This window comes from Lissotriton vulgaris, chromosome 1_1 (assembly GCF_964263255.1).
Source record: "Lissotriton vulgaris chromosome 1_1, aLisVul1.2, whole genome shotgun sequence".
In the NCBI taxonomy this organism is placed as follows: Eukaryota; Metazoa; Chordata; class Amphibia; order Caudata; family Salamandridae; genus Lissotriton; species Lissotriton vulgaris.
The window spans coordinates 240,066,227-240,354,584 of NC_141685.1; the positions used below are offsets into that span (position 1 = coordinate 240,066,227).

Consider the following 288,358-nt stretch of genomic DNA (forward strand, 5'->3'; position numbering starts at 1 on the left):
AAGACACGATCACCACAGAAGTCAGAAATACCATCAGGGAGATCTGCTTCCTCCAAGAGAGCTCACTTCCTGGGTTAAAGGTCACTATATTGGACATGGATAATTGATGGGACTGCATCAACGGAACCGGGTACCAGGGCTGAAAGATGCCAAGCGGAGCGGACATTTCTGTCATTTTCTTATTCGGAGTGATTAAGACGTCTCTCGTGTGTAGCGTCTCGTACCTGCTGTGTGGTATTGAAGCGCTCTAGGGTCCGAGCCACTGTCCTGCGTCCTGCGCAGGTCCAGTTGTGCAGTGTCTCTCTTCCAGGCCTGAGCGTAGCGCTCCGAGGCTCAGTGCGGAGTCAGAGGCGCTGGATGGAGTGTGATGAACTCTGGGATCCTCTGACCATGAAACTCCGTCACCGAGGGCTCCTGTGAGACGTCACTGCAGCACCAAGGAGAGGCCTGTCTAGAAGAGGTGAGGCCTGTCCAGCAGGGGGTGCAGAGGAGGTGAGGCCTGTCCAGGGGTGCGTAGGAGATGAGGCCTGTCCAGGGGTGCGTAGGAGGTGAGGCCTGTCCTGGTGGGTGCAAGGGAGGTGAGGCCTGTCCAGGTGGGTGCAAGAGAGGAGGCCTGTCCAGAGGGTGCCAGGGAGGTGAGGCCTGTCCAGGGTGTTGCAGAGGAGGTGAGGCCTGTCCAGGTGGGTGCAAGGGAGGTGAGGCCTGTTCAGGTGGGTGCGGATCGAGTCATGAGGCCTGTCCATGGGGTGTAGAGAGGGGTGAAGGCAGCCTGTCCAGGGAATGCAGAGGAGGTAGACCTGTCCTTTGATGGGGGTGCATTGAAGGTGAGGACTTTACTGGGGTGCAGAAGAGGTAATGCCTGTCCAGGGGGATGCAGAGGAGTTTAGGCCTGTCCAGCGGGGTGCAGAGGAGGCGAGGACTGTGCAGAGCTTTGGAGAGGAGGTGAGGCCTGTGCAGGGGTACAGAGGAGGGGAGGCCTGCCCATAGGGGTGGCAGAGGAGGTGAGGCCGGTCCAAAGCGCTGCAGAGAAGGTGAGGCCTCTCGTGCTGGTAGTTGCGTAGGAGGTAACACCTGTCCAGTGGCTGCTGAGGTGAGTCCTGTCCAGAGAGTGCAGAGAAGGTGAGGACTGTCCTGGGATGGAGAGGATGAAATGTCGATCCAGCGGGTGGTGGGGGGGCAGAGGAGTTGATGCCTGTCCAGAAAGGAGCAGATGAAGGGAGCCTGTCCTGTGCTGGGGTGCGTGTAGGAGGTGAGGCTTGTACAGGGGGTTGCAGGGGAGGTGAGGCCTGTCCAGAGGTGGTGTAGAGGAGGTGAGTCCTGTCCAGGGGGGTGAAGAGGTGGTTAGGCCTGTACAGGGGGTGCAGAGGAGGTAAAGCCTGTTCAAAACGGAGCAGAGGAAGGGAGCCTGTCTTGTGCTGGGTGATGCAAAGGAGGAGAGACCTGCTATGTCCAGGGGGTGCTGAGACTGTGAGGTCTGTCCTGTCCTGGGGATGCAGAGTAGATGAGGCCTGTCCAGAGAGGGACAGAAGAGGTGAAGCTTGTCCAGGGGGGTGCAGAGAAAAAGAGGCCCATCTGAGGGGTGCAAAGGTGGTTATGCCTGTCCAGGGGGGTGCAGAGAAGGTGAGGCCTGTCCTGTGGGGTGCAGAGGAGCTGCAGCGAGTCCAGAAGGGTGCAGGGATGTGAGGCCTGTCCGGGGTGGTGCATAGGAGATGAGGCCTGTCCAGGGGGGTGCAGAGAACATGACGTGTGTCCTGTGCTGCGGGTGCAGATTAGGTGAGGGCTGTCCAGGGGTGCAGAGAAGGTGAGGCCTGTCCTCTGCTGGGGGGTGCAGAGGAGGTGAGGCGAGTCTAGAAGGATGCAGGGAGGTGAGTCCTGTCAAGGGTGGTGCATAGGAGGTGAGGCCTGTCCGGGGGTAGGAGCAGTGGCGGCTGGTGACATTTTGAAGTGGTGAGGCGTAAAAGTTTGTGATGTATAGAGAAGCATGCAAGCGCGACAAATAAGAAGGGCTGGGGGTAGGGTGCGGGGGGGGTCCTACAGGCTACTATCAGACTGAAAACTAAGAAGTTTAAAAAGCAAAAAACAGGATAGCACAGCAGGCATTTTCCATCTCTGCACCCAGTATTTGGAACAATATCCTCATATCCATTAACACCACCCCAACAATGCTGCAATGTAGAAAAGATTTGAACACACACTTCTTTACAGAATAGTATATCACAACGCAGTAAATAAATTACAACCAGCTACAACTCCTATTACTCATTGACCGTAATAGTATAACATACACATTTATTGCTTGGATGTTTACCAGCCCATTGTAAGTGGCTGTGCTTATTATTGTGGACATCTGGCAAGGTTGTCAGAACCCTTTTCTTCCCTTTATCAAAACACTACATGTAGCATGCCCTGCACATCTTCACATTTTTTCACTAACTGCAGTCCTTGGTTTCCAGCAGTCACAGAAAATCCATAACAGATGACATTTTAATCCTAAACAGTTTCAGAGGCTGTCCATGAAAATGATCATAACCAAATTCAAGGTCATTAAGAAACTTTACATTTCCACAAGAAAGCAGAGCAGAATATACTTTTCTCAAGTTGAAATCTGCCACGATGGTAACAACAAATTTCACAGCACTGCCAACACAGATAGCAAAACGTTTGAAAGTGTTCAAAACGAAACTGCAAACAAAGTCCCATTTTTTTTTAGATTTATAGCGGAGGTCGTGGAGTTTATTATGAGATGGTAGATTAGCCGCCCAAGCCCCACACCTGATAATGAATGACAAATGATCCAGATTATGGCAGACAAAACAAAGCCTCTTGTAAAACAGGTGTTACAGCTGGAATAGGATATTTTAAAACAGTTACGCCAAGGAGTAGGCAATCAGACAGCCGCCTGCTCACTCAGCAAGGGAGTCGTAGATGAATTCAAACCTGCAATCAAATGACCAAGCACAGCAAACAGCGGGAAAAGTAGCCGAGCAGCAGGACACACAAGCTCGTGAAATAATGGCGCTGAAAAGGAGTTCTGTGCCCTTCTCAAAGTCAGGAAGCCAAAGTTAAATATTGTGTCGCGTATTGCCAATTAATTCAACAGTCGCCAGTTATGCAAACCATTCGTTTTATTTGGCCTTTCGTTGCCGTCAGCGGATCAGCCATAAAAAACATTGGGAGGCACACGCACAGAAGCACGCACACAATCGCACTGCTAAAGAAAAACAAATAAAATGCACTTTTGTACATATAGGCCACTGCGGCCGTGGTTAATGTCACCTTGGGGTTCCACACTAAAAAAACGTAGACCTTAATTTAAGGAACACGGAATGAAGCAGAAGCACCAGAGGGTAACTATGGACTCTCCATTTGACATACCATTCTTTTTGGTTTTAACCCTCGTTTTCCCATGTTGCCACAGTAAAGGCTCCTTTAAAACCTCAAGGTTGCCCTGGTTCTGCTCAGTTTGAGCCATAAACAAGTTTTTTTTCTGTCCGTTAAGCACATTGCTAAGACCTGACTTGCTGCAGGATAAGAAACTGATCAAAGCCTTTTTTGATGTTCTCGTTCAACACGAAGAGATGCTCCCACGATCTTTCATGAAACTGCAGTCTGCTGAAATCCAAAGTTTCAAGGTTTCTGGGGTCATACAAATCGCCAAGTGGCACAGACAACAGCTACAGCCAAGGAACCCCGTTCTCGTCCTTTTGAATTCTTATCTCCCTATGCAGACTTTTCATCTTCCGCTCTAGTGGAACCAGTTGCTTCGTGCGGGGAATTAGTAGAATAAAGAAAGAAAACTTACCTGACCGCCGGTCATCGCCGAATCTTCTGGGACCTTGGCAAGTTGGCGCCTTCTCACTGGAGCGGAAACCGTTACCCCACCCTCCGTCCTCAGCCAATCCTGGCGCAGGAGCAGCACCAGGATTGACACAGGGCATGGTTGCTTTCTGCCCGCCTGCCCATTAGGAGAGCGAGGTTTCGCTCTTCTAATGGGCATGCGAGCAGGCAGAAGTGCGCATGCGTGGGGAAGCCTAAAAATGTGCCCTCCGACCCCACTCATGCGCACCTGTGCTGCTGCCTGCCCCTGACAATGCCTGTCAGTCAACATGATACAGGACTGCCCACCCCCTTCACTCTGAAGGGGGTGGGCGGTCCTGCATGCTGACTAACAGGCATTGTCCCTCTGCGTCTTTTGAACTGAAGTAAACTGAGAGTTTACTTCAGTTCAGACTAGACTAGAGCAGTACGCCGAGGGAGCTGCGGGTGCCGGTGCGGACGGGGGGGCAACGCCCCAACGCCCCCAATGGACGCACCGCCACTGGGTAGGAGGAGATGAACATGACGTGTGTCCTGTGCTGGGGGTGCAGATTAGGTGAGGGCTGTCCAGGGGTGTAGAGGAGGTGAGGCCTGCCCTGTGCTGTGGGGAGCAGATAAGATGAGGCTTTTCCAAAGCGTGCAGAAAAGGTAAGGTCCTTTCCAGAGGGATGCAGAGGAGACGAGGCCTTTACGTGCAGCGCTTTTGGTAAAGGCTCAACGGCTCCTGCCTAGCGCTCGAATTTTTTAACTTGTGACTCTTTGTTTTAGCTGAGAATTGGTGGGGCTCTCGCTCAACTTTTTTACTTGGTTTGCGCACTTAAAAAGTTTTAATATAAATAACTTGAATTCGGAGCTACCAAGGGGGAGAATGTTGGGGAATTTGTGATTTTTTTGCTGTTACTGTGCTGGCGTGTGTTATACTCCTTTCTTTCGGCTGCTTTACTTTGCGAGGCGGCCATCTTGGTCGTCCCTCGCGTCTTCTGACTGCAGCACTCTAGTCGCTGCACTTTGCTCGCCACATCAGCCTCCCTCCATATAATGGCCTCTTCCTGGGCGCGCATAAGGCAAGCCGGTCTGCGCCCGTCAGCGCCCAGGGCCAGAAATGCTGTCCGCAAGGGATCAGCTAGCAGAATTAATGTCCACTGGACTAGTGAGTTCCTTCTTAGCCATAGACCTCCTCCATGCCCTATGCATTTTTGTCTCCGACTACTGCCTAATGCAGTATTTACCTGCCCGGACTGTGGGTTCAGGCTGACTGATGTATCGCTTCGGAGAACTCTGCCCAAAAAAACATTACCTGGGCTTCAGCCCATTAAGGCTGCCTTGATCAATGCCAGATCACTAAAGAGACATCATATGGACATTTTTGACCTGGTTGTAGATCATTCTTTGGATGCTCTCTTCATTACGGAAACATGGCAGGATGCCTCATCAGACCCTATTGTTTCACTGGCTACTCCGCCCGGCTATAAAGTTCATCGGGCAGATCGCCTGGTCGGTAAGGGAGATGGACTCGCCATTTTGTACAGAGCGTCTTGGGCTCTTCCATCTTGCCTTTGGGGTGATTGCGAAGCTGTAGATTTTAGTATGGAGTTTTCCGCCCATTTTACCTTGCGTGGGTCCCTTATTTACCCGCCCCCTTGTGGTGATTCGATGACTGAACGAGCATTGCACTTCTCTCACTATGTGATTCTTGGGGATGTTAATCTCCACTTGGACCTTCAAGAGGCCTTGGACTCGGCTGTCTTTCTTGAGGCTCTTCAAGCGGTGCAATTAGAGCAATGGGTCACTTTTCCAACTCATGAAGTGGGTCATACGCTTGACCCCATTTGCTCTAATTTTTGCCATACAGGTGGTTAAACCCTTGCCGTTCTCTTCGTCTGATCACTTCCCGGTTTTCTTTTCCTGGGAAGTGGGACGGCCAGTTCAGGCTGCGGCCTGCCATCACCCTCTGGCCTTTAGCAAAATTGACCCCAACAGTTCATTAGCTCCTTGGCCGCCTTTAGACCTCCCCCCCAAGGTAATCTAGAAGGTAATGTCAACGGGTTTAATTCTTGGATCTCTGATTCAGTGTCTGCTTTGGCTGCGCCTTGCTGCTCCAAGTTGGCTAGGTATTCACCCTCTAAACCCTGGTTCACACAAGAGCTGAGGGACCTCAAATGTGAATGTAAAGTCCTGGAGCGGTCGTGGCGCTCGGGGGCTAAAGCCCGGTATCCAAACTGGCCCTTAGGGCCAAACAAACGAGTTTTTTTTTTTAACAGTTCGTTTTTATTTCGATAATTAAAAATCATCATAAAAATACATGGTAAACAGTGCATAAAATGTTATTAAATTACATTTCTGAACATTTATGACTATTTAAAAATATTAAAACATTGACTGGGCACATTGTACATGGATCATGATTCGACGATGAGGTTCGTGCTAAAGTTAATTTCTTGTGTTTCTTAATCTAACAGCTATTTTTAGAAAACTTGAAATGACGCACAGGGTATACGTATCATTTGCTTTTTGTAGAAACAACAGGGCTGCTTTCGCATGGCGTATTTTCTGGCTTTTAAGTATGTGGACCAGAAATCGACGTCTAGGCAATTGATAAAATGAACATAAAAGTACAAAAGGAAGGGTGTCCTGCGGAGACCTATTGTCGCAGCCGCAGGCACCCTTCTGCTCAATCGTTACAGTAAAGCCCGAAGGATAGGCTAAAATATTAGGTAAAAGATTGAGCCTAAAACGACACATTAAAAATCTGTCCTGTTGATTATACATTAAAAACAGATAGGGTTCCATGCCCACCCCGTTGTCTACCAGGCTTTGTGCTGTTACTGCGCTGGGACGCTCAAGGGCAGCCATGCGCTCTATAAATCCAATTCCATTCCATTAAGTATCCCCGCTTTTAGTCTGGCAGCTGCAAAGCTTTCTAATAACAGTTTCTTCACTGTCGTTTTACAATTGTTTGTAATCAACGCGTGATCAAGAAACAAATGAGACTGGTGAATAGTTGTCAGAGTAACATTAACATATTTCGACCAGGGGATTTGGAGTGCATTGTCCCTTAGCAGACAGTCTTTTGCAATTTCCCTGGTTAATTCAGCCTCTGGGTTAGTCCATATTCTAATCCAAGCGGTGATAGGCCTAATCTTCCCCTCGTCCGAGATGTATCCCATCCCCAATTCTTGGTGCACAATGACTGAGGAGGTAGATTTTGGGGTTTTGAGGATTCTACGGAAGAACTTGTCTTCTTCAATTTGTAATTTTGTCAGGTCCTTGAATCCCCACACCTCAGCTCCATATACTGCTTTTGACGTGGTGATCGAACCATAGAGCGTCATTATTTGTTCAGGACACCACCGGCCAAGTCTATTCGCAAAACTTAAAATTGCCCCATTGGAGGATATGAGCTTTGAGCAATGTTCTTCCACTAGCGATTTAAAGTGCATGTCACTATCCAACAAATAGGGAAAGGTGTTAACTGTTTCAAGAGTATGTGTCCCTATCTTGAACACTGGCTTCTTAGCTGGATTTTTGCCGGCCACCATGACAAAAGACTTTTTTAAATTTACTGCAAGGTCCAGGTTAGCCATAAACTCCACAAAACCGTTTACCAGGTGTTGTAGACTCCTCAGTGTGCGGGCCAGCAGCACCGCGTCGTACGCATACAAAAGTACTGGGATTTGACGCGAGCATACTCTTGGGCAATCCAGGGCAAGGGAGATGAGGGAGCTTTCTAATCCATTGATATATAACGAAAAAAGAAACGGAGCAAGGATGCAACCTTGCCTTACTCCTCCTAAGCAAGGGAAAGCTTCCGTACGTCCCCCCTCTGGGCTAAATCTCACTTTAGCCCTAGTGTTCCAATGGAGCTCTTTTAGGACGTTGATGATCTCCACTTCCATGCCCATCGTGACCATCATCGCCCATAGTTTACTTCTGTTGACATTGTCGAATGCGGCTGCCAGGTCCATAAACCCCATATAAACAGTGCCCTTATTGGCTTTGGTATATTTAGCAGTTAACAGATATAGGTTAAAACACTGGTCGCTAGTTGATCTACCACATCTAAAACCATACTGGGTGTCCACTAGGGTATGGTGTTCCTCGGTCCACTCTGTTAGCTGATTTAATATCACCCTCCCAAGTATTTTTGCTGAAACATCGATTAAAGAAATCGGCCTGTAGCATTTGGGATCTTCTCGGCTCCCTTTCTTAAAAATGGGTACTATCAGTGCGGTGGACCAGGAGCGTGGCATGCCAGACCTAACCGCCGCATTTAAGACCCTTGTTAGGATAGGTGCCCATAGGTCTATGTTGCTTCTATATAAAGCCGGTGGTGATCCATCAGGGCCTGGTGCTTTATTGGGTGTGAGCCCTTGTATCGCTAGTTTGAGTTCTTCAAGTGTAAAGGCTAGGTCTACACTCCTGTCACCTTCCCACAATCCCTCTTGTGTGGGCCCCTTGGTGTTATTATACAGGCCCTCAAAGTGTCTAACCCACTGGTCAGGGAGGATATTTGCACTAATAACTGGGGTAGTATTATCCTGAAAACAGGGCCTATTCACAATTCTCCAAAATTCAGAATAATCCCTGTTTTCACCTGCCTCTCTCAGGTCTGCCCATACCTCTGCCTGTAGTACCAGCTTCCTCTCCTTTGTTTTGGCTTTGTAAATTTGTCTACAATTGGCCACTAGTGCCGTGTCCCTTGGTTTGCGTTTGAGGGATTTTTTTAGGTTCCTTAGTGCTTTGGAACAACTTGTATCGAACCAACGTGGGTGAGTTGATTTCTTAATGGGGCCTTTTATTTCCAGCAATTTATCCGCTAGTTTTGTTAGGGATTCAAAAGAGGCTACTAGGTCTGAGCCTTTTATTTGGAGATCCAAACACTCCTCCACATATTTCCCGCCTTCCACTATTAGTGTTTTATAGAATTCCTGTGGGTTTACTTTTGTCCACTTATGGCGCCTTCCTTGGGCTACAGGCTGCAACCTGCCCTCCCTTTTGTTGCTATTAGTTCTACGGCCCCATGGTTTAAATCTATGGTTTATTTTATTTATTTGATTTATATGGCGCGTTATAACCACCGGGGTCTCTAAGCGCTGTTTGTCCAGATTTACATGGTGAGATGTTATATTCACTAGAAACCACCTGTGCACCTAAACTCTGCTCCATGCTAGTTTAAACAGTACAGTTTTTAGTTTTTTTCTGAAGGATAGTAAGTTACTTTCCTTCCTGAGTTCTGGAGCCAGTTTGTTCCATAGGGCTGGGAGCGTGTTGGAAAACGCACGACCTCCCACCGTGGTCAATTTGAAGCGGGATTGGGACAAAAGAGTAGCGTCCGACGAACGCAAAGTCCTACCCGGTGTGTAGGGGGATAGTCGGGATTTCAAGTATTTTGGCGCTTTGCCATACAGAGCCTTGTGGGCAATACACAGTCCTTTAAAAACAATCCTCTGACGAATTGGGAGCCAGTGCAACTCCTGCATCAAGGGAGAGGAATGAGCGGTCCTGGGTTTTTTATAGATCAGCCTTGCTGCATCATTCATAACCCCCTGTAGTTTGTCCAACAGCCGCTGGGGCAAACCTATGTATAAGCAGTTCCCGTAGTCCAGCCTAGCCAGAATTGTGGCTGAGACCACGTGTCTCAAAGTAGTGAATGAGAGTAAGGCCGAGATCTTCCTTAGTTGTCTGAGAAGGCCTATGCAGGTCCCCACTACCGTGGTAACTTGTTTTTCCATGGATAATTTATTATCCACATATAGGCCTAAGCTTTTGACTGCGGATGCTGGTTTCGGTGGTGTACCCAGCTCCATAGGCCAAAATTTCTCACTCCAAGGGTTGCCCGAGATAGAGATGGGCAACACTTCCGTCTTATCCGGGTTAATTTTCAAGGAGTTCTCGGACATCCAGTTGACCGTAGCTTTCAATATATCCTGTAGCCTAGTCGATGCTCCCGGGCCATCATCCAGCCGGATGATTATCTGGGTATCATCGGCATAGTTATACACTAGGCAGTCCATCCTGTTCAGGAGAGCAATTAGTGGCTGCAGATAGATATTAAAAAGCAGTGGTGACAGGGCAGAACCCTGTGGAACCCCGCAGGTGATCGGGGCAGAGGTGGAAAGTAAATCTCCCAGCTGTACTCGTTGTGTCCTACCCTGCAGGAATGATGTCAGCCATGCATGTGCTGTGCCCGTGATGCCAAAGGATCTCAACCGCGACAGAAGCTGTTTGTGACACACGGTATCAAATGCCGCGGAGAGGTCCAGTAGCATCAGGGCGCTCGGTGTTTTTACATCAGCCCGAGTTCTTAGCTCATCCAGGATAGATAGCATGACTAGTTCCGTGCTATGACTAGCACGGAACCCTGCCTGATTGGTCTCCAGCAGGTTGTTGCTCTCTAGATGGCCCGAGAGTAGAGCTAACACATGCTGCTCGATCACTTTAGCCAAAAAAGGCAACTGAGAGATGGGCCGAAAGTTTTTCAGAACTTTCGTGTCCGAACCGGGTTTCTTCAATAAGGGAATCAGACGGGCCTCTTTGAAAGCTAGAGGGATCTGTCCTGTGCGAAGAGAAGTTTTCAATAGATGCAGAACCTCTTCCTCAATTCCTGGCATTGCCAACTTGAATACTTCAGGAGGGCATGGATCAACCAAGGAACCTGATTTAACTCGGCCTATGATTTTAAGTAGTTCCTGTTTAGCAATTGGGGGGAACTCAACTAATGGTGGAATATTTAGTGGGGCGGTAAGGTCCGGTATACAGGGACATTCGAGGGGTGTAGTTTCCGCAATTTCGTCCAAGATATCGGATATCTTCTTTATAAAGAAGTCTTGAAACCTCTGACAGTCCTCCTGAGTGAACTCGGGACTTTGCTCTTTATTTACCCTGAGCTCTGCCAGGACCCGAAAGATTTCCTTTTGCAGATTTCTTGCTGCAGCTATTCTTTCCTCGAAGAACGCAGCCTTCCTAGATTGTATAGCTAGTTTATAATGAGCTAAGGATGAGACGTATTCTTGCTTGGCAATGGCGTCATATTTTTTACGCCATGCCCGTTCTTTCTTCCTCACCCCACGTTTCATCTCCCTTAGGGATTCATTGTACCACGGGGCCCCAGCTCCTCTCGCCACCTTCTTCATCCTGCGAAGAGGCGCCACCACATCAATAGCACTCCCCAGTTTATGCTGGAGGTGGCCACACAGGACATCAACATTGACATCCTGCTCTTTTGCTGAAGGGGGGTGTTCTAAGATGGTTAGTGGGTTATGATCACTAAAGGGGCTCCATTTTGTTATTACCTTCTTGACTCTGGACAGAGCAAAAGAAGGGATGATTATGTAGTCAATCGTTGAGGAGCAACCTCTACCTTTGAATGTAGGAACATATGAATCCTCCCTCTCCTGGGCTACCATGTCCAAAGTGTGGACTAGTGAGTAGGTATCTAGCATAGTGGATAGTAACGTGCCCTCCTGTGTGTGCTCAAAATGCGACCCCTTTCATAGTGGGCAGGCATCCCAATCTATTTGTGTAGTGGAAATATTTGGACAGAGGTGACAATTAAAGTCACCCAATAATACAATGATTGAACTCCCCCCCCCTTGCTTCTCTGTTCCGTCTCCTCCCTTAATCTATTGCTTAATTCCAGTAGTGCTACATGTTCCCCTTGTGAGGGCCCTGGGTTGTAAAGGTTGAACAACTGTATTTTCTGCCCTCTACCTTTGTAACTGAGTGCCTGCAGGGTATGCGACGTCCAGGATGTGACTGTCCATTTACCTTCTAGAGTTATGTCAACATAAATGGATAACCCTCCTCTCGCTCTCCCTGCTCTACTTTCCTGTGCTGGGACAGCAAAGCACTTAAAACCTTCTAGTTGGTACAGTGCCGGGTCCACTGCCCAGGTCTCTTGGAAGGCTAATATGCTATAGCCCTGAAGTTCTTTTCTCCAATCTGGGTCTTCAAATTTACCCGCTATCCCTGCTATATTCCAGGAAATAACTCTTATATTGCCATCCCGGGTATCACTTTCAATTGGACCCTGGTGCGGTGGACTAGCCTGTGACCCAATCCCCTCCCTTATAGTATTAGGTTCAGGGCCCACTGAAGCTTGCATTCTTAGGGCATTTCTTGGCTCCATAGGTGCCAGGTCCTTGGTCCTCCCCCTATTGTCTATGCCCACTTCAGCCCTGCATGGCAGCCCTAGTCATTCATTTCCGTCTAGCGTGTAAAAGGGGGTAAATCTATTGGTCCACTGGGGGCCTACTTGGTGTGAGAGGTACTGCGCACTGCTATCATTATGCCTTACCCATTGGTCGTCCACAATCCTTCCTCTAGTCCCCTGATTGGGGTTTGGGGGATAGGCAACCAGTTTTCCTGGGTAGAAAAAACCTAGTGGCATTGTCCTGATTGTACTCGTGGTGTTTCTATTGTGATTCTCCAGTATGTACTGTACTAAGTTTGGATTCTTAAAATTTGCAATAACGCAGTTGCCTTCTCTATCTTTTCGTCTACTGCCCACCCAGCTTACCCTTCTGACATGTAGGATTTCCCCCTCCTCTTCAGCCTGCAATGGTCTATGGAAGTTTAACCAATTAACAATTTTCCCCTTCAGTTCCATCTGGGAATCTCTCTGCCCTATTCTGAGTTCAAGGACCCCTGTGAATATAACTGCAAACGGGCTTGCTTCTGGCGGGAGGTTGACATATGGAAGATGGGCTTGGTGTCTATCGTAGTGTTCAAAGTCATGGTTTAGTGTAGGGAGGGGTCCTTGTGGCCTAGACACAGGCTTTCCCTGGCTTGATGTTATGTCATTACCCCCAGTACCCTGCACTTTCCTTGCTTCCTTCTGATCCCTATTTGGTGGTGTATTCGGTTCAGTGTGTACCTGTGCGATACTGCATTGGGCATTGCTCACGCAATTATTTACCTGTCGGGATTCTTGTGGTGGGGCAGTGGAGTCTAGTCTGGAATTGACTGGTTGATTTGCAGTTTGTGTGTCCTTAGCCTTTCCCTGCTTCTGGATTTCATGTGTTATTTTATCCAGTCTACTAATCAAAGGTTTGATTTGATTAACTATGAAGGTTTCTAGGTGCTTTTGCAGATCTAGAACTATATCGTTCAGCCAGCCTGGTGGAACAAAGCGGACACTAGGTTCTGGAGTAGAGGGCGCATCCTCCCTAACTCTTACTTTGCTACTCCTGGCAGGGAGCTTCAGGCGTCGTCTTTGTATCGTTTTCGTCCCCCCTTTTCTCTCATCCTTGCTTGTTGATAAGGATTCCCCTGTGCTTAACAGTGATTCGTCCTCCCTGGGTAGCTGGGCACATGGGACCTCGTCACTTGGATAATTTTGTGTGTCCCTATTGGAAATCTGGCTGCAGTTCCCGTCCCTCGACTGCGTGGGTGAGAGTGGCGCTGTTATTAATTACATGGATATGCGTCTTTCCGTTCGCTCTACCTCCCCCGCCACCTTTTTTAGCATTAAGTCTATTACAGTTGGGGTTCCCTTGAGGGGTGCCAAGGTAGCATTTTCAACCCCTGCCTTCTTGGGTCTTGCAGGTGTGCCTAGTTTATTTTTAGTGGACGAGTTTTAGGCTTTGTAGCCATGGTGGATTCTGTTGCTATAGTGTGCGCCTTTCTGTTACAGTGGTCTGGTCGGTGTTTCACTAACCGCTTGCTATTTTTCCACCCTCTGTTAAAATCGCTTTGTCAGTACCTGGGGTGAGCGTGTCTTTTCAGGATAGCCATGAATTTGTGGCCTGTCCCGTTCCCAGTCGTCCACGGACGACCACAGACGGCCCACCCTCTGCCCGGGCTCAGCCCGCGCGCGTCCGGGGACGCCCGCGCATGTCCCACGACACGGTGGTGGAGGTGGGGCTTTATGCGCCTCCGGGCGCCGATGGCTGTGCGCGGCTTCCGCTGCCGCCGCTGAGGGTTGTGGGGGGTGTAGTCCCCTCCTCCACACTGCGGCCGCAAAGGTCTTGGCTGCGGCGGCGGGAGGGGGGAAGACAAACACCCGTGAGTTGTCTGTAGCCTTTGGAGGGTTTAATGAAGGACCAGCAGCGCCTTCCACTGCGCCGGAATCGCCCCAGGTAAGTTCCCGGTACTCCAAGCAAAAACAATCTTTCTCCCCTTCTAGACCTTCGATGCTGGACCGCAATGCATGCTGGAGCTAGCAGTCCCGCTATTACTATAGCTGTCCCCAGTAACAAGCCTTTTCAGGGTCCACTTCAGGGTCAGATTTCTCAGGACAGACGCGTTTTCACTAAAAGCCCCCTGTGCGTGATGACATCTATGCCACAATGCAGGCACTGCAGACCGCAATCCGGGGTTTCTAGACAGCGGTAGTTTCCATACTACCATTCGGCACCCGAGCTTTAATTCCTCAGGACCATCGGAAATCTCAAATTCAAACCCGCGGCTGCCTCTGTTCGAGCGTGCCGTTCAGCCTTCAGCCCCCACCTCTCAAGAATGTGGCATGCCGGTGACAGGAAGCGCCCCACGTCCGGTGTGGTGCGTGAACGCAATCAGCCTGGACGCTCACCTCAGCTTTACCGGTCTCTGCAGTCCGGCGGTTCGGCAGTTTACGGGTCTCTCAGGCTCTCAGAGCCGTCAGCTATCAGTCCTCCAGGCTTCCGGGGGGGGGGGGGTTTTGAGTGTCTACCTCGGGGAGTTTTCAGCCGTCAACCTCGCGTTTTGCATGGAGCGGGCAAGCAGCGAGGAGCAGCAACATTGAACAGCCTCCAGGGGCGGAGCTCAATTACAGTTACAACAGTTCAAAAGAGTTACTACTCTGCCATTGTCACCGCCAAAAGTCTTTATTATGCCTCACGGATTGATTCGGCCAATAATAATTCGAGGAGATATTTGCCATAGTTCAAAATGTTATGGCCCCCAGTGATTTAATTCGATCTAAGCCTGTTTCTCTCACCTGGTGTAACACGCTTTCCCAGTTCTTTGTGGACAAAATTAGTAGCATTCAAGCTTCCTTCTCCGCCCAGGCGAGAGGGCTATAAGTTCCCATGGCTGGGCATCCGTCGTCGGGTCTGGCTAATAGGTTGTCAACTTTTGCATCTGTTGACCCATCGGTCACTTTAAAAATGATTAAAGCTCTGAAGTCCGGATCCCCTAAGAACCCTTGCGCAGCCAGACTCCGCCGCAGCCGCTGACATTAGGGAGGCCATGATCCCTACGTCATGGAAGCAGGCCCTGATTCTCCCTCTCCTCAAGAAGCCGGCGCTGGACCCTGCAATACCTGGGAATTATAGGCGATCTCGCTTTTGCAGAGTTTATCTAAGGTATGCGAGAAAGTAGTCCCCAACCAGCTCACCAACTATGTTGAGGCATCTGGCCTGCTGCACCCAGCACAATCTGGCTTCCGTGCAGCCTCCAGTACGGAATCTGCTTTGGTAGAAGTGGCAGAGGCTATAAGAGAGTGTTTGGCTGCCGGCGGGAGGCCCGCATTAGTTATGCTAGACATCTCAGCGGCATTTGACACAGTGCTGCATGCTCTGCTTATAAATCGCCTCTCGGAGATCGGCATCTCTGGTTCCGTCTGGGGTTGGATCAGGTCCTTCCTGGAAGCCCGCACGCAGCAGGTCTGGCTTCCGCCCTGTGCCTCTGAACCTCAGCAGCTGGCTACTGGTGTCCCGCAGGGTTCATCCCTTAGTCCCCTTTTATTTAACATCTATGTTACTCCGCTGGTGTTTCTAGAGGAATCATTGGGGGGGTAAGGTGATGGCTTACGCTGATGATACCCAGCTGTTATTCTCTCGGGGCAGAGATGATGATTCGGCCCAGGCGGCACAACATTGCCTTGCCTCTGTCTTCCATTGGCTGGCCCAGGCCCAGCTGAAGTGCAACGAAGGGACGTCCGAGGTTCTTTTGTATGGAGCTTTGCCGACTTCAGAGCTAAGCTGTGGCCTCCGGGCTTTTACTTGCAGAGTGCAGAAAACAATAACGCCAAAAATTTAGGGATCTGGTTTTCGGAAAATCTGAATTTCGAAACACAATGAACAAGTTTGTCGGGACTTGGTTTGGCACCTTGAAAGCCCTGAGAAAATTCCTTCCCTTTCTCACAGGCCCTGCTAAGGAAACAGTGGTGCGTGCTTTAATTTTGTCTCACTTGGACTAAGCGAATGCACTGTATGTGGGCATCCCTGGGTACCTTCTACATAAATTGCAGGTTGTTCAAAACGCGGCCGCCAGACTCCTGCTGGGCCTGCCAAAAAGGTGCAGTGTGAGTACGCATTTGCGCTCCCTGCACTAGCTTCCTGTGGAGGCTCGAATTCAATTCAAGGTGCTGTCCATTGCCCTCAACGCCCTCTATGGTAATGGGCCTAGGTATCTCCAGGATAGATTTGGTTTCTATTCCCCGGCCAGACTGCTGAGATCTTCCTCGCAACTCCTGATGCAGACCCCCAGATTTAAGCGCCGTAGGCTGGGTGGTTGCTCGTTTGTTAGGAGAGCTAGCGCTGCCTGGAATGCCCTTCCTTGGGCTCTTCGGAGCATTCAGGATCTTGTTATGTTTAAAAAAAACTTAAAACATTCTTGTTCTAGTTGCTCTTGGTACTGTCCGCCTTTACCTCTGCACGCGCCGGGACACTCCTCCGAGTAGCTGAGAACAATATAAATCTATTTAACATAACATAACATACTGAGGGGGTACAGAGGAGGTGAGGCCTGTCCATTGGGGTGGAGAGGTGTTGGGACCTGCCCAGGGGGTACAGAGTGGGTGATACCTGCCCTTGGAGGTGTAGAGGAAGTGAGGCCCGTACAGATGGTGTGCAGAGGAGGAGAGTCCTGTCCGGGAGAGGGGTAGAGGAGGGGAGGCCTGTCCGGGGGGTGCAGAGGAGGCATGAAGTCAGTCCATCCTGAGCAGCAGAGATGAAGCCTGTCCAGGGGGTGCAGAGGAGGCATGAAGCCTGTCCAGGGGGTGAGGAGGAAGTGAGGCATCCTCAGAGTGGTGCAGATGAGGTGAGGCCTGTCCAGGGGGTGCAGATGAGGTGAGACCTGCCCATGGGGTGCTGAGGAGGCGAGGCCTGTCCATGGGTGCAGATGAGGTGAGGCCTGTCCAGGGGGTGCAGAGGAAGTGAGGCCTGTTCATGGGGTGCAGATGAGGTGAGACCTGTCCATGGGGTGTTGAGGAGGCGAGTCCTGTCCATGGGTGCAGATGAGGTGAGGCCTGTCCAGGGGGTGCAGAGGAGGTGAAGCCTGTTCTGGGGTGCAGAGGAGGTAGGTCCTGTCCAAGGGAAAGCAGAGATGAGGCCTGCCTAGGGGAGTGCAGAGAAAGTGAAGCCTGTTCAGCGGGGTGCAGAGGAGGTGAGGCCTCTCCAGGGGGGTGGAGAGGAGGTAAGGCCTGTCCAGTGGGTGAGGAGGAGGTGAGGCCTCTCCAGGGGGGTGGAGAGGAGGTGAGGCCTCTCCAGGGGGGGGAGAGGAGGTAAGGCCTGTCCAGTGGATGAGGAGGAGGTGAGGCCTGTCCAGTGGGTGCAGAGGAGCTGAGTCTGCCTAGAGCAGTGCAGAGGAGGTAAGGCCCTTCCATTGTGTGCAGAAGAGGCGAGGCCTGTCCAGGGCAGTACAGAGGAGCATAGGCCTGTCCTGTGCTGGGTGTGGCGGGGTTGCAGAGGAAGTGAGGCCTGACCAGTGGGGATGCATAGGAGGCTAAGCTTGTCCAGTGGTTGCAGAGGAGTTGAGGTCTGTCCTGACCAGAGGGGGTGCAAAGGAGGTGAGGCCTGTCCAAGATGTGCAGCGGAGGTGAGGCCTGGCTTAGTGGGGTGCATTGAGGGTGAGGCCTGTGCAAGGGAGTGCAGAGGAGATGAGGCCTGTGCAGGGGGGTGGAGAGGAGGTGAGGCCTCTCCAGGGGGGGGAGAGGAGGTAAGGCCTGTCCAGTGGATGAGGAGGAGGTGAGGCCTGTCCAGTGGGTGCAGAGGAGCTGAGTCTGCCTAGAGCAGTGCAGAGGAGGTAAGGCCCTTCCATTGTGTGCAGAAGAGGCGAGGCCTGTCCAGGGCAGTACAGAGGAGCATAGGCCTGTCCTGTGCTGGGTGTGGCGGGGTTGCAGAGGAAGTGAGGCCTGACCAGTGGGGATGCATAGGAGGCTAAGCTTGTCCAGTGGTTGCAGAGGAGTTGAGGTCTGTCCTGACCAGAGGGGGTGCAAAGGAGGTGAGGCCTGTCCAAGATGTGCAGCGGAGGTGAGGCCTGGCTTAGTGGGGTGCATTGAGGGTGAGGCCTGTGCAAGGGAGTGCAGAGGAGATGAGGCCTGTGCAGGGGGGAATGCAGAGGAGGTGAGGCCTGTGCAGGGGGAGGGGTGCAGAGGAGATGAGGCCTGTGCATGGAGGTGGGGTGCAGAGGAGGTGAGGCCTGTGCATGGAGGTGGGGTGCAGAGGAGGTGAGGCCTGTGCATGGAGGTGGGGTGCAGAGGAGGTGTGGCCTGTCCTGTGAGGTGCAGAGGAGGTGAGGCTTGTCCATCGGGGGGTGCAGAGGATGTAAGGCCTGCCCTGAGAATGAAACCTCTCTGCGGGTAGGAGGAGAGGCCTGTCCTCTGGGTGTGTGGGGTGGACTACCTCAGCCGCTGCTCTCACCACCCAAAGAGGCTCCTTTCCGGGCAAATTGTTTTAATTTAAGAGCTCCTAATTCCAGTTTTTGAAAAGTATCGGGAGTTACCATAGGGCCCCAGATGGCTCAAGACAAAGGAACACATCTTCTTTAATCATGGAGTTTATATTTACAAACCACTATTTTCAATGAAGCAACGAAGATTATAACTCCCAGAATGCACTTATTAAATTAAAGTACTGGCATGAATATTCGGGAATCAATGTACAGAAATATTTGGTACCTTCCAGGGGCATCGTGCAGAGAAGGGCAGAGCAGTCGTTGTGATAAATGTGCAGGAACTTTCATTCTCAGCATCTTTCTGTATTTTGTGAGTACAATGAGATGTGGGATAACGTGAATGTCTCTCAAGGAGATTTCACACAGTTGTATCTGTTTCAGGGATTACTGTCATGAAAACAGTGGGTACAAGTCAATCGCCCCAGTCTCTGGTGTCCATGGATCTCTGTACTGGCCCAGGCCTGGTCCTGCAAGAGAGGACAAAGTAGCTATTTCGTCTGGTCTCTGGAAGGGAGTGCGGGTTGGCTCAATATCCTGGTCCCAAACAGACCCCAGCTCACACCCTGGTCCTCACTAGTCCTCGGCTCAACATCCTGGTCCCCTCCAGGCCCTGTGTCAACATCCTAGTCCTCATCAGGCCCCGGCTCACATGCTGGTCCACACCAGGCCCGCATCACATCCTGGTCCATACCAGGCCTTTCAAGGGAGTGGATGAGATATCTGTATAGCTGCACCTCGCTGTACTGATATCTCTTCCATGTTGTCAAAGGAGTTAGCGGGCTGTGCAGCCTGGTCCTTGTCTGGTTCTGCAATGAGAGTGAGAAGACCCATAGTCCCTGTCATGGTTCTTGGTCTCAAAACCAATATCGCCCTGTTTAGCCTCCTCCTGTTTGTAGCTAAAGGGTGAATGTGCTGTGATTGCGGGTGGGACCTACTATTATGGCCATTTGTCTCCTTTCGGCCATTTGCTGAAAGGAAGGATGTCTGGTTGCTGCACAGCGAGCAGTCTAGTCTTTGCCTCTTCCTGATGAACTCCAACACACAGAAGGCAGGGTTGGACTTCCTGGTCTTTTGGTATTTAGACCCGGGTTAGTGAACCCTATTCTGCTTCGTCTCCTTTCAGGTGCCAGCACCAGGAAGACTTGTTTCATGTTTGGGGGGAAAGGAAAGCTTCCTGTCTTGTGACTGCAGAGCGACCACTCTGTATTGAAGGATACCCCTCTGCAGCAGCACTCAAGCCGCATGTTGCCACGTCTTAGACTAACGCATTTCAGTGTGGTGATCCACATCACCGCACTGCAATAGATACGCAGGCATAATATCGCCTTGCGCCTCCTCAGCTGTGAAGACTGAGCGTTAAGGGCTCGACAAATCATAAAAAAAGCTCTAGACCTGCAGGTCCAGTAAACTACAAAATCTCCTCGCCCTAACTTAAATGAACTTGACCTCAAACTCTGAAAACTGAGCAAATGTGACAAGTTAACAAGATTTAAAAGCATTTTTATTGCTCATTTACTTCGTGAGCAATAAAGAGGCCTTTAAATCTTGCTATCTTGTCACATTTCCTCTGCTTTCAGAGGCAGAGGTCAAGTGTCAAGTTTGTCTTCCTACTCACCAGAAAGGGCGAGTAGGACCTAAAAAAAGCTTGTCCTTAATCAATCTCACTCGCAAATGCGAGCGGTCGAGTGAATTTGTCGAGCCCTTAGCTGGCTAGCTCCGTGCTGCTTGCAAGCAGGCTTGGGGATTGGCTCAGCTCGTATCTTCCAAGGCAGTTCATTGCAAAAACAATGTAGCAACATTCTCACCCTCCGTGGCATTCACTGACATCACAACTTGACTCAGTGATGAGTTTAACCAATAAATGGGCTGCATGGTCGTACGTGGCTCAAGTGGACAGACGACAGACAATGAAGTTAGCGGCATTGTACCCTGCATTGTGGTACGCACTGCATAATGATGTGAGAACCTGCCATGACCAGACCCGGACTGCGTCTGCACTACAGACTAGCACAGCCATGTGAATGACGAGTGATCGAGTCCTGCACCGCGGCCGCTGCCAAGAGCCCTTGCGGGAGGCAGTCGTTGTGGCGAGCTGGCCCTTTCTGCTGATGGCGCTGCTTGCTAAAGAGCTATGCATTTCTTATAATGAGCAAAGTAAAGTTGCAGCAGCTGAACCTGAGGCCTCAGAGCCTGTAGCTCCACCGTGACAGTCGGACCGTGATGGGCTGAGTGTACTCAAGCTGCGGCTGGTGCCGCACCAGCTGTGGGTGGGGTGTAGCGGATCAGCACCTGCATCAAAAATCGTTTGCACTAGTGACAACCCACTTCTCATTTAGAAGACACATATGATGCCCTCTAATACCCCCTTTTCAGGGGGTAATTTATCATCAGGTATAATTGTGATCCAAGCAGGGCACAAGTCCTAAAAAAGAAGTGGGGGGACTCTGACGTCACAACAGGAAGTGACGTCACGATAGCTGGCTTGCATCATCAGACTCATTGCTTTCCCTCGCTCACCCCTTAGCAAATGGAGCCACACATTCACTCTTTGGCCTCTCTGGGGCGAGATCTCACCCCAGAGAGGCCAAAGAGTGAATGTGTGGCTCCATTTGCTCCAGTTATCGAGCTCCCAGTAAAATAAGTGGGGGGATGCCGTCCACCCGCGTGGAACCCTGACTCGAGGCCTGGATCCAAGGCTGTGGCATGTTCTGCGGTGCGCTAACATGGCTGTCAGTGCCACGCCCAGAGAAGGTTCCAGAGAAACCCATGCTTTTAGGACTGTGAGCCTGTATGTGGTGTTGCTCCAGGGGTGGGCAGTGTGCACAAGATGTTTTTTTTCCAATGTGAAACCCATGTATCAGAACGCTGTTGTCCAAGCCTAAGAGCAAACCTTATTCAGTGTGCATCTCTGTGATCTCCCAGTCTGGCTCCAGTATGAAGAGTATAACAGCTATGCCCTGGGCCCTGGTGTGTGTGCAGTGTCCAAGTGTAAGGTGCAGGAAGAGTTCATTTTAAACTGCATATAAAATAACAGTGCACACACCTTAAAGTGCAATTTAAATATTCAGTAGGAAAAAAAAAATAAAAGTATGAACCCTTGACCTTTTCAACTGTGAAATGTTGTTTTCATCATATCCACCATTCTACATAAAAGAATCAGAAGAAAATTAACATTATCTTTTGTTTTCTATTTTACGTTATATATGGAATATTATGTCAATCAGAATGTTGTGTCGTGTAGTTCCTAGGAATCCCTAGAACCTGCGGGTTTTGGATGACATAAACCGAGGGCTTGGTGTCCCAACTGCTTCCAGATTCCCCCACAGGATATGTCAGTAGTTAGACCAGCTAGCTCTACAGTGCCACTGCCACTCCCCTGTATTCTATAGAGGTGTAGGTAGTCTCTGGCAACCACTGATCATGACAACCCTGATTCCTCAGGGATCGTGGAAAACAGTACAGTACTTTGCACTCAGTCAATCTGGCTCACTTATTCACAGAAAATACACTGCAGGGCGATTAGGACATTTTAATAAGCATTTATTGGTCCAGCATCAGTCTTGTGTAATACTGCGAAAATCAGGAGACCGAAACATAGGAAAGAGATTGCTAGTATCAATATAGTAAATAGTAGATACATTTCTACCGTAGTGCTAATAAGATTAACATAAGCAGTTCAGATAAAAACAGTAGCACTTGCATATTCCTAAAATGCACACCTTAAGTAATTTGCTTAAATGTACCTAGCCTAGATCTGTATGTGTAGCATGTATATGTGAATTTGTATGTATGTAGCCAAGAAACCCTTAGGGAATAACCATCCCCCTCACCTGATAGTTGAGAACGAAGAACCCCGTCTCTGCTTCGAGGATGACACCACGCAAGGGATGTCAGACCGCTGCATGTCGAACATTCAGCATGCAGGAACCTGTGTCAGCTTCAAATTAATTCTACTCTTATTTGCCTGGGGAATAAGGGTCTTATATGCTAGAGTGGTCACTCTAGGGCTTGTTTTAGAATTGACGTGTTTTGAAAACAATCATAAATGTTTTTCCAAACAAATGCGATCATGCACATCTGGCTGTTGGCCAAGGATAAAAAAAGTGGTGACCTTTATACAGAATAATTATACTGTGCCTGAGGACATGTTTATGTACATCAAGTGCAGGGATTATGATAGAGTACTGAGAGCCTGGTGTCAAAGAGACAAGAGCAAGCTACTAGCTATTGTCATGTGGATAGGACATTGTATGAAAAATAGGGGTATTAATGACAGGACTAGCCTAAAGGACATGAAACCCCTCCTCATCAAAAGGTCAGCAGGTTCATGATAAAGCTAAGCGAAGTAAAAGCATAAAAAGCATTTATATTAATACTAACAGCACTTTAAAAGCCTGTGAAAAATGTCCATAAAAGAAAATCCATATTCCCTAAAAGCATTCAAAAGATCCTCTAAACGTGTATGTTTTTAATATTACTTTTGAGCACCTTGAAAGCCACTGTGCTCAATCAGGGCGGAGAAGAAAAAATAAAACAAAGTCAGTTTCGACCTTCAATTTGGAAAATTTTAAGAAAATGCCAAATAGTTCCCAGCACAGGAAGTGTCAGATTGTTTATGAATCCTGTACAGCAGACTCAACATCGCTGAACATTGCATCCGTAGGTGCAAACACTGCAGCACTTTCAACATAATGTAGAGTGAGCAAAGATGGTCATCTCTGGTTCCCGCAGTAGGCCCCGGGGAAGAATGAAATGCCTGGAACCGATGCGTGTACCACTGGAGCAGCGCCAATTTCCCTTCCTACAGGAGTAGAAGCATCCATTGGAGGCTCTAGAAATGCCGTCATCAGCATGGGAATATGCTGTGGACAACTGTACACGTGGGCCTACAAGGGCCCCAGGAGCAAGTCTATGTCCGGTGGCGCAACTGATGGAAGTGTCAGACACAGGTCCCACAAACATACGAATCCGGAGAAGAGGCAGCGTAACACAGGCAGGACACAGGCAGGACACAGTCTAGCCAGACTGGTCTGAAAGACAGGAACTAATGCTCACTCAGCTCTCGAAGCTGAGAAGTAAACAAGTAGAACACCATACGCTCACGACAATGTTGTTCCAGCAGTGTTCTCTCCATGTCTTGAGGGATTGAGATGTCCATTGCAAATCAATAGGATTAAAATCAGGATGCCTGCTACCGATAGCAGGACCAAAGGAAGCCCCCCAAAAATGCTTCGAATTACAGAGTGCATGAAAGCTGGAATTACTCTGAAGATGGTCTGAAAGGTGGTTGCGACCTAATCCAAGATGCTTAAATAATGTACGATCCCACTCGTATCAGACATGTTAAAGAAACGATGAATCATTTCTCCAAAATGGATCTGGAAGTTCGTACGGAGCAGGGCCTGTATCTCTGCTGAAGACCTTACAACCTGAAGATCAAAAGTCTCTCGGGCTGAAGGTGAGTCCACATTTTGTTGAAACAACATAGCATTCAGTATGCTCAGTAAATCAAACCTTATACTGGAAACATTCAATGAAGGACACTGTGATGCCTCCCTAACTGTGCGAGCCAGTGGAAACAATACTTGTTTAAAACAAACAACCCTGAGGTTTACTGTGACTAGATATGCGATGTCTGACACCATCCCGCAACAGCCTTGATCATTCAGCATTAAATAACTCCCATTCAAAAGTAACTCAAAAACTGGATGAATCACTGCAGGTGGGGAGCCTTTCAAGTAGCAAGATAAGTTTGCCTTCGAAGCATTACATGCTCCGTGAAGCGAGACCTCCCTAACACTAAAGATCCACTTAAAGCCTTCTCGTAGTCTGTTCCACTTAAGAAAACATTAGTGTCCTTATTTCTACACCTATATCTGTATGGTAACTCCCAGGTTTCTTGTACGTCCCCTTCACCCAATGTTACATACCTGCCTGCTTGGATGTATCTAAGGCATTATTGGAACTGGAATTTCGTGCTTGGCAGTATGATGTAGCCATGAATTAACCATTCTGTAGACAGTGACTCTGCTACTGTAAAAGGTACATTTTCAAATTCTTCAATGAGCAGCATGGTATACTTTGCATCTCTGCATGCCATCCTCAACTTTCTGTCGATCAAATTATAAGCCAAAAACTGATTTGAGCCATTAATGTACCGCCATGGCACTTGGCCAGAATGCAGCGATTGTTGCATCCAGTTCAAAAGCAAAATGGAGTGCGATTGACATTGCCCATGTTGTAAAATAGACACATCTTGTTCCATTATGTCAATTGCTGAGGTCACAATGTTGCTCAGTGAATAAATACTTTAAGAAAGTGTGGTCATACCATTGTCTACCACAGCCAGGGCCTTTTCTAGGTTAATCCTATCAATTTCACATACTCTCTCAGCGGCATCCTCTTGGGAGACTTTCCACAGTTCATTGTAGATGGCATGTAAGAATTGTTTCTTATGCAGTTTCTTGGGACATAGCAAGAAATCCCTAAGATCCATGTTGTCTGCTAGAAGGGACAAGTGTTGTTTCACCTGTTGTAGTGTTGAGGTTTTTAACCCTTTTAGGAACAACTTTTTAACACTATAAGAAGTCACTACCCCTGGGTCGTCTGTGTGTACATATGCGTGTGTCAGGCCTATGGATACTAAACCCTCCGGGGGTACCCCTGAACCTTGACTGACACATTTGTGTCGATAGGCCAAGCCAACCATCCCTTCCGTTTGGGAGCTAATGAAGCGTATGTACCATTTTGTATCATTGTACTCAGTCCTCCTCACTAATCACTGTATCATTTGATATACCTTCAGTAGGTATGGGCGAGGGGGTGCGTGGTGTTTTCAGGTCTTTACTTTTTGCAAACCAGTAGCAGGTAGTCTGTTGCACTATTCTGTTCAGTAATATTATCTGTAAGGGAATGAGGCAAGCTCTAAATAAAGCCTCAGATCCCTGAACCTGCCTATCTTTCGTCCCCCAGATGGATTTTGTGTTTATTCAATAGTCGAAACATTGTATTCACAGTTGGGAGATAAACGGTGCTGAATATATAAGCTTGGTGTTTGTCTGCATAATTTTCTTCGCAGTTGCATTTGTTTGTAATAGCTTCTAATAGTATGACATTGGGTCTGATGTATTGAATCCTGAAAAGTATGCAAATTTCTGTGCAAATGTGAAACAACTACCTTTTGGTGATGTTGGGCCATGTTCCCATTGATGGTAAGTGTTTACAGTGCGTGGAACACTAGCTCTGTGCAAAAAGTGATGGCCATACTGCTGGTAACAAAACATACTGTTGAAGCCAGGTGTATCTTCATACAATTCCCTGTAATAAAATGCAGCAGATTGTTCTAAATCTGAGAGCATACAACCTGATTCATCAACGGGCCGTTTTGCGAGCCCCTAATAGCGAATCATAGCGATTCGCTATTAAGGACTCGCAAAACGGTAATCATGTAGGAATCGCATAATAAAATGCGATTCCTACTGATTCCTTATTTGCGATTAGCAAATTGCTAATCGCAAATAAGGAATAACTCGCCATTCATTCCTATGGGCCAAAAGTCCCATAGGAATGAATGGGGAGTATTCCTTATTTGCGATTAGCAATTAGCTAATCGCAAATAAGATTGCGATTTGAAGGGTGCCAGGGGTGTCCACAGGACACCCTGTAGCACCACTCAAATGAAATTTCACACAGGTGTTGCACACACACATGTCCAAAGGACATGTGTGTGTGTAACATGCAACTCAGAAAAATGCATTTAAATGCATTTTTCCGCGTTTTCGCAATTTACCGCGAGGTCTGACCTCGTGGTAAATTGCGGCAAGAAATTGCGAATTCGCAAATTTAAATTGGATGTTGAATTGCATTTAAGGAATCTCTAATAGAGATTCCTTAAATGTAATTCCTCGCACATTTGCGACATCGCAATTAGCGATTTTTGCATTTGGGATGCTGAATCCCAAATGCAAAAATCGCTCTCGCAAAGGGCCGGATTCTCAGAATCCGGCCCCTTGCGAGCGCAATTTAGGTTCATGAATCGGGCGGATAGTGTTTAAGGTCTCAATGTCCCAATCATCAGAGAGTGTACTCGGGGTAATTAAATCATTCATTGAAATTTTAAACACGTGTGGAATTTTTAAACGTTTAGGAGAACCAAATACATCATATGAAACCCTATCCCATGCTATACCATCGTGGACAGGAACTGCTGTAATGTTCACTAGGGACAAATCTCTTCACAGAGTGATGACGTATGTAGTCTCAGGACCAAGTTCACACGTTGTACTGCAGAGCATTGTGGGAGGTAATGTCCATTCAGTAGTAGGAAAAAGACAGTTACTATGCCAAGCCAAATTAATAGGAACATGATCCCTAATGTAAGCCAAAGATGCAGCCAAGGGGAACACAAAGTAATTCTTTTTCAGCCAAAGATAGAATTGTCGAAATATTTATTTCTTGAGAATGAGTGGCGTTTGCTCAGGTTCACTTGGATCTGAAGAAAAGTCATTGAAATCGATGAAGTAGCCAGACGCAGTTTGATCTAACTTTGGGAGCTCAGCAATTTTTGTAGAACTGGTAGTTGCTTCTTGTGAAGCATATTAATGTAAATTTCATTATTGGCCTAATTGCAACTTGCATTTCAGTTTCATTTGGATGTTGTTCTGTTTTAACAGGTGTGACTCGTACTCTGTTGTTTGCTACTCTGGCATCTTGCAAAGAGGAGTCTGGAAACTTTATTAGTCTTTCCATCTGAACTTCCTGTATAGTAGCAAGAGGAGATCTGCGGCTACTCAGGACTCCACGTGGCCTGCTGTCGAGAATTGGCCACATAGTGTGGTTTGATCACATCATTGGAGACAAATCTTTTTTCTTTTTACCGGCAAGAAATGGAAGAAGTACTGTTCTTGTTTCCTGAACCACCAGGACAGGTACAGGTGTTATTTAGAATTGCCCAAACTCCTTCTTGTCCACGATCTTTTCTCTGACCAGGTCCCCAACCTTCGAAACCCAGGCAGGTCTTGCCAGAACCAGTTTCACTTACCCAGTGGCTGTGCGTTTTACTTGGATGTTTCTTTGTAATGTCCGAAATTCATTGAGTTCCTGTAAAACAGCCAAACGATCATTCAATTCAAATGGTTTTACTTCCGCCACTGTGCTGGCACAATCTAGGTCAGGTACAGACATTCTTGTCCCAAACAGGATCTCATAGGGGGTACGTCCTCTGAAGGATTTTCTTGGCACATTGTTTAGTGCCCTCTTGCCCCCATATAGGTAATTGACCCAACTACTGCCTGCACCAAAGGTTTGCTTCAGGTCCTGGGTTTTCCTCTCCACCACCGAATTTCCTTCGGGATGGTAGGGGGAGGAGTACTGCAAAGCCATGCCCTTACTTTCCCTGGCTTCCTTGTAAGCCAGAGAGCTAAACCCAGGGCCACAATCTGAATGTAATGCGCCAAGTGCGTATGGCACGATGAAGACTTACAAATCCTTTATAACAGTTTGAGTGTCAGCCGAGCGCTGAGGCCAAACCCATAGAAATCTAGAGCATGAATCCATTACCACCAAGATGTACTTGTAAGCCCCGTCTGAATGTAAGCGGCCGCAGTTATCTAAATAGACACATGCGAGAAGTCTGTCTGAGATGAGTAATGGTGTCTGTAGTGACCGTGCTAAGGTGGAACCTTTCATCTGCTGGGAGATCTCTCACTTTAAGACATAATCTTTTGTTTGTTTAAACAAACGTGGCCACCAGAATCGCTGCTTCAGTAACAAAACTGTAGCAGTGACTTCTGTGTGTGCAGAGCCCAGACCCTAGAGTGCAGCTAGTATTAAATCTAATCTACAAACCATGTTTGGTATAACTCTATCCCCCACTACTGGAATTTGAGCATACAGTGCATTTTTTGCATCTAATTTATAGGAATATTTGAATGGAAAGTCTTTCGGAGAGGCGGGGCTGTTCTTTGAGGCGTTGACAGCTATCAGACTGTCTCAGTCTATCCTCGTGCTAGAAAGAGTGATTGCAGCGATGACTGCAGGTTGCACTGCAAACTTGGCGGCTTCTTCAGCCAGCAAATTCCCATCAACATGTACGCCAACACGCTGATGACTCAAGGTGTGATTAACTTGAGCCCGAAGCAGGTATGCTTTCAGCTTTGCCACTTGTTCCCTTAACAATTTATGTTTAATTGTACCACCTTGTAATCTCTAAACCCATTCTGACCCCAGTAATGAAGATATTCATTATAGGACTGCACACAGTAAAACGAATCACACACTATCAGTGTGGGGAATTCCAGATCTGTGTATTGTAGTGCAAGTATCAAGGGCTTTCAGCTCTGCCAACTGTGCTGTACAATCTTCTAGAGATTGCGTAGTCGTATTGCTGGGATGGAACTTACCGCCATGCATACGTCCCTTCACTATCGCATATGCTGTGCTTTACTGTTATTTACTTCCTATAGCAGGCTGAGCAGAACCATCAGTGTAAATGATGTGTTCATATTTCTCTAGAGGCAAGATTTAATTTAGGAGAGGGTATTCTTGTTCGTACTGCAGGAACGGTTGCGTTTTTGATGGAGAATCACCGTTCTTTAGCCCACTCTGCTACCCCAGTTCAGACATGGCCATATGCAAATCAGTCTGACCCTGTGCCTCATGGCAACAGTCCAGCCCAAACTTTTCAAGCCAGCTACTTTCCTCTTTTTGAATTCAGGTTTGCTTTAAGTTGCTCTTCCTGCTTGATAATATAATCTGAATTTCAATGTGTCTTTTGTCGATCTTCTTGCTTTTGTTCTGATTGCCCGTTCCTCTCCGAGTTTTATTAAACCCTGGAAGGAATGAAAGGAACGTGTATCAGTGTCCAGATACCTGTCAGGTTTCCTATTGTCATCACGATTCCTAAGGTTATACCTCTTGATCGTGAATTATTTTCTGAATTGTTATTTTTAGAATTTTGTTTTCCCATTTCCATTTAGAAGAAGTGGGTGCTTGCTTTGAGTTGTCTTTGTCGGGACAACCCGTCATATGTGGCTTCCCTGCTTTTGTTCCCAAATTATCTCTACCTAATGCAGCATAGGTTTCTTCGATCATTTTTGTGAAATAATCGCTCCCTATTGATAGGAGCTGTTTGCCTTAGGTGGCTGTGTATGGCCACTGCTGCTGCCTCCCCCTTTATATTGCTCAGCATTATTTCAGAGACTTTGAAAAAATTACCCATCAGTTTCATCCCCAAGTCCAGGCCAGGTCCTGCCCAGTACTCGTTCTGTATCTGTTTCAATAAATCAGGAACAACTGCTAAGGAAGGGGTACTGTGCACTCTGATGTAATCGGCAGCAGCGATTGTTCCCCAATTGGTACAATCCTCAATCGAGGGAAGAACCCCCATTGGCAAGCAAATTCTTAGCATTCTATGTTTTTCCTGCAGGCCCGTATGGGGAAATACTGCTTGCTGCTGTGCAATTTATTTGTGCTATCCAGAACAGAATTTTTCCCCGGATCCATCCGAGACGCGGCAATCCTTCAGATGCCTGCGCATGGCTCTGGTTTCTAACCCGTTCCACAGATGGCGTGTTGATGGTAGAGAGGGAAGAGGAAAAGGTATACAAAGAAGTGTAGAAGGGATGTTGGCATCTTAGCGCTTTATTTAATACACCTGTTATTGACGAGTATGTTCCTTGCTCGCACTATGTTTAATTGTGAATCGTATGTTCCTTTCTCTCTCTATGTCTGTTTGTGAATTGTACTTCCCAGTGCTGTTACAATACGATATACTGCCTAATTGAACAAGTGCATCATTGAAGTTCAATGCCACTTGACAGACAACGTGGGCCCAGCTTGTCATGTAGATGACGTGTTCATTTGTGCCTAATGTCTACCAATTTTGGAAAATAAGTATAGATTATCAACGCACGTGCCTTTCATATTCTTTGTGGTATGACTCACAATATGTAAATATAACACATCCACACCACGTTTTTTACCGTTACATTAAACACCTTGTATACCAGTGTTCAGTCCACATTGCGTCTCCGTATATATACTATATTAAGTAAAGCCCTAAGATGCCAACCTTCCTTTCTACACTTCTTTGTATACCGTTTCCTTTTCCCTCTCTACCATCAACATGCCGTCTTTTCTCACTTTTCACTACACTTATCCTGAAAACCGGATCCATCCGAGACACAGCAATGCTTCAGATGCCTGCGCACGGCTCCGGTTTCTAACTCGTTTTACACTATTTAATCCATGCCCACATTGGCCCCACGTTACCAACCATCAACAGACAGACAAAGGCAGCCTGTTGTAAGCACGCATCGAGCGTGCACCAAGAGCCATTTTCCTATTTAGGTAAGAGACATGCAGCCCTGTGAGCTTTCACATCACAATTAAAATACCCAGCACTGCTAATTCTACGATTCCCTCACTTTCAGGAATCTGTCTTTCTAAAGCATTGACATGGTAACACCCCGGCCCGCTTTACGCATCCGTCACTATCGGATGGCTACGCCCCGGTAAGAATCTATTTTTATCACAATTTTATCTAACAGTGACCCGGTCAGCCTGGTACTAATCCCGTATGCTCCCCCATCACCAGATCCCACGTCTTCCTGACCTACATCCATCCCATCACAAATGCCCCCCTCATCCGTATAGAAATTGTTGCCATCAGAGCCCTTCTTGTCCCTAATCTTCTTCTGTTTTTCTTTATCTTGCACTGCATCAGAACCCCGGCTGGGTTCCTTTTGAGTACCCTCTTTCTTACTTCACCCTCGGTTGGCACCAATCACTAAAGCTGCACGTTTGACAACACAGGTATTCCTTGTCCTTGCCTCACTCGATTCGCCAGTACATGGTTCATTACCTTACACCTTTTTATTTTTCTCAAATGTCCTTGATATCATAGGTCCTGATGAGAACCCACATTCTAGAGGGGGGCAAAATGCCGTCGACCCTATTGATGAAAACGAACCATTCACAAAGCACTTATCACTGTATATAGTTGCTTTATACTATGTGAATTTATCAGATGTGGTCATTTTCAATTGATACAAAACGTGAAACCTTGTATATAGTTTTACACCTTGTCACTCAACTGTTAGGTTCAATATAACACTTGGAACACCTTGCACAAATGTTTTGATGTATCATTTCTCTATGATTTATGATTAATACAATCTTATGTAAGAAAACCAGTGGTGTGGTTGGTTCCTCTCTCTTTGATATCACTTCAACCCTCAAGTTTATTGGGATTGTGCGCTTTTCTATTATCACTGACATTTACCATTCTCCAGGACCCGTGTTTCTTGTTATAAGAATGAGGGATTGCAGCAACTGTTGCTTTGTCAGCTTCATCAGCCAGTGACTTCCCTTCAACATATACGCCAACATGTTGAAGACTCTAGGTCAAGGCATGCTTTCAGCTTTGCCACTTGTCCCCATAACAATTTATGTTTAATTGTGCAACCCTTACAATCTCTGAACCCATTCTGGCCCCAGTCATGAAGATATTCATTATAAGACTGCACATAGTAGAATGAATCGCCACTGTCAGTGTAGGGAGTTCCCGATCTGTATACTGTAGTGCCAGTATCAGGGCTATCAGCTCTGCCAACTGTGCTGTACAATCTCCTGAAGATTGCGTAGTTGTATTGCTGGGATGAAACTTACTGTTCTGCATACGTCCCTCACTATCGCACATGCTGCGCTATACTGTTATTTACTTCCAATAGCAGGCTGAGCACAACTCTAAGTGTAAATGATGTATTCATATTTCTCTAGAGACAAGATTCCATTCGGGAGAGGGTATTCTCGTTCGTACTGCAGGAACGCTTGCGTTTTTAATATAGAGTAGTATTTGTAACCTACATGTGTTGCAGTGAGAGAATTAGCCTAATGCAGTGCTTTTGCATGCATTTGGAATGCTCGCTTTGGTAACAGCTTCTAAAGTTGGTACAGGGGTTACAACAATAATGCATTTCCCCTGTGCTGGTATTCTTTCTCTCACTACAGAAGTTTGTACTACGGTTAATATTATTTCAGTTGCCGCAAATTGCATTTCAGCATTTCTGTATAAATGTGATTTGTATGCACTTGGGACTGTCTCACCTTCATCGAAAGTAATATATGTATATCCTGATCAACCCAGGGCCACCCGGATCACCAAGTTGGTTTAATTCACATGTGTGTGCAAATGTTTTGATGCTATCATGTCAGCCCGAACTGAACAGAGAGTATCTGTGTGTTGCTGTGTCCAGGTCTAATTAAGTCATAGAAAGGTTTTACTCTTTCTGCATAATCTAGAATGTATGTTCTGCCAAAATGTAAAATTCGTAAGATGGATTGCAAACCTTTGAGAGTTTTTGGAGGTTAGAGCAGCGCGCACTTATCTAAAAAGTTGGCTGTCAGTCTCTTGCCTTCACTTGAGAGCTCATATCCCAAAAATAGGACATTGAGATGGGCAATTTTTGATTTCTTGGAATTAAATTTGGAGCCCAAATTGGCACAATCCACAATTATGTTGTTCACTCTGCACAAGTGTTCAAGTAATTCATCATCCATTAGATAGATATCATCTATATAGGACATAGATATCTAATGTTGTTTTGTAATTCTTCCGCACAATGTTATTTATTAATGTGGCACTGTGTGCGTTTTGAACTACAAATGTTCATGTGCATGTGTTTAAATGTCGGTAATCTAAAACTGGACAATATGAGTTGTCAGGTTTCATCACGGGAAACAAAGGATTGTTCATCAGGGAGGTGCAAGTCTCAATCACATCTTGGTATTCATGTTGGTCTAAGATTTCTTTGACCTGTCTTTTTTAATAGGGTACTGTCTTTGTGGATTTGGGGTAGATTGCAATGGGATTTCGTGGTGAGTAGACTCCACGTACCACCCTACATGGTTGCAATGTAATTCTGGAGCTAGCGCTAGCGCGTATGAATGTTTTAAAGATTTTGGAATGAGGTCGGAGAAAGCAGGCAAAATTACGCTTTCCTCTCTTGGGCAATCCATCACAAACTCAGACGGGCAATCTTTTTCTGAAACAGTATGTCATATCCATATGTTAAGTTCTCCCAAAAGAGACCTTTAACTTTTCTTGAGATGGCGTCCTCTATTTGGAGTATAATTTTGTGTAATCGATGGGGGACACAAACTCTTCTATCAGGTGTTTCCACCGTGATGTGTTCATTCAATACTGCTGTCACCAGAAAATCCTGCAAGCTATTGTTACTTCTGCCTCGCTGTCTAGCATCATCGTCAGATCCTATTCCTTGTTCAGAAGCTGAGTCCTCAGTAACCTGGGCATGTTTAATTTTCAAACCAGCTACTTTCTTCTTTTTGAATTGAGGATGCTCTTCCTGTTTGATAATGTAATGTGAATTACGATGTGTTTCCCACTTTGTCTTTGGTCGATCTTCAGTCTTTTGTTCTGATCGCCCGTCCCTCTCCGAGTTTTTTGATGAACCCTGAAAGGAATGAATGGAACGTGTATCAATGTCCTGATACCTGTCAGTTTTCTTAATGTTATCATGATTCCTGAGGTTATACCTCTTTTCAGAGGACTCCCATTGGGGAGCCCCACCCTTTGATCGTGAATTCTTTTCTGAATTGTTATTTTTAGAGTTTTTATTTTCCCATTTCTTTTTAGAAGAAGTGAGTGCTTGCTTTGAGTTGTCCTATCATGACTACCTGCCATTTGTGGCATCCCTGGTTTGGCTCCCAAACTATCTAATGCAACATAGGTTTCTTTGATAATTTCTGGTTATTCCCGCTCATTTTCATATGAGCTAATTCCCTTAGGCGGGGGTATATAGCCACTGCTGCTGCCTCCCCTTTTATGTTGCTCAGCCTGATTGCGGAGACCTGGGTAAAATTACCCATCAGATTCATTGCCAATTCCAGGGCGGGTCCTGCCCGTACTCATTCTGTATCTGTTTTAATACTTCTGAAAAGACTGCTATGGAAGGGTTACCATGTATTCTGATGTAAATGGCAGCAAAGGTTGTTCCCTAAGTGGTACAATCCCCAATCGAGGGAACCATCCTCATTGGCAAGCAGATGGTTAGCATTCTGTGTTTTTCCTGCGGACCCGTAGAGGGAAATACTACTGCCAGCTGTGCAGTTTTCTGTGCTATCCAAAACTGAATTTACTCTCGTTTTGAGGGGATTGTCCCCATCACTGGGTCTTTGGGTTGATGTTGGGTGTGGTCTGATGTGGACCCACTAGAACACTTCTCGCAGTTTGGTCTGTTAATGTTCGTATGACGAATTAGACAATGTGTCTGTATAGCCGGACTATGTATTTATATAATGTACGGACTTCATCCACTTGTAGTGCATCTATCTCTGGATGTTAAGTGTATGTCGCTAAGACTGGCCAGGTTGCTTCTTCTATGCTGAGTGGACCAAGTCTAATGACAGATTTTGTGTGTGGGAGGGCGACTTTAAACCACTTTCTGTGTTGCTGGTAAGTTAACGGGACTTCATTGTCTTCGTAAAGGAATGTATTCTTGCGGTGGTTCAGCCAAAATGTATGTGTGGAACAATTTAGTCTGTATTTCTGCAGGTGGAAACTGAACCCAGGAATAGAATACCTCTGATCTGAACACCTCGTGTGCCTCAATTACGAATTTAACAAAGCCACCTGTTGCAGGTACGCCATGTTCTATCAATTTAATAGTTACTACATTTCTACAATTCTCTGTGATGAGAGGGTTAGCAAACTCTTTTTCCCCATTTCCTGAACCACTGCTCGTGGACTCAGTCATTCTCAAATGGAGATGGATAAATGTTTTTTTAGAAATTTAGGGGTTTTGAACAATGTGGGGAACCTTTTATTTGTACAAGCTTGCTTAAACGTTCAGTAAAAACACAGAGTGTAACTGCTCAGCTGAGGCGGATACCCCTTTCCACTTCAGACGGCTCTGCAAAGTCTAAGTAGGGCTTTCTGAGAAAGCATGACTGAACTTCTCAGATTTTTACTGTTAAATATTAGAACCAAACCAACGTTGGTGGCACTATGTTGTGTAGTTCCTAGGAATTCCCAGGACCTGTGCATTTTGGATGACCTAAACTGAGTGCTTGGTGTCCCGACCGCTTCCAGACACCCCCACAGGATACGTCAGCCATTAGACCAGCTAGCTCTGCAGTGCCACTGCCACCCCTATGTATCTTACAGTGGTGTAGGTAGTCTCTGGCAACCACTGATCATGACAACCCTGATTCCTCAGTGATTCTGGAAAACAGTACAGTACTTTTCACCCAGTCACTCTGGCTCACTTATTCTCAGAAAATACAGAGGAGGGTGATTAGGACATTTCATTTTTTTAATTCAAATCTTTTTTATTGAAGATAAAGTTGAAAATAAAGACAATACAATAAATCATCCAAGGTACAGATGGATAAAATGTTGGCAGAATGACACTCACAATAATCAAAGTCAAGGACAGAGAAAGAAGAGATAATAAAAGAGGGAGATAGAAAGAGAGGAAAAAAGAGAGAAAAGAGAGTAGAGAAAGAGAGAGGACAGATGTATCCATAGATCAATAGCAATCGGTCTACCAAGACTTGGTTCGCTGCGCGTGCGACAGGAAGTATACAGTAAGCATACACATGCAAACACCCAAAATTCTATGTAAATTCTATATAAACAAGCTGACCGTTGAGGAGTGCATCATGGAGGCTCAAAATGGGAGGATGACGCATCTAGGGAGGTCCAGAGTTTGTTGTTCGGGGCTTCCAAGTGGCTGACTGTAGCGCAGGATTGTCTGCACCTCTTAAGAAATAAAGCCATTCCAGCCACATTTTAAAGTTGACTTCAGTAAAATGTTTCCATTTATAAAGGATGACCTTGCACACCAATGTCAACATGATATCAAGCAATTGTCTGTCATGAATGTCCGGCAATTGTGCTTCTAAAGGACCCAAAATGACATACACAAATTCCTGGATAGGTGTGATTCCAAATACTTGTTGAATATATGCAAATATTTTTTTCCAAAATGGTCGTAATAGGGGACAATCAAAAAGCATGTGTGCAAAGTCACCAGGTGCTTCCCACTTACTTTCGGTCAACTTATGTGGCTTCTTGGGCAGGGGAGGAGCAGTTTATATATTCTGGATACAAAATGGTCAGCATGGTACAGTAGTCGGAGACGGGTCACTAAGTCTGTGGTGAGGGAACACTTAGAGATAGCGCCTTTCAGTTTCAGGAATTGGTAGAATTCTATGGGTGGTAAATTAAATTTCTCTTGCAATGTCGAAAAGGGTAGGGGCCTGCCATTTTCATAAAGGTCATTCATTATATGTATGCCCTTTGTAGCCCACAGCTCCCAGTGAAGGCTCTTTCCCTCTATCCGGAACATGGGGTTATACCATAACGAGAGTAGGGTAGATTTCTTAAACACCAAAGCAGTTTTATGAGACTGGTCAAGCCGGAGGAGTGCTCTTCTGGTGTTTAGTAGAATGTATTTAGAGTGAGGTACATGGGCCAAGTCCATGGTGAGGAGGGCCGAGAGGGGTGCATGCGCCATTAACGACCTTTCAATAGTTAGCCACACTGGAGTATAGGATGTAGAATCAACTAGCCAAAGGGCCCCTTGCTTACAAAGGAAGGCTGTTTGGTAGTTCCTGAACGAGGGCAGGCCCAGGCCGCCCTTTTCTTTTGCTAATTGCAGCTTTTTTAGTGATATCCTGGCTTTTTTGCCTCGCCACAGGAACTCTCCAAACAACCTGTCCACTTTCTTGATGAATTCGTCCGAGAAAGTCATGGGGAGCATGCATGCTAGGTAGTTAACTAGAGGCGTGCACATCATTTTAAGAGTCTCAACCCTACCCCACCAGGACAAAAATTTTGGTGACCAGCTATCTAACAGCGTGGATATCTTTTTTAACGTTAAGTCTTCATTTAATTTCAGAGTCGTAATTAAGTCTTTCTCAAAATCTAAGCCCAAATATTTAAAAGCTTTTGGCTGCCAGGTAAGGCCAGATGAGCCCAGAATTTCTTTACCCCCAATGTTGTTCAGCAACTTGACTTCTGTTTTGTCCTTATTCAGTTTATACCCTGAAACTCTAGAGAATCCCTCAATAGTGTCCATCAAGGCCGGGATAGCCTCGTCAGCTTTTTCCGTCAGGATCAGCACATCATCTGCGTATGCAGTCAATTTTACAGTGCAGTCATCAAATGGGACACCAGCGATGGCTTCATTATGTCTAATATGCCACAAAAAGGGTTCTATCGCTAGTAAGAACAGAGATGGTGATAGCGGGCACCCTTGTCTTGTCCCCTGTTTCAAGCAGAAAGAAGAAGAGAAGGAGCCACCCGCTCTGACCTTAGCAGTAGGGCCGGCATACAAAGCCATTACAAGTTTAGTAAACGTCTCCCCTAGGTTAAAGTTGCGTAAAACTGCCTTAAGGAAGGTCCAATCTACCTTGTCAAAGGCTTTTTCTGCATCTAATGTGACAGCTACCGTGGGAGTATTCAGAAGTTTTGCTTTTTCTAGGGCGTGGGCTAGTACTCTGGTGTTATCACTAGACAGTCTATGTTTTAAGAAACCCGCTTGAGATGGGTGTACGAGGGTAGGAAGGACTTTCTGTAAACGGGCTGATAAAATCATGGCTAACAACTTACAATCTAGATTAATCAGGGAAATCGGTCTATAATTTTTTGGTAACGATGGGTCTTTGCCGTCTTTAGGCAGAACTGCAATAGTCGCTTCTGCTAATGTGCCCCTCACTTCCCCTGACTCCGCGAATTCATGGAAGAGGTTCAGAAGAGGTTTAACCAAATCCGTTGTAAAGCTTTTATAAAATTTGGCCGTAAAACCATCTGGGCCCGGTGCTTTCCCACATTTCAACCCCTTGATCGCTTTTTCCACCTCAGTGGCCGAGATCGGCTCATTAAGACTGAGTTGTTCTTACGGCCCTAGCTTTGGTAGTACACATTCCTGTAGATACCCCTGAATTTTGTCTTCATCAACCAATTCGTTTTTAGCATACAAGTCCTCATAAAAGTCTTTAAAGACCTCACTTATTTTTTGGGGGTCCGAGTGGGCAACTCCCGCAGAATCTCTTATAACATTAATAGCATTTTTTTGCACCTTGAATTTTAAGTATGCTGCCAGGCTCTTACCGGCTTTGTTAGATTCACAGATCTAAAATCTTCGCCTTCTGTCCAGCCACACCCCGCCCTTTCGCTCACTAGCTTGTTATATTCGTATTTTCTGTTAGTCATGATATTGAATGTCTCCCGGTCCCTTGACATTTGGTGTTTGTCCTCCAGATTAGCTATCTCAGCCTCTAACCCTTCCAACTTTGCATTGCAATCTCTGTTCATTGCTGAACGAATTTTGATGCACATCCCCCTTATGGTACTTTTCAAATCCTCCCATCGCACTAGATCTGAGGTGTCCCCTCTCGCATTAATCTCCAAATAAGATCTAATAGCTGTTAGAATTTCAGTTCTATTTTGTTCTTTGTGTAAGATTTCCTCATTTAGTCTCCATGACGTTTGTTTAGGGGACGGTTTAATGTTACTGATGGATAGAGATATGCATGAGTGGTCTGATAGCACTCTTGGTTCAATTGATGTATCCTCTATTCTTGCAACGCCGTTTTGTGTAATGAAAATGTAATTAATGCGGGAAAACGAATCGTGAGGGGAAGAGTAGAACGTGTAATCCCTATCAGTAGGGTTTTGTATTCTCCATATATCAATTAAATGGAACTGTTGACACAATTTGATGAACGCATTATGTGATTTGTTCGGTTTAAATACACACTTCGAATCTCTATCTAAGGCCGGGTCAAATGGAAGATTAAAATCACCCCCAAGTATATGTACCGCCGTATCAGGTATCGTTGCAATCTGCTTGACTAAGTCCTGCCAAAATTCTAAGTCATTAGTGTTAGGTGCGTAAACATTAGTGACAAAGAATTCCGTGTTGTCCCTAGCAAGTTTCACCGTGACCCAGCGTCCCTTTTCATCCGATGAGGAAGACAACAATTCAACCTTGGACCTTTTTGATAATAATACCAGAACCCCATTCTTTTTACTAAGTGCACTAGAACCTACAACCTCCGAATAATACTTGTTGCGCAGAGTGTAGAATTGTTTAACATCTAGTTTGGTCTCTTGCAACAGAACAATGTCCCCCTTCTGTCTGCGCACATAGTCTAATATCTTCTGTTTTTTAACGGGCTGATTCAGACCTTTAACATTCATAGATAGATTCTTCAGTCGGTCAAGTGAGGTTGTCCCAAGTGGAGTGGAAAGCGTTGTATGTGACATTTACAATAGTGCATGTATCATGATTGCTTCATGAGACCCAAGGAAAAGCGCGTTACACAGCGCTTTATGCAAATAACACACTGTTTTGACCCATATATTGCAAAACGGGCAGAAACCATGAGCAGACTTTTGGGCGCCCAGAGACAGAGCACGAATGGTCTGAGTACAGGTATACAGATACAACACGTGCATGATACAACTTGTCCATTCAAGAGAAAAGGGATAGACCAGAAGAGAAAGGAATAGCAAAGAAAAGAGAAGAGGAAGAAGAAAAGAGAAAGAAGGAAAAAGAAAAAATCAAACCATAAAACACAACACCCATCCCCCCCTCTCCCCCACAGCCCCCCACCCAACCCTCCCCAACTGTAGTACAGAAGCATGGCGACGTGAGGAAAACCGCAGTAACCCTCCCGCCTAAACTAGTCGTGTATAAACATTGGAACAGCTATGCATAATGCAAAATGCATACAAACATTACGTAAGCAGTGGGACATGGAAATGGTGCGACAGAACCAATATGGAACCAATAAAGCACTCTTACGATACATTCTTGATAAACCAGGAATAATCCAGAATACCCACTAGATTATAACTATCGAACGGTGAGTTGAAGCATTATAGAGTACAACACGGATCATTGGAAGGTATTATAGCTTCATATCCTTAATCAAGGGCCCATAAGGGCTAGTAGACTCTAGGCCTATTCATTAATGACAAGTAACCGAACCAAAAACAGTAAATTGCCAGTGATCATTTACTTAGTCAGAGAGTCTCAGCATGGCCGGTGTGAAATCTGATCAACTCCGAACTACCCTGGCAGTGTGCCGGAGTCTGGACACCGTCAGATCATTACGAGTAACATCTCACCGGTAACAGCATCAGTAATAATCAAACAAGGCGAGTCAGTTCAAGTCAAAGAGTTTAGACCAATAACAGCAGATCGACGCCAGTTCAAAACGAGAGAAGGAAAGCAAAGAAACTTCCAGAACTTTAGATCAAACCCTTACGCCACATTCCAAAGCACGATAGAACTTCCAGTGCTAGAAGGCGTCTGTAACCTCGAGACCTTACCCTGTAGTTACCTTGCGATCGACAAGCCCATTACGCCTGTAGATTTATCAGAGTAGAGATAGCTTGATGAAAGCACCAACACCCAGATGTGATCATTTGTATCCTGAAGCTGAAGCCGAAGCCGCTAGACTGTCTGGGTTATTGGTTTCCATGTCGCGTTCCATATCTCGTTCCTCCAGTTCCTCAAGCATGCGTTTGAGCTTCATAGGATCCGTGAAGTAGTGAGATGATCCACGTATTGTCACCCTGTACTTCGCTGGGCCCACAAAACCAAATTGATACCCCTTCGCAGACAGTAGTGGTCGTAGGGCAAGGAAGGCCTTCCTTATTTCTACGGTCTCCTTACTATAGTCTTGAGAAATGTAGACCTTGGCGTCCTTCCACAGAATATGATTGTGCTTCCGCACAAAGGCAAGAATTTGCTCAACATGTTGGTAGCGTAACGGCTTGCATACGATGGGCCTTGGTCCTCTCTGCGTCTTAGTATCTCTACCTGGTACTCTATGTGCTCTATCAAATTCAAGAGGGTTGGTAAAAGTCAGGTTCGTGGCTTTAGTAAACCAGGATTCTAAGAACCGAGTACATGATCCTTCCGAATCTTCTGACCCTTCCGGAATTCCAAAAATGCGTAGGTTCCCTCTCCTATTCCTGTCCTCCAACTCGACCAGTCGTCTAGTTGTCTGGTCAGATGAGATGTGTAGGTGTTTCCGAGCCGCCGAAGCTTTAACCTCTATGTCCTCCAGGCGACTGATCCGGGATTCTATTTCTGTTAGGCGTGCATTAGTGTCTCGGATATCTTGACGGATTGCCACCACTTCCTCTTTAGTGACCTTGGCTAGGTCCTTCACTTTGTCTAGCCTATTCGATATCATGTCAAGTGCGTCCGGAGTAACTTTCTTTGGTTTGTTTGGTGATCCCGGGTTCGAGTGATCTGATTTAAGTCTTTTAAGGGTTCCCTGATCCTTGGTATCCATCGCGACTACTAGATCCTTCTCTGGGTTGCTTAGAATCTTGGGCAGTGACCTGAAAGCTCCCCTTCGGCACTCACGCGGGGCAGAATATACAGCACCAGTCTACACAGGAGATTGGTCAGCCAGAACTCAGTTCACTGGTAGCAATAACACTTCGCAAAAGGCATTTGAAGTACAGGGCGTCCCATACATTCATTCAGTATGTGCACGTGGCGCTTGTAGAGACTGGAATATTAGGGAGCCCACTGTGGTTTGATGTAAAGCAATCCAGGCGCTCATCTCAGCAGTTTTAAGCCCTCATGATCAGATTGTCAGACATTGTGAGTAGCTCATTCATTGTGTCTTTGGGGAATGCATTGTGGACTAATGGCAGGCACTCCAGGCACACAGCGTAGCAACATCCATCTCCCCTGGCCAGAATAGGAATGTGTGACTACTTTCTTCCCCACATGTTAGAGCAGTTCTCAGCATTGCTTGCCTGGCGTTAAAATCCGACTAATTTGGGCAGAGTCAGTGAGGAGAGACATTTTGCCTCGGACTTTAAGGCATTACCGAGTAGCGGCCGCCATCTTAGTTAAGGCAGAGGAAGACCCGACATGGCCGATCGCACTGCACTCACGCAATCAGTAATTTCAGCTTTCTGTCCCGGTGTGCATTTTTTTGTAGGCGCTTCCACCTACTTCAGTCCCTCTCGTGATGGCAGATTCACCGCTGCGCTACGCTGGAGCTCACTTCGTGCTCCGTTTCTTCTCCTTCGGTCGCGCTGCCGCCATGGACGTCCGGAGCCTCGCTCGGCGCAGCTCTCGTTCCGCTGCAGCTACACACGCAGGACAGCTCACTGCAGTCAGGGAGAGATCCGGCGCTCGATTCTTCGGTCACATCCCAGCTGCAAGCTCAGAAAGGCGTTCCAATTTCGGATGAAGATGCTCGTGATGGGAGGAGAGACGCTCTAAACCGCCATCTTCCTCGGCGTCCAAGCCACGCCCCCTTGATTAGGACATTTCAATAAGTATTTATTGGTCCAGCGTCAGTCTTGTGTAAAACATATGACCTGTGACCAATATAGTAAATAGTAGATACATTTCTACCATAGTGCTAATAAGATGAAAATAAGCAGTTCAGATAAAAACACTAGCACTTGCATATTCCTAAAATAAACGCCCTAAGTAATTTGGCAAAATATACCCAACTTAGAACTGCATGTATATGCGCATATGTATGTGTGTAGACAAAAAACTCCTAGACAAGAACTATCCCCCGCAACTGATGGTCGAGAATGAAGGACCCGTCTGTGCTGTGAGGATCACACCGCGCAAGGGATGTCAGGCCTCTGCTTGTCGATGATTCAGCATGCAGGACCACGTGTCAGCTTGGAAGGAATTCTCTAAATTGAAGGGAGGAATAAGGGTCTTATATCCTGGAGTGGTCACTCTAGGGCAGAGGTCTTCAAACTTTTTTTACTCTGAACCCCCCTAAGCCAATTATTTTGAGGTCAGGCCCCCCTCCAAAACTTTATGGGAAGGATTGGGGGAACGGGAGGGACATGGCTGCGTGCAGGGAGCGGGGCTTATGAGATGATTTCAGGAATACTTTTTCTAAAGCTTATGAACTGCACCAAATATGAGACTTATAAAACAGCAAATGCATCAAACAAAAACAGATATCCCAAATAAACTACTCCTATGATTGGGGTGTTGTGAGCCCCTCATACTCTTTGACCCCAATCCAACCATACCTGCTGCACTTATGATAACTGCAGTCCTGAGTTGCAGGCTATCTCCTCTGCCTCTTTGACCTTGTCCCCACCATGATGGATCATCACTTCTGTCCTAATGCTTGAAAGAACAATAGGCTCTGATGCCCCTATTTTTAAAGGTAGACAGTCATACTTGTGATGCAGTGGGCCCCCCAAATTCCTGGCCCCCAGTCCTGCTGCGTCTGCTCCTTTATGATAACCATCAGTGGCCACTTACACACTTGGCAGCAATACTAGCTTCACTAATGAATGACCCTTTTAAAAAAACAAAAACACTTATATTGTCACCTTCTTTGGGTATCTCTCTGAAGAAGCGGTCTCTGGCCATTTGTAAACATAAGAATGAGTTTACATTCAGTGCTCCTTATTCTGGGCCTTCTCTTTGACAATATCTTTGAACCTCGCTCCTTTCCTAGACCATTTCTGTAAGGCCCCAAGGATCGAGAGGATTAGGGCTCTGCATCTGAATGCAACCCTGCTGGACTTCTACCTGCCACCCCATGGACTTGGCTTTCACAAAAAACTTCCCCTGAATGGTTAATACTGACTTTGAGATGCCTGTGCCTGAAACGAAGTGTGTGGCGGTAGTGCAGAAAGTTAAAAAAGAAACCGGCCTTCTTACCAGCTATTAATTGATTGAGTCCCTTAAAGTCAGGGCCCCTGGAATTATGAGTTTCTGCAGCAGCAGCTTGTTCCACATAATTATCAGTTTAGTGCATTTGCTACATGTTCTGGAGCAGTGGAAGGCCCTTTTCAAAGATTGACTGGTAATCTTGAGGTTGCTTTCTGCTGTATTTCGATGTTAAACTGGTACTAATGAGGTGAAATATTTCCCCTGACAGCGTGACCATGAGTTAAAATGACAAAATAATGTAGTAATGCTAACCACACAATGTGGCGCATTGTGCCACATAATTTACCTTTTCTTGACGCATAATTTAGTCAAGCCTGCCACATAATGTTGTCCTCTTCAGCTGAATAATTTGCCTTTTCTTGCTGCAGAATTGTCAACCATGCTGCATAATTTGGCCTTCTCCTGCCGCATAATTCCAATGGCCCTGTTTATAGTGCTATGAGGTCCCAGACTGTAGCAGAAAGCACTGTGAATATGTAAGTCATTATTTTAAAACAGTATTTACATACTCTAAGCTAGGCTGCTGCAAAATGATGCAGTGATTGAGATAAAACATGTTCTTACAAAATATACCTTTTAGTAATAAGTAATCAAACTGTATCTAATGCAGACATTTTTGTAAGTGTCTCCACTATTCCAGATCCCAGCTAACAACTCTTTACATTACATCTTAAAAAGAATAGATCTTTGCCACCATAAACCTTTAAGCAGATCCAATGGAATGATGCTGCATATTTTGTGATCGCAGTACTGGACTATTTTGCTATTTTTACACTTGTTAACATTGTCCTGGCATTTATTGCCCCTCATGAGTACCACATTAACACCCACATATAGCAATAAGCAACAGAAAGGTGACCAGTCTACCTTTAGAATTGGCCTTCCACTGCGAGGTAACATGTGTTGCTGCATTTTTTAATCTGCAAATTATACTGCAGATGATGGATTATGTGGCAAATGCGGGAAACCCCTAACTATGTGCTGAGAGTGCAGGGTGAGTATGAAAGTGAAGGGTGAGAATGAGCAGTGAGTTGTCTGAATGCAGGGTGAATTCCCAGACACTTGAAGTTAATCAGCATGTTATTGATGTGGTGTAGGGTTTCAGATATAAGTTAAACTATTGCTATTATGGAATTAAGCAGGGAATTGAGGGTGCAATAAATAATGTGCTGATCCCGCAACAAACTTCCAGTCTTCTGATTTGGGTTGCCAGCTCATTATTTTGATGTTACAGACATTACAAAAATAAACATTCACCTAAAGCCCTATTTTCAGCACTTATCTGTGCGTACTTTTAAAAGCAAATATAAAGCACTTTTAAATGTGTTCTAGGGCTGCCCGAATGATTCATGACTGAAAATAAAAGGAACAGACAGAAAGTCACTTTACAAATGAATACATACTTTTTTATTTAAAGACCCTATTTAGTGTCAAAGCAAGATCTTTGGAGGCTCTTTAGACATACAAGGCTGGCATTTTTTCTATTGGGAACGCTTTTTTGTACTCCTTTTCATGAAATGCATTTTCTCACTACAGCAGTAAATTTATAATACAATTGTAAGGAATAGGCAGAGTCTGGGCCCAGGAAAAAGAAAAAAAAAATTAGCTTTGGTAACCAGTTCCTGAAGGTATTTAAATGGTCTTTAAAGACCTGTGAAATACTCGGTTGTGCTGGAGTCTTAATAAGAGTCCAGACATTGCCCAGCCGAGCCCCCACTGAGTGGCCACACAGCAACTCTGAGGGCTTCCGAGTAAATGAAGACAGCCTGGAAATACAGCAAATAAACATCGCTGCACTTCCAGGCATCTTCATTTACATGTGCTTGCAGAGGCCCTTGCGCCCCCCTGGGAACCCATCCACGCCCCCCCAGGGGGGCGCGCCCCACAATTTGAAGAACTGTGCTCTAGGGTTTCTTCTAGAATTGATATATTTTGAAAACACTCATTCATGTTTTGAAAACAATCTTAAATGTTTCTCCAAACAAATGCGATCATGCACAGCTGGCTGTTGGCCAAGGATGAAAAAAGTGGTAACCCTTATACAGAATAATTATACTGTGCCTGGTACGTCATGTACAGGGATTATGATATAGTACTGAGAGTCTGGCTTCAAAGACACAGGAGCAAGGTACTAGGTAAAAGGTCACATTCTTAGAAAATTTATTGTCGTGTGGATAGGACAATGTTTGAAAAATAGATGTATACATTTAAGGACTAGCCTAAAGGACATGTTAAATAAGCTACATACATACAGTCAAGTGTTGGCAGGCTGGCTGCAGCGCTTCCCTATTCATAGAGTTGTTTCTCTGTACTTTCAGGTAACGTTTTCAAAAACACTAATGTGTACTCTGGTATTGTTGCGAGTGTGAAAGATCAATCAATCAATCAATCATAACATTTGTATAGCGCGCTACTCACCCGGAGGGGTCTCAAGGCGCTGGGGGAGAGGGGTCCGTTACTGCTCGAAAAGCCAGGTCTTGAGTTGCTTCCTGAAGGAGAGATGGTCCTAGGTCAGCCGGAGGTTAATGGGGAGGGAGTTTCATGTCTTGGCTGCCAGCTAGGAGAAGAATCTTCCTCTGGTGGTGGCTCTGCGGATGCGTGGAACGGAGGCGAGGGCGAGGCTGGTTGATCGTAGCTGGCGGGTGGGAGTGTAGAAGGTCAGGCGGTTGTTGAGGTACTTGGGGCCCAGGTCATGGAGAGACTTGTGTGCGTGTGTGAGGAGTCTGAACGTGATCCTCTTGCTGACGGGGAGCCAGTGCATGTCTCTCAGGTGGCCGGAGATATGGCTGTGTCGGGGGATGTCCAGGACGAGTCGTGCGGAGGCGTTCTGGATGTGTTGGAGTCTTTTCTAAAGTTTGGCTGTGGTTCCGGCATAGAGGGTGCTTCCGTAGTCCAGTCGGCTGGTGACGAGTGCCTGGGTGACCGTCTTCCTGGTTTCGGTAGGGATCCACCGGAAGATCTTTCGGAGCATTCGCAGGGTGTTGAAGCATGATGATGAGACGGCGTTGACTTGTCTGGTCATTGAGAGGCAGTAGTCCAGGATGAAGCCCAGGTTACGTGCGTGGTCCGTTGGCTTGGGAGTGGTGCCCAGGGCAGGGGACCTCCAGGAGTCGCCCCAGGTGGAGGGCGATGATCCCAGGATGAGGACTTCCGTCTTGTCTGAGTTCAGTTTCAGGCGGCTGTTCTTCATCCACTCGGTGACGTCTTTCATCCCTTCGTGTAGGCTGGTTCTGGCGGTGGTGGGGTCGTTGGTGAGGGAGAGGATCAGCTGGGTGTCGTCGGCATAGGAGATGATGTTGAGGTTGTGTTGGCGTGCGATGGCTGCAAGGGGGCTCATGTAGATGTTGAAGAGGGTGGGGCTGAGTGATGATCCTTGTGGTACGCTGCAGATGACTTCGGTGGCCTCGGATCTGAACGGGGGAGGCGGACTCTCTAGGTTCTTCCGGTGGGGAACGAGATGATCCACTCCAGTGCCTTGTCTTGGATTCTGATGTGCTGAGGCGCTGCACTAGGGTGTGGTGGCAGACAGTGTTGGACGCTGCGGAGAGGTCTCGGTGCTGTGGTTGGCTCGGAAACCGGATAGCGAGTGGTCGAAGGATCCGTTCGTCTCGAGGAAGGTGGCAAACTGTCTGTTGACGGTCTTCTTGATGACTTTGGCGGGAAAAGGGAGGAGCGAGATGGGGCGGAAGTTCTTGAGGTTGGTGGGGTCCACTGCTGGTTTCTTCAGGAGGGTGCTGAGCTCGGCGTGCTTCGAACTCTCTGGGAAGGTGGCGGTGTTGAAGGAGGTGTGGATGATGTCCGGGAGTTGGGGTGCGATGGTGGAGTCGGCCTTGTTGGAGACGTGGTGGGTGCAGGGGTCGGTTGGTGATCCGGAGTGGATGGTGTTCATCGTGCGGGTGGTGTCTTCGGTGCTGACCGGGGTCCAGGCGCAGAGGGTGGTGGTGGGGGGCGTTGGTTCGGAGGTTGGGTGCGTGGTCTGTGCACCGAAGCTGTTGTGTCGGCGATCTTGCTGTGAAAGAACGAGGCGAGTGAGTCTCAGAGGTCTTGCGAGGGAGTGATGTCGTTGTTTCCGGAGCTCTTTGACAATGCTGAAGAGTTCCTTTCTGTTGTGGGCGTTGTTGTTCAGTCGTTCTTCTAATGCTGTCTTCTTGGTGGTGCGGATCAGCTGGTGGTGTTTGCGGGTGGCGTGCTTGAGGGCAGTCATGTTGTCCGTGGTCTGGTTGTTGCGCCAGGCTTTCTCGAGGGTGCGGCAGTTCTTCTTGGAGTTCTTAAGTTTGTCGGTGAACCAAGAGGCTTTCTTGCTGCCGGGTCTTCTGGGAGGGGTCTTCAGTGGTGCGAGGTCGTCTGCGCAGTTGGTGATCCACTGTGTGAGGTTTCTGGCTGCTTCGTTGGGGTCTGTTGTGCTGGCTCACAACCCCTTACTCTCACACCCCCTCACCCTCTCACACCCCCTCACCCTGACACCCCCTCACCCTCTCACACCCCTCACTCTCACACCCCCTTACTCTCACAACTCCTAACCCTCTCACACCCCCTCACCCTGACACCCCCTCAACCTCTCACACCCCCTCACCCTCACACACCCTCACCCTCACACACCCTCACTCACCCTCACCCCCTCACCCTCATACCCCCTCACCCTCATACATCCTCACTCACCCTCTTACCCCCTCACCCTCACACCCCCTCACCCTCACCCTCACACCCTCACAACTCAACACCCTCACCCAAACACCCTCTCACGCTCACACCCCCAGACCCTCACACCACCTCACACACCCCCTCCCCCTCACACCACCTCACACACCCCCTCCCCCTCACTTCCCCTCCCGCTCACACCCCCTCACCCTCACACACCCTCTCACCCCCTCACCCTCACACCCCCTCACCCTCACACCCCCTAACCCTCACACAACCTCACCCCCTCGCACACCCTCACACCCTCTCACCCTCACACACCCTCACTCACCCCCTCACCCTCACACCCCCTCACCCTCACGCCCCCTCACCCTCCCACACACTCATACACCCTCTCTCACCCTCACACCCTCACTACCCCCTCACCCTCATACCCCCTCACCCTCACCCTTACACCCCTAACCCCCACTCACCCTCACACACCCGCACCCTCACACCCCCCACACCCTCACACTCCTCACCCTCACACCCCCTCACACCCACGCCCTCACTCACTCACCCTCACACACCCTCACTCACCCTCACACCCCCTCACCCTCACACACCCTCACCCTCTCACAACCCCTCACCCTCACAACCCCTCACCTTCACACACCCGCACCCTCACACCCCATCACACCCTCACCCTTGCACACCACCTCACACACCCTCTCAGCCTCACACCCTCACACCCTCTCACCCTCACATACCCTCACCCTCCCACACCCTCAGTCACACACCCTCACACCCTCATCCTCACATGCCCACACCCTCACACAGTCACACCCCCTCACCCCGTCAACCTCACCACCCCTCCTCACACCCCTCACCCCCTCACCCCCTCACCCTCACAACCCCACCCCTCACCCTCACCCCCCCTCACTCTCACACCCCCTCACCCTCACACCCCACCCCCTCACACCCCCTCACCCTCACACACCCCCTCACCCTCACCCTCCCCTCACCCTCATACCCCCTCACACACCCTCATCCCCTCACCCCCCTCACCCTCACACCCCTCACCCTCACACCCCTCACTCTCACACCTTCTTACTCACACACCCCCTCACCCTCACACCCCCTCACCCTCACACACCCTTAGCCTCATATCCCCTCACCCACCCAGGCTCACCCTCACACCCTCTCACCCTCACTCACCCTCACCCTCACACCCCATAACCCTCACACACCCTCACTCACCCTCACTCACCCTCATACCCTCTCACCCTCACACCCCTAACCCTCACACTCCCTCACCCTCTCACACCCTCACACACCCTCTCACCCTCACACACCCTCACCCTCACACCCCCACACCCTCACACCTTCACACACCCTCACCCTCACACCCTCACCCTCCTCCACACACACTCTCACACACCCTCACACCCTCTCACCCTCACACACCCTAACTCACCCTCACACCCTCACCCTCACACCCCCTCACCCTCACACCCCCTCACCCTCATACCTTCACCCTCACAACCCTCACTCACCCTCACCAGCATAGCATAACAAAACATAGAATTGCATAACAAAACACAGTATAGCATAGCATAACAAAACAAAGCCTAGGATAGCAAAACAAAACAGCATAACACAACAAAACATAGCATAGCAAAACACAGCAAAGCATAGCAAAACAAAACACAACAAAGCATAGCATAGCATAGCAAAACATAGCATAACAAAACAAAGCATAGCAACACATAATAAAGCATAGCAAAACAAAACCTAGTATAACAAAACATAGCATAACAAAATATAGCAAAACACAACAAAACATAGCATAGCATAACAAAACACAACAAAACATAGCATAGCATAACAAAACAAAACACAACATAGCATAGCATAACAAAACAAAGCTTAGAATCGCATAGCATACCAAAACAAAGCATAGCATAGCATAACAAACCATAGCATAACAAAACACAGCATAGCATAGCATAATAAAACACAACAAAACATAGCATAGCATAACAAACCATAGCATAGAATTACAAAGCATAGCAAAACACAACAAAACATAGCATAGCATAACAAAACACAACAAAACAGCATAGTATAACAAAACAAAGCATAGGATAGCAAAACTAAACATAGCATAGCATAACAAAACAAAGCATAGGATAGCAAAACAAAACATAGCATAGGATAGCAAAACTAAACATAGCATAGCATAACAAAAAGCATAGGATAGCAAAACAAAACATAGCATAGCATAACAAAACATAGCATAACATAACAAGACATAGCATAACAAAACACAACAGCACATAGCATAAAACAAAACATAGCAAAAGACAACAAAACATAGCATAGCTTAACAAAACACAAAACATAGCATAGCAAAACAAAACATAATAGCATAGTAAAACATAGGATAGCAAAATAAAGCATAGCATAATAAAACCCAAGAAAACATAGCATATCATAACAAAACATAGTATAGCATAACAAGGATAGCATGCCAAAACATAGCATAGTATAACACAGCATAGCATAACAAATCATTGCATAGGATAGCAAAGCATAGCATAACAAAACAAAACATAGGATAGCAAAACAAACAGAGCTTAGCATATAGCATCATTCAGCACCACCACAGCATCACTCAGGGGCACCACAACATCACTATGCGCTACCACAGCATCACTGAACGCCACAGCATCACTCGTTCGCCATCACAACATCACTCAGCGCCACCACAGCATCAATCTGTGCAGCCATTCAACAACAACTGGTTCAAATATGTTCTCTCAATGTTTCAAGCTTTATTACAAATGTAACAAAAAGATGTTAATATTTCACTTCTGTTCTTGGATTTTCGTCACAATAAAATACACTGAAAATAATCTTCACAAAAGTTATTAACAAAAGTTTAAGCTCTTGCCATTATAAATTACAATAACTTTTATTTAAGTATTCATTATTAAAAAAAATAAAAGCCATTGTTATTTGTAATATCAATACATGTAAGTCACTTAAATACAACACATATTGTATTACAAATGCTATAGGTGTCACGTTTGCGAAAGTTATAACCACACACAGCCACACACACAACCACCCACACACCCACACACAACCACACACACAACCACACACACAGCCACACACACACACACACACACAACCACACACAACCAGACACACAACCAGACACACAACCACACACCCAATCACACACCAAATCACACACCCAACCACACACACAACCACACACACAACCACACACACATAACCACACACACACAACCACACACATCTATCTATCGCCCTCACTCTATCGGTTGCCCTCACTCTATATATCGCCCTCACTCTATCTATCACCCTCCCTCTATCTATCTATTGCCCTCACTCTGAGCGCAGAAACCAGCAAGGAGACCACGTTTGCTAGAGCGCTGGTAAAGGCTCAATTCACACGATTTTAACTTGTGTTAAAGATTTATGTTATTTTAAAATTGAATGCACTCACTTGACTAATTGCGCCGCGTTCGTGTCCCCGGTCCACCGCTAAAAGTTTGGTTTGTGTGGAGGGACGGCGAACAGCCCACGGAGGAAGTGATTACGACTTCCGGACCCCCAACAATCAGCGATTAGCAGCTGATTCCGCCCCTGTCCAAATAATCCCATGTGTCCTCGGCCGCGCAGCGGACTCGCGCAGCGGGGGTGCCGCTGTCGCGCCGAAGTCAAGCCAAAGTCCTGCCCGTCTGCGCCCGCCCGCGACCAGACGGGGCCAGGGGCCAGAATCTATGCCTCAACCTCAAACACCCCCATTACCTATTCCAGAGATACTCTCCTTGCCTGTAATTCCGTACAATGCTCTCAAGCCACGGCTCTTAGCTGCCTGCACACCCCCTCAAAATGCACCAACTGCAATTTAAGCCTCCTATCCATACCCTCCGCACTTAACTTGGAGTCCGCCGACTTTCGGCCGTCACGGCATACACAAGATCTTACTCCACCCCAACATGAACTCACTTTTATTAGTCTGAACTGCAGATCATTACCAAAACATAAAACGGATATTTTTGACTTACTTACTATATCACAACCAGCCACACTTTTCCTTACTGAGACCTGGTTAAATAACAGCTCTGGGCGATATATAGCAGCAGCCCTTCCTGCGAACTATACCTACATTAGCAAAAATAGACTGCATAAAGAGGGAGGTGGGATTGCAATTATTTTTCGAAATACCTACACCTGTAAATGGATAGACCTTGACATCCAAAACTGCGAAGCTGGATCCTTCAAGCTTCTACTATCCCCAAATTTCACCTTATCCGGTGCTGTAATCTATCGTGCTCCAGGCACAGCCAGCACTTGGGCCGCCTCCTTTCCTGAGTTCATTGCCCCATTCCTGTTGGATGCCACTAACTTTCAGATAGTCGGAGACCTAAATATCCACTTTAATGATATCTCTTGTCACACCAGTACCAACCTCATATCTAACCTAGCAGCATTAAACCTTACTCTTTGTAACTCTGGCCCAACCCATAAGGCCGGCAATCTACTTGATCCGATCTTCTCCAATCTTGACAATATTGTATGTAAGCCACATGTACCTATCCCCTGGTCTGACCATTACTTGGTGGAATTTACAATAACTGTCCCCCTGCCTGTCACCTCTCAGACTGCTCCTACAGGACCTAGGGTGATGAGAAATTGGAAAAAACTCGATACTACCCAACTGAATGCGCGCCTTGACGAAACTAGGCCCATCACCACCATAACAAACATTGAGGAGGCAGCAGTTATTCATAACTGGCTTATTTCTGCCATCAATGTATGCCTTCCACAAAGAAATATAAAGCATAACTCACATCATCCCCCTGCCCCTTGGTTTACAGATTCAATTAAACTTGAAAAAACTGCATGCAAAAATTTAGAGCGTCCATGGCATGACCACTACGACCCCTCAATGAAGCTATTATATAAATCTGCCCTATCGAAATATCATGCAAACTGTAAAATAGCCAGAGCTGAATATACCAAATTAACTATTGAGAATGCTCAAAACCGTCTCAAAGCACTTTTTAAAATTGTGCAAGAACTCTCTGGTTCTACCTGTCAACCAAAATCCCCATGTTTGGACTCCTCACAGTGCAATGCTTTGGCAGAATTTTTTAAAAACAAAATAGCTAAAATCTATGCAGATTTCAAAGACCCAACTTCCTCTTCAATAGTACCTGAATCTCCCAAAATGATTTCTCACTCTGACGATGCTAGATTGGACACATCTTTATGTGACACCTCTCAGCACTTAGTTAACTGGGACTTGCTCAACCTGTCAACATTACGTGAAATCATCAAAACCATCAAATCTGGTTCCCCTCTGGATCCCTTTCCCCCACAAGTCCTTTTGACACTAGACACCCCTTCCCTCACTCTCATTCTGGAGCTCCTTAACTCCTCCTTAAGGGAAGCCAAAGTCCCCAAGGCATGGAAACATGCTATGGTATCACCCTTGCTGAAGAAGGCTACTGCGGATCCAGATGACCTTCTAATTTCCGCCCAGTCTCGCTTCTACCCCTATTTTCTAAAATCTTGGAAAAACATATTGTCACTCAACTTACTCACTTTACGGAAACAAGGAACCTCCTTCACACATCCCAGTCGGGATTTAGGGCAGGTTTCTCAACCGTATCGACTCTTCTAGGGGTCTCTGAGACCGTACGCCGGCAAGTTGACAATGGGGAAACCGTGGCACTCATCTTACTCGACCTCAGTGCCGCGTTTGACACGGTTCCCCACACCATCCTCCTTAACACCTTGCAAGTTTGTGGCATCTCTGGATCTACCCTTGCATGGCTCAAAAGCTTGCTTACTGACAGACCCTTCCAAGTCTTCTCTTCCACATCCTCCTCAAAACCACATGACTCTCAATTTGGGGTTCCCCAAGGCTCGATTCTCAGCCCCATATTATTTAATTTGTACATCAGTCCCCTTGCTACTTTAGCGGAACAATCTGGGTTGACGATCTACTCATATGCTGACGACACCCAGCTCATTTACTCACTTTCCGCGAATGCACACTCTAACCCGTCTTCCCTCTGCTCCGGCCTTAACAACATTGCCAAATGGATGCACGATAACAAACTGAAACTCAATGGAGGAAAGACCGAACTGCTTCTGTTTGGTAAACACACTGCCTTGTGGAGCCCCCAACATTGGCCACCTCAGATGGGACCCACACCCTCTCCCTCCAAAACCGCTCGCAATCTTGGCATCATTTTTGATGACCAAATGTCCATGAAACAACAAGCGGTCAGAGTTGCAGCCACTTGTTTTACCATCCTCAAGTGGCTTAGGAAAATCATATGGATGCTCCCCCAGGACACACAAAAAAAACGTAGTCCAGGCTCTAATTACATCTAGACTGGACTACAGCAACATCTTGTACCTAGGAGACTGTAAGGAAGTCACGAGGAAACTTCAAACAGTACAAAACGAAGCGGTTAGGCTGCTTTGCAAACTGCCCAAAAAATCTTCCACCTCCTCTGGTTTACATAATCTTCACTGGCTTCGAATCGAAAGCCGCAAAAAATTTAAAGCCTTGTGTTTCATGCACATAATTAAGGCAGGTAAAGCACCATCCTACCTGAGCACCCTTATTCACCTATACTGCCCCCCAAGAACCCTCCGCTTCTCAAGCCAACATAAGTTTCAGGTACACAGGATTAACCGAGCAAGAATGGGTACACGTTCCTTCTCATACCTTGCCCCTTCTCTTTGGGATTCCCTCCCTATCCAGCTTCACACAGACACATGCTACCTCCAATTCCGTAGGAACCTAAAAACATGGTTGTTCAAACAATAATCCTCCTATAAGCCCTTCTGTCCCCCTACTGTATTCTCGCTTAAAATGTCTTTAGCGCCGGGAAACCTCCGGCTAGCTGCGCGCTCTATAAAAATAAATATAATAATAATAATAATAATAATATCTATCTATTGCCCTCATTCAATCTATCTATTGCCCTCACTCTATCTATCTATCACCCTCACTCAATCTATCACCCTAACTCTATTGCCCTCACTTTATCTATCTATCTATCTATCTATCTATCTATCTATCTATCTATCTATCTATCTATCTATCTATCTATCTATCTATCTATCTATCTATCGCCCTCACTCTAGCTATCTATCGCCCTCACTCTCTATCTATCTATCTATCTATCTATCTATCTATCTATCTATCTATCTATCTATCTATCTATCTATCTATCTATCTATCTATCTATCTATCTATCTATCGCCCTCACTCTATCTATCTATCTATCTATCTATCTATCTATCTATCTATCTATCTATCTATCTATCTATCTATCTATCTATCTATCTATCTATCTATCTATCTATCTATCTATCTATCTATCTATCGCCCTCTATCTATCTATCGCCCTCTATCTATCTATCGCCCTCTATCTATCTATCGCCCTCTATCTATCTATCGCCCTCTATCTATCTATCGCCCTCTATCTATCTATCGCCCTCTATCTATCTATCGCCCTCTATCTATCTATCGCCCTCACTCTATCTATCTATTTATCGCCCTCACTCTATCACCCTCACTCTATCTATCTATCGCCCTCCCTCGATCTATCTATCGCCCTCACTCTATCTATCACCCTCACTCTATCTATCTGTCTATCTATCGCCCTCACTCTATCTATCTGTCTATCTATCGCCCTCACCCTATCTATCTGTCTATCTATCGCCCTCACTCTATCTATCTGTCTATCTATCGCCCTCACTCTATCTGCCTATCTATCACACTCACTCTATTTATCGCCATCACTCCATCTATCGATCGCCCTCACTCGGTCTATCTATCTATCACCCTCACTCTATCTATCTATCTATCTATCTATCACCCTCACTCTATCTATCTATCTATCTATCTATCTATCTATCTATTTATCTATCTATCTATCTATCTATGGCCCTCACTCTATTTATCTATCTATCTATCGCCCTCCCTCTATCTATCTATCGCCCTCCCTCTATCTATCTATCGCCCTCCCTCTATCTATCTATCGCCCTCACTCTATCTATCTATCTATCGCCCTCACTCTATCTATCTATCGCACCACCACAGCATCACTCAGGGGTACCACAACATCACTATGCGCTACCACAGCATCACTGAACGCCACAGCATCACTCAGCGCCACAACAGCATCAATCTGTGCAACCATTCAACAACTGGTTCAAATGTGTTCTCTCAATGTTTCAAGCTTTATTACAAATGTCGCAAAAAGATGTTAATATTTAACTTCTGTTCTTGGATTTTCGTAACAATAAAATACACTGAACATAATCTTCACAAAAGTTATTTACAAATGTTTAAGCTATTGCCATTATAAATTACAATAACTTTTATTTAAGTATTAATTCTATAAAAAAATTTAAAGCCTTTGTTGTTTGTAATATCAATACATCTAAGTCACGTAAATACAAAACATGTTGCATTACAAATGCTGTAGGTGTCACATTTGCAAAAGTTAAAAGTATTGGCATGGCATTGTAAATGACAAAGCTGTTAATTTCGCTCATTTCAAAACCAACACATAAATAAAAAATGTGTCATTTACAAGACCAATAGCTCAAACGTTCCTAATGCGACACCTATTGCATTGCAAATGCTTGTTTCCAGTACTTTTTTTCGGGCAGCATATTACTGTAGTCTAGTGCATAATTTGAATTGAATTGCTTCCAGGTGTTGATAACGGGGCACATTTGGGTTGCAGCTGAAGGCAGTGTGCGTATCTCACAGTGGGGCAGTATGGTGTTCAGTGGGGGAGAGGATGTGGCACTCTGCCGATGACAGAAACTGCGAGGCTCTGAGACCAATGGCTTGTGATAGCACTTTTAAGCATATTTGGGATAATCTGCAAATGGCAAAGTTGTCAGATGAATGTATAGTGTTGACCAATACAACCGAGCTCATGTGTGCATTGTCAATTTAAATAAATGTGGAAAAATACTAGCTTAGCGTCCTATTTTGCTTGTGTCAAAAATAAATGTGGATAAATACAGAAAAAATACCCCAAAAATAAATATGGATAAATTCAGACAGAAATGGCAAAAAAATAAATACCATAAAACCGGGAGCCCTAATTATTAATCTATGGACAGAGTTTGCAGTGCTGCATCAGGTAGACCTAGAGATGAAGGCGGGTGATGACTCCCTGGAATAGCCGTTCTTGGTCGAGAGACTTTGGCGCCTTGGTATGTCAGGGAGTTTGAGATAATTTACAAAGCTGCTGCATAGCCAGTCTAGGGCCAGAGTTTGTGTAAATGGGCTCAACTCAGACACCATTCAGATCACCAGGGACACTGGGCTGGAATGCCATCTGTTGCCCTTTCTTTATGATAGCAATGGACCCTTAGGCCCAGCATCTCCAGGTTAGGCATAGCATACTGGGGTGACACCATTAAATACTAAAACTAAGAAGAAAACACATCTTTATAAAAGGACGGGTTTACAGTTTATAGCCACTGTGGCCACGCCTGGAAAAGGCTAAAGAGTTGGGAAGGTCGGATGAGAGAACTTCAGAGTTCAGTTGAGAGACCTTTCAGTGCTAACTTTAATTTGGCACATCACTGGGTAGCTCTTATCTGAGTGGAGAGATTGTTCCAAGCTGGAGGTCTAGGCATCTCAAAAAACACAGTGCAATGAGGCTTGGGCACAAGTCGTGAGTGGAGATTATCTTCTCAGAGAGGAGCGTGCGGTACCATCAGGGCAGGTACACACTATAGGGTCATGTCACAAGTAGCTTTGCACTGTGTAAGGATGAGTAATGTGTAATAGACCTGGAGTCTGGGGAGAGACCGCTTTCTTGATGTCTGCGAGATGTGATGCATGAGTAATGGGCTAATGGCAAGATTCATAGGATTCTAGAGGCAGAATTGATGCCTTTTTCTAGAAAGAAAAGACACCTTTAGGAAGCTGATTAGAAGCCTCTTACAATAATACAGTGTGTTCATCCCCAGAGCTGAGGCTGCATGTGTCTGATTTTAAGAGGCGAGAACCTCATGGAGATGGTGATATAAATAACTGCAGGAAAAAAATAATAATACTACACGGGCCACCCAACAGAGAATCCAGCTCTAGGGTGAACAAACCGGGCCCAATCAGTCTATATTTTTGCCTTAAGCTAAAATAATTGGTCTCTGATATTTACATTTATTAATTTTAGCCTTTGTTTGTAAATTCATAATATACTGCTGAAGAGCTTTGAGCGGATGAGGATGAAGGTTGTGTCAATGAGGTCCGAGTAGGAGGAATTTTAATATAATGTAAACACCTGACATGAAGAGTAAATGCAAGTTAAACTATTCTGTATGAAATGGTGAGTTGGTCAATGTTATAATTTCTGATGTCTTTGTGCCAAACTGGAGGGTTGCTAATTTGAATCCTGGTTCGTGCACTAGGGAATAGTGACTTGTATATTTACACTGCTATGCTGTTCCCTACCTGTGTGAGACAGCACTTTGAATAATGAAGCCAATAGTTTAATCAAAGAATTATAACAGGATAAAATATGCTACACTAAATATTACTTCAGTGGTATTTACAAGGTTCAAGCCTATCCCCCAATCTCAGATGCTCGACTCAAAGCTGAGTCTCCTGCCGATCCCTGTCCTCCTCATTAAATTGCCACCTTCTCTACTCTTCTTGCATCTGCTATTACATCACTGCTTAACCAGTCTCTGACCCTGGCCACCATTCCATGATTATGGAAAGCAGCACATTTCACACCTATTCTAACAAATCCAATCGAGATCCCAAGGAACCAGCTAACTAATGACCCATATCTCTCTCCCTGTGTTGGGCAAAGTTCTGAAGTCCTACGTCACCACACAGCTCTCCTCCTACATGGAGAATCGTTGTTTGCTGGATGCCTCCTAGTCGGTTTTCGAACCTTCCCACAGCACCAAAATTGCCCTACTAGCAGTAGTAGATACAATCAGGTTAGCGTGGGCACAGGAAATCCCAACATGCTGGTCCTGCTTGACATGGCGATGGCATTTTAAACCATCTCAAACTCCATCTTGATTCAACATATGTACCGGATAGGTATATAGGGCACTGCCCTCGAATGGTTCAAAGATTTCCTCAAAGATAGGGTCCAAACAGTGTCCTTGGGCACTTAGCATTCCAAAGCCAATCTCCTGGATGAGGGGGTCCTGAGGGATCCTCTTTGAGCCATGCGCTTTTTAGGGCTTGCCTGCTGTGCGCATGCGCATAGCTGGCGAAGCTCTATAGGGGCTTAAATAAGCTATACCTAGACTGGCGATTGACTGGCGATTTGATGCTGTGCCCGTGCGCTTTTAGGTCAATGCGCAAGCGCATTGACCTAAAATGCGCTTGCACATCATCAAATCGCCAGTCAATCGCCAGCAGCACTCCTCCTCTGCTGCTTCACACCCTCATGCCGCTCTACCCGCTCCGCCCCCTCCCCTGCCCGACGTGTCGCATTTCTCATCCCCCCTCCACACAGCAATGCCCTCAGCCGGCCTTACTTTCACTTTGACGGCCGTGTTTCTCCTTGTCTCTCGTGTCACCAGGCTGTGTGTGCTGCCTCCGCGGGCACCATGATGTAACCCCACTCTCTTAAATGCCTACATTATACCAGTGTTAAACATGATCAATAGCTTCAATCTGGGCTAACATATTTACGCTGATGATAATCATATTCACTTTAGGATATTCAGTTAACTATGTGCCCTTACTGTTGTGTCGGGCAGTTGGTCAGCCACAACACTCTCGGTGTATTCTATTGATGGGTTGGAACGCCGCATCGCTCTCCCTCCTCCCACACCCCCGCTCCGCACCCTCCCCTGCCCGCCATGTCGCATTTCTCCTACCCACAGTAATGCCCTCCGTCACTTATGGAAAATTTTCACATTCCAACACTTAGCTTATCACTTACACTGAAATCTGTCTGCAGCACTTATTTTACTATTTTCAAAGCAACCGGTCAGACTCCAGTGCTTAGTTTACTAGTTACACTGGATTCTGCAAACCTCCAACCCTTTACAGCGCTCCTCCCCTGCTGCATCACACCCTCATGCCGCTCTCCCCGCTCCGCCCCCTGTCCTGCCCGCCGTGTCGCATTTCTCATCGCCCCTCCCCACAGCAATGCCCTCAGCCGGCCGTACTTTCACTTTGCGTGCCGCAGGCCATCTCTCGTGTTTCTCCTGGTTTCTCGTGTCACAAGGCTGTGTGTGCTGCCTCCGGGGGCACCATGATGTAACCCCACTCTCTTAAATGCTTACATTATACCAGTCTTAAACATGATCAATAGCTTCAATCTGGGCTAACATATTTACGCTGATGATAATCATATTCACTTTAGGATATTCAGTTAACTATGTGCCCTTACTGTTGTGTCGGGCAGTTGGTCAGCCACGACACTCTCAGTGTATTTTATTGATAAGGTGTGCCAAACGTGCTCAACAATAATCACAGGAGCCTGCGCGCTGCTTAACTATCGGCATTACACTTACCACAGTGAGAAGAGTCGGTGTCAGACAAGGTAATATTTTCATGTTGGAAATTGGCTTTTGAAATAATCGAAGTTCATATGTCTGTTGTTCTAAACCACAAGTACTACCTTTGAGACGGGTTGGAACGCCGCATCCACCACCACCACCGCATCCACCATCACCACATCCACCGCATCCACCACCACCGCATTCACCACCACCGCATCCACCATCACCACCACATCCACCACCACATCCACCACCACATCCACCACCACATCCACCACCACATCCACCATCACATCCACCATCACCTCCACATCCACTATGACATCCACAGCCACATCCACCACCACCACATCCACCACCACCGCATTCACCACCACCACCACCACCACCACCACCACCGCATCCACCACCACCACCGCATCCACCATCACCACATCCACCGCATCCACCACCACCACCACCTCATCCACCACCACATCCACCAAGACATCCACCATCACCTCCACATCCACCATGACATCCACCACCACATCCACCACCACCACATCCACCACCACCACATCCACCACCACCGCATCCACCACCACCACCACACCCACCACCACCACCACACCCACCACCACTACATCCACCACCACATCCACTACAACCACCACCCCATCCACCACTACCACCATCACCGCATCCACCACATCCACCACCACCACATCCACCGCATCCACCACCACATCCACCACCACATCCACCATCACCACCACATCCACCATCACATCTACCATCAAATCCACCACCACATCCACCACCACATCCACCATGACATCCACCGCCACATCCACCACCACATCCACCACCACTTCACCACCGCATCCACCACCACATCCACCGCATCCACCACCACATCCACCACTTCCACCACCACCACATCCACCACCACCACATCCACCACCACCACATCCACCACTGCATCCACCACCACCACATCCACCACCTCATCCACCACCTCATCCACCACCTCATCCACCACCTCATCCACCACTGCATCCACCAACGCATCCACCAATGCATCCACCACCACCACATCCACCACCACCACATCCACCACCACCGCATCCACCACCACCGCATCCACCACCACCACCACACCCACCACCACTACATCTACCACCACATCCACTACAACCACCACCCCATCCACCACTACCACCACCACCGCATCCACCACCACCGCATCCACCACCACCACCACCACCACATCCACCAACACATCCACCATCCCCTCCACATCCACCACCACATCCACCACCACCGCATCCACCACCACCACATCCACCACCACCACTACATCCACCACCACATCCACTACAACCACCACCCCATCCACCACCACCGCATCCGCCACCACATCCACCATCAACACCACATCCACCATCACATCCACCACCACCACCTTCACCACATCCACCATCACCTCCACATCCACCATTACATCCACCGCCACAGCCACCACCACATCCACTACCAACACATCCACCACCACTGCATCCACCACCACCGCATCCACCACCACCACACCCACCACCACCACACCCACCACCACATCCACTACAACCACCACCCCATCCACCACTACCACCACCACCGCATCCACCACCACCACCGCATCCACCACATCCACTACCACCTCATCCACCACCACATCCACCATCACCACCACATCCACCATCACATCCACCACCACCACCACATCCACCACCACATCCACCACCACATCCACCACCACATCCACCACCACATCCACCATCACATCCACCGCCACATCCACCACCACATCCACCACCACCACATCCACCACCACCGCATCCACCACCACATCCACCACCACCACCACATCCACTGCATCCACCACCACATCCACTACCACATCCACCACCGCATCCACCACCACCACATCCACCACCGCATCCACCACCACCACATCCACCACCGCATCCACCACCACCACATCCACCACCTCATCCACCACCTCATCCACCACCTCATCCACCACCTCATCCACCACCGCATCCACCACCTCATCCACCACCACATCCACAACCACCACATCCACCACATCCACCACACCACCACATCCACCATCACCACCACATCCACCATCACATCCACCACCACATCCACCACATCCACCATCACATCCATCACCTTCACATCCACCATGACATCCACCACCACATCCACCACCACATACACCACTTCCACCGCATCCACCACCACCACCACATCCACCACCACCACCACATCCACCACCACCACATCCACCACCACATCCATCACCGCATCCACCAACACCTCATCCACCACCTCATCCACCACAGCATCCACCACCACCACACCCACCACCGCATCCACCACCGCATCCACCACACCCACCACCATCACTTCCACCACCACATCCACCACCACTTTCACAACATCCACAACCACCACATCCACCACCACCACATCCACCACATCAACACCACATCGACCACCTCCACCACCACCACCACATCCACCACCACATCCACCATCACATCCACCATCACATCCACCGCCACATCCACCACCACATCCACCACATCCACCACCACTTCACCACCGCATCCACCACCACATCCACCACCACATCCACCACATCCACCACCACATCCACCACTTCCACCACCACCACATCCACCACCACCACATCCACCACTACCATATCCACCACTGCATCCACCACCACCACATCCACCACCTCATCCACCACCTCATCCACCACCTAATCCACCACTGCATCCACCAACGCATCCACCAACGCATCCACCACCACCACCACATCCACCACCACTGCATCCACCACCACCGCATCCACCACCACACCCACCACCACTACATCTACCACCACATCCACTACAACCACCACCCCATCCACCACTACCACCACCACCGCATCCACCACCACCGCATCCACCACCACCACCACCACCACATCCACCAACACATCCACCATCACCTCCACATCCACCATGACATCCACCACCACATCCACCACCACCGCATCCACCACCACCACATCCACCACCACCACCACATCCACCACCACCACCGCATCCACCACCACATCCACCATCAACACCACATCCACCATCACATCCACCACCACCACCACATCCACCATCACCTCCACATCCACCATTACATCCACTACAACCACCACCCCATCCACATCCACCATGACATCCACCACCACATCCACCACCACCGCATCCACCACCACCACATCCACCACCACCACCACCGCATCCACCACCACCACATCCACCACCACCACCACATCCACCACCACCACTACATCCACCACCACATCCACTACAACCACCACCCCATCCACATCCACCATGACATTCACCACCACATCCACCACCACCGCATCCACCACCACCACATCCACCACCACCACCACATCCACCACCACCACCGCATCCACCACCACATCCACCATCAACACCACATCCACCATCACATCCACCACCACCACCACATCCACCATCACCTCCACATCCACCATTACATCCACCGCCAGAGCCACCACCACATCCATCACCAACACATCCACCACCACTGCATCCACCACCACCGCATCCACCACCACCACACCCACCACCACCACACCCACCACCACATCCACTACAACCACCACCCTATCCACCACTACCACCACCACCGCATCCACCACCACCACCGCATCCACCACATCCACTACCACCTCATCCACCACCACATCCACCATCACCACCACATCCACCATCACATCCACCATCAAATCCACCACCACCACCACATCCACCACCACATCCACCACCACATCCACCATCACATCCACCGCCACATCCACCACCACATCCACCACCACCACATCCACCACCACCGTATCCACCACCACATCCACCACCACCACCACATCCACTGCATCCACCACCACATCCACTACCACATCCACCACCGCATCCACCACCACCACATCCACCACCGCATCCACCACCACCACATCCACCACCGCATCCACCACCACCACATCCACCACCTCATCCACCACCTCATCCACCACCACATCCACCACCACATCCACCACCGCATCCACCACCACCACATCCACCACCGCATCCACCACCACCACATCCACCACCACATCCACGACCTCATCCACCACCTCATCCACCAACGCATCCACCACCTCATGCACCACCACATCCACAACCACCACATCCACCACATCCACCACACCACCACATCCACCATCACCACCACATCCACCATCACATCCACCACCACATCCACCACATCCACCATCACATCCATCACCTTCACATCCACCATGACATCCACCACCACATCCACCACCACATACACCACTTCCACCGCATCCACCACCACCGCATCCACCACCACCACCACATCCACCACCACCACCACATCCACCACCACCACCACCACATCCACCACCCTCACATCCACCACCACATCCATCACCGCATCCACCAACACCTCATCCACCACCTCATCCACCACAGCATCCACCACCACCACATCCACCACCGCATCCACCACCGCATCCACCACACCCACCACCATCACTTCCACCACCACATCCACCACCACTTTCACAACATCCACAACCACCACATCCACCACCACCACATCCACCACATCAACACCACATCGACCACCTCCACCACCACCACCACATTCACCACCACCACCACCTTCACCACCACCACCACCACCTCCACCACCACCACCACCATTACCACCACATCCACCACCACCACCACATCCACCACCACCACCACATCCACCACCACATCCACCACCACCATATCCCCCAGATCCACCACCACCACATCTACATGTGTGTGGCTCTGTGTGTGTAGGTGCAAATGCAATGATCTTGGATTGTCGTCACATTAAAATACACTGAACATACTCTTCACAAAAGTTATTTACAAACGTTTAAGCTATTGCCATTATAAATTACAATAACTTTTATTTAAGTATTAATTATTTACAAAATTAAAAGCCATTGTTATTTGTAATATCAATACATCTAAGTCACGTAAATACAACACACATTGCATTACAAATGCTATAGGTGTCACATTTGCAAAAGTTAAAACTATTAACATTGTAACTGACAAAGCTATTAATTTTGCTACTTTCAAAACCAGCACATAAATAAAAAAAAGTGTCATTTACAATACCAATAGCTCAAACTTTCCTAATGCGAGACCTATTGCATTTCCAATGCTTGTTAACATTTATGCATCCCTCCTGACCCAGTTAGTCAAGTCAGGTTGGAAATACTTTCTTATGCATACGACACCCGCCTGGTCATCTCGTTTGGGCAGGACAATAAGAACGCCAAACAGCAATTTGTCGCCTGCCTGAGGAAAATCACCATAAGGATATCCATCAAATGACTCCAATTAAATGGGGACAAAGCAGAAATTCTCCCGTTTGGCAGAGCTGAATTTCACTGAACGTACAACTCGTGGACGGCTTGTTGTAATCGTATCTAGGACCCTAATTAAATATTCCCGATTCATGCCCTTATGTGGTTATAACAAATCATATCCTTATAAAGGCATAAGAATCATATCCATATTTAGTCATAGCCATTTCAGTCCAAATACAGCAAGGCTACTCCCCTAGACTCCTAGAAAGTACAACGCGTTCTTTAAACAAACCAAGCCTCCAGCAGCCCGGGAATTCCCCCTGCTTCTGTTTTGATTTGTCCTAGAACTCCTGGAGTCCTAAAAGAACTGCCAGTTCTTAGTGACGTCTTATGTCCAACCTTACGTCAAACTCGGCACATTCCAGGTTTAAATATACCAGCCTCTGCCTTAAGCAAACACACAGTGGTTTGGAGCAGATCGGCTATCTACTTACCCGAAGCCCAGCTGATGTGAGTGCCGAAGGAAGCCGACCCTCCCATTGACGCACTGAGAGAGACGCTGTCTTTTCTCCTGCTGAGAAATCCAGCTCCAGTGTTTCCAGTCACCCTTGCGGGTTGCTGGGAGATCGAGTCCTGAGAAAGAGATACAAGACCTCCTTCTTTCTATAACCAAGGTGCGGAGCTGATTAGATCCGTAGAGAATTCTTGATTCAGATTCTTGTCAAAACTAACTTAACGTAAACTGCAGCTCACTTACTCCTTCCCACGTACTAGGCTTAGGTTAGGTACACCGGGGTAGGTGTATCTTAGAAGCACCAGTTGAGCACGTTTAGTCAATGATTTTAAGTATGTATATATTTTATCCATTTTAAGTATCTTATGGCTCAGAAACCATATAAATGCTTTTACTGTATTATTTCATAATACTCCTTTTACTATACGCACTTTACTTCATGATAAGTATTGCAAGTGTGGCAATTCATTTCTCTTGCATGAGAAAGAAGACTGCTCAATAAATAACCACTTTTATTGAAAACGCCCGTCTCTCTATTTCTCTGCACTCCTGGTGAAACTAAGTATGCACGGTTGACTGATTGAAATAGCTGTCTATTGTTTTCACACGACTCTGAAGATATACTCCTTATTCTGGGGGGAGCAAAGTTGTCATGTTTATGCGGTTGTCAGAAACTAATCCCTTCTTGTCTATTCAGGAAAGTTAACTCCTTCCTGTTCACTCGAGAAAGTTTCTAGTGACCTCTGAGCTATCTGGCATACCTAAATAAGTCCAACATATTCAGTAGAGACCTAGATGACCTCAGTCCTACGTCTAAACTTCTGTTTATGTTATTCCAATGCGCAGAGCCTATTGGGAATATAGGAACTACACTACATGGCGCCCAACGTTTGGTAAGGCGATCATCCAACGGAAGATACTAGAGTAACTCAGTCGTACTTTTCACACAGACCCCTTTTTCCCGTAAAAACTCCAATAGACGTCTGGAGTGGGTAAAAGGTTAATATCCGCCAGAACTTAGTAGGATGAGAATCCTATTTATTAGTTTTTGGTTTTGGTCAACGTTGAAGGATACAGTGTTCCAAAATATTGTGCACCTAATCTTTGTTTCCTCGAAACATACTCTGCAAACTTTCTGTCAGTAAAAATGTCAGATAGTGAGAAAAAAAGGGAGAGAGCTAAATTAGCAGCTCAACTCTTAGCAGAAGACACATGTCTCCAAAATGATGACCAGAATGCTATAATCATCCCGATCAATATAAGAAAAACAATGACTATGAAACTTTTAAAAAATGGAGTATCATCAAGAGGTGGTACAGTCATATTTGTGGTAGAGGCCCATGAATATCGGCAGACAGAGGTATTCTATTCCTGGATACATTTTCCAGCAGCACATGCTGTGACAAGCGAGTTCCACTACTACAAAATAGAGGAATTTCCAGAGGAATACGCCCCTTTCGAGGACGTTGAAATTCCACTAACATACCAAGAGCACCAGCTCTGGTTTAATGGCGCCCTAAAACATCAAAATCACTTTACCAGGCTTGGTCCACTAGGTAGACCAGGAGCCTCATAGCCGGTTCTAGCCAGCTAAACACCACATCCCGACATCGAATAAATGTCAGACCGAGAACTTTTAGTTCAAATACAAGAATTAACAAAATCATATAGACAATTAGTTCAATTAGGAGCAGCATCTGTGGCGATCTGCCAAAATTTGAGAGAAACAGACATAGCAGAACAACCTTTTGAACTTGCCAGAATTATTGAAAAATCCAATGAAGAACTAGGTAGAGATAGTTTGGGTGGGAAACCACTAAAACCACAACTAAATGAAAATCCTGAAAAAACCTTTATCAAGAATAATCTCAATACTTCAAAAAAGAGGTGGAAGGGTAATAAGCAAACCATCCCAGAGAAAAACATTTTTCAGTCCAGGGGAAGGTCTCCTCAACGAAGAGATAGATCTCCAGAACGAGGAGGCAAGTCTCCCCAAAGGGAGTTTTCTGAAAAAAGATACAACCTTAGAAATAGGGACAATTTGAGAAAACCTGACAGATATCAAGATATTGATACACGTCCCTCTCGATCTTTTCAGAATTCCTCACTGAAATAGGAAAGAAGTGGGCGGTCAGAACACAAAGAAGAGCACGTCAAGTCCAAAGACAAGGAGCCTGCTCATCAAAGTAAAAAATTACAATTTCCAAAAAAGAAGGTAGCTAGTATTAAAATAAAACATGGCGAGGATTCTGAGGACACAAATGAAAAACGGAGAGTGGGCCCAGACAATGCTAGACAGCGCAGCAGAAGTGACCATAGCTCACAAGATCCTAATGAATCTTCTGGAGACAGTGGCCACGAATGAATGCATTCAAGTGGAAACTGCAGACACCAGAGTTAGCTTACCCCATAAATTATATGAAATAACATTGCGTATAGAGGGGAACAAAACTAGGAAAATAAGAGGTCTCTTTTGCGATAACCTATCTAAAGGCTATGATATCCTGTTAGCTGAGAAAGACTGGCCACCAGAGTTTGTCAGGGAGTGCCCACTTGGTGAAGAAATGATTATGCCTGCCTTCTCAAATCACATTCCAATTCATAAAAAATACACATTTGCTAGAAAATGGGCAGTGGCCCAAGCCCCTGCATTATATAAAAATCATGTAGAATTGGATGAGGATTCTCCTCACCATAGAATTCAGTTAAAAAATCAACCTACTGCTCAGAGGCAGTATCCTGTTAAGCAAGGAGCTAAAAAACAAGTCAGAGAGATCTTAGATCAACTTGAATATAGGGGTAATTGTAATATGCACCTCACAAATGAACAATCCTTTGTTTCCTGTCTCCAAGCCAGACAATTCATATCATCTAGTTTTGGACTACAGACACCTAAACTCCTGCTGCAAAACATTTGCAGTACAAAGCTCACACAGTGCAGCACTAATGAATAACATTGTGCGCAAAAAAATATAAAACGACATTAGATATTTCAAATGGTTTCTTCTGTCAAAACATAGCACCAGAAAGCAGGTATTTGACCGCTTTCTCCAGTATGGGGCCCCAAAAGCAATTTTGTCGTCTCCCACAGGGTTTCAAGAATAGCCCAGGATTATTTTCAGCCAGGGTAACCCAGAGTTACTACAAATGTATGAAGATGAGGCATTATCTTATGTCGATGATATCTACCTTACAGACGATGACCTGGAGACACACTTGAAAAGAGTGAACACCATCATACTTGGGTTCGCATTTGAAGGGTACAAATTCAACTTTAAAAAGTCACGAATTGCCCACCTAACAGTCCTATTTTTAGGTTATGAGTTATCAAGTGAAGGCAAAAGCCTAGCAGACAACTTCTTAGAGAAGTGTGCAGTACTGCAAACTCCAAAAACGCTGAAGAACTTACAATCAATACTAGGTTTCCTGAATTTCGGAAGAACATACATTCTAAATTATGCAGAGAGGGTTAAACCTCTCTACGAATTAATAAAACCTGATTTCAAACCAATTAATTGGACTCAGAAATGTTACGATCGTTACAAACAGACATGTTACCTAAAACAAAACTGCAAACACGCGCAAACGAACGCAACCTTGTAATCCGAGTCATCCCAGGAAGATGCGGATTCACATACCTGACCTCTAATGAGGGAGAAACGGTACCAATAGCTTATAAATCACACTTGTACACACAAGCTGAAATGAAATTCAGTTCTACTTAACAAATTCTAACTGCGGTTCAAACTGCTGTAGCAAAAGTAAAATCCCTAGTCCAAGGAAGAAGCATATCTGTTTTAACAGCAGTATCAGCCCTGGAGGCAGTACCAAGACCACGCATTCCGAATGCTGTGGCATTAGATCCAGAATGGATACAATGGGAAAATTCTCTTGCTACAGAAGATGTGAAACACGCATTTGATCCGATAATGAAAAAACTAGAAGATCTGGAATACGAACATGAATGTCCTCTGTCAATCAAAATTCTGCCTCTCGAACAGTACACCTGTGTAATTTACACGGACAGATTTGCACAACACTACGTTGTGGAAAAACAAATTTACAATGCAGCGTGCGCGATTGTTAAAGGTCGCTGGCGCTTAGGTAAATTCAGACCGATGGCCACTAAAACTGAATCACTCAGAAATTGTACAGCACAGCGAGCTGAAATATGATCTTTAAAGATGGCGCTTGAAAATGCCGATCGCGAATTCCCCACTAATAGTGTGCGATTCGCGTTGCTGCATCCATTCTTACAATAATTCCATGCAGACCTGGATTAAAAATGGTTACAAAGATGAAACAAGTGCCACAATAAAGCATAAAAATCTCTGGGAACAAGTAGTTCTTTTACAGAAAGAACTACGAAAGACTCACGTGAAACATACACTGAGTCATCGACGTGATGGCGTTCACGTTGAAGGGAATTTATTGGCTAACAGAGCCACGGCAGCAGCTGTTCAATCGGCTTCCGTAGCTACAAAAAAGCGTACGTAAAAACAAATAAACGGTGAAACGCTGCTAGCAGTAAAAGCCTCATTGAAAGGCAACTATGCGGCGTTACCTCTAAATTATCCACTCGGAAATACATACATAATTGATGCAAACTCTGTTCCTTTTGCTCAAATCCCTGAAGTGGGGGATAGAGTAATTCCAAACATGAACCGGAGGGCTTACTTGATTCAAGAAGCACACATGGGAATGGGTCTGAGGCACCAAGAGATCCTGAAATCTCTAATAGAATTGCAATCACAATACTGGTGGCCGGGGATGAGCGTGCAAATATATAACTTTGCAATGGATTGTCAGGACTGCAATAGAGATCGCAGTTGTGAACCGGACCAGACACCTGCCCAGACACCTCTATTAGATAGCATCAGGCTATTTATACGCAGACATCCACACGGAGAAATGCGACCCCATAATTATTAAGACGAGATACATTTAGATGAGGCCCCATCGCTCGGCTGACGCCAAAACAGTTATAAAAGATTTGCGAATCTTTATCGGCACAATTGGCATGCTTCATTCTGACCAGGGTCCTGCGTTTAGCTCTCGGGCTTACAAGGAGGCCATGGCCAGCTTGGGCATTGCATTGCGGTACTCTAGTCCATTCCATCCCGAGGGAAATGCGGTAGTGGAGAGAAAAAACCGTGACATAAAGCAATCTATAACAGCGAGGGTATTAGGTTCGGGTGATGAGTGGGTCAAACATCTAATAAGTGTCCAACGTAGTCCTAATAATCTGCCAAGAAATTCTCTAGGAGGTATCAGTCCGTACAAACTTTTGTTTGGTACTAGAATGATCATCCAGGACCTGGATTGTCAGACTTCAGTGGTGAAACAAAAAACCTTTGATATCAAAGATCGTTTGGCTGTTTTACAGGACTTAAATGAAACAAGAAGAAGTCTAAGTAACGAAAAACTAAAGCCAACGACCACTGAAGAAAAACCACCTGTCCCAGCAAGACCTGTCTGGATTCTAAAGATTAGGGATCTAGTCAAAGAAAAGATCGCGGTGAAGGAGGAATTTGGGCCCTGTCTTAGCTGTCAGCGGAACAAGATCAGTAGTACTACCGCCCCTTGCTGGAAAAAAGGAGAACAGAGCTGTATCAATCGGCCTGGTAAAACCACAATCATGTGGCCATAATAAGTAGTAGGCCCAGTGGACTTCCAAGAAGTAGCAGAAGACCAAATCTTGCTACAATCGAAGAGGTTCAAACTGAAAGACTAATCACTTTTGATAAACCTGCAGTGAACAAAAAAGGACTATGCAACAAAGCCATGGAACTTGTGCCTCTTGAAACCCAAATTGAAAAAGTTTGTCAAGAAACACCTGTCTACAACGATGTAGCCTCAGACTATACTAATGTGACTAAAGGAAATCCGGAAGCGATTCCCCCAATTGATAGAACTGCATCAATTTCGATGACTTTTCTGATGATCCAAGTGGACATGGAGACAAGCCAGCAAATGAAAAAACTTTCAAAGACAAGATTACAGAACTCTTTCATCAACTCAAAGAAACATATCTGATTTCACCATGGATTGAATTATGGGTTGTGTTAGGTGTACTTTTCCTCCTTCTGTGGCTCATCTTGATTTTAAGTTTGGGTAGATTTATTGATGGAAAATATAGTACAATGGACCCAGCAAGTCAGAACATCAACAACACATCAACTTGGTCCTAAAACCACACAGATCTTCTCACGTAAAAAAAAGAGAACTATCATCAGTGAACATCACAGCCATTCCTATACCTGGTGGTGTAGCATGGGACAATACTGATTATGAAATCTATGGCCCGGTTGAGCTCTTGAAATATCCACATCAGTTCAAGATTTCTTTAAGTGACTTTGTATCACTTAGTACTTTCTCTGATGATTGGGACTTTGAAAAGATTAATAATATGATGTCAGATTTAGAAATGTCAGCAACATTTACAGAACATGATTATTTACACGGTTCATCGAATTATGAAGAAATGTATTGCTTCAATCACTTTGGGCATCATTATTTGCATGAATCTGCTAATCCTAGAAATGTTTTCAGTTATAATCTGTGGGAACATTGTCCAACTCCGCCAAAAGGCAATTCGAAAATATTTTATGAGAAATTCCCATACTTCTCAGGGTTTAATATCACTGATCCAGAAACGTTTTATTTTAAAATTATAAATAAGACAGGAGTGAAAAACATGTTGGCAAATACTAAATTGATTTATTCTGAAAGATTTTATGAAAAAATGTCTACATTTGGTTTTGAATTTTGGAAAAACAACATTGAGACAAAAACTGCCTGGGGTACAAAAGAATGGCAGGTACAAGGTTTAGAATCATTATTTAGAGCCTGCATGATGCCAGAACAAATCATGTTCCTGAATGACACCATTCAGCAAACAACCTGTATTGGCCTTGCCAAGAAAAAAGATTTAAACAGCCCGTCTATACCAAAGCCTATGCCTGATAGAAACAACACTACAGATGAGGGGGTAGACGTGTCCTATATTTTGAAACAAAACAGAACTATTCCTGATTGGAACAAATGGTTGATCTGGCCTACAGACACTAATAACTGTCTAGATAGATTCCTGAACAAAATACAGGGGTTCAAAAAGAATAGGCCAGACCCAAGATACTCCCAGTGACAACATCCAGGGATAATAACAACATACAGTGTAGGAAAACTTTGTCTGGAATGGCTACAGAAATCCACACTACCCGAAATTAAGCAACACTTGACTTTACTTAAAGAAGGTGCTGACTTGAAGTATTACTTACTGGGACCTCGCAAACAGCGTCAAAAACGTTTCATATACGCCGGTATATAAGCAGCTTACAATGAAGCTTGGAAAATAACACAAATTGAAACTGCTGAAAGAATACGAGAAATTGATCGTATTAATTTGGAAAAATCACTGTCTGTAGTGGACAATGGGTTAACGACTCTGTCCTCCAGAATTAATTCACTGGACAGCATTGTATCATCTGCTATTGATATAATAGAACAGGATATGCTAATGTTACAACATGGCCAGTCCCAATTACGTTCTATTGTACAGCTAGGCTGGACGTTACAAAACCTGTGTTCAGGCAGTGTGCCATGGCGTCTAATCAACACAACATCATTATTTTCTATCTTTAACCTTACTGACTATACGATACTGAGCATTGAAAAATTACCATTAACAATGTCAGAACGACCGGTCATTGAATGGATAATACATGGCACCATTACAATACCAATGACAATTTTCAGGTTCAATACTGACAAAAGTATATACCAGCAGGCCTGTATGAAAGGTTGGGTAAAGGATACATCAAGTCAACCTGGAATTTGCCCTATACACATAGATGTTGGAGTGGGGGCAAGAAAGAGGTATTTCTTAGTGGTAACAACTGTAAAAATTCACTAAGCAGTACTCTTCTGTGTCAAGGAATTAACTTGCATGGAACCTGTGAAGGTTCATCAAATAACCTTTCATGCCACCTGCACGGCACCCCTGCTACACAGATAGAACCTTTTTTCAGACAGCTTTCCAACTGCAGCTACGTTATAATAAGTGACCGCAGCTGTTGTGGCATGGTGCCAGAAAAAGCCTATCTCGTGAGCATTACTTCCATGGTCACTTTTTGTATGCAAGTATTGTATCCAAACAGCAAACCAGACATGGAGGCGGCAATATGGCCTTCTTTGAATATCTCTTCTATTCGAATTGACACTTTAAGCAGAATGAAGTCTATTCTTTTACAAACAACTGTGCCTTTAACCTCGTCCAAAGAGACGTATGATCTGCAAGTTGCAAGGACAGCGGCAGACATACATACCCTATTATCGACAAATTGCCCCATGCATTTCGTAGAAATGTTAAGTCAAATCTTAAACATGTCAGATACCAGTGGCATCGCACATGTATTTAAGACCATTTTTTCGGGACTGTTAGCACCCTTTGAAACAGTTCTGAACATCTTCCCGAATTCCGTATACTCTGTGTTCGGCGGCCTGCCTCTTCTTTTGGGACTCGTAGCAGGAATTTTATTATTGTTCCTTCTGCTTCGATATGGCAAGTCAAGTCACAGACCAAACCCAGGCAACAATGGAAGAAATGATCCAAGCAATACGATACCGGAACGGATTACTAAGGTCTTCGGATTGGCTCGGCTAAGAGATCTGAATACTACCTAGTTTCTTTCATTCAGCCCAATCTGGCAAGATTCCATCTTACCTGTTCTACGTTGCTTGCTATGCGGAGAAGAATGCGCGTTGGACTTCTGTCTTACACTACCATCAGCAGTACATATGGATATCGATATTTTGCTTGGTTCGGTTTCGGCTCATGCAACGTGTTGTCCCCAGCGGCTACCTATTCTGATGACGGCATTCGTTGAGACTTCACCATTACGAATAGGTGGCGGTGAAGTACGAGATGAAAGCAGCACACAGGTACAACCTTCTGTGAACATTGCTGATCCAGACACCGATGATGGCAATGCTTCGCACATTTGCACTATTTCTACTTTTTCGGACCTGGTCCAACTTTCACCTACTGTTGTAGACGAATTATTTGCCAGCCTATCTGAACTTATGTTCTCCCCTAACAACGAGAAGAATTTTTTAAACAAAAACAGGAGCACACAGCGTTCCCTGAACTTTGAATTCGGCCTTCAATTTTGATAAACAGAACTTCTAAAAAACATTGGAACTATTTTTTCTCTTACAGAGAGCAAAATTATTTTTCTCCTGTTCCCAAAATATTTACCCTTTTATTGGCACATGATACTCTGCTTAAAGTAGAACTATTCTTAGAGAACAGAACTTCTATTTTTAGGAACTCTAGAGACAATATTTTGATTTAGCCTCTAGCACATGTACAATATTGCATAAATATGTGATGAAATGGTCTCGACCTTCTCTTCTGTATTTAGCGCCATTTCATAAATGTAATTTTCGCAAATCATTCAGCCAACGTACCATATATGCATTATCTGAATGTTACCTCTGCTTAAAAACGTACAGTATGATACTCATTTTTAGTGTACATACCATTTCAGATGCATTTTATGTATTTTGGGGTGGGTTGGAAAACACATGCATCGTTATATGTTTAATATTGCTTAGTATTTAGTAATGATGGACATTATACGTGGAGTGGGTGTTGTAATCGTATATAGGACCCTAATTAAATATTCCCGATTTATGCCTTATGTGGTTATAACAAATCATATCCTTATAAAGGCATAAGAATCATATCCATATTTAGTTATAGCCAATGCAGTCCAAATACGGCAAGGCTACTCCCCTAGACTCCTAGAAAGTACAACGCGTTCTTTAAACAAACTTAGCCTCCAGCAGCCCGGGGAATCCCCCTGCTTCTGTTTTGATTTGTCCTAGAACTCCTGGAGTCCTAAAAGAACTGCCAGTTCTTAATGACATCTTATGTTCAACCTTACGTCAAACTCTGCACCTTCCAGGTGTAAATATACCAGCCTCTGCCTTAAGCAAACACACGGTGGTTTGGAGCAGATCGGCTATCTACTTACCCGAAGCCCAGCTGATGTGAGTGCCGAAGGAAGCCGACCCTACCATTGACGCACTAAGAGAGACGCTGTCTTTTCTCCTGCCGAGAAATCCAGCTCCAGTGTTTCCAGTCACCCTTGCGGGTTGCTGGGAGATCGAGTCCTGAGAAAGAGATACAAGACCTCCTTCATTCTATAACCAAGGTACGGAGCTGATTAGATCCTTTGAGAATTCTTGATTCAGATTCTTGGCAAAACTAACTTAATTTAAACTGCAGCTCACTTACTCCTTCCCACGTACTTGGCTTAGGTTAGGTACACCGGGGTAGGCGTATCTTAGAAGCACCAGTTGAGCACCTTTAGTCAATGATTTTAAGTATGTATATATTTTATCCAGTTTAAGTATCTTATGGCTCAGAAACAATATAAATGCTTTTACAGTATTATTTCATAATACTCCTTTTACTGTACGCACTTTACTTCATGATAAGTATTGCAATTGTGGCAATTAATTTCTCTTGCATAAGAAAGAAGACTGCTCAATAAATAACCACTTTTATTGAAAACGCCCGTCTCTCTATTTCTCTGCACTCCTGGTGAAACTAAGCATGCACGATTGACTGAGTGAAATAGCTGTCTATTGTTTTCACACGACTCTGGAGATATACTCCTTATTCTGGGGGGAGCAAAGTTGTCATGTTTATGCGGTTGTCAGAAACGAATCCCTTCTTGTCTATTCAGGAAAGTTAACTCCTTCCTGTTCACTCGAGAAAGTTTCTAGTGACCTCTGAGCTAGCTGGCATACCTAATTAAGTCTAACATATTCAGTAGAGACCTAGATGACCTCAGTCCTACGTCTAAACTACTGTTCATGTTATTCCAATGCGCAGAGCCTATTGGGAATATAGGAACTACACTAAGGCTGAGCCTGGCTCTGCCCCATTGCCCAGTGGAACAGATAGGAACCTGGGTATACTCTTAGATGATAAGCTATCTATGAAAGACCTGATTGCCTCCACCTACAGCACTTGCTTTGGCATATTGCACCCTCTTAGGAGAATCTTTAGGTAGCTTCCTTTAGGCTCCAGGGATCTCACTGAGGCATTAATCATTAGTCGTTAATCATCACTCACCTGGATTATGGCAATCCCCTGGTTCTAGCATCAAATAAATCCCTTTTATCAAAAATGCAGGTGGTTCAAAAAACTGCTGCCCGAATTGGTCAAAAAAATGCCTCCACGGATGCTGTCAGCCCCCACACTCAGAGCCTTTCATTGGCTCCCCAAAAAGAGAGCATTGTTCAAAATGCTCTGCTGCATACAAATCTTTGTCAGGCATAGGCCCAAAATACCTATTGGACAGACTCATTCTCCACCACCCTGACAGAAATCTAAAATCTAAAAATCAACTTCTTTTATGTCCTCTTTGTATTCCAACATCATATGGTGGCCGGACTTTCTCCAATCTTGACACTTATCTATGGCTTTATGAACAGCTGACTTTTGACCCATTTGCCAGTCTCAGGCCGAGATGTCCCTTCAAGGCTGAGTCATTGCATTTTATCTCGAACCTAGGAACAACAAACTTAATTCAGCTAAATTTAGCCATAAAAGTAAAACATTTCGATACCAAAATAAATGTTGCCATAATTTAAATTACGGTAAAACATCTTTAAATAAGTCAACAACCCATTAACATAACATAGGAAGGCTGTACAGAGTACAAGATCAGCTGTCGCAAACTTTGCAAAAAGATTGAGTGTGTAAAGGTTTACTGTGCTATCAAATGTTACATTTTTAATAATAGTAATAGCAATCATACTGTTCCTAGTGTAAACCTGTTTTATAGGTCTACATTAAAATAATTAATTCCAGAAGTACTGGTAACATCCTTACAGTAGTCTCAAAAAGAATTACTCTTTGTCTCCAGGAATCTTCAGGTTTATCCTGCCTTTGGGTGTTCTGCCCCATTGCCTACACTCATCTAGTGCAGCTCTCCAATGCCAGTACAACAGCAGTAGACTGGCAGGGTGCACACATCTCAGCTATAAAAGTCCTGCTTGTTTGGCGCTGGGAGGGAGGGCTTCTGGGCAAGAGGGCTCCTGCACATTGCAACCTCAAGGATACTGTTGCCTTTGGAGATGCTAATATGGAGTGCAGAGACCTGCAGTGAAACAGCTCTGAACGAGTGAATTAAATCCATGCTGAGAGCATATGATGGAAATGTACCTTTACTGTTTATTTCTTCCATCCACCCTCGATCGAGGTGCACACATTGTCCGATCAGGGAACAAAGGCACAGAAACAGTAGGATTTGCCTAGTATTAAACAGTTCGGTAAGTTATCAATCCAAGGAACGCAGAACTACTTGTTCCAAAGGTTATTACTTGAGCATGATACATTCTAGGGAATAGCCCATGAGAGTGGACACTGTGTACCCACCCTCCTCAGAGTCAATGTCTCTGTGGTGTCATCAGTAGGTTAAGAGTAAGATGTATTCACCACTCACCCAACCTCACCTGGAACACAGCTGCCCGGAACACTCCTGGAAATCCATCATAAACACTGCAGGAGCCACAGGAACAGAATCTTGAGTTCAAGACACATCACCACAGTCTAAGTCCATTTTTAAAAGCACAGTTTTACTTACAATACTTGGATGATTGTAAATATCCACGATCTTAGACATAAATAGGAGTAGAGCCATACATGTAATCAGTGATTCCTCAAGCGCACTATTAGACAAATTGGTAGGCCAGGGTTAAACAATCTCCTGGTTGTAGTTTCCTAGTGCAGTAAACCACACGTGGGGTGGCAGAGAATGTGATAGAGAGGCCGAGGGACCACAATCCCAGGATAATGACCTGTATAGAGGCCCTGCAGAGACTTAACATTTGGTGTTTATTTCCAGCATATTTTGGTAAAGTGGTAAAGCCAGGATTAGATGTAACGTCTAGTGGTGGTGTCTGCACACACCAGTGAATTGCCCACTGTGTTAGGGGCTTTATGACTTTATTTTACAGAATTTGCTAGCTGTATTCAGCCTATTTTAAGCGCCTCCCCACCAATATTTACATGTAGTGAAAAAGGTCAGAAGTAGATTGAGACCTTTTCTTTTAGCCGTGGAGCTGTAGGGGCTTGTTGTAGGCGACTACTGTCCCCAGAACCAGTCCAGGACACTACTAACTAAAGTAGAATGGTACACATTACTGGGCACCGAACGCCAGTGGCCAGAATACCTACCAGCTCTTCCTTGTATATTTGTGTTGTGTTTTATGGCTAGAGCCCTTCCTCCTCAACCCCCCCCTGCCAGCCCCAGGATGTTTGATCAGTGTGCGAAGGTGGTTTCGTGTTGGGTTCATGTGAGGTGTAGAACCCATTTCAGGTGTCCCCTTGCGTGTAGGCCCTACAATTGTGTGGTTCTGCATAACGTTAGTAATGCTCTGCGTTTACGCCTCTGACTGCATGGCCCGCTGATTTTTAGAGTCACTCTTTGCATTGAGATTCTTTGTAAAGCAGATGACCCTGTAGGGAAAATTATAATCTCTTTGACACCACTTGGTACCTAATACCAGATACCTGGCTGAAAAAAGCAAAAGAACTGACTCTGCATGAATTACTGGATTGTAATACTTCCTTGAAATGTTGCTCTTTTTGCACATCCTTCAGTCCATTTGAAACCAGTGTTGGCTTCTACCCCCTCAACCATGCACCCCTCCCTGTCAACCCCCTCCACGTCCACCACATAGTTCCATGGATCCTGCCAGCTATTACATGCTCATCAGTCAAGAGAACTTACAGACAGAATAGGACCTTACCTGCTGGAGGATCACTGAACACTTCCTGTTAGTCACTCCATGGGGTATAATCCCATCGATGCTGCCGCTGCACAGAAGCAATGCTCTTGGGTGCATTCCCTGACATCCCCTGTCAGAATGCCAGGACCCCTCTTATCTCCGTTCCCACATAACTGCCCTAGAGTGCTCTAATCTACCCCATTAGGCTCTCATCCCCTTTTCTGAGAGGAACCCCAACATTTGGTTGCCACATCAATGACATCACCCTCCAAACAAACCTCACTCCTTCAAAAAAAGAAATGAATCTCCAATGGTTTCGACAGGTTCTTCTCTGCCCCTTCATCAGGGGCTCCAAAGGATGAGATGTGACCAATACACATTTGAACAACATCCCTGTATCCATCAGAACCGCTGTCCCAAAGCTGCTCATATTTGTAAAAGAGGTCAAGATTCACCTCTTTAAAGAACCCCAAATCACAAGTACATTAACCGTCCACAAACTAGTTACCACTTCCATCCGGCAGTTACGTTATGCTTGTCTTTGACCATGTGCAGTGCTCCGTTACCTTCTGGCTGGGCTTGTGCTGTAATAATAGCATATACATACATACATTCATCCACATTGGCATGACCGGTGTGCCTTTGTTCAGCTTCCATGTCCGCTCATATACCTGCCTGGCTATGTGCCCGGAAGCTGTGCCTCCCTCCATTCACTGTTTCCGGCCATGGAGTGGGTGACCACCCATCGTACAAGACATTGCTTCACTCCTTGCCCTTCCGGGGCATTGGTCACTAATTGCACATCGTCATCTAATCTGCGTCCTTTACACTTGCTAACGGACCGCAAAGTTCCCATCCCAGTGGAGTGCTAACGGGTCCTGCCATTTGAATGTCCTTCATCTGATTTGCTGACTCCAACATAACCAACCAGCCATTTGACTGACATGTTGTTGATGATGTGTCCCCTGGCTCCTCAAACTAGCTTCAGTGTCCTTTGGGGTGGTTGCCTCCCTTACACTCCTAATTCACCTTAAGAACTGAGATTGGATTTCTATTGATGCCTCGTTGCTGCCATTTCTCAGCCTTTGCTTCACGCAACATCAGCTTAAACTTGAATCCCTGCTATTCAGAGAGCATGGTATGTGTAGCTCTAAGAGTGGTTGATTGATTTATGATGTTTGACTGAATTGTGTATGAGGACTTTAACATGCTGTTTGTCAACCAGGTTATGAAAGATGGAGTTATGAAGAAGTGGGCTGGGCTTTTAGGGTCTGCTATCCAAGCTGCAGCTGTGCTCTATGTTAAATCAGACCTTGTTCATCTGTAGGTGCGCTTTATGCTCACCCAGACGTTTTTTAGCCTGTGGGTGCGCTGTGTGTTCACTCAGATCTTGTTTTAGGAAGAAGGGGGCCGCTGCCTAATAGGATGAACCCTCGCAAGGAAACAACACTTGGGGAAAAGGGGAGCAAATTTGCACCGGGTTATGTGCCTGTTTAAGAAGGAGAAGGAAAACTAACAAGCTAATGACTAGAAACACACGTTGATTGTGCTAATTTGTTCTGATATTGTATTTTTATGACATCTTTTTTTTGTTGGTTATTTTTCTTAGCTGATTATAGTTATAATTTACTACATACAAAAATACAATACATATACAACAGGTGAAAAAAATAAACAATAGAGTCAATTATTATAAAAAATACAGAAGTGCATTCCCATTTCAACACGTTTCGGCGTAAGCCTTCTTCAGGAAGTCTGTATTCATGCACCAATATCTTAACTTCTGGCAGATGGAGCGCGATCAAGTTCAGTAGTCTGAAGTATGAACTGTGAATGGGTCCTCTGACTGAATTATAGGATACCCGGTATGTACTCTGGTGATGATCTTTGTGTTTGCAGTCGATAAATTATCCAGGAATGGAAGGCAACGTAAATTGGTGACGTGATAATGACCACTCGAGATTGCTGTATAAGATAATATGTTCCCACCAGTCGGGGGCTGCCAGTATTATAAGGAAAGATGATAGATCGTCATAAATCCAGTGGAGACTCCATTGTGATTAATGGAATTCAGTCCATAGCGAGTGCGACCGTCTGCAGGTTCTGCTCGTGACTCAGATCTTGTTCAGCCTGTGCCTCCACTGTAGGTTCACTCAGACTTTGTTCATCGTGAAGGTGCTCAGGCTGTCCTTTCAGACCTTGTTCAGCCTGTGGGTGTGCTGTGTGTTCTTTCGGACCTTGTTCAGCCTGTGGGTGCACTGTATATTCACTCAGACCTTGTTCAGCCTGTGGATGCGCTGTATATTCACTCAGATCTTGTTCAACAAGGGTTCATAGTGTGTTCATTGTAGCGCAAGGTTTTGATTTAGAAGAAGATGTGTGTTGTGGGTTTCATCATATATACCAGTACAATAAAAAGGTTTAAAAAAATCTATTTATTCATAGATCAAAGGTGCTTTACAACAGTTACCAGAGAACAAAGTTCCTTTTGCTTTGTAAGTTAAGGACGGTTGTTTGGAAGATGGGAATAAGTGGGATTCAGGTTTGATGCAAATAAGCTCTTGGTTGAAGGGTCTCTTTACTTGCTTTCAGGTAGGATGGACCAGGTGGTGCGGCTGCCATCCCCAGGGGAACAAACAAAATAACTGTTAGGTAAGGTTTTCCATTACCCCCTATTTCCTTTTTTCTTATTCCTTCTCTAGTCTCCCTCTCTGTCTCTCGCTCTCTGTGTCTGGTTTTTTTGTATCTCTTCAGCTTCTTAAATATAATAAAACAATACTTGACTTTTATTTATTCCTCTTCTTTGCTTGCTTGCTAGCTGCGTTGAGCGTGTTTTCTTACAAAAGCTAGTTTTCGCCAGGGTTAAGCTAATCGACTATAACAATTAACGGTTCAAAGCCAGAGGGTCCTAGCGAGGATTTTAAGACCGCACAGGATGTATTCCCCAAAATCAGAGTAAAGAACAGTACAAAATCCTGAGGTCTGAAAGAAATGGTATATAGGGTGTGGCAAAGCCACTACTATCCATTTACAAATGGTGTGTGTGAAATGTCAATCAAAACCAGTGACTAGGCCCAACAGAAGTATCTTTGGGCATTTCCTTTTTAGGATGAAATCCCTCACTCACCAAAGGTGACATGCTTAATCATTTGGGATTCTCCTCCCAGAGGAAAAACCTAGTTCCTCAGGGATGTTTTTAATGTTATCTAGGATGTACTAAATCCATAAATGATGAGCTAATAGTGTGAGTGAGGGCGCAGCGCAAACTAAATGTTGTGCAAAACTATGAGTAAAGTGAATTAAAACTAGCTCGAGGGCATCCAAAAAACCTTTATTGTAGGACGTACTCCGCCAGGATTAAAAATGCAGTGCACCAGCGGTCTGGATTCGAAACCGCGTGGTGTAAGAAAAACTATTCGGTCAACATGTTTCAGCCAAAAAAGCCTAAATGTAGGACTTATGATCCTGCTGCAAAAGGTGTTAACAGAAAAGGATACAGAGACACAATTTTTCTTGATGTGTCAATTCTAAGGAAAATGATACCTACAATCAAAAACACAAAATTCACTCATCAATGTAATGATTGCTGGTACATATAGACACTGGTGATGTAACATAATGAAGAAAAAATATTTTTGGAATTAACTTACTCGTAACTACTGGGTAAATCACCACCCCTCTCCCTGGCAACCGCTCAGGAAAAAGGCACCGCTCTGGAAAAGACTGTGATAAAGGTTTATAGTAAACAACACGTCTCTTCTGATTCAGAATAGGAAGAACATGTGTGTACCAATAAGTGTAAAGCACACCAACAAGCATGTCAATACTGAGCCAAACTCTCAGGGGAGGACTATAAACAGGGTAAAAAAATGGTACTGCCAAAACCGTGGCTGAATATAATCATCTTAACTACAATGAGGTAAAAAGCAGTAATCAAGTCAGCAAAATCTGCTGGAATGCCATGAAAAAAAACAAACACATCCTTGCTGTCAAAGGGTTATGATCAGGTACCATACCAACAGCTTGGCTACAGGGACAATTGTGCATTAAATGACACTGATGTCTGATGTAAGTCTAACGTTGGCTGTAGCCCACGAGTGAAAGAATGTGGGAAAAACTATGCCAGAATATCAAAATATAAGCCTGGAGTGCAAAGTGACATGCTAAACATAAATAATATCCATGGCAAAACATCAGAGGGCTTGGTGAAGATTGGAGCATGAAGCCGGAGGTAACTCGACATGGAAAAACACCTCCTTTTTAAAGAGCTACTACCGTAGTGGCAGCCAATCCAAACGATAGACACTGAGATGGTGGTCTAAACGTGAGGAATCAACAACGCATGCGCACTGAGGTAACACCTTCTTGAAATACCTCGTGCATGTCTTCCGATGGTAATGTATATATTGACGCATGCGCAATGAGGTGACGCTACTTTGAACACCTCGCGCACGTCATCTGACGGTAGTGTGCAAGTTAGCGCATGCTCGTTATCAAGTTAACACAAACAGTGTACAGTGAAAGCTTAGTGTTGTAGACAACTACGTATGACTTCAAGTTAAAGCGATATTATGACAAAAAATGTATCTGTACAATTAAGGGGACACTTTATTTTACTGATGCAGAATATAGCGACACGTGCCAAATATCGAAACAACGGGGGAAACCCATAATCATTTAGCTGCCTGATGACAGGGTACAATTGAAAGAGGCCAAAGCGGTTCATTAATGGCTGACAAAAAATGGAGACGTTTCTCCATGTAGACTAGAGGATGATACATGATTTAGATGTCCAAACAAGCGCTGTCTATAAAGTCTCAGATTACTCATTCATCATGCAACGTCATAATAGTCTATAGTCAATAGCTTTCTTTATCAATGTCAAGACATGTATCTGTAGACTATTCCCATTAGGAGCTAACTGTGGAAGATATGCACACTGTAGCTGTTGTAGAGTATGCCTAAGCTTGAGTCAAATTGTGTCATAAAGACAGTGACCTGAAGCTCTAAGTATAGTACCCCTATATGTGAAAAGGGGAGACAGAAGGGAGCTTAACTGAAACCTTATAGTAGCAGCCACGGAATATCATCATTCAGGTCTCAGGTGTCAACCTGGAGTTTGTGCACCCACCATTGTTCGCGTCTGAACAAAAAGGAGGTAACATCAGTTATGTGTGGTGGAATGAATGGTGTCTCTCCAAAACTGTCCATTTCAAATCAGATGGACTGTTTTTTACTGCCAGAAAATGATTAGTCAATTTTGTTGATGACTTGCCACAACGGATGGTGCTCTTATGCTCGAGAATGCCAATTTTCACCTGTCGAGTGGTCATCCCTGCGTACTGCAGGGGACACGGGCAGGTGATCATGTAAATCAGGCTGTCACTATTGCAATTGGTGGGGCAATTTAGGACCCAAGGTCGTAGTGATCCTATATCAATCTCTTTCGTCATGGATGTGTCAGAACAAGCTGCACACGAACCACAAGGAAAGTGGCACTGTATAGAAGGTAACCCCCACAGAGTATCCTGTGTACCTTTGTTGTGAGTGCGAGGGCGGGTATGTATCAAGCGATCTCTGAGGTTGCTACTTCGCTTAAAAGCAAAAAGAGGATGTGGTAATGGTATGCCCCCTATATTTAGAATTAACGGTTCAAAGCCAGAGGGTCCTAGGGAGGATTTTAAGACCGCACAGGATGTATTCCCCAAAATCAGAGTAAAGAACAGTACAAAATCCTGAGGTCTGAAAGAAATGGTATATAGGGTGTGGCAAAGCCACTACTATCCATTTACAAATGGTGTGTGTGAAATGTCAATCAAAACCAGTGACTAGGCCCAACAGAAGTATCTTTGGGCATTTCCCTTTTTAGGATGAAATCCCTCACTCACCAAAGGTGACATGCTTAATCATTTGGGATTCTCCTCTCAGAGGAAAAACCTAGTTCCTCAGGGATGTTTTTAATGTTATCTAGGATGTACTAAATCCATAAATGATGAGCTAATAGTGTGAGTGAGGGCACAGCGCAAACTAAATGTTGTGCAAAACTATGAGAAAAGTGAATTAAAACTAGCTCGAGGGCATCCAAAAAACCTTTATTGTAGGACGTACTCCGCCAGGATTAAAAATGCAGTGCACCAGCGGTCTGGATTCGAAACCGCGTGGTGTAAGAAAAACTATTCGGTCAACATGTTTCAGCCAAAAAAGCCTAAATGTAGGCTGGGCTTTCATCAGGACTTATGATCCTGCTGCAAAAGGTGTTAACAGAAAAGGATACAGAGACACAATTCTTCTTGATGTGTCAATTCTAAGGAAAATGTTACCTACAATCAAAAACACAAAATTCACTCATCAATGTAATGATTGCTGGTACATATAGACACTGGTGATGTAACATAATGAAGAAAAAATATTTTTGGAATTAACTTACTCGTAACTACTGGGTAAATCACCACCCCTCTCCCTGGCAACCGCTCAGGAAAAAGGCACCGCTCTGGAAAAGACTGTGATAAAGGTTTATAGTAAACAACACGTCTCTTCTGATTCAGAATAGGAAGAACATGTGTGTACCAATAAGTGTGAAGCACACCGACAAGCATGTCAATACTGAGCCAAACTCTCAGGGGAGGACTATAAACAGGGTAAAAAAATGGTACTGCCAAAACCGTGGCTGAATATAATCATCTTAACTACAATGAGGTAAAAAGCAGTAATCAAGTCAGCAAAATCTGCTGGAATGCCATGAAAAAAAACGAACACATCCTTGCTGTCAAAGGGTTATGATCAGGTACCATACCAACAGCTTGGCTACAGGGACAATTGTGCATTAAATGACACTGATGTCTGATGTAAGTCTAACGTTGGCTGTAGCCCACGAGTGAAAGAATGTGGGAAAAACTATGCCAGAATATCAAAATATAAGCCTGGAGTGCAAAGTGACATGCTAAACATAAATAATATCCATGGCAAAACATCAGAGGGCTTACCTATCCGTCGGTACCTTGGTGAAGATTGGAGCATGAAGCCGGAGGTAACTCGACATGGAAAAACACCTCCTTTTTAAAGAGCTACTACCGTAGTGGCAGCCAATCCAAACGATAGACACTGAGATGGTGGTCTAAACGTGAGGAATCAACAACGCATGCGCACTGAGGTAACACCTTCTTGAAATACCTCGTGCATGTCTTCCGATGGTAATGTATATATTGACGCATGCGCAATGAGGTGACGCTACTTTGAACACCTCGCGCACGTCATCTGACGGTAGTGTGCAAGTTAGCGCATGCTCGTTATCAAGTTAACACAAACAGTGTACAGTGAAAGCTTAGTGTTGTAGACAACTACGTATGACTTCAAGTTAATGCGATATTATGACCAAAAATGTATCTGTACAATTAAGGGGACACTTTATTTTACTGATGCAGAATATAGCGACACGTGCCAAATATCGAAACAACGGGGGAAACCCATAATCATTTAGCTGCCTGACGACAGGGTACAATTGAAAGAGGCCAAAGCGGTTCATTAATGGCTGACAAAAAATGGAGACGTTTCTCCATGTAGACTAGAGGATGATACATGATTTAGATGTCCAAACAAGCGCTGTCTATAAAGTCTCAGATTACTCATTCATCATGCAACGTCATAATAGTCTATAGTCAATAGCTTTCTTTATCAATGTCAAGACATGTATCTGTAGACTATTCCCATTAGGAGCTAACTGTGGAAGATATGCACACTGTAGCTGTTGTAGAGTATGCCTAAGCTTGAGTCAAATTGTGTCATAAAGACAGTGACCTGAAGCTCTAAGTATAGTACCCCTATATGTGAAAAGGGGAGACAGAAGGGAGCTTAACTGAAACCTTATAGTAGCAGCCACGGAATATCATCATTCAGGTCTCAGGTGTCAACCTGGAGTTTGTGCACCCACCATTGTTCGCGTCTGAACAAAAAGGAGGTAACATCAGTTATGTGTGGTGGAATGAATGGTGTCTCTCCAAAACTGTCCATTTCAAATCAGATGGACTGTTTTTTACTGCCAGAAAATGATTAGTCAATTTTGTTGATGACTTGCCACAACGGATGGTGCTCTTATGCTCGAGAATGCCAATTTTCACCTGTCGAGTGGTCATCCCTGCGTACTGCAGGGGACACGGGCAGGTGATCATGTAAATCAGGCTGTCACTATTGCAATTGGTGGGGCAATTTAGGACCCAAGGTCGTAGTGATCCTATATCAATCTCTTTCGTCATGGATGTGTCAGAACAAGCTGCACACGAACCACAAGGAAAGTGGCCCTGTATAGAAGGTAACCCCCACAGAGTATCCTGTGTACCTTTGTTGTGAGTGCGAGGGCGGGTATGTATCAAGCGATCTCTGAGGTTGCTACTTCGCTTAAAAGCAAAAAGAGGACGTGGTAATGGTATGCCCCCTATATTTAGAATTTTCCAATTCAACAGAATACTTTTTTTAATTCTGTTGGAAAATTTACAAAACGTGTGGACACAGGTCAACCTGTTGGTGGTCTCTTTGGGAGTACTAGGTTCGAGCAATGCTGCCCGATTGTTGTTAAATGCTCGCTTATAAGACTTCTTCACCAGTCTCTTACGATATTGTCTCTCCTGCAGTTGGTTGGACAAGTTCCGACCATGTTCATGGTATTTTGCAGTAGAAGAACAGTTTTTTTCAAACATGGTTTCGAATCCAGACTGCTGGTGCACTGCATTTTTAATCCTGGCGGAGTACGTCGTACAATAAAGGTTTTTTGGACGCCCTCGAGCTAGTTTTAATTCACTTTTCTCATAGCTTTCCACAATATTTGTTTTGAACTGCGCCCTCACTCACTAGTAGCTCATCATTTGTGGATTTAGTATATCCTGGACAACATTCAAAACATCCCTAAGCTCCTCCCTCTCAGGGCAAGGGGGATACACTCGTTAGATAACCCCTGCTCACCCCCTTGGTAGCTTGGTACGAGCAGACAGGCTTATCAAAGGCAATGTGTAAAGTATTTGTACCAACACTCACAGTAACATAGTGAAAACACCACAAATGGACTCCACACCAGTTTAGAAAAATAAGGTATCCTTATCTAAACTACACAAGACTAAAACGACAAAAATCCAACATAAACAGTTCAAGAATATGATTTAAAAAGAGTTCAAGGGTTTGCGTCAAAATAATCCACAGTTGCGTCACTTTTAGCCCAAAGTACCTGTAGATGCGACAAAAATTACAAGCGGCAACTGCAGCGTTGTAAAAGAAGCGATGCATCACTCCTGAGACGCTGGGGAGGCGATGTGACAACCCTGCTGCACGCAGCGGGTGTGTTGCGACGAATCCGGTCTGTATGGGGAGCGATGCGATACCTTGTGTGGATTCAGGCGCGCAGGTTCTCCAGTATGATGCGTCTAGTACAGGCACGAGGCGCCGATGTTCTGTGCAGCGGCGATGCGCGGCGCACCGTGGATCCTCTTCTGCCGCTGCTCCTTGATGCGCTTGCGCTTTGTGCTGGACTCTGTGACGATGTTCGTAGAGACGAGATGCGGTCCGCAAGCAAGCGGTGCAACAGTTTCTTTCAGTGACAACAGACTCTGCGGCAATACTCGCAGCGACAGGAATCTTTCCGCACTGGGGAGATGCGCTTCGCAAGCGAGGAATTGTTGCAAATTGTAGATCTTCTTCTTTTCTTCTTGTTCAGCTACCCAAACAGCAGGAAACAACCTCCACGGGCCCTACAAATGGATCAATGTAAAAACCACGATTGATGGACAGAATGCAGAAAAATGTCATACATTCACCCTAGTACAGAGATCTGGGCCTAAATCCATCGTTTTTTTGCAGTGTCTGACCTAGGGTGGTGTGGAGTGCAAAAAAACGATGGATTTAGGCCCAAATCTTTGTACTGGGGGAAATGTAAGACATTGTTTTGCATTCTGTCCATCAACTGTGTTTTTTGCAATTTACCCCGAGTGGGCTGGGTATGCTCAGACGTGAGTCCCAGGCTCTCCACATCAGAATGCAGAACAATGTCATACAGTCACCCTAGTACAGAGATCTGGGCCTAAATCCATCGTTTTTTTTGCACTCCACACCACCCCAGTTCAGACATGGCCATATGCAAATCAGTCTGACTGTGTGCCTCATGGGAACAGTCCAGCCTGAACTGCCAAGCCATGCCTTCCCTGGACCGGTAACAAGCTTCCGAGGACCGGTTTCTGGCATTCCAGCCGTCTTCAGCCCGGCCTGCTTGAATCCAGTGGTGTGGAGAGCATGGGACTCACGTCTGAGCATACCCATCCCACTCGGGGTGACAAATGCAAAAACCACAGTTGATGGACAGTATGCAGAATAATGTCATACATTCACCCTAGAACAGAGATCTGGGTCTAAATCCATCGCTTCTTTGCAGTATCTGACCTAGGGTGGTGTGGAGTGCAAAAAAACGATGGATTTAGGCCCAGATCTTTGTACTGGGGGGAATGTAAGACATTGTTCTGCATTCTGTCCATCAACTGTGTTTTATGCTCAGACGTGAGTCCCAGGCTCTCCACATCACTGGAGTCAAGCTATCCAGGCTGAAGAAGGCTGATAGTCGGTAAACAGCCTTTACAACGAAACTTTTACAACGCACTACCATTACGACGCAACCATTACAACGCAAACCATTACAACGCATTGTGCTGGAGGGTGCTCTAGGATAGGGAATAGATTTAATTTACTATCCAACACCTTCCCTACTATCCACGGGGACTGGAGTAGGAATAGTAAATTAAACTATTCACTTTCCAGCACCCCAAAGCGCTATGCGTTGTAATGGTATGCGTTGTAAAAACTGCGTTGTAATGGCATGCGTGGTAAAAGCATGCGTTGTAACATCGTACATCCCTGATAGACAGAAACCGGTCCTTGGATGCTTGATTCCGGTCTGGGAAAGACATGGCTTGGTAGTTCGGGCTGGACTGTTCCCATGAGGCACTGGGTCAAGGCTGATTTGCATATAGCCAGTGTCTGATCAAGGGTGGTGTGGAGTGCAAAGAAACAATGGATTTAGGCCCAGATCTATGTACTGGGGTGAATGTAAGACATTGTTCTGCATTCTGTCCATCAACTGTATTTTTTGCAATTTTCACCCGAGTGGGCTGGGTATGCTCAGACGTGAGTCCCAGGCTCTCCACATCACTGGAGTCAAGCTATCCAGGCTGAAGAAGGCTGATAGCCAGAAACTGGTCCTTGGATGCTTGATTCCGGTCTGGGAAAGACATGGCTTGGTAGTTTGGGCTGGACTGTTCCCATGAGGCACAGGGTCAAGGCTGATTTGCATATAGCCAGTGTCTGACCTAGGGTGGTGTGGAGTGCAAAAAAACGATGGATTTAGGCCCAGATCTTTGTACTGGGGTGAATGTAAGACATTGTTCTGCATTCTGTCCATCAACTGTGTTTTTTGCTAAAAATGGATCAAGCACTCTATGCAGGTCAGAACACACACATCAGAGTTCAGGGAGGAAGCTGGGGATGAAGTAATTTTGTTCCTGGAACTTCATAACAGGAGGCCAGCTCTCCTCAGGGCCTTGGAGATCTCTTCAAGCAAGGGGACACAGCAACAGCAAAGTCCTTCCCCTCTCCTTGGCAGAATAGCAACTGCAGGTTAGCCCACAAACACACAGCGGGACAGTCCTTCCTCTTCAGTCTTCCAGCTTTTCTCCTTGGCAGAGGTTCCTTCTTGATTCCAGGATGATCTAAAGTCTTGGGTTCTGGGTATACCTTTTTATTCCAATATTTCCTTTGTTCTCTGAAGGCAGAGAGGCATTTTCCTTTGTCCAAACCAATTCTGGTCAGTCCTGGAGCACTCTGTTTACATGACTCCTTCCTTCCTTTGTGAGAGAGGATCAGGGTCGTCAGCCGCCCAGCAGGAGGTGGAGCCAGCATTGTGGAAGGCAGGCACAGCTCTATTCAGGCCCAAGTGAGATCCCCTCCCACCGCTCAAGATGCAGATGGAGCTATTCAGCCCTGTGCTGATTCAGCCAGCCTCATTAAGCACCTCAACCTCTGTCACTCATAAACCAGATAGTCAATTAACAAACAGGCAAAGGCACACAGGAAAGGTCAGAAAAGAAAACAGCCACTTTCTAAAAGGGCTGTTTTCAAGCACATGATTTAAAAACCATCCTTCCTAAAGGATGGGTTATAAAATTCTGAGTTCAGGGATACCAGACTTCAATTTTCAATCTTGCTCCTATGGGAAGATATGCAGGTAAACATTATATACAGCATTTCCCATTCTAGCCTATGGGCTAGATAGCCTTTCAATATTGAAAAACGAAAATGGCTGTAATTCACTTTCAGGACATGCCACACACATCAGGGCATGTCCTACCTTTTACCTAAAATGCACCCTGCCTTTGGGCCTACCATAGGTGTGACTAATATGCAGAAAAGGGAAGGTTTAGGGACTGGCAAGTGGGTGCACTTGCACAGTCAACGTGGCAGGTAGCAACTGCACACAGGCCCTACGGTGGTAGGCCTGAGACACCATTTTAGGGCTTCTCATATGGGTGGCACAATCTGTGCTGCAGGCCCACTACTAGCATTTGAATCACCAGCCCTGGCACACTCAGTGCACTTTTCAAGGGACCTACTGGTAAAACAAATATGCCAATCATGGATAACCAATCATAATTACAATTTAACCCCTTTGCCGCGGCCGCAATTCTGTGCCTGTGCGGCACATTCCGATCGCGGGCATTATCATGGCGGCTCCCGGCTGTCATCAGCACATGCCCACCGTAACTGATGACGACCGGGAGCCGTCATCAGCACCGAAGGGGTTAAACAGAGAGCATATGCACTTTAGCACTGATCAGCAGTCATACAGTGCCCAGAGTCCTATTGTCAACAACCACAGGTCAGGAAAAACAAAGGAGGAAGAAGCAAAAAGTTTGGGGATAACCCTGCAAAAAGGGCCAGTTCCAACACATTTTATTTGTCTTTTCTTGTCCCTTTTTGGTTTCCTTTACTGTTGTGATGCTTTCTTCTCCTTTTTCAGGTGTAAAAGTGCTCGGGTCCTGTTGAAGGAGTGTGATGAGTTCCTGGCCACCAAGTAAGTCCTTATCTTTCCCACAATTTGAAATGGTGAATTCCACTGAGCTACTTAGACACGGCCTAAGCCTACAGTGGCATTTAAAGTAGTGATTACAAGCAGGCCAATTCCTTTATTCAATGTCCCTTTCTAAATGACTGGAAAAGGAATAGATGAACACTCTAAGTGGGTAGGGGAATAAATCGCATCTGATAATTGATCAAAAGTATTACAAATATCTCACTTTGATGCCAGCTGTTGACACAAAAAGGGTAAATTAATGGTGGGGGCTGCTGAGAATTTGAGTCACAATATGTCTATCTTGTGTTTCCTTCTTAAATATTCACTTATTTGCTCTCACTATCTCGAGTTCCAGTGGTCCCAAGCTCCCGATCTACACAGTGCCCAACAGCTGTTTCACCACTATCAGAAATTCAACTCAAAACGATTACCTATCTTGTTTCTGTAAATGTATAGGGTCATAAGTATTTTTTTTCATGTTCATTTACAATCTCTAACTCTATTTCTACAGGTCACTGAATCATCAACAGAAACCAGAAGGTTTTAATTTAGTGAAACACAGCAGAAATAATTATTTCAAGGAAAGTTAAAACATTCTAGAGCTCTAGGGGAGAAATACATTCTAAGTGGCATGAATTGGGAGGAACTTGGACCGCGAAAAACTGCTTAATGTGAAAGTTGTGCAAAATCTGTAAAGGATGTTTACCAAGAGTCCATTACTGATATTGAGTAGCCTCCGAAATATAAATGAAACGCAAGTGCAAATTGGAAGTCTGCATCTACTATTTGTCAGAACATTTTCACTTAATGTAAACATTTCAAGAACAAAACACATTGGCAACAATTGATACCCACGCAGTGCACTTTAGAATAATCGTTGTTGTAAATTGCGTGAAATGCCTTGGAGACCCAAACTGCACCCCAACAAATCAGTATCTGTACATGTGATATGACAGAACTATCAGGAAGACTAATGACCTCTGTTTAAAAGAGAAAGCTTTTTCTACATCTCCTGTGATTCAGAGTACAGAAAACATTGTTTAAAAGAAATGCTCTATCTCATTTGTCATTATGACAAAGATGCTGGATTATCATTACCAATATAGAAAGATTTTCCTCTCCAAGTGTCTGTTGGGTTGATCTGAGTGGTTTCAAAGTGTCCTTGACCTCCAAAGTGATCATGTACCTAAAGTAGCCGTTGAGCAAAAAAGCATATGCTAGAATAGAAAACTTAAAATGGGCCAGTGCATTACTATTGATAATGCATAAACCACCCTGGAATTCCTATTGACCTGTCATTATTTGTGTGAACAAATATACTTAACAGGCAAACCCTTAACCCCAAAGACCTTCTCATTATTTTTAAAAATTCCAAATCAAATGTGATAAACGGGAGTCACAAAATCAACCGGGTATAACTTAGAGAAAATAAATCAATGAGATACATCTTAATATTTACAGGAGGCTCCACAGTCAAACAGTCCACAGTCAAAGTTTATAAGACAAGTTAGATAGGCTGCGTTTAAAAGTAGGAAATTGATCTCCAGATAAAAGCTATAATTAGTTAAATACAAATGTTAAGAAGAGCATCTTCAGTACATTTTAGAAGGTAACGCTGCAATTAGATTCAGTCTTAAGATGGCATGTATCCAGGAACAAACACAACACGGAGATACATACATTTCAAATAAGAGCAATGAATGTGAGAACAGATTTAGTTATCAATCCCACCTCACTAAATACGAGAGAACTCACACTGGACAAAAACCTCATGAGTGCCCCAAGTGCCAGAAAGGTTTCAGTCACAAATCTTCTCTCATTCGACATGTGAGAAACCACACTGGTAAAAAGCCATATCTATGCTCCGAGTACCAAAAAGGCTTCAGGTTTTTGGGCAGTCTCACTCAACACAAGAGAATCCACACTGAACAAAAACCATATCAGTGTTGTGAATGCCAGAAAAGCTTTAGTCAGAAAGGCCATCTCATTCGACATGAGAGAATTCACACTGGGCAGAAACCTTATCAGTGCTCTGCATGCTGGAAAAGCTTTATTCAGAAAGACCATCTCATTCAACATGAGAGAACTCACACTGGGCAAAAACATCATCAGTGCCCTGAATGCCATAAATATTTCATTCGCAAGTCTTCTCTCACTCAGCATGTGAGAATCCACACTGGTGAAAAGCCATATCAGTGCTCCGAGTGCCAGAAAAGCTTCAGGTTTTGGGGTGGTCTCACTCGACACACGAGCATCCACACTGAACAAAAACCATATCAGTGTTCCGAGTGCCAAAAAAGCTTCAGGTGCTGGGACAGTCTCACTCGACACACGAGAATCCACACTTGTCAAAAATCTTATCAGTGTTCTGAATGCCAGGAAAGCTTTAGTCAGAAAGACCATCTCATTCGACATGAGAGAATTCACACTGGGCAGAAACCTTATCAGTGCTCTGCATGCAGGAAAAGCTTTATTCGGAAAGACCATCTCATTCGACATGAGAGAACTCACACTGGGCAGAAACCTTATCAGTGCTCTACATGCTGGAAAAGCTTTATTCAGAAAGAACATCTCATTCTTCATGAGATAACTCACACTGGGCAAAAACATCATCAGTGCCCTGAATGCCATAAATCTTTCAGTCGCAAATCTTCTCTCACTCAACATGTGAGAATCCACACTTGTGAAAAGCCATATCAGTGCTCCGAGTGCCAGAAAAGCTTCAGGTCTTGCGGCGGTCTCACTCGACACATGACAATACACACTGAACAAAAACCATATCAGTGTTCCGAGTGCCAAAAAAGCTTCAGGTTTTGGGACAGTCTCACTCGACACACGAGAATCCACACTTTGCAAAAATCTCATCAGTGTTCTGAATGCCAGAAAAGCTTTAGTCAGAAAGACCATCTCATTCAACATGAGAGAATTCACACTGGGCAGAAACCTTATCAGTGTTCTGCCTGCAGGAAAAGCTTTATTCGGAAAGACCATCTCATTCGACATGAGAGAACTCACACTGGGCAGAAACCTTATCAGTGCTCTGAATGCTGGAAAAGCTTTATTCAGAAAGACCATCTCATTCAACATGAGAGAACTCACACCGGGCAAAAACATCATCAGTGCCCTGAATGCTATAAATCTTTCAGTCGCAAATCTTCTCTCACTCAACATGTGAGAATCCACACTGGTGAAAAGCCATATCAATGCTCCGAGTGCCAGAAAAACTTCAGGTCTTGGAGCGGTCTCTCTCGACACACGAGAATTCACACTTGTCAAAAACCTTATCAGTGTTCTGAATGCCAGAAAAGCTTTATTCAGAAAGACCATCTCATTCGACATGAGAGAACTCACACTGGGCAAAAACCTTATCGGTGCTCTGAATGCTGTCAAAGCTTCAGTCAGAAATTTAAACTTACTCTGCATGAAAGAACCCACACTGGGCATAAACCGTATCGGTGCTCTGAATGCCTGAAAGGTTTCAGTCACAAATATTCTCTCATTCGACATGTGAGAATCCACACTGGTGAAAAGCCATATCAGTGCTCTGAGTGCCAAAAAGGCTTCAGTTTTTGGGGCAGTCTTATTCAACACAAGAGAATCCACACTGATCAAAAACCATATCAGTGCTCAGAGTGCCAAAAAAGCTTCAGGTATTGGGGCAGTCTCACTCTACACACGAGAATCCACACTTGTCAAAAACCTCATCAGTGTTCTGAATGCCAGAAAAGCTTTAGTCAGAAAGACCATCTCATTCGACATGAGAGAATTCACACTGGGCAGAAACCTTATCAGTGCTCTGCCTGCAGGAAAAGCTTTATTCGGAAAGACCATCTCATTCGACATGAGAGAACTCACACTGGGCAGAAACCTTATCAGTGCTCTGAGTGCCATAAATCTTTCAGTCACAAATCTGCTCTCATTCCACATGTGAGAATCCACACTGGTGAAAAGCCATATCAGTGCTCAGAGTGCCAGAAAAGCTTCAGGTGCTGGGGCAGTCTCACTCGACACAAGAGAATCCACACTGATCAAAAACCATATCAGTGCTCAGAGTGCCAAAAAAGCTTCAGGTATTGGGGCAGTCTCACTCTACACACGAGAATCCACACTTGTCAAAAACCTCATCAGTGTTCTGAATGCCAGAAAAGCTTTAGTCAGAAAGACCATCTCATTCGACATGAGAGAATTCACACTGGGCAGAAACCTTATCAGTGCTCTGCCTGCAGGAAAAGCTTTATTCGGAAAGACCATCTCATTCGACATGAGAGAACTCACACTGGGCAGAAACCTTATCAGTGCTCTGAGTGCCATAAATCTTTCAGTCACAAATCTGCTCTCATTCCACATGTGAGAATCCACACTGGTGAAAAGCCATATCAGTGCTCAGAGTGCCAGAAAAGCTTCAGGTGCTGGGGCAGTCTCACTCGACACATGAGAATCCACACTTGTCAAAAACCATATCAGTGCTCTGAGTGCCAGAAAAGCTTCAGGTGTTGGGGCAGCCTCACTCGACACATGAGAATCCACACTTGTCAAAAACCTTATCAGTGTTCTGAATGCCAGAAAAGCTTCATTCAGAAAGACCACCTCATTCGACATGAGAGAACTCACACTGGGCAAAAACCTTATCAGTGCTCTGAATGCTAGAAAAGCTTCAGTCACAAATATTACCTTACTCTGCATGAAAGAACCCACACTGGGCATAAACCGTATCAGTGCTCTGAATGCCAAAAAGGTTTCTGTGACAAAAGCGGTTTAAATCAACATGATAGAAAGCATGCTGGGCTCAAACCGTATCAGTGTTCTGAATGCCAGAACTGCTTCTGTGATAAAAACAAGTCTCACTTATAATGAGACAACCCACACAGGGGAAAATCCTTATCAATGCAATGAAAGCCATAAAAGATTCAGTGTCAGATCCAGTTTAATTAAACATGAAAGCATCCATACTGGACATAACCCATATCAGCACTCTGAATGCGAACAGAAACTTCAGTCAGAAATTAAACCTCATTAAACACGGGAGAGCTAACACTAAGGGAAAGAGTTTATCAGTGCTCTCCAGGCAAAAAAACAATTCTGTCTGAAATCCAGTTTAATTCAACATGAGAGAATCCATAGTAGGCTCAAACCCTATCAGTGCTCTGAATTCCAGAAAAGCTTTAGTTGTAAAATAACTTTCACTAGACATAAGAGAACTCACACTGAGCAAAACCCTTAAGAGTGTTCTGAAAGCTAGGAGCGCTTCAGTCTGAAAGCCAATCTCATTCAACACAAGAGAATCCACACTGGGTAAAACCTTATCATTGTACTAAATACCAGAAAAACGTCAGTCAGATATTCAGTTTGATTCAACAGAAGGGAACCCTCAACCATAAAAAAAATGTATCAGTGTTCACAATGTGACAGAAACTTCAGTTGTAAATGTGACGTCTCTACATGGGAGAGACAATGTGGGAGAATAAAAGGTGCCCAATGCGAACCCTGTGGAGGAGGTGTCAGCATCGCAAAATGAAGCAGCCACAGTGACATAAATTCATTGATGGTCTTACTAACTGTCTACTGAGAAAAGCGCGCAGTGAGAGATGAACATGCTTTAATTAGTCTAATTACTTAATAATTATTTTAGGTATATTTTAAGTCATTTTCTTGTCAAGCCTGCCACCTTCCATGAGGCTATCAATAATCTCAAAAATCTGCTGCTTTCCAGGTCCGGGCTGGAAGTAGGACTGTCACTGGCAACTGGAGAGGTCGTGGAGATCAACTAACTATATTAAATAAAAAAATAAAAAATATATGATTTTTTTTAAAAAGGAAGTTTTTTTGTATTTATGTACTATGTAAATGAACTCAAACTTACAAAACGTTAAGTGCAGAACTAATTGAAATTGATTTTTTTAAGAACAAATTAGTTACAATTAATTTTAAAATGTTACCATAAAATAATTATTGTAAACACATAAACTGTTTTAATATTCTATTGAATTTATATGCATCTGTAAAAACGCGAAATAAATGACCATAATATTATTTCCTTGCTTCCGTTATATTCTATGAGAGGATGTTGCAGTATGAGTGGTTGGCCATGTGTGTTGCTGGACTTATTACTGTTCCTTTTTGGTGGTAGTAACTTACATTCGTAAATTTGGCTGCACCTCGTTTCAAAGAGTGTAGTTATACAAATCTACACTTTGAATAACTTTACACCTGTAAATGGTGAATAGCCAAAAGTAGCAAAGTTACTCAAAAGTGTAACTTGAAGTAATATTTCTGTACTTGCTACATTATTGAGGGACGCCTGTCACAACTATTTGATATTACAGTGTCACTTCCACATCACCCACCACCTGCGGGCACTACACTGGCTCCCCGTCGAGAAGAGAATCCCCTTCAAGCTTCTCTCCCACACCCATAAAGCCCTCCACAACACCGGCCCCGCCTACATCAACCACCGCCTCTTGTTCCACACACCCCAAAGACCTCTCCGCTCAGCCCAGCTTTCCCTTGCCACGGTACCACGCATGAAGAAGACCAGAATGGGAGGTCATGCCTTCTCCTTCCTCGCAGCCAAGACATGGAACACCCTCCCTCTCCACCTCCGCCAGACACCATCTCTCTCCAAGTTCCTGAAGGAGCTCAAGACCTGGCTCTTCCACGACTCACCATAATCGTTAGGCACTCCACGTACCCTGATGGGCCATAGTAAAACTCTGAACCCCTGGCCCTCGCTGATACTTCGTGAGTGCTAAGGAGCTGCACCTCCGTCCCTCACCCCACCCCACCCTTGCCCCAGCACCTTGAGACTCTTCCGGGTGAGTGGCTGCGCTTAACAAATAATTTGATTGATTGATTATTAGGTTCATTCATTTCATCCATATCCTTAACCCTATTTTCCCATCTTCTTTTACTTGATTTTGTTGTGTTTACCATCATGTAGGCGCTAAAGAAACGCTGCTGTTAACAGCTTCTGCGGTCCTCTTATCCTTTGTGCTCATTTTAAACGATGAACACATTTTAGCCTCATTGTACAGATAGAATGTAAGAACAGAGAGCCCAAAACCTGAGATTCCTGCACCTTGATCTGCCTTTATTGGTATTCTACCTTTCCACTTGGATAACTAATATATGGGTTCTAATCACTGATTGATCTTTAAAGCTGCTGTGATACACCTTGACTGTGAGTTCGAGGTTCAAATTGTCAGCGTGAGCTCCAGTACGCTGCTTGTTCTCACACCATGTTCTGTGCTTTGGCTCGGTTAATCAACCTTGAACCATTTCCATACATTGGAAAAACCTGAAGTTTGACACATTTTGATGGCCGTAGATTCAGTTTCGACTAGCTGGCACAACTCTACTTTGTGGAAATTTTGCACTTCAAGCCACTTCTGTGCAGCTCATCACCTTCTGAGACTGATTCAGCCCAAAACATTGCATCAACTTCTAGTGATAACCATCACTGGAGACTAGACTTACTAGTACCCCCTCGAGCATGGCTAGCGAGGACAACTACTATTTTGTATACGGCTTCGGAATTGATTCAGTGGATCAGCTGTTTATTCCATTTACTCTTTTTGTGGTGTTGAATACATGACTAACAGTATCCTTTATTTTCTTTAGGAGAGTTATTTTGGCTAATTATTAATTCTTAAATCACAGACCTGCCTTTAATATTGCTCATTATCAAACAGTCTTGTTTATCGTAAGTTGATTTGAATCTTGGTCTTTTTTTACTACACGGTCATGAAATTTGTGGCTTCCGCTGTTTTGATTTACCTTCAGGCGTGGCCTTACTGCTCAAGCCACGTTACCAAAAGTGAGCTAAGGACATTTTAGTGGAAGTTCCATTTACCTTTGCTGACTGAAGTATGAGAAAATAAAAGCAGGCTGATTCCTGGAAGCAGTCCACCTAGCTGAAAAGCTTAGTATCCTAGGTGTTAATGTTATGTTAATGTTATAGGGTATTTATACAAGCGCACGGCTACTCCAAGGAGTGTCCCGGTGCTACAGCAGTTAAGCAAGAGACCCCAGAGGGAGAGCCCAGCGCTACCTCCGCCTAATACTACCGCTAAATTATTGCTGGAAAAGCCAAGTTTTCAGCTGGCAACGGAAGCACAGAAGGTCTCCTTCTTGCCTTAAAGACAGTGGGAGCTTATTCCATATTCTACTCACAACCACCTGGAAGGAGCGACTGCCCCTCCTGGTCAGGCTGAATTTAGGCACCCACAACAAATGTTGGGTAGATGATCTCAAAGTCCTGGCAGGGTAATAGGGTGCAATTCTTTTCCTGATGTACTGGGCTCCACTGTTATTCAGCGCCTTGAACGCCAACACAAGTGCCTTAACCCCTTCGATGCGGCCGCTTTTTTTCCCGTGTGCGGCCGCCGGCCGAACACGGGCGGGCCATGACGAACCCCAGCCGTCATCAGCACACTAGCACCGTAGTGCATGACGGCTGGGGTTCGTCACCAGCATGGAAGGGGTTAAAGACCACTCTGTTTCTAACTGATAACCAGTGGTGTAATTTCAGAAGGTTTGTCATGTGGGTTCTGGGTCTCACCATAGAGACTGCTCTAGCAGCAGAATTCTGGACAATCTGAAGACGGTTTAATAAGTACTCGCGAATGTCCAAATAAAGTGCATTCGCATAATCCAGCCTAGACAATATCAAGGCCTGGACCACTGTCTTTCTATAGGCCACTGGTAACAACACCAAAAAATTCCTCATCATTTTTAACATCCTAAAACAAGTTCCAGCCACTGACTGCACCTGTGTCTTCATGGAGAGATCAGAGTCCATCATCACTCCCAAATTTTTCACTGGCGTGACCGGGGAAACAGGCACCGGTTGATTCGATGGCCACCAATTTCGCCATTCATCTGCTGGGGTATGACCAAAAAAGATAATTTCCATTTTAGCGGAATTGCAAGATAACTGGTTTTCCCGGAACCAATTAAACACAGCCTTTAAACACGTATGTATTTGGTTTTCGTCAAAGGGCGCCCCTTTTTCATAAGTGAACAGCAGTTGTGAATGATCGGCATATGTGAGAACTTTGGCCCAAAGCTCTCAGCCAGCGCCGCCAAAGGGGACATATAAATGTTAAAAAGGGTAGTGCTCAGCACTGAGCCCTGGGGCACTCCCACACTCAGTGCTGAGATGTCCACTGTAAAGGGTGGTGTCCAAACCGGTCTCCGTGCTATAGTTCGCCCTAAAACCCGATTGACTGGGGTGCAGGTCATTGGTGCCCTCAATATACTTAGTGATTACCTTGTTTACATGCTTCTCCAAGGTTTTAGCGAAGAAAGGTAACAAGGGTAAAAAAGTCTGACCCTGTGCCTCATCGGAACAGTCCAGCAGACATTGCAGTTCGGGCTGGACTGTTCCCATGAGGCACAGGGTCAGACTGATTTGCATATAGCCATGTCTGAACTGGGGTGGCAGAGTGGGCTAAAGAACGGTGATGGATTAAACCCTGATCTTTTGACTGGGTGTGAGTGTTTGATTGATTCAGATGCTCCGTCCATCACCACCCCCTTTTCTACCGCTTTTGGCCGCCATAAGTGTGGCAGGGTATGCTCAGACGTGAGTCCCTTGCTCACTTTGCCACTGGATTCAAGCAAGTCGGGCTGAAGACGGCTGGAATGCCAGAAACCGGTTCTCAGAAGCTTGTTTCCGGTCCAGGGAAGACATGGCTTGGCAGTTCGGGCTGGACTGATCCCATGAGGTACAGGGTCAGACTGATTTGCATATAGCCATGTCTGAACTGGGGTGGCAGAGTGGGCTAAAGAACGGTGATGGATTAAACCCTGATCTTTTGACTGGGTGTGAGTGTTTGATTGATTCAGATGCTCCGTCCATCACCACCCCCTTTTGTACCGAAATAATGGGCAGAGCAGGGAGATTGCCACCATAAGGGGCACAATTTGTGTCTAGTCTGATCCTTTCCCTGTGTCACAAGTTACGTGTAATATGATCCTCAACCCATACAGGACTAAAGGGCTTGTGCAAATTGTGGGGCCTAGGGGCCAGGTCTACAGGGTTTACATTCCTTACCCACAGGTTGAAGGACTTAGTTAAGCACACCGTCACTGAGTAGGGAAGTCGGGGTTAATGCAGCCCTTTTCAACCCACCGAGCATTCCTGTAAGTGAGGGACGTGTGCTCTCTGGGTTACTAACAGACCCCTAATGGGTTGAGGGACACAGTGGTAATCCAAATGATTTATATAGTGATTTACACTCTCAAGAATCATCAGAAATGGAACATGCATTTTAACGTATTTAATTAAAATAAATATTTTGAAATTCTGAAATCTAGTGCTCACCATAATATATGGTAACATCACAGGAGATAAAAATTAGAAGGTGCACAGACTTGGGACAACAAGGTATGTTGTCTGTCTGGGAAAGCTTGCCAGCTGTTTCAAGAAAAAAGACTTAAGAGCACATTGCGATGCCGGTGGGACGGCCCCACCAACAAGCACCCCTTCGGGCCACCACCACATTACAATGCAGGCGGTCAAACCCTTCCCTGTCAGTGGACGGGCCATCGCCTCTGACAGGATCCACTGATCCTGACGGGATGGCAGTCTGAATAGTGATCTTGAATGGAGGCTGTGCCTGCTCAGGCATCGCTATCAGTATCACAATGTCCCTTCCCGACTGCCTGTTCATGGCAGTCTATCTTTTGGGGCCCCATGCAGGACTCCTGTACCCCGTAACCCATTGTAATGTGGCCCTGGGGGCACATATAGTGCCCCAACGCACATTCATGCATTGTTTGCCAGACACAACATGGTTCCTGGCACAAGGTGCATGAATGTGCACAAAGTGCTCAAGAACACTGAGGCTTGTGCTGCAGCCCTTTTCCACAGTGTGCTGCAGTGTTATTGAGCTCTTTTAAGCCCGCCAGCCTGGCTGCCACATTGTAATTGGGCAGTGGGACCGACGACGTCTTGTCTGCCATCGTAATGTGCCCCATTGTGCATGTTGGGGACAAACATTGCTGTGGTGCCATTCAGTGCAGCCAGAGTCTTGGAGGAGTCTCGCTGCACGCTTCTTCAGTTTAGGTGAAAACTGGTGCCATTACATCTGGATCTGCGCTCCGGGTGAAGTGTCTCTCTCAATCAATGGTGAATTCTTGGGGTTTATGTGTAGGGTATTTAACACTGATGCTTATTTTATATTTTCAGAACCAAACAGGGATTTTAAGAAACTAGATCTAACCGGACTAAACTAGTTGGGTGCAAAATACATTACCTATTTAAAAATCCCCTTAGCATCTTCTTTAGCTCATCTTTACTTTAAATGTGTCTACTTTTAAAACCTTGAGATGTAGATATCGAGAGGATGTACTTGACTTATGGCACCTGATAGTCTAACAATTAAGGCTAAAGGGTCTTTAGACACGCATACCACAAGTTCCGCTACAAATGGCAAGATGCTGACTGTGAACTAACGCGCTGTCAGGTGTAGGAAGCTGGCTCTGTATATACTATACCAAACTACGGTATAGTGTGCACAGAGTCGAGTGGATCCCCAATGGCTTACAGAGGTGAAAATAGATAATACCTTACTTTCTATTTGTGGTTGTGTGTGCGAGCAGGAAGGCTTTATCAGAGAGTTGTGTTAAGCATTTATCGTACACACTCTGGCAAGAAATGATATCATACACTCAAAGACTGAAGTCTGACTGATTTGTTTTGTATAAAACATAATATTTAGTTGTATTTTATTTATACAATCAAGCAGCACCTGGTACAGGTAAGTGTAATTGTACATTGCAAGAATAATGCACTGGAATACAGTTGAATGCTGTTGAATACAATAGGTTTTGTTACAGGTAGGTCAATTGTTCAGTAACAATTGAAATTACTTTTCAGTTACTTTGCAATTACTTTGTGATTACGTTTTAGATTACTTTTCAGATTACTTTTTCTACTCAGTGTGATAGGCCTAGATATCACTCTGGGAGATTTCCTAGATAAAAGGTAAGTAAGTCAGTTTTTGTAAACACATAGTTTCTTAGGTTCTAATACAATTTCCAACTGCTCTCTTGGAACGTTTTTCACAGACTTGTGGCACCCGATAGACTGAAAAGGTTGGGGGGTACATATGTAGGGGAATGGCACCCAAAGGGAGAGTACACAAAATAGTATGTTTTTAGTAGTTTATAAAGAATGCATATAGTGGTGCTGAAAAGGTAGAGAGAACAACCCTCCTCCCAAGTATTCGGTCAAAGACAACAAAACAACATATGCATAGTCCCCCAGCACACGCAAATAATATCGATACAGAATATACATAGATATAAGTGGTGATTTCCTTTGTCTTTTGTTCTTTATTGTTCTCATGTTCAGTTGAATTAATTCATAGCCATAAACATAGAATTCTTAGCCTTTTGACAAAGCCAACACATGTTTTGTCGCATTTTCGGGAGTGTTATCCCGTGACTTCCTCAAATCTAAAAGAATTTTAAAGAATTAAAATTGCCTATAACGTAATATGTGGTATAATGATCTTGATTTGATTACCACATAGTGACTTTAATTGTGAAAATGGCAAGTATTTAGGCAACGCAAAAACAAATTTGTGCAGTGGAAACCCATGCGTATAATTGCAATTCTACGATGCTTAAATTTAATATACTTTTTACCGGGAATCCTAAATGTGACATTTGTGATAACAAAATCTGCATCGTCAGCTATTAGTCTGAGTGAGCGCTACTGATCAGTTTTCACGTTTCAAACGTTTCAAACAAAACATATTGATATTTTTGTGACGAAATAATATGAACATAGGTTCGCCTGAAAAAGTGCTAATAGCACTTGTGCAACCTTAGTTGAAATCACAACATTCAGTTGCGGCTCAAAAGAAACAGCGCCTTCGCATACAGTACCAATTCTGCAGTAGACGAATATCTGCACCCCTAAAACTATGCTTATGAACAGGTGTAGAGCTACTATTTGTTGTTAACAAACGTTCACTCTAGCCCTTTTGAAAAGCTGTGCTGGTCTCCAGACGTACCACTGGGAATGTCATGCGACATCACCTGCGAGCTCCTGTTCTTCCTACGCAGAAATCTACATAGCAGACATTTAAGCACCAGGGGGACAAAGAAGCTTTGGAAATCCAAATGTATTTTCTATTTTCTCCATGGAGAAAGCCCTTTCCTGTGCCCATTGAATCTAGGGGATCCGTCCCCCTTCCAATCCTGAAAGATGAATTCTCCAGTTCCAGACTGGAGTATATTACCCACCATTTCTAGGGTCGGACATGCTCAGAAACATACAAGCTTGTGGGTATTCACAAACCTACAAAGTGTATTGTGCCTTGCATTGCCCACCCATGCTTTACAGGAGATTATGATCCCACTGCACCAATAATTTAGACTGGAAATGTAACATCTAAAGCGCCCACTCCTCATGAACTAGAAGTCTTCATTAGTGTTAATTTGTTAAAAACATAATATTTCATATTACTTCTATGTACAGTTTGAGAGACAGAAAAGAGATGGATCTGCAAAAGAACAGTACAAATGGGCTTGTGCTCTCTGTAGCAATGTATGGGAATGCAAGTTGTTATTCTTTATATTCTGCATTAGAATGAAAGGATAAATCATTAATAGAAAACAAACTGATTGCAAAGGCCTCTTGGCGCTTGTCTAATTTGTAGCTCTTAGGTAAAGTAGTGCATCTTAAGTAGTGAATAAACACTGCAGATAAAGGCAAAAGTCACTTGTGGACAACTGTGGCACAGAAGGGACCTTTAATTGGAAAAGTGGGTATTAAATACAAGATTGCATATAACCGCAAAGAAGAACCCCGCACCGGGAGGCAAGGTTGAGACAATGTCCCTCAAAAATCACATTAAGAGGTCAGTGTGAGAGCACTGGGGGCGGAGGGGCAGTGGGTCCAATCTCGCAATATTTGTGCAAAGGCAGACCGTAAACAATTGTAGATGTTTTCAAATGACTTCCATAATGATCAAGGGAACCCTATGGACATAAGGCTACAAACGAGGAGTGCGTTTGACGTGTCTCAGCTCTTTTGGTAAGTAACTCAAAGGTGGAGTTTACTCTTAAATGATAACATGACAAGGTATGAAAGCTTTTACAACTCAATTGGATAAGAAACTATTGGTTAGTGGCTGGGTGGTAGGCCAGGAGCAGAGCAACTTCCTCTTTATGATGCAGACTGTGCTTATTGGGCGGTAGTAAAATAGCAATGTCCCTAACGCAGAGTGAAATTCAAAAGAAACCTGACCGTAGAGTATTGTTCTGTTTTGTCAGAGTTCAGAAGGAGAAACCTAGTACCAGCATGTCAAAAAAACTAAATACCCATAGATAACAAGTAAATGTGCTCAGGACTGGTAACAAAACGAAATTTCTTAAAAAAACATGGTTTATTTATTACAGTACATTGGTGTATACAATAAATTCAATTTCATAAAAACACATAGTAAAATACAGTTAAAAAGTTTCCTGTCACCAGGTAAACCATAATGCAAAACAAAACAATGCTATGGAAAAACATAGTTTTGACACAGCGTTTCGGTTTTTGCTTTAAAACACCTTCTTCTGGACAGTTTTTCTAAATGGTAAGAAACATATAATTAATCACAAAATATTGCTTAACAGTCTTTTTTGCAAAGAAAAATTTTTTGTGCATCAGTTTGACATGATGCAGATGCAGTTTACATTGTTTAGACATACTATTTTTTAATATAACAGTTCTGAACTCGACCCATCGTTATTGGCATAACAACTACCTACAAACATAATTACATAAAAATATGTCAATTCAACCCATGTATGTTACACTATCCACTATATGACAGTTACTGCTTTCTACAGTCTGTAATAATCAATAACGATTACATACCTCTAAAATCACAGCAAAAGTAATTGGACTTTTCACTTTAATACTCCAGTCTATACCGTGCTTTAAGCGTAACAATTTTCTCATCAGGGTACACACCTTTAAAACATAATCATAACAAATTTTTGAAGAAACCTATTGCAGTATTTCTATTCTTGGATTTTCGGATATATTAAATTCATTACCTTGGCTAATCCAATTTCCAAGATGTATTCGTATACACAGGAGCCACCGTTTATTAGCAATTTTGTTTGTAGGAAAACCCTAAAGAGATGTATTAATAGTTTAAATTTACAAGCTTTTGACTAATGTGTCTTTTTTGTATATATACCCAAAGGTTTTACATTGATACTCTTACCAATTTAAATTAAGTAGGACAACCAATCACTGCAGCCACAGTCGATTTACTGCAATTGTACTTGATGCACAGTATTATCAGGGGATGTCCTCCTGAAGGAGTCTTTCTATTTGACCATCTGAAATTATTATGTCAATTTGTGAATGGCATTACAATTTTACATTTTTGTTATCATAGATATTTATAAAAATAAGAACCCTAACCTAAATTGACTTATTCGAGGAATAGAAATAAATTGTAGTATATTATTTCACTAATACTCCTGTTCTTTATTATGCGCCTGTAGCCATTAATCGGCAGTATCACAGTGCTAGACTAATGCCGAGATGTATTGTTGTCTAAATATATTTCACATAGAGCAAAGTTTTGTTTATGGATTACCCACATTGTTTTAACCATCGTAATTTGATTGGGGCTGCCGTTCACGTTAACATAAAACATTTCCTATTTATACTCGAAGCGGCGTGCACACTTTAAAAAAAACCTCTTCTGTTTCATTCGCGGAGACAGTGTACATACTGGTGAGACTCGTAAACACATAGTCATAAGTACCGCCGTGTTTACACATGCTTTAACTCAATCAAAATAAGCTTTTTAAACATAGCACAGCACCGTAAGTGGACTTCGTTATAACAACATTGCCAAAACGTTATACAGCCGGTTAACCGCCGTCGGTAACAAAGTAACACTTGGAGGTGTTTACGGCCGCTGCCGGTGTGCGTATTAGAAAAAGGAAAGGAAAAACTGTATCATCGCGTGCTACCCTGATAGAGAATAATAGATGATCTAACTATGTGGCACTCACCAAAAATATTAGATCCGGCCTCCCTGCTCCTGGTATACTGGTTCTACATGCGCCACGGTAATTAAAATGATGTTCATGGGAGAAGTGGTTTATATACGAGCACTCGGCCTATTACAGGTCTTTGTGCATATCACATGATTATTAATTCACGTCACTTCGACGCGACCGCCATTGAAACAAAAGCGTCGCCACTTTTTTTCAAAGTGCCATTTGTAGGTGCCTTATTTATAAAGACACTCGATAAACACACAAACAAAAAATAACAACATTATTGTTATTAAGGGGCCCATTAGGATGGCGGGCGGATTGCCCCCGCCAGGCTGGCGGTAGCCACTCCTGGCCTGCCGGGGGCAATCCACCCACCATCCGCACCTGAATTCTCCCTGCCAAATTAGTATGGCGGGGGGACCGCAGCGGGCGGAAATACTGTCCGCCGCTTTTCCGCCCCGGTCGCCTTGTGGCCGGGGCGGAAAAGGATTAATATGGTGGCGGTGTCTATTAAACACCGCCAGCCATATTATGATGGGCTTGGTGAGATGCCGCCACGAAAAGGCATGCGGTCTTCACTCTGGGGGCACCCTGCGTGCCCCCAGAATGAAGAAGAGGTGGGGGGTGCACACGGGGAGTACCTGTGGTACCCCCCCAGCATTTGCATACACAAAGCAGCAGGCACCGCGTGGTGCCTTCCGCTTCCTGTATGCAAATGCATGCATGCATTTTTAACATTGCGGCGGGCGGTGCAGAGAGCACCGCCCGCCACAATGTTAAAAATGAGGGATGCGCCCACCACTGTGGCAGGCGATTCCTAACGCCACCATCGGGACCCCCGATCTTAAGGCGGGCGGTCCCATTTTCCGATGGGATGGCGGACGGACAAAGTCCGCCCGTCATCCAAATGAGGGCCTAAGTGTTCATTTAGGCCACGATCAGTGCATGGCTGCTATTGTGTGTTCTGGAGGCTGCAATAAAGGCTTAATTCTTATAAAAAATCAACACTCATAACGGCAGACCAAATTTTAATATTAATTTTGCACTTAATCTAAAGTACTATTTAAAAGGGCAAGCAGTTTCACTTTTTTATGCGAATATATACCCCTGTATGTTAGAAGAGTGCATCATAGATGATTCTAAGTAGAGTGCTCAAGTTACTACACATAAGGAAAAAACGAACATGCCGATACGTTTGCAATCCCTACCTTGAAAAATTCAATAATGTATTTTTTATTATTATTCTTAATAAACCAGGGCAATATCGGACAATTTTTAGGACATAATCTCCAGAGCATAAAGATATTAAGTGCCTGGCTAGAGATGAAAAAAGCTTATGTTAGATCAAAAACCTGCAGTATCGAGTCATTAATGGTACTTTTCAATGGGTTACACTATCCTTTCCCAGTCCTCCTTGCTGTTCAATCCATTCCTAACTGGCTGAGGCGGGACACGTAAAACTGTTCACGCTTCTTCCTTTTACTATTAATGTCACCTCCTCTTCTGCTGACTTGGATTACCTCCAAACCACACCATTTAATGTCTGCAATCGTGTGGTGTGCTTTGTTCGAGTGTTGAGTCAAGAGGGCACCAATTTTATGGGTTCTTATTGCGGATCTATGTCCATTTATTCTAATGCTAATTTCTCTGGAGGTCTCACCCACATACGCTAGGTTACAAGGACATTTTATCAGATAGATCAAATTTTTTGTGCGGCAGTTGATAAAACTTCTAATTTGTATGGATATATCATTGTGTGTTACACAAGTACCTTTTAAGATGTTATCACAATTGCAGCATCCCTTACAAGGAAAAGCCCCAGTAGGTAAAGGAGCAGTAAGAATGCTTAATTGCGTATTAGCCATTGTCTCCCTGTACGTGTGAACTAAGCCGTTTCTTGTTGTTCTGTTCCTTCTAAATGAGAACATAGGCTTTGGAATCTTTTCTTTCTTACCGTTGGGCTGACAGTGTGGCCTCTTTGTGGGCAAATATTGTTCCTGAATCTTGGAAAGGGGTTGACCCCGCTCCCCTATACTGTAAAATGGTAATTCCAGCCCAACCTGCAAACCATCAACTTATCACATCGCTAAGTGCAAAGGCTAAAACTGTGCAAACATTCTGATAAAAGAAGCAGAAGTGAGGAGAATGGAAGCCAGCTGCCACCTACTCACAAACCAGCTCCAGACCAAACTGGGATATCCTCTGGTAACAACCTCGCCAATGCTCACTCAACTGTCTTAAGTGATCTGTCTGCTTCCTGTTAGGGCAGTTTCCAGTGACATTGATGGGGACACTAGACGGGAGACTCCAAGAACCTTGATGCATATTCTGCATAGTCTATGGAGTAGTATCTTGGTGTGGCTTTAATTAGACTGGAACAGGGCTCCAATGTCACAAGACCCACTAGTCAGGTCTGAAGTAGGGGTGTCTTTGGTGGGAAACATTGCCACACCTCAATGGTATATGGAGGGCTGTGCCTGGATAGGATAGAAAATTTGCGATATTTGGGCCTGACATAAGAAGTGCAAGGGATGCAAATGCCACTATTTGTTTGTTTTTTTAAATGTTTTTTCCATTCAACCAAGTAATGTATTCACACTAAGAGGTTCATATCATCCAGCATAGTTCATTACATACATTACCTACAATATAGTTCAAGTGACATAAATGTCAGCGTAAAATAGATGATACGGATCGCAATACACCAAAGCTTTACAATTATCAACATATTCTGCCCCGCTGCCGCCACTAGTTCAATCCCCATGGGGGTTTGTCTGAGGTTCAACGTTGGTTCTCAGGTTTGTCGGAGCCAGTTCCGTTGCTTACAGACCTCCAGACGCCCCATCTGAAGGCTCGAAATATTACAAAACGAGTTACACCGCTCCCTAACAGCTTGTTTCTCCCAACCACTTCGGAGCTATAGGTATCCTTTCCATGACCACTGCCACCAGTGCTAACCAGTGTTATAAATATCAGACGTCTGCACATACCCAAGTACAATAACATCAGGGGTTGGTTGAATATCCAGAACAATAACTTTATTAATGTCCTGGAAAAGCTGTTTCCTGTAGTTCTGAATTGATTAACCTTGAGATATTGCAATGTTTGTGTCAGTTTGATACCCTGATAATGAGATCACCTCTCATAATCAACCAGAACCCTCCCGAGTGGGCAGACCATAGAACAGCCAAAAGCTGATATACACAGCGGAGGAAGTCCTTCCGAACAGTGGATGAAAATACACCTAGAAGCGTAAAAAGATGAGACAGACAGCCTTCATTTTTGGACTTCCTGAAAGAGACATTCCCGAATTTCGAAGTATTTCAAAAACCCAGAATTAGGGAAGGAAAACTGAGCTCAGTTTGTGGAAATTGGCTTAACTATGTAACTGACAATACTTTGCAGATGAGTACGAGACCATTGCTTCACACGTAAATCCTGGGAAAAGGAAGGCGAGCTGGGGTTATGACAGAGTGGGCTGTACATAGTAAACTTTGGGATGTGAAATGTATTTGACAAAAAATCCCAAATACCAATATATACAGAGAGCAATTTATATTTAGTCTTAGAAGAATAAAATGGAACAAAGAATCCCATATTGTAACATAAATCAGGGTATAGGAGCTTGGGGCAATCGCACTGAAGAAGATTCCCAAAAATAGCATTTTAAAGAGGGCAGAGCCCAGCCTCTTTTTATATGATAGGAAACTGTAGCTGAGTTAGTGCTAGTCGCTCTCTTTTATGGCCCCAGATAAAATGCATTTTTTGTCTAAGCGAATGAAAATTCAGGTGAAAATTGTCCATATGATTTTTGTTGAGATCTTGACACCCAGATAAGTGGTCGATGCCACATAAAGAGCAGCACTCTGGCCATGAGAACCAGAATAGTTACTTCCAGGTCACTGCGGCAGAAAGGAGCAGATCTAGCACACAAAAGCCACTGCACAATTGTGGCCACCACAACATTACCTCAAGAGGGCTAGTTTCTCGGGTTGTATACCCTAGACAAAACCATCACAACATACAAGTTCTGTACAATTACTGGGAAGACACTTCCCCATCAGTGCACCTCTGGAGGTCCTACCTCTCACGTGCAACATGTTTGACACTGTTGCATCCTCCCCAGCCGGAGACTTATAAATGGTCAGCTTTAAAAGGAAAGAGAGTACCCTCTGGACCCAAGGGAACTGGGTAGAATAACACAAAAATTAGAAGGCATTCCCCTGGTTTGTTTACTTAGTCTCCTAAAACCACTTATATCACAACATTCATGGAAGGACTATCCCACTCACAATCATCCTTGATTACCAGTGTATATAAATTTGGTATATTATGTTCCCCCCATTAGTAGAACCACACAGGCAAAAAGATAATTTGGCTTAGAACCCTTTATTAAAAGTTTCTTTCTAAGTCTATTTGAGTATTTAAAAAACAAATGTGCCTGCTTAGAAGGTATGATCATGCATATTCCGTCATTTAATACAGTGCCTAATGCTTGTTATATCATCACATATATATACATTTATTCATATAATTAAAAACCAAAACATTTTAAAAACAACATATATCAACACAAAGAAAAATTTTAAATTTAAAAAACCCTTGGGATGGGTTGTCAACGTGTTTCGGTGGATAAGGCACTTGGCCCCACCTTCTTCAGGACAAATTAACAACACATGGATCTGTGGATAGAGGAATCCATAGTGAGAAAAGATCCTTAAGTGCAGTTTTAATTTCACATTGCAATTGCTGAGAGTTCTTGCCAATATTAACTCCATAGAATTATCTACATCTAGTGGTTCCTCTACATGCCTAGTGTGGTATTACTAAGGTTGTTTCGTATCCCACCCACCTTTCTGGAGGATGCATTCATACAATTACAAAAACAGGCCATAGTCACTCATACATTATTTTCTCAGACTCACTCCATACTCGACATTTAGGCTCAGCCCCCCGTGCTTCGCTAGATGATCATAAATGCTTTGGGGTTCGTAGTTCTCCTCTTAGTAACTATTCGATAGTAAAGACATAAAGGGGTACACATTCTAGTGTACACTTATTGTTTCAATTAAAAAGGACAAAGATTTTTAATCTGTTTTTCATTAAGTGGGGGGTTTCACTCCAGCCACCACATTCACAAGCATATGATGTCACAAATTTAAGAATTTCACACCTGATTACTCTTGTAACAGTATCCTCACAGTTGATTCAGGTATTACTGTTCTCGAGGTCTCTGGATAATGGAGGTTTTCTGTAGTAACAGTCTGCCTGATGGTATTCTGTACAAGGGTATATAATCCATTACTTGGTACCCATGTGTAGGTTAGCTGATGCTTTTAAGGCAAGTGCATATTATTTTGTATAACACACCTGTATCGTGCTCTATTTAGGAATGGACCGGTGTGTTCCTAATGCTTCTCTTTCAGTTAGTTAGCGGTCCCTAGAGAGAAAAATTGGTTTATTTTTATCACATTCCTATTGTTTTTACCTATACTGTTTCTTTTGTTCTCTGACAGTTTCTCACCTCGCGTAACTGTTAATTCGTTTCACGAGGGTGGGTTCCTCATATGTATATTCGTGCTTCTCATACAGGTCATAAATCACTCTGTTTGGACAGATCTGAAAAGACCAAAATGGGGTTCTTTATTACTACGTTATCTCCATATTTAAAGAGACCATAATGAGATTCTTTAATATTACGTTATTTTCTGGAGGTTTACAAAAAGCCATTATTTTTCACTTTGTCTCACCTTTCCCGATGTGGATACAATCCCCAGTGCAGATATACGATTATTTTTCAATTTGGGTTGTTTGGGGGCATTTCCATTTACCCTCACCTTGTCACCTGTTTGTGAGAGATATATGTATGCATATTCTCAGTTTTTTTTACAATCAGCCTAGTCATTTGCAGAAAAACAGTGTTAATAAAGTCTAACTCCTGCACTGCCACAGCATGCACGGTTTGTCCTTAGTCTTTTATTTTATTATATTAACATGGCGGTGCACGTATCCACGTACTTTCAAACCGTGTCCTTTTTACTATTGTTTAAGTCAAGGTTGCGGCATGGTCGATTCAATTCTAACCATTTAATTAAGATTACATTGTAAGTCATATCTTATTAATTTAAGTTCAGATGGTTCGTCATTGAATTAAGCTACATGACTGAGTTAGATCGTGTAGATCACTCATTAAACCATGCTTTCTTGTCCAGACTGGGTACTGATATATTCACTGCCTCTATATAGAACGCAAACCCACTCTTCAAGCATATTACAGTATAATTTATAGCGCATGCCTAATGTTTAAAATGCACGCATAATTTATAAAATTACCTAACATTATTCCGAGTAAAACCGATATGGTAATCTTTCATCTGATTTACACATACCTCCAAATATCCTCGCGTTTGGCTCCCACCGGTCTTCGTGTTCTTAGGTAGAACTGACCGCCGGTCGGGTTTGTTTTATACTTCCGGTTCAGGTCGCTTTCACTATTATCCCGGGTGCTCTAATTATTATTGCATTAGGTTAGCCGCCATCTTGGAGTGTAGTAACTACTTCGGTATTTATAAGTTAACTACACTATTTTCCCGTGTGTGCCCTCAATTATATTGTTTTATCGCACTGTAGTGTTATATTATTCTATCCTACCTTCGATTGTTGTATGTTTAAAAATATCGGGTTTTTTTCTATGTATATCCGAATGGTTGAGGTTAATTGAGGTTAAGTCTTTCAGTTCACACTATATTTATCTCGAGGTTATTTACAATCTATCCCTGTATATACCGTCCATTACAGCCTTGCATCTATTAGTTTTCGGTTTTGTCCTCACCCGATATTCTCCACTGGCTACAGGGGTGTTTCAGGTCTGCTCGTCTTATTATTTCATTGATTAATGTGAAGAACTTCATTATTCGTGCCACCCTGTTTTGGATTTTTGTATTTTCGATTTACATTAATCCATTACTATCCATCTATGGTCTTTTATTGAAAGGGTTGGCTTACACTTATTTCTATTTTTATCTGATGTTCATCTATACATCCTTTCCCACTCTTCACGGTTATTAAGTCCTTCAGTGTGGGTCCTAAATATACACATAAAAAACTGCTCTCGCATTTTCCTTTTCCTATCTAGGTTGCCTCCTCTTCTTGATAACGTCACTTTCTCCAAAATGCACCAACGGAGATCATCTGTGGTATGATTACATTCTGCCCAGTGGTCCGTTAGTGGAGCATTCCTTTTCTTGGTTCTTATCGCAGACCTATGTTCGTTCAATCTAATCCTGATCTCTCTGCTGGTTTCTCCTATATAACCAAAGCCACATGGGCACACAATTAAGTAGACAACATTTTGAGTTTTACAATTAAACATATTTCTTACAGTATGGGTACCCTTATTAAGCGTGATTTTCTCTCCTGGGATTATCGATTTACAATTACCACATGAACCACATGGGTATGTGCCAATTAATTTCTTGTTTGTCATAACCCCTATTTGGTGAGCCTCGTTCTTGTCCCTATATGTTTTCACTAAGCTGTTCCTAATTGTTCTGTTACGCCTATAGGAGAACAAGGGTTTTTCAATCCTTTCAGAGTTACTCTCCTGTAAGTGGATCCAGTTCCTATTTATGATGTTTTTAACTTTATTGCTGATTACTGTGTAGTTAGAAACAAATACTATCTTTTCTCCTTTGTCTTTTTCCTCAAGTTTTCCCTCAAACAATGCGTCACGGTTATAAAATTTGGCTCTTTTATATGCCCTCTTTATGATGTTTTTGGGATAACCCCTGTTATTAAGTTTAATTTTGAGCTTCTCAGCATGTATCTCGAAGTCTTTTCTATTAGTGCAGTTTCTGCGCAAACGCAGAAATTGGCCGAAGGGTATGTTATCCTTCTGACAACGTGGATGATCACTTTCATAGTGGAGCATCGTATTGCGATCACTTGGTTTTACATATAAATCCACTATCAATTGATCATCATTAACTTTTATATTTATATCTAAGAAAGCACATTCTTTCTGGCTCCTTGTATGTGTAAATCTCAGGTTGGAATCCCCACAGTTGAGCCATGAGATAAACTCCAGTAATTCATCTTCCTCACCATCCCAGATGAAGAATATGTCGTCTATGAATCGCGACCAGTGTGTCAGGTTATCATAGAATGGTGCTGCCTCATTATAAATATGTTTATTCTCAAAAGCACCAACATAGAGGCAGGCCAGACTAGGGGCACATGTAGCCCCCATGCTGGTGCCCTTGATTTGACAGTAGAGGTCTTCCTCATAGAGGAAAATATTGTTTCTCAATATTATATCCACTAGCTCCACTATAAAGGTGGAGTGTTCTGACAGGTCACCATTGTCATTTTTCAGAAGGTCACTAATGGTTTCTACTGTGGCTGCCTGCGGTATATTCGTATATAATGATTCAATGTCTAGAGAGACTAGCCAGTGTTTCTGATCATCAAATTTTATACCTTCCACTTTTTTTATTTCAGTCGTATCCTTGATATACGATTTTTGTTGGGCTACCATTGGTCTTAAAAATATATCTACATAAATGCTGAGTGGCTCAGTTAGGGAGTTCAAACTAGAGTCTATTGGCCTCATTGGGGGATTCTGTAGACACTTGTGAACTTTTGGAAGCCCGTATATGGCTGGGATTACTGGGTGGTCATTAAGTAAAAAACTGTATTCATCTGGGCAAATAATCTCATCCTCTTTGGCCATGTCTAGAACATTTTTAATGTGAATCTGAAGTTTTCTCCATTCATCTTGTGATGAAGGTCTGTAATGTTCTCTAACTGTTCAAAGGGAAAGCATTTTGTCTCTATAGTTCTCAGTATCTAGTAGCACAATGCTACCCCCCTTATCCCCAGGTTTTATAGTTATGGTATCACAGGTTTCCAAGTTTTTTAACGCATCCCTACATTCTTTAGAGAGATTATTATTATATAATTTTACCTCCTTTTTCAACAAGTTTTCTATATCCTTTTCCACAGCTGTTTCAAAAAGTTCAACATTTTTACTAACCAGAGCTCGAGCTGGGGTCCAGATAGAAGTTGGTTTCAAACCTGACCGTAATTTTTTTCTGGTAGCGCTTTATTTTCAAAGAACTTTTTAAGCCTCACCTTTCTGAATAGACTCTTAACATCTTTTAAGATTTCATAAGCATTAGGTTTAGAGATGGGGGCATATCCTAACCCTAAACTAAGAACGTTTTCTTCATTTTTGTTCAGAACCTTCTTAGATAAATTTATAATTGGTACTTTTTCAATTGTTAGCAATCCCATCTCTTCTGACTGCGTGTGTTCATGTAGGGGGGGTCTGGTTTGTGGTGCTTGTCGATGGTAATTGCCACGACCTCTCCCTCGTGGTACGTAGTTCCCTCTCTGTTGGTTGTGGCCTAAAAAAGGTCTTTGATCCCTATTATGTGCTTGATTTAATTCTTTCCTATTCCTGCTGTCATTAATAGGCTCATCCTCTGACTCAGTGCTCGCATAGGAGGTGTCCGAAAAGCTTACATTTTTCTTTTGTCCCCTCGGGCGATAGGGGTACCAGTTTCTATTTTGATATTGATTAGTGTCCTGTGCTGGCGTATCATAGTAATCCTTTTTAGGGCTCGGGCCTCCGTCACCACGAAGTGGGGGCGGAGCTTCCGAGATCTTTAGTGTTCGAAAAAAAAAAGGATTCTGAAAGGGGTCCGGGCTGCCACATTCTTTAGTGCGTGCCGCGTTTTTTATGGAATCTGCCTAGTGATTCGTCTTCGCTGTGGTGTCTATTTAGTAGCCTTGACGTGAGAGGCTATATTTACTTTTCATCCGTCATTTATTGCAGTTGTATGGCATATTCTGTGCGCGAACGAGCACGGCAGAGTGATTAATCTTAATTAGGAGCTGTCAGAGTGCCCGTGTAATGCAATCCAGATGGTGCGAGAGCGTTCACCATTGCATTGCATGTATCATGCGCGCGTTTAACATTTACCTTTCGCGCACGGCAGTCCATTCATTTTATTAGGAGCTGTCAGGGTGCCGCGTTCACGGCGGATATAATGGAAAGAAGTTTCCTGTAGCTTCAAGGGCAGGCACAGTATTTTTTAAGATACCTCGCATACAAGCACCCTTGCCTTGCCAATCCGCGTGTCTTCTAAAATAAAAGTGCGCAGTCTTTCAAGATTTCTGAAAAGATATTTCTGTTGTTGCACGAACATTTGCCTCTTCTCTGCAAGGAGTGATTTCCGTAGCTGTTTTCTCCTCCCTTCAATATGGTAGAGTTTAACAGAGATTGTCGCAATAAACAAAAACACCTATGTAGATTGCGTCGTGTTTTATTTGCCATCCCCTTGAGTTGATTTTTACGTACGTTTTTCACACACACACAGTAGTGAGGGCAGAGTAGTGAGGGCAGAGTGTAGAGTAGTGAGGGCAGAGTAGTGAGGGCAGAGTAGGGAGGGCAGAGTAGGGAGGGCAGAGTAGTGAGGGCAGAGTAGTGAGGTCAGAGTAGTGAGGGTATACTAGGGAGTGCATAGTAGGGAGTGCAGAGTAGGGAGTGCAGAGTAGGGAGTGCCGAGTAGTGAGGGCAGAGTGCAGAGTAGTGAGGGCAGAGTAGTGAGGGCAGAGTAGTGAGGGCAGAGTAGTGAGGGCAGAGTAGGGAGGACAGAGTAGGGAGTGCAGAGTAGGGAGTGCAGAGTAGGGAGTGCAGAGTAGTGAGTGCAGAGTGCAGAGTAGTGAGTGCAGAGTAGTGAGGGCAGAGTAGTGAGGGCAGAGTAGTGAGGGCAGAGTAGGGAGGGCAGAGTAGGGAGTGCAGAGTAGGGAGGGCAGAGTAGGGAGGGCAGAGTAGGGAGGGCAGAGTAGTGAGGGCAGAGTAGTGAGGGCAGAGTGCAGAGTAGTGAGGGCAGAGTAGTGAGGGCAGAGTAGGGAGGGAAGAGTAGTGAGGGCAGAGTAGTGAGGGCAGAGTAGTGAGGGCAGAGGGCAGAGTAGTGAGGGCAGAGTAGTGAGGGCAGAGTAGTGAGGGCAGAGTAGTGAGGGCATACTAGGGAGTGCATAGTAGGGAGTGCAGAGTAGGGAGTGCAGAGTAGGGAGTGCAGAGTAGTGAGGGCAGAGTAGTGAGGGCAGAGTAGTGAGGGCATACTAGGGAGTGCATAGTAGGGAGTGCAGAGTAGGGAGTGCAGAGTAGGGAGGGCAGAGTAGTGAGGGCAGAGTAGTGAGGGTATACTAGGGAGTGCATAGTAGGGAGTGCAGAGTAGGGAGTGCAGAGTAGGGAGTGCCGAGTAGGGAGGGCAGAGTGCAGAGTAGTGAGGGCAGAGTAGTGAGGGCAGAGTAGTGAGGGCAGAGTAGTGAGGGCAGAGTAGGGAGGGCAGAGTAGGGAGGGCAGCGTGCAGAGTAGTGAGGGCAGAGTGCAGAGTAGTGAGGGCAGAGTAGTGAGGGCAGAGTGCAGAGTAGTGAGGGCAGAGTAGTGAGGGCAGAGTAGTGAGGGCAGAGTAGGGAGGGCAGAGTAGTGAGAGCAGAGTAGTGAGGGCAGAGTGCAGAGTAGTGAGGGCAGAGTAGTGAGGGCAGAGTAGTGAGTGCAGAGTAGTGAGTGCAGAGTAGTGAGTGCAGAGTAGTGAGTGCAGAGTAGTGAGGGCATACTAGGGAGTGCAGAGTAGGGAGTGCAGAGTAGTGAGGGCAGAGTAGTGAGGGCAGAGTAGTGAGGGCAGAGTAGGGAGGGCAGAGTAGGGAGGGCAGAGTAGTGAGGGCAGAGTGCAGAGTAGTGAGGGCAGAGTGCAGAGTAGTGAGGGCAGAGTAGTGAGGGCAGAGTAGTGAGGGCAGAGTAGTGAGGGCAGAGTAGGGAGTTCAGAGTAGGGAGTGCAGAGTAGTGAGGGCAGAGTAGTGAGTGCAGAGTAGGGAGTGCAGAGTAGGGAGTGCAGAGTAGGGAGTGCAGAGTAGTGAGTAGAGTAGTGAGTAGAGTAGTGAGTAGAGTAGGGAGTAGAGTAGTGAGTAGAGTAGTGAGTAGTGAGTAGAGTAGTGAGTAGAGTAGTGAGTAGTAAGTAGAGTAGTGAGTAGAGTAGTGAGTAGAGTAGTGAGTAGTGAGTAGAGTAGTGAGTAGAGTAGTGAGTAGTGAGTAGAGTAGTGAGTAGTATAGTGAGTAGTGAGTAGTGAGGAGTAGAGTAGTGATTAGTGAGCAGAGTAGTGAGTAGTGAGTGCAGAGTAGTGAGTAGAGTAGTGAGTAGAGTAGTGAGTAGAGTAGTGAGTAGAGTAGTGAGTAGTGAGTAGAGTAGTGAGTAGAGTAGTGAGTAGAGTAGTGAGTAGTGACTAGAGTAGTGAGTAGAAAGTAGAGTAGTGAGTAGTGAGTAGAGTAGTGAGTGGAGAGTAGTGAGTAGTGAGTAGAGTAGTGAGTGCAGAGTAGTGAGTAGTGAGTGCAGAGTAGTGAGTAGTGAGTGTAGAGTAGTGAGTAGAGTAGTGAGTAGTGAGTAGAGTAGTGAGTAGTGTAGTGAGTAGAAAGTAAAGAGTAGTGAGTAGAGTAGTGAGTGGAGAGTAGTGAGTAGTGAGTAGAGTAGTGAGTGGAGAGTAGTGAGTAGTGAGTAGAGTAGTGAGTAGTGTAGTGAGTAGAGTAGTGAGTAATTAGTAGAGTAGTGAGTAGTGAGTGCAGAGTAGTGAGTAGTGAGTAGAGTAGTGAGTAGAGTAGTGAGTAGAGTGGTGAGTAGAGTAGTGAGTAGTGAGTGCAGAGTAGTGAGTAGTGACTAGAGTAGTGAGTAGAGTAGTGAGGTGAGTAGAGTAGAGTAGTGAGTAAAGTAGTGAGTGCAGAGTAGTGAGTAGAGAAGTGAGTAGTGAGTAGAGTAGTGAGTAGAGTAGTGAGTAGTGAGTAGAGTAGTGAGTGGAGAGTAGTGAGTAGTGAGTGCAGAGTAGTGAGTAGAGTAGTGAGTATAGTAGTGAGTAGAGTAGTGAGTAGTGAGTAGAGTAGTGAGTAGAGTAGTGAGTAGAAAGTAGAGTAGTAAGTAGAGTAGTGAGTGCAGAGTAGGGAGTGCAGAGTAGGGAGTGCAGAGTAGGGAGTGCAGAGTAGTGAGTGCAGAGTGCAGAGTAGTGAGTGCAGAGTAGTGAGTGCAGAGTAGTGAGGGCAGAGTAGTGAGGGCAGAGTAGTGAGGGCAGAGTACGGAGTGCAGAGTAGGGAGTGCAGAGTAGGGAGTGCAGAGTACGGAGTGCAGAGTAGGGAGTGCAGAGTAGGGAGGGCAGAGTAGTGAGGGCAGAGTGCAGAGTAGTGAGGGCAGAGTAGTGAGGGCAGAGTAGTGAGGGCATACTAGGGAGTGCATAGTAGGGAGTGCAGAGTAGGGAGTGCAGAGTAGTGAGGGCAGAGTAGTGAGGGCAGAGTAGTGAGGGCATAATAGGGAGTGCATAGTAGGGAGTGCAGAGTAGGGAGTGCAGAGTAGGGAGTGCAGAGTGCAGAGTAGTGAGGGCAGAGTAGTGAGGGCAGAGTAGGGAGGGCAGAGTAGTGAGGGCAGAGTGCAGAGTAGTGAGGGCAGAGTAGTGAGGGCAGAGTAGTGAGGGCAGAGTAGTGAGGGCAGAGTAGTGAGGGCAGAGTAGGGAGTGCAGAGTAGGGAGTGCAGAGTAGGGAGTGCAGAGTAGTGAGTAGAGTAGTGAGTAGAGTAGTGAGTAGAGTAGTGAGTAGAGTAGTGAGTAGTGAGTAGAGTAGTGAGTAGAGTAGTGAGTAGTGAGTAGAGTAGTGAGTAGAGTAGTGAGTAGTGAGTAGAGTAGTGAGTAGTGAGTAGAGTAGTGAGTAGAGTAGTGAGTAGTGAGTAGAGTAGTGAGTAGAGTAGTGAGTAGTGAGTAGAGTAGTGAGTAGAGTAGTGAGTAGTGAGTAGAGTAGTGAGTAGTGAGGAGTAGAGTAGTGAGTAGAGTAGTGAGTAGTGAGCAGAGTAGTGAGTAGTGAGTGCAGAGTAGTGAGTAGAGTAGTGAGTAGAGTAGTGAGTAGTGAGTAGAGTAGTGAGTAGTGTAGTGAGTAGTGAGTATAGTAGTGAGTAGAGTAGTGAGTAGAGTAGTGAATAGTGTAGTGAGTAGTGAGTAGAGTAGTGAGTAGTGAGTAGTGAGTAGTGAGTAGTGAGTAGAGTAGTGAGTAGAAAGTAGAGTAGTGAGTAGTGAGTAGAGTAGTGAGTGCAGAGTAGTGAGTGCAGAGTAGTGAGTAGTGAGTGTAGAGTAGTGAGTAGTGAGTAGAGTAGTGAGTAGAAAGTAGAGTAGTGAGTAGTGAGTAGAGTAGTGAGTGGAGAGTAGTGAGTAGTGAGTAGAGTAGTGAGTGGAGAGTAGTGAGTAGTGAGTAGAGTAGTGAGTAGTGTAGTGAGTAGAGCAGTGAGTAATTAGTAGAGTAGTGAGTAGTGAGTGCAGAGTAGTGAGGGCAGAGTAGGGAGGGCAGAGTAGTGAGGGCAGAGTGCAGAGTAGTGAGGGCAGAGTAGTGAGGGCAGAGTAGTGAGGGCATACTAGGGAGTGCATAGTAGGGAGTGCAGAGTAGGGAGTGCAGAGTAGTGAGGGCAGAGTAGTGAGGGCAGAGTAGTGAGGGCATAATAGGGAGTGCATAGTAGGGAGTGCAGAGTAGGGAGTGCAGAGTAGGGAGTGCAGAGTGCAAAGTAGTGAGGGCAGAGTAGTGAGGGCAGAGTAGGGAGGGCAGAGTAGTGAGGGCAGAGTGCAGAGTAGTGAGGGCAGAGTAGTGAGGGCAGAGTAGTGAGGGCAGAGTAGTGAGGGCAGAGTAGTGAGGGCAGAGTAGGGAGTGCAGAGTAGGGAGTGCAGAGTAGGGAGTGCAGAGTAGTGAGTAGAGTAGTGAGTAGAGTAGTGAGTAGAGTAGTGAGTAGAGTAGTGAGTAGTGAGTAGAGTAGTGAGTAGAGTAGTGAGTAGTGAGTAGAGTAGTGAGTAGAGTAGTGAGTAGTGAGTAGAGTAGTGAGTAGAGTAGTGAGTAGAGTAGTGAGTAGTGAGTAGAGTAGTGAGTAGAGTAGTGAGTAGTGAGTAGAGTAGTGAGTAGAGTAGTGAGTAGTGAGTAGAGTAGTGAGTAGTGAGGAGTAGAGTAGTGAGTAGAGTAGTGAGTAGTGAGCAGAGTAGTGAGTAGTGAGTGCAGAGTAGTGAGTAGAGTAGTGAGTAGAGTAGTGAGTAGTGAGTAGAGTAGTGAGTAGTGTAGTGAGTAGTGAGTATAGTAGTGAGTAGAGTAGTGAGTAGAGTAGTGAATAGTGTAGTGAGTAGTGAGTAGAGTAGTGAGTAGTGAGTAGTGAGTAGTGAGTAGTGAGTAGAGTAGTGAGTAGAAAGTAGAGTAGTGAGTAGTGAGTAGAGTAGTGAGTGCAGAGTAGTGAGTGCAGAGTAGTGAGTAGTGAGTGTAGAGTAGTGAGTAGTGAGTAGAGTAGTGAGTAGAAAGTAGAGTAGTGAGTAGTGAGTAGAGTAGTGAGTGGAGAGTAGTGAGTAGTGAGTAGAGTAGTGAGTGGAGAGTAGTGAGTAGTGAGTAGAGTAGTGAGTAGTGTAGTGAGTAGAGCAGTGAGTAATTAGTAGAGTAGTGAGTAGTGAGTGCAGAGTAGTGAGTAGTGAGTAGAGTAGTGAGTAGAGTCAAAGACAAAGTGAAAAATAATGGCTTTTTGTAAAGCTCCAGAAAATAACGTAATATTAAAGAATCTCATTATGGTCTCTTTAAATATGGAGATAACGTAGTATTAAAGAACCCCATTTTGGTCTTTTCAGATCTGTCCAAACAGAGTGATTTATGACCTGTATGAGAAGCACGAATATACATATGAGGAACCCACCCTCGTGAAACGAATTAACAGTTACGCGAGGTGAGAAACTGTCAGAGAACAAAAGAAACAGTATAGGTAAAAACAATAGGAATGTGATAAAAATAAACCAATTTTTCTCTCTAGGGACCGCTAACTAACTGAAAGAGAAGCATTAGGAACACAACGGTCCATTCCTAAATAGAGCACGATACAGGTGTGTTATACAAAATAATATGTACTTGCCTTAAGGGCATCAGCTAACCTACACATGGGTACCAAGTAATGGGTTATATACCCTTGTACAGAGTACCATCAGGCAGACTGTTACTACAGAAAACCTCCATTATCCAGAGACCTCGAGAACAGTAATATCCGAATCAACTGTGAGGATACTGTTACAAGAGTAATCAGGTGTGAAATTCTTAAATTTGTGACATCATATGCTTGTGAATGTGGTGGCTGGAGTGAAACCCCCCACTTAATGAAAAACAGATTAAAAATCTTTGTCCTTTTTAATTGCAACAATAAGTGTACACTAGAATGTGTACACTTTTATGTCTTTACTATCGAATAGTTACTAAGAGGAGAACTACGAACCCCAAAGCATTTATGATCATCTAGCGAAGCACGGGGGGCTGAGCTTAAATGTCGAGTATGGAGTGAGTCTGAGAAAATAATGTATGAGTGACTATGGCCTGTTTTTGCAATTTTATGAATGCATCCTCCAGAAAGGTGGGTGGGATACGAAACAACCTTAGTAATACCACACTAGGCATGCAGAGGAACCACTAGATGTAGATAATTCTATGGAGTTAATATTGGCAAGAACTCTCCGCAATTGCAATTTAAAATTAAAACTGCACTTAAGGATGTTTTCTCACTATGGATTCCTCTATCCACAGATCCATGTGTTGTTAATTTGTCCTGAAGAAGGTGGGGCCAAGTGCCTTATCCACCGAAACGCGTCGACAACCCATCCCAAGGGTTTTTTAAATTAAAAATGTTCTTTGTGTTGATATATGTTGTTTTTAAATTGTTTTGGTTTTTAATTATATGAATAAATGTATATATATGTGATGATATAACGAGCATTAGGCACTGTATTAAATGACGGAATATGCATGATCATACCTTCTAAGCAGACACATTTGCTTTTTAAATACTCAAATAGACTTAGAAAGAAACTTTTAATAAAGGGTTCTAAGCCAAATTATCTTTTTGCCTGTGTGGTTCTACTAATGGGGGGAACATAATGTACCAAATTTATATACACTGGTAATCAAGGATGATTGTGAGTGGGATAGTCCTTCCATGAATGTTGTGATATAAGTGGTTTTAGGAGACTAAGTAAACAAACCAGGGGAACGCCTTCTAATTTTTGTGTTACTCAACCCAGTTCTCTTGGGTCCAGAGGGTACTCTCTTTCCTTTTAAAGCTAACAGTACGGCTGGTGAGCTGGAGAGGGGAGCATAGTGAAGTGTCTAATTGAGAATGGACACGATTAAAACATTTGGTTTCACGGAAGACCAGTTTTCAAAAATAATAGGTAGCGCCAAAGGAACTAGCGCTTCCATTATCTCTGACGAGAATTCCGAGAAATGGAATACCTTTTGGAACCTAAAGAAAAAAGTAGTTCGTACCGAATTACACTCTGAATTCCTAATTGAATACTGCAGAAAGGGTATTATTCCGATGGGCCTGCAAGTAAAAAACGAACCAGGCTTATTCGTGAAAAACGAAAAGTTTATTGAACATTGGACCCTTATAGCAAACCGGTGCAGTAGGGACTGGATGTTTTTAATAATCGAAACGGCACAGGAAAATATAATAATAGAAAAAAGAGATCTAGATAAAATGGAAGCCGAAATTAAAAGTAGTTACAGAAATGCCTTGGAGGAGGCAAAGAAAAAACTTAGTGAAATATCAGAGGATGTGGACGGCTACAGAGATTACCTAATTAGCAAAAAGACTAATAAGCTAAAAAAGGATATAAATAAATATAGCACAGAAATAGTATATCCATATACCAAAAAGGATTACTATGATACGCTAGCACAGGACACTAATCAATATCAAAATAGAAACTGCTACCCCTATCGCCCGAGGGGACAAAATAAAAATGTAAGCTTTTCGGACACCTCCTATGCGAGCACTGAGTCAGAGGATGAGCCTAATAATGACAGCAGGAATAGGAAAGAATTAAATCAAGCACATAATAGGGATCAAAGACCTTTTTTAGGCCACAACCAACAGAGAGGTAACTACGTACCACGAGGGAGACCAGCACCACAAACCAGACCCCCCTACATGAACACACGCAGTCAGAAGAGATGGGATTGCTAACAAATGAAAAAGTACCAATTATAAATTTATCTAAGAAGGTTCTGAACAAAAATGAACAAAAAGTTCTTAGTTTAGGGTTAGGATATGCCCCCATCTCTAACCTAATGCTTATGAAATCTTAAAAGATGTTAAGAGTCTATTCAGAAAGGTGAGGCTTAAAAGGTTCTTTGAAAATAAAGCGCTACCAGAAAAAAATAACCGGTCAGGTTTGAAACCAACTTCTATCTGGACCCCAGCTCGAGCTCTGGTTAGTAAAAATGTTGAACTTTTTGAAACAGCTGTGGAAAAGGATATAGAAAAGTTGTTGAAAAAGGAGGTAAAATTATATAATAATAATCTCTCTAAAGAATGTAGGGATGCGTTAAAAAACTTGGAAACCTGTGATACCATAACTATAAAACCTGGGGATAAGGGGGGTAGCATTGTGCTACTAGATACTGAGAACTATAGAGACAAAATGCTTTCCCTTTGAACAGTTAGAGAACATTACAGACCTTCATCACAAGATGAATGGAGAAAACTTCAGATTCACATTAAAAATGTTCTAGACATGGCCAAAGAGGATGAGATTATTTTCCCAGATGAATACAGTTTTTTACTTAATGACCACCCAGTAATCCCAGCCATATACGGTCTTCCAAAAGTTCACAAGTGTCTACAGAATCCCCCAATGAGGCCAATAGTCTCTAGTTTGAACTCCCTAACTGAGCCACTCAGCATTTATGTAGATACATTTTAAAGACCAATGGTAGCCCAACAAAAATCGTATATCAAGGATACGAATGAAATAATAAAAAAAGTGGAAGGTATCAAATTTGATGATCAGAAAAAATGGCTAGTCTCTCTAGACATTGAATCATTATATACGAATATACCGCAGGCAGCCACAGTAGAAACCATTAGTGACCTTCTGAAAAATGACAATGGTGACCTGTCAGAACACTCCACCTTTATAGTGGAGCTAGTGGATATAATATTGAGAAACAATACTTTCCTCTATGAGGAAGACCTCTACTGTCAAATCAAGGGCACCAGCATGGGGGCTACATGTGCCCCTAGTCTGGCCTGCCTCTATGTTGGTGCTTTTGAGAATAAACATATTCATAATGAGGCAGCACCATTCTATGATAACGTGACACACTGGTCGCGATTCATAGACGACATATTCTTCATCTGGGATGGTGAGGAAGATGAATTACTGGAGTTTATCTCATGGCTCAACTGTGGGGATTCCAACCTGAGATTTACATATACAAGGAGCCAGAAAGAATGTGCTTTCTTAGATATAAATGTAAAAGTTAATGATGATCAATTGATAGTGGATTTATATGTAAAACCAAGTGATCACAATACGATGCTCCACTATGAAAGTGATCATCCACGTTGTCAGAAGGATAACATACCCTTCGGCCAATTTCTGCGTTTGCGCAGAAACTGCACTAATAGAAAAGACTTCGAGATACATGCTGAGAAGCTCAAAATTAAACTTAATAACAGGGGTTATCCCAAAAACATCATAAAGAGGGCATATAAAAGAGCCAAATTTTATAACCGTGACGCATTATTTGAGGGAAAGCTTGAGGAAAAAGACAAAGGAGAAAAGATAGTGTTTGTTTCTAACTACACAGTAATCAGCAATAAAGTTAAAAACATCATAAATAGGAACTGGATCCACTTACAGGAGAGTAACTCTGAAAGGATTGAAAAACCCTTGTTCTCCTATAGGCGTAACAGAACAATTAGGAACAGCTTAGTGAAAACCTATAGGGACAAGAACGAGGCTCACCAAATAGGGGTTATGACAAACAAGAAATTAATTGGCACATACCCATGTGGTTCATGTGGTAATTGTAAATCGATAATCCCAGGAGAGAAAATCACGCTTAATAAGGGTACCCATACCGTAAGAAATATGTTTAATTGTAAAACTCAAAATGTTGTCTACTTAATTGTGTGCCCATGTGGCTTTGGTTATATAGGAGAAACCAGCAGCGAGATCAGGATTAGATTGAACGAACATAGGTCCGCCATAAGAACCAAGAAAAGGAATGCTCTACTAACGGACCACTGGGCAGAATGTAATCATACCACAGATGATATCCGTTGGTGCATTTTGGAGAAAGTGACTTTATCAAGAAGAGGAGGCAACCTAGATAGGAAAAGGAAAATGCGAGAGCAGTTTTTTATGTGTATATTTAGGACCCACACTGAAGGACTTAATAACCGTGAAGAGTGGGAAAGGATGTATAGATGAACATCAGATAACAATAGAAATAAGTGTAAGCCAACCCTTTCAATAAAAGACCATAGATGGATAGTAATGGATTAATGTAAATCGAAAATACAAAAATCCAAAACAGGGTGGCACGAATAATGAAGTTCTTCACATTAATCAATGAAATAATAAGACGAGGAGACCTGAAACACCCCTGTAGCCAGTGGAGAATATCGGGTGATGACAAAACCGAAAACTAATAGATGCAAGGCTGTAATGGACGGTATATACAGGGATAGATTGTAAATAACCTCGAGATAAATATAGTGTGAACTGAAAGACTTAACCTCAATTAACTTCAACCATTCGGATATACATAGAAAAAAAAACGATATTTTTAAACGTACAACAATAGAAGGTAGGATAGAATAATATAACACTACAGTGCGATAAAACAATATAATTGAGGGCACACACGGGAAAATAGTGTAGTTAACTTATAAATACCGAAGTAGTTACTATACTCCTAGATGGCGGCTAACCTAATGCAATAATAATTAGAGCACCCGGGATAATAGTGAAAGCGACCTGAACCGGAAGTATAAAACAAACGCGACCGGCGGTCAGTTCTACCTAAGAATACAAAGACCGGTGGGAGCCAAACGCGAGGATATTTGGAGGTATGTGTAAATCAGATGAAAGATTACCATATCGGTTTTACTCGGAATAATGTTAGGTAATTTTATACATTATGCGTGCATTTTAAACATTAGGCATGCGCTATAAATTATACTGTAATATGCCTGAAGAGTGGGTTTGCGTTCTATATAGAGGCGGTGAATATATCAGTACCCAGTCTGGACAAGAAAGCATGGTGTAATGAGTGATCTACACGATCTAACTCAGTCATGTAGCTTAATTCAATGACGAACCATCTGAACTTAAATTAATAAGATATGACTTACAATGTAATCTTAATTAAATGGCTAGAATTGAATCGACCATGCCGCAACCTTGACTTAAACAATAGTAAAAAGGACATGGTTTGAAAGTACGTGGATACGTGCACCGCCATGTTAATATAATAAAATAAAAGACTAAGGACAAACCGTGCATGCTGTGGCAGTGCAGGAGTTAGACTTTATTAACACTGTTTTTCTGAAAATGACTAGGCTGATTGTAAAAAAAACTGAGAATATGCATACATATATCTCTCACAAACAGGTGACATGGTGAGGGTAAATGGAAATGCCCCCCAACAACCCAAATTGAGAAATAATCGTATATCTGCACTGGGGATTGTATCCACATCGGGAAAGGTGAGACAAAGTGAAAAATAATGGCTTTTTGTAAACCTCCAGAAAATAACGTAATATTAAAGAATCTCATTATGGTCTCTTTAAATATGGAGATAACGTAGTATTAAAGAACCCCATTTTGGTCTTTTCAGATCTGTCCAAACAGAGTGATTTATGACCTGTATGAGAAGCATGAATATACATATGAGGAACCCACCCTCGTGAAACGAATTAACAGTTACGCGAGGTGAGAAACTGTCAGAGAACAAAAGAAACAGTATAGGTAAAAACAATAGGAATGTGATCAAAATAAACCAATTTTTCTCTCTAGGGACCGCTAACTAACTGAAAGAGAAGCATTAGGAACACACCGGTCCATTCCTAAATAGAGCACGATACAGGTGTGTTATACAAAATAATATGTACTTGCCTTAAAAGCATCAGCTAACGTACACATGGGTACCAAGTAATGGGCTATATACCCTTGTACAGAATACCATCAGGCAGACTGTTACTACAGAAAACCTCCATTATCCAGAGACCTCGAGAACAGTAATACCCGAATCAACTGTGAGCGGGTGCCGCTCGAAGGCTTTGAGACACCAGAGGCTTTGCTACAGTAAAGGAGGCTCCAGTGGGGATCTACCAGCACAGCAGAGGGACTTGGACGGACCCTAACGGCGCAGCGGGACTGCGAGTCCCAGGTATCCTAGCGGCTGCTGAGACGCCGCACCTGGGACCCTTCCCGGCTGGCCGCGCCTCTCCCCGGCAGTGATAACCGCACCTCGCGGCCCCCGCTCCACGGGAGCCGCTCGAAGGCTTTGAGACACCAGAGGCTTTGCTACAGTAAAGGAGGCTCCAGTGGGGATCTACCAGCACAGCAGAGGGACGTGGACGGACCCTAACGGCGCAGCGGGACTGCGAGTCCCAGGTATCCTAGCGGCTGCTGAGACGCCGCACCTGGGACTCTTCCCGGCTGGCCGCGCCTCTCCCCGGCAGTGATAACCGCGCCTCGAAGCCCCCGCTCCGCGGGAGCCGCTCGAAGGCTTTGAGACACCAGAGGCTTTGCTACAGTAAAGGAGGCTCCAGTGGGGATCTACCAGCACAGCAGAGGGATGTAGACGGACCCTAACGGCGCAGTGGGACTGCGAGTCCCAGGTATCCTAGCGGCTGCTGAGACGCTGCACCTGGGACTCTTCCCGGCTGGCCGCGCCTCTCCCCGGCAGTGATAACCGCGCCTCGCGGCCCCCGCTCCGCGGGAGCCGCTCGAAGGCTTTGAGACACCAGAGGCTTTGCTACAGTAAAGGAGGCTCCAGCGGGGATCTACCAGCACAGCAGAGGGACGTGGACGGACCCTAACAGCACAGCGGGACTGCGAGTCCCAGGTATCCTAGCGGCTGCTGAGACGCCGCACCTGGGACTCTTCCCGGCTGGCCACGCCTCCCAGTCCCACTCATCCATATCTCCACCCCTTCACACGCGCATCGCGGGACGCGCGCGGGCGTCCGCCGGGCGAAGACCGGGCAAAGAGCGGGCCGTTCTAGGCCGTTAGAGGCCGGCAGAGACCGGACCGGGCACCCCCTCTGACGCCTTCTGCCCCATAGCCCCTTCTGCTTAATCCCACAATGGCGACCAGGGTTTCAAGGAGCAAATCCGCCCAACAGTCTTCAAGTACACTGGAAAAAAAATTCCCAAAGGCGAGTGCTCAAGCTAACAAATGTCAGTCAGTTACGGAATCGCACCTGGAGCTGGGACCTGAAAGCGTGACATTGGACCCCGGCGATACTTTCTCTACTGACGTCAGTACGCCTATACTACTGGATGCCACCCATATGTCATTAATGGACAGCATCGATCAGACCATTGAGTCGGTTCTTCAGCAGCTAAGAACTCCATCACTCCCCCAAAGGGATAGTGACTCCCCTCGGCCATCCGGGAGCTCTGACCACTCCTCTATTCCGGTCAACACGGGAATAGAGCTGCAGGAAGCGAGACAGGTTGTCCTGCTTACAGAGCCAGCAACTAGTGGAGTGGAACAACCGCCAAAAAGGAAAAGGTCGAGGAAACCTAAGAAGGCGAAAAGGGCTAAAGTTGATTCAATTGAGTTAAATCTGGATATCAGCACAGACATCTCGGCCTCCCCTGATCTCAACTCACCAGGGGCTAGGTCGGACCATATAAGCTCCCCAGTAGCCACGGCCTTACCATCGCACTCGGGTCCATTCATTTTTGGTGGGGTAACCTCCAGCAGCACTGACATAATAATCAACTCACTTTCACAGACCTTCAAGAACTTGTTGAGTCCTATCTCGGACAAATTGGATGCTATAGAGGCTAGACTCAAGGCCTTGGAAAATATTCATAAAAGGAACAGTCATGGGACAGATACAAATGCTCCTTTAGTCCCCCGGGACACATCTGGGAACAGATCATCGTCTGCTGCATTGACCCAGGATCGAAATCTGGTCCCTTGCAGCACAAATGGTGCGCCTGCCCCTCAAACGCATGCTTTACCATCCCCAACGCCTAGGCCCCCTGTTCCGGCCCCCAGAAGATCCAAGCCACTTCCTGCTCCTCAGTCGAGGGGAGTTAAGAATTCTACTAATGGCCCCACTGACAACACTAATACCCCCCTTGATAGGCGGAGGGTGGTTAATCTGCCCCCAGAAGCAGTGCCATACACGGCAATCATGGTGGGAGTACCAGAGCTATCTGGTGACACAAGGGAGCCTCAGGACTCTCTACGCAACAAGGTCATAAGTTGGCTCAGTATTAACAGGCCTCTGCCCCCAAACCTGAAAGGTGAGGTTCTAATGGTTAGGAGGATCCCATGGATTGGTCATACCCCTAAGAATAGGGCAGGGGATTGCATTATTGTCAGTTTCAAAAGCCCACATATCGCCAATTACATCTGCAACTGGCTCGTAAGGCCTGATAAGTCCAATATTGAACTAGTACCCCTCTCACACTTCTACCCAAATGTTTGCAATACGGAGGTGGGGAGGGACAAGGGGTGGACTAGAGTAGGCTTTGCCGTAGACGGCTCACGCTATAGATCAAAGCATTACCCACCACCTGTACCGGTCAATTTCACACACTACAATAGATTTTCATGCCTAGACCAAGTTGACTGACCACAAACTGGGGAGACTTTCCTCAGCCCTGGAAAGCTGGTGGGTGAGGCGCAAAGTTGGGTGGGATTGAGTGCTGTCACTTTAACTGAGTGTGGCCCACAGGATACCATCAAAGAACAAATGGGTACTCTGGATGATACTCTGGGCCAGCAGGGGCCATCACCTAACACTGGGTCTGATCACAGTGTGCAGACCAAGGAGGTGGAGGTGGCTGCCTCACCCATCACCATGGTCTGTAATACTGCCCTGTCAGACCCATATCCTCCCACAGTTACTGCACCACCTCCTATTGGAGGCCAAGGTGCACTACCGCAAGATCCAGGGTTGAGAATTCTCTCCTGGAACGTGGCAGGAATTGCAAATAAGGTAGGCACACCGGAGTGGGATCAATTATTAGGTTCAAGCGATATCCTCCTTTTACAGGAAACATGGGCGAGGGAACCCCAAATCAGGAGAGGGTTCTAAATATTTGAAATTCCCGCTAAATGGAGTGGGAGGGGGAGGCCGTCAGGAGGCTTGGCAATCTGGATAGCGAGTCACACTGGGTGCCAGGCGGAACAGGTGCTTACGTCCTCGCAAGACATCCAGTGTGTATTGCTCACTTGGCCTGTTAAACCATTGTGGGCCATTGTTAATGTCTACTCGCGACAAGTTGCTGCGCCAAATGAGTCACCCACTTTAAATGATCTGTCCTCCTTCCTGGGTCAACTGCCGGGAGACTTTAAGGTAGTGCTGGGAGGAGATTTTAACTGTCACTATGAACCCTTGGAAGGCCTACTGGAGGGTGCCCTCACTGCTGAGGATGAGGATATTGGGGGGTACCACCCTCGTTCTCACCCCACCCTAAAGCCTGGTCCCCTCTAGCAATACAACTCATGTCCCTCACCTTGAACTTCGCACTGAGGGCTTGTAATGGCCGTACCCCTTCCGACACCCCCTCGGTGTGTACTTTCAATAGAAGGGGTCATGAGTCGAGGCTAGATTACATCATGGTAGATATTACAATTTGGTCAAAAGTCCTCGACTTTAGGGTAATAAATAGGTCAGATAGTGACCATAATGCCCTCTGCTTAAACATCCAGCAGCCCCTGCCCCCAGAGGGTCTTCCCGTAGAAGATGGTGGAGTAGACATGGGAGAGTTGCTCCTTACTACAAATAGGCGTCGGGTCAAGTGGGGGAAGCTCCTGAGCTCAGAAGATGCTATCATTAAGTTGTATGGATTGGCACTCCCAAGGTTCATGGAGGTGGATGTGCTTTTAAATGAACCGCGAACCCCAGAATATAACGAGAAACTGGGTAGCATACACCAGGAATTAGTGAGGGATCTGGCGGAGGTATTTCACCCGGTGGTGCCAATCCGAAAGAAGAAGAACCACGTTCCCACCTGGTACACCTCCTCCTGCAGGGCAGTCAAATCTGAGCTTATTGCCGCAATTAAGGAGGGGTCAAATAAGGCCAAGGTACGTGACCTAAGGAAGGAGTATAAGTTAGTGATGGCTAACGCCAGGACCGAGTGGGACTGGAACCACTGGCAGGACCTCCATGATGCACTAAAAGCCAGGGACTCCAGGAAATTCTGGGCCCTGGTAAATAATGGAATGGGGGAACTTAAGAAAGCAATTGAACCCAATATTGCCCCCGGGGTTTGGGAGGCTCACTTTGGGGCATTATATCAAGACACCAATACTTGCCCAGATAGAGCCCTGTCAGTGCCTACAGGCTCTCTGGACTCAGCCCTAGAACTATCCCTAGGGGAGGTAGAGGCTGCACTGGAGCACTTATCGTTGGGGAAGGCGCCGGGTCTGGATAAGCTACCCGGGGACCTCTTTAGGTACCATCCGGACATCTGGGGTCCGTACCTCCTTATTCTTTTTAATGCCATCTTAGGAGGTATGGCGATCCCCGGGTCCTGCCTGGGGGCAGAGATTGTACCGATTCATAAGAAGGGGTCCACTCTGATCCCGGCCAACTACAGGCCCATTAGCCTAATAGATGTACCCCAAAAGCTCTTTGCGCGCCTCATTCTAAACCATCTGCTGGACTGGGTGGAGGATAACGACATCATGAGCCCCCTCCAGGCTGGCTTCAGAAAGAACACGTCGACCATGGACCAGATCTTCCGCCTCCTCCTCCTCTATTGGAAGACGGTGACGATAGAGGGGGGAAGACTGTACATGGTCTTCGTGGATCTGAGGTCAGCCTTTGATCTAGTCCCTCGAAGGAAACTATGGGAGGTTTTGGAAAAGCTAGGAGTACCCCCTCAGCTACTCAGCATTATCATCAGGTTGCATGAGAACAACTATGCACAAGTGAGGTGCGGGAGGGATGGCAAGCTTTCGTCCAGATTTCCAGTCCTTAGAGGAGTCAGACAGGGCTGTGTCCTGGCGCCGACCCTGTTCTGTCTTTTCATCAACAGCGTAATATCACATCTTGATAACGTCAAGGACAATGATGCCCCGCTCCTGGCAGGCAGGAGGGTCCCGGCAATAATGTTTGCTGATGATACCCTCCTGCTTTCCAAATCCCCCATGGGGATTCAGAGGATCGTGAACGGTTTTGGTCTTTTCTGTCGCCAACACGGGCTGGAGGTGAACACAGAGAAGACCAAGTTCATGATCTTCAATCCCCCCTCCAAAACCAGACCCAATCCCACACTGGGGGAAGTTAGCCTTGAGAGGGTCTCGACCTTCATATACCTGGGGGTAACTCTCCAGGAAAACCTCTCATGGGACACCCAGATAGCTAGATCTAGGGTAAAACTGTCTCAGTTATCGGGTGCAATGCTGAAGGTGGCTAATAAGTCCACCTTCAAGCCTGTAAGCCCGGCCCTGGAAACTTATAGGTCCCAAGCTAAGGGAGCAGCCATGTATGGTAGCGAGTTATGGGGACACAAAGCAGGGAAGGCTCTGGCAGGAGTGGAAAACAGTTTCTTAAGACGCCTACTTGGTCTCCCGAAAGGCACGCCACTCCTGCCCCTAAGACTAGATTTGGGTCTTACCTCCATTGCTGACGATCTTCTGTCCAAACCCGTGAAGTTCTGGCACCGGATATGGACTACTGATGAACTGTACCATTACAGGCAGGATCTTATTCATGTATTGAGCCTGAATGGTAACAACAAAATTCCCTGGCTGGCTTTTATTAAGACGGAATTGCTCAGTTTGAACTTGCCAGATTTATGGGATGATCCAGCCCAAGGCTGTCAAAGGATTACCCGCAAAACCCTGGCCCAGATGTATAAGAATAAGAACTTGTCTCATATGGAAAATGCTTTTAATAGTGGCACCCTGACGGCCCGTTTTATGGAATCCAAAAATTCTTATGTGTTCGAACCTTTTATGGATTTTATCTTTCCTGTCCTGGCGAGGAAATTGTTTGTGCAATGGAGGTTCGGCTCACTCCCCACTAAAACATTCACCTCCAAATGGTCTACAGAGGGTGACAAACTCTGCCCTTGCTGCAATGAACATGATGAAGATGACCTACATATAATGTTTGTATGCCATGCTTACCATAGACCCAGGAAGCACTGGATAGCACCGCTTTGCCGGAACCTGGGCTTCAGGAAGTACTTACAGGCTTACAGGGTCATGAAAACCAGTACACTGGGCCACATTGTGTTTGCCGTCTCAAAATTCCTAATGGCAGCGTGGATAATTAGGAAGAAAATGTCTCCCGGAACTGGTACTGCCTTGCACCCTCTATCCCTCGCTGGTCCAGTATAGAGTTTCTATATGTATCTAATACTGTATTTTTAAATGTATGTATTGTATTTTACTGCATCTTTTATGGCCTATATGGCCGAAATAAAGAATTTTTGGAATTGGTAATCAGGTGTGAAATTCTTAAATTTGTGACATCATATGCTTGTGAATGTGGTGGCTGGAGTGAAACCCCCCACTTAATGAAAAACAGATTAAAAATCTTTGTCCTTTTTAATTGAAACAATAAGTGTACACTAGAATGTGTACACTTTTATGTCTTTACTATCGAATAGTTACTAAGAGGAGAACTACGAACCCCAAAGCATTTATGATCATCTAGCGAAGCACGGGGGCTGAGCCTAAATGTCGAGTATGGTGTGAGTCTGAGAAAATAATGTATGAGTGACTATGGCCTGTTTTTGTAATTGTATGAATGCATCCTCCAGAAAGGTGGGTGGGATACGAAACAACCTTAGTAATACCACACTAGGCATGTAGCGGAACCACTAGATGTAGATAATTCTATGGAGTTAATATTGGCAAGAACTCTCAGCAATTGCAATGTGAAATTAAAACTGCACTTAAGGATGTTTTCTCACTATGGATTCCTCTATCCACAGATCCATGTGTTGTTAATTTGTCCTGAAGAAGGTGGGGCCAAGTGCCTTATCCACCGAAACGCGTCGACAACCCATCCCAAGGGTTTTTTTAATTAAAATGTTTCTTTGTGTTGATATATGTTGTTTTTAAATTGTTTTGGTTTTTAATTATATGAATAAATGTATATATATGTGATGATATAACGAGCATTAGGCACTGTATTAAATGACGGAATATGCATGATCATACCTTCTAAGCAGACACATTTGTTTTTTAAATACTCAAATAGACTTAGAAAGAAACTTTTCATTAAGGGTTCTAAGCCAAATTATCTTTTTGCCTGTGTGGTTCTACTAATGGGGGGAACATAATATACCAAATTTATATACACTGGTAATCAAGGATGATTGTGAGTGGGATAGTCCTTCCATGAATGTTGTGATATAAGTGGTTTTAGGAGACTAAGTAAACAAACCAGGGGAACGCCTTCTAATTTTTGTGTTATAAATGGTCAGGCAACATACGGAGCTCAGAACTAAACAGTATGCATCATGCATGATTATTAACCACATCCAATCACTTGTGTCACTGTCTCATTATTCTTCAGAGTCTGTAGGGGACCAGAGAAGTCCCATCATCACTAACTGACAAAACACTACATCTCCCCCTTTTTAAATGAAAAAGTACAAACAATACAAAATGAAATGTATATACATCAACCTCTTCAATGAGTTGTCGTTGCGCTTGAACCAATCGGCCAAATCGTCTAATGTGAGGCTGCAGAGATGTTGGAGAAGTATTCATGATTGGCACTGATGATACAGGCACAGATCTAGTCTGTAGACTCTCAGGACACCTAGGTGGAGAAGTCTCACTTGTGACATCTGGAGATGGTGAACGTCAAGGCAAATGCTTAACATGCAAAGAATCTCACTAAATGGATTTTCCAGGGCGGTGAGCAGTCACCAAGTTTATGTAAATTAGATTCACATACCCACAAACCTCACACTTTTCTCGCTGTATGCCCGTGTTATCATTGTTATATTGATAAATGTTCGACACCGCATATTTAACCATAATGCATGTTCTACAGATAAAATACACATTATTCATCCTCATCACTTGAAAGAAGACTTGGAGGAAAGTATTTGCAGTTATTGCCTGGCCATAAATGCCATGTAAGCAAGGCAAGAGTTAGTATCCGTGTGCAGCAGGGTCAGTGAGCATGGGGCCAAGGGTGCACCTCAAAAACAGATGTTTTTTGCTATCACATGAGGGCATGTGGAGGGGTTATTTTCCTTGCAAGCATTAGGGCACAACAAAGAAGTGTCAAAGTAGACATCTGTATGTTTTGGTAGCTTAAACCTGTCAAAATTCCTAAATGTATCAGACACAAGCCTGGCAACAATAATAATAAGTTTTTTAGGCCTTGAAGTCTTATAATCAAATCACATAAAACTTTGGTAAACAATAAACACACCATTACAGCCGGCGCAATTTGTCATTGCACAAAGCTACAATCAAACAACACAGTTTACACTTCACAGTCTGAAATAGCCCTTAAGAAATTCTTAGCAGCTAAAACTACTAAAGGAGTTTCCAACAGCAGCAATGTAAATGCTTCACCCGTATTCCGTACACCCCTCTCTGATTGTAGGCGTAAATAAAAAATCCTTTTAGCTTCAAGAAACGCAACGTTAACAGTATAAAGCTCAAAGTGTCTGTGAGCCCTCCCTGTAGCTTGTGGATGATAGGTCTCCTGGTTGCCTCCAGGAATTATGGGATTTTCACTTTTCTTTTTTTGGAATTTCACTATACTGATTAATGAACTTGTTTCTCTAACTTAAGTGAGATAACTCAATTTGCCCAAAATACTTTAGTGACACACTTTTTTCTCGATAGATAGAGGTTTGACAATGCATTTCACAATTAAAATGACATTTTTTTTTTAATTTCTGTAATTTTTTATTGTAAAATAAGATATAGTTACATGGAGCAGTACATATAAAAAAAAGAATTGTTGTCCTTAGTTCAAGCCTCCCATACTTTTAAGTTGAAATCACACAAAGCTGATTTTTTTTTAATTTCAATTGAAACTTTCAGTTTTTGGGAAAAATGATTTATACATTGAATTCATAATTGATGAGACTTTAGAGGATGGTTTTAATCTTGCGGAAAAGAGTGAAGCGGGTCAATTATATGAATTCAATAAATGTCTTTAGAGGCAAGTTGCAAATTGGGATTAAAATAAGAGATTCGTGTACACACAATTTTAATAGCGGGTAAATGCTTTACTTTCTAACGCCTTTTGGCAGTTTTTTTTAATTTCACTCTATCTGTCGTAATGATATTTTATTCGCATTCTCTTTTTGTATTAGAGATAAGGCAGTTAAAATTACAGAATCAGTACATATCCGGATAAATAGATACAATATATATTATAAAATGTAAAAAAAGAATTTCATAATATGCAGTACATTAATCAGAGTTTTACAAAAGTTAATAACATTCAGTCAAAATTCTTAAAAAGAGAACAAAGGGGCCAAATCCCCACAAATCTCATGAATCAGGGTTTCTTCAGATCTTAACCGGTGCCCAAATATTCCTACCAAACTCCTGCTTCTTTCTACCCTTTAATTCATAAAGGCAGGCTTCCAGATTGTGGATTCCCAGCAGCCTAGACATCCACATCTGAAATGTGGGGGCGTTGGAATCTTTCCACCCAGCAGAGATTAGCATACGGAGTACTGCTGCGGCAATAAATAACAATGCTTGTGTGTGTTTCCCAACCTTCAGTTTAGAGTCCGCTCCTAAAAGAACCAGTGTGGGGGATAGGTTGATATTGTTACCTAGCAGCCCTCTCAGAAAGGTTGTTATCTCACCACAGATTGGGGCCAGACTAGAGCAGCCGTAAAACATATGTATCAAATCTGCTGGGCCTGTGTTACATCTTGGGCACTTATTGTCTTCCCTTAACCCCCACCCAAACAGCTTTGCAGGGGTGTAATAAAGGTTAAACACCGTCTTGTAATGTTGGGCCCTTAAGTTTGAGGCTCGAAATACTTTACTGCTTTAAAGTAAGGCCAGATCTATATCTACGTCTGGGTCCCCTAACTTACATGACCAAGCCACCTCAGTTTTATCCAGATCATCTGGGAGCCCGGACACCAGAAAATTATAGGCCGTACCAATCTTCCTTCCCCCTCTTTTTATATACTCAATCAGTTGGCAGTTTGGTGTCATCACTAGTTTTGGTCTTATTGCTGAGATAGTTTGAATGACTTGCCAATATAGCAGCCAGTGATTCCCAGGGATCCCAAACTTCCGCTGTATTTCGATAAAACTATATATATTCTCTCCCAACATGACATCACCCAAGCATCTTATCCCTTGTGCCCTCCAAATTAAACTATTCTCGTTCTGTCCAAGATGGGTGAATAGACATGATTTCCACAGATCAGTACTAGCATTTATTTTCGGGATTCCTAGAATTTTACCTATGGATTTCCACGTCCACCAAACCCCTTTGATAATCCTATATCTCGTCCTGTTGTAGAATCTCCGTTCCACTTCACACTATAATAACCCATACGCTTTTCTACCTAGCAATAGCTCATAGATGGAGGGAGGATCTTGATTTTCATTATAGCCTACTGCTGGCAAGGGTTCAGATTGAATCAATATATTCATTTGTGTGAACAGGCATGCCAAATGGTAAAATTTAAGGTTTGGAAATGACAGACCGCCCCTATCCACCGGTAAAGATAGATAGTTTATAGATCGTCTGATTTTACCGTACTGCCACACAAATCTGACAAACGTGGATTCAATTTTTCTGATCATTGTCTCCCCTATAAATAGGGGAATAGCCCTAAAAAGATATAATATTTTGGGAAACATGGTCATCTTTAGGGCATTCACCCTACCTATAAGGGATAGATGCAGGACATCAATTCTTCTAAGCTCTGTTTCAATTGAGCCCAGCAGCGGAAGATAGTTCTCCTCAACCATCTTCTCAACTGATGAATTAATCTTAACCCCAAGATACGTCGCACACTCTACATACCTATGATATTTTTTCCTAATATTCTTGGTACAGATGATCTGGGTTTTCCCCTCATTCAACTTATACCCAGAGCAATTGCCAAATTCTTTGGCCAATTGTACAATTTCCGGCATTGCTTGGTGGGGGTCCATAGTGGTTATTGCCAGATCATCTGCATAAGCCAATAATTTGGTTGTGAATCCATTGACCACCACTGGGCCTATTTGTCCTGAGGCCAGGATTCTTTGTATAAGGGGGTCTATATACATAGAGAAGCGAATTGGAGAGCAGGGGCACCCCTGACGCGTCCCTCTCTTGATTATTATTTTATCAGATTGAAGCCCCATGACTGAGACCCTAGCCACTGGGTTACAATACATGGCTTTAATTGCCCTCAAAAAATTGTTACCGAACCCTCTGCCTCCCAATATACCCCAGAGATAATCCCAGACCACGCGGTCGAAGGCTTTCTCCGCATCGAGGAGAATCATAGCCATCTCCCCCCCCCCCGCGGCACGCTGAGCGTCGAACAATGCTATTGCCCTTCTAATATGGTCTGTGGTGCCTCTCCCTGGCACAAACCCATGCTGCCACGGAGACACGAGATTGCCAATCATCCCCCCCAATCTACTCGCCCAGATCTTTGAATATAGCTTTGTGTCAGCATTTATGAGCGATATGGGGAGGTATGATCCTGGTAATTCCTTGGGTTTCCCCTTCTTATGAAAGATAATGATTTTTGTCTCTTTCCATGATTCTGGTACTCTCCCTGTATATAGAATCCCATTAAATAGGTCAATCAATATAGGGGTAATCTGTTTTTCTAAGCACACATACATTCTAGGGGTAACCCTTCAGGACCTGCGGCCTTTCCCGTGGCTAGCTCATGTAGGGCTTTCGTTACCTCGTTTATCTGTATATCTTTTTCCAATTCTTCCCGATCCTGTACAGTTACTCTGGGGCCCCTGTCTGTAAAGCCCGGACTTGGCTCTCTGGTCTGCTCCTCCTCATCATATAATTTTGGGTAGAACCCATGAAATACTCTCAGTATCTCTTTAGGCTCTGTAAACTCTATGCCTTCGTCCTGTATACAGGGAATTATGTTTTTAGTTCTCTCCTGTCTTAACTGCAGGGCTAAAGCTTTTCCTGCCTGCTCCCCTGTTTCGTACCATTTTGCCCTTGCTGCTTGATAGCTTCTAGCCTCCTCCTCCGTTGCTATTTTCTGGAGGTTAGCTTTGGTATTGGTAATTCTTGTAAGGCTTCCGTGACCATCCTGCCCCATACTAATTTCCCTAACATGCTGTTTTTCTACCATTGCAAGTTCATCCATCAGCTTCTCTACCTCTCTCTTATCTTCCCTCCTGAGCCTGGCTGAGCAGCTAATTGTTTCCCCCCTCAAAGAGGCTTTGAAGGCTTCCCAAACCATATTTCTGGATGTGCTGTATCTATTGATATCAAAAAATTCCTCAGCCCATTGTCTAATGTGTTCTACAAATCTGGTATCTATCAGAAGCTTACGCTCGAACGACCAGCTGTTTTGTTTCCTCTCCATACTTGAAATTGTACAGGTCATAATTAGTGGGTTGTGGTCGGATATTGATTTCGGGAGTTTCCTGATGCCAACCTTATTCATTTCCGAGAGGGAGATCAAGAAGTAATCTAGCTTGGTATATTTCTCATTAGGGAAAAAGAAGTAGGTGTAGCCTGGGTCTAAAGGCTCCTTTTCCCCCCAGACGTCCTTAAGCCCATGGGAATTCTTGAGGGAATCCAAGGCTCGGAATACCCTTGATTTCCTCCCAGAGTAGCCCGCCGGATCATTCCAATCCACCGATATATTAAAATCCCCACAGATTTTCATGGGTGTTGGCCAGTTTGCTAACTCTCCCTCCAGAAAATCAAAAACTTCAGGGTCATCTTGATTTGACCCATAGACTATACATAGGGTGTACCCAAGGTTGAGTTCTACAATTGCCCATCTACCACCGCTATCAGATTTATGACGTTTGCCCCCCCCCCAAATAAGATTTAGCCAATATAGCGACCCCCCTGATGTTTGATGTTTGTGTGGAGCAAGATAAAATTTCATACCCTCTCAATTTCATCAGATTTTGTTTTGCCCAAGGGAGATGGGTCTCCTGTATACAAAGGATATCAATATTGTTAAATTTTACAAAGTGTTCTACATTAAGTCTTTTCCTCTGGTCGTTCAGGCCGCCTACATTAGCCGTACAAATATTAATGATAGTCGTATTTGCCATTTTTTCCATATTGTTGATCTAACATTCCCTGTCGAATCTTGATTATCATTATTTTCTGCGAATAACTACTAGCTCTGACATATTCCATTTCAAAACTCCTTATCTCCATTTTTTTTTTGTTTTTGCCCTTCCCACCCCTCCCCCTCCCTTTCTGCACTCCCCCACCCCCCTCTTTCCCCAACACTCCCCCTCCCTTGCTCGTGAGGCGCTCAGACCTGGTCTGTGCGTGTGATGGACGCAGTATGAACAGTGAAGCCCTTTCAGAACCAATCATTTGCCATTTCTGACTCCCTTTACCCCCCTCTACATTGCATCCTACCAGCCATACTTCTCCATTTATATATCAGTGTTCAGTCGTTTTTTTTCTTCTTTTTTCCCCCTAGAGTGTGTTTTTAAATGTCTACTGCTTCTACTTTACTTCTGCCCGACTATTACTTTATTTCCCGTGAGATTCCAGATACTCTTTGGCCTTTATTTCTGAGGAAAAATAGATTGTTCTCCCGTCGTTGATAATTTTTAGTTGGGCTGGGTTTACCAGGTAGGCCTGCATCTTCTTTTCATTGAACGGTTTTATCAGTTGTCTGAGTCGCCAGCGTCTCTCTACTGTTGTGTGGCAGAAATCAGGACGCACAAAGAAGGATACCCCATCTACATTCCTCTTAGCATCTGGTCTTGCTTTCTCTGAAATCGCCTGCCTAAGCAAAAAGTTGCTTACAAAGATGAGAATTGCTCTTGGTTTTTCATCCTCCTTCGCCCCCCTTTTGATTTTACACTGAAAGCGGTGGGCTCGTTGAATTTCTGTGGCCCAGTCCCAGCTCGATAACTTAGGGAATGCTTGCTCAAACAGTTTAGTAACATAGGCCCTTATATCGGACCCTTCCCTTCCCTCTGGTACCCCCAGAATCCGGAGGTTATTTCGCCTGAGCCGATTTTCCATATCCTCCAGCTTCCACTGGATGTCTGTTATTTGTGAGCTCTGGGCTTCGACTTTGTTGGTTGCTGCTGCAGCCTCCGCCTCTGTTGAGACCACTCTATCTTCGAGATTGGTCATTCGATCCCCCAGGTTGATACAGACTTTGGATAGCTTCCTTACTGCGCCCTGCATCTTTCTTACTGCTGCTCTAGATTTTCGGCTTTCCTGTCGGGCTTCCTCCCTGTGTGCCAAAATCTCTTTATGAATAGTCTCCAGAAGCGACATCTGAGCCGCCGCTCCTCCCGGGCTGCCCTGCAGTGGCATTGCTGATGAGTGGTCCCAACTCAGCTCGCCTTGAGAATTCTCTCAGGTTTTATGTGATTTTACTGCTGTTGCCGGTAATTCCAGCTCATGATCGCTCTCTGTGTCCAGATCTGATCCAAGATTGGAGCTATCATCCTCCTCTGACCACTCGCCCCCCTCTGACACAGAGAAGAAGCATTCGCTCGGAACTTTTTCGTTCTCCTTGCATTTTTCCGTCTCAGGACGACCCCCAGATGCTCCTGAAGTACTTTAGGCGTCTCTGCTGATTCCAGCTCAAGCAAAACATCTGCTGTGTGCTCATCTTTGCCCATATCAGCCTTATTCAATTGAGGATTTCCTGTTTCAGAGCTAACCTGTCCACAACATAATGGTCCCACCATTGTCTCACCTTCGGTTGGTTGGTCGGTTGGTTTGCTATCATCATTTTCTGATCTCTCAATAACATTGGGCTTCCATGTTTGGTTATTAATTTCTTCCCCGTGTTTCACTTGTTCAAGCCCATCTTTGATCACGGGTGCCACATCCCGAGTGTTTGGTGTTGGTGTTGGCGTGGCTGAATTTTCAGCTGTTGACTGATCATTCCCCCCTCCCTCCATTACTGAAATATTTTTAAGCCTTTTTCCTTGATCACCTTAGGGAAAAAATCAGCAATAGGAGCAGTATGGGCCGCAGCCAAGGCTTGTCTTGTTCTGGAAGCAATTTGTTTCTTTACCTGGGGGGACTGGAGCTTTCTGCTCTGCTTCTGCTGGTGCCGTCTCACCCCCAGTCTTTTTCTTCTTTTCTGTGGCAGTTTTTGTACCAGTGTTCAGTTTGGGGGCCATTGCTCTGATTATGCTGTTGGCACTGAGGTTGCTTTCAATCTTTGCTGCCTCGCCCCTTGAAGTCTGCTCGTCCTCTGACTCAGTCGATTTTGCTCCCTGTATCCGCCTCTGGCCTTGCTCAGCTCCCGTTGGCCCACTGTGCGGAGTCTTGCCCTTGCCCCGCCTTCCTTTCCTCTGCCGATGCCGGGAGGCTGCAGACGCTGCAGGCGCCGGCCACACCGCCACCACCACCGAGGAAATCCCTCCAGCCCGCCTCAGGTCAACCTTGCACCGCAATCTCCGCCGGCTCTCGTCACCAGCCAGCCTGCCGAGGCAGGCACAGACCGAGGCGGGGAGAGGAACCAGTCCGCGGGCGTTCGGACGCACCGAGCCGCAGGTGAGCACAAGGAACATCCGCGTTCACTCTGCAAGACGAGCCGCTTGCACCGCAGCCACAATTATATTCGAGATGCCATTACCGTTTATCTCCCGTTTTCCGACCGGCAAACGGCAAACGGGTAGCGCCATACAATGAAGAGTTAGGTAGTCATGGGCTCCACTGTTCCGTTACTGCTTTCGGCCTCAGCTACTCGGCCGCCATCTTGAGCAGCACAGGCCATGATATTTTATTCGCTGTGTCATCACACCCACCTCCTATTGTGAGTGATTACTCAAAAAAATGCTTTATTTGCAAATCTATTTACAACAAGGGGTGGTGAGGGACAGAGTCTCTGAATTAAGCAGAAAGCTCTCACCCAGTCAAGAGATCAGGGCTAGATCCAACACCGTTTTTTAGCTCACTGCACCATCCCAGTTTCAGAATCTGGCTGTATGCAAATTAGTCTGTTCCTGTCCCAGTGCATGATGGGAACAGGGCAAACCAAACTACAAAAGCCAATTCTTACACTGGGAAGGAAACAAGCTCCCGGGGACCGGTTTCTGGCATTACAGCCGTCTTCGGCCCGGTTTGCTTGAATCCTGATGGTGCAATGAGCAAGGGTCTCACATCTGAGAATACCCTTCCACGCTTAGGGTGGACAAAAATATTTACAACAAGGGGTGGTGAGGGACAGAGTCTCTGAATTAAGCAGAAAGCTCTCACCCAGTCAAGAGATCAGGGCTAGATCCAACACCGTTTTTTAGCTCACTGCACCATCCCAGTTTCAGAATCTGGCTGTATGCAAATTAGTCTGTTCCTGTCCCAGTGCATGATGGGAACAGGGCAAACCAAACTACAAAAGCCAATTCTTACACTGGGAAGGAAACAAGCTCCCGGGGACCGGTTTCTGGCATTACAGCCGTCTTCGGCCCGGTTTGCTTGAATCCTGATGGTGCAATGAGCAAGGGTCTCACATCTGAGAATACCCTTCCACGCTTAGGGTGGACAAAAATATTTACAACAAGGGGTGGTGAGGGACAGAGTCTCTGAATTAAGCAGAAAGCTCTCACCCAGTCAAGAGATCAGGGCTAGATCCAACACCGTTTTTTAGCTCACTGCACCATCCCAGTTTCAGAATCTGGCTGTATGCAAATTAGTCTGTTCCTGTCCCAGTGCATGATGGGAACAGGGCAAACCAAACTACAAAAATTTATTTGCAAATCAGTATACTAATATTACATAACGTCCACGTTTGATGACACTTGACAATAACAATCAACTACTACCTCAGAACAGTATTATTCATGTCTTGTAATTTTGTAGCAGTCTTTTATTGTTTCCTTTATTATCTACCTACATTGCTGTTTTTATCCTATGCCATGTGATGTTAAGCGCTCTGATACCCAAGGGTCTAGTTCGCGCTATAGAAAACTGTTTATAAATAAATAAATAAATACACTTTCATCCGTAGCTCTCCCACGGAGTACTGCGTTTCCACTTTGCAAATATGCTTTACATCTCATAAGGGTTATGGTTTGCTACAAGACCCTAGTTACATACAATAACCCTCTATTTTCTGTCAAGTGGTGCTTTTTGTCTTTTGTGTTTCTTGGTCTTATTGTGCTAGACAGAGAGTATCTGTGCAATGTTTATGGTATTTGCTTTCTGCACCTTCTTCATTTTCCATACAGAAAGGGAAATAAGCCCCCTGGCATTGCTATGCATGCCAGTCAGTGGAGAAGTGGCTGTCTCTATTTTTTCTCTCTCACTCTGTTTTTAGATGTTTGGGGCCTCTGAATGTATGTGATTCAGTGGACACACGATCAGTTTAATTATGGAGTTACTACATTTATCACATAATTCACCGTATGCTGCACCATTTTAGATGTGAATCAAAAAATGTATCTAGTGCGGCCAAGTCAACAGTTACTAAAAAAGTGCCACGAGTGGTGCTGTAAAGTGGTAGACCATTTTGCAAGGGATAACTAGTTACCTTTTAGTTGCTGGCAGACTGCCACTGATGAGGAGACACTTTGCCAGACTGCATTCAGTTGAGCTAAAATGTCAAATAATTAAATAACACCATAAAATGTGCCCATTCATGTTGCTAAATGTTTAATTTTTGCGTTCATAATATAGTCATGTGTGGCATTCCTATCGCTCTGCACAACCCAAGAGAATCCGAAATTTACCAGCAATAGGGATAATACTCCTTACCCTTCCTTGATCTTTTTTATCAAACATGATGAAGTGAAACCGATTATCATCTTATGTGTGCTCAAATACCACACGAACCCTGAGAGAAGGCTACCCTTTGGCCAGCTCAACAGGCCTCATCTCAGCTACGCACACGTTCAGTTGTTCAGTTGTACGTAATGTCTTCTTGGTTATATAAAAGGTAACAAAAATGATTATAATACTTTTTTATTATAACTTTTCAGCATGCCTCACAGCAGCAACACTGATCTACAGCATAGCTTAAAGATATTGCCAAAGCCAATCACTCTGGCTAAAATCTTTCAAGGTCCCAAAGGCGACACCTATTGGCTATGCCAATGCTTGTTTTATGATTCAGAAAAGGGGGTGGTGATGAACAGAGTGTCTGAATTAAGCAGACCACCCTTACCCAGTCCAAAGATCAGGGCTTGATCCATCACCGTTTTTTAGCTCACTGCACCATCCCAGCTCAGAACCTGGCTACATGCAAATTAGTCTGTTCCTGTCCCAGTGCATGATGGGAACAGGGCAAACCAAACTACCAAGCCAATTCTTATACTGGGAAGGAAACAAGCTTCCGGGGACCGGTTTCGGGCATTTCAGCCGTCGTCAGCCTGGCTTGCTTGAATCCTGATGGTGCAATGAGCAAGGGACTCACATCTGAGTATACCCTTCCACGCTTATGGTGGACAAAATGATTCAGAAAAGGGGGTGGTGATGAACAGAGTGTCTGAATTAAGCAGACCACTCTTACCCAGTCCAAAGATCAGGGCTTGATCCATCACCGTTTTTTAGCTCACTGCACCATCCCAGCTCAGAACCTGACTACATGCAAATTAGTCTGTTCCTGTCCCAGTGCATGATGGGAACAGGGCAAACCAAACTACCAAGCCAATTCTTATACTGGGAAGGAAACAAGCTTCCGGGGACTGGTTTCTGGCATTTCAGCCATCGTCGGCCCGGCTTGCTTGAATCCTGATGGTGCAATGAGCAAGGGACTCACATCTGAGTATACCCTTCCACGCTTATGGTGGACAAAATGATTCAGAAAAGGGGGTGGTGATGAACAGAGTGTCTGAATTAAGCAGACCACTCTTACCCAGTCCAAAGATCTGGGCTTAATCCATCACCGTTTTTTAGCTCACTGCACCATCCCAGCTCAGAACCTGGCTACATGCAAATTAGTCTGTTCCTGTCCCAGTGCATGATGGGAACAGGGCAAACCAAACTACCAAGCCAATTCTTATACTGGGAAGGAAACGAGCTTCCGGGGACCGGTTTCTGGCATTTCAGCCGTCGTCGGCCCGGCTTGCTTGAATCCTGATGGTGCAATGAGCAAGGGACTCACATCGGAGTATACCCTTCCACGCTTATGGTGGACAAAATGATTCAGAAAAGGGGGTGGTGATAAACAGAGTGTCTGAATTAAGCAGACCACTCTTACCCAGTCCAAAGATCAGGGCTTGATCCATCACCGTTTTTTAGCTCACTGCACCATCCCAGCTCAGAACCTGGCTACATGCAAATTAGTCTGTTCCTGTCCCAGTGCATGATGGGAACAGGGCAAACCAAACTACCAAGCGAATTCTTATACTGGGAAGGAAACAAGCTTCCGGGGACCGGTTTCTGGCATTTCAGCCGTCGTCGGCCCGGCTTGCTTGAATCCTGATGGTGCAATGAGCAAGGGACTCACATCTGAGTATACCCTTCCACGCTTATGGTGGACAAAATGATTCAGAAAAGGGGGTGGTGATGAACAGAGTGTCTGAATTAAGCAGACCACTCTTACCCAGTCCAAAGATCAGGGCTTGATCCATCAACGTAATGTCTTCTTGGTTATATATAAGGTAACAAAAATGCTTATAATACTTTTTTATTATAACTTTTCAGCATGCCTGACAGCAGCAACACTGATCTACAGCATAGCTTAAAGATATTGCCAAAGCCAATCACTCTGGCTAAAATCTTACAAGGTCCCAAAGGCGACACCTATTGGCTATGCCAATGCTTGTTTTATATCTTTTTTTTGCAGGTTTATTCAGCGCAAACTCGCCCCGAAGGTATTGGAGCGCTTTACATGAGCAGCAGTTAGGTTACACAAGGACACATTCATTTCTTTGCAGGCACAGGGACATTAAGTGATTTGCCCAGAATCACAGGAAGCTGAGCCGACGCGGAGGCTCGTACCTGGTTCCTCAGTGTAGAGAGCCACTCGGGCTCTCTCCTACATTGTATCCCTTTGCCTGCACGCATGCACGCACACCCCGGGGCGGGCTCGCGCCGGGGGTATAAATAAACATGCGGAAGACCGCTCGGGGTCTTTCCGACTAACCAGATAACCATAGTGTGTGTCGTTATTATCAGGTCAACTCACCCACGTGTTGGGCCTTCTTGCAGCGCCACATTGGCGACGAGGCCGGCCTACCGCCACGCGTGCCCTGCAGTGTCCCGTGGCACCGTGTCGCCTGCATCCAGCTGCGGTGCCCACCCGCGTTGCTGTGCCGACCCCGACTCCCGAGGCCCGCCCACGCGTCTCCTGCGAGGGAGCGCCTTCAGCTGCCGGGGCTCGAAGGGTGTCGGCGTGCTGCCTGAAGATCCTGCGAGTGAGTCTGCCATCTGCCCCGCCTGCGCGACACCCCTGCGTGTCCCTCCCCTGGCCTGCACGGAGGCGTGCACCCTGGGACGGGTCCTCCGGCCGCCACGAGGCAGGATCTCCACACGCGGCTGCACCACGTGGCCCGGCGAGGCCTATCGCGGCCCCCCTGCCTCCTCTGCAGCGAGCTCGTGCACTGCTCGCAGAAGACAGCATCTGCCCCCAGCCTCGCCTCGAACCACGCCAGCCCTGACCACAGCGACATCGCGTGGAGCTGCTGCGCACACCAGTCGACACTGCCGGCCCCCAGCACAACAAGCACAGGCAAAGACAAATCGGCTCCCGGCATAACAAGCACAGGCAAAGGCAAATTGCCTCCTGGCCTCACCAAGCTTCCCAAGCTCCCAGCCTGCAACAAACATTTTCAGAAGGGACAAGGGCCACGTACTACGCCTAGTGGATCATACCGTAAACCAGCATTGGCAAAACCAAGTGACATTTCACAAACCAAAAGAAAAATTATACACTACAGTGGCAGAGCAGAGTCATCACTGAGCAGCACGACACCGGAAAGTTCCAGTACAACACACATAAGGTCACACTATGTCCGTAGTAGCGACAGGAGCGGCCCAGGATGGGGCGGGTCAGAACCCACCTCCCGCAGTCCAGCCACCGCCAGTGATTCCCGCGCCACAACCACAGGCCCAAGCCCAAGCAGGGGCCCCCATGCCAGCGGCGCGCGCCCACCTTCACTCCGGCGCCGCGCCCATTCCACCCTTCAGCGAGACGGCGGATCCGGCAACGGCGGCGCTTAGGTGGAAAGGGTGGGTCGGGAGGCTCAACCTCTACTTTAAGGGCACTAGGGAAACGGATGGAACAGTGAAGAGGTCACTCCTCATATTATATGGGGGACCTGAAATCTACGAACTGTTTGAATCACTACCCCACACAGGGCCTGAGCACGACTACGATGCTGCGGTCGCGGCTTTAAACGCGCACTTTGACCCCCAACTCAATATTGACTTTGAAAAGTTTAAATTCAAACGAGCCTGGCAGACTGACTCCGAGTCGGTTGATATGTACTATGCCCGGCTCCGCCGGCTCGCAAGCACGTGCCCGTTCACCAACCCACGAGAAGAAATAAGGGACCAGATCATAGTGGGGTGCAAGTCAAAGCTGCTGAGAAAGCTAATCCTCAGACAACCGGGCATATCGCTCGACGAGATACTGATCCTAGCCAGGTCGCACGAATTGTCTGGCACCAGGGCGGAGGAGATGGAAGCAGCGTTACGCACGCCGGTGATTGCCCCGCCTACCGTGAGAACAACGCCGATCAAGGAAGAAAGAGTTGACGCGATACAAAGGAGATTCCCGCCAGCGCGACCACGAAACACCCCGCCAAGAGGGAACCAGTGCGGATATTGCGGAGAAGATCACCCGGCCACTGCCACATGTGGCGCGAATTGAAAAACGTGCGTCAAGTGCGGGCGCATGAACCACTTTGCTGCCGTCTGTCGGGGAAGGAAGTTCAGGTCAGCCGGTCCACGCGCCAGGGCAGTGACGCAGCGCATCCGACAGCTGTCCCTCGACCACGAACCGCCTCCTCCGGACACTCAGGGGGCGTCCGTGAATGTCATGGATTCCGACCAATACGAGAAGATGTCTCCGAAGCCCGTACTGACACCCTCCGTAGCGAGGATCTACACCTACGGGGGCACAGAACACCTACCACTAAGAGGAGTAATTCAAACGACGGTAGTCAACGGCGAGTATTCCACTGAAAACAAATTTCACATCACTGAGGGAAAGAAAGGTACGCTTCTGAGCTGCCACACGGCAGAGGACCTTGGCCTGGTATTCTTTGCCAATCAAGTGCATCAGGCGCATGCAGATTTCATGTTGAAGGACTTTCCTGAGCTGTTCAAGGGCCTAGGAAAACTAAAGGGGCGAAAGTTCAAGCTACACATAGACACGTCAGTCAGACCCGTAGAACTCCGGCACCGGAGGGTGCCCTTCAACCTAAGGCCACAGGTCGAAGAGGAGCTCCGGAAACTCGAAGATCTAGGAGTAATCGAGAAAGTGTCGGGCCCGACACCCTGGGTTTCCCCGCTGGTAGTCGCACCAAAGCTGAAGAAACCAGAGGCAATCCGACTATGTGTGGACATGAGGCTGCCCAATACTGCCGTCAAACGCGAACGGCATACCACCCCCACCATGGATGATATAGTAGCAGACCTAAACGGGGCGAAATGGTTTTCAAAGTTAGACCTTAACTCAGGTTACCATCAGCTCGAGTTGGAACCAGCCAGCAGGTACATCACCACCTTTTCGACCCACGTGGGGTTGCGACGCTACACCCGGCTCAGCTTTGGTGTCTCCTCCGCGGCGGAGGTCTTCCAAAATGCCATTCGAGAAGTACTATCGGGGCTGAGGGGGGTGATCAACCTCACCGATGATATCTTGGTGTACTCCGCGACCCTAGAAGAACATCACATCAACCTAAGGGCAGCCCTTCAAAGACTTGCGGACAGTGGACTGACCCTACACCGAGCAAAATGCTCCTTCTACCAGGAGTCAATAGACTTTTTTGGGTACATCTTCACGAGGGAAGGCCTGAAAGTAGACCCCAAGAAAGCGGAAGCGATCAAGGCAGCCAGCACTCCCAGGAACCCCACTAAAGTGCGCAGCTTCTTGGGCATGGCCACTTACTGTGGTCGGTTCATACCCAACTTAGCAGCGATCGCAGAACCCCTCAGAGCCCTCACCAGAGCCGACCAGAAGTGGGACTGGACTGGGAGCGCAAACAAAGCTTTTCAAGCAATCAAGGCCAGCCTTCTCGATGACACCACCATGGCCTACTTCCAACCACGACGCCGGACCGAACTAATCGTTGACGCCAGTCCCGTGGGCCTGGGAGCGGTACTCCTGCAAGAATACGGACCCGAAGAGTGGAAGCCAGTCGCATATGCTAGCAAAGCACTGTCGGACACCGAGACCAGATATGCACAAATAGAAAGAGAAGCCCTGGCCATCAAGTGGGCGTGCCAGCACTTTCACCTCTACCTTTGCGGGCAAGAATTCACGGTGGTAACTGATCACAAGCCACTGCTACCCCTCTTTGCGGGGTCATCCCGGCTGGCTCCCCCACGCATCGAACGCTGGGCAGTTCAGCTGAAGGGATACCACTTCAAAATCGTGTTCCGCCCGGGGGCCCACAACCCGGCCGACTACCTGTCCCGGCACCCGGACGTCATCAACCAATATCCACCCAAAGAAGAAGGTGGGGAAGCCGAAGAGTTTGTCCATATGATCTCGCAGGCTGCATGTCTGGAGAATATGTCGCTCAAAGAAATTGGAGATGCACCCGCCATGGACGAGACACTGGTGAAAGTTCTCCAGGCTCCGGAAGGAAACCAGTGGGCCCACTTCCTCGATGGTGCCTCGAGCCTCCGGCTGGAGGTGAGCCACGCGCGACAACAACTGTGGCAGATACGCAACGAACTGAGCGTGGGTGATGAAGGAATCATCCTGCGAGGACACCTCATCGTCATACCGGAAAGTCTCCAACAGAGAGCCTTAAGTCTAGCGCACGTGGGACATCAAGGCATGGCCAAGACAAAAGCACGTCTAGGAGCAAAGTGTGGTTTCCCGCCATGGACAACCAAGTAGACGCCATGATACGGTCCCGCCATGCTTGCGCGATCACAGGCGGAGATCCAGCCCCAGCACCTGTGATCACGGAAGAAGCACCCCCGACACCCTGGACACACCTCAGCATAGATTTTGGCAGCTTTCCGGACGGAAGACACATGCTAGTCCTGGTCGACTCGTTTTCAAAATTTCCAATAGTTGAAGTCATATCATCATCTGCGTTCCCGCAAGTCAAAAGAGTGCTGAGCCGCGTCTTCGCAACGATGGGGCTCCCGGAAGAAATCAAGTCCGACAACGGACCCCCCTTTCAAGGGAGAGAATTTCAGTCATACCTGGAGAACCTTCAGATCAAGCACAGAAAAATCACCCCGCTGTGGCCCCAGGCGAACGGGGAAGTTGAAAGACTAATGCGAACACTGAACAGAGCACTCCGGATTGCGGTGGACAACGGGGAGGACCCGGAAATAGCCCTCGACCAATTCCTAGGAGCATACCGACAAACGCCCCACTCAACGACAAAGTGTGCTCCTGCCCATGTGCTGTTCAAGCGGGCACCCCCGGGACAGCATCCCGACCGATAGCACTTGGATGCCAGCAGAGAGAGATGCTGAGACCATTCAAGCCAGGAGACAGAACACCAACACAAAGGCGAGTGAACATCGTCATGCCAAAGAACCCAACTTGAAAGAAGGAGACTTGGTAGTCGTCAAAGACCGCCATCCGGGATGGAAATTCCAAACACCGTTCGAGTCGGAAGTGTGGAGAGTGGACAAGATCCAAGGGACAATGGTAACGGCGAGGCGGAATGGACAAGTAGTGACGCGGAATGTGTCATGCTTTAATAAAGTAACCGAGACAACTGGAGGACGAAGAACCGAAGAAGGGACGGAAGCTGGGGAGTATGAAGACCTGGACCTCGGCAGGAGCCCGCCAAGGTCAACAGTGATCCAGCAACGGGTTGAGAGTCCACCCAGACCGACACCACAGAACCTCGTCGCAGAGCAAGGTCGACCAAGGGCGACTGGTACGGGTGAAAGCACTGGGGCAACCCCGGCCGGGGTTGTCGAGCCACCATGTGCCTGAAACCTAAGATACAGTCTGAGGCCCAACCCGAGACCTAACCTGCGTCTGAGAGACTTTGCCTGGGCATCTCTGTGAAATGAGGTCTGGCGTCTGCAGCGTTGTTAGAAACGGGACCCTGGCCGGCCAAGACTCGCGTCGAGGTCAGTCAGGGATCGCCATTTCTAAGTGTCAGGGCAAGGGAGTCACACACCAAGATAACCCCTCTCTCGCCCTCTAGGTAACGTGGCGCGAGCAGACAAGGCTAAACTTGGAGGCTATGTAGGTTAAGTGTTTGCGCGCGCACTCAGTAACAACACCCAAGGCCCACCACAAAGGAAAACTCCACACAAGGTTATAGAAAAATAGCCTTTGTATTATATTGAAAACACATTAGATAAAACATACATTTAGTTACACTGTGCCAACAGGCACGGGCAGAATTTACAAGGGGGATATTTACAAGACAGGGCCACCTGGACCGCTGTCAGGAATCATCACTTTTTAGGAATAGTAATAGCACATAGAATACTTTTAGAATCAAATTAAACGTGTATCACAAATTAACACACAACCAGTTATCACTGGCAAAGCTTCAGAACCTCCTACGCAACCCTAACCACCTTAGGCAACTAATGCGCAGGGAACAAAAGACCTCAACTAGCAACACCTGTACTAGGAGAAAAGCCACCACCTAGGAATCACTAACATCTAGGGATATAGCATAGGCACATTACACATGATGCATTAACATTCAGCAGTGTGGGGAAGAAAGACACATGATGGATCCAAACACATTCAGAGGTGCGAGCACAAGACAACACATGATGCAGTACCTACATTCAGCGGTGTATGCAAGGAAAGACACATGGCGGTTCGGAACACATTCAGCGGTGCGAGCACAAGCAATTGCGCAAAACTTCCTATGAGCCACAACTTGTGGTAGTCCCTGTGTCTCAAAGTCAGGGGCAGGCTATAATAGCCAAAAAGTACACCCAGCCTAAACGTAGCAACTGTCCACTAAGTGCTGGACAGTTGTAAACACCAAGGGTGCGAACGTTGGAGCCTCGCAGGCTCAGGACAACTGACTGGGTCCTCAAGAACCTCTCATGGGCTCTAAACTATCCACTGCGGGCGTTCGTTGGAGTCTCTCCTCGGGAGACTCGAAAATGGAAATGCCCCAAGAGCCTCGCAGGCTCTGAACACCGGAGGGGGGGGGGGCGCGGGCACCGACAATGTGCCCCGACAAGGTAGAGCCTCACTGGCTCTAAGCAAATGCCCCCTGAGCCCTCTCAAAACTGGCCCATTCGTTGGAGTCTCTCCTCGGGAGACTCGAAGGCGGAAATGCCCCCGGAGCCCTCACAGGCTCCACACACGAATGCAGCAGCGTCGGAGCGGCCCTCTGTCAATCGGGGCCGCCCGAGGAGCAAAGAACCCTGTCCCCGCACTCACCGGTACTTCGTTGGTGCTGCGGGGGCAGGAACACTGCCGGCTCTCCTTGCTGTCAGCGCGGGGCTCCTCGTCCTCGGAGCCCCGCCGGCGGCGCCTCTCTCTCCTCGCTTGCCTGGTTGTAGGCGGGACTTCCGGTCGGCCTCTTCAGGGGCCGCGCTGCAATTGGCCGGTCGGCCAAAGACTTCCGGGTCGTCGCGGGCAGCGCGGCGGCCCGTTCCAGGTAGGCAGGCGGGCTCCCAGTACCTGAGGAGTGGGCTCCCTCGAGGTATTTACAACGGCAAAGTACGGGGCAATGCCGGGTGGGCACCGGCTCGATAAATTAACAAGGAAGCGAGGTGGCACTCGCTACGCGCCGCGCATTCACAGATCAGGCGGCCAAATGCCGGGTGGGCACCGGCTGTGCACAACGGCGCTTCCCAGCGCTAGGACAGTCAATAAGCGCTCTCAAGCGCCAAAAGGACAACAAAGCGCTGCAGGGAAAGTCCAACGTGCTCCCAGGCAGGGAACACCAGCACAGCGCTTCCAGCTGCACTCAGCAGGGCAGAGTCCCAGCAAAGGTCCTTAGGTAGGCAGGGGGGCAAGGCTGGGCCAGGGGCCAGCTCACTGGCCCTCCAGGCAGGGAGGCAGTCCAAGTGGCGGTTCCTCCTGGCCCCAGCTGCAGCAGCAGCAGCCCCCTCAAGATCCTAGAAGAGAACAATTTCAGTGGGGACACAGCCCCATTTTTATACACTGAAATCCTTTGTCACAATGTGCAGGGTGGGGGAGAAACCAGTTGCAACTGGTTCTGGAGTACTCTTGATGGGCCAACCACCCCTTTCATTCACTGGGGAGGCTAGGGTCGTTAGACACACCACAGGGGGGCGGAGCCAGCATTGTGTGGGGAAAACCCAGCCCATCCAGGACACAGGTACACTCCTCCCACACATCACTCATGCTAATCTCCCTCTCACCACCGGGCAGACCCATCCAGACTTCCTGGAGCCTGGCATGCCAGCCAGCTCCAGCCAATCACGCTCCAGCACCCTCACTGCACACATATCTCAATGTCCAGAAGTAGCACTTCCCAACTAGACACACACCTGCCGCAGACACCATCTTGCAGCACTCACTCTCACGAGTTCAGGCATACCAAACTCGAGCCTGCACTCCCCACGCATCAGGAACTACTAGGGACACACGCATTCCCCATGCATTCCTATGGGAGGGCAGGCCAGCCATACTACACGCACGCACTTTCACTCTGGGACCCAGGGAAAAAGTGCGCCAAGCCAGAAATCATGAACACCAGGTCGCCATCAATAGCAAAAAGTTCAGGGGTGAACCAGCCATAAGGGCCCGGGTCCAACACAACCCCCTTCCAGCCAAAACGCAGGGTAGACCGATCACCACCGTGATGGACTTCCCTGCTTTGGGCGAAAGAACAAGGACACGGGCCCGCCACTGCCGGGACACCGTCCTGTTCCACGCCACTGTGAACCCCTGGGATTCCTTCTCAAACCACCATCTGGAACAACTGGGCTACCCCACTGGTACTCCTCAGCTGTCCCCGGCCAGGACCAGGCCCTGGGCCACCCAGGTACCACTGGTTCCTGCCTACTCACCGAGTGGGGGGTAGTAACCCCTGGCACATAGTGTCCATTCTCCACTCTCCCTGTCTGCAAGACAGGACTAGACTGCCACCGGTTCACCAGCCTTTGGTCTACAACCTCAGGCGGACCAGGAGTCTCAGGGAAGGCTCTCCTCCCCCTACCTCTTCTTCTAGGGTTCCTCCACCTCCTGCGAGGTGTACACCTAGAACGCCATTCCAACCCAGGGTTTAACCCCTCAGGTTGCGCCGGGGTCAGAGGCGGGCTCTCCCACCCTCTGCACCCCCTTCCAGAGTTCTGCACCCTCCCAACTGGAGAGGTACCCCTGGAAGAAGCACTGGCTAGGACTCTGGTTACAGAAGTCCCACCCCTCAGGTCAGGCCGATCCTGAACCTGGCCTCCCAACCTTCGGTCTAAACCTCTAGGTGGGATAATTGCCTGGCACTCCAGGACTTCTGGGGACTCCCTCACCATCCCCCTGAGGCTAACACATGACTCATGTGCTGTGTGACTGTCTGTCTGGCGCAGATCTCCCGTCCCCTGTCCACCTGACAGTGCGGGAAGATCCCCCAGAACAGAAGTGGTGTCACCATGGTCACTAACCGGGAACTTCGCCCAACTGGGTAGTCCCTGACCCACTGGTTCTCCCACTGGGGAACTCCCCCAATCACTCCTCACTTCGGACTTCCGTGCCCCCCCAACTGGAGTGGCACTGCCGGACACTAGAACCACTGGATCACTATTTAAAGATACTCCAGGTCCTCTAGACACTAGGGCATCACCCTCAAGGGGTCTGACAGGACAGCCTAGATCCCTAACCTGGTGTTCCCTCAAGAAACCATCCAGGTTCTGAGACTGGGTTTCGGGCACCTGGGAACACTCAGTCCCCCACTCACTCTTACTCCACTGAGACAAGACGTGAGCCCCTACACCCCTCTCGCTACACTGGGACCTAGCTGGGCTACTCTGAGCCTCTTCCACCACACTGGTCTGGAAGATACCTAACCCACTACTCTCGGGTTCACTCACCCATGACGTGTCAAAACCACTGGCACCTTCCCAGCGGTCTGCTTCCTTTGCAATGTCCCAAGGACTCACATAGTCACCTCTTGACAGGTGTTTGCGCAACTCTGGCACAAAACAATTGAGCAACTGCTCTCTGATAACAAGGTTGAGTAGTCCATCAAAATCAGGTTCCCCATGAACCTCTAACCAATCAATCAGGGTATCATGACAATCATCCACATAATCTCCCCAATCCTGGTGAGGCAGTCTCCTACTGCTCCTGAACTTCAACCTGTAGGTGTCCTCTCGGGAACAAGGTACCACTCTTTGGAAACGGGGCATGGCACTTCCCGCACCAAACTCTCTCTTGCTGCCACCACTGGATCCAACCCTCCCTGGGGAATCCAGAAAACTATGACTGCGGTCAGGGGATAACCTACCCTCTAGGGCTATCTTCTCCCTGGCCAAGGCCCTCTCAGCCTCTGCAGTCCACTCATTCACACCCAGCCGCGCCATCTCTCTGACATGCTCTAACCTGAGCTTCTCCATGGCCAACTGGTGCTCCCTCCCTTCCCTCCTATCCACCCACTCCTCTGGGGACAGGGAAAGGGATGGGGTGCTACATCTGACACTGGACCCAGCAAGGGACTCCCTATCTAGGGGGTACTCGCTCTCTGCTGGCGCCCATCCACTGTCATCCTCACTCTCCACATCAGACTCTTCAGGGCTCCCCTCAGACCCACCACCCTCATGGTGTGCGGTCCGGGCCCTCTCCCTCTCACTGTGCTCACGCTCCCAGTCACTCTTCTGCCACAGGATCATGTTATCCCTAAGCTTGGACTGGGTGTCTGACTCACTCACTGGGATGTCTCTCTCCTTACATAACCGTACCAACTCAGGCATACTGTACTTAAACAGGCTACAAAGGTTAAAAGGAGATTCCATCTTGACAGGATGCTCACAGACACGCGCAACACAAGGGACTTAGCTGTCAGAGCCGAAGCAAGAGCACACGGTTCAAAGTATTTCAGCAAGCTCCCTACTAAAGAGAACTCCCACTAATCTGTCCAGGCAACACACCATTCATCCACGCACACCCTCCCCTCGGACCGGTAAGGCAGTTTTTACCACCCCTGATTTCTCAACCTGACCACACGTGACACAGGTACCAAACTCTGGGAGCAGGGCAGGGGACAAATGTACTGGACACTCTTTGGGAAAAGAAATACTAGAACTTCAAAGGACAATAATCCCCAACATGTAATTATCTAAAATGCAGAGCTTTGTAGTGTGGCCTGTTGCCACTGCAGTACAACGCAAACACAAATCCGGATCCACACCGCCTGCCACCAATGTTAGAAACGGGACCCTGGCCGGCCAAGACTCGCGTCGAGGTCAGTCAGGGATCGCCATTTCTAAGTGTCAGGGCAAGGGAGTCACACACCAAGATAACCCCTCTCTCGCCCTCTAGGTAACGTGGCGCGAGCAGACAAGGCTAAACTTGGAGGCTATGTAGGTTAAGTGTTTGCGCGCGCACTCAGTAACAACACCCAAGGCCCACCACAAAGGAAAACTCCACACAAGGTTATAGAAAAATAGCCTTTGTATTATATTGAAAACACATTAGATAAAACATACATTTAGTTACACTGTGCCAACAGGCACGGGCAGAATTTACAAGGGGGATATTTACAAGACAGGGCCACCTGGACCGCTGTCAGGAATCATCACTTTTTAGGAATAGTAATAGCACATAGAATACTTTTAGAATCAAATTAAACGTGTATCACAAATTAACACACAACCAGTTATCACTGGCAAAGCTTCAGAACCTCCTACGCAACCCTAACCACCTTAGGCAACTAATGCGCAGGGAACAAAAGACCTCAACTAGCAACACCTGTACTAGGAGAAAAGCCACCACCTAGGAATCACTAACATCTAGGGATATAGCATAGGCACATTACACATGATGCATTAACATTCAGCGGTGTGGGGAAGAAAGACACATGATGGATCCAAACACATTCAGAGGTGCGAGCACAAGACAACACATGATGCAGTACCTACATTCAGCGGTGTATGCAAGGAAAGACACATGGCGGTTCGGAACACATTCAGCGGTGCGAGCACAAGCAATTGCGCAAAACTTCCTATGAGCCACAACTTGTGGTAGTCCCTGTGTCTCAAAGTCAGGGGCAGGCTATAATAGCCAAAAAGTACACCCAGCCTAAACGTAGCAACTGTCCACTAAGTGCTGGACAGTTGTAAACACCAAGGGTGCGAACGTTGGAGCCTCGCAGGCTCAGGACAACTGACTGGGTCCTCAAGAACCTCTCATGGGCTCTAAACTATCCACTGCGGGCGTTCGTTGGAGTCTCTCCTCGGGAGACTCGAAAATGGAAATGCCCCAAGAGCCTCGCAGGCTCTGAACACCGGAGGGGGGGGGGCGCGGGCACCGACAATGTGCCCCGACAAGGTAGAGCCTCACTGGCTCTAAGCAAATGCCCCCTGAGCCCTCTCAAAACTGGCCCATTCGTTGGAGTCTCTCCTCGGGAGACTCGAAGGCGGAAATGCCCCCGGAGCCCTCACAGGCTCCACACACGAATGCAGCAGCGTCGGAGCGGCCCTCTGTCAATCGGGGCCGCCCGAGGAGCAAAGAACCCTGTCCCCGCACTCACCGGTACTTCGTTGGTGCTGCGGGGGCAGGAACACTGCCGGCTCTCCTTGCTGTCAGCGCGGGGCTCCTCGTCCTCGGAGCCCCGCCGGCGGCGCCTCTCTCTCCTCGCTTGCCTGGTTGTAGGCGGGACTTCCGGTCGGCCTCTTCAGGGGCCGCGCTGCAATTGGCCGGTCGGCCAAAGACTTCCGGGTCGTCGCGGGCAGCGCGGCGGCCCGTTCCAGGTAGGCAGGCGGGCTCCCAGTACCCGAGGAGTGGGCTCCCTCGAGGTATTTACAACGGCAAAGTACGGGGCAATGCCGGGTGGGCACCGGCTCGATAAATTAACAAGGAAGCGAGGTGGCACTCGCTACGCGCCGCGCATTCACAGATCAGGCGGCCAAATGCCGGGTGGGCACCGGCTGTGCACAACGGCGCTTCCCAGCGCTAGGACAGTCAATAAGCGCTCTCAAGCGCCAAAAGGACAACAAAGCGCTGCAGGGAAAGTCCAACGTGCTCCCAGGCAGGGAACACCAGCACAGCGCTTCCAGCTGCACTCAGCAGGGCAGAGTCCCAGCAAAGGTCCTTAGGTAGGCAGGGGGGCAAGGCTGGGCCAGGGGCCAGCTCACTGGCCCTCCAGGCAGGGAGGCAGTCCAAGTGGCGGTTCCTCCTGGCCCCAGCTGCAGCAGCAGCAGCCCCCTCAAGATCCTAGAAGAGAACAATTTCAGTGGGGACACAGCCCCATTTTTATACACTGAAATCCTTTGTCACAATGTGCAGGGTGGGGGAGAAACCAGTTGCAACTGGTTCTGGAGTACTCTTGATGGGCCAACCACCCCTTTCATTCACTGGGGAGGCTAGGGTCGTTAGACACACCACAGGGGGGCGGAGCCAGCATTGTGTGGGGAAAACCCAGCCCATCCAGGACACAGGTACACTCCTCCCACACATCACTCATGCTAATCTCCCTCTCACCACCGGGCAGACCCATCCAGACTTCCTGGAGCCTGGCATGCCAGCCAGCTCCAGCCAATCACGCTCCAGCACCCTCACTGCACACATATCTCAATGTCCAGAAGTAGCACTTCCCAACTAGACACACACCTGCCGCAGACACCATCTTGCAGCACTCACTCTCACGAGTTCAGGCATACCAAACTCGAGCCTGCACTCCCCACGCATCAGGAACTACTAGGGACACACGCATTCCCCATGCATTCCTATGGGAGGGCAGGCCAGCCATACTACACGCACGCACTTTCACTCTGGGACCCAGGGAAAAAGTGCGCCAAGCCAGAAATCATGAACACCAGGTCGCCATCAATAGCAAAAAGTTCAGGGGTGAACCAGCCATAAGGGCCCGGGTCCAACAAGCGTGAACAGAACTAAATTGAAGGAGGGATGTAGAGAGCCACTCGGGCTCTCACCTACATTGTATCCCTTTGCCTGCACGCACGCACGCACACCCCGGGGCGGGCTCGCGCCGGGGGTATACATAAACATGCGGAAGACCGCTCGGGGTCTTTCCGGCTAACCAGATAACCAGAGTGTGTGTCGATATTATCAGGTCAACTCACCCACGTGTTGGGCCTTGTTGCAGCACCACACTCAGCTACAAAGTTGGCAGCTCTGGTCGTTCGGCCAAACCCTCTCCTTTGGAAGATCAGACATGTTTAATGGATTTTGATTGGTTTTGGGAGATAAGCAAAAGACTCGATCACCACAGAAGTCAGAAATACCCCCGGGGAGATCTGCTTCCTCCGAGAGAGGTCACTTCCAGTGTTAAAAGTCACTTTCTTGGACATGGATAGTTGGTGGGAGTGACCGCATCAACAGAACGGGTACCAGGGCTGAAAGATGCAAAGTGGAGCAGGACATGTCTGTAATTTCCTTATTCGGAATGATTAAGACGTCTCTGGTGTGTACAACCTCGTATCTGGAGTGTGCTATTAAAGCGCTCTAGGGTCCGAGCCACTGTCCTGCATCCGGCGCAGGTCCAGGGGAGCAGTGTCTCTCTTCCGGGCCTGTGCGTAGCGCCCCGAGGCTCAGTGCGGAGTCAGAGGCGCTGGATGGAGGGTGATGAACTCTGGGCTCCTCTGACCATGAAACTCCGTCACCGAGCGCTCCTGTGAAACTCCGTCACCGAGCGCTCCTGTGAGACGTCACTGCTGCACCAAGGAGAGGCCTGTCCAGAAGAGGTGAGGCCTGTCCAGCAGGGGGTGCAGAGGAGGTGAGGCCTGTCCAGGGGGTGCAGAGGAGGTGAGGCCTGTCCACGGGGTACAAGAGAGGTGAGGCCTGTCCAGGGGGTGCAGAGGAGGTGAGGCCTGTCCATGGGGTGGAGAGGAGTGGAGGCCTGTCCAGGGGGGTACAGTGGAGGTAAAGCCTGTCCAGGGGGGGTGCAGAGGAGGTCAGGACTGTCCAGGGTTGTGCAGAGGAGGCATGAGACCTGTCCAGGGGGTGCAAATGCAAAAACAACAGTTGATGGACAGAATGCAGAACAATGTCATACGTTCACCCCAGTACAGAGATCTGGGCCTAAATCAATCTTTTTGTTGCTCACCATGCCATTCCAGTTTGAACCCAGCCATATGCAAATCAGTCTTGACCCTGAGCCCAATGGACCGAACTGCCAGGCCAGGTCCTCCTAGGACTGGTTTCGCCGGATCCACGTCTGGGCACACTCGTCCCAATCGGGGTGACAAATGCAAAAACAACAATTGATGGACAGAATGCTGAACAATGTCATACATTCACCCCAGTACAGAGATCTGGGCCTGAATCCATTGTTTTTTTTGCTAGCCATGCCATTCCTTAGACTCCTGAGGCGTGAGCCGGGAGTTAGTTTAGCATACTCTGCATATTTCTTTGTTCATGCTAATTTCATTGTATAATTTTAAATCGTTTTAGTCTATCGCTGTGTGAAAGCTGATTTTAGTACTCACTTGTTTGTTGTGCATCTGTATATTGCAGGGAGGGCACCGCTCTGTTTGGAGGCAGCTTGGTTGGGGGCAAAGGCTGCAGTACGCTCCGGGGCTGCAGGAGCGAGACCGCCATCTTGGGGGTAGTGTAGGTCAGCGGGATAGTTGTGTTCACCCCTGAAACTACAAATGGAGGCACAGACAAGACTGCACAGCGGGCGCGCCGCTGGCACGCCGAAGGCGCGCCAAAGGCAAGCACGTTTGCACCCGTCCACGCCAGACCGTTGCCAGTTGCCAAAACCCCTACTCATTTCCTGGCTGATCCACTTAGGTACTCGCGTGCCGAGCTCCTGACACTGGGGACTAATTGACCTTCCTCAGCCTGGGTTCCCCTGGACGGCCCTTTTAAATGTAAGTTATGCTCATTTCAACTCCAATTGGAGGAGTCTGTTCTATGCCCTCCTGACCATACGGATTTTAAGTTTTTAAGCCTGAACTGCCGGTCGTTAGTGAAACACCATGCCGAGGTCTTTGATCTTTTGGTTGATGAATCTCCAGATGTACTATTCCTAACGGACAGGGCCGGACTGGCCGTAGCGGGCACCGGGCAATCCCCCGGTGCGCCTCACAGGTGGGGGGCCGGTTTGGGGCCCCTGGAGGCCGTTTTTGTTACAGGGCCGTTTTTGCAGCTAAATCGGCCCTGTAACAAAATCAGCCGAAAACCGGCCCCGGCAAAGTGCTCGGCGGCACGCACAACTGGAGGGGAGGGGGGCCGGCTGAGCACTTTGCCAGGTCCGGTTTTGGTTCCCAGTCCGGCCCTGCTAACGGAGACATGGCTCACTCAAGACTCTGTTGCGGAGACCTGGTTGGCTCTTCCACAAGGTTTTGTGATGAAGAGTGTAAATAGAGGATGTAACGGAGGTGGCGGAATTGCAGTCATTGTCAAGGATGCATACTCCTGCAGTTTTATCAAGGAGAATATAGCGGACTGTGAAGTGCCCTGTACAAAATCATGCTGAACCATAATCTCACTGTGACCGGCCTCCTCATCTACCGTCCCCCAGGTCCATCTAGCGTGTTTAGGGAAGATTTACTGAATAAAGTCATGCTACACACAAGTAGAGCAGCGAACTTTACCATCTTAGGCGACCTAAATCTTCATCTTGAGAATCGTGGAAAAACAGGGAATGCCAGTTTTCTGGCTGATCTAGAGGGTTATCAGCTGGCTCAGTGTGTCCATAAGTGTATGCATGTGGCAGGGCACTTACTGGACCCCATATTCTCTAACCTAAGTTTGCTAAAGGTTCGAACGCCTGTTCCGCAGGTCTGGACAGATCACTTTTTGTTTTTTTTCTCGCTGCGGTGGCAGAGAAAGCCGGTCTCGAACCGTCCCGCCCCAGTCTTAAAAACGTCCCTGGCATAAGCAGGACATCAGTAATTGTTCAGCTTTTTTGTCCAGCCACAGGCCTCAGCTGCCACCAAATATGGAGGTGACAAATTTGCGTTTCCATGACTGGTTGACGCGAAGCCTGGATAGTTGCAACCTGGCTAAACTGGGTGGGAATAATCGAGGGTAGTCTAACCCTTGGTTCAATGATTCGTTAACTAAAGTAAAAAAATATTGTAAACAGCTTGAGCGACCTTGGAGACTCTCGTATCACATGGTAGCAAAAAGTAAATACCGAGCGGCTATTAAGCACTATCACAAATTAATTCAGAGAGCAGGAGTGGAGTTTGTTGCCGATAAAATTTCCGCCAGCACCAACCCCTCTAAGACTATCTTCTCTCTGCTTAAGGGCATGAAGAGTGCAGGCGTAACTGGGGACTCCCCTATTTCATCGAACCATCAGTGTAATGATCTGGCCAGGCATTTTGTGAACAAGGTAGAGAAGATATATCATGGCCTTCCTACCACGGCCTCTTCTGATGCGGTGGTTAAGCCAGTGATATTGGAGTCTTGGTGGGCAACAGTTTGTCATCCTTTCCTTTTTTGTCCTCCACTGATTTCGAGTCCCTCTGTCTTAAAATCAAATCGGGTTCGCCGGCCGACCCTTTGACACAGGCCCACTTCCCTCAGTTTCATGCTTTGATTTCACCTGTGAATATAGATCTGGTCAACCTTTCTCTGTCCTCAGCATCTGTACCAGTGTTGTGGAAACACGGTAAAGTCATTCCTCTTCTAAAGAAACCGTCTCTGGATCCTTCTGAGTTGGGCAATTATCACCCCATTTTACAGCTGCCTTTTTTGGCTAAGTTGGTCGAATCCCAGGTGAACTCTACTCTCTCTGAGTTTATTGAGCATAATGCCATCTTGGATCCTTCGCAGAACGGTTTTCCGAGTGCGCCACAGCACAGAATCTGCTCCGCTGGCGGTGACAGAACAAATCCGGGGGAGTCTGGGAGTCTGGATGTCGGTGATTCTGCGGCCTAGTCCTTTTGGACCTAAGTGCCGCGTTTGACACTGTCTCTCATGTGATACTTTTAAAGCGCCTACAGGAAATTGGAATCAGGGGTTTGGCTTTGGCTTGGTTTCGGTATTTTTTGGAGGGGAGATCTTTCCAGGTCTCTCTGCCACCTTTTCATTCACAGGAGTTTTCCTTGCAACAGGGGGTGCCTCAGGGCTCAATACTGAGCCCCTTACTGTTGAACATTCATGTCTGACTCCTTGGGTCGGTGGCTAAAGGAAGAGGCCTGTCACTGGTGTTGTATGCTGACGACACCCAACTGGTGATCGCCTTCTCTAAGAAATGTAACGTTAACCTGGAAAAGTTTAAAGAGGACCTGCTAGTGGTTGCGGACTGGATGGCAGCAAATTGCTTGCAGTTGAACGCCTGTAAGTCAGAGGATTTGCTGTTCGGGAAGGACCGGGAGATGTGGTCCGAGCAGTGCTGGCCGGATCGTCTTAAACCAGCTCCTTCGCCCAAAGAGGCAGTAAAGAACCTTGGTGTGTGGTTCGACAGGGGTCTTACATTTGAGATTCAATCGAAAGCAGTAGCAGGGGTTTGTTTTGGGCTTCTGCGGGGCTTGAAACCTCTGGTGGTCTTTTTTCCTCCTAAAGTGCGTCAAACCATTGTCCAGGCGACAATCCTATCTAGACTGGACTACGGTAGTTCGCTTTATCTTGGCGCTAGTGAGTCCAGTATTAGGCGCCTGCAGAGAATACAGAACAGAGCAGCACGCATTCTGATGGCACTTCTGAAATTTTGCTCTGTTTCCCATGTTCTTCCTAAACTACATTGGTTGCTTGTTGAAAAGCGAATCCAGTTCAAAACACTCTGTGTGTCTCACAGGATTGTGACTCAACAGGCCCCTTTGGGGCTGGCCAATGTTAGAGTTTTATGTGCCGTGCAGTCTTGCAGCAAAACTCTGGAATTTGCTTCATGTTTCTATCAGAGGGATCCAGAACCATTTTGCATTTCGCAAAGCCATAAAGACCTGGCTTTTCCCGGCATAACTCTATAACTCTTTCCCTCCAGGCTCACGTTCATGGTCTTTGGTGGCTCTGGGACGCCCCGTTGCTGGGGCAGCCATGCGCAATAGAAATCTGATTATAAATAAATAAATAAATTCCAGTTTGAACCCAGCCATATGTAAGTCAGTCTTGACCCTGCGCCTAATGGGAACAGTGCAGCCCGAACTGCCAAGCCAGGTCCTCCCTGGACTGGAAACAAGCAGGGGGTGCAGACGAGGCATGAGGCCTGTCCAGTGGGTGAGGAGGAGGTGAGGCATCCTCAGAGCGGTGCAGAGGAGGTGAGGCCTGTCCAGGGGGGTGCGGAGGAGGCGTGAGACCTGTCGAAAGTGGTGCAGAGGAGGTTCATCTCTCCAGGGGGATACAGGGGTTAGAGGATACATGTTCAGGGAGTGTAGAGGAGGGTGACCTGTCCTGTGCAGGGGTGCAGAGAAGGTGAGGACTGTCCTGGGGTGAAGAGGAGATAATGCTTGTTCAGGGAGATGCAGAGGAGGTGAGACCTCTCCAGTGGTGTACAGAGGAGGTGAGACCCAGCCTGTGCTGGGGGGAGGGGTTCAGAGGAGGTGAGGCCTGTCTCGGGGGTGTATCGGAGGTGAGGCCTGTTCAGTGGGGGGCAGAGGAGGTGAGGCCTGTCCATGGGGATGCAGAGGAGGTGAGGCCTGTCCAGGGGGTGCAGAGGAGGTGAGACCTGTCTAGTGGGGTGCAAAGGAGGTGAGGCCTGTCCAGGGTTTTGCAGAGGAGGCAAGGCCTGTCCGGGGGGTTTGAAGAGGAGGTGAGGCCTCTCCAGGGGTATGCAGAGGAGGTGAGGCCTGTCCAGGGGGGTGCAAGAGAGGTGAGGCCTGTCCAGGAGGGTGCAGAGGAGGTAAGGCCTGTCCAGGTGGTGCAGATGAGTCATGAAGCCTGTCCAGGGGGTGCGGTGGAGGCGTGAGACCTGTCGAAAGTGGTGCAGAGGAAGTAACACCTCTCCGGGGGGATACAGGGGTTAGAGGATACATGTTCAGGGAGTGTAGAGGAGGGTGACCTGTCTTGTGCTGGGGGTACAGAGAAGGTGAGGACTGTCCTGGGGTGAAGAGGAGATAATGCTAATGCAGGGCGATGCAGAGGAGGCGAGACCTGTCCAGTGGTGTACAGAGGAGATGAGGCCCGGCCTGTGCTGGGGGAGGGGTTCAGAGGAGGTGAGGCCTGTCTGGGGGGGCAGAGGAGGTGAGGCCTGTCCATGGGGGTGCAGAGGAGGTGAGGCCTGTCCAGGGGGTGCAGAGGAGGTGAGACCTGTCCAGGGGGAGGCAAAGGAGGTGAGGCCTGTCCAGGGTTTTGCAGAGGAGGCAAGGCCTGTCCAGGGGGTTTGAAGAGGAGGTGAGGCCTCTCCAGGGGGATGCAGAGGAGGTGAGACCTGTCCAGGTGGGGTGCAGAGGACGTGAGGTCTGTCCATGGGGTACAGAGGAGGTGAGGGCTTTCTGGGTTGTAGAGGAGGTGAGGCCTGTCCGGGTGGGGTGCATCAGAGGTGAGGCCTGTCCATCCAGTGGGGATGCAGAGGTGGTGGGACTTGTCGAGGGTGTGTAGAGGAGGTAAGGCCTGTCCATGGGGTGCAGAGGAGGTGAGGCAGAGTGCAGCGGAAAGGAGGCCTGTCCTGTGCTGGTGGGTGCGTAGAGAGTTGAGGACTGTCCAGGGGGGAGGTGGGTTCAAAAGGGGGTGAGGCCTGTCTAGGGAGTGTAGAAGAGGCGTGAGACCTGTCCAGAGAGGCTCAGAGGAGGTAACACCTGTCCTGGGAGGAGGTTTAGAAGAGTGGAGGCATATCCAGGGAGTGCAGAGAAGGTGAGGACTGTCTTTGGATGCAGATGAGGTAATGCCTGACCGGGAGGGAGGGGGATTGCAGAGGAGGTGAGGCCTGTCCAGAGCGGTACAGAGACGGTAAGGCCTGCCCAGAGCTGCACAGAGGAGATGAGACCTGTCCAGAGGGGGTGCAGTTGAGGTGAGGCCTGTCCAGAAGGGGTGCAGAGGATGTGAGGTCTGTGCTGGCAGGGGCATTGTGCAGAGGATGTAAGGCCTGTCCAGGGGGTTTGAAGAGGAGGTGAGGCCTCTCCATGGGGATGCAGAGGAGGTGAGGCCTGTCCAGGTGGGGTGCAGAGTACATGAGGTCTGTCCATGGGGTACAGAGGAGGTGAGGGCTTTCCAGGTTGTAGAGGAGGTGAGGCCTGTCCGGGTGGGGTGCATCGGAGGTGAGGCCTGTCCATCCAGTGGGGATGCAGAGGTGGTGGGACCTGTCGAGGGTGTGTAGAGGAGGTAAGGCCTGTCCATGGGGTGCAGAGGAGGTGAGGCGGAGTGCAGCGGAAAGGAGGCCTGTCCTGTGCTGGTGGGTGCGTAGAGAGTTGAGGCCTGCCCGGGGGGAGGTGGGTTTAAAAGGGGATGAGGCCTGTCTAGGGAGTGTAGAAGAGGCATGAGACCTGTCCAGAGTGGCTCAGAGGAGGTAACACCTGTCCAGGGGGGTTTAGAAGAGTGGAGGCATATCCAGGGAGTGCAGAGAAGGTGAGGACTGTCCTTGGATGCAGATGAGTTAATGCCTGACCGGGAGGGAGGGGGATTGCAGAGGAGGTGAGGCCTGTCCAGAGCGGTACAGAGACGGTAAGGCCTGTCCAGAGCGGCTCAGAGGAGATGAGACCTGTCCAGAGGGGGTGCAGTTGAGGTGAGGCCTATCCAGAAGGGCTGCACAGGATGTGAGGTCTGTGCTGGTGGGGCCTTGTGCAGAGGAGGTAAGGCCTGTCCTGTGCTAGGGGAATGCAGAGGAAGTGAGATCTGTCCAGGGAGGTTCAGAGGAGGTTAGGCCTGTCCAGGGGTTGCAGTAAAGGTGTGGCTTGTCCAGGAGATGCAGGGGTGGTGGGGCCTGTCCAGGAGGTAGAGAGGAGACATGAGGTCTGTCTAGGGGATACAGAGTAGGTGAGGTCTGTCCAGGGAGTGCATAGGAGGAGAGGTCTGTCCAGGTGGGTGCAAGGGGCTGACGCCTTTCCAGGGGGTGCAGAGAAGGTTAGACCTGCCCTGTCCAGGGGGTGTAGAGGAGGTTATGCCTGTCCTGTCCAGCAGGTGCAGAGGAGGTGAGGCCTGTCTCAGTGGGGTGCATCGGAAGTGAGGCCTCTAAAGAGGGGTTGCAAAGGAGGTGAGGCCTGTCTGAGTGGGAGGTGCAGAGGAGGCGAGGTCTGTCCAAGGGGTGCAGAAGAAGTAAGGGCTTTCCAGAGTGGTGCAGGGGAGGTGGAGCCTGTCCATGTGGGTTGTAGAGGAGGCGAGCCTGTCCTGTCCTGTGCCTGCGTAGGAGGTGAGGCCTGTTCAGGGGGTGCAGAGGAGGTGAGGCCTGTCTTGTGCTGGGTGATGCAGAGGAGGCGAGGCTTGCCCTGTCCAGGGATTGCTTAGATGGTGAGGCCTATCCTGTGCTGGGGTGTGCAAAGGAGATGAGGACTGTCCAGGGGCTGTGCATTGGAGGTGATGCCTGTCCAGAGTGGAGGGTGCATAGAGTGCTGAGAAAGTGAGGTCTGTCCTGTGCTGTGTGTGCAGAGGAGGTGAGGCAAGTCCATGAGGGTGACAAGAAGGCGAGTCCTGTCCTGTGCTGAGGGGTGCAAAACTTGTGAGGCCAATCTAGGGGGCTATAGGGAGCTGAGGCCTGTCCAGGGTGGTGCATAGGAGGTGAAGCATGTCCTGTGCATGGCGGTGCAGATATGGTGAGGCCCGTCCAGCGGGTGGAGAGGAGACAATGTCTGCCCTTCTGCTGGGGGTGCAGAGGAGGTGAGTCTTGTCCAGTGGGTTCAGAGGAGGCAAGAAGCCTGGTTTAAGGATGAGGAGGAGGCGAGGCATCCTCAGAGCAGTGCAAAGGGGTGAGCCCTGTTATGGGGTTGCAGAGGAGGTGAGGCCTGTCCTTGGGGGTACAGAGGAGACTAGGCACGTTCTGAGCTGGGAGTGCAGATGAGGTGAGGTCTGTTCAGTGGTATTCAAAGGAGGCGTGGGTTGTTCATGAGGTGCAGAGGAGGTGAGGACTGTCCAGAGGGTGCAAATGAGGGGAGATCTGTCCAGTTGCGGTACAGAGGAGCCGAGGCCTGTCCGATGGGAAGCAGAGGAGGTGATGCCTGTCCTGTCCAGGGGGGTGCAGAGGAGGTGAGGCCTGTCTAGGGGGGTGCAGAGGATGTGAGGCCTGTCTAGGGGGGTGCAGAGGATGTGAGACTGTCCGGGGGAGTTCAGATGTGGTGAGGCCCATCCAGGGGGCTCAGCGAAGGCGAATCCTGTCCTGTGCCGCGGGGTGCAAAAGAGGTGAGGCCAGTCTAGCATGATGCAGGGAGCTGAGGCCTGTCCGGGTGGTGCATAGGAGGTGAAGCATGTCCTGTGCATGGCGGCACAGATGTGGTGAGGACCATCCAGGGGGTGGAGAGAGACGATGTCTGCCCTGTGCTGGGGGTGTAGATGATGTTAGATCTGTCCAGGGATGTGCAGATAAGGTGTGTCCTGTCCTATGAATTGGGTGCAGAGGAGGTATTGCCTGTCCTGTGGGGTGCAGAGGAGATGAGGCCTGTCTAGGGGGGTGCAGAGGATGTGAGGACTGTCCGGGGGGGTTCAGATGTGGTGAGGCCCATCCAGGGGGCTCAGCGAAGGCGAATCCTGTCCTGTGCCGCGGGGTGCAAAAGAGGTGAGGCCAGTCTAGCATGATGCAGGGAGCTGAGGCCTGTCCGGGTTGGTGCATAGGAGGTGAAGCATGTCCTGTGCATGGCGGCACAGATGTGGTGAGGACCATCCAGGGGGTGGAGAGAGACGATGTCTGCCCTGTGCTGGGGGTATAGATGAGATTAGATCTGTCCAGGGATGTGCAGAGAAGGTGTGTCCTGTCCTATGAATTGGGTGCAGAGGAGGTATTGCCTGTCCTGTGGGGTGCAGAGGAGGTGAGGCCTGTCCAGGAGGGTGCAGAGGAGGTAAGGCTTGTCCAGAGGGGGTTCAGAGGATGTCAGGCATGCCCAGGTGGGGTACAGAGGAGGTGAGACCTGTCCAGGCAGGTGTAGAGGAAGTGAGGCCTGTCCAAATGTGGTGCAGAGGAGGTGAGTCCTGTCCAGGATGTGCAGAGGAGGCATTAAGCGTGACCAGGGAGTGAGGTAGGTGAGGCCTGTCCATGTGGTGCAGCAGAGGTGAGGCATGTCAAGGGGGTACAGAGTAGGCGAGGCCTGTCCATGGGGTGCATAGAAGACTTGAAGCCTGTCCAGGAGATGAGGATGAGGTGAGGCATCCTCAAAGCAGTCCAGAGTGGTGAGGCCTGTCCATTGGGTACAGAGTAGGTGATCCTGTCCACGGTTTGCTGAGGATGTGAGGCCTGTCCTCTGTTGGGGGGTGCAGAAGAGGTGAGGCCTGTCCTGGGGTTGCAGAGGAGGTGAGGCCTGTCCACGGGGGTGCAAAGGAGACTAAGCACGTCCTGTGCACGTCCTGTGCGGGAGTACAGATGAGGTGAGGTCTGTCCAGGGGTATGCCGAGGAGGTGAGCGTTGACCTCGGAGTCCAGAGGGTGCAGATGAGGGGAGATCTGTCCAGGTGGGGTACAGAGGAGCCCAGGCCAGTCCATGTGGTGTAGAGAGGAGGTGAGGGAAGAGCAGAGGAGGTGAGTCCTGTCCAGTGAGGAGCAGAGGAAGTGATGCATGTGCTCTGCTGAGGGGTGCAGTGGAGTTGAGGCCTGTTCAGAGGGGTGCAGAGGAGGTGAGGCCTGTCCAGAGGGGGGTGCAGAGTATGTGAGACCTGTCCAAGGGGGTTACAGACGAGGTGAGGCCTGTCCAGGGGGTGCAGAGGAGGTGAGGCCTGTCTAGAGGGTGCAGATGAGTGGAGATCTGTCTAGGTGGGGTGCAGAGGATCCCAGGCCTGTCCTCTGCTGTGGGGGAGGGTGCAGAAGAGGTGTGGCCTGTTCTAGGATTGCAGAGGAGGTGAGGACTGTCCATGGGGGTGCAGAGGAGACTAGACACGTCCTGGGCTGGGAGTGCAGATGAGGTGAGATATTTCCAGGGGTGTGCAGAGAAGGTGAGGGATGCCCACGGAGTGCAGAAGAGGTAAGGACTGTCCAGAGGGTGTCGATGAGGGAGATCTGTCCAGGTGAGGTACAGAGGAGCCGAGGCCTGTCCAGTGGGGAGCAGAAGATGTGATGACTGTGTTGTGCTGGGGGGTGCAGTGGAGTTCAGGCCTGTCCAGAGGGGTGCAGAGGAGGTGAGGCCTGTCCAGAGGGGGTTGCACAGGATGTGAGGCCTGTCCGGGGGTTACAGAGGAGGGGAGACCTGTCCAGGGGGTGCAGAGGAAGTGATGCCTGTCCAGGGGGGTGCAGGGGAGGTGAGGCCTGTCCAGAGGGGAGTGCAGAGTATGTGAGACCTGTCCAAGGGGGTTGCAAACGAGGTGAGGCCTGTCCAGGGGGTGCAGAGGATGTGAGGCCTGTCCAGGGAGGTGCAGAGGAGGTGAGGCCTGTCCAGGTGGGTGCCAGAGAGGTGAGTCCTGTCCAGGTGGGTGCAAGAGAGGCGAGGCCTGTCCAGGGGGTGCAGGGGAGGTGAGGCCTGTCCAGGGAGGTGCAGAGGAGGTGAGGCCTGTCCTCTGCTGGAGGGAGGGTGCAGAAGAGGTGTGGCCTGTTTTGGGGTTGCAGAGGAGGTGAGGCCTGTCCATGGGGGTGCAGAGGAGACTAGGCATGTCCTGTGCTGGGAGTGCAGATGAGGTGAGGTCTGTCCAGGGGTGTGCAGGGGAGGTGAAGCCTGTCCAGGGGCGCGCAGGGGAGGTGAGGCCTGTCCAGGGGTGTGCAGAGGATGTTTGGCCTGTCCAGGGGTGTGCAGGGGAGGTGAGGCCTGTCCATGGGGGTGCAGGGGAGGTCAGGCATGTCCAGGGGTGTGCAGGGGAGGTGAGGCATGTCCAGGGGTGTGCAGGGGAGGTGAGGCCTGTCCAGGGGGGTGCAGGGGAGGCGAGGCATGTCCTGTGGTCAGGGGTGCAGAAGAGTTAAGGCTTGTCCGGGCGGCAGAAGAGATGAGGCCTTTCCCTTGGGGGCTGCAGAGAAGGTAAGGCATGTCTTGTGCTGAAAATAAAACATGTGCTGTAGGGGTAGGAGGAGAGGCCTGTCCTGTATGGGAAGGAACTGAGGCCTGCCCTGTGGCAGTAGGAGGAGAGGCCTGTCCTCTGGGTATGAGGGTTGTGAAGTGCCTCAGCAGCTGCTCTCAACACATAGAGAAGCTCCTTTCCGGGAATTATATTTATTTTAAGTGCTCATATTCCCAGTTTTTAGGTCGAGCCTGGGCAGCGCATGCGGTGCAGTGAGGCATGCAGGATTGGAGTATGCACTTGAAGCCCCGCCCACCCTCTGCCCATATTTTTCATTGGCTTGTGTCATTGTCCTTCGTAAAGGCTGACTTCTGATTCATAAATAGGCTTGTTAGTAGCTTCTTAGTACCGCATTGTCTTAATTTGTAACTTGCCATGAGGACTGGCCCTTTTACTTCGGTTGTTACAGGGTACGTGTTATTTAGTCTGTCGGCCCTATTTTCTTTAATGAGTTTCTCTTACTTCAGGCACAACATGCGCTGCTTCAGCTGGTTTTGAAAGCAGCGGGCACGCCGTGCTTTAGCCTCTCACACTGGTAAGGTTCATTGCATCTCCCAACAGGTGTAGGTCTGTGTCCCTTCTATGCTTTAGTGTAACATTGCTAATGCTAAGCAGCGAAGGCACCTATTCCCCCACAAAAACGTGTAATCTCTTTTTAGTGTTTCCTCTTAACTCCGATTCGGGCTCATGCTCAACATCATTCCATTTCCCTAAACCAATATGACATTTTGTCATGTAAGCATTTACTCAGCATGCATCTTTTTCATTAGGCATTATAAAAAGAGTAGGCAACTGGTGTTAGATTGTTCACAAAAAACAACCACAGAATACGACCGTGTAAGTGCGATGACAACGACATTCTAAGCTCTGCACAATTGCAGGAAGTGACTTAATACTGTATGCATAGGGTTTGTTCTCAGAAATAGACATGCATATTATTAACAATCAATTGCATTGCACTAGTTCTCGCATTTACGTGAGTTTGAGCTATTGGCATTGTAAATGACAATGCCTTTTTTTTTTAAACAGATTTTATTGAAAGGTTGCACACATTCCGCAGAGCTCTGCACACCAGAGATTTCTGCAGGACAAAGTATCACATCAATTGAGATGCAAACAGCTTTACTTTTCTTTGAGAAACAAACATAAACAAAGCAATACTAGGCACTCCCCCTATTCCTCTCCCCCCACTTTAACTCCCCCCTCTCGGATCCCACCCCCCCAAGTCGCACAAAGCTCGTCACGTGTCTCCTACATATTATACATCTAAATGACTACATACATGTACACTCTACCATGGCCCCTTTATATCCCTTCCGGCAGGTCTTCCCGGTCCACCAGCGGCTCAAGCCACAGACCCCTAAAGTCAGCCCAGAGCTTCCAGATTCTATAGTGCTTTCGTGGGCATCCTCGGGCTACAAAAATCGGCTGCTCCATTCCCATGCAGAAGTCTAACCCTCTCTTCCATACCACCACAGATGGAGCTCGCGGGTCTTTCCACGCCCTAGCCACGTCTCTTTTAGCCAATGTGAGATCCAGTCGCAACAAATGCCTCTTGTAAACATTGCCGCCCACCCCATCCAACACATGCAGTAAACCTAGATGCTGCGTGCGGGGGAGCTCTCACCCCAGAACCTCAGACATGCAATCCAGCACCCCCCTCCAGAACCGATCTAGAGAGCTACAACTCCACAGTGTATGTATAAATTTCCCCACTTCCTGGCCACATCTGAGACAGTCCGGAGGTGCAATCAGTCCTGCCCGCCATAACCACTCCTTAGTGAAATACACTCTATGTAGATACTTAAATTGGATGATCCTGAAAGGACTTAAGAGTCGTGCCGGACAGCACAGCTCCCAGCGTTGAAATTCCAATGCTGTCCCATCCTCGGAAACCCTGTAATGTCGCTAGCTCAGGTAGCCGCCCGTTGTGCCACAGGGGGGTTTCACCAGTCAAGGTGTTCCACCATCCCATGAGACGCAGTGCCTGTCTCCATATCTGAAACACCACCTGTGTGACCGGTGGTAACGTCTTCCACAATTGCCACGCATACAGAATTGTGTGTGGCGTATGAGAACCCATAAGGCAGCGCTCCAGGGCATATGCCGGGTCTCCCCTGTCGCAATACCACCCCTCGTTCAGGACTAGAAGGCGTGAGGCCTGATAATAAGAAAGGATATCAGAAGTCGCCAAGCCCCCACAATAGGTAGTTAAAAAACAGGTGCGCAGTGCTACCCGCACTGTGCCCACCGCCCAGAGGAACTGCCCCAGTATGGAGTTTACCTGTCGGAACCATTGAGGCGGGATTGGGAAGGGGAGGTTCTGTAATTGGTATATCAGCCTTGGAAGGGCTACCATTTTGAAAATGGCCGACCTACCATATATCGTCAGTGGCATGCGGGACCACATCTTGATATCCGTCCGGACCCGTTCCCACACCGGCGCTATATTCCGCTCCCATGAGAGTGTGGGGTCCTCAGATATAAACACCCCATGTACTTAATACCACCCACAGCTACCTGGAGTGTAGAAGCCCAGTCCCCCACCTCTGCGCGCCTCCCCAACACCCATAGAGTTGACTTGCGAGGGTTCATAAATAGCCCTGATGTTTCCCCGAAGATTTGCATGATTTGCAGTATAAGCGGCCCTGACCTATTAAGGTCTGTAAGGAAAAACAGGACATCGTCCGCATAGAGCTCAATCCAATCGGACAGTCCCCGCGCCCACTCGAACCCCTGCAGTTGCGCATCGATGCGCACCCATGCCGCCAGCGGCTCCATAGCTAGGGCAAATAGGTACGACGAAAGGGACAGCCCTGCCGGGTGCCACGCCCGATGGAGAACTTAGTGGATATGGCCCCTGCTACTCGATCCGAGGCTGTCAAATCCGTGTATAGAAGTCACAGATACGAGAGGAAGCGGGCCCCAGGTTGAGCCGAGGCAAGAGCGCAAGCAGGTAGACCCAACTCAGCGAATAAAATGCCCTGTCCATGTCTGCTAATAAGAGTGCAGCCTGTTCCCCCGTATTCTGAACCAATGCCACCGCTACATGCGCTCGCCGAATATTATGTCTGGTTGCCCTTGGGGGCATAAAACCAGCCTGGTCTGGATGGACCAGTGCTGCGATGTGAGGTAAAAGTCGGTTAGCCAATGCTTTGGCCAAAATTTTGGCCTCCACATTTAGCAAAGAGATGGGGCGGTAGGATGCGTGATGCTCTGGGGGCCAGCCTGGCTTATGGAACGCCACCACTTCAGCGTGTCTCCAATCTGGAGGGAGGCTACCTTGTTCCCTGGCCTCCTCCAAGGCCGCCCTATAGTGCGTACCCAGTTGTAGGTGATATTTCTTGAAAAATTCACTAGGGAACCCGTTGGGTCCGGGAGCTTTTCCTGTGTTAAGCTCGCCCAGGGCCGTGCCCAGCTCCTCCTCCGTCAGCGGAAGCTCAAGGAGCTCTCGCACATCATCCGATACCCCACGAGGTGATAAGTCAGCAATACATTTATCTACCACATCTTCACTAAGGCATTCGTTCGGGGCATACAGGTCTGCATAATATGCAGCGAAGCCTTCTGATAACTCTTTCGGTTCCGTAACCAAAGCACCCGCTCCATCCAGTATCCCTGGCAGGGCCTGCGCCTGAAAGGTGCCCTGACACAGCCGGTGCAACATCGTTACCAATTTGTCCCCCCACTGGTATATCCTACTGCGCGTTGCGAGCCATATCTGCCGCGCATCATCCAGCAGCAGAGAGGCATAGGACTGTTGCGCTAGAAGTAATTGCCCCACCACATGGCCCTCGCCCTCAGCACTGCCCCGACACTCCAACGCCTCAATCTAGGCCTCGGCCTGTTCCAATTCCGCCCTGTGCCGCTTCCAGGCAGCCGCACACCAAGCTATGTCCACCCCCTGTAGCGTGGGTTTCAGGGCCTCCCACACCGTCCCGGCACTTGCGATGGACCCTACGTTCTCAAATAAGTATTCAGCTATGGCCTCGCCAATATGTTTCTGATAGTCAGCGTGCTGCAGGTGCAATACGGATAAGCGCCACCGAAATGGCTGCCGCCCTCTGTCTAAACAAATGTCAACTATAACGGGGGAATGGTTCGAGAGTCCACGCGGTAGTATGTCCGCCGATTCCACCCTACCAACCAGTGATCTGGGAACAAAGATATAATCCAGTCTGGAAAAGGACTTGTGAACAGCTGAAAGATATATGTACTCTCGCCTAGTTACTTGCAGGTGCCGCCACATGTCCACCAAACCCAAGCCCCCAACCATGTCTCTCAATTTGGTGGATTGGCCCACTACCTGGCCCCCTCGGCCTATACCTATCTCTGAATCCATCCATAATGTCATTCCAATCCCCTCCTACCACAGCCAGCGCATCAGGAATATCGTCCCACACCGCTAACAACTTCTCAACCATCGACCATTGCAGAGGGGGCGGTGCATAAACGCATCCCAACACCAGAGGCTCCTCGCCTATCATACCCTTGACAAATAAGTATTGTCCCTGTGTATCAACCCATTGAACAGAGTGAACATATGGAATCCTGCGATGTACTAATATGGCCACCCCCCTGGGTCCTCTAGTAAAGCCTGCATGATAAACCTGGTGAAAGCCATACAGCTGGAAGAACAAGGTCTTAGTACCTAATAGGTGGGTTTCCTGCAGCATCAACACATGCGCTCCAGCCAGCTTTGCCTGCTGTAACACTGCCCCCCTCTTAATCTTGTCTAGGACTCCCAGTGTTGCGCAATCACACGAGCCCCTCCAGTTGTTTCCTTCTCGATGCTGTAATGTCCCAACCCCCTCGTGAACCAATTAACACAACAAGGATATAAACTCTTGATGGGCCAATTCGTCCCCAAGGGAAAGGGGAAGTGGAGAGAGAAACAAGACAAAACACTTCTTCTTCCTTTCAGATCCAGGTTCAGTTTCTCGTGAGAAGTGTTCTGGGCCTTGTTTGAATCACTTGCTGTTAACAATAATACACAAAGATTTGTACAAGAATCTTCCTTAAAGAGTTTAAACACCAAATCTAAAGAGAAAATCACCAACCATTATTCAATTGGCCCATGCCTACACTTCAATGGGTCTTTGATACATTTTGTCTCCTTATTCGGATATGTACCCTTGAAACACCAAGAAACAATTTGTTAATTCACTCAGATACTCTTGTTTTCTTTTCAATAATCAATAATCACTCTATTAACAATTAGAGAGGTTAGTGTCGTTAATTACCATACTTAAAAAGTATTAAATATCAATCATACCTGTAGACCCAAAAAGGGAGAAGTCATGATTGGGATTCTACTCTGTAAAAGAGTTAAAAAGAAAAGAACATGCCCAAAACAAGCAGACTATAAACTAGAAACCAGAATGGTTTACACCTCTTGTAATGTCAAATTTCAACTGAATCTAAGTGTTAAATCACACTAATTATCAGAAATTGTCCGTACACTTTTAACACAAGGTATTGTTTTAAACTTTCCGGTACTTGATTACTTTCTTATGCATTCAAAATAAAGATGTAACTGCATACAGTTCAATTTCAATTTGCATTGTCTTATGCTTATTTCCACTTGCTTGATCCAAGGCTTGTTTGTTTCTTGGGTCTTTGCCGTCAAGAAAAGATTTCAACATCAATTCTAAGAAAGTACGATAATATCGAGTGGTCGCCTAGCAACCCAAAGGCTTTCTGTCCTTCTTTTGTCTTTCAGGATCTCGCCGAAAGTTTTCCGCTGGGAGGGGCCGGTTCCGGTGAAGTCCGAGGAGTTCCTGGAGTCCGGGAGTTTGATCGAGGAAGGGAGAAGGCGTCGCGTGGAAACAGGTAAGAGTTGGAGCTTGAAGCAATGTCTGGCCGGGAAATGGAAAGGCGAAGGGCTGGAGGGTCGCGCAGAACCTCCGAGGCGAGAGATGAAACTGGAGCTCTCGTGGTGACGAAGTGCAAGGAAGCGAAGCACTGTCACGTTCACGAGCGCTTCTTTATGTAGAGTGCCAACAACTGTCATTAATTTGCATATGCCTCACGAGGAGCCCAATTAGTCGAACACGAGCAGGAAGCACGCGGGACACGTTTTAGGCACATGGATAAACAAGCATTGCTAACAGCAAATGGTTGTTTCTAAACAAGCATTGCTAACTGAAAACGACGATTCATTAAAGTTAGCTGAATGAAGTTACTCTAATGTCAGAATAACGTTAACACATTTATAAGCATACAATGCAAGCAAGAATTATCTGATAGTTGCATGAGCCCCCTTAACAGTCCCCCCCCCCCCCCCCCCCAAAGGCCGCCTTATAGGACGGGGTTTGTCCGGATGTTGAGCATGAAATGACCTTATCAATCTTGGAGCATGTACATTTCTTTCAGGTTCCCACGATCTCTCCGAAGGGTCATAACCCTTCCAGTCGATAAGATAATAAAGACGACCTTGAACATGCTTTGCATCTAAAATCTTTTTAACTTCGTATTCAAGATGGTCTCCCACTACAATTGGAGGAGGGGGGTTGTCAGGTCGTGTAGCTGGATTATGGGGTTTCAGAAGGGAAACGTGAAAGACTGGGTGAATAGCATACTCTTCAGGAAGAATCAACCTGGATTCAATACTTTTTCAATAGGGAATGGGCCAATGTATTTGGGCTTTAATTTCCTAGGGCCTTCTATCTGAATATTTCTAGTAGACAACCAGACTAACTGTCCTCCCTGATCGGAAGGGGCTGGTAACCTATGCTTATCTGCTGATTTTTTCATTTTTACTTTGTTTCTAGCCAAGTTCTTTTTAACCTGTTCCTGAATTTTTAACAATTCAGTTAACCTCTCAGTAACTGCAGGCATATCGAGTTGTTTTTCTGGGATAATCACTGGAATAGATCGTGGGTGTTGTCCTGTTAGAAAATAAAAGGGAGAACAACCCAAGGCGGCATGTGAAGTGTTATTGTATGAAAATTCGGCCCTAGGCAAAACTTCATCCCAGTTATTAGTCATTGTGGACAAAAGACAGCGTGAGCCTTTTTCTAAAGACTGATTTACTTTTTCAGTTTGGCCATCTGTCTGAGGATGGAAGGATGAAGACAGAGCCAATTCAAACCCTAGTTGTTTGCTGAGCTGAGTCCAAAATTTTGAAACAAATTGCGGGCCTCTGTCCGAAATAATCTTATTTTGGAGGCCATGCAATTTCACAATGTTGACTAAAAATATGTTACTGAACTCAACTGCCGAAGGCATTTTAGGTAAAGGAATAAAATGTCCCATTTTAGATAATAAATCCACCATCACTAGTATCGTGGTATAACCATTGGATTTAGGCAAGTCAGTAACAAAATCCAGGCTAATTGTGTGCCATGGAAATGGAGGTATTTCCATGGGTTGAAGTAATCCCATAGGAGCTGAATGGAGAGCCTTTTGTCGTGCGCATACTGGACAAGCTTTGATGTATTGTTGAACATCAGAGGTAATGTTTGCCCGCCAAAAATGTCGCTGGCACAATTCCAAGGTTTTGTTTGTTTCAGGATGAGCTGCCATGGCTAAATCATGATTCCATTGTAAAACTTGGTTCTGTAGCTCCTTGGTGGGAACGAACATTTTATTTTTGTGAAAGAAAAAGCCTTCTCTTACAGAATTAAATTTCTGAGATACCCATTGTTTTGGTTCTAAGGTCTTAATCTGTTTCTTTATCAAGTCAAAGAAAGTGTCTGAGTGAATCTCGGCTACGATTTTTTCTTTCGGAATGATACTTGGTGATTCTTTATTCTGGTCCTGATGTTTATTACAGACCCGACATGATGAAGTGTCTGATAAAAGTTGTTTATTTCCTGGACGATAAGTTATCAAAAAATCTAATTCACTGAAGAATTGTAACCACCGCATTTGTCTAGGGGTAAAGGCCTTTACCGTAGAATAGAATTGCAGGTTCTTGTGGTCTGAGTAAACTGTCATGGTATGTTTAGCTCCTCGGAGATGATGTCTCCATTCTTGGAACACTGCTTTTATTGCCAGTAGTTCTCGTTCGGTTATGGTGTAATTTTGCTCAGCTAACAGCAGTTTACGAGAATAGAAGGCAACAGGATGTAAATGCCTGGTTTCAGAATCTTTCTGCATTAACACACCACCCAGAGCTGTTAGTGAGGCATCCGCCTCAACAAAGAATGGCCTATCTGGATCAGGATGCACCAGGATGGGTGCCGAAGTAAAGCCTGTTTTAGACTACTAAAAGCTTGATCAGCCTCCTCTGTCCATAGAAATTTTCTTCCCTTTTTTAGTATGTGTGATGGGGGCTACTATATCAGAAAATCTAGAAATAAATCTTCTGTAAAAGTTTGCAAACCCCAATATTCTTTGTGTGTCTTTTACTGAGGTTGGTGCTGGCCAATTCAGGATTGCTTCCACTTTTCTGGGGTTCATTATGATTCCTTCGGGAGACAACCAGTATCCTAAAAATTCTACTTTGGATGTATTGAAAACACATTTTTCTAATTTCACAAACAACAAGCGTGAGGAAGGCCCGCATTGGGGGGCGCTCTTTCAGCCTTAAGGCCTCCCAGCTGTGGAACTCGCTTCCATTGGCACTCCGTAGCACTCCCAACTTGCTTCAATTCAGGAAGAATTTGAAGACTTGGCTTTTTAATCACTCTGTTTAGGTGGGTTTCTTTCTCCTTCTCTTTTGGGTTCTGTTTTACTTGTTATGTTGATTATACACTGTAAGTTGCCTGTGGAAAGCGCCGGGACACTCTTTTAGAGTAGCCGAGCGCTATAAAAATGCACTTTAACATAACATAACATAACATAACATAACAAGTTGTTTCTTAATCTCGGCAAAACCGATCTAACATGCTGCACGTGATCTTCAGTATTTTTTTAATAAATCAAGATGTCGTCAATATATACTATACAGCAGACATCTAAAAGATCATGTAGTATTCATTAATGAAGTATTGAAACGCAGCTGTGGCGTTACAAAGACCAAACGGCATAACCGTATATTCAAAAAGGCCAAATTTTGTCCGGAAAGCTGTTTTCCACTCATCCCCTTCTTTTATTCGAATTAAGTGGTAAGCTCCTCTTAGGTCTAATTTCGTATAAATACTGGAGCCTTTAACCTGATTTAACAGTACTGGGATCAATGGTAAGGGATACCTGTTCTTAATTGTTGCCTTATTAACAGCGCGATAATCGATGCAAGCCCTCAAGTCACCTGTCTTCTTAGCCACGAAGAAGAGAGGCGATGAGACCGGTGATGTTGAATGTCGAATTAACCCAATTTCTAATAGTTCATCTAAGTAAGTTCTTAAATATTGATTCTCAGGTTCCGTTAGCGCAAATATCCTACTGCATGGTAAAACTGCTCCGGGAATTAGATCAATTCTACAATCGTAAGCTCTGTGTGGTGGCAATTTTGTGGCTTTGACTGGATCGAATACGTCGGAGAAATCTTGGTGCTTAGTAGGGATATGTATTGTCTCATGATCTAAGGTTGAGCAAACAAGAGGCATAACCGGATCTTTAGTTTCCTGATAACAATGTAATTTACAATAAGACGACTTTAAGGAGACTGTTCTTTTTTGCCAATCAATTCTTGGATTATGTAATTCTAGCCAAGGGATTCCAAGAATTGCACCAAAAGTAGGAGTATCAATAAGATCAAAAACAGTATTCTCAGTATGGCCGTTGTCAGCTACGATAGTTAAGGGTTCGGTATGAAACCTTATTAGACCAGAGGATAAAGCCGAACCATCTACTGCTCTTACAGGCTCTGGTTCTTCTTTAGGCACTTGGGTGAGTTGAAGTTTATGAGCTAATTCTAAGTCAAAGAAGTTACCAGTAGCTCCAGAATCAATGAGCACTGGTATGCTATGTCTTTGTTGGGTAGATAGTATAAATATCACTCGTATTGTAAAATGCTTTGGAATCCGGTTAATCACATTTGTAGCATACTGAGAGATCTTTGAGACAACACCTCCTGGAGAAACGATCTCTTCTTTCTCCGAGGATCCTAGTTTTCCGACATTAATGATGGATTTTTCTCAACTTCTACTACCTTTTTCTTAACCGGTCTTCTTGTGCAATCTTTAGCAAAATGGCCTGGTTTACCGCAATAAAGACATAAATTCCCTTTATGTCATCTCCCTTTTTCTTCTTGGGTCAAGGGTCCCTTAATTCCACCAATCTGCATTGGTTCAGTTACTGCGCTTTTGTCCTCAACCTCTTTTCTATCGGTTTTAAAATGCAAATTCCTTATGTCTCCTCTGGGTCTTTCACTCTTTCTTTCCCCCAATCTATGATCTAATTTTACCACTAAATCTTGAAATTCAGCAAAGTCATCAGGTAGATTAATGATATGGGCTAAAGAATCTTTCAAGTCATCTTTCAGTCCACGATAAAACAGAGATACTCTTTTCTCTTCAGGCCAATGAGTCTCAGCCAAAAGTCTGTTAAAGGTTGTGATATAGGTAATCAGGTCTTTAGACCCCTGACGAAGACTAAGAAGCTCATTGTCAGATGCCTGAAAAAACACGTGTTTAGCAACAAGCATTGGAAATGAAATAGGTCTCGCATTAGGAAAGTTTGAGCTATTGGTCTTATAAATGATTTTTTTTTATTCATGTGTTGTTTTTGAAAATACCTAAATTAATAGCTTTGTCATTTACAATGCCAATAGTTATAACTTTCGCAAATGTGACACCTATAGCATTTGTAATGCAACATGTTTTGTATTTACGTGACTTAGATGTATTGATATTACAAATAACAATGGATTTACATTTTTTAAAATAATTAATACTTAAATAATTAATTTAATTTTTAATGTCAATAGCTTTAAGTTTTGTAAATAACTTTTGTGAAGATTATGTTCAGTGTTTTTTATTGTGACAAAAATCCAAGAACAAAAGTGAAATATTAACATCTTTTTGTGATTTGTAATAAAGCTTGAAAGCTTGAAAACAGCTTGAAACATTGAAAGAACATATTTGAACCAGTGATGCTGTGGTGGTGCTGAGTGATGCTCTTGTTACGCTGAGTAATGCTGTGGTGGTGCTGAGTGATGCTGTGGTGGTGCTGAGTGATGCTGGGGTGGTGTTGAGTGGTGCTGTAGTGGTGCTGAGTGATGCTGCGGTGGAGCCGAGTGTTAATGTGGTGGTGCTGAGTGATAATGTGTTGGTGCTGAGTGATGCTGGGGTGGCGCTGAGTGATGATGTGGTGATGCTGAGTGGTGCGTGTGGTGGTGCTGACTGTTGCTGGGGTGGTGCTGAGTGATGCTGTGGTGTTGCTTAGTGATGCTGTGGTGGTGCAGAGTGGTGGAGAGTGGTGCTGTGGTGGTTCAGTGTGGTGCTGTGGTGGTTCTGTGGTGGCACTGTGTGGTGCTGTGGTGGTGCTGAGTGATGCTGTGGTGGTGCTGAGTGGTGCTGTGGTGGTGTTGAGTGGTGCTGTGGTGGTGCTGAGTGGTGCTGTGGTGGTGCTGAGTGATGCTGTGGTGGTGCTGAGTGATGCTGTGGTGCTGCTGAGTGATGCTGTGGTGGTGCTGAGTGGGAGATGGGGAGAGGGAGAAAAAAGAGAGCAGGGAGAGGGTAAAGAGAGGGAGAGAGAGGAGAGAGAGGGGGGAGAGAGGAGAGAGAGAGAGACGTAGACGGGGAGAGGAGAGGGAAGAGAGGGAAAGGAAGAGAGGGTGAGGGAAGAGAGGGGGAGGACGAGAGCGAAGGACGGAGGGGAGAGAGCGGGGAGGGAGAGAAAGAGGAGAGCAGACAGAGGGGGATATGGGGAGAGGGAGAAAAAGGAGAGCAAGGGGATGGTAAAGAGAGGGAGAGAGGAGAGAGAGGGGGAGAGGGTGAGAGAGGAGAGAGTGAGAGGGAAGGGAGGGAAAGGGAGAAAGGGAGACAGAGAGTGGGAGAGTGAGAGAGTGAGGGGAGGGAGAGAGAGGGAGGACGAGAGGGAAGGAGGCAGAGTGAGAGAGGGAGAGAGAGAGGAGAGCAGGGAGAAGGATAGAGGAGGAGAGAGTGAGAACCATATTATCGACTCCAGCACCATGAAATACCAGGAAGGCACGTTTGGTTTAGGAGCTTGATGCATAATAATAAAAATCAAGCAAATAATTGGAAGCACTCCTCATGGAAACGGGGAACCTCACAGGCTACATTTTAATTGGGGTCAGGAACTGTGAATTAAGGGGATTTCGCAACGCAACATTACACTGTAGAAGTTGTGAATTTAACGTAACTGGGTGTAGGCAGAGAAATTAGGTCAAACAAATGATATTCCGGAATACACTTCAGTCATGAATCAGAAAATTTACCATGCAGGTAGTACACTGTAAATAAACATTTAGGATAATGCTAAGTTTGGCAGGCACATTTTTGCTGAGCAGCTGAGTGCTTTGCAGTGGCATGCTCAGTGTGAGGCATTACAATTTACACAGCGACTACAACAAGCATTGGGGTGTATTAGGCAAACAAAGACGCAAGCACAGTGTGAGGGTGAGGGGGCAACGCAGGGGGGAGGATTACAAACGCCATGGGAGAGGGGAGCAATTTGAGTGCGGCGGAAGCATCAAAGGGCTGGAAATGCGTGGGGGGAAGGGGCGCAACACGGTGAAATGGAGCAAGCAGGCCACATGTGACGAGCCCTAAAGTCAACGCAAAGTGCATCCCAATTACAACCCAGAAGCACAGGATTCTGCAATTTAGGTAACAACTTTCACAATAAACCTCATGAACAGAAGCGTAATGGTAACCACAAAAGAAGCGTTTTTGTAACTTTCACTTCTTCCGCTTTTCCTCCTAACGTGGCCCCTTGTGCTCGAATAATAGTTTTATTTCTGAAATCTGCTTTACAGCAAAGGGCGTTTCACTTTCTAATAGGAAATTCAGAGGGCAGTGTTTCCAGATGTGAAAACAATACGCATGGCAAAGCGTTACACTAAAAAGCTCCGAAGGCAGGGTCAGCAAAGATAGTGCAGGCAGAAATAGAAAGCATATGGGTTATGAAAAAAAAAAAACACAGTAAGCGAAGTAATGGTATTATGCCCGATCTGCGAGTGGGAGTGATGTACATTAAAGAAACCTGAGGCACCACAAAATATGATATATTAATGAACGTGTTGGTGTTGAAGATAAAATAATATAGACATTTACAAACAGTAGTATGCAATTATTCCACTTGGTGGCACTAACTTTTGTTAAACTCTCACAAGGCGTGTACGACTCTTCAGTCAAACTGGCCAAGCACTAAGTTATCAAATGCGACCCTTGCGTGGAAAAGGCTATGAAAGACTGGCTAGCTTTAGAAACAAGACAGCTCACTGGGGAGCGGGGCACATGCCCCGAGGCCACAAAATACCTGAGAAACTGGTAGCAGTAGAGAGCGTCGGGCACAGAGACAACCCCGCCTAGGGAGGGCGGTGGAATGCTGGGCAGAGGAGGGACTGCTAGAGACTACTACGTGGGTAGCTTGGGGTGCAGAAAGAGAGTGCCGTAGAAGATAGGTTTTGAGAGATGCAAACTCGGCTGTTGAAAAAAGCCCAGCGCTGATTGAAAATCCTAAGAGACGGTGGTGTACCTGGGCATCATAAGGAAGAGGGGCAGAGTAATAATGGATGAGGGAAGGACATGACGGAGAGAGGGCAGGACAACAGAGAAACTGGTAGCAGTAGAGAGAGTCGGGCACAGAGACAACCCCGCCTAGGGAGGGCGGTGGAATGCTGGGCAGAGGAGGGACTGCTAGAGACTACTACGTGGGTAGCTTGGGGTGCAGAAAGAGAGTGCCGTAGAAGATAGGTCTTGAGAGATGCAAACTCAGCTGTTGAAAAAAGCCCAGCGCTGATTGAAAATCCTAAGAGACGGTGGCGTACCGGGGCATCATAAGGAAGAGGGGCAGAGTAATAATGGATGACGGAGAGAGGGCAGGACATGACATGACAAAATTCCTCACTCTCTCGTTGGTTTTCGTTGTTATGCGATATAAGAACATAAAATGTGATTATCTTTGAGTCATAATCGCTCGCTTGAGACTCATACAGGTTTCCTCTGAGTCTCTCTCTCTCGATAATGGGGTGTATGGTCATTTTCAAAATGGTTGTTCCACCAATAACTCTGCACATAAAACAGAACGCTTGTTTTAAAATCTCAGAGCAGTTTTGATGAAGATACCAGAAGTGGTGTGCTCACTCATGTGGGAAGGTGTAGTCCACAGTGCCTCTAGATTAATGCTGTCAATACACTCAGCCAAGCTTCCAGTTGCGCCGAAGAAAGGAAAGGGAGAGAGGTGGAATGGATAGAACCAGCGGTAACTAATTTTTTTTTTTTTAAACAAGTTTAAATGAAAGGAGACATGGCCTAGCGGCAGTGAAACTGAAAGTACGGCCGGCCGTGAATAATTAGGGGAGGAGAAATGGCTGAGTCAGAGCGCACCCTGGGGGCAATGAAAGGCTTTGATGCGGCAGGGGCGGAGCGGGAAGAGCTGCTGGCGGCAACAAGCCGGGGAACAGATGGCTGGCTTTGATGTGCACGCGCATTTTAGCTCAATGCGCTTGTGCATTGACCTAAAAACGCACGGGCACAGCATCAAATCGCCAGTTTGGTTAAACTCTGGATAAGCCCCTATATCTTTCGCCAGCACGAATGCGCAAGCGCATCGGCAGGAGAGACCTAAAAAGGTTGGACATGGCTATTTTAAAATTATGTAAGTTATGAATAATTGGATCATTTGTATCCACCAAAGGCATTGCCCAGTTTGCGGCCACACCTCCTAAATAAGAAATTATAAAGGCCACTTTGGCAGTATCGGAATCAAAAATCTGTGGTTTGCACATAAAGTTCAATTGGCACTGACTCATAAATTTAGAATATCTGTTACTCTCCCCTGTAAACCTCTCAGGATTAGCTAAAGGGACAGGACTGGGGGTAACCACCGTAACCTGTACAGGCTGTTCAACAGGTTGACTTACATGTGATTTGGTCTGAAAAACAGTGGTACCAAACTTAGGAGGGGTTAATATGGGCTTTCTTTCTTCTGTTGATTCTCTCCAAGAAGTAAACCCTAATCTAGTTTTATCTAACTCTTGTCTAAGGGATTGGTTTTCTAAACGTAGTCCCTCCATTTCGTCGTTTAATCTTTGCACTAGTTAGGTTAACTGAGGTATATCCATTTTGATTCGAGTTAGGACCACAGAATCAAGAGGAAACAAGGGTGGCTTCGCTTTCTGTTGCACAATCACACAAGCCTCTCCAGTTGTTTCCTTCTCGATGCTGTAATGTACCAACCCCCTCGTGAACCAATTAACACAACAAGGATATAAACTCTTGATGGGCCAATTTGTCCCCAAGGGAAAGGGGAAGTGGAGAGAGAAACAAGACAAAACACTGGTCTTCTTCTTTTCGGATCCAGGTTCAGTTTCTCGCGAGAAGTGTTCTGGGCCTTGTTTGAATCACTTGAAACAATAATACACAAAGATTTGTAAAGGAATCTTCCTTAAAGAGTTTAAACACCAAATCTAAATCACCAACCATTAATCAATTGGCCCATGCCTACACTTCAATGGGTCTTGGATACAATTTGTCTCCTTGTTCGGATATGTACCCTTGAAACACCAAGAAACAATTTGTTAATTCACTCAGATACTCTTGTTTTCTTTTCAATAATCAATAATCACTTTATTAACAATTGGAGAGGTTAGTGTCGTTAATTGCCATGCTTAAAAAGTATTAAATATCAATCATACCTGTAGACCCAAAAAGGAGGAGTCACGATTGGGGTTCTACTCTGTAAAAGAGTTAAAAAGAAAAGAACATGCCCAAAACAAGCAGACTAGAAACTAGAAACCAGAATGGTTTACACCTCTTGTAATGTCAAATTTCAACTGAATCTAAGTGTTAAATCACTCTAATTATCAAAAATTGTCCTTACACCTTTAACACAAGGTACTGTTTTAAACTTTCCGGTACTTGATTACTTTCTTATGCATTCAAAATAAAGATATATTATGCAGTTCAATTTCAATTTGTATTGTCTTATGCTTATTTCCACTTGCTTGATCCAAGGCTTGTTTGTTTCTTTGGTCTTTGCCGATAAGAAAAGATTTCAACATCAATTCTAAGAAAGTACGATAATATTGAGTGGTCGGCTAGCAACCCAAAGGCTTTCTGTCCTTCTTTTGTCTTTCAGGATCTCGCCGAAAGTTTTCCGCTGGGAGGGACCGGTTCCGGTGAAGTCCGAGGAGTTCCTGGAGTCCGGGAGTTTGATTGAGGAAGGGAGAAGGCGTCGCATGGAAACAGGTAAGAGTTGGAGCTTGAAGCGATGTCTGGCCGGGAAATGGAAAGGCGAAGGGCTGGAGGGTCGCGCAGAACCTCCGAGGCGAGAGATGAAACTGGAGCGCTCATGGTGACGAAGTGCAAGGAAGCGAAGCACTGTCACGTTCACAAGCGCTTCTTTATATAGAATGCCAACAACTGTCATTAATTTGCATATGCCTCACGAGGAGCCCAATTAGTCTAACACGAGCAGGAAGCACGCGGGGCACGTTTCAGGCACATGGAGAAACAAGCATTGCTAACAGCAAATGGTTGTTTATAAACAAGCATTGCTAACTGAAAACGACCATTCATTAAAGTTAGCTGAATGAAGTTACTCAAATGTCAGAATAACGTTAACACATTTATAAGCATACAATGCAAGCAAGAATTTTCTGACAGTTGCAAGAGCCCCCTTAACACCCCGCACGTTCCAACTAAGGACACGAAGAGAGCCTCTGGGCCCCTTGGTCCCACCTATAGGATTTGTCATCAGGGATTAATCAAAGCAGAAGCCCAGATTCTGGACTATGTAGGTGCACACATAACAACCTGTGAAACCCTAACGTGACTGTGCGACTTACACCCAACCAGAACAGATCCCCCCCATGAACCAACAAATCCCGCTTCCCCCACCCCCAACCCCCCACCCCATACCTCAAGAACATTGAAGTACCTGTTGCGGTATTAAAGACTCTCGGCCCCCAACGCAGGACCTGAGGCCATCCACACCAATGGATCCCCAACCAACAACCCATGAGACTTAAGCCATCCCCAACAAGCCTTAAACTAGGGGGGAAGAACGTCCTCCCACAATGTAGCTCCCTCCTCTCTGCCACAGCCCACAGTCACTCATAGCTTTACGAATAGCAACACATCAGCCCCCTCCAGCCTGCAAAGCAAGAATGCCAACAGTGCACAGTAACACATCGCTATGCAAAATTGTAATGGAAACCAGTTCCGCATCGCCCGCCAGTTAGATAAGCCAAGGTTCGATTGTCTGACCTTCAGGGGCTTCCTTCCCCTTATCCAAGGCACCGCCGGATATGGACCGCTGCCTGGATCCCCAGTTTCCCCTCTTCCGCGACTCCCAAGAGGTTTGCGACCGTGCCTCACTCAAGGATGAGTCCGACTCCAATCCCAGCGGCGTGTTTACCCTCACCTTCACCGTTTCATCAGTCCATTTAAATACCTCCTCAGGAGTATCAAAAAAGTGTGTGCGAGACTGATAGACCACCCGCAGGCGGGCCAGGATGAGCAAAGCGTAGGGGAGCTTAAGGTCTCGGAGACGAGCCTTGGCATAAACGGCCATAAATGATTGCCGTTGTAGTTGCACCAATCGCGTGTAGTCCGGAAAGATCAGAATACTCTGATCCCAAAAAGTATGGGTTCCTTGGCCCTAGCCTGCTGCAGGATAGTGTCACGGTCATGATAGTTCAGCAGTTTAGCTATTACAGGCCTTGGGCGTGCCCCCACTGGTGGCTTCTGCATGAGGGCCCTGTGTGCCCGCACTATCACAAAACATCTTGGGAGGGAATCAGGGAGGGCCAACTTTCTAGCCACTGCGTTAAGAAGCCCCCATATTACCCTTTTCACAGCCTTCTGGGAGTCCGACGAAACGCAGATTGTTCCGCCGGGCCCGTCCTTCCGCATCCTCAGCTCGGAGCGCCAGGCCCTTCAGGATGCCCTCCATACTAGCCACCTTACGTTTCAGGGCTGCAACGTCGTCCTCCACCGCCTATGTGATCCGGGCCACACGTTCTGCAAGTCCTGGCGCAAGAATGTGACATCCAACCCCACTGCGCCAATTTTCGCGTCCAGCATATCCCTGGACTGGGTTATGGCTGTCATCAAAGCTGCGTTATCCGGTCCGGAGTCCTGTTGGCCGCCTGCGGCTCCTTCACCCCCACCTGGCCCCGTGAACTTGTCGATGGGGCCATGCTTTGTGGTCCCGCCGCCGCCCTTGTCCCTCGTCACGGCCGTCAAATATGGAAGTCCGCCCAGGGAGAGCCCAGCCGACGCAGCCACAGGCAATCCCGCGCAGATACCACCAAGGCCGCAAATATTCTCCTGGGGCACACCCGGCCGGAGCAAGAGCCCCCCCGGGCCAGGGCCAACCATCTAGTCGTGTGCCCCCGGTACTCCTCACCAGGCTCTAGAAGTGGAGCGGGCCAGCACCCACGCTGGGCCACAGGATACTGTCCAGGCCTGTGTCACCAAGGCAACAATCACACTCCTGGGCTACTCCCAGCCAGATAACAGGGACCCCCAAGCCAGGGCCTGCCATCCATCGTGCGCCCCCAGTTCTTTCCCCAGGCTCCAGGGCTGAAGTAGGCACTGCTCCGGCCCTCGCACCGCTCTCACCTCCGTCGCGGCCCAGTTCGATCGCCGTATGATAGTCCACAGGCCCCCTCCAGCCTTGTGCTCCAGTAATGCCCCAATGCCCCATGTCGCTCTCCTCCCTCCTGAGGGCCGATGTCATGTTGATTAGTACCCTTCCATTTCTGGTGCTTTGCAGTCATTTTAAGATCTTCTTAGTGTTTCTCAAATGGGTGTAATTTCTGTTAGTTATATGTTTCTCTCGTCTTCACTGCTTAATTTTCCTTACGAGAAAGTGTCACTCATACTTGTTGAAATGTCACTCATAATTACATTGAAATTATGAAAATGTCACACGTAGCAATCTGAAACCTTGGCAGTTATGCGCCTGCACCCGTAAGTACTCGCACCTCTTCTGATACTTGTATTGCTGACTTTGGGAGCACTTTTCTGAGCTTTATTTTGTAATGCGCAGGAAGCACTTTAACTATTATCTTGCTCACTAATGCGCTGGAAGCGATTCCAGTATGTTGTCCATCAACGCGCCTTCTGTGCTGCACCTCTTTTGCTTGAGGGTTGTCTTGAGAGTTGGTTTCCCCGCTCTAACTCTTGTTTTAACTGTAAGGATGGGCCGGTCTCTCCGCTCCTGATGTTCACCAAACTAACAGAGGCCACAGTGAACAAGCGGCTAACCAAATCCCTTGAGTGTAACTTCTGCACTAAGACCAACCAGGGCTCCAAAATGGTCTCGCTACAGAGACAGGGGCGGCTAAAGCCCAGCAGAATATTATAGATATTATATATGGGGGTTGTGTAGGTGAGGCCTCTGATTTTATGAGATCTGTCAGCAGCCTTTGACACCATCTCCCACTCCACTTTACTACAGAGATTGGAGATTGGGGGAAAGTGCTTGCTTGGTTCTTATCCTTTTTGAAAGATCTGTCCCACGCGGTGGCATTAGCTAACTTCAGAACAACCCCGAAGACGATCACTACAGGAGCCCCCTCTCCAGGGCTGGTTTTGAGCCACAATCTTTTCAGTCTTTACATGGCCCACTTATCCAGCTTGATTGAGTATTTCAATATCGTCTCTGATCGATGATACACAAATCATTAGATTAGAAGTAAATACAGGTAAGATAGCCTCTAACTTCAGGTGCTCCCGCCAGGAAGTCGTGGATTGGACAAGCTCAAACTCTGGTGCTCAACAGTGAAATAACTGAAATGGTGGTATTTGGGACTGGAGCCTCACGGGCACAAGAGTGCTGCCCAGTGTCCCATTCCATCTGGTCAGTAACTTGGGTGGACTCTCATCTGTCCTTAAAAGAGAAGATTAAAACCACTCGCTTTACAGGATCCTGACTGCTAAACGTTATTGGAAGAATACTTTCATTCATCCCTGCTTCATCTAGAAGGACCTGGCTCTGGCCCTGATCCTATTGAGAATGGATTCCTGCATCTCTTTATACGTAGGTACATCTAAATATCTCCTACGTAGGTTGCAGCTGCTACAGAACACAGCAGCTAGGCTGGTTCTGTACTTAAAGAAATCAACATCCATCTCCAAGAAACTGGTCAAATTGGACTCGCTTCCTGTCCTGAAATTATGTCAATTTGAAGCACTTCATCTCATAAAACACTCTACAATCGGGGCCAGCATCCTTATATACTTTTTGCCTGGTATTGGCCAGCCCGAGCTGGGAGATCCCGCCATGCATTCCCTAAGTTCAGGAAAACCAGAATAGGTGGCTGCTCTCTGCCTGTATTGACGAGGGATACCTGGAATGCCCTCCCACCTGACTTGGGCACCCAAGAAAACTTGAGTTCTGTCAGGAAACAATTCAAAACCTTTCTGTTTTTAAATAACATCTAGGTCCCCACATTTGTGTCCAGCGGGTGTGAAATTGCTACTTATGTTGTCATACTAACGCCAGGACACATCTTTCCTTGAGAAGCTGCTCACGGCTACGTAAATTGGGTCTCATGTCACATCACATCATAAGCCATCGATCTTTGGGGAACAGATCTTTGCAGGTATAGACACCCTCCCAGGTTAAAAGGCACCGGGAACTGAATGTCTGATATAGAGTTTTACAAAGCTTTCAATCATAAACCGATGAAGATGGTGATAGTGCCAAAAGTCAAGTTTTTGTTTGAGTCTATCCCACTCGGATTTAGAAAAGAATGGTTGGCCAAATTACAGAGCGAGATAGTAACTTTTATTTGGGCATCAAAAGGCTCACGAATATTGTGGAAAAAGCTAAGGAGGAGAATCAACAAAGGAGGTCTGGCTGCTCCAGATTTACAAATTTATGCTTGGGCCTTTTGTTTAAAGAATTGCAGGATGATGATTGGTGCTCTAACTAAATCAACGATTGGAGAAATATTTGGTGTGATGCTGAAAAGTTGTGGATATGATGATTTTGGTTTTTTATATAAGTTTGCAGATCCCACATTTTTCAAAAAGGTGAAACTTAAGGTTTTAAGGGACTTGGCGGAGGTTTGGTATAACATAAGAAGACTATTGAAATTGCCTTATTTTATCTATATGGCCCCAATATGGGATTCCCCTGGAGGTCCCCTTTGGACAAAAGATGCCTTGGCTTTGCAACTGAAAAAAGAGGATGGTTTGCAGAGATTGAAAGATTTATTCCAGGACGGTAAACTGCTGCCTTGGGGCCCATGCCAACAATTGTGGGGTCAGGTTTTCTCGAGATATAAGTATTTACAGATTCAGAGTTGGGCAAATGATTCAGATAGTGTAATTGGGACTCAGAATGACTTTGAGCTGAAGCTGGGGCTAGGAACTTTCAAGAAGGAAGTGGCCACATGGTACTGGATGATTCTAGAGATGGAAGATGGACCATTTGTGCTTCCGAGGGCTCTGTGGATGGAATGCTTGCCGAAGATCGCGACAGAGAACCAATGGCAAGAAACAACGTCTATGCTTTACAGTACTGTTAAACCTGCAAATTTAAGGCGGAATCTTTTATTTACCATCCATAGGGCATATTGGTCCCCTCGCAGATTGTCCAAATTTAAAGCTGGCAGAGTTGTGGGATGTCCGAAATGTAAGACCCCAAATGTGGATGATCTACACATGTTCGTCTTCTGTCCAAATTTAAGGCAATTTTGGCTGGATGTAAGTAATTGTCTATCCAAATCACTGAATCTGCGGATCTAGGTAAGCCCCGAATTAATAATGACAGGGAGATTTGATTTAGAAAACAAAAGTATGAATGACAATGTAAGACTTGTTTTTTATGCCATGTTGTTAGCTCGCAGAGAGATATGTAAGCTATGGGTCTCACCGTCTAGCCCTGTGTTAATGGACTGGATTTTAGCCATGAGGTATATGGCTAAGCTTGACATTTCAGATCACACCAAAAGAAATCGAGGATTTTGGGTACCTTTCCTTACATGTTTTGGCTGAACTACAATATTTAATATGTTTTTTTTTCCGATGATTAAGCCTGCGCCTATCTCGCTGGTATTTATTACTTGGGATTCTAGGACGGAAACAGAGTAAGAGGAAGACACACTTGATGAGTCAGATGGTCAAGAAAGATCGCTCGTTGAATGGCCAGACTCAAAATAGGTGGAGTTTATGCCTCACTGCTCAAACCAGCTTATGAGATAAAAAAAGCTCAGTGGTGGACTAAGTTAGAAGATATGGGTGGCGAGATGGCAAATGAGGATTTAAAAAAGGAAAAAACAAACAAAACAAAAAAATCATAAACCGACCCTACATCTGTGGAGGTGTGTGCTGGGGCATTCAAGGGCGGCGTGTTGTTACCGTCTATATGTGAAGCAATCAGATCAGTGCTCCCCAAGCCTGGGATAGACCTGCCTAAGTGTACCTCTTATAGCCCTCTGTCTCTGCTTAACTGTGATAAGAAATTCTTGCCTGAGGTGATACGACTCAACTATCTCTCCCACTAGAGGGAATAGTCCCCCCAGTACAGTCGGGATTGATCCTGTGTAGATCCACAGCTATTGGTCTACGGACATTGTTTGCAGTGCTGCATCAGCTAAAGCCAGACATGAAGGCGGCTGATGACTCCCTTAAATAGCCTTTCTTAGTCGAGAGACTTTGGTGCCCTTGGTATGTCAGAGAGTTTAAGATCATTTACGACGCTGCTCCATAGCCAGTCAACGGCCGGAGTTTGCATAAATGGGCTCAACTCAGACACCATTCAGATCAACAGGGACACTGGGCTAAAATACCATCTGTTGCCCTTTCTTTATACTAGCAATGGACCCTTAGGTTGGGCATCTCCAGGTTAGGCTTAGCATACTGGGGTGACACCTTTAAATACTAAAACTTAGAAGAAAACACATCTTTATAAAAGGACGGGGTTACAGTTTATAGCCACTGTTGCCAGGCCTGGAGGTGGCTAGAGAGTTAGGATGGCCGGGTGACAGAACTTCAGAGTTCAGTTAAGAGACCTTTCAGTGCTAACTTTAATTTGGTAATCACTGGGTAGCTCCTATCTGAGTGGGGAGATTGTTCCAAACAAGCAATCTAAGCATCTGAAGAAACAGGCCTGGGCACGACTCGTGAGTGGAGATTATCTTCTCAGAGAGGAGCGTGCGGTTCCATCAGGGCAGATACACAACATGGGGTCATGTTGCGAGTAGCTTTGAACCTTGTAAGGATGAGTAATGTGTAATAGACCTGGAGTCTGGGGAGAGATCGCTTTCTTGATGTCTGCGGGATGTGATGCATGAGTGATGGGCTGAAGGCAAGATTCATAGGATTCTAGAGGCAGAAGTGATGCCTTTTTCTAGAAAGAAAAGATAACCATTAGGAAGCTGATTTGAAGCCTCTTACAATAAGACAGTGTTTTCATCCCTAGAGCTGAGGCTGCATTTGTCTGATTTTAAGAGGCGAGAACCTCATGGAGATGGTGATATAAATAACTGCAGGAAAAACTTTCGCGAGCCGCGTTGGCTCCCGGTGGAGCAGCGGATACGGTTTAAGGCTCTTGCATTAGTCCATGGTGCCTTTTACAAGGGTGGGCCTCAATACCTTAGGAGACGGTTTTCATTTTATGAGCTGTCTTGCTACCTGCCTTCTACAGGACAAAGCCTTCCTGTTGTTGCCAGGTTCCGCCAGACCAGGCTAGGAGGTAGTTCCCTTTCTGTTAAAGCGGCCATGGCTTGGAATGCCTTGCCTCTGGAATTACGTAACATTGAGAGCCCCCGGGTGTCCAAATCCCTGCAATTAAGTAATCTTATGTTGGGTATTTCCTTCCCTTCTCTACCATTTGGCCTTCGCGCCGGGACACTTCCGAGTAGCCGTGCGCGTTATAAGTGGAGGTTAACATAACATAACATAACAAAAGAACAATGATTATAGACGGGCCACCCAAAGGAAAACAAAGAATCCAGCTCTTTTCAGAAACCTCTCTTTCACTAGAGTTTGTCTCTGCAGACTCTCCAGATTCCCCACCATTAACCATACCGGCGAGCTAATTAAAGACCAATCAGCAAGCTTCTGTTGAAAAGGTCACATAGTCTTTCTAAAAGGAAGTCGCAACTACATCCCGCCACACCTCTGTGTCCAAAGCAACACTCTGGGCCTTGTCAATTTTGGGCCTACACATGCAGTGTGCATGCAAGATCTTATGTGTGCTGAGGCCAAAATATAATCAGGATACCATATTCACTTACAACTCCATCTCTCAAGGCAAGGGTGCATGAGCCTTAGCCAAGGTAGGGGATAGGGTGAACAAACAGGGCCCAACCCGTCTATATTTTTGCCTTAAGCTAAAATAATTGGCCTCTGATTTTTACATTTATTTATTTTATTTACCCTTTGTTTGTAAATTCATAATATTCTGCCGTGGAAATTTGAGCGGATGAAGGCGGTGTCAATGAGGTAAGAGTGTGAGGAATTTTAATATAATGTCAACACATGAAATGAAGTGTAAATGCAAGATTAACTATTCTGTATGAAATGGTCAGTTGGCCAATGTTATAATTTCTGATGTCTTTGTGCCAAACTTGGAGGGTTGCTAATTTGAATCCTGGTTGGTGCACTAGGGAATAGTGACTTGTATATTTACACTGTTATGATGTTCCCTTCCTGTGTGAGACAGCACTTTGAATAAGGAAGCCAATAGTTTAATCAAAGAATTATAACAGTATAAAATATGCTACACTAAATATTACTTAAGTGGTATTTACAAGGTTCGAGCCAATGTCCCAATCTCAGATGTTCAACTCTTAGCTAAAGTCAAAGCCGAGTCCCCTGCCAATCTCTGTCCTCCTCAATAAATTTCCATCTTATCTACTCTTCTTGCGCCTGCTATTACATCATTGTGTAACCAGTCTCTGACCTAAGCATGGGCGGAATATCTGTTTCGCTCGCGGATTTTGCGGATTTTCGGTAAATTCGCAATCCGCGAGATTCGCGAATCTCCCGCAAAATCCGCAAATCCGCGAGCAGCGGATTTTGCTCGCACTGCTCGCACTGTTCGCGTGAGTTCGCGGCTTCCCAGTACAACTTCGCGCCCCGCGAATAAGTGCAAAATTGCAGAAATACGATCTTAGCAAAACTGAAACTACTTACCAGGTTCAAAAGTTCAGGCTCATCATTAGTAGCCATTTCCTGTAGTGCTTCCTGAGGGGCCCCTCCAGAGTTCAGTTGCCAGTTGCAACTATTATGTGACCCTGCTCTGAACCTCAGAATAGTTACACATATGCCACAAAGGTCCTGAATTACAGCTAAGGGAGACAAGCAGGAGCCAGGCTGGAGGTTCAAATCCATTAATCAGCCCCTAATTCATTATTGTCAGTTGGGGCAGGGCAGGTGTTGTAACTAATTTTGCAACAATGAAAGCACTTAGCAAGTTCAAAAGATCACTAATCAGGAAGCACTAAGGAAGCAGGTGCCAGCTAAAAAAATATTCTGTGACACATTAATCAGCCCCAAATTAATTCAGGTCACTTGAGGCAGGGAAGGTGTGCTTGCATTGCCACAATAATGTACACTGACTGGACAACCAGAGGGTGCTGTGATGAAACAGAGGGTGGCATGGGTGGGCCAGAGGGTGGCATGAGTAGTCAGAGAGTGGCAGTGGTGACAGAGAGTGGCAGTGATGAAGAAGAGTGTCCCAAACAGGCTGGACACGTAGAAAACAACAAGTTCGCGAAACTTGCGACCCGACAGGTAAGTTCGCAATTTGCGACATTGTACAAAACCCTCGCGAACTGGCAGAAACCCGCGCAAACACACCAAAACAAAATCCGCAAATTCGCGAGAATTCGCGGATTTTGCGGATTGCGAGTTCGCAAATCCGCAAAATTCGCGAACGCGAGATTCGCAAAATTCGCCCATGCTTACTCTGACCCTGGCCACCAATCCATGATTATGGAAAGCAGCACGTCACACCTATTCTAATACATCCAATTAAGATCCCATGGAACCAGCTAACTAATGACCTATATCTCTCTCCCTGTGTTGGGCAAAGTTCTGAAGTCCTACGTCAACACACAGCTCTCCTCCTACATGGAGAATCGTTGTTTACTGGATGCCTCCAAGTCGTGCTTCGGACCTTCGCACAGAACCGAAACTGCTCTACTAGCAGTAGTAGATACAATCAGGTTATCGTGGGCACAGGAAATCCCACCATGCTGGTCTTGCTTGACATGGCGGTGGCATTTCAAACCATCTCACACTCCATCTTGATTCAATGTCTCTACCAGATACGTATATAGGGCACTGCCTTCAAATGGCTCAAAGATTTCCTCAATGATAGGGTCCAAACAGTTTCATGGGCAGTTACCATTCCAAAACCAATCTCCTGGACAAGGGGTCCCCGAGGGATCCTCTTTGAGCCCTGCACTTTTTAACATTTATGCAACCCTCCTGACCCAGTTAGTCAAGTCGGGTTGGAAATACTTTTTTATGCATACGAAACCCGGCTGGTCATCTCGATTGGGCAGGACAATAAGAACGTCAAACAGCAATTTGTCGCCTGCATGAGTAAAATTGCCATCAGGATATCCCTCTACTGTCTCCAATTAAATGGGGACAAAGCGGAAATTCTCCCGTTTGGCATTTCTGAGCTTCACTGATCATACAGCTCATGGATGGCTGAGCTTGGCCATTGGAACAGCCAGGAACCTGGGTATACTCTTAGATGATAAGCTATCTATAGGATGGCTGTACAGAGTATAAGATCAGCTGTCACAAACTTTGCAAAAAGATTGATTGTGTAAAGGTTTACTGTGGTATCAAATGTTACATTTTTAGTAATAGTAATAGCAATCATACTGGACCTCGTGTAAACCTGTTTTGTAGGTCTACATTAAAAGAGTTAATTCCAGAAGTGCTGGTAACACCCTTACAGTATTCTCGAAACGAATTACTCTTTGTCACCGGGAACCTTCAGGTTTGTCCCACTTTAGGGTGGTCTGCCCCATTGCCTGTACTCGTCTAGTGCAGCTCTCCGACAGCAGTACAACTGCAACAGCCTGGCAGGGTGCACACATCTCAGCTATAAAAGTCTTGCTTGTTTGGCGCTGGGAGGCAGGAGGGATCCTGCACGGTACAGCCTCAAGGATACCGTTGCCTTTAGAGGTGCTAATATGGAGTGTGGAGACCTGCAGTGAAACCGCCTTGAACTAGTGAGTTAAATCCATGCTGGGGGCGTATGATGGGAATATGCCTTTGCTGTTTATTTCTTCTAACCAGCCTCCATCGAGTTGCACACATTGTCCGATCATGGGACAGAGGCACAGAAAAAGTAGGATTCGCCTTACTAAACAGTTTGGTAAGTTACCAATTTAAGGAACGCAGAACTACTTGTTCTGAAGGTTATTACTTGACCATGTTACATTCTAGGGAATAGCCCATGAGATTAGACACTGTGCACCCACCCTCCCCAGATCCAATGTTTATGTGGTGTCATCAGTAGGTTAGGAATAAGATGTATTCACCACTCACCCAACTGCACCTGGAACACAGCTGCCCGGGAAAACTCCTGGTGATCTATCATCAACACTCCAGGAGCCACAGGAACGGAATCCTGAGTTAAAGACACGTCACCACAGTCTAGGCCCATTTTTAAAAGCACAGTTTTACCTACACCCCTTGGATGATCGTAAATACCCACAATCTTGGACATAAATAGGAGTAAAGCCATAAATGTAATCAGTGATTCCACAAGCGCACTATTAGACAAATTGGTAGGCCAGGGTTAAACAATCTCCTGGTTGTAGTTTCCTAGTGCAGTAAACCACACGTGGGGTGGCAGAGAATGTGATGGAGAGGCCGAGGGAACAGAATCCCAGGATAATGACCTGTATAGAGGCCCTGCAGAGACTTAACATTTGGTGTTTTTTTCCAGCATATTTCGGTAAAGTGGTAAAGCCAGGATTAGATGTAACGTCTAGTGGTGGTGTCTGCACACACCAGTTTAATTGCCCACCGTGTTAGGGGCTTTGTTACTTTTTTTACAGCATTTGCTAGCTGTATTCAGCCTATTTTAAGCACCTCCCCACCAATACTTATGTGTAGTGAAAAAGGTCAGAAGTAGATTGAGACCTTTTCTTTTAGCCGTGGAGCGGTAGGGGTTTTTGGTAGGCGACTACTGTCCCCAGAACCAGGAGAGGAAACTACTAACTAAAGTAGACTGGTACACATTACTGGACACCGAACACCAGTGGGCAGAATACCTACCAGCTCTTCCTTTTATATTTGTGTTGTGTTTTATGGCTAGAGCCTTTCCTCCTCACCTCACACCCCCTCCCTCACCCACCCCCAGGATGTTTGGTCTGTGTGCGAAGGTGGTTTCGTGTTGTGTTCATGTAAGGTGTAGAACCCATTTCAGGTGTCCCCTTTGGATGTATGTAGGCCCTACAATTTTGTGGTTCTGCATAACGTCAGTAATGCTCTGCGTTTTCTCCTCTGACTGCATGGCCCGCTGCTTTTTAGAGTCACTCTTTGCATTGAGATTCTTTGCAAAGCAGATGACCCTTGTAGGGAAAATTTTAATCTCTTTGACACCACTTGTTACCTAATACCAGATACCAGGCCGAAAAAAGCAAAAGAACTGGCTCTGCATGAATTACTGTATTGTAATACTTCCTTGAAACGTTGCTCTTTTTGCACATCCTTCAGTCCATATGAAACCAGTGTTGGCTCCTACCCCCTCAACCATGCACCCCTCCCCTTCAACCCCCACCACCTCCACCACTCAGTTCTATGGATCCTGCCAGCTATTACATCCTCACCAGTCAAGAGAACTTACAGACAGAATAGGACCTTCTCTATTCTGTCTGTAGTAGATGCGCTGTGTGTTAATTCGGACCTTGTTCAGCCTGTGGGTGCGCTGTGTGTTCATTCGGACCTTGTTCAGCCTGTGGGTGCGCTGTGTGTTCATTCGGACCTGGTTCAGTCTGTGGGTGCGCTGTGTGTTCATTCGGAACTTGTTCAGCCTGTGGGTGTGCTGTATATTCACTCAGACCTTTTCAATGAGGGTTCATAGTGTGTTCATTGTAGCTCAAGGTTATGAATTAGAGGAAGATGTGTGTTGTGGGTTTCATCGTATATAACAGAAAATAAAAAGGTTTAAAAAAATAAATGTTGTCATACGCCAAAGGTGCTTTACAACAGTTACCAGAGAACAAAGTTCCTTTTGCTTTGTAAGTTAAGGATGGTTGTTTGGATGATGGGAAGAAGTGGGATTCAGGTTTGATGCAAATAAACTCTTGGTTGAAGCGTCTCTTTATTTGCTTTCAAGGTAGGATGGACCAGGTGGTGCGGCTGCCATCCCCGGGGGAACAAACAAAATAACTGTTTGGTAAGGTTTTCAATTACCCTCTATTTCCTTTTCTCTTAGTACTTCTCTAGACTCTCTCTCTCTCTCTCTCTCTCTCTCTCTCTCTCTCTATCTCTCTGTTTTTTTTGTATCTCTTCAGCTTCTTAAATAAAATAAAACAATATGTGACTTTTATTTAGTCCTCTTCTTTGATTGCTTGCTAGGAGCTTTAAGCGTGTTTTCCTACAAAAGCTAGTTTTCGCCAGGGTCAAGCTAATCATCTCCAGTTTAAACAACCATTTGCAATGCAATTGGTCTCGCAGTTACGCATGTTTAAGCTATTGGCATTGTAAATGACAATGCCTTTTATTTATGTTTTAAAAACGAAAAAATAAATAAAACGCATTGTTATTTGCAATGTCAATAGCACAAACTTGCGTAAATGCAAAACCTATTGCATTACAAATGCTTGTTAGAAGGTGTAATGGCCTCTACATGTTCTTTCTGTGTTTATATCAGTAATTATATTTATTGCATTAGTAGATTTGAGATTTTATCTTATGTTTTGCATATCCATATAGAGAATTTTATGCCAATGGCAGGCCTCCCAGTCCAAACATATAGGCCTCAAGCAATCAGACAAGGCTTCAAAGCCCTTGGTAAACCGACCATGTTCACAAATCTTAGAGGCTACATCATACTTGTTTTAAAATGTTACTTTGCATAGTGCCACTTAAACGTTCACAAGATAATGTTTTGCCTGTTTCTTCCTAGTTTCTTCTTTATAATGCAAAAGGACCTGCATTCCACTAATGCAGAAATGAAGTGTCACCCTCGTTGCCAGCAACATCTAAGCCATCTATTACAGCTATGAGCTATGTTTTTTTTGCCAACACGAGGTATTAAAGATTAATTAAATGCAAAACTGATTTGGAAACAGAACGGAAAGTTCATGCCAGAAACACTGCAGAGATTTTCTGTCCATTTCAGACCCGCTTCGTTGAAAATTGGCACTCATCATTAAAGCGACGGTTCATTACTTTCAATATAAAGGAGTGACAAATCTGAAATATGAGATTTTGCGTGGTGTTCAATGGTGGACAACTTATATCCGTGATGTTTGTATCTTGACACTAGCCATTTCATAACAAGCGCGGCCCGTCATGTGACAGACAGAAGATGTGCATGCGGGGACTGCCTTTACTGGCGACGGAAAAAAAAGTCACCAGTGTATCAGGCCGCCAGTATAGCATCCTAACCCCGCGTGCACATCTTTTGTCTCGTTTGTCTTCCCGCGTGCACGCTAGAATCGTATCAATTCCAAAAGTCCTCTGCATGGCAGTGCAGCGCATCTGCTGCTTTCGCCAGGCCGAAAACCTAAAAATTGTGCAGAGCTTTCTTCTTTCTTCCTCTTACTCTAGGGCTTTTACGAATACTAAGTGTTCTCTGGCAAAGCACCTCGCCATGCAGGGTGTTGTAGTTGTGTCGGGCCTCCCAATGTTGCTGCTCACCTCCCCGTTCTATTTTTGCATTCCCACTAATGTGTCCGACCAGCTGGGTACCCTGCCATCCACCAGTTGGAGACACATTTCACTGGGTATGGGAATGTGGTGTGGCCGAGTGCAGGTCCGGTCTCTACCTAGGTTGGGACGCACTGGTCCTTGAGGACTTGCCTCCTGTGTTGCCCAGCAGTTCCTTGACTGTCGGCGCATTTGTCTGCTCACTCGGACTGCTCCGTCTGCGTCCTTGCTCTCTGGATCTGACTTCCGCATTCCCTATTCATCACGTCCTCTCATTCTACCCTTATCTGTCTTGTTTGCCATTCAGGGGTTCTGCTGGGTCCCTGTGGTGAAAGTTGAAGATAGTCTTTTTTTTCTCTATCCTGTGTTGTTTTGTGTTTGTCTTTTCTTGTCCCTTTTTGGTTCCCTTTACTGTTGTGATTATTTCTTCTCGTTTTCAGGTTTAGCAGTGCCCGGGTCCTGTTGAAGGAGTGTGATGAGTTCCTGACCATCAAGTAAGTCCTTATCTTTCCCACAATTTGAAATGGTGAATTCCACTAAGCTACCTGGACACGGCCTAACCCTACAGTGGCATTTAAAGCAGTGATTACCAGCAGGCCAATTCCTTTATTCATTAAAATGTCCCTTTCGTAATCACTGGAACAAAGAATAGATGAACACTCTAAGTGGGTAGGGGATAATTGATAAACAATTATTACAAATATCTCACTTTGATGCCAGCCATTAACACAAAAAGTGTAAATTAATGGTGTTGGCTGCTGAGAATGTAAGTCACAATATATGTGTAACATGTGTTTCCTTCTTAAATATATACTTCTTTTGCTATCACAATCTCGAGTTCCAGTTGTCCCAAGCTACTGATCTACACAGTGTCCAAGAGCTGTTTCACCACTATCAGAAATTCAACTCAAAATGATTACTGTAATGATGAGAAGTCCACACGTGAAGTAGTATTTAGATGATGCTTTAATCCAAGATGTACAGAGAGACCCCACCAGGAGCATCCAGCATGGTGCTCAGCCCAGCCATCTGTAATCTGTCAGGCAGATCACCAACATTCTGATAGATGCATCACATGAACATTCCAATAGAGGTAGAGAGGGATAGCATAGAGAATACCAATATACTACATTATCCTCTCTCCTTAAACAGAAAACAAAAAGCTTAAAACAGCAACGGAGAACAGGAGAAAATGAAAGCAAGTAAATTGAGCAAAAGCGGAAAAAGAAGAACAATAAAGAGTTAACAGCTTTAAAAAGAGAAGAAGAGAGAAGACTGGAAGAATGGAAAAAAACATATAAACCATCCACCCTTCTTACACCATATAAACCATCTTCTCTTCTTACAGAACATTAAAAGGAAGGAAACAATGGAAAGCAAAAACAATGTAAACATGGTGGCACGCACAGTGACGCAAAGCTGAGTGGCTCACGGCGCTCTTCCACATCGGGAGATGAGGCAGATGACGACATGTCACAGAAGCTTCACAACGGCGTCACAGAAACTCTCAAGAAGGCAGCAGGTAAGAGCGTGCACACACGCGCTGCATTTTTGAATGAGAAAACTGACGGATAAACTGAAGATGACTTCAATGGCTTGATTTTTGGTGTATTAGCTCAATAAAGGCAAAATAAATGTACATAAAAGTAACAAGCCATGGTGATAAACCGGTAAAAATGTCAGGTCATTGAAGACATGGGGCCAGTCTTGCAGCGAAGAGTTTCATTTGGGCAAAGACAAACTTTAAATAAATCCATTTCCATTTGAGAAAAGACACTGCAGGACATAAATCTATAGTGGATCAAACACAATTCTTCCCAAAACAACGTAAGTCAATGCCTAGTCTCATGTGAAGGCATAAGAAAGGATGAGCCAGGAGCAAAAACGATTCTGGTTTAACCCATTAAAGGGGACAGCTCCAACACAGCATAGATTAGACTCTCCTTGTAAATAGGACAAAATACAAAATTGCCCAATAAATTGCTTACCCCCATGTGAGGATACAGTGTGAGTCCCAAAGTCAGTACAAACAGGCTTACCAGCGTCAGGGCACAACTCCAATTTAAAATTTATAGACTCACAGGTACAGAGGACAACTGCCAGACTGTTGTGGGCGACCGGTTGTAGGTCACTGGTGGGGTCATGATGGCAGTTGGGGTAGCTTTTCTTGTTGCAGGAGGTCCTTTCATACTTTGTAGATTTCTTTCTTAATATCTTGTAGTTTGAAGTACTTCTTGACTTCACAAACGTAGGTTCTTTCTTAAGATCGTCGCCATGAATGTAATGATGGGAGATCCACACGTTGAGTAGTATTTTGTGATGCTTTATTCCAAGATGTACAGAGAGACCCCACCAGGAGCATCCAGCATGGTGCTCAGCCCAGCCATCTATAATCTCCCAGGCAGATCACCAACATTCTGATAGATGCATCACATGAACATTTCAATAGTGGTAGAGAGGTATAGCATAGAGAATACCAAGATACTACAATTACCTATCTTGTTTCTGTAAATGTTTCTTTCAGCAAAGTATAAAGTCATAAGCAGTTGTTTCTTCATGTTCATTTACAATCTCTAACTCTATTTCTACAGGTCAGTAAAACCTCAACAGAAAAAAGAAGGTTTTAATTTAGTGAAACACAACAGAAACAATTGATTTAAGGAAAGTTAAAACATTCTGGAGCTCTTGGGAAGAAACACATTCTAAGTGGCATGAATGGTGAGGAACGTGGAGCAGAAGAAACTGCTTAATGTGAAAGTTGTGAAAATCTGTAAAGGATGTTTACCAAGAATCCATTACTGATAATGAGTAGCCTTCGAAATATAAATGAAAGGCGAGTGCATATTGAAAGTCTGCATCTATAATATTTTCACTTAATGTAAACTTTTCAAGATTGGCAGAACAAAGAACATTGGCAACAATTGATGCCCACTCAGTGCACTTGAGAATAAAGACTGTTGCAAATTCTTTCTGATGGTTTTATGAGAAATGCCTTGGAGACCCAAACTCCTTCCCAACAGATCAGCACATGTGATGTGACAGAACTGTCAAGAGAGACTAATGACCTCAGTTTAAACAGCAAGTTTTTGTCTCCATTTCCTGTGATTCAGAGGAGAGAAAACATTTAAAAGAAATGCTCTTTCTCAGATGTCATTACCACAAAGACGCTGTATTATCATTTCCCATAAAAAAAATATTTTCCCCACCAACCCTGTCTGTTGGGAGGATCTGAGTGGTTTCAAGGTGTCCTGGACCTCCAAAGTGATCATGTAGCTGCCTTGGCCGTTGAGCTAAAAAAGCATTTACTGGCACAAAAAAATTAAAATTGGCCAGTGGTTTGCTATTGATAATTCATAAACCACCCTGTAATGCCTATTCACCTGTCATTATTTCTGTGAACAAATATACTTAACAGGCAAACACTAAACCCCAAAGACCTTATCAGGGTTTTTAAAAATCCAAAATCAAATGTAAAAAACTGGAGTCACAAAATCCCCTGGGCATAACTTGGATAAAATAAATCAATGAGATACATCTTAATAATTACAGGACGCTCCACCGTCAAAGTTTATAAGACAAGTTAGATAGGCTGACGTTAAAAGTAGAAAATTGATCTCCAGATAAAAGCTATAATTAGTTCAATAAATATGTTAGTCAGTGCATCTTCAGTTAATTTTAGAATTTAAATCTTGAGTGTAATATAAACAAGTACAGACTCTGGAATCAGATTCAGTCCTAAGATGGCATGTATGCAGGAACAAACACAAAATAGAGATGCATACATTTCGAATAAGAGCAATGAATGTGAGAACAGATTTAGTTATCAATGCCACCTCACTAAAACCGAGAGAACTCACACTGGACAAAAACCTTATCAGTGCCCCGAGTGCCAGAAAGGTTTCTGTTACAAATCCACTCTCATTAAACATGTGAGAATCCACACTGGAGAAAAACCATATCAGTGCTCTGAGTGCCAAAAAAGCTTCAGTTTTTGGGACAGTTTAACTCAACACAAGAGAATCCACACTGGACAAAAACCTTATCAGTGTTCTGAATGCCAGAAAAGCTTTGTTCAGAAATACAATCACTCCTTAGTAACCCTCTCCATTCCGAACAATTCCCCACCCAAGAAAAATTCACCCACCTCCTGTTTAAAAAGACCCTGGCATAAACTCCAACAAGGCGACCTTGCGGCCAGCCTGGGCCAACCAATCCTGGAGACCACAGACGACATAGAAAAATCTTATGCGTCTTTCCAGGACTGGATCACCAAGGGGCTGGATGCCATCATACCCGCCAAGTGGACTAAAGGACGTAGCACTCCCTCCAACCCCTGGTTTGACGACAGCCTGAAAAAAATGCGGAAAGCATGCAAGAAAATAGAACGTCAGTGGAGGAAGGAATATAAGCAGGATGATAAAATTTCATACCTGGCCTCGCTGAAAGCATACCACAAGGCAATTCGGATAGCCCGTGCTGCCTTCTACGCCTCGGAAATTGAATCCAGCTCAAATCCTACGAAAACTATCTTTCAAATAGTGCAAAAAATACAAAAGGGAGTCAAACCAGCCACTCATATCACCTCCACGCAACAGTGTGAAGACCTAGCGACCTTCTTCACAGACAAGGTGAAGAAAATTTATAACACCTTTACCCAGGACATCCCAGGAGACGTCGACTCTCCTAACGCCACCTTCGGAGATGCGAGGCTCACTTGCCTACCTGCCATCTCCAGTGATGAACTTACTAAAATCTGTAGGAAGGTGAAATCGGGTGCACCCACAGACCCAATGAGACCTAGTCACTTTCTAGGAGCCCTAGAATTTTTCCTCCCACCCCTAACCGCGATTTTGAATCTATCTTTTGCTACGGCCACGGTTCCCCTCTGCTGGAAACAGGCCTGGGTAACCCCGATCATAAAAAAACCCTCCCTAGACCCCGCCAAACCAGAGAACTACCGGCCTGTCTCTTTGCTACCTTGGGTCGCTAAATTGGCAGAAGCCCACGCGAATAAAATACTCAGTGAGTATATGGGGAAAAATAACATCCTAGACCCCTCCCAACATGGCTTCAGGCCGGGCCATAGTACGGAATCCGCGCTCCTCACTTCCACCGAGAGCCTGCGGGAAATCATGGATACCGGCAAAAGTGCCGCGCTGATACTGCTTGATCTTAGCGCGGCCTTCGACACGGTGTCCCATGCCATTCTCCTGAAACGCCTGGAAGATATAGGAATCGTGGACTCAGCGCTCCAATGGTTTCGGTCCTTCCTGACCAGCAGATCATTCAGGGTATCTGCCCCCCCGTTTATCTCCAAACCTCAAGACATAGGGCAAGGGGTACCACAGGGCTCAGCTCTCAGCCCCTCCCTGTTCAACCTATATATGCAACCTTTGGCAGAGGTTGCTAAGAGATGGGGCCTCACAATGGTGTCGTATGCTGACGACACTCAGCTAGTCATCAGCCTTTGTGAGGCTCCCTCCCCGGAGGCTACCAACTTTAGGGATGGACTGTCTGCCGTCGCCAAATGGATGACAGCAAACTGCCTCCAACTGAACGGTGGTAAAACCGAGGTACTAATAATGGGGAAAAACAGCAACAACTGGAACGATTTATGGTGGCCTCAGTCTCTGGGCCCAGCACCCCCTCCAAAAAACTTAGTAAAAAACCTAGGGGTGTGGCTGGACTCGACCCTGAGCTTCCAAGCACACACTAAAAAAGTTGCCGCAACCTGCACTGGACTACTGAGAAGCCTATACCACATCCTGGGCTACTTCGACTCCAAGACACGACAACTCATAGTGCAGTCTACTATCTTGTCTAGACTGGACTATGCGAGTGTCCTGCTGCTGGGAGCGAATAAAGCAGAGATAAAAAGATTCCAACGAATCCAGAACTCGGCAGCCAGAGCGATAGTAGGCCTTCCGAGGAGATGTTCAGTAAGAGCGACTTTGCAAAGACTTCATTGGCTGCCCATAGAAGCCCGGATCCAGTTCAAGGCCCTCTTATTTGCCTTTAAGATCCTGAAGAATGAAGGCCCAGAGCTTCTTCGGCCTCTGATGACCCCCTATAAACCCAAACGAAACCTCCGGTCTATGGGGCAACATCTAGCCCTGATACCCCAGACGAAAATCTGTCGCATCGGAGGTCGTTCCTTCAAGCTACTGGGGGCCAAACTGTGGAACTCCCTCCCTCTCCACATCCGTTGCATGGATGAATTGTTAGCCTTCCGAAGAGCGATCAAAACCCATCTTTTTCCCACCACATAGATCCCTCTCTCGTTTCCAGTAGATTGTGTTATGGTTCTAGCGCCGGGACGCCCCGTTGCTGGGGCAGCTGTTGCGCTCTACAAAACATATAACATAACATAACATAACATTCGACATAAGAGAACTCACACTGGACAAAAACCGTACAAGTGCTCTGAATGCCATAAAAGCTTCAGTGAGAAAGGCCACCTCCTTCGACATGAGGGAACTCACACTGGACAACACCCTCATCAGTGCCCTGAATGCCAGAAAGGTTTTAGTTACAAATCCGATCTCATTCGACATGTGAGAATCCACACTGGTGAAAAACCATATCAGTGCTCTGAGTGCCCAAAAAGCTTCAGTTTTTTGGCCAGTTTCACTTACCACACGAGAATCCACACTTGTCAAAAACCTTATCAGTGTTCTGAATGCCAGAAACGCTTTATTCGGAAATACCATCTCATTCAACATGAGAGAACTCACACTGGGGAGAAACCTTATCAGTGTTCTGAATGCCAGAAACGCTTTATTCATAAATACAATCTCAGTCAACATGAGAGAACTCACACTGGGCAGAAACCTTATCAGTGCTCTGAATGCTGTAAAAGCTTCAGTCTGAAATCTACCCTTACTGTGCATGAAAGAACACACACTGGGCATAAACCGTATCAGTGCTCTGAATGCCAAAAAGGTTTCTCTGACAAAAGAAATTTAAATCGACATGAGAAAAACCATACTGGGCTCAAACAGTATCAGTGCTCTGAATGCCAAAAAGGTTTCTCAGACAAAAGAAGTTTAAATCGACATAAGAAAAACCATACTGGGCTCAAGCCGTATCAGTGTTCTGAATGCCAGAACTGCTATTGTGATAAAACAAGTCTCACTTATCATGAGAGAACTCACACAGGGGAAAAAACCTCATCAATGCAATGATATCATAAAAGATTCAGTGTCAGATCCAGTTTAATTAAACATAAAAGCATCCATCCTGGACATAAACCATATCAGCGCTCTGAATGCCGAAAAAAAACTTTAGTCAGAAATTAAACCTCATTAAACACGAGAGAGCTCACACTGGGGAAAGAGCTTATCAGTGCTCTCCATGGAAAAAACAATTCTTTCTGAGATCCAGTTTAATTCAACATGAGAAAATCCATACTGGGCTCTAACCCTATCAGTTTTCTGAATTCCAGAAAAGCTTTAGTTGTAAAATAACTTTCAATAGACATACGAGAACTCTTACTGAGTAAAAACCTTAAGAGCGCTCTGAAACTAGAAAAGCTTTAGTCTGAAAGCCAGTCTCATTCAACATGTGAAAATCCACAGTGGGTAAAAACCTTACCTTTGTACTAAATACCAGAAAAACGTCAGTCAGAGATTCAGTATGATTCAACATACGGGAACCCTCAACCATAAAAAAATATATTAGTCTTCTCAATGTGACAGAAACTTCAGTTGTAAATGTAACGTCTCTACATGGGGGAGACAATGTGGAAGAATACAAGGTGCTAAATGTGAACCCTGGGGAGGAGGTTTCAGCATTGCAAAACCTTCCCATGAAGCAGCCGCAGTGACATCAATCCATTGATGGTCTTACTGTCTACTGAGAAAAGCGCACAGTGAGCGATGAACATGCTTTAATTAGTCTAATTACTTAGTAATTAGTTGAGTTATATTTGAAGTCATTTTCTTGTCCAGCCTGCCACGTACCATGAGACTATCAATAATGGCTAAAATCTGCAGCTTTCCAGGTCCGGGCTGGAAGTAGGACTGTCACTGGCAACTGGAGTGGTCGTGGAGATCAACTAACTAGCCTAAATAAAAAAATAAAAAATACGATTTAAAAAAAAAAAAGGAAAATATTTGGATTTATGTACTAGGTATATGAACTCAAACTTACAAAATGTTAAGTACAGAATTAATTGAAATTGATACAAATTTGTTGCAATGATTTTTGAATTAAAGGTTAATAAAATATTTTACCATAACGTAATATTGTAAACATACATACTGTTTTAATATTCTATTGAATTTATATGTATCTTTAAAAATGTGAAATAAATGACTATAATTTTATTTCCTTGCCTCCATTATATTCTATGAGAGGATGTTGCAGTATGAATGGTTGGCCATGTGTGTTGCTGGACTTATTACTGCTCCTTTTTGGTGGTAGTAACTTACATTCGTAGATTTGGCTGCACCTCGTTTCAAAGAATGGAGTATACAAATCTAAACTTTTAAATAACTTTACATCTGTAAATGGTGAATAGCCAAAAGTAGCAAAGTTACTCAAAAGTGTTTGAGTGATCTTGTATGTGTAAATTACTCATGGGTTTCAGTTACTGTTGCAAACAGCCTCCAAGGTATCCAACTTGACAGGAGTGGTAAAACTGAAGTGGATGCAGGTACATGGACTGCTTTTGGAGCAAATTGGAAGATTCTGCTATAACACCAGAGCGCTTTTCCCAGGCTTTTGTTTGACTGAAGAGCGGCAACATATAACTTGAAGTAATATTTCTGTACTTGCTACATTATAAAGGGACTCCTGTCACAACTATTTGATATTACAGTGCCACTGCCACATCACTAAGCATGGGCGAATTTTGCGAATCTGGCGTTCGCGAATTTGCGTATTTGAGAATTCGCAATCCGCAAAATCCGCGAATTCTCGCGAATTTGCGGATTTATTTTTTTGTGTTCGCGAGGTTTCTGCCAGTTTGCGAGGGTTTGGTACCAGTTCGCAATTGCGAACTTACTTGTCGGCTCGCAACGGTCGCGGCTATGTTGTTTCTACGTCTGGTTCATCATCACAGGTTCCCAGCCCCCTCTGTTTCACCACTGCCACCCTCTGTTTCACCCATGCCACCCTCTGTTTCACCCATGCCACCCTCTGTTACATCAATGCCACCCTCTGGTTCATCATCACTGTAGATTATGGGAGGGGAAAAGCAAGCACACCTGCCCTGCTTCAACTGACATGAATTAATTTGGGGTTAGTTTATTAATGTGTCACTGTTTTAAAATTCCAGGTCTGGCACCTGCTTCCTTATCAGTAATTTGCTTTCTGTTGCAGTGCAATATTTTTTTCCAGGACCTTTGTGGCCTACTTGTAGCTATTCTATGAGCCTGCTGTGAGGGTCAGAGCAGGGTCATACAATTGTTGCAACTAGCAACTGAACTCTGGAGGGGCCCCAGTCAGGAAGCACTACAGGGAATGGTTACTAATGATGAGTTTGAACTCTTGCACCTGCTGAGTGCTTTCAGTTTTGCAAAACTCGTTCTTCTGCAATTTCGCGGGATTCGCGGGGCGCGAACTTGCGCGAGATCGGATTCCGAAGCCGCGAATTCGTGCGAATATGCGATTTGTTTTTTTGCGGCGAGTTAGTTCACAAGGTTTTGTGCGTTTTAGCGAGCCACTTGTAGCGCAAGGCGCGAAGTTACCCTCGCGGTCGTTCAAGGGCGCGGCCATCTTGTTTGCATGACGTATTTCCGTTTCCGGGCGCGAAGTGTAATCTCGCAAAGTGTGCGGCTCGCTAGTACAATTTTGCGGGTGTTCGCGAGGAAAATCTCGCGCGAACTTACCCGCGCGGTCGTGAACGGGCGCGGCCATCTTGTTTCTCATTCATTGCTATTGTTCTGGGCATGCTTTTGGTATCCTCTCTGTATCTCTGCCATCCTTTGCTTGTTTGAAGTTTTTTTGATCTATTTTACTTATTATCTATCTCTCTATTTTTCTTGCTCTATATTTTTGTGTTTTCTGCTACTTTTGGTTAATTTTAAACTACTTTTTTCAACTCTTTACTTTTCTTCTCTTCCCTATTCTATTTTCTTTATTATTTAGCTTCCTTTCTGCCCAGACCATGGTGAAGGGAGCCGGGAAGCATCCCGAGAAGGGGAAGGGTCCCGCACCCTGTGCCCGGCTCCCGTGCGGGCGTTTGAGGGGGAGCAGGTCGTACCCCGGGAGATCTTCAGCCCGGAGGAGGTGGGGGCACTCATTTTTTATGTTCAGCGCTGCCTCGCCAGGACCATCATGGCAGGCGGCAGGATCGGTAGCGGGTGCGGGATCCGGGAGCACCGGAAGCGGTGGGAGAAGGTGTGCCGGGCCATGTACCACCACTCTCGGGTCCGGCGCACCTACAACCAGGCCACCCACCGCTGGACGGATGTCCCGGACCGTGAACGCGATATGCTCGACCTGCTTGGCCTTGAGATCCCCGGGCTTGGTGAGTAGTAGTAGCTATTTCTTTACTACTCTGTTTTCTCCTGCTCTGTGTGTTATTATATTGCAAATTTTTGTTTTTTACCAAGAGCAATAATGCTGCTCATTACATTGTAGGTAAATTATATTTCAAAATCTTCTGTGCATTTCAGGTGCACTGCTCTCCTTCTCAGTAGTGTTGCTACTATGCTTATTTGTTTTCGATTTTGTGTTCATTTCATTGGCCTGTGAAATTATGTATGAGTGTAGTTTAAAGAACTGCGTAATGCTAGACACTAAGGTTCAGATTTCTAATTACCGGCGCATCCCTGCAAAGTAGCAGGGATGCGCCAGTAATTGTGCGCCACGCCACTGTCACCCATGGTGCGCCGTATTTACAATGCGGCGCACCATGGGCCCAAAACGTCACCAAAGCGTTACGCATCTGTACCTTAAAGGCGGCGCATTGCTGGAGTTGCGTCGCAACGATGGCGCAGCTCCATCAATGCTCTGGAGTGCCCTATCTCCCCAATGCTGCATCAAGCCGTACGTCTGCTTCAAGCAGGCGCAGGGTTTGAGTCACGCATCATTGTCGTTAAAGTGGGTGATTGAAATCTTGTAGATTTCCCTCAGCCACTTTTAGGATGCGTTCCTGCGCAGGAACGCCCTCCCTTGCACCGGATCGCCCCCTGATGGCGCAGGGCTTTACAACGTGATGCATCTCCCATATGCGTCACGTTGTTAATATACGCCGCACCATTGCGCCTCTTTTGTTCTGCCGCTGCGTCACAAAAGTCACGCAACAATGGAGCAAAAGAGCCGCAAGGGGCTTCTAAATCAGCCCCTACAGACTTAAGTCCAGTCCTTCCTTTGTACACATGGCGATAAGAAGAAATATTGGTGGTGGATTGATAGTTTGAGTATTTTAATGACTGGTTAATGGAGTAGGAAACTTTAGTGTTGTCGCTGATCTGCAATCACAATGGACTTTGTCTGTCACTTCGCGTGCTGGGGACTGCTGCCTGGCAATCCTAGGCAAACCTTTTTAGTACTTTGTTTAGTGAGTTACATAAGAAGTTTCCAATTCGACGGTCCGCAAATCAAGCAATACTAATAACGTAGTAGACCACATGAGATCAGTCAATAATATATCCAGTGGAATAGTTGTCTATTTGCTATTTCGCCAAAATATTTTGTTATTGTTCTTTTGAAATGTTTGATTTGGTTGACAAATATCATCCATGTTTTCTGGTCTTTCTTTCTTTCATGTTGTACATCAGCTCCCCCCAGGGGCAAGAGGACACAGGAAAAGGAGGAGGGTGCTGTTCAGGATGCAGGCCAGGATCGGGCAGGCGAGGGCTCCTTTGCTGGCCCCAGTAAGTTTTAATTTTAATATAGAGTACTTATTTTTTCCTAGCGTTCCTCATTCGATTTTTTCTAAATCTTCTTTGATCTTCTTGTAGACTGGATCTAAATTCTTATCCTGCCTCGAATAGGACTCCCTGTGGTATTACTAGATTATTCTTATTAGTCTGTCTGTGTAGCTAACTAATATTGCACATTTGGCAATTCCATTGGACTCCCATTCTAGTCAGAAATAGCTCTATGCACTGAGTGCAGTCCTCTGGGATTGTCCATAATGTCTTTTCAAGTCTTCTAAATGTTTATGCTTTGACAATTGCCAACAATAAAAAGGTGAATGACCACCAAGAAAGAATAAGATACTACTTTACTTTTGGTTTGGATAGTAGGACAGTCCGTTCTACTACTGTTGCAGGGACAAATCTGCACAAACAGAACTATGGACACTAAATAATGCATTGCTTAGCTTATCAATTATAATAGGTGCTGTTAGACTTTCCACATACCTCAGTGATAACAGACTTTGTAGTTGAACCCCCAATCTTCTTACTGACTAGATAGTGTGGCAGAGTCATTTAGCTCCCAAAGTCACCAATGATTGATCCCCAATGATGTCAGAGGCACGGACTCATGCTTGCAAAACTTCCAAAACCTTTAGCTCATCCACTCTAGTCTGGAGGACCAAAAACCACAGAGTCTATTTAAGTTTAAAAGCTTTATTAAAAGTAAACACATTTATTACAATCAAGTTTGTCATAAAAGTAAACGTTTAACTGAAAATGGAGAAGTGCTTAGTGCTGACGATTAATTGGACACATTTCTTGTGGTCGAGCCGAGCTCTCACCTGGTTTGAACTTGATCCTGCTCGTGTTCTTAGAAGTCAAGCTTCTGTCTGTTAGGAGAAAAAGTGGTGCGTGTTAAAAATAAAAAGCAAACATTCATCAGTTGTGCCAAAAAGTGCAGCAAGACAACAGCCTTCCCTGGAAAAAGGGACATTTTTACTTTAGAGTAGACAGTCACAAATTATTACATTGTATTCTGTTTTTTTCACATTTCTTTCTTCCTCCTAGACCAAATATTATATAGTAGTGAGTGGTGTGTTCTAACATTCTTAAATGTACTTTGTAGGTGGAACATCTGGAGGCGGGGCCAGCGCGGAGGTGCTGGTATTGGACGAGGGGAACAACTCTGGGGAGGAGGCGGTGCAAGTGCCGGACAAGGACATGCCTGTGAGGGATAACACGGTGGTGGCGGGCAGAGGTAAGCTATATATTCCTTGCTTATTGAGATTGAAGACTGCAGCTGGAGAAGTGTGGCTCAATGATTAGAGTGGCAGACCCTGATGCAGAGATCTAGCCCGGGACCAGGGTTCAATTCCCCGCCTCAGCGGGTCTTGGGCTCAAAATTCCACGGACCAGATAATTCTCGCCTCGGTGCCTATTCCAATCATGGAATCCCACTCTGCAACTCTGGGCAATAGCTTGCTTAATCTCCACAACGGCCCCACAACGCTAAGAATGCCTGGCCTCCACCTTGGGGGTGCCCAGGAGTGGACGTCTCACAGGGAAAGCCAGGATGGGTTCCACAGCGGTATTCGTACAAGCGCCTTGAGACCCTTGCGGGTGAGTAGTGCGCTATACAAGTATCAATTTACATTTACAGAGTGTGCTTTCTGCACAGGTGTATTATAAATCAACCAGGTAGTAGCCTCCTCTAAATGTACTTCGACTTAGCTGTGAAGTTTTTGGCGAGAAGAATCCCAATCAGATCTGAGATGAACTTGATGGATGGGATGAACGAAAAGCGAAAGAAGGGTGTAAGTAAGTGTGGAAGGACGAGAAATGTAATGATGACTGGCAAAGAAGAATGATATGTGTTTGCTTGGTCCCCGAAGGTGGCTGGCAAGGAAAGAATATGGTATGGTGTATGGCTGGGTGAATGATGAAGCAAGGATGGGTGGAAGGAGAACAGCCTGGGTGGGTGAAACAGAAACTGTATGTGTGCATATACTTTGAATGGATGGATGCCTGGATCATGGTACTATCTGACTCTTAGATAGCATATGTGTATCTAGAGAGAGTAGACGGTCACTGGATGAACTAAGTGTTACTTTGAAGAGCATGTAACACCGCACCCGCACGTCCGTTCCACTGTAGGAAAGGCAAGGAAAAGAAGTTGTAATTTTGTCCAAATACTACCATGAATAGTAGCAGTAGTTTGTATTGCAACTGCAAGCACAGCATATATCCGGTTATTACGGTGGACACTCCCTACCTCTCTTAATAACTTTAGTTTAGTAGTAGTACGTCATTCATGTGTGGGTGTATCACTGTTCACTCAATAATAAGCAAAGCACCTAAAGTCATCCCATATGTCATCAAATACATCCCATGTGAAGTGATAGATAATCAGATTATTTAGCTTCTTCATTTTCCTTTTCTAATACTCATTTGCACTATAGGGTGAAAGCTAAATTAATTAAGCAGTAGCCCTTTTAACAGAGTATTCTCAGTGCCACCCATAATAGAAAAGTAATAGCTTCACCACCTGCATGTACTGGACCAGTACAGTAACGCAAGTCTGTCTCACTCATCGTGGTGTGCGTCTGTTTTTCTCGGGTGCAAGTTCACTGCTCTGGCATATTGCGTAAGATAACGTACCAATTTTCCTAAACAAGAGAGAAGAAGAATAAGACTGGTGTACTGTCATAGTCGACTGTAATGGAAGTCCCTAGTGCTTGTAAAATTTGTTCCTTAAACTCCCACTAATGTTAGAGCAAGGATGAAGAAGTCGGAGGTTACATAGATACTGTCCTCAATAGTTATGTACTGTGCTTTCAATTTGCTACTTGTACTGTGACACAACTTTCTGCTCAATCATTTTGTGTTAATCTTAAGGAGCATTGGTTACAGACTATGTCTTTCTATGTCTTTCTTTCTTCATATAGTTGCTCCTTCCAAATCAAACAGACCATCAAGGAGGAGGGAGCTGGCTCGAATGGCCCGGCAACGGAGGCTGGATGCCACTGTCGCCTAATATCGGCGGCTGGTGGCCCTGGAGGAGGAGGAGACGCAGTCTACCAGTACAACAACAACATCCACTGGGACAGCTGCATCCTCCTCCGCTGCCAGCCAGCGCAGTGCTCCAGCGGTACGGAGCCGGGCTACCAAAGACAACCGCCACCGCCGAGCAGCAAAGACAGCAGCTGCCCCCCACAGGATTTGCAAGGCACACCAGTGCCCCTTATGCCTCAGAGTGTCCTACCTGGAGCAGGAGGTCCTAACCTATAAGAACTTGGTGGAGGGCCTCCGCTTTGACCATGCCACCCTCCGCAAGGAGCATGATTCCCTGGCCGCTAAAGTCAACAGCACCCTGCCGTAGTGTCCCTTGCCCCTTTTTTAGAGACTTTTGGGGGGTGGGAATTGGGAGTTGGTTTTTTTTGGGACTTTTGAAGGACAATCGTTGGGGTTAGGGAGGGTCTTGCGGGAGATTATTTTGTTAGGGCTATAAAAATATACTTTTTGAAACTTTATCTGACCATACCTGTTTTTTACTGCTTTTGAGTCTGGTGGGTGGGGGTTTAACAGTAAGTTTGTTTTCCTGAATAGTCCTAGGACTTTAGTAGTACTACAGTCAATCTCTCGTCTCTCCTAATACTCCATTATACTACCTCCAACCAAACGCTTATCTTACCTGTAATTTGTGTTTGAAAGTAGGGCTAGGCCCAGGGCTGGCTCCACGGGAAATGGCGATTAAGGTTGGCAATCCTGGGCGGATGAAATGTCCTCCTCATTGCGGTGGTACTAGTGGTGTGACACAGTGGCAGTTGCATGCCTATGGAAAAAAAGAAAATGAAACCTGGTTTGTCCTTACTGTAGCATTACAACGATACGATAGAGAATATAGCAGGTGACAGTACACTAGAACAGTGCCACAATGTAGCCTAACAAATGGTAAAATATAACTTGTACTTGTGTTGGATTTCTTTGACATTGGCTACTACAACAAGAAATAGTACTGAAGCTGAGTAAGTCTAGAATATATCCTCGGATTCCTTCACCAGCCTGTTGCTATGACCTTATCCTCCCCAGCAAGTGTGTGGAATTATTGATGTAATTTAGTCACACATCAAGCAAAACCACACAGCCCGGGGGAAGATGGTTAGGGTTTGGAAAATGGATGGGAATGGGGGTTTCTTTTTGGGTAGGTTTTGTTGAGAGAAGAAAAAAAAAGCACAGCATGGACAAACAATAGTTGAAGATAAAGAAATCTTTGGGAACAAAGCTAACCATAAATCTTTTAAGTGACATAAAGGAAGTGCATGCACTACTGCATGCATTGTTACTGAAAAGTAAGTAGTACTAGAATGCGACAGTACAGGGCTGCAGCGTTTTCACTTGCCTATCTCTGCACTCAGATAAACACTTCTTACATTAAATTAGGTTTAAAAAATAGCCGAAGTAAAACCTATAGAATGGCTGTAGGGATCAATTTAGAAGCAGAGAGAGATCCAAGAAATGCAGTCACACTCATAGAAGAAAACAATGGATACTGTATCTGTATGTTGTTGTAGTTGTCCTGTTGAATTTGGTAAGTAAGTTGCATGCAGCAAACAATTCCTCTTATTAGCGGCACTCCTCCATTCCAGCTGACGCTTCGTCCATCAATGTTGGTGACCAGAAGACACCCTGTCCACTGCCTGCCTGGCGGATGCTGAATTGCGGCTCGCTAATGTGAAGCCTGACTCCATCCTTTTTTCCCCATTGCACAGACTGTAACCCGGCCTGTAATTATTGAACGAAAAACAGGAAGTGATATATTACAACACCACTGATAAATAAATATAAGGTATGTACGCTGTGTAGTGCAAAAAGTCACACTTTGATTTTCCTAATAGTACAATATTTTTGAAAGTGCGTACTCTGTCTGAGTCACCATTTGAAGGATAAATAAGTATGGGCAAATTAATTTAGCGGATCTTTCCCCTCAAGCAAGGTGAACTGTAAACTGTGTTTTAGAACAAAATTAGACCTTCCCAGCAGTGCTCCCACCCAGACCCTTACAAAAGCCAGTCGCAAAAATGTAGAAGACCCCCAATCAGATCTCAAAAAACGAGGCCTAGCAGAAAACTGGTAACAAAACGTACTTTGAAAGTAAAAGTAGGCCCAAATACCCTCTTACCCACCGTGGATTGTATTCAAACCACTTGCAAGCAAGCAAAAGTATCCACATCGCTCCAAGACTCGAAAACCCCCCCACCCAAACACATGCAATAGAAATACTGCTAACCCTAACGAGCCCTAAGTTAAGAATAGTGGCAAAGGCTTTCTTTAACTATGCCAAATCCCCCCTTTCCCACCATGGATTTTCTTCAAATGACTTGCAACCACTCGTTACTTTGTGGATAGCGCACTGCAAGGACGCGCTCACCGGTTTAGGAGACAGGCGACACCGGACCTCGCCGCACCCGCTCCACGGGTGCCGCATCGTTGGATTCTGCGAGGGGCATCAGCCCAAGACTCTCGTGGGAAGTCCGTCTGCATCAGTGGTTGAGGGCTGCAGGGCTGCGAGCGTCAGGGACTCCATTACCCAGGAGTCCCTGCTAGACCGGCATCAACTTCCGGTCCGCTCTCCCTGGCGGCCCGCCCACCGCCCACCTGAGGACCTTTAAAACATCTACCTCCCCAAGCACCAGTGGGACACTCGTTACTTTGTGGATAGCGCACTGCAAGGACGCGCTCACCGGTTTAGGAGACAGGCGACACCGGACCTCGCCGCACCCGCTCCGCGGGTGCCGCATCGTTGGATTCTGCGAGGGGCATCAGCCCAAGACTCTCGTGGGAAGTCCGTCTGCATCAGTGGTTGAGGGCTGCAGGGCTGCGAGCGTCAGGGACTCCATTACCCAGGAGTCCCTGCTAGACCGGCATCAACTTCCGGTCCGCTCTCCCTGGCGGCCCGCCCACCGCCCACCTGAGGACCTTTAAAACATCTACCTCCCCAAGCACCAGTGGGACACTCGTTACTTTGTGGATAGCGCACTGCAAGGACGCGCTCACCGGTTTAGGAGACAGGCGACACCGGACCTCGCCGCACCCGCTCCGCGGGTGCCGCATCGTTGGATTCTGCGAGGGGCATCAGCCCAAGACTCTCGTGGGAAGTCCGTCTGCATCAGTGGTTGAGGGCTGCAGGGCTGCGAGCGTCAGGGACTCCATTACCCAGGAGTCCCTGCTAGACCGGCATCAACTTCCGGTCCGCTCTCCCTGGCGGCCCGCCCACCGCCCACCTGAGGACCTTTAAAACATCTACCTCCCCAAGCACCAGTGGGACACTCGTTACTTTGTGGATAGCGCACTGCAAGGACGCGCTCACCGGTTTAGGAGACAGGCGACACCGGACCTCGCCGCACCCGCTCCGCGGGTGCCGCATCGTTGGATTCTGCGAGGGGCATCAGCCCAAGACTCTCGTGGGAAGTCCGTCTGCATCAGTGGTTGAGGGCTGCAGGGCTGCGAGCGTCAGGGACTCCATTACCCAGGAGTCCCTGCTAGACCGGCATCAACTTCCGGTCCGCTCTCCCTGGCGGCCCGCCCACCGCCCACCTGAGGACCTTTAAAACATCTACCTCCCCAAGCACCAGTGGGACACTCGTTACTTTGTGGATAGCGCACTGCAAGGACGCGCTCACCGGTTTAGGAGACAGGCGACACCGGACCTCGCCGCACCCGCTCCGCGGGTGCCGCATCGTTGGATTCTGCGAGGGGCATCAGCCCAAGACTCTCTGAAATCATCTGCGGCGTACCACAAGGATCCTCACTCAGTCCCACCCTCTTCAACGTATACATGAGCCCCCTCGCGACCATCGCCCGCCAACACAACCTCAACATCATCTCTTACGCGGATGACACTCAACTGATCCTATCTCTCACCAAGGACCCCAGCACCGCTAAAACTAACCTACACGAAGGAATGAAAGAAGTCGCCGAATGGATGAAACAAAGCCGTCTGAAACTGAATTCAGACAAAACAGAAGTCCTCATCTTAGGTAAATCCCCCTCTGCATGGGACGACTCTTGGTGGCCGGAAGCCCTTGGAAAAGCACCCATCCCGACAGACCACGCACGGAACCTAGGCGTCATCCTGGATTTTTCACTCTCAATGAACAGACAAGTCAGCGCCGTATCCTCTTCCTGCTTCAACATTCTTCGCATGCTCAGAAAAACATTTCGCTGGATCCCCTCCGAAACAAGGAAAACAGTCACCCACGCTCTAGTCACGAGCTGACTGGACTACGGAAACACCCTCTACGCAGGTACCACCGCTAAACTCCAGAAGAAACTACAACGAATCCAAAACGCCTCAGCCAGGCTCATATTAGACATCCCACGCAACGAACACATCTCTGGCCACCTTAAAGACCTCCACTGGTTACCCGTCAATAAGAGGATCACCTTCCGTCTGCTTACCCACGCACACAAATCACTCTACGACATCGGACCAGATTGCCTCAACTCTCGACTGTCCTTCTACACCCCCTCCCGCCAACTTCGCTCTTCCAGCCAAGCCTTCGCCACTGTACCTCGCATCATCAAGTCCACCATGGGAGGCAGATCCTTCTCATACCTTGCTGCCAAAACATGGAACTCACTTCCCTCTTACCTCCGCCTCACCCAGAATCACCTAGCGTTCAGAAAGCAGCTTAAAACGGATTTTTGACAAATAATCCACCTCCCCTCCCTAAGCGCCTTGAAACCCTCTGGGTATGTAGTGCGCTATATAAATGTTATGACTTGACTTGACTTGAAGTCCGTCTGCATCAGTGGTTGAGGGCTGCAGGGCTGCGAGCGTCAGGGACTCCATTACCCAGGAGTCCCTGCTAGACCGGCATCAACTTCCGGTCCGCTCTCCCTGACGGCCCGCCCACCGCCCACCTGAGGACCTTTAAAACATCTACCTCCCCAAGCACCAGTGGGACACTCGTTACTTTGTGGATAGCGCACTGCAAGGACGCGCTCACCGGTTTAGGAGACAGGCGACACCGGACCTCGCCGCACCCGCTCCGCGGGTGCCGCATCGTTGGATTCTGCGAGGGGCATCAGCCCAAGACTCTCGTGGGAAGTCCGTCTGCATCAGTGGTTGAGGGCTGCAGGGCTGCGAGCGTCAGGGACTCCATTACCCAGGAGTCCCTGCTAGACCGGCATCAACTTCCGGTCCGCTCTCCCTGGCGGCCCGCCCACCGCCCACCTGAGGACCTTTAAAACATCTACCTCCCCAAGCACCAGTGGGACACTCGTTACTTTGTGGATAGCGCACTGCAAGGACGCGCTCACCGGTTTAGGAGACAGGCGACACCGGACCTCGCCGCACCCGCTCCGCGGGTGCCGCATCGTTGGATTCTGCGAGGGGCATCAGCCCAAGACTCTCGTGTGAAGTCCGTCTGCATCAGTGGTTGAGGGCTGCAGGGCTGCGAGCGTCAGGGACTCCATTACCCAGGAGTCCCTGCTAGACCGGCATCAACTTCCGGTCCGCTCTCCCTGGCGGCCCGCCCACCTCCCAGAACGCCGGTATAACTGGGACCAGCCCTCCTGCAGCGCGGGACGCAGCCCGGAGCAAAGACCGGGCTAAGAGCGGGCCGTTTGAGGCCGTTCGAGGACGGCAGCGGACGGCCCAGGCCCATAACCCCTGGTCTGCTGTGTTACAAGTAAGATAGGCGATATTGTGCCCCAGAGCGGGTTTGGGTTTTCGAAGATTCGTACTGTCTAACAGGACGGACTATCTAGTTATTATCCCACTTGTACAAAGAGCGTACTTAGGTCCGATTACAGAAGTTGGTGTTAACTCTGAAATTATGGTTTTAAGATCTGGTAAAACACGCAATGTCCAAATTCAAACACCCACAGGAGTGGTATCAGGTCCATTAGACGCTTTTATCACACGAGCCACGGGTATCCTGGAAAAGGAAATTGCAATGGTGGAAAAGCGTCTTTCCATAGATTTAGTCAGCGGAAAACGCTCTTCACTAGGTAGGTTGGCCAAGATCCCCAGCCCCGTGCCACCTGCTCAAGCACATGCAGCCTTTAATTGTATACACCTAGACACCACGGAAGCTATTGTCCACATGGATAGCGAGGGGACTGATCCTCCCGCTCACACCACACTTTTTCCTAAACATCCCCTGGACGACCATGAAGCAACAGGAGAAATTGAAACTCAGGATAGCCATAACACCAAACAAAGTTCTGATTCTGTCGATTTATACCCTGACTCACCCAAAGTAGATCCTAATGATCCAGTTCACACAGATTTCACAGGTATAGACAAGGGTTCAAGGAAAAGAAAACAAGACACTAGCCATAAGGGAGGGAGAGAACCCAAGATGCCGAAACTAAAAGACCCCGTTGGTAATCCTACATCGGGATCAGGCCATCCAAACGGAAACCAATGCACAAACGTACTGACTAACACCCTATGCCCCACCCTTATCTCCTTAGGTTCCTCAAACCCATGCCCAACATGCCTAAGCAGCGATGATTCCCTGCTGGCAAAGATAGAGGCTCTAATGAAAAACCTCCTATCACCTGTCTTGGAGCGGACTAGATTAATGACACTGCAAATAAACTCTCTGGAGGCCGTAGTTAATGCGAATTCTGCCATATTATTGTCCCTATCGGACATAGATTCCGGGTTGGCTAAACATTCCCACTCACTTTCGGCCCCAAAAACAACTAATATTCCATCTAGTCTCATTGATAACAATCACAAACCACCAGGGCCAGTAATAGATAGTTCTAACAAAGTGTGTGCACATAAAAATTCTCCAAGCATGGTACCAAAGGCCCCGCCCCAACGCTCTCACGCGACGAAGCCTACGAATAAAACCCCCGCTAGACGCCAATCAACCAAACCACCCCCTCAGGGAAAACCCAACACAGCCACCCATAGCCTCCCACCCCATAGGCCCCCAGCAAACCACCAAAATACCCTAAATCCCCCGGTAAGGAAACAACCCAGGCATCCTACGCCTCGGGTCGACATCCCTATAGAGGCAACACCTTATACCATGGTGCTGACCGGTGTAGCCCCACTGCCATCCGGTAAAAGGGAGACTCATGACGACCTGCGCAATAAGGTTATCTTCTGGTTGAATAAAAACAGACCCCTACCTCCATCCTCGCCAACAGAAATCTTATTTGTTAGAAGGGTTGACTGGGTGGGCCAGGGCCCTAAGGATTTGGAGGGTGATTGTATTTTAATATCGTATTTGAAAAATAACAACCTAGGCAATTAAACACAGTGAATAATTTTAAGGTCAGAAAGATATATACACATGGACTACAGCTGCTAAAAAATACAGTTTTATTAATTAGTTAACACAGGTAAAAAAAGTTCATTATATGACACAAAATAGCAATAAAAATCTTATAGTACAGTTGACAATCACAATTTGACACTTAACAAAACATAAAAATTTATATTGACTAGGTGGCATGGAGGTTCAATCTCTACGCGCGTTTCGGCGGCCAGCGCCTTCTTCCAGGAGCAACCACACAATATCTATAGGTGGAGATATATATAAAACATACAATTATATCATTTCTTATTTATATAAAACATATAAAACATGTAACTAACTATTATAAAAAAGGAGAAACAGTTTTTTATATAGCAGCTGTAGGTTTAAAAACACAATATTATAAGTCGCGTTTGTCTTGTCATTTCCTTGTGAAGATTGGATTTTTGTAAACAAATGAGGAGTAAGGGGAGTAAGGATTATTATTAGGAATCATGATGAAACCAGTAACCAGTGTAAGTACTGGGCACTTATTTAATATTCAATGGGAGATCAGGGAGCCTAAATAGATGGAGTTATGGTGCCATAATCTCAAATAGGAACCATTTTATAAGAAAGGAGGATCAAAGTTATGATTTTTCAATCTGGCATAACAGAAAACAAAGTTCATCCCTGGGTAAAACTTATACTTACTAGATGGAGATAACAGCGGAGGATAGTTGGTTAAAATTAAATGTTCGAATTCTCTTTTATCGGTGTCGATTATGATATAGCTAAGGACAAAAATAGATTGAGTCACATAGATGCTTTGCTAGAGTACGGGGGTAGTTGCCCTATTCTGTATTCCATAGTATCCATTGTCTTTTACCTGATTCTATAGATGTCTAAAAGGTTATAAGCCCGCCAACCGGAACCCTTTAGTGGAGATGGATCCTGATAGGGAACAGTCTTGAAGATCTAGATTCTGGATCTTTATTAAGGTGAGTAAAAGAAAAAATAAAGGGAAATATGTTATCTATTCATTTGTGTTAATATGCTTTTAATTCACACAGGGCATAGAAAGTTGCTGATGTAAAGAACAATAAAAGTTCTCCGTATCTAGGATGGCGGCATTTTACTCTTACCTATTATAATTTAGTTGTTTCTTTTCAGAGGTTAGGTTAGACTTGATCTTTGTTGTGATCTATATTCTTCTTTGATATAGTCCAGGGATTCCTGGGTGGTGGATACAATCTGCAGAGAAGCTAGGTTTTCCAGACAGGGGGACGTCCAAACATTAGACCTTTCCTATTTTTATCCCCAAAGACAGGCTCACACCCAAAAGGCCCCCAAACAGGGACGAACCACCACTAGGAACTACCCCATGACACCGCATTTACCAATTTTTCCACCACTATTCAACCGCTTTGGCCCCCTGTCTGATTTGGAGGCCATTGATTGACTCCATAAATCATCACAAACACCTGAACCCGTAGAAAATGCCGATCCTGGGGTAGGGGGTAAGAGGCAGGGTCAGGCGTCCACCCAACTCACAATCATGGTAGAGGAGTGTAAAAGGATCCCAGCACCAACAGGGAGGGTTACACCATCTTCGAGGGAAGGGGGAACCTCCTTGTCGTTGATTGAACATAGTCTCTCGGGGGGATCTGAAATCGGGCTGGAAGTTGGGACAGGACAGGATACGTTTGTAGCCTCCGAGGTGGTGGCCCCTTCTATGGTACCCACATCGGAAACTCTTGCCCTAGTGTCCTGGAACATTGCTGGGATTAAAAGTCGCATCCATTCTGGTGACTGGCTCGAGTTCATGGATAAATATGATATCATCCTACTCCAGGAAACCTGGGCTGCCGACCCAATATTTAGGCAGGGCTATGTAAATTTTTATAAAGCAGCCATTCGAAGCGCTATTGGGAACACCAAAGGGAGAGCCTCCGGGGGGCTACTGATCTGGGTGAAACAATCCCTGGGTTATTGTATTACGGAGATAAGTGTACCAAACCCGGACCTCCTCATTGTAAGGCTGAGAAAGACTGGCCATCGGGACTTGATCATGGTTAACATATATGCACGAGGCCTGCCAGGTGGCCGTTCGCCACCTCTGTTGGAGGTATTAGAATCTGTTCTGGCAGCCCTCGATTGTACCAATGTCATCTTGCTTGCTGGGGACCTAAATTGTTGTTTTGAACCCCTATTAGACCCTGGGGACTGTTGGGGCTCTGTGGAGGACATAGTATGGGGCATACCCGACCTGTTGACTGTCAAATCAGTACCTGCCACAGAGGCAGCGGTGAATTGGACGGCCTTTTGTCTTAACAGTGGCTTTCGGGCCTGTAACGGCCGAACTAAATCAGACCAGGGAGCCAACTGTACTTTTGATAACGGGCTAAGAAGAAGCCGCATCGATTATATCCTGTTGAAAGTAGGAGATTGGTCCCTGATTGTGGATATGGAGGTAACTCCCCGCCCAGAAAGTGACCATAATCCCTTGACCTTACAATTAAAGTTGCCAGGACTTGCAAGATTAGAGGAACCCGGTATCTCCCAGACGGGGGACACCTACCTAACAAACGATAGGAAGAGGGTAAAATGGTCCAAAATTGAGGGAGATGAGCTATTGAGAAATAAGATTACTAGCGTGGTTAATAATACTTATAACAAAATGCTGTCCCATGCCGAGTTGGGGGACAACACCAGAGAAACTGACCTCATTATAAATCTCCATAATCGTTGTTTTGATGACTTAAAAATCCTGCTTTCGCAACCTTGCCGACAGGGAACCAACACAGCACCTACTCGTCCCCACAAATGGTACAACAAAAAATGCAGGGAAGCACACACCGTCCTGGTTAAAGCAGTTAAGTCTCGGAATATAGGTTTGGTGAAAGCGGCCAGGTCATCCTATAGGAAAACACAAGGGGAAGCTAAAAGGGAGTGGGAGGATAAATACTGGTCCGACCTCTTGGAAGCCTCCATGTCTAACAACCCCATCAAATTTTGGGAAATAGTCAAGTGGGGGAAGGATCCGGACGGACGCATCCCCACAAACCATGTGCCCCCCAATGAATGGGTGATCTTCTATGCAACCCAGTTCTGTGCAGTAAATCCTATGCCACCTAGTACTTTAGAAAAGACACTCCACCCCACCAACCAAAGCGAGACTATCACCTTCACAGAAGGAGAGGTCGAGCTCGCATTAAATCGCACCACGCGAGGGAAAGCGCCAGGTATGGATCTCATACCTGCTGACTTGTTCAAAGCCAATCCCGCCCTGTGGATACCATACATTGTCACGGTGGCAAACTCCATAGCTGCAGGTGCAGGTATACCCAAATCTTGGAAGGGGGCGGAGATCCTGCCGATTTATAAAAAGGGCAATAGGTCTAATCCGGGTAATTACCGCCCGATTAGTCTTATTTACTCTATGCAAAAACTCATCGCTCGCATGGTTCTGGGCAGGGTCCAAGGATGGATCGAGATGGAGGACATCTTATCCCCAATGCAGGCGGGCTTCAGATCGGGAACCAGCACCATCGACCAGGTGTTCAGATTCTGTCTGATCTACTGGAAGGTGGTGCAGCTTGGCGGCGGTACCATCTTTGCAGCGTTCATCGATCTGAAGTCCGCCTTCGATCTTGTACCGAGGGGAAAAATGTGGGGAGTCATGAAGACTCTAGGAATGCCAACAGAACTGCTTGATCTGATAATCAAATTGCATGAGGACAACTTTGCAAGGGTAAGATGGGGTGGACAGGGCCAAGTGACAGAACCCTTCCCAGTCACCCGTGGTGTCCGCCAGGGTTGCGTATTGGCACCCACTCTTTTCTTATTGTTCATTGACCAAGTGGTAAAATTCTTTGAACTGACCCCAACCGATGCCCCCATGCTGGCAGGACAGCGTTTCCCAATGCTCATCTTTGCTGATGACACCTTACTCCTCTCCAGAACACGCAGCGGACTACAGCGGGCCCTGGACCGCTTTGAGGAGTTCTGTGTCATCAGCGACCTTAAGGTGAATGTTGGGAAAACCAAATTTATGGTGCTAACCAAGTACCACCCTGTCCGGAGTACAGTTAGTATGGGAGGAGTCAAACTGGACCAAGTAGAGAACATGACATACTTGGGGGTTATGCTAGATAGTCGCCTGAAATGGAAAACACAAGTTGATGCCCAACATCTTAAGCTTGCTCGACTTACTGGCTGCTTACTCAGTGAGCAAAGGAAATCTATTACCAAGCGGGTCACACCAGCTCTCAAAATTTACGATGCAAAAATCAATCCTGCAATTCTATATGGTGCAGATCTGTGGGGCCACAAGGATCTTACGGGCCTGTTTAAAATACAGTGCAAGTTCCTCCGCAACTTGGTAGGCTTGCCACAGTCGTCCCCCTCAATTCCCTTTTGCTTGGACTTAGGATGTCCCCCAATCAACGAGATGGCCAGATTCAGACTGGTTGCCTTTTGGAGGCGCCTATGGACCTCGCCTGACCTTATCCTATTTGCAAATGGGGTAGTAGAAGTAAGGTCAATCAGTGGATCGGAAAAAATTCCCTGGTTCCGAACGGTCAAATCCATCTTGATGGATATGGGCTTAGAGCACCTTTGGACATCCCCTGCCACTAGTACTTTCCCAACTAAATTGGCATTTAAAGAATTGTACTGGTCCACGCTCCGCCTGAACAGAATAAATGCCTCCTGTTCTACTAATCTCACTGGTAGGTTTCTTTGTTTTAAGTTGGACCCCACACGTGAACATTATTGGGACACGGTTTCCAAATCCTTAGACAGGAAACTTTTCCACCAGTTCCGGGTGGGCACATTGCCGCTGAATACCTTCACGAAAAACTGGTCCTCAAACACCACGGATCAATGTAAATGGTGCCCAGGCCAGAAGGAAACAGAGGGTCATTTTCTGTTTGCTTGTCCCAAATACCATGAACCAAGGGTCAAATGGCTAAAACCACTTTTCCAGTGCCTGCCCATAAGGAAATCAGAAGAGGCTATCTATGTATTAAAAACTAACACACTTGAAATTATCACAGTGTGTATAGCCAAATATCTGGGCTGGGCGTGGATACTCAGGGCAAAACAATAGTTTAAACCTGGATTGAATGAATTTACTTGTAATCCCATTCCCCCTAAGGAAAATTTGTTTCAGGATTGTCTACAAACTGTTTAATTCTTTTTAATGTATGTGTATTTATTGCCAATTAATTGTTGCTTGTAATATTTGTCTTTTATGATTCTTTTAATAATCGAAATAAAGACTTTAAAATCTGACTTGCAACCAAAATTACACATTCTCACGAGTGCTCTAAGACCCCAGAACTCAGTTGCAAAAATCTAGAACACCCCGAAACACATGCAATCCTGCTGCTAGGGCTAACCCTAATGAACCCTAAGTTACAAAAAGTGCCAAAAGGCTTTTCCTTATGGATTTTGTCCAAACCACTTCTATCCGGTATTAGACCTTCCCAGGAATGCCCCAAGACCCGCCATTCCACCCGCCAAAAAGCACAACACCCCCAAACAGCCAAAAAAGGAAAATCTCATACTTACAATATTTCTCAGCCTTCGGTCCTAACGCGCTGTGCAGCTAGGTCATAACTCCCGTTTTCCACCACAGATTTCCTGAAAAGCAAATGCAATCAAGATTAGACTGTCCCAGCAGTGCTCCCAGACCCCAAAACTCACCCACAAACACCCGGAACCCCCCCCAAAGAGCACCTGAAAAGCAAGCAAGTCAGCAAATACGCAAAAAAAAATCCGCCTCCGATTTGGTCCAAACCACTTTTATCCGGTATTAGAGCTTCCCAGCAATGCCCCCAGAGCCGTCAACTCACCCGCAAATAAGTAGTACACCCCCACAAGTGCTGAGTCTTTCTTCATTGGGCGTAATCCAGCCCTCTGCTTTGAGAGAAATAGGAGTCTGGAGGAGGAGGATAGAGGAGCATGTTCTTCTGAACTTGTGAACCTGAGGAATGCAGACTGCGGCACCTTCAAATCAATAAGCAAACAAGTGAAGACAGTTCTGCTGATGGGCTTGTTTTTGTGATTAGGTGATTAAAGTTTGAATTATATTAACTGTGCACAACAAAGAAAGACAGACACACAGGAATAAAAGTGAATAAGGACGAAAAAGAAAGTTATTGATTCATTGTCTCATTTTCAGGGCTCGGTGTCACGGTCCACAAATAAGAATAAGGCTTCGTCATCATACTCTGCGAATTCAGGCAGGGTGAGCTCAGTGTCACCTAACAGAGAAGAAATTCCCTCATCTACGTTGCTGTCCTCCTCGTCTTCATCCGGCGTGTGTTCTGGTACTTTGTAACCAGTGCTGATTCATCTTGATCATTTTAACCTCTCCACATTTTTGGGCGAGAGGCGGCTCCGTTTGGGAGTTACAATGCCACCAGCAGCACTGAAAACACGTTCAGAAGACACGCTTGCGAGTGGGCAAGACAAGTAGTTTAAAGCCAGTTGGAGAGCTGTGGCCGCAATTCTTTTTTCCCATGCCAATACGCCAATGAGTCAGCAGGAACATAGACCTCTGTTGAGTCATTCAGATAGTCCTGCACCATCGACTCAAGGTCCTCCAAGGTTCCTCCACTTTGCTTAGCTGTTGCTGTGACCTTTTGAGAACCAAACCCAAGCAGAGTTAACCAATCCTCTTCAGCATCCAATGTTACTGTTGTGTCTGGTGCAGATGATCCGGTTGCCGGTGTCTTTAACGGCTGAGAGGTCACTTGTGCCACAGCCACAGGTGCAGAAGTGGATTGTTTTGACTGGGGATGGCCTGCTGATGCTGATGTACTGCCTTTTCCTTCAATGAGCTGCCGTTCTCTTTCAAACCTCTTGGCTGACAAGGCTAGCCAACGTTTGTACTTTGTAACATCTTCATCAGCAAAAGGAAAGAATGCTCGGCCTGCCAGCGCCTTTTTGTAGCGTGGATCCAGAATAGTAGCACAAATGTAATGCTGTTCTGAGTGGATCATTTTAAGACGTTCATCACCTTGTAGGCGCTCTAATAATTTCTCCGCCAAAACAAAAGGGTCTTGGTTTTTTTCATCTTTTTGAAACACAGAAGACACCGCCTTCAGTTGGTGCTCCAGCATGTACAACAATGGGATAGCTTTTCCCAAATTACAGTCCTCCTTGCTGACTGCACGCGTGAAGACCTCAAAAGGACTAAGCATGTCTGTCAGGCTTTTAACTATTTCCCATTGCGCCGCATCCATCCTCAGGTCCTTCTGAGCTGTACCCTGTTTTAAGAAATAGTGATCGAGTACTGTATACTGCTCATGCAGACGCTCAAGCATGTAGAAGGTTGAGTTCCAACGTGTTGCCACCTCCTGGATGAGTGCTTTCACTGGCATGCGACGTTCATGTAGCAGGCTCCTCAGATGCTTCCGGGCCTTAAAAGAATGGCAAAAATGATTGCACATTTTTCGGCAGGTGTCCACTACCTCGCACGCTGGACTGTCTTTATCACTCAAGAATTTTTTAACAACCAGGTTTATACAGTGCGCCAAACACGGCACTCTGAAATAGTGACCCAGCTCCATGGCCTTAACTACATTGGCGCCATTATCCGTGGAAACATAACCAATCTGGCGTTTTTTTGGGGACAGCCAGTGAAGGACCTTTGTGTTAAACTCACCCAAGATGTTTTGTGCTGTGTGACGTTTCTCCAAGCCAAATATGGCTAGTGTTGCATGTTTCAAAGCAGCTTTAAAAACTTGGTCCGGGTCAACACCTGCGTTTAGCTTTGCTTTAACCCCTGAAAAAGAGACCCAGTGTGCAGTGATGCACATGTAATCAGCGCCTGCGCCACTGGTCCACATGTCTGTTGTCAGATGTATAGTGTGAACAGCACTCTTCTGCAAAGCTGCCCCAATCACCTCCAGCACATCTTCATGTAGTGCTGGAACCACAACTCTGGCAAAATAGAACCGGCTAGGAACCTTCCATTTACGGCAGAGCGCTGCCACTAATTCTAGAAAACCAACCCCTTCAACAAAAGAAAAAGGGAGAAGGTCCAGAGCTAGCATTTTAGCCAGCTTAGTGTTATACCGACGCGTCAGTGGGTGGTTGCGTTCATATGGTGCTTCTGTAAACAACATGTTTCTAATGCTGCCCTGGACCAAGCATTAACGGGATGATGATGATTTCTTCGACCCAGTTACGCTCGCTGATGAACTTTTTCTCATTGGTGTCTCACTCTCTCCCACACTCTTAGTGTGGCTCACATGGGGTGTGCTGCTGACAGGGGTACTGGGTGTAAGTGAAGTGTTTGACAGATCTTCTTCCTCCTCCTTGTCATCATCAGATGAAACATCAACGTTTTCTTGACGTGCAATTCGGGCTTCCTTGATCGCCTCTAGGTGCGCAAACCATTGGACAGCGTGCTGTCTCTTAAGATGACCTCTCTGGCCTTAGTTGGTACCAAACTTACCACTACTAACTGCAACCTTACAAATGCTACAAATGGCGAAGTTTTCCCTTTTTGGGCAAACACTAAAGAAGTCCCAAGCTGGGGACTTGAATTGTCTGTGGGGGCCGGAGGAGGCGGCGATACTGGTGGTGGTTGCACTGGTCATGCTGCTAATGCCAGATGAAGTGGAGGATGTGGATTGCCGAACTTTAGTACGTTGTGCACTTTCACCACCACTAATTGAGGTCGAGGTGGATGGAGGTCCCTTCTGGCGAGGAAAAAATATGGAAACGGTACGTGTTGGTGTACTAGTTAACTCCAATGATTGTTGTGTTTCCATTGCCTCCTCGTCGACATCATCATCACGCTCAGCAGCCTCTCGGGCTAGGGGCAAAATGTCTGTTTGCTGCATGCCCGCTGGGGCTGCAGTGACCTTTATGATGACTGGGTCGTCGTCTTGAGAGCCTTCATCAGCAGCAGTATCCGCCACTTCTTGTTGAGCCTCATCACACTCCATAACTATGAGTTTTTCGACTACCTTCTTTTTACGCTTAACTACCTTTGTCAGATCATGGTTTGCCTCACTCTCAGACGGCCGTGGTGGTTCCCAATTTTCATCCATATAATCAGAAGGAGGTGGGCTTGAAGAAGATGTAGACACCACCCTTGATCTTTTCCTTGCTAGGGATGTGGAAGACAATGAATGATCATCAGGAGGAGTGGCTTCCTCAAATGATACCTCGGCTTGATTGTCGATTTCCTAATGTGCCCCTACTTCGGGAGGAACAACTATTGCGGGCACTTGTGACCCTCCATGCACCTCTGCTTGCGCATCTCCTTGCGCTGCCCGTCCTTCCACATGTACTTGGGCTTGTACTTGCACATGTGGTTGTTGTTGCGGCTGTAGTTGTTCAACACTCGTCAGATGAGTTACAACAACCTGTGTTGATTGAGGGACATTGCTGCTACTTTCTTGCGATGAGCCAACATCACTGGTCGATGGTGATTGAACAACTAGACTAAGTGCCTCTGCAGCACTCAAGGGCTTGGACTTAAGTTGGCGTGGTGGTGGTGGTGGCACTGAGCCCAATGGAGCGGGGGTGCTGCTCCCAGCTTGGTCCCCAGCAGATCCCGCTGCTGCTGCAGGCGTACTTTTTTTTTTTACTCCCAAAAAATGTGGCGGGCGGCACACCAGTCTCCTTGGTAACTTGCTTCTTCTGCTCCCAACTTTCTTGCTAGAGGAGCTACGGGGAACTTTTTTTGGGGCCATCTTCTTCAGAGCAGGTCAGAACAGCAGGCCGCAGTTGCACGAGTTGCAGAGTTGTCTGTGGCCAGACGTGACGTCGCGTGACGTTATGCTGCACACACACACCGCTGCAGGACTTCTTCCTGGCACTGGTGGTTCTCTTGAGTCTTGTGCACCTAAAAGCAATGGAAGACAGAGGAACATCAGTTCAGTTATACACCCCAAAAAATCGAATGGAAGACAGAGGAACATCAGTTCAGTTATACACCCCAAAAAATCGAAAAACACAGAAAAATCAGCACAATCCCAAGCCCTCCATGATGTTTAAATTCAAGACACCCCACAGAAAGACTAGGCCTATGCACCACTCACTACCCCTGGGCATAAAGGTTGAAAGCTAGGCAAAATGGTTGCAGACCTAGGAACACTGCCTGCATTCAAAATGGCCCCCTCCCTCCCAGCACATGGCCAGGGCCTGTAGCAGCACTCAAAATGGCCCCCACCCAAATGGCCTGTCCCCATGAACACCCCAAAAAATCGAAAAACACAGACAAATCAGCACAATCCCATGCCATCCAGGCCCTCCATGATGTTTAAATTCAAGACACCCCACAGAAAGACTAGGCACATGCACCACTCACTACCCCTGGTGAAAAGGCCACAACAACAGCCCAAAAAAACGAAAATCACAGAACAATCAGCACAATCCCAAGCCCTCCATGATGTTTAAATTCAAGACACCCCACAGAAAGACTAGGCCTATGCACCACTCACTACCCCTGGGCATAAAGGTTGAAAGCTAGGCAAAATGGTTGCAGACCTAAGAACACTGACTGCATTCAAAATGGCCCCCTCCCTCCCAGCACATGGCCAGGGCCTGTAGCAGCACTCAAAATGTCCCCCACCCACATGGCCTGTCCCCATGAACACCCCCAAAAAATCGAAAAACACAGAAAAATCAGCACAATCCCAGGCCATCCAGGCCCTCCATGATGTTTAAATTCAAGACACCCCACAGCAAGACTAGGCAGATGCACCACTCACTACCCCTGGTGAAAAGGCCACAACAACAGCCCAAAAAAACGAAAATCACAGAAAAATCAGCACAATCCCAAGCCCTCCATGATGTTTAAATTCAAGACACCCCACAGAAAGACTAGGCCTATGCACCACTCACTACCCCTGGGCATAAAGGTTGAAAGCTAGGCAAAATGGTTGCAGACCTAAGAACACTGCCTGCATTCAAAATGGCCCCCTCCCTCCCAGCACATGGCCAGGGCCTGTAGCAGCACTCAAAATGGCCCCCATCCACATGGCCTGTCCCCATGAACACCCCAAAAAATCGAAAAGCACAGACAAAATCAGCACAATCCCATGCCATGCAGGCCCTCCATGATGTTTAAATTCAAGACACCCCACAGAAAGACTCAGTCCACCCACCACTGAGTACCCCAGGTGAAAAGGTCACAACAACAGTCCAAAAAAACGAAAATCACAAAAAAATCAGCACAATCCCAAGCCATCCAGGCCCTCCATGATATTTTTATTAAAGAGACCCCACAGAAAGACTCAGTCCACCCACCACTGAGTACCCCTGGGCAAAAGCCCCCAACAACAGCCCAAAAATCGAAAATTACAAAATTGTAGTTGCAGCAACTGTAATGCCCCAAACAAACTTACTTGTGAATTTCTAATACAAAAGTGATCCAAAGAAAGTCAAAAAGGCCTCAAATCCAAATATCCAGCAGCATCCACAAAAAGTAATCCTTCCAGGTGAAGAATCCGAATGAAAGTGACCAGCACATGAAGAAAGCACTGGGAGGAGCCTGCTGGACAGGAACAGGAAGTTGGAGACTGTGAGGCACTTCCTTCCTCCCACCCCCCTCACCCCCCCCCAAAAATAGACTCCTTGCAAAAAAAAGTGCAGGCAAATGTCAACTTGAGGAGTTATTCTGATAAAAATCATCATTTTCAGAAGGTTTATGCTGCTTGCTGGTGGATTTCTTGTGCAGAATTGCAATTTTGTATTTTCGCGAGTGCGAGATTGTTGCTGCCCGCCGCATGTACGGGTTCGCAATTGCGAACTCCTGCGATACGTGATCACGGCTTACTCGCGTTGACAAACTCTCACTGTGCAAGGTGGCGAGCGCAATGACGTAATCGCGGTCGCCAAACTCTTGCGGGATATCGCAGCAAGATCCAAAATGGCGCAGCATTCGCAAAATATCAAGAAAAACAATTCGGCAAACACTGAATGACGGTAAGTGAACGCCGCGCGCCGCAAAATTGTATCACCAAGAAAAAAAAATCAGCTGCGTGCGAATTTGCGGATTTTTGGTAAATTCGCGAGCATTCGTGGATTGCGAATTTACCGAAAATCCGCAAAATCCGCGAGCGGAACGGATTTTCCGCCCATGCTTGCACATCACCCAACACCTGCGGGCACTACACTGGCTCCCCGTCGAGAAGAGAATCCCCCTTCCACCAGCCCCGCCTACATCAACCACCGCCTCTTGTTCCACACACCCCAAAGATCCTTCTGCTAACCCAGCTTTCCCTTGCCACTGTACCACGCATCAAGAAGACCAGAACGGGAGGCCGTTCCTTCTCCTTTCTCCCAGCCAAGACATCGAACACCCTCCCTCTCCACCTCCGCCAGACACCATCTCTCTCCAAGTTCCTGAAGGAGCTCAAGACCTGGCTCTTCCACAAATCACCATAATTGTCCGGCACTCCACGTACACTGATAGGTCATCGTAAATGTCTGAACCCCCTAGCCCTCGCTGATACTCCGCGAGTGAAATTTGAAAGGGTCAATACAGCACTATCCAGATTACAATATTGGGAATGACTCATTGGTCTCAAAATTCTTTCAAAAATACAGTTACTATATACATAATGTATCAAAACATTGTTCTTGGGACAAGATGATCAAAACGAAGACTTTGTGCATGTGATTTTCTTTTTATTCGTGTATGGCTGGCTGCGTTTGACATTTGAATTCGAATACACGAATAAAAAGAAAATCACATGCACAAAGTCTTCGTTTTGATCATCTTGTCCCAAGAACAATGTTTTGATACATTATGTATATAGTAACTGTATTTTTGAAAGAATTTTGAGACCAATAAGTCATTCCCAATATTGTAATCTGGATAGTGCTGTATTGACCCTTTCAAATTTCTGTGCCGGCAGGTGATTTTGACTTGCTCTAGTCACCCTGGGTAGTGGGTGATAGTGTTCTCCCTAGCACTCCGACTGTACTTACAGTAATTGTGATATTTTGTGCCCTGACTAAAAATACTAAAATAATAGTCACACATTTGATTGTGCGGTTACTCCCTTTTAGGGAACACCACTACCAATTGCTTGATACTCCGCGAGTGCTAAGGAGCTGTGCCTCCGCCCCCCACCCCACCCCTGCCCCCATCACCTTGAGACTCTTCCGGGTGAATAGCTGCGCTTAACAATAATTTGATTGATTGATTGTTAGGTTCATTCATTTCATCCATGTCCTTAACCCTATTTTCTCTTCTCCTTCTTTTACTTGATTTTGTTGTGTTTACCATCATGTAGGCGCTAAAGAAACGTTGCTGTTAACGGCTTCTGCTGTATTCTTATCCTTTGTTCACATTTTAAACGATAAAAACATTTTAGCCTCATTGTACAGATACAATGTAGTCATTTGAACCATGCTGGCTATTCCGCTTTACTGCCCAGGACTGGACCTACCTACCACCGCCATTTGGGACTTGCACTGCTGACCAAAATCCTCCCTCTTTCGACGGCTGTTCTGCAGGATCTCACGGGCTCCAGGAACTACAATTCCCGGCATCCTTGAGTGGCGCAAGTCACCCGCGTCACGTGAAAGCACCCGGAGGCGTTTAAAATCATATCGCGCCACCCCGAACGTGGGTCGCACGCGGGCCAAGGGAAGGGCCGGCTCCGCGCCCGTCAGCGGCAGGAAGAGGCTGGGCTGGGCCACCCCCCCCTCCCCCAATATCTTTCCTGGAATTGAAGTAAGCCTGTGCAAATTGACTCTGACTTTGGATTTGAGGGGGTATTCCCTGTTTTATTTCGTGTCGAAAGGAGAGTTCTTGTTGAAGGACCAAGTTGTGTTATTTAGTTGCTTTACCTCCGTTAACCCCCTTAATTGTATCTCGGTCAGGTTTACACGAGGACATGAGTAAAAATGCACGCAAGGGGGGGGACGAGGGCAGGAGTGGTGGGACCTTGATGCCTTCCTCAAGCGGGCGGAATTCGTGTTAATACACGAGATTGAGCTCACTGAACGGAGGCTCTCATGACCCACTTAATACACTTGCTAAGCAAGCTCCAGTGCCAGAGACCAATGTCGCTGTAGCCATGAGCCCCCAAATTTCTCTAAGTATTACACCTAGTTCACAGCAGGGTATCCCCCAATCTTCACAAATGGTCAATTCATCCAGCCCAACCCCTTTTTCCCCTCCAAATACTCGCACTAGGCAACCAAGGTCATCACATGCCCCTAAAGGTAATGATCAGCCTAAGAAAAGGAAAGCACGTAGTGCCCCAGAGCTAGTTCCCAGATCTTAAAGCAGGCAAAGAACAGGAATGCAGCTTATGGGCCGGGAGGGCTTACGGCAGTACCCACTCATTTAGATAGCAACAAGGGGGTCGAGGTTAGCTACAATCCATCCGTATTGGTGACTGGTCATCATAACTCCCCAAAGGCCCAGTCGGACCTTATAAAACAGCTGGAAGAAAAACTTTCAGCGCTGATTAACCCTGTAATAATGAAACTAGGAGAAATCGACCAAAGACTGAGCAAGATTGAGCAGCATAAATCTAAGGTCCAACCTACCAAGCCTGGAAACAGACAAGTCGAAGACTCAGCCGTTAGTGAGATGAGAAAGATCACCATGTTCCAATATGGCCTCCATCCTCCTCTATGGTAACCCCCCTGAATCCGCCTATATTACACGAACCAAAAGGCAGGAAAGGGCCGAAGTCGGACTGAACTCGGACAAGACGGAGGTCCTCATCCTGGGCTCCTCACCCTCCGCCTGGGACGACTCCTGGTGGCCTCCCGCCCTGGGCACCGCACCCAAACCGACAGACCACGCACGAAACCTGGGCTTCATCCTGGACTCCTCCCTCTCCATGACCAGACAAGTCAACAACGTCTCCTTGGCGTGCTTCAACATCCTACGCATGCTACGGAAGATCTTCTGGTGGATCCCCACCGAGACGAGGAAGACCGTCACCCAGGCACTCGTCACCAGCCGACTGGACTACGGCAACGCCCTCTACGCCGGTACCACCGCCAAGCTCCAGAAGAGACTCCAGCGGATCCAGAACGCCTCAGCCAGACTCATCCTCGAAATCCCACGAACCAGCCACATCTCCGGACATCTGAGAGACCTACATTGGCTCCCCGTCAACAAAAGAATCACCTTCCGCCTCCTCACCCACGCACACAAAGCCCTACACGACCAAGGCCCGAGCTACCTCAACAACCGAATCAACTTCTACGCTCCCAAACGCCACCTCCGATCAGCCAACCACGCCCTCGCCGCCGTCCCCCGCATCCGAAGAGCGACTACAGGAGGAAGGTCCTTCTCCTACCTGGCCGCCAAGACCTGGAACTCCCTCCCGACCGACCTGCGCCTGACCCAAGACCACCTCTCCTTCAGGAAGAAGCTGAAGACATGGCTGCTTGAGCAGTAGCGGCACCCCCCTCCCCCCCAGCGCCTTGAGACCCTACGGGTAAGTAGTGCGCTCTATAAATGTCTTTGATTGATTGATTGAGTAGGGAATTTACAGGGCTTGGGAAGAGCATAGCTTGCATCTTTACACCTTCCACCCGAGGCAACCCCATACAGCATTATCTTAGAAAATGTTCCGAAATTACATCATCAAGAAGAGGAGCATTGGTCCACATTCAAGAACAAGGCCCTCCACTTCTTAAACACCAAGACAGATCTCTTTAATGAGTTTACGATGGTGAGAAGGGTTGCTTGGGTAGGTTATCACAAAAAGGTTCGGATGGGGACTGTGGAGTCCTAAGCTTCAGGTCCCCGAACACGGTTCGATGCATCCTAGAAAAGGCAGCCCCCCTTTGGATTAGTACTGAGGCAATCAGCGTTCTCCCACTGGGGTACTTTTATCGATCTGATGGACACCCCAGGATAGCAAGGGCGAGGCCAACCTGGAACTGGCCAGGATCCACCAATTGCCCAGTCTGGATGGCCAATAGATTTGAGGTGCTTAGCACACGGGACGAAAACAATTGACTGCCTCTTAAAATAGACCGTAAAATAAATGGTGTGTGTATAACCCAGGGCCCTAGTGAGAATATAGCTATAAGGAATAACCAGAGCAAAGGGGCCACAATGTCATCGACTATCGTCACATAGGGGTGGACAATAGTATAAACAAGGTCTTAAAGGCTGTTGTACGTCCAGGGCTAGGCAAAGCTGTTCCCAGTGCAACCCCTGGTGCAAGCAGGCACAACCAATGCAGTAATCTAAGCGGTGGCTGTGCACAATTGTCTTTGGCCTCATGGAACATTGCAGGGTTAAAAAGTAAATTAATATCACATGACTGGCTTAAATTCATAGAAACAAATGATGTTATAATATTTCAGGAAACATGGGCAGTTGAACCAGAGTATAGACAAGGGTATGTAAACTTCTTCAAGCCCGCTGCCCCCAGTCTGCGGGGTAGACCGATGGGGGGGTTTAACCATCTGGGTGAGACAGGATGACAGGTACCAAGTTAAACTGATAAACTCTGAGAGTGGTGACATCTTAATAATCAAAATTCAAACTCCGGAGTCTAAGGACCTTTTCATTTTTAATATCTATGCAAGGGGGAAGCCCGGGGGTAAAGCCTCAGACACTATTGCCTTGCTAGATTCGTACCTCGATCTTTATAATGGAAAGGAGATCATCTTAGTAGCTGGTGACTTCAATTGCTGCTTTGAACCGCTTGATAGCAATGATATAGACCTCATCTTGGAGGAAGATTGTTCTTGGGACATTCCGCAATTGTCCCTACCCCCAATCAAGAAGTGGAAAGAGGCTGCATTGCAGCTAAAAGTACTATGCCTGGAACATGGGTTAAGGGCTGTGAATGGAAGAATGGAATCCAATAAGCAGGGAGCTCCCACTTTTAACAACGGATTGCGTAGTAGCCTCTCTATTAAGGATATGGTCGTATTGGAGAGGGTGGAAAGTGATCACAATCCGCTTGTATTGTCTTTTCAGCTGTTAGGAAGTTATCCCTCAGAAGCTTGTCCCGTGGCCGTTGATACTTTCCTCACCAACGACACAAGGAGAGTAAAATGGTCGAACTGCCTCCTTAAAGAGGATAACTTAGCTGCGATGAGTGAGTTGGCCATTTTGGCCACAGCAGACCTTCAAAAATGTGTCACACAGCAGGGTGTGGCGTCTAAAGTTATTCCCATCCACACTGATTTTTTTAACAAGCTTAAAGGCTTTTTTATAGCAAACGTACAAAGCCTGAAGAATAGGTTCAATTCCAGGGCGGAAACATGGTATGGGAAACCATGCAGGGATGCTTACAAAGCACTGGCTAGGGCTATAAGAACCAAAAATAGGGACAGGATTAAAAATGCTAGGGTGGGTACAAGAAAGTGCAAAATGACGCTAAACGGGCATGGGACAAACAGCGTTGACTGGAGCTGTATCATGCTAGCAGAGACAGGAATATGGTAGCATTTTGGGATTTGGTTAAATGGGGGAAGGGGTATCATCGGGAACAACCATCTAAACATGTACCACCAGAGCTGTGGGTATCGCACTTCACGACCCAGTTCGCCCCCCCAAGTCAGGATTTAGAGCTGTGCCCTGATCTCCCTAATATTCCCAAAGACATCATACCCCTACATTTTACAAAGTAGGAGGTCGAAAGAGCGTTTAACACGGTCCCGAAGGGTTGAGCGCCCGGGTTGGACTGTGTACAAGCTGATCTGTTCTTACATAATAGGGGAGTGTGGGCAATCTACATTCAGTACCTTGAGAATGCCATAGCAAAAGGCTCACCCATACCAGATACATGGAAGGGTGCTGAGATCATCCCGATTTACAAGAAGGGGGATCACACAGACCCAGGAAACTATAGACCCATAAGCCTAATAGACTGCATCCAGAAGGTGATTGCCAGGCTAGTTCTGAGCAGAATCCAAGGCTGGATTGAGGAGCAGCGCGATAGAAAAGGGGATGATGGACGGAGCGTTTAAGCAAATCAAACACTCACCCCCAGTCAACTGATCTGGGTTTAATCCATCACCATTCTTTAGCTCACTCTGCCACCCCAGTTCAGACATGGCCATATGCAAATCAGTCAGACCCTGTGCCTCATGGGAACAGTCCAGCCCAAACTGCCAAGCCATGTCTTCCCCGGACCGGAAACAAGCATCCTGGGACCGGTTTCGGATTTATAATCCTCATCAGCCAGGCTATCTTGAATCCAGTGGCAAAGTGAGCAAGGGACTCACGTCTGAGCATACCCTGCCAACTTAGGGCGAACAAAGCAATACAAAAGGGGATGATGGACGGAGCGTTTAAGCAAATCAAACACTCACCCCCAGTCAACTGATGTGGGTTTAATCCATCATCATTCTTTTGCTCACTCTGCCACCCCAGTTCAGACATGGCCATATGCAAATCAGTCTGACCCTGTGCCTCATGGGAACAGTCCAGCCCGAACTGCCAAGCCATGTCTTCCCCGGACTGAAACAAGCATTCTGGACCGGTTTCGGATTCATAATCCTCATCATCCAGGCTATCTTGAATCCAGTGGCAAAGTGAGCAAGGGATTCACGTTTGAGCATACCCTGCCAACTTAGGGCAATTGAGGAGCAGGACATTTTGTCTCCTCTCCAGGCTGGGTTCCGCTCACATACGAGCACTATCGATTAGGTTTTTAGATTTGTTTTAATTAATTGGCGGGTGGTAATCTTTATAGGAGGCACGTTATATGCTGCGTTCGTCGACCTTAAGTCGGCATTTGATTTAGTGCCGCGTGCCAAGATGTGGAGCGTCTTTGCAGAACAGGGTATGCCACTTGATGCACTGGCCTTTTTAATTAAACTTCAAGACGCAAATTTTGCCCAAGTACGGTGGGGACAGCAAGGGAAAATAACGGATAGGTTTCCTATCTCCAGGGGGGGTCCGACAAGGGTGTGTGCTAGCACCAACACTTTTCTCGCTGTATATTAATAGGGTTATACAGTATTTTAGGAACCATACTACTGATGCCCCCAAACTCGATGGTAAGATGATCCCTCTGCTAATGTTTGCAGATGAATGAATGAATTAATGAATGAATTTGTACTTGTAAAGCGCACTTATACCCCAACCGGGGTTTCCTGGCTCTGTATTCATACCGCTGTGGAACCCTTCCTGGCTTTTCCCGGTGAAATGTCCATTCCTGGGGACCCCCAAGGTGAAGCCAGGCATCCCAGCGCTGTTGGGGCCGTTGTGGAGATTAAGCAAGCTATTGCCCAGAGTTGCAGAGTGGGACCCATGATTAGAATAGGCACCGAGGCGAGAATTATCAGGTTCCAGGAAATTGAGCCCAAGACCCGCCGAGGTGGGAATTGAACCCTGGTCCCGGGCCAGACTCTGCATCAGGGTCTGCCGCTCTAACCATTGAGCCACACCCTGTTAATCTCCAAAACGCAGCAAGGCCTTCAGAAGGCTATTGTGCGTTTCGAGGTGTTCTGCAAGGATCATGGTCTTATCATTAATGTGAATAAGACAAAGTTTATGGTGCTGCACAAGCACAAGTCTGTAAGAGGGAGGGTGGTTATGAACAGTGTTACACTGGAGCAGACCCAAGTCTTTTCCTACCTTGGTATAACACTGGGTTCTAAATTAGACTGGAAACCTCACGCTAATCAGCTAGCTATTAAACATGCACAATTAGCCGGCCCCCTAATAAAAGAACTCCGCCTCTCAGCTACAAAACCGATCTCCCCAGTGCTTAAAATGTATAGTACTAAAATCAGCGTGTCAGTCCTATACGGGGCAGAATTATGGGGGTTCAGTAACTTAGCAGCATTAACGAGCTCCCAAAACAAGTTTGTGAGGGGAATATCAGGTCTTCCAACATCTACGCCACTATTGCCCCTCTATTACGATCTGGGATGCCAACGAATTGAGGACGTAGCACGATTTAGACCTGTGGCTTGCTGGAGGAGACTGTGGGTTACCCTTGATCTCTCCCAGTAGGCTCAGGCTCAGACCTGGGAAGAACATTTGAGACATGTTCAAAACGTCCTACAAGCCCTCAAAAATGCAGGTTTGCATGTTAACGCAAAAAAATCAAGAGCAGCGTTTCCCAGGGTGAAGTACTTAGGATTTCTACTAGGTGAGGGGGTCATAGCTCCCCAAGAAGAGAAAATCAAGGCTATTATGCAGACCCCTTTCCCATCCACCAAAAGAGACTTGAGGGGATTCCTAGGCCTTATTGGCTACTACAGACGCTTCATAGAGAACTTTGCTGCTAAAGCCAGTCCCTTAACAGACCTACTCAGCAAAGCGTCCAAACCCTCACAGTTGACGCAACCATCAAAGGAGGCTAGGGAGGCGTTTGAGGCCCTCAAAAGAGCGATCACTACGAATCCAGTGTTGATACCACCTGACTACAACAAGGAGTTCTCCCTGGCTACTGATGCCTCTGAGGTGGGGATTGGTGCTGTGTTGTCCCAGGAAGGGGAGGACGGTACTGAACACCCTGTACTGTTCCTGAGCCGCAAGTTGCACCCCAGGGAAAGGAAGTACCCTACCATTGAACGGGAATGTTTGGCTATTAGGTGGGCCGTAGATAAACTGAGGTATTATCTGGAAGGCCGTCCATTTGTACTCTATACAGACCATGCTCCCTTGCAATGGATGCAAAGGAACATATCCCTCAATCCCAGGGTCCTCAGGTGGTCCTTGTTTTTGCAACCCTTCTCTTTTGTGATTAAACACCGCAAGGGGAGGGACAACGCTAACGCGGACTTTTTGTCTAGATCACCCCTTCTCCCCGATCGGGAGAATCCAGGGGGGGAGGTGTGTAACGAGGTGACCGGGACAGTGTCTAACAATAAGGGCGGCGGCAGAGAAGTTTCCTGGTGGTCAGTACATGATGAGGATATGGTTGCTCCTTCTTCACAGGACGATCCTTTTGCCTGGCGAAGCACGTCGCAAGAAATACAACACGGCCCCTTTAACTGGCCGACGGAACAGGACGCCGGGACTGCCCATCGTGACGTAGCCTTCATCGCATTGGATAAAGCCCCGGAACCTTGGAGATCGGCGTGTGACGTCACCGACACGGGAGAAGGTCGCGGAGAGGAACCCGAGGAGGAAGAACGCCGGAGAGACGAGGAGAACGCCACGCCAGGACGAGAAGCAGACGAGGCTGGAAGCGGAGAGGCCCTGTCCGAAGAAGACGCGCACCTGTGCCCTCAACACGTACAGAGCTAGTGGTAGAAGTTTGTCCCAATCCTTGCTTTCTACAGTTAGCATCTTCTTCAAAGTTGTTTTCAATGATCTGTTATACCTCTCCACGAGGCCATCCGTCTGAGGATGATAAGCTGAGGTTTTAATTTGATGTACATCTAACAGTTTACATACTTCCCTCATTAGCTTTGATACAAAAGGGGTACCTTGATCTGTAAGGATCTCTTTTGGGAATCCTACTCTCGCGAACAACTCAACCATTTTGTCCGCTATGTTTTTGGTGGTGGGGGCCTTTAATGCAAACGCCTCAGGAAACCTAGTATGATAATCCACTATGACCAGGGCATATGTATGACCACTGGAAGACCGGGGTAAGGGTCCGATAAGATCCATCCCAACTCTTTCAAACGGTTTTCCTATGAGAGGCATAGGTTGCATTGGGACAGCTTGAGGACGCGTCAAGTTTTTCTTTTGACAGATTGCACATTTTTTGCAATATAATTCCGCCTCTTTGTAAAGGCCTGGCCAAAAGAAATGTCGTACGATGTTCTGGGTGGTTTTTTCTGCCCCTGAATGCCCTGCTGTGAGATGTAAGTGGGCATAATAAAGGATCTGTTCCCGAAAGGCAGATGGCACTACTAACTGAAGGTCATCCCCTGCCTTTCCTTCTCTGTACAATAAATCCTTTTGGATTATGAATCTGGGATACGTCGGGGAAGTGAGAGTTTGGGCAGCATGTGCGGCTTCCCAGGCATTCAGCAGTGTGGAGTCATTAGTCTGTGCAAATCTGAAATTCCTATCCAGTACCCATGGTTCCTTTACTAGGTAAGCGGTGGCTGTTTGGCCCTGAGCTGACAATTTATCTTGGAAGAGGGACATAAAGTCGGGGTTATCAACGCCCAGAATGATGTCTTCCGGCAGGGTTGATATAACTCCAACTTTGATTTGCACTGGTGGTCTATTCTGAGGTTCAATGACCAACTGCGCTACAGGATAAGGACGCACATCACCATGGACGCACCTTATGTGCACTTGCTCATTAGGAATAATCTGTGTGGGTCGAACCAATTTCTCCTGTACTACTGATTGTCGGCACCCTGAGTCTAACAACCCCCGTATATTGGTACCATTAATCCGGATACGTACATAGAATGAGGGACCCATTTCTGCCGAGTACATGACAGCTCGGGGTATGTAGCCAACCTCCATGGGTTCTTCGGTCGGTTTTCTCTTTGGACATATCCGAGCGATGTGTCCCCACTCCCCGCAGTCAAAGCACTGGGGTCCTTTAAACCCGGGGTCTCCAACCGGTCGATCGCGAGCTACTGGTAGCTCGCCGAGACCCTGTGAGTAGCTCGCCGAGTGCTGCTCAATTTTTTAGCCCATTAGTTTTATTTTGGGCTGTTTAGGCTTATTTCCGTGGCGGTTGCCCGCCCTCACCCAACGCAGCTGCTCTAATTGGCTTGCGCTTAGATGGGGTGGGGCGGGTCGAAGATGATGACGTTCCTTTGTTGCAGTCTCGCGTCGAGGGAAAAAGGAAAATGCCCTAAGGGCACAGACTCACCGCCGGTGAGACCCGGAGACGATTAGAGGTGTTGGGCGTGGGCTCTCAACTAACTCGCCTGTGCAAGCGGTGCCATGAATTATAACTCCAGTCCTGCTGTGCCCCGGCCCCGGCCCGACCCACTTTGCCTCACTCTGCCACCGCCACCGAGAACCCGCTCCTAGTCCACGCCGCTCCCGCAGGCAGGCTGAGGGGACACAGAAACCCACCCCCGGGGGCGCAGCCTGAAATACTCGCAGATTTCTTTTCATTGTCTGCGCCGCCCACTGATATCCCCTCACGCTTTCCTTCAGCAGCCTCGGACCCTGGAGGAGCTCAAGTGCGCACCCCCCCTGGGCGCGGGGGCATCTGCTTATTCCCAAGTTTTGCCTTTTATAAACCACAGTGTGCAGGGGATTGAGGAATGCATTTTTAGAAAGATTACCGGGGGGCTCGGCTCTCTGTACCGTGGGGGAGGGGGCGCAGGAGGGGCTTGATTTTACCTGCAGCTCTTCTGACAGCTGAGCATGGTGCAAGCAGGCCGCACTGCTGCAAGCTCCAATGATATGCTGCAAATACCCCGGCCCTAGCAGCCCCACAACTCGGCAGCAGGAGGTGAGGTCACCCGCACCGCAGCTGGAATCGATCTCGGTGAGGGGCAGGACAGACAGGGGCAGGACGAGACAGTGGTGCTAGGGAGAGACTGGAGGGCTGGAAAGAGAGTGAGTGAGGGAGAGAGAGGGGCAGCTGTACTGAAAGAGACCGCGAGGAGCAAGAGAGAGAGAGGGGCTGGGGAGAGACAGTTTGGGCGGGGAGAGAGACAGTGAGGGGCTGACAAGAGAGGGGCTGGGGAGAGACAGTGAAGGCGCAGAGATACCATGAGAGGCAGGACAGAGAAGGGGTCTGGGGGAGACAGTAGGGGTAGGAGGAGAGAGAGGGGCTGGGGAGAGACAGTGGGGATGGAGAGACAGAGGGTTCGACGAGAAGATTGTCGAGATGTCACTGACAGACTTGGGGCGTAGACCGGGAGAGAGGGGGCCAAGGAAAGAGTGAGGGAGAGCCAGAGACGGTGAACAGGGCTCAGGACAGGAGCAAGGGCAGTGTAGGGTTAGAGAAGGGACAGGGAGCATGGGCAAGGTGCAGTAACAGAGAGCATGTCCGAGAGCCAGGAGTTGGGACAGGGAGCAGAGGCAGAAAGGCAGACATGTTGGGCAGAACAAGGGATAGGGGGGAGTGCAGCGATAGAGGACAGTGGTGAGCAGGGCAGGTACAGGTGCAGGGACCTTAGCCATGGATATGCAGTGAGTAGGGAGTGGGACAGAGGCAGGGCCTGTGGCACAGAACCGGACAGACAGGGGGTACCGGAAGCACGGAGTGAGAGCGGGGGAGGACAGAGAGCAGAAACAGTTGACAGAGTGCAGGGGGCGATAGCATGGGCATGGGGCAGTTAGAGGTCACCGGAAGCACCTCTCAAGCTGGTCCATTCTGAGCCTGTGCTGACTGAACCAGAGGTGGGCTGGACCACAATGTGCTTTTTCACTGGCCTCTGTGTGCTCTTCAGGGACACAGGCAGCTCTGGCTTCCCAGCTCTGGCCTCTCCACAGTGAGGCCTTGACTGTTTCATGGTGTCGTGTGGCCACTCAGGATGTTATGTATGGTTGTTTTGTGGTCTGTTTGTGTGACAATTTTATTGGTTGGTAGTCTGTGCCAATGCTTATCTGTGAGTTTTTGGCTATTTGTGTGCCGATTTTATTGGCTGATGGGCTGCTTTTTATTGTAAATTTTTCTAATAGTACCAAATATTGCCTGCTGCAAGCGCAAATAGCCAAGTAGTCTTCCATACCTTGAAAAACACCGTCCTACAACATGTCTAAGTTTTACTTATTTTGCAAATGTGGCCCACTTTTTTTGAGCTATTTCATTAGCCTGCCCTATATTTAATAACATAACAGGTCTAGTCGCAAAGCACACGATTACCCGAAGGTGTCCTGGGGCTGAATAACAGATGTTTATTGTTACCCAACTCAAGGCTATTCATTATATCCACCTCAAATGGATGAAAGGATGAGTGGGCCTGCTGGGATTTAAACCTGTGACCATGAGATCAAGCACAGGCCCCTGCAGTGGCTGCTTTAGTGCAGTGAGCCATCAGACACGGCTTATGGGGCTGCTTTTAATTTGGTGCCAGAGCCTCTTTTCTGTCCCATTCCGACAAGCATCAGTCTCCGCTTGCACGGCTTGTGCTTTTATTGTGTCACTGTTGTGGCTTGTGCTTTAGCTTTTTATCTCACTGTGCTGCAGAAGGCAGTGCACAGGTAAAAAGGGGAAAAAAGTTGTTTCTTTCACAGTTTTTGTTTTGAAGCCACAGTATGGGGCCCATGGGCTCTGAAGAAATAGGCTTAACGTCAATAAAACTGGGCGGGGGAGGTTGCCCGAAAAGTGCGCGAGTTGCTTGGGGTTTAGTAGCTCACGACGATTTTCACTGACCAGAAGTAGCTCACACTACACAAAAGGTTGGAGACCCCTGCTTTAAACGGTACGTTATCCAGCCTCAACGGTTTTTGCCTGACAGGAGGTGGTAACTCCGGTTTCTTTTTGTCACTTCTCAAGGTTACCGGTGGTTTGCTGTTTTTTTCAGAGTCCCAAGCAAAAGTTCTGGGTTGGGCTCGTGCATAATTGGTAGCCATTTCGATAGCTTGGGCTACTGTTAAACCAGAGTGTTGGCGTAGCCATCTTTGAGTACCATAAGGCAACGCCTCCATGAATTGTTCTAAGACTATGCTGTCCATAACATCCTCTTTACTTCTTTGGCCGGGCTTTAACCATTTTTCTGCCGCCATTTTCAGTCTTAGATACAGGGTTTTGGGGTTTTCCCCAGCCACTCCTCTTTCCTTTCTAAATCGGACACGGTAGGCCTCGGGATCTAACCCCAGGTGATCCAGGATAACTTCCTTAATGGTTGCATAAGGGGTATTTCCGGCATGATTGGCCACCTGGTAGGCGGCCTGAGCTTCCCCAGTCAACAAAGGGGCTAAGAAAAAGGGCCATTTCTCTGGGGGCCAGCCACACGCTTGGGCTGCTCTCTCAAAGTTTGAGAGGAAAGCATCCGGGTCCTCCCCAGGAACATATTTTTGTTGGGCTACCCCTGAAGGATGGGGACTTCCGGCTCTACGCTCGCCTCCTAGTACTGGGGTCTGTGCCACTTTCTGTAGACCTTCTATCTGGGCTGTAAGAGCGGTCTTGAACAGTTCCCGGTCCGCGTCAGCTACTGTGATCTGATTTTTTATAGCCCATTCCAACTTGTCTTGTCCTTCTATTAGATGTTGGATTACTTGATCCATCAGTGATTGCTGGTGGGGGTCAGGCAATCCCACTTCTGACACCACTTGCAAAGGGGGGTCAGGAATGGACTGGACACTGTGTCTTGGTAACGAGGGTTTTATTTTAACATAAAGTTTCTTTTTGCGTAATGTTAGTCTTTCTCTTGCAAAACCGGCAGGATCCGTGGTGCTGACTGTGGAGGGGTGTTCTTTCCGCTAGAGCGTCTTGGGTCAGGATAGCTCTTCTTCCAGAGGGACCTCTCTCAGCGGTTATACCGGAAACAAAACACAGAAAAGGACCAATTACTGCCACGTCCTATACTTTTACTATCCGGGGTACCAGGGGAGTGAGGGACACCTTCAAGTGTTGTATACGTTTACCGAGGCTAAGTGACAGGCGTGAGGGAGGGTAGTTTATCTCGGGAAAGGGAAGTGCAGGATACTAAGGGTTTGAGAGGCTTTTTACCGCGGGTAAATGTCCCCGCCTTCCCACCCAGTTCGAGATTCGGTCCCGTACCTGTCGTAGCCACACTCCTCCCTCGGGAGTGTGGCACGGCGCTGCGTGGTCTCGTTGGCCTCCTGGCACGTCTTCTTCGGACAGGGCCTCTCCGCTTCCAGCCTCGTCTGCTTCTCGTCCTGGCGTGGCGTTCTCCTCGTCTCTCCGGCGTTCTTCCTCCTTGGGTTCCTCTCCGCGACCTCCTCCCATGTCGGTGACGTCACACGCCGATCTCCAAGGTTCCGGGGCTTTATCCAATGCGATGAAGGCTACGTCACGATGGGCAGTCCCGGCGTCCTGTTCCGTCGGCCAGTTAAAGGGGCCGTGTTGTATTTCTTGCGACGTGCTTCGCCAGGCAAAAGGATCGTCCTGTGAAGAAGGAGCAACCATATCCTCATCATGTACTGACCACCAGGAAACTTCTCTGCCGCCGCCCTTATTGTTAGACACTGTCCCGGTCACCTCGTTACACTGGCCCAACTCTACTTTGTGGACATTTTGCACTTCAAGCCACTTCTGTGCAGCTCATCACCTTCTGAGACTGATTCCGCCCAAAACATTGCATCGAATTCCAGTGTTAATCATCACTGGATACTAGACGTACTAGTACCCCCTTGAGCATGGTTAGTGAGGACAACTTCTATTTTGTATACAGGTTCAGAATGGATTCAGTGGATCAGCAGTTTTTTCCATTTTCTCTTTTTTTGTGGAGTTGAATACATGACTAACAGTATCCTTTATTTTCTTTAGGAGAGTTATGTTTGCTAATTATTATTTCTTAAATCACAGACCTGCTTTTAATATTGCTCATTATCAAACAGTCTTGTTAATCGTAAGTTGATTTGAACCTTGTTCTTTTTTTTCTACACTGTAATGCAATTTGTGACTTCCACTGTTTTGATTTTACTTCGAGCGTGGCCTTACTGCTCAAGCCACATTACCAAAAGTGTGCTAAGGATATTTTTGTGGAAGACCCATTCGTTCGATTCCCGGCGCGGCAGGTTTCTGGACCAGGGTCAGCGGACTCGATAATTCTCCCGCCTCGGTGCCCACTCTGATCAGCGATCACACTCGGCAACTCTGGGCATTAGCTTGCCTCATCTTCACTAACGGCCCCACCAGACCGCCGGGGATGCCTGGTCTCACCCTGGAGATACCCATTAAGGGACCATCTCTCAGGGAAGCCAGGAAGGGTTTCGCAGCGGTCGAAGCGCCTTGGGACCCTCCGGGTAAGTAGTGCGCTATATAAATGCCTATATATACATACATACATACATACCTTTTGCTGACTGAAGTATGAGGAAAGCAAAGCAGGCTGATTCCTGGAAGCAGTCCACCTAGCTGAAAAGCTTACTATCTTAGGTGAAATCTGCACCAAATATAAATGCAAAAAGTGAAAATCATGAGGGGAGCTGTTGGTAGGTTTCCCCCATAGTTTGAGACTCCCACCCTCTCTCAAACAGTTGAAAGAGCTAAAGATGCTGCCTTACAGGCATTCAGGTCTCAACAACTAACACAGCTGACTCGTGCCATACAACTCTCACACTTTCCCTGTGCTGTGTACAAGCATTTTACATAAACAAGTTGTGTTGCGCTTTGTGAACAGGCTGTCATTCCCCTTTATATGTAAATGAACTTCTGTGACCAGACATTCCAGGCTCCCATCGGTTCCAATGAGGATGATAATGTGAGTACTGTAAAACAATCACAAACAAAGGCTATATTGAGAAATAATAGGCCTCCTACTCACAATGCTATAGTTATATAGTTCTTTGTTAGTTTTCCATTTACGTTAATTTTCAGCAACACTATTTCCAAGCTCTATGCTCAAACTTAGCAGAAGCAGTAACTAGAAAGCCTGTATATCGAGTTTCTTAAGATGGACCGCACAGCATACCTTCTCTCTGTGTTTAGGTATTCTCTATCACAGTTTTGCCTCGGTATGATAACAGGGCAAGGCTGAAGGCCACTTCTCTTCACCACCCCCAGAGCCTGTGTCCCACTGTTTGTCACTGCAAGCCAGGGTGAATTCTGGCAGGACAGTTCTATTGTGAAGCCTGTCCAGTATTGGGGAGCACATGGTGTGTCTAATCTGAGCCTCATCCTGGATAGGAGTAAATGTCACAACAGTTGTCTTGCCAGGTTATGAGGGACACAAGTTGTTTCTAGTCTGACCCTCACCTCATATAGGAGTAAATGGCACAACATGGGAATTGCCCCCTTAAGTGGGAGTACAAGTTGTATTTAGTCTGATCCTCACCCCATACAGGAGAACAGGGAAAAATAAAATAGTATAGTCACTAAAAGGGAAAAATGATGTGTTTAGTTTTATCCTCACACCAAATAGGAAGTAAGGGCAGAAGAAGAGAAATCAACCTTGGAGGGCAGGGCTCACAAGCCGGGCGTAGTCTGATCCTCATCCCATACTGAAATAATGGGCAGAGCAGGGAGATTGACACCATAGGGGGGCACAATTTGTGTCTAGTCTGATCCTTTCCCCGTACAGGAGAAGAGTGTGAAACAAGGGTATTTTCCACATTATGGGAGTGAGGGAGGGGGGGGGGGGGGGGTCACAAGTTATGCGTAATATGATCCTCAACCCATACAGGACTAAAGGGCTTGTTACACATTCTGGGGACTATGGACCAGGTCTACAGGGTGTAGATTCCTTACCCACAGGATAAAGGACTTAGTTAAGCGCCACATCACTGAGTAAGGAAGTCCAGGTAAATGCAGCCCTGCACAACCCACTGAGCATTCCTGTATGTTTGGGACTTGTGCTGTCTGGGTTACTAACAGACCCCTAATGGGTTGAGGGACACAGTGGTAATACAAATGATTTGTTTTATTAATGATTTACACTGAAGCATCATCAGAAATGGAACATGCATTTTAACATATTTAATTAAAATAAATATTTTTAAATTCTCAAATCTAGTGCTCACCAAAATATATGGTAACATCACAGAAGATAAAAATCAGAAGGTGCACAGACTTGGGACAACAACGTTTGTTGCCTGTCTGGAAAAGCTTGCCAGCTGTTTCAAGGACAAAGACTTAAGAGCACATTGCGATGCCTGTGGGACTCCTGTACCCCGTAACCCACTGTAATGTGGCCCTGGGGGCACATGCAGTGCCCCAACACACATTCATGCACTGTTTACCAGACACAACATGGTTCCTGGCACAAGGTGCATGAATGTGCACAAAGTGCTCAAGAACACTGAGGTTTGTGCTGAAGCCCTTTTCCACAGTGTGCCGCAGTGTTATCAAGCACTTTTAAGCCCGCCAGCCACATTGTAATTTGGCGAGGGGACTGCCAATGTCTTGTCTGCCATCGTAATGTGCCCCATTGTGCATGTTCGGGGACAAACATTGCTCTGGTGCCATTCAGTGCAGCCTGAGTCTTGGAAGAGTCTCGCTGACCGCTTCTTCTTCAGTTAAGGTAAAAACTGGCACCATGCAATCTGGATCTGCGCTCTGGGAGAAGTGTCTCTCTCAATCAATGGTGAATTCCTGGGGTTTGATAGGGTGTACAACACTGATTTTTATTTGATGTTTTCAGAACCAAACCGGGATTTCAAGGCACTAGATCTAACCGGGCTAAACTGGTTGGGTGCAAAATATTTGCGGCCTCTTTAGCTCATGTTTACTTTAAAAGTGTCTACTTCTAAAACCTTGGGATGTGTATATCGAGAGGATGTATTCTGCGAAAGATGTCAAGTTGCTGACTGTGAACTGAAGTGCAGCCACACTAACAAAAATGGAAACTGCAGTTTAAATGGAACTTGTCCTGCATGTTTTTATGAACCTCAAATCTTCTACAGCAAGTGATTAAAATATTAGAATTATGAAGGGAAACAGTCACAGTATTTATGACATGGCTGTAATAACTTCTAAACTAAGCAATCACTGAATCTGGTTTTGGCATGTCATCTTCATAGCTTGATGACACATTTAGAGAACAGATGAATATGCTAGAAATGTGCATTTGATGGAATCAGAGTTCATTACCTGTCGCATGTTTAATGACTCATGCTTTCATCCTGAAATAAAAGGTATCTATGCATTTGAAGACAGAGGATCATGACAGGTACGATAAGGGTATTTCGCGCAAATAAGGACTCTCATACAACTCTGAATGTAGCATAAAAGGTCACCTTTATTACCAGGACAGCCAAAGACAGACCCGCAACATAAACTTTTCCAAACAAACCTTTTGCTTTTATTTTTCTCCAAACCTTTTCCATATAAACCATTTCCTTTTCCAATGCTTATTTTCAAATAACCATAACTTGTTTTCATACCATCCGTAAGTTTTCCTTCTTCTTTCCATCTCTTCCCAACCTACCCTCCCAAGCCCTCCCCCTTACAGAAAGGATGAATCCGCTCTAGATTATCCAATCCCCTTCACACTTGCCGACAAAACAACAAAAGAATCTGCCTAAGTTGTCCTGAGGTGACATCCTGACCATTTTGTCATGTATCAAGACATATTTATGCATGTATGTACTTATTTATTTATTTCTTAAATTCTTTTTTTTTTTTTGAAACACGTACCAACAGTAACACGCGACAGTTGACAAACAACACCCTACCCTTGATTTGTGCAACCAGGGTGGGTGGGTGGGTCAAACGCGACACCACCGCTCCTCTCACTCGCTCAGAGTGACATCAAACCCTCCCTCCCCTCCCTTCACTTGGACCTAGCCCCTCCCACCACCCAATCAGGCCGCGTGAGGTCGTCCCTCGCGCGAAATACCCCAGGGGGACATTGGCTTTGCCAAGTGCCCCTGGGGACCCATCGTGCAAATAAGGACTCTCACACAACTCTGAATGTAGCATAAAAGGTCACCTTCATTACCAGGACAGCCAAAGACAGACCCGCAACATAAACTTTTCCAAACAAACCTTTTGCTTTTATTTTTCTCCAAACCTTTTCCATATAAACCATTTCCTTTTCCAATGCTTATTTCCAAATAACCATAACTTGTTTTCATACCATCCGTAAGTTTTCCTTCTTCTTTCCATCTCTTCCCAACCTACCCTCCCAAGCTCTCCCCCTTAGAGAAAGGATGAATCCGCTCTAGATTATCCAATCCCCTTCACACTCGCCACCCAGGAAAACCCCTGAGTTTTCCTGCCCCACCCAAAAACCTTCCTCCCAGTCATAAAATGGACCGCTCAAGTCAATATATAAGTTCACGGTGAAGGAAAACCCTGCGTTTATTCTTCGTCCCCTCATTTGTTTGGTTTGGAGCACCACAAGTCAACACACCATAGATTGGCTAAGGTGTCTCTGAGTTCCATCAGGTAATAGGACTGACCCATCTGCGAGAGATGAACCCCATCATTCCTCAACAAATGCAGCATTTCATTGTTAAAATGCTCATGTGCAATGACCGTGATGCCCATTGCCGCACAGTACGTTTTCAAAGCCCTGTTAACTTTCTTGCGAGCCCTTTCCACTGCCGCATGAACCCTGGCTCCTTTCCACTGGCTCCTGAACAAAAATTCCGTCCACACTACCCTGGTCCCCTCCCATCTATCTTTGATCACCGCCAAATCAAGTTTCATTTGCTTGATTAAAGCTAGACCAGACCATTCAACCAGATCATTTTCTCCTAAGTGCAGGATCAGCAAGTCTGGAATAGACTTGCTGATCCACTTGATGAGCCATTTTGTTCAAAACCGGGAACAACTCCCCCCATTTCATACCCCCTAAACCTTTCCAAATCACCTCGTGGTCATTACCATACAATCCCAGACCTCTCCCACACAGCTGCTGTTCAGCAAAGTTCGCCGCCCATTTTACTATTGAATGGCCGACGATCCAGGTCCTCTTTTTCCGAGGAAAATCCGCCACTCGACCTGTGATGGAAAAAGTAACATTAACTAACCGCAAACCCTCTTTTGTGTAATCTTTTTTTTTTTTTTAACATTTACAACCTAACATATTTAAAACAACAATTGGACTTCCATCGCCCGATTCGCTGCAACTCCTCTTTCCCCCAACCCAACCTCGCTGCTTCGGTAGCTGCACCGATTCTGAAAGAATGCGTCCCAAAACTGTGCGGATTTTCACCCACCAAAACCAAAGCCTTCCTTAAAACCGCTAAAAATTGGAAACAAGTCAATCGCGTTTTATTCTTATGACAAAATATCCCACCCTCTTGAAATCCAGCAGACTCAACAAATGACTCCCACTCCCCCACCGGGCAGCAACCCCCAACCCCGCTCCTACCAAGACGCACCAACATCCCTTTCCCTTCCTGGTCTGTCTTTGACTGCCTCAATGTGATTTGCAACACTCCATTACCCAGAATTTTGATATCAGATGACTGTATCCCTGCTTGATTTCGCAACCCCAATAATTCTGATATCCGAAATGCACCAAAGAACAACCATACCATGCATAACTTGAATCGAGACCATTCCCATTCATCATAACAGCAGGCGGGCAGAACGCCCAACAATTTTTGTAACAATGCAAATGTAATGGGATTTCTCAACTTTTTCGCCTGCCAAACGGACCTCCCAAAACCTTTTAACATTTTTCTTAAACGGAAACCCATTCGAACCTCACACCCCAAAAACAGTTGACTGTAAAACGAAATTCCCGCCAACTTGCCTGAATTGGTCGATGGCGACAAACCTTTGTCTATCAAACATAACACAAATTCCCACATAAACTTTTCATCTTGCACCGCTGTACCGTCCCTGCCGAGCTGTGTCGCATATCCCAAAAAACCAGACCATGCCAGCTGATAACTGCGTCGCGTGGAGCCTGCTAATGACTGGTCAACAAACTCTGCCATTCTCAGGTCCCCAGGTTCCACATGCTCGACGGAATCGGTGTCCTGCATCGGTCCGCTCCAGTTGCCAACTCCCGAAACCTCTGCCACTGACAACGAGACAAAGCGTTGGCAATTGAATTGTTGACACCAGGGATGTGTTGAGCTCTAAAAACACTGCCATGTTATCGATGTGAAACAACACGCAGCGGTCCCTGAACTCCTCTCCCCAAACCTGCAGCGCCACTAACAGGGGGAAAAATTCCAAAAAAGCAATGCTGTGACCTTGTTGCAACCACCGTGCTGGCCAGCGCTCCGCGCACCACCTTCCTTCCCAAAACAAGCCGAATCCCAAGGCCCCGGCCGCGTCCGAGAAAATTTGCACTGGCCAGACAGTGTCTTCCGTCACAAAATTGACGGACACACCATTGAAATCGTCCAAAAATCGCAACCAAATGTTCAAATCCTCCTTAATTTTCGCTGTCAAACGGATGTGATGGTGGGGCAAGCACGCCCCAGCCATAGCAAAGCCCAGACGCCTACAGAAGGTCCTGCCAGCCCTGACAACTCTACATGCAAAATTCAAGTATCCCAGAAGCCTCTGGACTTGCCGCAACTGCACTTTTTTGGCTCCTAACACTTCCTGAAGGAAAAGCCTGATCTCCTGCACTTTCGCTCTAGGCAAACCGGCCACCATCTCTTTTGTATCTATCTCTATACCCAAAAAGGTCAACATGGACGTTGGACCTTCCGTTTTGTCTTCAGCCAATGGCACACCAAACTCCTTGGCCACGTCCTGAAAACATGCCAAAACTTTAGCACACTGCTCCGTTTCCGCTTTGCCCACAAACAAAAAATCGTCCAGGTAGTGGCATACCGCCACATGTTCTGAGCGTTGGACTACACACCACTCCAGAAATGTACTAAAGGTTTCGAACAGTGAGCAAGAGATAGCACAGCCCATAGGTAACACCCGATCCACATAGTACTCTCCTTCAAAATACATGCCCAGCAACCCGAAATCCGCCGGGTGAATAGGCAAAAGGCGGAAGGCAGCCTGGATGTCACATTTAGCAAGGTCAGCTCCCACCCCTGCCTTACACACCAATTCCAAAGCGTCATCTACTGACGAGTATGACACTACTGAATCAGAGGTGGAGATGAAGTTGTTCACTGACTGCCCTTCCGGCCAGGACAAATGATGTATCAGGCGGAATTCGCCTTGCGCTTTCTTTGGGATAACGCCAAGGGGCGACACAATTAAATTTGGCAAAGGGCAAGCCGCGAAAGGGCCAAATATTCTGCCCAAATCCAATTCCTTCTGCAACTTCACCCTCACCACTGAAGCCATCTCCTTTGCGGACTTGAGATTATCAGCCCAGCGCAAGACTCTGGGGCCTTGGTAGCCAATCCTAAAGCCGAGCCTAAACCCCCAAAACAACTTGGCCGCTCCTTCCACGTCCGGATACCTCTCCAAAGAACTCAACATGGCCTGCAACTTAATTGGGGTAGGCGCCTTTTGGCATAAGAGGCGGCACTGATCCTCGCCCCCCCCTCTGACCTCTACCATGATCTCCGGGGTGCTGGTTGGAAAAGCACTGAAAGATGGCATGTCTGCCTCCGCACTGAGCGCATTCATGCTTGAATTTACAATACTGTCGCACACAGGAACCTCTATTAAAGCTCCAACATGCTCCAGTTGTGGGCAACTGACCCCTTCCGACACTACCCGCCCCCATTGTGGCGGGACGCTGAGAAAAGGGCCGGTAAGGAATCGGCAACCCACTTGCTGTATGGATCGTGTTAGCAGAAGAATGACCCGACAACCACTGTAACCACAACTCCTGATCAACCTCCCCCCATGGCTTATCGTGAAATAAACTCATTCTCGCCCGAAACTCCTCGTCGTAGTTCAACCACGCATATCCCCCCGCCTGCAAATGCACCCTTCTAAGGACATCTACGTATTTAAACAGCGAAACCGCCCTCTCCGGGTAACGTTCGCAATATACGCTGGCATAAATAAGGAACGCCGCTGTCCAATTTTCTATCGTTTTCGGCACTTTGGGACGACGGGACAATTCAGCTTCCTCCTCTTTAGAACCTTCCCTTGCCTGTAAATCCCATTGGAAGAAGACGGAAAACATCCACGTGTTCATGGTCCCAAATACGCTGCCTAGTTCTGTTTGACAAATGTATGCCCAACGGCATCGACACCCCCATATAAGGCAGTTTCGTACCACTCAATCTCGGAGTCTCACTCTGTTCTGAACTAGTAACCGATGAAACTGGGCTTCCTCCCCTTCCTTTATCCGACCTCCCCCCTTGCCCTGCCTCAGACTGTAGACTTTCACCATGTTTTGACCCCGAACAATCACCCCCAACCACCCTCTCATGATCACCCTCCACAGGCGCCCCACCTGTACCGCCTGCCAACGGCCGTGTCCAAGCAGCCCACCAGTCTGTCTTACCTGCTGGTAACTGCGCAGCCCGTTGACGAAAGTCTTCCAGACCATCACGCTGATGATGTCCGCTCCGAGTCCCTCGTGCCGGTGAGAGAACCGCTCCAGAACTCTGAAACACACTGGCAGAAGTTACTCGTCTCACCCCCCTCCCAGCCCCCCCCCTACCACCATGAGTTAATCCACCTCTTGAATAAGACTCATTTTCTTTATCAGATTCACCATCATTACCTTCAAACTGTTTTTCATTTCCCAACCTAGCAAAACTTGTACCTGGCCTAGTACCAGACGCCAAGTTAAGAAACCCACTCTGAACCTCTGACTCAGGCCTCCGTGAAAAGCGCCCAGTCGCAGGTACAAAATCCGCGCCAGATTCGCTTCTTGACTCAACCCCTCCCCCAAACACTGTACTCTGCGGCGCCGCCTGAGAGAAAAAGAACTGCTCATCCGGTACCAGACCAGCAGCCTCCGTGAGGTACTCGCCGCTTGAGCGAGGACCCATTCCATACTTACCCGATACCTCCGAAGCCGAGGTGCCAGCCCTTTTTGACACTGGCAACTCCGCGTGCTCTACCCACACCCATTGACCTTGCGGAATTGCAGATCCCACGTTAAAAGCTACCTCAGGACGCCCAGGCGGGGGCCTGGCATCTGGAAACAATGCAGTGGCATCCTTCATCTGCCTGCCCCCACCCCTGCCACCCATGTCCCCCCACCTCCCGCCCCTGTACTGCCTAGCTCGAGGCTTCCACATGAAACCCCCCATCAGTTGCTCATCCTGTGAAAAATGAAAATCATCTGTTACATCTACATTAAAATCCTCATCAATAAATTGTTTCGGGGGGCCTCTAGGCCGAGGGACCAGAATGTCCTGGCAGTCCATAAACTCATCCTGCTGGGGTTGCTCCTCGACATCTGTTGCACCGCCCCTGACATCCTCTCCTTCCTCAACTCCTGACAGACCATATTCATCGGACTCACTATCGCTGGAATAGTCCACCAAAATCTGTCTCTGCCCATCCTCCTCTAAGTCTGGTGCTATTTCAATTCTCTTGCCGTTCGCTGACTGACTTTCTGACCTCATGCGCGTGCCTGACACAGCCTTCATGCCGGGTCGTGGCCCAGCCCTGCCTGGCTCTCGTGATGTAGTGGCCATATGCTCCTCGAAAGCCCTGTCAGCCTCTCCTTCGTTTAGCTGAACCTGCGACACGCGCATGTCAAAAGCACCACCAGCGCTGCCGCCGCGCCTGCCAGCCCGACGTCTGGCCGGTGTCATAACTAACTTACGGCCCCCTTGTAACTCACTTGGGGCCGATGACGAGCGCAGGGGTGGCAGTCTCTTACCCCGACCTCCTCTGCTCGCGGAGCGCGCTCTCCTGGCTCTCGCTGCTGGCATCCTCGCGCCACCGTCCTCTTCATGAACCTTACTAGTGACAGGCCGACAGGCAGCCACAGCTCTCGATACTCCTTCCGCTGCCAAGCGACGCGGACGCTTCACAGCCGCTGAGGTATCCACCACAGCGCCGGGCCTCAGCAAGTCACTCCGCCCCACCGCCATCAATGCTCGAACTGCCTCTATGGCCATATCCTCCGCCGCCATTCTCAATTAATGACGGAAAAATCGACAGAAAACCGCTCACAAAAATTTGTGACAGCTCTGACAGGATTACTCCTCAAACGCGACACCACCGCTCCTCTCACTCGCTTAGAGTGACATCAAACCCTCCCTCCCCTCCCTTCACTTGGACCTAGCCCCTCCCACCACCCAATCAGGCCGCGTGAGGTTGTCCCTCGCACGAAATACCCCAGGGGGACATTGGCTTTGCCAAGTGCCCCTTGGGACCCAGTCACCTTATCGGGCAAGCATAGTGTGTCTAGTCTAAACCTCGCCTCGCACAGGAGTAGGGGGCACAAGAAAAGTAGTGTTGCCTCCTTAAGGGGAGTGCACTGTTCGATCCTCACCTTTTACAGGCGCCAGTGGCATAAGAAAAATATTGCCACCTTCGGTGGCCCACTGTTTGATCTTCACCCTGTACCGACTCAAACGTACAATATCGACATTGATTGTGGAAGGGTGGAATGAGCATCAATGACGATTTAGAAATGAAATGAGGGAAATCAGAAAACAGACTAAGTGGGCGCGGGAAGTGTAAGTGAAAGGGGAGTGCCATCTTGGAATGGGGAAACACCGCTGATGATAAAACACAAAACCAAACAAGAAGAGTGTAAATAATGTAAATTCACCCACGTGTTTGTGTTGTGATGAGAAAGAATGTGTTGAACTCCAGAATTTGATGATTGATCAAACCTGATGATTTAAAACACAAAACCAAACAAGGAGTGTAAATAATGAAAATTCACCCACGTGTTTGTGTTGTGATGAGAAAGAATGTGATGAACTCCAGAATTTGATGATTGATCAAACATGATGATTGTATAAATTCAAATTGGTAATCGACCAACGGATTAATTTTTGATCTACATTGGACTATTCCACTTTTGGACATCTGTCTGTGCATTCAGGGGACATTACCCCTGGGGTGACGCTTTTCTCTATTTCCATTACGCTTGTGGATCAGTAAGCGATACCCTGATTGGACGCACAAAGTTAACTCACCCTTCTAATTAATTTTCGAAATTCTCTAATCTTTTCTCAGAGTGCTCGTGACACCCTTTTCCACATTAAAGATATTGCCCCCGTCGAGGCATACGATGTGTCTAGTCTGATCCTCATCTTGTAGGGCACAATACGGATATTGCCACGTTGGGTTTGCATAGTATGTTTGTGTTTTCATATCTTCTTGAGGGGAATCTTACAATATGATGGGATGCGTAAGATGGTGGAAGAAAGAGAACAACTAAGGTCAACCCTCTGCTGTGGCCGACTGGATCTAACTTCCATGCCATCCAGAAGGACCAGCCTTGCCACTAGTGAATATTAAGATTCCACAAATGTTCAGGAGTGAAAGGCTGTGAGAATCTGTGCATTGTATCCTGGAAGTTTGGGGGCAGTTAGAACAACGAGAGCACAAGGGAACCCGAGGGATTATTACTCAAGGATGAAATGTGGCTCAAAAGAAACAGCACCTTCTCATACAGTGCCAATTCTGAAATAGACAAATATCTGCACCCCTAAAAGTATGCTTATGAACAGGTGCAGAGTTACTATTTGGTGCTTGCAAACTTTCACTGTAGCAGTCCTAGAAAGCTGCACTGGTCTCCAGACGTACCAGTGAGTATGTCATGTGACATCACCGGCAGGCTGCTGTTCGCCCTACGCAGAAATCTTCATAGCAGACATTGAAGAAGAACCAGGGGGACAAAGAATCTGTGGATATCCACATTTATTTTCTATTATCGCCATTGAGAAGGTCCTTTCCTGCGCTATTGAATCTAGGGGATCTGTCCTCCTTCTAATCCTTAAATCTTTCCGTGCTGATAACGGAACTGCTCCGTCATCAGCCGCAGTAGCGCTGTGTTGATGACGGAGCGGTTCCGTCATGGCCCGCCCGATGCGCCTGCGCGGCGCGTTCTATTGAGCGGGCGGGCCATGACGGAACAGCTCCGTCATCAACACAGCTCAACCGAGGCTGGTGATGGAGCAGTTCCGTCACCAGCATGGCCCCCCCCCCCCCCTAGCGCTGCGGTGGAATAGCCGCCTTAGCGAAGAGGTTAAAGATAACTTCTCCAGCTCCAGACTGGAGTATATTTCCCACCAATTCTAGGGATGAACATGCTCAGAAACTTACAAGCTTGTGAGTATTCACAAACCTACAAAAGTTTATTATGCCATGTATTGCCCACCCCTGCTTTACAGGAGATCTCACTGCGCCCTCAAGAACAGGCAACGGGCATTAAAAATAGGTACACCTGCCCTGGGGACACATAACCCTGACTGAGCATCTCATGCTAACCATACAGTATGCACCTCTACATCTTGTGGATAAAAGTCTGGTTGTTCCTCCCCTAAAGCAGTAGCAAAAAGACATGTTTGGGCATCATTGTAAATGAGGTACTTATCATAGATCATAACAATTACAATGCATTGCAAGTAAAGCCCCTACAAGGCATCACAGTTAAAATCACACGGAAACGCAAATACTGTCAGACACCCTAATAGGAATGTCCAGGTACTTCACACAACACATGCCTTTCAGTCCCTCTTAAATAAATAACATCAGTAAATGCATTTCTGTTGCAATAACACCTTTTCACCTCCAGGGGCTGCCCTTCTCCAGACATCCCCAGCTCAGCCCTTCACACCTTGGCGCAGTCCTTAAGGCACCCACAGCTGAAGAATAAAAGTTCCAGCTGCAGGATGCTGATGGCGCCTGGCTGAGCACTTGAGGGGTTATTTCATGCCAGTCCCCATGAGACTTAGGGGGGGGGGGGAGCTTTCATCCTCGTGCTGGCAGAGATTGCGCTGCTCCTGCAGCTCCACCTGCACCTTTGTAGGCTCTCAGCTGTTACCCGGTCCTCTGGGGCCACCACAAGTCAAGAAAAGGCTTTTTTCATGCAGGCCTGTTTAGGGTCTGCAATGCATTGTGGTGCGCTTCTCTCCTCCATCGCTGCATATTATAGCAGCTGCTCCCCCGCTGCTCCAGGGAGAGCCATGCTGCCCAGCTGGTGGCCTCAAGCCACGTCATCCATGCCTCGGTTGGGAGCCCCCAAGAGAGTTATGCAGCTCAGGGAGCACACCTCGGCTGCTCTGGCTGTTCTTCGGGGGCCCGGTCCCACCCGGGCCCCTCGCTTCACTTCATGTCCCCCAGTGGTGGAGAACCACCTGGAGAACCCAACCCCTGTGGCTCTCACCAGCTCCCCACTCGGCCCGCACCCTCTAGTGCAACCGGGGGAGCCGGAGTGATCATTTTAGTCCGCCCGCTCCGGCGGGCAGAGACGGAGGTGGCCTCTCCATTGGTGGGTTTTCAGGGGAGTGCGATGTCACTAACCCACCTTCCCGCTGTTGCGGGGGAGTGCAGCGGCACCGCCCCTCCATCTCCACCGCACGGGGTCCTGGAGTTGTGTATCCTGGGCCCCCATCTGGGCACCTTCACAGGGAGCACGATGGCGCTCCCTCACTTGGCTTCTCGTATTGGGGCCTGGAGTTGGGGTCCCTGGCCTCTGAGGAGTCTTCACAGGAGCACAACAGTGCTCCCCAGCTTCCCTTCGCTTGAGAGGGGGCCCGTGCGACAGTGCACCCCCTCCTCTTCAGTGCCATCACTGGAGTCGGGTGTTGGGGGTCCCGGGCGCCAAACTTGTCTTTGAGGGGGGCGTGGCAGCACTCTCCCTCCCCTGATGTCACATGGGGCCTGGGTGGGCTCCTGGCACCGCTTAAGTGTATGTTCACGGGAAGCGCAATAGCTCTCCCCGCCCTTGGACTTCTTCCGGGGGCAGCCCCCTGGACCTGACCCACCCCGGGGTCACATCTTGGACCGGCAGTGGAGCCCCACATGCTTTGTTGTGGGTCCTGGTGGAGGTCAAAGGTCGCCTACCTTCGGGGGGCATTTCTCAGCCCCCAGTGGACCGATCTTCACGATTCTGGCCTCTTCCTGCTCCTGGCGATGCACCCCAGCCACTGGGAGCACTTTCCTTTTCCCTCCTGGTCTCATGGAGGGTGAATTCAGCAGGGAGCTGTCTTCACTGGCTCCCTGCGCCAGCCTTTCACCTGGCTCTCGTCCTGGGCCTTTCTTCTCCCTAAGCAGGGGAATGGTAGCCATACAACAGCATTTCATCAGCCAGATAACAGAACATTTACTAAATAATAAGCAGGGAAAAAGCAGACCATGAAGAAAATCTTTAGTACCTTATTCCTGAATCACACCATGCCAAATAGCCTTACATTTCCATTATGCCTTAAGACCTCTGACCCTAGCTAGAGCTTTTTTGCGCTCAAAAATTTCAGTAAAGCTACTCCACCACTCCATTACATTACATGGCTTGGGAGAAATACATGCCCGGGCTATAGCTAATCTTGCAGAGACTATAACTATAGTATGTATGTATGTATAGGCATTTATATAGCGCACTACTTACCCGGAGGGTCCCAAGGCGCTTCGACCGCTGCGAAACCCTTCCTGGCTTCCCTGAGAGATGGTCCCTTAATGGGTATCTCCAGGGTGAGACCAGGCATCCCCTGCGGTCTGGTGGGGCCGTTAGTGAAGATGAGGCAAGCTAATGCCCAGAGTTGCCGAGTGTGAACGCTGATCAGAGTGGGCACCGAGGCGAGAGAATTATCGAGTCCGCTGACCCTGGTCCAGAAACCTGCCGCGCCGGGAATCGAACCCTGGTCCCAGGCCGTCCTCTGCTCTCGGGTCTGCCGCCTCTAACCAGTGAGCCACACTACTTCACTAACAGAGCTCTCTTAGCTTAGTCAGTGTTGTCTTTGTAGCCCAGCATTATCTTTGTTGTAGTAAAGACCATTTCCAACCCAAGTCGATTTCTTAGTACATTCAGAACCTCTTGCTAAAAGGCCACTAGCAAAAGGCACTCCACAAACATATGAACAATATTTGCTCCATATTCCCCACATTTAGGGCACCCTGTTCTATTGCTTGAATGATAAGTGGTCATTTGTCCCCACCTGGCTACGTTATCCGATGTATAATACAGCATAGTTATTGTTTTAAATTGTTGAAGCCTTAAATTAACAGACCATACTGCCTCTTTTGCTGTAGATAATGATGTCTCAAGGGTTGTACCAGATATCTCCTCCGCAAGAGTTGCACCCCATTTGTCAGCTAGAAGATCCATAGGATCCAATCTTCCCTGGCTGTATATTTGATATGCCGCACCAATTAATTTCCCCTGACCAGTTTCATGTAAAAAGATCAGTAATTAATGAAGTTCCACCTCCCTAAATCCTCGTGATCTAATAAAATAACCCCAAAGTTGAATATATTTAAAGTGATGCTGGCGTGGTATAGAAAAGGAATCTTGCAAGTCTTGAAAGGTACGAAAACCCTCAGGATCATATAGATCTTCCAGTTTATCTATGACCCATAATTTAGCTACTCTGTATCTAAATATATCTGGAAGAAATGGTTTATCCCAAAGCTGGAACTTAGTAAAATAGGTTGGCACAGCATACATAGTAGAAATGTCTCCTCAGGGTCTTAAATTGTACCCTCTTAAAATAATTGGGGTCCTGTATTCGCTAGGGAAATCTACTAGAGTCTTGATTTAACAAAAGCCTATGGCTGAAATCTTGGTCCTTATTGGAAAAAAGGCTACAGAATCATCTCTTAAATTAAGCCCAGTAATATAATTTAAAGTCAGGAAGTGCTAAACCCCCTTGGCTGAATGGACATTTAAAAATTTAATAACCGGTCTTGCCCGATTGTACCTCCGAATAAAACTACCAACTATACCATCTAGTCACGAATTAGGAAGTTTCAAAGGGATAGATCAAAATAAGTAAAGAAACCTGGACAGAATCATTTAATTTAATGATACTTTGTATCTGAGAAGTAACATGAACACCAAGGTAAGTAGTTTCTAAGCAATATATAATTCAACAAAATCTGGGTCTTATCAAGTTTTAAGTTCAAATTTCAAGTTTATTTATTTTTGTTTGATTAATTAAAATCTTACAAAAAAATAGCTAAAATATCATCAAAGTTACAAAGTTATAAAACAATAAATCATTTAGGTTTATATCCAAAAACATGATTATATTTAATGTATATTAGCACATTCCAATAATATATCAAATAAAAACCTCCAACATTTCCCTACAGCACATAGAAATTTTACAAATGCAGAATTCATTAATAAGTCTTCAGAATTTAAACATGCTACCAGGGCTTGCCTACATGTCCTTACTCCACGATTATTGAACAGTCTCTTAAGGGTAAGTTTTCTTTCATATTCCAAATCCAGGCAAAGACACAATAAATGTGTAATGTTCTCTTGTCCACATTTACAGAGCCATCTTCTGTTCTCTTCAATGGTGGTAAGTGACATAATCCTGGTCTTATCAGTATTCAATTTGTATCCCGAGAAGGCACCAAAGCTATTAACCTCTTGATTAATTAATTCGACAGACTGGGCTGAGTCTGTCGAAAAGATTATGATGTCATGTGCATAAGCATTAAGTTTTAGCTCATTAAGTCCACAAGATAGTGTCCGGATACCTTCATTCATCATAAGTATTCGGATAAAAGGTTCAAGATACAAGGCAAACAACAGTGGAGATAAAGGGCACCCCTGTCTAGTACCCCTAGTTATCCCAAAAACCCTAGACTGTAAGCCCTCATAGCTTACTTTAGTCTGTGGTGAGCGATAAAGCACTCTTACTCATGTCAAATATCGATCAGGGATTCCCACTGCTGCAAGGGTAAACCATAAATAAGCCCATGTCACCCGGTCAAACGTTTTTTCTGCATCCAAAAGTATCATTCCTACTTTAACGTTAGTTTGCTCCTCTAAATCAAATGCCATGATGGCTTTACTAATATGATTAGTCGTGTCCCTTCCCCTAATAAAGCTGTGTTGCTGCCCCGAGACGCAAACCATTTAGCATCAGTATTAATAAGTGAGATCGGGCGGTACGAACCACAAAATGCAGATGGCTTGTTTTTCTTTAAGAAAAAATCCATGTTTGTATTATCCCAAGAAAGAGGAACCTTACCTGTTTCTCCTATTTCTTTAATAACTCTTACAAACGTTTACTATTTGGGTATGTGCTGAGCCTTTCTGTATCAAACATTGTAGTTAGAATGTTTCTAAAGTCTTTATAGAATTCAATCGCAATCTGATCATCCCCTATAGCCTTCCCTGTCAGGAGGGACGCCAAAGCAGACCATATATCTTCTACCGATATCTTCTGTTATAATTGAGCGGCCTCCTGGGAAGAGGCTATACCAAGATTAAAACTCAAAAATTCATCCAAGAGTTTCCCCATATATAGGATATATTCATCTTCAGATAGTAAATAGCGTGGAAAAGAAAAGGAACGGCCTATCTTAGCAAACATTAGCACTTGGGCTGTTAATAGTATTGGGTTATGAAGTAATTTTGGAGCAAATCTCAATCTTTCTCGTGTTCAAAACCACATCACTAACCCACGCCATATCCAACCTCGAATATTGCCTATGCAGGCAAGAATAAAATGTAAAACCTGGGGAATTTGGATAAAGAAATCTCCAAGCCTCTTGTAAATCATGAAGACTTGCCAATTCTAACATTGAATTCTGCACTTTCGGCATCCTAGCAACTAATCATCGAGCGGTAGTGTCTAACCTCTCATCCATTATACAATTAAAATCTCCCATAATCCCTGATCACCTCTCATAATCAACCTAGAACCCTACCCTAGTGGGCAGATCATTGATCAGCCAAATGCTGCACCTTGTCTTCCTTACTGCTAACTAAAAGTTTATATTGAATGCAGCCCTTCCGAACAGTGGATGAAAATACATCTAGAAGCATAACAGGTGAGACAGACAACCTTCATTTTCAGGTTTCCTGAAAGAGACATTCCCAAATTTCGCAGTGTTTCAAAAACCCAGAATTAGGCATGGAAAACTGAGCTCAGTTTGTGGAAAATGGCTTAAATATATAACTGCCCAATACTTTGCAGATGTGAAGGAAACCATTGATTCACACTCAAATCATGCGAATAGGAAGGTGAACTGAGGTTATGACAGAGTGGGGTGTAAATAGTAAACTTAGGGATGTGAAATGTCTTTGACAAAAAATCCCAAAGAAGGATATATGCAGACAGCGATTTATATTTAGGGCCTTATTATCAAGAACGGGCGATAACATTATTGCAGCTCTAGTGGCAGGAACCTGCTGCTAAAGCGGCGACAAGGGGCTTGATAATATGCCCTAGAGAATTCCAATAGAAGCCCAGGTTCCGGTGGGATGGACATCAAACCTGGGCTTCTATTGGAATTCTCTATGGCATATTATAAAGCCCCTTATCACCGCTTTAGCAGCAGGTTCCTGCCACTAGAGCGGCAATAATGTTACGCCTGTTCTTGATAATATGGGCCCTAGTCTTTATAGAATAAAATGGAACAAAGAATCCTATATTGTGCGTAAATTAGGGTATGGGAACATGGGCCAATCACACTGAAAAAGATTACCAGAAATAAAATTTTAAAGCGAGCAGAGCCCAGCCTCCTTTTGTAAGATAGACAACTGTAGCTGAGTTAGTGCTAGTCGCTCTCTTTTATGGCGCCACATAAAATGCATTTTTTGTCTAAGCGAATGAAAATTCAGATGAAAAATATCCATATGATTTTTGTTGAGATCTTGACACCCAGATAAGTGGTTGATGCCACATAAAGAGCAGCACTCTGGCCATGAGAACCAGAATAGTCACTTCCAAGTCACTGCAGCAGAAAGTAGCCAACCTAGCACTCAAAAGCCACTGCATGATTGTGGCCAACATGACATTATTTCAGGAGTGGTGGTTTCTCGGGTTGGATGCCCTAGACAAACATGTCACAGCATACCAGTTCTGTAAAATTACTGGGAAAACACTTATCCACCAGTGCAGCTCCCTTCCCAGCCTGGAGACATAAAATGATCACACCAGACACGGAGCTCACTTATATATGTCTTTGTTCTGCACTGTGTAAACTGAACGTTGTGCATCATGTGTCTCACTTCTGACATCTGGAGATGGTGAACATTGAGGCAAATGCTTAACATGTGAAGAATCTCATGAAATGGATTCTCCAGGACGGTGAGAAGTCACTATTTGTCTTATAGTAGTCACAACTTTCATTAGGTCAGCATCAAATGGAGCATCTGACTTGTGCTTACATCTTTGCCTTACAATTACTCAATCTTTGTTCTTGAAAGTAATGTCTTGAGCGCGTTGTCTTCTCTCTGTATTATGTCTGTGACAGGAATCAGCTCCTCAAATGTTATTGTTATTATTTTCTTTCTTTATGGTTCATTGCGTCAATATGGTTTGCACGGCTCTCCCAAACATCAGGGTAGTAGGAGTTTCACCTGGAGTTGAAAGGGGAGTCAACCTGTCGGAACAAAAAAGCAGATGGAGAGCTGGCTTGACTTCAAGATTTTCTAGTGCAGCACACTGAACGGTCTTGTTGAGGGTGCTCTTAAACACTCTACAACACCATTTGCTTGTGGCCAGAGAGGTGTACTTTTCTGATGCTTTATGTTTAGTTGAGTAAGAAAATCTTTGAATTCTTCACTATTGAAAGGCGGGCCATTGTCAGACTTCAGAATTAAAGGAACACCCCACGTAGCAAAAAAAGCAATTGACAAGAAGTCTTCCACTAAAGGAAAATGGGAATACTCATCAAGGACAACCCTTAGGTGGTGTTCATTGTTAAGGTTTCCAAAGACGTCCACAGTGATCCTCTCCCACACCTGCTTTAGAAGATCAGACATGTTGAATGTGTGCTGAGTTGTTTTGGGAGATATACAATGTAGCATACCGGTCTTTAGTGTAATGCAACGTCCCTGCTTCTCTGCCTTGCTGCTCAGCCAATGTGAAATGTTGGTGCGTGGTGAGATAATGGATTGTTGGAATGCCTGTGTGTGGTGTGTCAGTTGAGAGGATGGGCTTAGCAGCAAAGAGGCTGCTCCTGCGGGGCTCTGCTCTGTACTGAAGATCTATTCTATATCTGGTTCTGTACTACCTATGCTTGATACTTACCTACAACTAAGAACTGTATCAATAAAGCACACATCTATATACCACATCTCGACTAAATGGACCTATTACATTTGGCAATCATCTGGAAGAACCTGCCTGTACTACCTTACTCACGAAGCTTAAAGTACTTCAAGGTAAAGCACCTGCTTTAAAACAGTAACCTGCGTATTTAACAAACCTGGCACCCCGGAGCCCCACCAGTGACCTTGCAAACAGTCGCCCACAACTGAAATGGGCCAGTTCCTGCCTGCAGATCCTCATGCCTACCTGACCTGCTGTCTGCCAGTTTCTACGACATTGGTCGCCCTCACTTGGCAGAACGGGTGAAGAAAACCGGAACCAGCACAAGAAATGTCACCCTGGTTGTTGTAAATAAAACAGCGATAGTATTAAGCATTCGTTGAAGACATGCTATTGTGTCTCTCTTCAGTTTTCCCGCTCGTACTCTTAATACGGCCAGACTGGCGTCCATCTTGTAAGCTACGCATTGCCTTGTGCCCGCCACGAGGCAAGTCCTACCTCGCTGATTGTCACCCCTGAAGTTTGCCCAGCAACAGGCTATAAATAGTTCCAGCTTGCCTGGCGCATGCCCAGTACGTGTAACATCTGTTTCTGCTTAAAGGGGATTGGAATGTGCATTCGGCGGGCTTCATGAACCGTTAACTCCACCCATGTATCGATCATGTTCAAGAAATGTCCTTATATGGTTGTAAATCATGCTTTTGAGCTGTAACCGCCCACTTATGAGCCCCTTCTTTGTGTATAAAAGGGGACCACATGTCTGAGTTCTTTGTGCTACCTTGTACAATACTGTAGAGTGTTGTGTGGGCTGTAGTACCACCTTTAAAGGTTTATTAAACTATGTTTTTGTATTTCCAGTTTCCGTGCCAATTTCTTACGTAGTCTGAGGACTCTGTGTACAGAAGGGCGAACCCTTTCCGCACTCGCAGGCCTTTCTGAGGCCTGTACTCATCAATTGGCGCCCCACGTGGGGCTCATCGGCGACTCGGATGCTCGAAGGATTGGTCGTGACGAAGGATTGGAACCTTGCCGGGGGCGTGATCACTGCCAGCGGCGCCTTTAGTCCTGGCATCCCGAGGTATTCTTCCTTCCCTTCCGATCTGACCATCTGGGTGGCGCCGGTCATCGACTGAGACCTCTTCTGTCGGTTTGCCGCATAGTGGCCGTTTGGGCAAATTTGGAACTTGGCAGTTGGAATCTGGACTTGATTGGTAAGAATCGTTGTACTGTACTTGCTGTGAGCCTTTGGTAGTCTTGATTGGCAAGGCAGTTTTAGGATAAGCTTGCCCCGACTCATTTGTTTGTTTGTTTGAGATGACTAGTCATAATGATTGTTTGATAATTAATATTTATATATGCGTTGCAACACGTATAGGCGGCCAATGTGGAGATATTTCTCCTGATCTGTGAATTTGAGCGGCACAACGTTTTAAGTGCCATTTAATTATAATATTGCATATTCTGCATTATTTTTAAACATGCCTGTTTTTGGTGCACTCCATAAGTGGTGCTGCTGTTTTGGAAATGACCGGTTGGTACTTGAAGAATCACAGCCGGCTCCCCCAGAAGGGACGCCAAATAGGGATATGTACATCAAGTTTGGTCTTTCCCCCATAATGTACAGCACATTGTGGCGGAAATATACCAAGAAAGATCCTGAGTTACGATGGCCTATGTATGGATCGTTTGATTTGAAGAAAATTGAGTATGTGGAGCAGTGTATGTGTAAGCGACGAGTGAGACAAGATATGTTTGAATGTATACGAATGTGGGTGAAAGAGGTGCGAGAGCGTGAGAAGCGTGAGCAAGCACTGATTGAGAAAGAGCAGCAAAAGAGTGAGTGTGAGAAAGTGCATGAGGTGAAAAAGCGTGAAGCAAAGGAATTAGAAGAGAAGCAGGAGAAAGAACGTCGGTTATAAATATCTGGCCAGTATCCTGTTCGACAGCCTCTTTAGCCTGTCCTTAATAAATCGGATGATGATTTTTCGTTATTAGATCGCTCACCGCCTCCGTACGTTGGTCCGTCTGCCCCGAGTGGAGGAGATCAAGATTCTAGACCGCCCAGACAGAAAGTGGATACGCGGTCTATGTTATCGACCGAGCGTATGGCTGATCTCCGTAAGATTGCTTATCGGGTCAGCAAAGATACTGTTCCGCTTGCCGATCTATTGAAAGAGCTTGAGGCATGGGAAGATAGGGAGAAACTATATTTCGCTGATGTTGTTTCTAATGAAGTAGTGACAACTTTTCGGAAATATTCCGATGTTCTTGAACCAGCTGATGTGATATCCGATTCAAAGGAATTGCGTAAAGGTCTTTTTCTTCCTTCTCAGGTGCCCGATGCGATTCGACGGCTATTTGCTTTGCGTGATGAGATGTTTTGGCTACGGGATGAAGCGCGGAAAAGGAAAGACGGCGACGAGACCACGAATCCGAGTGACGGTGGGAAGCAGTCATCCATCTTTTATTCAGATAAGATCGGTGCAGTGCATGCTAAACCAATGCGGGAGGCGGCGCCTTTGTATGTTCCTCCTAAAGGAGCGGGTACTAGTTCAGATAGAGGGTCAGGGATGCTCAAGGGTATTTTATCTATAATTGGGTTTATACTCCTTGGAATAGGGCAGATGTTAGGCGGCATTACCTGATCCACAAAAGAATCCCGCAGCCTTTTACGAGGAAGTTGAGGGGGCCCTTAATTCCTGTACTATGACTCTGGCCGATATTGATTTATTTTTCGGGCTTATATTACCCCCTGATATGTGGAGATCTATATGAAGGATAGATGACCTTCAGTTATTTAAATTTAAATGGGCGGATCTTGAGGATGAGGATAGAGAGAGGAAACCTGCGCAGAAACCACCCCAGTCGATATTAGATCTGCCTGCTGCTATCTCGGCTAAATTAAAGATGCCTGTCCCCCCTAAAAAGATTGATTGGACTATGTTAGCGTCCTGTAAACAAAAAGTAGATGAATCGGTTTCAGATTTCTTTACACGATTTGAGGAAACTTTCCATGATTTTAGCGGCCAGTCGCTTACGGACGACACGAGTCGACATCTTTTTGTTGATAAATATGTTTTGAATTTATTACCGAGTGTAGCAGCTCGATTAAAAGCGAGTGAAAGCTCTTGGACGACTTCGACGCCAGCATCCCTCCTGACGATGGCTCAGTATTATGAGCGTCAGGAATTAGAAGCGAAGGGTATGAGGAAAAGAAATCTAAAGATTTGAAAACAAAAGTTATGTTAGCACAAGTGTACGGGCCGCCTCGTAGAGGTAATGATAGGGGCGGTCGGAATTTTTCCGGTTCCTCTTCGGGCCGTACTGACTTGGCCCGGGATCAATGTGCTTACTGTAGGCAGAAAGGCCATTGGGCGAACGAGTGTCTGTTATTACGTGCACAGCGGCAAGAACGTGGGCAGGGATCCATGAGGGGTAGAGGAGGTTTTTCAGGCCCTAGGGGCAACACGAATGATCGAGCTAGGTTTGAGTCTAATATGCGACCCCTAGTTGGGTCCAATGTTTTTGATCGACGAAACCAGTACCAAATGTCTGAATATGCACCTCCTGAACAGCATGATTCACAGTAAGCATAGGATTGCATAGGATGGGGTAAGGAATCAGTTGCAGTACCAGTAGATCAGAGGGGTCCTTATGTTACAGCACATGTCTTGGGTTCTACTGATCGGTTCCTGGTTGACACAGGAGCTACTCGTAGCGCTTTGTCTAAAAAATTGGTTCCGAGGGCTCCCCTGTCTGGCTCAACGATTACGTCAATAGGGTTTGATGGAACGCCTTCTGTTAGCCCACTATCACAACCACTTGCACTTTATGTAGATCAGTTTGCTGCACCATGCCCATTTCTACTCTCTCCAAACACGCCTGATAATATTGTGGGCCTAGATATGCTCCAGCATTCTCGGGCCACAATACGGTGCTCCCCTGGGGGAGTACGTGTTATCCTGAATGATAATTATCCAACAATGGAAAGAGAGTAAATGATTACCGTAGAGGCTGCACTGGCCTCTTTGCCTAAATCTTTGTCGGCCACATCCAATACTGACGTGGGTCAGATGATCATCCCCCCGGTGCACATCAGTGTAAAGGAGGGAGCTGTGCTGCCGCGCCTGCCTCAGTATCGGATATCACAGGAGGGGGAGGAGGCGCTCATACAGATAGTGCAGGATCTGATTAAAGTAGGGGTGGTTGAAGAAGTTCCATACAATGTGTGTAACAGTCCTATACTACCGATTTTGAAGAAAGACACTGACACCAGGATTTATCAATTTATTATCGATTTGAGGGAGGTTAACAAGATAGTGATACCTCAATACCCAGTGGTTTCTGATATTACGACACTCCTTATTCTGGTCCCGCCAACTGCAACAACGTTCTCAGTTATAGACCTGAAGAACTCTTTCTTTTCGATCCCTATTCATCCTGATAGCCGATATCTTTTCGGCTTCACGTTCAATAATAGATCGTACAGATTTTGTAGAGTTCCCCAAGGCTATACTGAGAGCCCTAGCATTTATAGTTAGGCATTGAAACAACAATTGGATTCTTTTGTTTTACCTGAAGGTGTGGCGCTTATTCAATATGTCGATGACATCTTGTTGGCTGCTGACACCCCTGAACAATGCGAGGAGTGCACATTGTCTTTACTTACCTTCTTGGCATCCTGGTCCTGTATCCCGTAGTTGGCCGACCGAGGCAGTCGGCGGAACCCCATCTGAAAACAACGACCGACTTTATAATGGAACCTGAGTGAGCAGTTTTCCGTTGTGACCTTAGGCCGTGTATCTTAGTCGGTGGAATCCAATCTAAAGATCCTGGCTCTGTCCCTTGAAGAACCTCATTTTAACATTACTCGACCTGACTGTCCTGTCCCCTCCTACGGCACCTAAGGCATCCTATCAGTGCTTGCAGGATTGCCAATAATTGATGTCTTTAAAGACAACAACGCGACGGACTCACTCCTTACCTGATGACCAATAGGACTTTCCCTAACTGACAATAGAAATTCCAACAGCTAAACATCTCGGAAGAGAATACGACGAACAGCAACCGGCCGCCCCATATCAATGGTTACAGGCGCATGTGAGCCACATGTTAGAACAAAGCGCCTTTTAAATCCCCTCCAGAGGACTACCAGTTGAGACCCAACAGTTTGGTAACAACTGGAACCCATCCCCTCCTGATTTTGTGAAAGCTGTTTTGAACTCTACTGTCGCCTTAGGCTTTTTCAATAAAGCAAACAGATTTTATTCCTGCCCCCTGCCCAGTCTACTGCCCCAGCCCTGACGAAGGTGTGGCCACATTGGCCTTTCACCGAAACGCGCGTCGGCATGCTCTCCCAGGAATACGGCATTCTGTCCTAACTACATCAGGACCCGTATTAATACCATCTGCCTGGATTAACCCCCCGATTTAGGCAACATATTGACCATCTATTGTTGCCTACGCCAGGACTATAGGAATGAATGGATGAATGAAAGTTGAATGTTCAAACAATAGATAGAGTAAACTTTCGTGTGAATGAGTGTGGTTGTATGGTTGAAGTGTGGTCAGTACTGGGTAGATCTTAATTCAGTATAAAATTATGTTTTGTGTCTCTGTAGTATAATATTAGTTTCTCCCTTAAAGTACTACTTTGAAATCAATATGCACTATCTTTGTCTTTTGAAAATTACAAAAAATATATCTAAAAGGAAGAAATAAAAAATATGTATTTTTCTTATATAAGTTGTTGAGTCTATTTGGATTGACCCTGTTTTTGTTCTGTGCAGCTTCAGCCTCTGGGTTAACCCCCCCCCCTTTTTCATAATGTTTGGATCCTCTAGCTAGGACCTTTACAAATCCCAGGCAGGGTGCTTTCTTTCATTCTCTATACAGTTGTTCTTCCCCCCTTGGCCTGCCTATATCATTAAGAAACCCTACGGGGAGCCCCCTTCTTTTGCTTTCTTTGCACTGGCCTCTTTGCCTAAATCTTTGTCGGCCACATCCAATACTGACGTGGGTCAGATGATCATCCCCCCCGGTGCACATCAGTGTAAAGGAGGGAGCTGTGCTGCCGCGCCTGCCTCAGTATCGGATATCACAGGAGGGGGAGGAGGCGCTCATACAGATAGTGCAGGATCTGATTAAAGTAGGGGTGGTTGAAGAAGTTCCATACAATGTGTGTAACAGTCCTATACTACCGATTTTGAAGAAAGACACTGACACCAGGATTTATCAATTTATTATCGATTTGAGGGAGGTTAACAAGATAGTGATACCTCAATACCCAGTGGTTTCTGATATTACGACACTCCTTATTCTGGTCCCGCCAACTGCAACAACGTTCTCAGTTATAGACCTGAAGAACTCTTTCTTTTCGATCCCTATTCATCCTGATAGCCGATATCTTTTCGGCTTCACGTTCAATAATAGATCGTACAGATTTTGTAGAGTTCCCCAAGGCCATACTGAGAGCCCTAGCATTTATAGTTAGGCATTGAAACAACAATTGGATTCTTTTGTTTTACCTGAAGGTGTGGCGCTTATTCAATATGTCGATGACATCTTGTTGGCTGCTGACACCCCTGAACAATGCGAGGAGTGCACATTGTCTTTACTTACCTTCTTGGCATCCCACAACCACAAAGTATCGAAAAAGAAATTGCAATATTGTAGACCAAAGGTAATCTACTTAGGTCACCTTTTGTCTAAGGAGGGGCATGCACTCACACCAGATCAGATTCAAGCCATTTTAGACAAACCAGCACCCTCCACGCAGAAAGAAGTTCGAGCTTTCCTGGGTCTCACCTCCTTTTGTAGACAGTGGATATTAGGGTTTTCATACATAGTTAAACCACTGTTAGCCCTTTTGACAAAGGATACTCCAGTTCCCCTTCCATGGACAGATGAATCTGAAAATGCTTTTAAACAATTACATCAGGCTCTTTGTTCAGCACCAGTGTTAGGCACCCCCGATTACACGAAGCCCTTTACGTTGTATGTGCATGAGAGAGATGGATGCGCGTTATCAGTGTTAGTGCAGATGCACGGCGATAAGCAGCGCCCTTGTGCATACTTCTCGCCAGTGCTTGACCCTGTTGCTCGAGCATTGCCTGGGTGTTTTCGTTCAGTTGCAGCGACAGCTGTGTCAATTCGTCAGAGTGAGGGGATAGTCTTATCTTATAAGCTGTTGGTGTTGGTCCCCATGCCGTTGATCCCCATTTGAATCAGACAAAGACACAGCATTTAACTAGTGCTCGTCTGACAGGATACAAACTGACGTTGTTGGCTCCTCATATTACTCTGAAGAGATGTGCAACGCTGAATCCAGCCACATTGTTACCTTTCCCAACGACTCAGCCTGAGGCCCAAGAGACACATGACTGTGTCTTTGTGACTGAGGAACAGACAAAGGGTTGTATCGACTTACAGGATAAGCCCTTTACAGATGTGGATGGAGAGCTGTGGGTGGATGGGTCTTGCTTGAAATTACCAGACGGGACCACCTCCGCAGCATATGCAATTACTACACTGCACACGATAGTGCAGACAGCACGCATACCACAGAAATCAGCTCAGGCAGCAGAACTGATAGCGTTGACACGAGCATGTGAGTTTAGTGCAGGATTATGTGTGAACGTCTACACAGACAGCCGCTATGCTTTCAGAGTAGTGCATGATTTTGGCCTGCTCTGGAAGGAAAGGGGCTTTTTGACATCACACGGAATACAGATAATGTATGGAGAATTAGTACAAAATCTCTTGACTGCACTGACGTACCCTAAAAGGATAGCTATAGTGAAATGTAGTGCACACAAGAAAGTGACAGACAAAGTAGGACAAGGAAACGCCTCTGTAGATCGAGTTGCACGTGAAACTGCGACGCAGCCTGGCTCCACTTCAATGTATGTTGTGAAGTCGCAAGCCAAGCGGTGGCACGATGCTAGGGAAAAGGTGCTAGAGATGCAAAAGACTGCTACTGAGAAAGAACGAGACCAATGGTCCAAAGATGGAGAGTTGGCCGATGAAGGCTGTTGGAGGAATAAGCAGATGGATAGGTGGAACTTACCTACAGCCTTCGTACAACCTATGGTTCAGATGGCACATGGGCTAGCACATGTTGGAACTTTGGCAATTGTGAAATTGCTTACGCAAGTTTGGGAGCATCCAGAAATTGCTAGCACGGCTAAGAGAGTACTGCAGACCTGCATGATTTGCCTTAAATATAATCCAGGAAAAGGGACACAAACTCCGGCAGGAGGATTTGCAACACCTACTGCACCTTTTGAAGCACTGCAAATGGATTATATTCAGCTGGAACGCTGCAATAATCTAAAGTATGTCCTGGTTGTGGTTTGTGCATTCAGCAAATGGATTGAAGCATACCCTATGAAGGACAATACTGCAATGACTACTGCTAAGGTGCTCTTGAAGGAATTTTTTCCTTAGTTTGGTGTTTGCAGGTTGTTGTGGAGTGACAACGGGCCCCATTTTGTGGCGGACGTTATTAAGTATGTCCTGAAGGGATTAGGCATTGTGCAAAAGTTTCAAGCAGTGTTCCACCCTCAATCAGCAGGATTGGTGGAAAAGTACAATGGCACGCTTAAGCTGAAAATTGCGAAGATACAGGCTTCTACTTCTCTGACTTGGCCAGATGCTCTGCCTTAGGTATTATTGTCTATCAGATCAGTACCGCATTCTTGGACAGGCTTAACGCCTTACGAGATTGTTTTCGGACTCCCCATGAATATATGGGGGGTACCCAAACCAAGTTCAGTGTACGATGTACCTTGTATTTTAATGAATGACTATTTGGCACAATTAACTGACAGCTTGGTTTCCATTCATCAACAGTTTCGAGAAGCACTCCCTGATCGGTCCACAGGAGAAGGTCATAATCTCCGTCCTGGTTATTTTGTTCTTGTGAAGTCCTTCTAGAGGTTGAGTAGTCTGGAGCCGAGATGGTGTGGTCCTGAACAAGTCCTTTTGGCGACAAGAACAGCAGTGCGGTTAACCAATCGCAGAAACTGGATTCACTCCATCCACTGTCGAAAAGTGCAACCTGACTTGGTGGAACCTGCTGTATTGACCGACCATCGAGATATCCTGACTACGGAGAGAGGCCGTGCTGTGGGGCCTAACGATTCTGAGGAGTTCTTCCCAGACCAGACAATCCCTGCATTGAGAAGATGCTATCTACGACCAAGGAAAGAATCTGCAATTGTATGAGAAGTTGTCAGAACGGTCCCTAGGTTAGTGAAACGGAGAGCCAATGAGGCAAGGGGGGGGGATCAGCCATGCATTAGAGTAGTGACACCCGTCTTGGCACGATGGTGAATGAAAACAACGGCTACCTACAGGGTAAGAGTTCTGTCAACACTTTAGTTTCAGGAAGATACTGTGTACATTCGCTCAGATGGATAAGAGAAAGATTTTCGGTTCTGTAGGGTTCATTATTGTCATAGCAGTTATCGCTACAGTCATGTGGTTCGTTGAGGAAAAAGCTCCTGCCCGTGAGCTACGAAATTTGGTGACTCGCTACGAGCCTACGCGGGATCTTCGATCCTCCCGGTCAGGACTACTAAAGGTCCCTAAAATAAAGAAGGCCCGAATGGGAGGCAGGTCTTTTAGATTTCTGGCCGCCAAGCAATGGAATACCCTCCCTTTGGAGTTACGCTTGGAGCCTTCGGAGTCCATCTTCAGAAAAAAACTTAAAACTCACCTATACGGGAGGTAGGCGACCAAGAGGGCGGCTGGGACTGTTTCATTCCACTTATCATAGCGCGGGGACACGCCGGTGCGCGTAACCAGGCGCTTTATAAACTGCCCTAATAATAATAATATGTCGTTTCCACTCCAGTCCCTGATGAGCACTTTTTCTATACACTCCCATATCAAGAGTTGAAACATCGACGGTCATATTTGAATAACACTTTCATTCAGATGTTGCATCATACCCACGTTGCTACGAACGCTACAGACTGTTGGATATGTGGGATGATGCCAGCGCACCAAAAGAAAGGGGGAACACCGTTCATACCTCTTCCCTTTTCTCATAATGGCTCTTGCAGAGCATGGTACACTTTGCTTTTTGCTACGAGAAAGCCTACAGTCAGAAGACTACTTTTTAAACTGAATAAAGAATGCCATCAAGATAAAGAAGGCTATCCACAAGCCAATGGAACTATATGGGAGTGGGAAGAGTATCGACCGGACGATGAATCAACACCTTATATCTTCACGAACACTAGAGACACTGTTGGGCAAGAGAAGTTTGTGATTTCAGTGGCCCAAGCG

General features: G+C 46.5%; 3 protein-coding genes across 6 annotated transcripts in view; all 3 read left to right on the forward strand.

Annotated features, from left to right (window-relative positions):
• Window positions 1-284: 284 nt before the first annotated feature.
• Window positions 285-212,633, forward strand: LOC147745341 (uncharacterized). 4 transcript variants are annotated; one of them, XR_015307483.1, is made up of 8 exons: window positions 166,246-166,491; window positions 171,408-171,514; window positions 183,386-183,495; window positions 193,819-193,928; window positions 207,016-207,075; window positions 208,994-209,047; window positions 209,902-210,075; window positions 211,145-212,633. XR_015307483.1 is itself a non-coding variant. In XM_086952242.1 (4 exons), the coding sequence occupies exon 4, from the start codon at window positions 95,865-95,867 to the stop codon at window positions 98,871-98,873; it is 3,009 nt and encodes a 1,002-aa protein (XP_086808368.1). In that variant the 5' UTR covers window positions 285-460; window positions 83,723-83,782; window positions 94,173-94,226; window positions 94,738-95,864; the 3' UTR covers window positions 98,874-100,256. The 4 variants fall into 4 exon arrangements, 1 of the variants encoding a protein (XP_086808368.1); XR_015307482.1 differs by lacking the exon at window positions 171,408-171,514 and having other exon boundaries at window positions 166,251-166,401; XR_015307484.1 differs by lacking the exon at window positions 193,819-193,928 and having other exon boundaries at window positions 166,269-166,491.
• Window positions 212,634-212,911: 278 nt separating this feature from the next.
• On the forward strand, window positions 212,912-216,880 carry LOC147745342 (uncharacterized). The gene is made up of 2 exons (XM_086925055.1): window positions 212,912-213,316; window positions 214,925-216,880. The coding sequence occupies exons 1-2, from the start codon at window positions 212,912-212,914 to the stop codon at window positions 215,735-215,737; spliced, it is 1,218 nt and encodes a 405-aa protein (XP_086781181.1). The 3' UTR covers window positions 215,738-216,880.
• A 70,597-nt stretch (window positions 216,881-287,477) lies between these two features.
• The window catches only part of LOC147745343 (uncharacterized), a 7,546-nt gene continuing 6,665 nt past the window's right edge, over window positions 287,478-288,358 (forward strand). The window contains exons 1-2 of the mRNA XM_086925056.1: window positions 287,478-287,581; window positions 287,902-288,358. The exon at window positions 287,902-288,358 is cut by the window's right edge and continues 596 nt beyond it. Coding sequence (XP_086781182.1) covers window positions 287,478-287,581; window positions 287,902-288,358 — 561 coding nt within the window. The remainder of the gene's footprint in view (window positions 287,582-287,901) is intronic.

Coding starts and splice junctions, on each gene's coding strand:
- LOC147745341 (XM_086952242.1), top strand. CDS start 95,865: ATGGCATGTATCCAGGAACAAACACAACACGGAGATACATACATTTCA.
- LOC147745342 (XM_086925055.1), top strand. CDS start 212,912: ATGCGGAAAGCATGCAAGAAAATAGAACGTCAGTGGAGGAAGGAATAT. Junction 213,317..214,924: donor TTACTAAAATCTGTAGGAAG/GTGAAATCGGGT, acceptor AACATAACATAA/CATAACATTCGACATAAGAG.